The sequence below is a fragment of the Barbus barbus genome (assembly GCF_936440315.1).
Source record: "Barbus barbus genome assembly, chromosome: 29".
In the NCBI taxonomy this organism is placed as follows: domain Eukaryota; kingdom Metazoa; phylum Chordata; class Actinopteri; order Cypriniformes; family Cyprinidae; genus Barbus; species Barbus barbus.
In genome coordinates this window covers 13755648-14044005 of record NC_136757.1, presented here as the reverse complement: position 1 = coordinate 14044005, position 288358 = coordinate 13755648, and the positions used below count along the sequence as shown (strand labels likewise).

The 288358-nt window shown below is 36.8% G+C and overlaps 12 protein-coding genes and 1 pseudogene across 19 annotated transcripts; 5 read left to right on the top strand and 8 right to left on the bottom strand.

The window, feature by feature from the left end:
- Positions 1 to 7592: 7592 nt before the first annotated feature.
- On the bottom strand, positions 7593 to 12918 carry LOC306849530 (transcription cofactor vestigial-like protein 4). The gene is made up of 5 exons (XM_079384632.1): positions 12697 to 12918; positions 10440 to 10563; positions 10094 to 10331; positions 8596 to 8671; positions 7593 to 8481 (listed from the first exon to the last, which is right to left on the bottom strand). The coding sequence occupies exons 1-5, from the start codon at positions 12761 to 12763 to the stop codon at positions 8174 to 8176; spliced, it is 813 nt and encodes a 270-aa protein (XP_079240758.1). The 5' UTR covers positions 12764 to 12918; the 3' UTR covers positions 7593 to 8173.
- A 7984-nt stretch (positions 12919 to 20902) lies between these two features.
- On the top strand, positions 20903 to 32971 carry LOC306848974 (synapsin-3-like; the record flags this gene model as incomplete). Its single annotated transcript, XM_079383773.1, has 13 exons — positions 20903 to 21210; positions 22358 to 22415; positions 23119 to 23210; positions 23479 to 23635; positions 24528 to 24617; positions 25757 to 25819; positions 26005 to 26147; positions 26274 to 26348; positions 27303 to 27405; positions 27501 to 27632; positions 28934 to 29006; positions 30298 to 30877; positions 32830 to 32971. 13 exons carry the CDS (start codon positions 20903 to 20905, stop codon positions 32969 to 32971), a joined length of 2016 nt encoding a protein of 671 aa, XP_079239899.1.
- Positions 32972 to 62933: 29962 nt separating this feature from the next.
- Positions 62934 to 66143, top strand: LOC306849393 (apical junction component 1 homolog; the record flags this gene model as incomplete). The annotated part of the gene is made up of 1 exon (XM_079384369.1): positions 62934 to 66143. One exon carries the CDS (start codon positions 62934 to 62936, stop codon positions 66141 to 66143), a length of 3210 nt encoding a protein of 1069 aa, XP_079240495.1.
- Positions 66144 to 128069: 61926 nt separating this feature from the next.
- On the bottom strand, positions 128070 to 129616 carry LOC306849052 (growth arrest and DNA damage-inducible protein GADD45 gamma-like). The gene is made up of 4 exons (XM_079383909.1): positions 129498 to 129616; positions 129297 to 129398; positions 128883 to 129093; positions 128070 to 128774 (listed from the first exon to the last, which is right to left on the bottom strand). The coding sequence occupies exons 1-4, from the start codon at positions 129548 to 129550 to the stop codon at positions 128661 to 128663; spliced, it is 480 nt and encodes a 159-aa protein (XP_079240035.1). The 5' UTR covers positions 129551 to 129616; the 3' UTR covers positions 128070 to 128660.
- A 3025-nt stretch (positions 129617 to 132641) lies between these two features.
- Positions 132642 to 139527, bottom strand: LOC306849483 (cyclic AMP-responsive element-binding protein 3-like protein 3). Of its 4 annotated transcripts, XM_079384541.1 has the most exons (11): positions 139430 to 139527; positions 137408 to 137503; positions 137226 to 137296; positions 136154 to 136493; positions 135954 to 136051; positions 135778 to 135870; positions 135567 to 135673; positions 134869 to 134937; positions 134692 to 134776; positions 134408 to 134498; positions 132718 to 133926 (listed from the first exon to the last, which is right to left on the bottom strand). In XM_079384541.1, the coding sequence occupies exons 4-11, from the start codon at positions 136491 to 136493 to the stop codon at positions 133538 to 133540; spliced, it is 1272 nt and encodes a 423-aa protein (XP_079240667.1). In that variant the 5' UTR covers positions 137226 to 137296; positions 137408 to 137503; positions 139430 to 139527; the 3' UTR covers positions 132718 to 133537. The 4 variants fall into 4 exon arrangements, with proteins under 4 accessions (XP_079240664.1, XP_079240667.1, XP_079240665.1 ...); XM_079384538.1 differs by lacking the exon at positions 137408 to 137503 and having other exon boundaries at positions 132642 to 133926; positions 137226 to 137351; positions 139430 to 139526; XM_079384539.1 differs by lacking the exon at positions 137408 to 137503 and having other exon boundaries at positions 139430 to 139511.
- Positions 139528 to 139898: 371 nt separating this feature from the next.
- On the bottom strand, positions 139899 to 150901 carry LOC306849057 (serine/threonine-protein kinase NIM1-like). 2 transcript variants are annotated; one of them, XM_079383917.1, is made up of 5 exons: positions 150777 to 150901; positions 145616 to 146162; positions 144138 to 144494; positions 142009 to 142277; positions 139899 to 140800 (listed from the first exon to the last, which is right to left on the bottom strand). In XM_079383917.1, exons 3-5 carry the CDS (start codon positions 144433 to 144435, stop codon positions 140045 to 140047), a joined length of 1323 nt encoding a protein of 440 aa, XP_079240043.1. In that variant the 5' UTR covers positions 144436 to 144494; positions 145616 to 146162; positions 150777 to 150901; the 3' UTR covers positions 139899 to 140044. The 2 variants fall into 2 exon arrangements, with proteins under 2 accessions (XP_079240043.1, XP_079240044.1); XM_079383918.1 differs by lacking the exon at positions 150777 to 150901 and having other exon boundaries at positions 139904 to 140800; positions 144138 to 144483.
- Positions 150902 to 152135: 1234 nt separating this feature from the next.
- On the bottom strand, positions 152136 to 156151 carry LOC306849522 (zinc finger protein 131-like). Of its 2 annotated transcripts, none has more exons than XM_079384619.1 (7): positions 156031 to 156151; positions 155233 to 155386; positions 155035 to 155136; positions 154217 to 154361; positions 153442 to 154133; positions 153224 to 153354; positions 152136 to 152931 (listed from the first exon to the last, which is right to left on the bottom strand). In XM_079384619.1, the coding sequence occupies exons 2-7, from the start codon at positions 155354 to 155356 to the stop codon at positions 152410 to 152412; spliced, it is 1716 nt and encodes a 571-aa protein (XP_079240745.1). In that variant the 5' UTR covers positions 155357 to 155386; positions 156031 to 156151; the 3' UTR covers positions 152136 to 152409. The 2 variants fall into 2 exon arrangements, with proteins under 2 accessions (XP_079240745.1, XP_079240746.1); XM_079384620.1 differs by lacking the exon at positions 156031 to 156151 and adding an exon at positions 155655 to 155912 and having other exon boundaries at positions 152263 to 152931.
- Positions 156152 to 158715: 2564 nt separating this feature from the next.
- LOC306849652 (selenoprotein Pa-like) lies at positions 158716 to 161819 on the top strand (annotated as a pseudogene). Its single transcript, XR_013786026.1, has 5 exons — positions 158716 to 158822; positions 159714 to 159941; positions 160120 to 160329; positions 160423 to 160540; positions 161194 to 161819. The product of XR_013786026.1 is annotated as a selenoprotein Pa-like (transcript).
- An 11031-nt stretch (positions 161820 to 172850) lies between these two features.
- On the bottom strand, positions 172851 to 205994 carry LOC306848920 (growth hormone receptor-like). The gene is made up of 9 exons (XM_079383711.1): positions 205519 to 205994; positions 195714 to 195820; positions 181624 to 181756; positions 180492 to 180658; positions 180214 to 180392; positions 176866 to 177019; positions 176650 to 176740; positions 176320 to 176389; positions 172851 to 175478 (listed from the first exon to the last, which is right to left on the bottom strand). The coding sequence occupies exons 2-9, from the start codon at positions 195802 to 195804 to the stop codon at positions 174555 to 174557; spliced, it is 1809 nt and encodes a 602-aa protein (XP_079239837.1). The 5' UTR covers positions 195805 to 195820; positions 205519 to 205994; the 3' UTR covers positions 172851 to 174554.
- A 4807-nt stretch (positions 205995 to 210801) lies between these two features.
- LOC306849905 (F-box only protein 4-like) lies at positions 210802 to 217393 on the bottom strand. 2 transcript variants are annotated; one of them, XM_079385285.1, is made up of 7 exons: positions 217042 to 217393; positions 215827 to 216059; positions 215367 to 215587; positions 215167 to 215242; positions 213163 to 213332; positions 212781 to 212962; positions 210802 to 212697 (listed from the first exon to the last, which is right to left on the bottom strand). In XM_079385285.1, exons 1-7 carry the CDS (start codon positions 217180 to 217182, stop codon positions 212614 to 212616), a joined length of 1107 nt encoding a protein of 368 aa, XP_079241411.1. In that variant the 5' UTR covers positions 217183 to 217393; the 3' UTR covers positions 210802 to 212613. The 2 variants fall into 2 exon arrangements, with proteins under 2 accessions (XP_079241411.1, XP_079241410.1); XM_079385284.1 differs by having other exon boundaries at positions 212781 to 212968; positions 217042 to 217377.
- Positions 217394 to 217789: 396 nt separating this feature from the next.
- LOC306849258 (RAB7A-interacting MON1-CCZ1 complex subunit 1-like) lies at positions 217790 to 223134 on the bottom strand. Its single transcript, XM_079384166.1, has 6 exons — positions 222806 to 223134; positions 221598 to 221707; positions 220646 to 220792; positions 220153 to 220284; positions 219953 to 220067; positions 217790 to 219370 (listed from the first exon to the last, which is right to left on the bottom strand). The coding sequence occupies exons 1-6, from the start codon at positions 222894 to 222896 to the stop codon at positions 219135 to 219137; spliced, it is 831 nt and encodes a 276-aa protein (XP_079240292.1). The 5' UTR covers positions 222897 to 223134; the 3' UTR covers positions 217790 to 219134.
- Positions 223135 to 225224: 2090 nt separating this feature from the next.
- Positions 225225 to 273557, top strand: LOC306849153 (succinyl-CoA:3-ketoacid coenzyme A transferase 1, mitochondrial-like). The gene is made up of 17 exons (XM_079384002.1): positions 225225 to 225550; positions 226036 to 226144; positions 226672 to 226762; positions 231167 to 231302; positions 231469 to 231618; positions 231739 to 231845; positions 233253 to 233313; positions 242471 to 242578; positions 242691 to 242805; positions 243199 to 243293; positions 244217 to 244265; positions 244403 to 244475; positions 248900 to 248975; positions 260950 to 261039; positions 268943 to 269023; positions 272792 to 272893; positions 273086 to 273557. The coding sequence occupies exons 1-17, from the start codon at positions 225452 to 225454 to the stop codon at positions 273119 to 273121; spliced, it is 1578 nt and encodes a 525-aa protein (XP_079240128.1). The 5' UTR covers positions 225225 to 225451; the 3' UTR covers positions 273122 to 273557.
- Positions 273558 to 274144: 587 nt separating this feature from the next.
- LOC306849354 (PI-PLC X domain-containing protein 3-like) lies at positions 274145 to 288126 on the top strand. The gene is made up of 3 exons (XM_079384312.1): positions 274145 to 274300; positions 282097 to 282805; positions 286621 to 288126. Exons 1-3 carry the CDS (start codon positions 274198 to 274200, stop codon positions 286775 to 286777), a joined length of 969 nt encoding a protein of 322 aa, XP_079240438.1. The 5' UTR covers positions 274145 to 274197; the 3' UTR covers positions 286778 to 288126.
- Positions 288127 to 288358: the final 232 nt, after the last annotated feature.

Genomic DNA, 288358 nt, shown 5'->3' with positions numbered 1-288358 from the left:
CTCCGTTCTCTTGCCAAACAGGATCGGTAGGATCACTCAAAGCAATTTTCTCAGAAGCGAGGAATGTCTGCATGTGTATTTGTGCATATGTTGTGTGTGTGACCTAAAAGGCTTGCTGTGGCCTGTATGGTACGCTTTCAAACCACCCCAAAAATCCCTGACTACAGCCTCGGCTTGTGCCGCCCTTACTTAAGTGCCTTTAGGGAAGAAAGGGCGAAGAGTGATATGAAAAAAAGAAAACAGCAAAATGACTAGTCCACAAACATTTTCCTGAAGTGAATTAATCACACATATGTTGCCTGGCCTCCCTGGTAACGCAGCCAAGCCTGAGGAGCAGGTAGAAGAGAAGAGGTGCAGACAGTTGATGTGTCACAGACTGTGCTGGTGCTGGCTTACCTGTCTGTCAGACCTGTGAAGGTGGGAATGTCAAGGTTTGGTTGAATGTTTTTTTGAACTGTAATCCTACGGAAGTGACTCAGAAGCATGAACACTTAAATTACTGGAATAATGCAGGGAGTGTTGCACAACACATAAAGGTCGAGTCTACATCAATCAGAAGGCTTTGACTATCAACTTTCTCTCCAAAGTCCAAACAGTAAATAAAAATAACAGAGGATTTGGACATGCAAGTTTAAATATCACTTGTATGTTTTGGTGTGATTATTAAATACATCTAAGTGTCTACGTAATTGAAATAAGAATATCAATATCACACGAGCAAAAGTGTAGGCCAAATTGTCGAGTCTGTATGTAAACATAGGATAGATTGCGTGATATTTTTTTATACAGCAGTTCAAAATAAACAAGAAGTTAATATTGTGTAACTTACATTTAGACTCAATACTGACAATCTGCCATCTAAAAATGTTTCAATCGAAGCCACAACAGAATTTTTGAGCGTCTCCGAGCAACACAACACATCTACTGCTGGTGTGCTTGAATGAATGATTCAATGACTCGGTCATAAAGAGAGTCACTTGTAGCCAGCTGATGCATCCAGGTAACCTACAGAAAGATTAATTGAAAAATACCAATACTAATCCACAGAAATAAGTAAGTAAGTAAATAAATAAATTCAAGTTCCAGGATACGGTTTTAAAAATATCAAATATTTTGTAGAGCTAACAAACTTTTAAAATCTTTTTTATTCAAATAATCTCTAAACTGTCGATGTAAAGCATTACTTTAGTCAACATACCATGCATTTATAATTGCATTTATGAAATGTATGAATGTGATATATATTAATTTTAAAAAGCATATTTATTAACATGGTAAATCTAGTAAAGTATGTGTGTGTGTATGGGATATATTCAACATTTGAAACAACCATATTCTCTCTATTTTTCCTCTTTTGGAAAATACATTTTTTCTTTTGCAATTGGAGCAAATTGGAACCTCGGAAATGTGAAAAAGGTCCATCAGATGAACAACAGTGTACAATTATTTTTCAAATTGCACTGGAAAATTGTTAGTTTTTTGCTATTGTAGTACACTTCTTTAGGGTACCACCCTAGTCCTGAAATGAATAAAAAATGTAAGGCAATGACTGATGTCAGAAGGGATCTGTTTCAACACATGCTTTGACATGGATAGGAGGGTGCGGCCTTTTAAAAACCTGCTTCTCCTCTGAAAACCTCATGAAAACTTTTGATCCATTTTAAATGGTGATTCAAACCATGATTATTGTCGAAGGATGATATTCAGAATTCAGAGCGGCCCACGCAGACCCCCACCCTCCTCCCTTTGATTTGAAGTATTATAAGAACACCCCACGACAAGCCACAGTATGTGTAGCCTGAGGGACGGGGCTCAATTACAGCAGAGTTGACATGCACGATAACAGAGCGAAAATGACAGCATAAATGCATGTTTAGACCTTCAGCTGCAGAAAGGGCATAATGATGCTACTTACAGTGACAAATACAAACTTCTACAATTATTTTATAATTAAGATATTAAGCTTCCATTGGAGTCGATGAGTTATGCACAATAAGAGTGAATGGTTCATCATGGGGCACAAAACAGAGGATTAATTCTCATTCAAAACTAATTTATACCATGACTCATGGCACACTTCATATATTAAATGTCCAATAGGAGAATGTTCCTCCAAAACTGCAATGAGATTAAATTGAGCATTTTGCTAAGGTTTTTCCTGAATTTTCTCCAGAGAAAAAGACTCTAGTAATCTGACATGTGTCTCCTGTAGAGTTTTAGAAGACATGTCAACAGTATCTCACATTGTGCTCAGAAGTCTGCAATCAAAAACTAAAGATTTCAAAATGAACTCAAACAGTTCCCTATCGAAAGGGGACTCCCGTTGCATTGTCATTTTTTATTGACTACTGCTAATGGGGAAACTCCTGTTTACTCTGTTACTGAAGCTTGAATTGTTAACGTTTGTGTAGCTGCAAAATCAATGGCGCTCGAGCCCACCAGAAGGGGCGGAGCTGACTGCTACAGGAGTCGGCTCAGCGCGCCATTTCATCAGAACCTTCTCCTTCAGCGACGAGACCATCTCTTCGCTGACTCTGCAATTAAGAAGCCGAAGCAGAAGTACAGCCTGCAGCTCGGGCCATAGAAAAAAGCCCCCGGCAGCAGAAGAAGCCTTCCCCTGCGGCTATCCGGCTGGTAGAGCAATTCCTATGCAATTTCTCTGCTACGTTTTTGCAAATGTCACAAGTGTGGCTCGTGCAGGGCAGTGAGTGCGTCACCTGTCTGGGCAGCCCCCATGCAGAAACTGTATGCTCATTGAGACAGAATGCTCTCACAGAGGGCATGAGTCTCACTCTTCTCTGCTCGTGAATCATAAAAAACCCCCCCAAAAAACAGCCCCGCTCTCCCGTTTCTCCTCTCTCAGCTTGGAGAAAGGAACGGTGCAGTCACGGAGCTGAACAACTGGGTTTGAATGATCCCACGCCGGCAAGAGTCCACGTGGTCATTCTCCCCCGACACCTTTATATGCCGGTGTGTGTTTTACAAGTGAGATTGCCGCCCCTCTTCGAGCGGCTCAATCTCTAGACGTATCAGAGTAAGAATGCTGTCACCAATGATCAGATCGCTGACAGCTTCCCATTTGTGTGTGCGTCGCTGAGGCTGCGCTCACTGAGACAGGCCGCTTTCACAGAAAAAGCACGAGTGTGTCCCTGCATCGCTCATGGATCCCCTTCTTCAATGAAGATGGCCCCGCAACTCTCGCGCGTCTCCTCTCCCAGTTACCTCGGAGAAAAAATGGCGAACTCGTGAGTTTTGAGCGATCAGGCATGAGTGATTTATGTCAGCACAGATCCCGCGTATTTCACTCTTACCGGAGCACTCTGATCTGCCAGTTTATTTTATACGTGAGGATCAGCGCCCCTCGCTTCATCGAGTGGCTCTGTCCTTCTAGGCAGATTGGAGTAAGGGCTGTCACTAGTGATTTCACATAGCTGACAGCCTTGGATTTGAGTGCGCCACTCACCTGGGTAACCCCCACGCTGAGGCTGCACTCACTGAGACAGCTCGCGGCCCACTCTCCCCTCAGCGCTTGATCTGCCAGCGTGTTTTACACATGAGGATTGCGAGTGTTTTGCACGAGTGTTTTGCAGATGCACGCAGCACTTTGATCTGCCGGTGTGTTTATACGTGAGGATCATCAACACCCCTCATCTACGAGCGGTTTGATCTTTTAGGCGGATTAAAAGAGAATACTGACGGCTTCAGATTAGACACATCTGGACCACGACCCTCTGACGCTGCGCTCACGGGGGCTGGGAGTCTAGCGAAGCAAATTTTTGAGAGGAAAGGAAAGGATAAGTTCTTGCTGAGGCCGGAACTTCATCGAAGTAAGTTCACGCTCGCTCTCCATCCCTCCGTTCAACACAGAGTGGATGGAAATTCTATTCAAGCTGGGCACGTCCTTCTCATTCAGCGCGCACCCAAGCAAACTACCAATGTGATAGTGGACCTGCTAGAGCAATTCTCCTCTCCTCACACTGTGAATGCCAGTTCCCCGCCCCGTGCGGTGAACTGCCATCAATAGGAAAGTAACCACTTGCCGCCTGGCTTTTGGCTTGGAAAGCCATCCCCGGCGTGTCAAGCTGGATTCTAAAAAATCCATGGAACGAGGTTACTCGCTCCAGTTCGCTCGCAGGTCACCTCGCTTCAGAGGTATTATTCACACTTCGGTACTGGACAACACATGTTCTTCGGTCCGGAGTACATACACTGCTTGCAAAGGTGCTGTGGAAACGGTCCCCTTAGTATATATAATCTTTATTACAGGCTCTAGGCCCAATAGTAGGACATACAACACAAAAAAAAAAAAAAAAACATTTAGATAAACCTATAAAATACACACATTTTTTCACAAGAGTCTTAAAAGGCAGTCATACCAATGCTTCCATAGATGTGATTGATATCGGACCGAGCTACACCTGGGACTTGTGAGCCTTACTATAATACCGTTTTGTGACTCATCAAGTCGACACATAAACTTAAACATTAGATTCCTCAAAAGGGCCTGTAAACAGCTTAGCCTCAAGTCACAAAAAAGTTTACTTGCACTGCTGCTCCTGGGCTTCTTCAACAATATCCTCAGACAATCATTATATGCTACCTGCAGTTTACGCATGGTCTCCTTTTTGTAGTTGACCCATAATGGTGCTGCATACATAGGGGTGCAATAAGCACGAAACAAATGCACTTTCACATCATCAGAACAGTAGTGAAATTTCCTAACTAACATGTTCGCTTGGATATACAACATTCGTCTTTGCCTATACATGTCAGCATCATCTTCCATCTTGTCAGTAATAATATGCCCAAGATATTTTGTACAGTTAGATACATAGATACAATGTCCTGACAGGTAAAACATAGGGAAGTGAACAGCGAGTCGGGCTTTTACAGCCGATACTTCCTTGTTCCCAAGAAAGACGACAGCAGACCAATTCTCGATCTCAGACGTCTGAATCGGGCTCTCATGTGACTGCCATTCAGAATGTTAACTTTGAGACAGATCCTAGCACAAATTCAGCCCGAGGACTGGTTTCTGTTTGTGGATCTGAAAGACGCTTACTTTCATATCCGAATAGTGCCCTGTCACAGACCGTTTTTGAGATTCGCTTTCGAGGGAATCAGGGACCTAACTTGTTGTGCCCAGTCCGGGCACTACGAGTGTACTTTGAGCGTTCTAAGTCTTTTAGGCAAACAGAGAAGCTCTTTGTGTGCTTTGGAGGCTGCTCTAAATGGCTGCCGGTCACAAAGCAAAGACTATCGCACTGGATAGTGGATGCTATTGCTCTGGCTTAGGCCTCAGCAGGTGTGTAATGCTCTCTAGGTGTGAGGGCCCATTCCACCAGAGGAATGGCCTCCTCCTGGGCCTGGTCCAGTGGAATCTCTATTGGGGAGATTTGTGCTTGGCAGGCACGGGTGTTATCTGTTTAATGTTTACTTTTTCCCCCCTTCGGGCGAGTAAGGTTTATGATAAGCAGACCCCAGATCCCTCTCGGGTCTCTTTATAGCTTGGACTCATGAGGCCCACTCTGAGCGTGCCTGAGCTGAGCTCACGGAGCAGGCTTATTTCTTCTGCTTATAGCACGGCGCTACTGGATGCGTTCCCCATTAGCAGTCGTCAATAAAAAATGACGACAGAACAGGAGCTCCCTTTCGATAGGGAACGCTCCGGTTACTCACGTAACCTCGATTCCCCATTAGCAGTCATCAATAAAAAATGACGACGCAACGCTCGTTCCCTTATCTCAGGGAACAGAGGTTACGTGGGTAACCGGAGCGTTTTCATCAACCTGTCCAAGACCAAATTTTTCTGAAATATATGCATTAATTGTAATAATGTTCAGTATCATCTTACTGTCTGTCAACAGTTGTCTCCCTGTCAGGTTTTTCAGGTTTCTATTTTTATTTCTCCTGATGGATTATAGGAGAGACACCTGAGACAACGTGGAAGCTAAAAGGAAACATAAACATAGTATATAATTTCACATTTACTAATACATTTTTAAAATAAAAAGTTGTATCTGTTGATATTATTTAATGAACCTGTGGTAATATGATTTAACGTTGAACAGTTACTAACTAATGTTTAATAAATACCGTATCACATGTACTGCTCTTTGTTAGGTACAGTTATTGGGACCTTATTGTAATTTTTTACACATTCTAAATGTAACAGCTGTTATGTGCACATAGATAGCATAAAAGTATGCAAATACAAAAAAAAAATAAAAGGAACAATGTTAATAGTATTGTTAATCTTGCTAGTTATATTTTGTATGGATCTGCTCTGCTAGACAATGATGTCATCTATACTAACCTTTCATGTGACTTAAAGCTGCCTTGAGGTGCCCACATTCCACAAGGACATCATGTTACTGCAACACCTTGAGATCTAAGCCACTGAGCATGAGTCACATTTTGTTCTCTGAGAAACACTAGACTCTCCCCTGTACGAGGCCAGTCAAGCCTGCAACAGAGTATAGAAGGCAGGGCTTTTGGCAACAATAAGACTTCTTTGAACTCCGTTCAATGGCTTTTACTGTGCTTTTGTGCCAGCAAATCTTCATTCAAACCTGTTTCTCAGCTTCTTGAACTTGATCTTGTGATTGACAAGTTTAGCATCTGATCTAACTGGCAGTTGATCATTTTTTTTAGCAGGCACAGAAGTTATTTCCAACTATTTCCTATTTATCATAATCTAAGAAGGTCAAATCTATTTGCGATTTTGCTTCTGGCAAGGTAAGCTTACATAGAAGTGCTTGAATCTGGCCCCTGAAAAGATGACACTGGTGTTCTGACTAATTTTACCTTCCCATAACGATAATTTAGATAAACATACAACATCTCATCTATTGATTTCTGATGGAGAAAAAAATAAACTACTGTATGACCCTTAACGCCATTTAGCATGGAAGGTGATGTTTGACAGAGTGAAACAAATGTAATGTCAGTTCTGTTCTGAAAATAGACCTGGTAAAGACATATTGATGACGGAATGTCAATCTACTTAACTCTGTGCTTAAAGAAATGTTGATTATTCAGAAAATAGGTTGACCAATAAAGTTGTTTGCTTGCTGACAGAATTCAATTGGAAGAGCATAACGGTGTATTTTTTGTTTGCTTTTAATATATTTGGAGAGTTAAAATTATTTTCTGTGGGGTAATGAAACAGCAGTTTAACCATCATGAATTCATTTGATTATTAAAAGTGGCAGAGCAAGTTATTACAACAAGTTTGATGAGAGATTAGAAAGACAAATATATAACGTACGTTGGAGTAGCTTACTGTTAAAATTTACGCTACTGTTAATGTTTTTGAAAGAAGACTGCATTTATTTGATCAAAAATACAGTGAAAACAGTAATATTGTGAATTATTATAAAAATATATTTTAAAATACTTTGAAAAATAAATTTATTCCTGTGACACAAAGCTGAATTTTCAACAGCCATTACTCCACTCTTCAGTGCTGCATGATCCTTCAGAAATCATTCTAATATACTGATTTTGTGCTAAATGGTGTAAATAATTTAACAAATATATTTATATTTTTAGTAGTTTTAGTGTTTGTTTAAAAAAAAAATACAACTTATGCATTTAAAAAAAAGTGTTTATTACAAATATGTACAATAGTATAAAAGCTTGAAATTTACAGAGGGATTGAAATGAACAGCAGTAGCCCATACAGAGATGTCAAAGTTACTCACCTATTTTTTTCAAGCATTTGTTTTCAATTAAAACATGAAACTTTCCGACCTAGTAATTTTTGGTATGTTTTGCTCAGTGCTCGTTTTAGGTTACAAGATCCTGGTACACTGCCTAATATAAATATGCACGTATTATCAGAAGAAAGCTTACAACAGACGATGAAATGTTACTAGCAATAATCAGTGCAATCACAGTCAACACATAAAAACCAGTGGCACCCACAAAACCAATGACAAAAGCCACCTCCAACAATGCTTAGCTACCATGAAATGATCCGAAAAAGGCCAGACTTTGAAAATCTCCCTTTTAAAGACGATTTAACAATTGCTCATGACAACTTTTACAGCACATCAATTGATCGCACATCAATTGATCTCCCTTTGGCTTTTTACAGCAGAAACGCATGGGCCTACACATGCATATTGAGTCCATTTGGTCATATCTACATCTAATTCCACTCTCTTCTTCATTTATCAGACCATAGGTTTGGTGTGGTCGTGGAAGGACTGACTGAATCTATGCGAGCTCTTTTGGGACTCTGGCTGTAGCCGGGCGAGTGGATGAAAGTCGGACTGCTGGGTGGAGATGAAGAAGATGAGGAAGAGGATGAATGGCAGGAGGAGGATGAAGCTTTGAGCTGGAGCCATTTATCTCCCAGCGCTTTGGCAAAGTGGTCATCTACAGACACACTGATGGAAGTGGCTCTGTGGTAGTTCATCCCGAGGCTCCTCTGGAAATGCTCTTCAACGTGGTCATACCTGTGCTGGGTAACAACTGTAGAGAGACAGAATCAGATGATGATGTTCAAAAACTATTCGTTCTGATGAAAAGATCTGCACGGACATGTTAAAGGAGGAGCATCAAGCTCTTTTGCAGCTTTTTACTTACTGGTGGAGGGATTGCAGCAGTCTTTTTTTGTTGACCGTGTTGCAGAGGAAACACAGGTGATGACAGACGGCCGTATCTGAAAAAGACAACAAAGGTCAGCAAATCTTTATCGCAATACTTTTTTCCCCCATCCATCCATCTATAACGCAGCTTTCGGAATGGCTAATGAATAAAACTGATAGAAAATGGGAAAATAAATGGACAAGACGGACAGTTTTGTTTGTGGTTGGTGGTTCTAGACTATTTCTCCCTCAGCCCTGATGCCACTAGCAGGTCAACAGCAGCACTGGTGTGTTGAGACTTGTTGACAACATTCCTCCACCCATTGCTCACATTTTCTCCCTGAATCCGGCTGGATTGCATATCTTAGACAGGCAGAGGCCTGTCCACTCTCTAAAGAGACACTCTCTCATGAACACAAAAGTGCCTTCCTGCATTCTGTTGTGTCTCACAGATAGTGAGTATGAACAGACTGCAGTGGCCTCAGGATAGACTCTAAGAAGAGGATGATATTATACACCGAACGTGTTCAGTCAGCACGTATTGCTGAGGATGGAACAGCCACAAATTGGTCTTTTAATAATGGATTATCATCCAACTTTGAACACTACAGCAAGAACACTGTTTGGCTAATGTCTGGAAATATTTACAGACTTTGGTACAATATTATTTCATGGACAATGCATAGAAGATCTACACATATATAACATTTTAAATATTTTAAAACCATGTTATATTTATTATATACAATATATGAATATTACAGGTATTTATTACTATTATTTTTTAATCAATCATGTTAATTAACAGTTGGATTAAATTGGTACAATATTATTCCAAACATATTGATGCTATATTAAGATACAGCATATCATATAATTTTACACATAATATTTATTTATTATATATAATAGTTGCTTATTATTGCTTATTATTGTTTCTTATGTAATGAATATTAACAATTTATATTTCTATTATTTTTAAATAATTATGTTTATTAATAAGTATATTTAAATAGTAATTTATATACTATTATGCAACACAGATAATCTTGATTCTTATTTAAAAAACGGATAAACAGTATTTACACGTATGTAAATAATAGTTAAATACATGCAATATATATTTAAAATGTTAAAAATATATTATATTTAATATTAAATATGGTTATTTGTATATGTTAATGAATTAACAAATATTGTGTTTATTAATAATTATAAAATGGTATTTTATTATATTACTTCACATATAATGCATATTAGTGTTTATTAAGATATTGATTTATACATATAGTTATCATATAATTAAATATTATATATATGATGTTTTACATGATTCCTGTGTTTTTCAATCATTCATGTTACTTAATTTTTATTTAAATGGTTTCATTACACAAAACAACAACAACTACTACTGCTACTAAATATTGTTAACAAACATTGCATTTTAATTTAAAGGATGCCATAAGCTCAGTTGATTTAACAGTGGTAGTAATCACCTGTATTTGTCTGACTGTTGTGGTTTTGTTTTGGCTCTCTGTTTTCTCTGGTTCTGGGCGCGGTTTCTTGATTAGGGCCAGAGGCTCGTCCATGACTGGGGTGGAGTACACTGGACTGGGGATCAGGTGAGTGGGGCTGGCCGTTGGGCTCCATGTGGATGTGGGGCTTTCAGGAATACTGAACACAGATGATCTGCGGACACTGTTGGCCAGGCTCTTGCTGAGGGCCCTCTCTCTTCTGAAACAGAAAGTAAAAAAAAAAAATAAATGAGGAAACTAAATTCTCCTCTGTCCGTATTATTCTACTGGGTATTGGTTCCATGTCGGATGGTACACGGTCCATTACCTCTCTTCAAGTGTCCGTCCTCTCTCTGAACTGTGTTTGCGCTTCATGGGATGTGCAGGGCGCATCCGCACCCTGTCGCTGGTCATGTGGCGAAATCTGTCTTCACTCCTCAGATTGGGCTGTCCTGTGAAAAGATGAACACATGCCCGTGTGACTTCAGATATGATAAACGACATCGCTGCGGGGTGCTCACACGGTCATTGCCAGTCACCGATTCCCTTACTTGTGAAAAGGTGTGGCAATCAAGTAAACAACTGACTCTTAATCCTTGGAATTGCATCACCGCGTGTGTATCTTAATTGTGGGAAAAAACGTTGTTGGGCCACCGTTAAATGTAAACTCCGTGAAGTGGCAGAGCAAGATCAACTGGCTCTGTGAGTATTACTGTAGAACTACCCAGCTGATTCACCACTAACGGTAAATGTCATTCAAATTTTAAAAACATACGAGCCAAAAAAACGACATCAGTGAACAAATGAGGATATCACTTGTTGTTCATACTGCTTTGAGGGGCAAAACAGGCTTTGTGGGTTAAGGCATGTGGCTCACAGCATGTTTACCCAACACAACGATAGTAACAGACTAATCCAAACTGAAATGCACATCACATTCACATGCTAATATCATAAACAGTGTCATGCAAAGGTCTCAAAGTTCACAATCTGCTCCATGCTACAACAGATAATGGTTTTAAAGCTCATTAATAGCGCACTGACAATTTTTACTCTCAAAATGATCAGTTATGCTGGATTTTTACTTTTTGTAAAATGATGAACAGTGAATAATAAAAAAGACAGAGAATGTAACATAATTACATAAATATAATAAAAAGCCTTCCACCCATAATATATATATATATATATATATATATATATTAGAATTAAGGATTAAGAGTCATATATATATATACATATACACACGCATGCAAGCCTATATGTACAATCCTGAATCCTCCAGACAAATGTTAGTTAAAAAATTTTAGTTAAATAAATATCCATATTAAAAATGTCCCTCTTTTTTTTTTTTTTTTTTTTTTTTAATGTTTTACACATTTTTAATTTACATGGTTTTGAACCAGAATTAGTTTACATGTCCATTGCATTGTGTGAAACACTAACATTACTCTAAAAATTTACCTTGACCCCTAATATTGACTGATGAGAGATTTCACAACATCCTTTTAATTCACTCTTGGAAAAGGTTAGAGATTTGCAACTGATAGTGACTTACAGTAACTTCACAGTAACTACATGCACCTTCACAATAAGTCAGTTATGACGAATAATGAGTCATATATCACAATCAATGTAAGATTTTATACTTGAACATCTGCTACACCAATTATTAGACTCTTAACTTTTAGAAAGTAATACAAACAAGATCATGGGCTGTGGATATCAAATCAACAGCATATTAGACCAGTCAGGACCCGTGTAGATTTGATCGGTGATTAACATCTGAGGTATTTTACCACTGCATGAATGAAGTGTAGCGTTAGGCACCATCAGACTTCAAGCAGATAACGTTTACTAAATGCTCAAATGGCTTGGGCGATGAGGGGGCATTGTTGGCAGAAGCCTCTTTCACTTCCACACACTCACAGATCTCCCAAGCAGTGGACTGTGACCAGGCAGGTTGACTCTGCATGACAGAGGACGGGGGATTGGGTGTAAACCACACCTTAAACCTTGACTGATGACTGATTTTTAGTGCCTCAGGGAGGGATATTTTTCAAGGGGAGATTAAAGACAAAAAAACAGACCCACATCCTTTTTCTTATCTCTTTCATTTGCAGTCTAAAACACACATCAAGCACATCTTCATCTAAACTCTACTCAGCTAACCTTCAAAATAAGAGCATCATAATTTTGCCAGTAGTTCAAGGGGTTTCTCAGCCTCTTTTCATATTTTAAATCCTTTCAAATATTTATAGATCCATTTTTGAATTGTTTACCCTTGTATATTTAAATAAAAATAAGCAAGATGAATAAATAAACATGTATAACATCACCAAAAAAACACATTTTAAAAAGACTAGACAGTATAAATTCCAGTTGTATGGTGCATTTTCATGCTACATTATGCATTAATTCTAATAATAATGATTATTGTTTTAAAATACGCAATGCAGGTAACATAGGCTACATTATGTAATTCTTAGTTAAAACTGGTATTATAATAAACAATGCAGATAACATGCACACATAATGTAATTCTTAGTTTAAACTGGTATTAAGATATAAAACGTAATAATTACCTTCTAAGATGTACACTTTGAAGCCACTGCTCATCCGGGTAATGTAGTGTAAATTAGTGACCGCCATTCCTAATCTTCAGGGTTCTCTAAGCAGTGCAATGCTCCTAAACAAGTTTAGTTGTGAGCGACAGAATCGATCCTCACTCAGCTTTGAATTGTCACTGACCTCAAGTGCTCTGCGCTTTCCATGATCATGCCTCTCTGGCTTCTTATTGGCTGCTTGAAGGCCAGCCCCCTCCCTCTGGTTTTGTCTGCACAAGGCGACCTACCACCACAGGTGCCTGATGGGAGGAGACAAACGAGAAGCTGTGAATTGCCTGCTGTCTATCACCCCCACCCCACCATAACACCCCCAACATGGGCTAAAAATGACAGATGAAATGCAAATAAAATGAGCAAAATAAAAAGATATATTATATTAGTTTAAAAATGTATAATGAAACAGAACATCACGTATATAAATCCACGCATGTATGTTCAAATTTTGATATAGAGGTGTGTATTACAGGGACTGTACATGTGGTCTAACTGAATTATTTCGGGAGACGGACAGCTCAAAATAAAACAATCAGGTGGTAATGTGGATCTACCCTCCTCTCCAAGTACCAACATGCCAGGGCAGCCGGGCAGAGACATGAATGGTTTCCTTGTTATATATCACTGTTCTTGAGAAACATATTTCCTGGCATTACAAACTTAAAATTTGTAGGTAAAACTTCTTTATTAGACTACATTTACAAACAGATAGACTATAAGAGCAACTGTACACAAATATTAAATTTATACATAAGTTCTGAAAAATGTAATATAAAATAATAGAATATAGGATGCAATTAAATCTTATTAAAAAGTCAATGCGCTACTGTTCAAAGGATTGGTGTTGGTATTTTTTTTATTGTATAGTGTATTTTGTATAAAATACTAAATATTGTATAATGTATTTTGTATAACTGTATTTTTATTTTTAAATGTTTTTAAAAAAAGTCTCTATAATGATCATCAAGGCTGCATTTATTTGATCAAAAATACAGTAAAATCAAGAAATTGTATTAAATTGTCAAATAAATGTTTTCTACTATATTTTAAAAGGCTATTCATTCCTGTGATGATGAAGATAATTTTTTAGCAGCCATTTCTCCAGTCTTAAGTGTCACATCCTTCAGAAATCAGTCTAATATGCTGAATATCAATTTGCAATCATCAATGTTGAAAACAGTTGTGCTTCCACAAATAATTAAATCATTTTTTCCAGGATTCTGAAGGATCCTTTCCTTGAATGTTACTGTATATTTTGACATGGGATTCTAATCTGGGATTTAAAACTAAACAGAACATTTGAAGTTTTTGAAAATATTTTAAATGGTGCAATTAAAGAGAAGTCAAAGTATTTAAGATTAACTAATGAATTCAAAATGAAATCAAATTTGTGATATTGATCTGGTGAACTTTTTTTTTCCACTGAAGTTCGAAATGGTCTTTAGATCATCTTAAATCATACTGGAGAACAGCTTCATCTTAAGTGCTTCTGTCATTAAAGCAAAAAACAAACCAAATACTAAGATACTTTTAAATATTATTCATATGATTACTTTTTCAATTAAACTTTTTACTCAAACTATTATGCTGGTAATATGATTTGTAATGAAGAATAAAATAGGCATTATAAAAACACTAAATACTAGATTTAAAGCCAATAGAACTGTAAATCCTTTTCAAACTTCACTATCCCACTTTTCCTTCCCTGGATCCTTTTAGAATCCACAAACAAGTCTTGCTCTGTCTTTTGTTTCCTTTCTAGGAGTCAGCACCTGTCGACAGCCCCTCCCGTTGCCCTAATCTAAAATCTCACCCGACTGCATTTTTCAGAGTGTTTAGCCCACCTGAGCTGCAGTCATTCCACCATCCTGCCCATACATGCAGTTATGTTGTTAGTTCCCAACCTTTATGCATCGGGCCTTTTCTTTCCACAGATCTGTTTCTCCTATTTCTTTTTTGGCAGAAAGACAAAGGCTTCAGAGTGCTGAAGAGAGCTTTGTACAGTGGGATCCTGCCTGAGCATGCTAAAGCCACAAATGCTTACATACATGACTGAAACACACTCCCTCTGGACATACAGTTAACCCCATTTGCATTACAGGGAAGCCATCATAGTGTTACAAGTGAGTGCTACTGCTCTACATAAGGCTAACCTTTCAATATAACCGTTTCTTTAATAGAAGAGCTAACACAGGTACACTTAATACAGGTAATTTACTTCCCGAAAGAAACCCGTTTGAATAGTGCAAGCACTTTCTCAAAACTCTTACTCATGCGACATTTATTTTGTAACATTACCAGTGAATGTACTGTGATTGATTGCCTCTCACTGTACCTGCAAATTAACACTGTAATCAACAACTGTAAATATTTACTGTACTCACTCCCTATCATTATTGGATTGTCATCTATTTTATAACCACATTTCCCAGGATGCCACACACAGTGCAGATGTGTCTCTATAAACCAGTGAGAAACGTTTCTCACAGTCATTCAAGTGCTGAAACTTCTACTTTGGTTAAACAAGACATCGTTGAGCTGCTTATGGAAGGTTATATATTTGAGCATATAGCCTAGTGACAGGCCAAAATGAGACGTTTGGCTATATTTGTGTTGACTGAATGAAGTGCATAGCTTTGCACACAGCAAAGCAATCTCGCGGGAAGCCAAAGAGCGACCTCTTGCGGAAGAAATCATGTCTGATACAGAAATATACATAATAATATTTCAGTTTTGGTATCTGTGCTTTTTTGGAGATACTAAATATTGTGTTTACTGCAAAGAAGAAGAAATGCCCACAGAACAGGTAGAGCACGTAACGTTTTTTGGCTTGAGGTTATTGTCGTTTCAGGGCACAGTAAAAAACTGTGGCCTAAAGCAAGTATGTTTTAGGTGAAGACACAATGCAATGTTTGATCTTACCAGCTGCAAAGATACTACATTTCATTCAACAATATTTATTTGACAACATTAAAAATCTATAGCATATCCACAACTATGCCACAATATAATTTATTTCAGGGTGTATTTATTTGCCTGGCTCTGATAATAACCATAATTTTCAGTTTATAAAAAATGTAGCATGATTTCACACTTCCATCGTGTATTTTAGGAATAATAGTCAAATTACTATTATTAGCCTTTTTTTCTAGTGCTGGGCAACGATTAATTGCGATTAATCGCATCCAAAATAAAAGTTTTTTGTACATAATAATAATATGTGTGTGTACTATATTTATTATGTATATAAATACACACACATGCATTAAGAAAAATATGTTAAGTGTATATATTAAATATATAATATAAATTATATTAATATAAATATATACATGTAAATACATATAAATATTTTCAAAATATATAGGCCTACTGTATGTGTGCGTCTTTATATATACATAATAAATACACACAGCACACACACATATATAAACAAAAACTTTTATTTTGGATGCGATTAATCGCGATTAATCATTGCCCAGCACTAAATTACTGTTTACTAGTTCATTTAATCGATAGCTAATTTTTACTTTGATCACTTAGGTTATTTTTATTTATATAATTACATAAACTCTGACAGCCTTTGCCGAAAAAACAGTATTTTAACAAACAGTCAAACATTTGCAGCTTGATGGCTATTTTCCATATGTATGTTAGGTGTATAGGCGTAAATGGTGTGTGTTGTTTTGAATGGCACCGACTGTCTGAACCATTCACATGTTTGTTTATGAATACTTTTGCTCATTCACTAATGGAACAGCTTTGTGAAGGAGGGTATTAGCTTCCTTTGTTAATGTAATGGCTCAGAATTAGGGTCAACACCAGAAATGGCAATTCACTTCAATTCATGTCACACATACTGTGCACTGTATGGAGAGACTTGAGCAACTGGTTCCTGCTGGAGAATAACAACTGTTCTCTCAAGGGAAAGGGACCCCCTGTAAAACAACTCCCTGAGAATCCACTAACAAAGGAAGGAGGATGTGGTGCAGAATAATTGAGTTTTATATCACTGCAGAATGTGAGCTCATTTTTGTGTGTGTTTCAGTGCTACTGTAATAAAACCTAGAAACTAGCCTGAGAAAAGCAACAATAAAAAATCTGTATACCATGTACATAGCAAATACAGCCAGCATAACATGCTACAACAACATTAAAATGGCAATTGGATTTGATGTACACTACAATTCAAAAGTTTGGGGTCAGTACAATTTTTATTTTTAAAAGAAAATATTTTATTCAGAAAGGATGCATTAAATTGATCAAAAGTGACAGTAAAAACACGGCTACAAAAGATTTCTATTTCAAATAAATGTTGTTCTTTTAAACTTTCTGTTCATCAAAGAATCCCGAAAAAAAATGTATCACAGTTTCCACAAAACATTCAGCAGCACAGCTGTTTTCAATATTGATAATAAGAAATGTTTCTTGAGCATATTAGAATAATTTTAGTAGGATCATGAAACTGAAGACTGGAGTATTAACTAATTAATAAGAAAAAAATTAGACATTAAAATTAAAAGTTACAGTTTAAATTGTAATTATATGTCAAACTTCTGTTTTACAGTATTTTGATTAAATAAATGTAGCATAAGCATAATATAATTATTTTAAAAAACATGAAAAAAATAATAATAATAATTTACCAACCCCAAACTTTTGAATGGTGGTATACGTGAGACACACACACACGTTTGTTTTTGTGAAAAGTGGGGACATCCCATAGGCGTAATGATTTTTATACCGTACAAACTGTATGTGCTATTGCCCTACACCTAAACTTAGCCCTCACAGGAGACTGTGCATTTCTACCCCCCCCCCCCCCCCCCAAAAAACTCACTCTTTATGATTTATAAGCGTTTTGAAAAGTGGGGACATGGGCCAATGTCCTCATAAGTCACCTTCATCTTGTAATACCTGTGTCATACCTGTGTCATTATACAAATTTATGTCTGAATTTTATACAAAAACGTGCACACACACACACACACACACACACACACACACATATTTGTTAATAAAAACAATTCAGTTATTTATAGAAACAACATTTTACATAGAGCAATTTTACTTACTGTCAAATTAAGCCTGAAAAAAACAACAATAAAAAATAAAAGCTATACTTTAGTGTGAGAACCTTACACTGATTTATAGTATGTTTTGATGCATTAAAAGGAAATTGTAGTCTATCATATTTCCAAACCGAAAATAAGTATTTATAGTGTGCTTTCCCCTCTATTAATTATTTTCAGTTTTCATCAGGCCATTAATGAATTTTAAAAAATCTGTATTTTTTTCCCTCATTGCAGAGCTTGATCAGAAGGGAGGGGGCAAGCCCTAGGAATTATAGACTGCAGTCCCACTGTAACGCTCTGGTGTAAAATAGCTCTCCTAAAGTCACATCTCAGATTGCATTGTGTGCCTGAAGGTGTCTGCTGCTGCCCACACCTCCATTTTGTGCTAATGTGGGTGTAACTGATTCACCACTAAAGTAAAGCATGTGAGCAATGCTTTGTTTATTGATTGGGTCTTTCAGTCTATGTGAGGTCCAATTTCATTATCAAACAGAAATGGCCATAGCAATTACGCTTAAAAACATGGGCATGTGACAAAAGCAATGAATATGAAATGGTTGAAAATTAAAATGTATATATATATACAAACAAAGGCTGTGAATGTGTTGTTAATGTATTGTGTTGCATTGGGTGGAGCCTGTAAACATTATGTTCCTTCATTTGAATGTCAGTCCATTTCCTGATAAATTACTTCACAGGGGAGATGGGGGCTATACTTGTCACACAGATTTATTTCAGTACCATTCGAGTCAAATGGCCAGTTATTTACACAAATAAATTTTTTCACTAGAAGTGTTTTTGCTTATTGATTTCAAATGCTTAGTTCAAAATGGTGTAAAATATTTTTTTTATGAATTCTCTTTCATTATGTTTCATAATAGCTCTAAATACAATAATACAAGTATATATGAAAATAAATTTGATTTGAAGGCTTGAAATGTGTGCTCAGGACAAGGGTATTTTTCATAAATGTCAGCTCACACATTTTGTTTATATTTCATTTCACATTTCATTATAAATTGCTACTTTTTTGTATATTAGAGTGTTGCTGTTTTGTTAAATGTTTAGTTCTGAAACTGAAACAGAAGTAGCAACATATCTTTTCTAATGTATTATGATGTAGCCTGTGTAGCAGATAATCAAAAAAGTAATAAAATGTATGGCTTAGACTAGCTAGTTCCGTCCGTCAGATTGAATGGAGGCAGATCTGAATGCCAGCCTGCAGTTAATTGTAAGAAAGGGGCGGGTTTAAGCAGACTAAATGATTGGAGAAATCCAGCATATGTCACCAGAGAGAGGTCTGTCATTTCACCAGGAAGATTAAGTTTGTTTTGACATTTATGTTATGACATGACATTATAAGCTTTTGTTAGTAAGATCTATATAATATGTGTTTTATAAAGGGTGAATGTTCATTTCATGCTAAATTTAAGTTAAGTGACTATACAGAAAAGTGGTATATGTCACCTGACCAAACTGGAAAACAGGTCCCATCGCATCCGTTTGTCAGAGAAGGTGTTGTTAACAGAATTTTATTGCTGCCCTTTTATTAAATTTTAATATCTGAATGTTAGTGAGGAACACAAAAATAAAAACACTTTTAGATATAAATCTGCATATGTAAAGGACATCAGTTATGATCATCTTTAGGTATCTCCTTTGTGAAAAAAAGTTTCATATTTAACAAAACACATACAAAAGACCTGAACTGGAAGCGACATGACCTGTTTTACAGAATAAAAAAGTTTGGTGTGCATAACCCCTATTGACTTTCAAAGAGACATTTATTTTCACTGGAACAAAAAAGTGTGACGACCAGTGACGAACCTCCTACTAACAGCAACATCAAGAACATATAGATTCCCTGTCCAGGGTGCTGAAAACAAAGACAGGAAGAAGTATTTCCATAGTCACTGTCCAGAGTACTGAAAACCCATCCTCGCTTTTCATAGATGAGGTATTTCAGTACATTATATTCTATTCCCAAGTGTCCCTTAAAATACATTTCAAAGTGCAAAAAGTGCCCGTTAATTATTAAATAATCATTCATTTCTAACACTACTCCAACATTACAAAATTATTTTGCATATGTTATTATTTCTAATATAATACACTCCTATAATTAATTGTCATTTGTCTGAGACTCTTCTTTAAAGCCCCTTACAGCATCCCTATAATGTAAAAAGATAGTCCCGAAGGAACAACCTGGGTTTAGGTGTGTTGCTCAAGGGCACCATGGAGACAGTTCAAGGATCGTCACCTGCAGAGTCTGAACCTACAACCTTTTAGTTACAAACTCTCTAATCACACCACCCACTGTCAGAGATGTTCAATCGATGTCTCTCGCTTTCTTAAAATTAGCACAAGCACATGTCAAATTCGTCTCTCCTCTCCATTCATCATTTTACGCATCTAAACAACACATCCCGGACCTGTCCCGTGCGTAAAGAACGTGCGCAACGGGAAAAACTGATGATGGGTCAGAAAAAATGACGAGGGAAAACACTGTGCGGATTACTAGGATTGGATGGCACGAGTGATGCAATCCCTGCATCCTCCGAAACCCCAACTGGATCGCGGAAAATCTGGCCGGAGATTTTGCCTCACCGAGTTTCATTTATGACAATTACTACCTTTACCGAGCGAGCACACTTTTAACAAGTGCCTCTTCGTTACGAGTGTTTTTCTCCACGCCCGTGGAATAAGACCTAAACATCTTCAACATTAATGGAAGGAGCATGAAATCTTAGTGCCAATTGTTGAACGAGTGATGTAAGTCAATCAGTCACGCTAATTACGAGCATTTATTTTATTTTTTTGCATATTTAATAGACGTTTTATTAAAGCGTTGATTTGTTTTCTTTCATTTGTTGCAGTGCAGCTTTGCATGTTGTGAAGCACGACCTTTGCTTCAAGGTGCACCCTGGAGAATTGCGTATCGACTCATTTTCGCGTCTCGTTTTAAACTGAAACGCTCGCTTGCATCCTAGGTATCAGATACTTGATCGGTTTTCCATTCGTCTTGGATTTTTTTTTTTTTTTGTGCAGAACCTACAGGGAAATAATTTACCGTCGCATCCCTTTTCATCTTCACTATGAATTACCTGCGACGTCGACTATCGGACAGTAATTTCATGTCCAACTTGCCCAATGGCTACATGAGCGATTTACAGCGGCCAGATCCGCCGCAGCAGAGCCCAGCCCCGGAGCTCTCGCCGGGATCTCAAGAGAGGCGTCAACCCCCCAGCCAGCCTACCGGCGCCGGCTTCTTTTCCTCCCTTTCCAACGCCGTCAAACAGACCACCGCGGCCGCCGCCGCTACCTTTAACGAGGCCACCGAGAGAGGAATCGGCTCGAGCAACGCCAAGATCCTCCTGGTCATTGATGACCAGCAGACAGACTGGTAAGACGCATGATCCGATGGATTTTGAATGCATGACTTGGACTTTATAAACAGATTATTCGAGTGTTTGTTTCACGTTTCAGACTGGCACCTGAGGTGTAGCTCGTGCTAATAGAGGCCAAAAGGAGTCACTATCCAAATGTCGTGACTCATTAGTCTATGGGCCTTTCTAGCACGCGCGCCCGTGTAGTTGTGGGTGTGCCCGCGCCTGTGTTTGTGCGCATTTCACTATTCAGTCTGGGCCAGTTAATGGAGAAGACCCTACGGCAAAGTATATTACATTAACTTTTCAGTCCAGATTAAAAGGTCCTGCGTTGATTGATTTAAGAGTAGACCGACTGTGAGTGGGGGAAACATGACAAGGTAATTGAGGCACTTTTGGAATTTTCACAGGTTAATCTCAATGGAGAACTTAAAGGAACCGTTTTCAGGATGGCTCAGATGTCCTATTGTATACTCAAGGCATTATATGTTTTTTGAGAAATATAATTCAAAAGCCAGCCTTTCCTCTATATTGAGGTTAATGGACTGACAGTGTAGAGTACTTATGGGTTCCTCAGAGGACTGTCCTGTTTGCAAGGATGTCCAGAGGTTCTCCAGTGGTTTCCTCTGGTATGGTGATCTGAGGAACCCCACATGGTACCTCAACTATCTTTACAATTTTAAAGTGTGTGATGTTGCTCTCTCACTGTTTCCCATGAGTACTTGTGAAACATTTACTGGATTAAAACCGAAACAACACCAACAAAGCTCATTTCATCTACAATTTATAAACTTTTTAGTGGAGGCAATATTCCATCCATCCATCTAATTATTTTATATAGTGACTGAAAACATGACATTGCATTCTGATATGAAAAGTTTATGTGTAAAAACAATGGATTTACAGTTAAGTATAATAGTAGCATATAAGTATTAAAATGTTTTTATTAAGTTTGCAGCACAAATTCACATTGTTACAGACACTGAAACGAAACTACTCAGCATCCCCTACACAAACAATTCATGCTTGATGAATACTTGAAATACATGATTTTCACACCATTTCACTGTTGCATAATCTAGTTTGGACACAGTTTAAGTGTTTTTGTTAGCTATGACTCACAAGTGTCAAAATGTTCTTTCTTTTTCATCTTTATTTCTTCAGGGCAAAGGTGTTCAAAGGCAAGAAAGTTCATGGTGAATTTGACATCAAAGTAGAACAGGTGAGTTTTGTTTTTTGTTTTTTGTTTTTTCTATTTCTTCCAAACTAACAGAGCAGTAAAGCTCAACAATATGCCGGTGTAATGAATCAGATGTTAGACTTACTGGCTAGAGATTATTGTTATCACTCTGAGTTGCAATTGCAATATTGAGCCTGTCATTTCTTCAGTGACATTTGTTTGTGTTTGTGAAAAGGGATGGGGCAATATATCAAAGCAGTCCCTAGTAATGAAATGCAAGATCTAATATATTATAGATCGGGATAAAAGAAAATTAATCTGTTGTGTCAATGAATAATATCCTTTAAAATAATTAGTCATGGACAAGACAGATTTGGTAGCAGCTTTACAATAAGCCAAAAGTAATTTCGACCAGAAGAAACATTTTGTTTTTGAACAACTGCTTAAGTTTTTGTTTGGTTAGCATTTTATATGTAATGCTATTAATTAGTACACAATAATCTAGGGATTTATGTAAGACTTTGGCAACATTCTGGAATACCAGACACAAGAATTTAATGCGCCTTTTGACAATTCCACTTTTTTGTTTGGAACTTTTTAATGACATTGTGTTATTACCCATCACAGGTGGGTAACAGCACCCATCACAGGTGCTGTTTTAGTATAAATGCTTTGACAACGCCACTTTACTGAACACATGCACTGATCATTTCATTCCATCTGGTGATTTTCATTGATTTTCAAGGCTGACTTCTCTGAGGTTAATCTGGTGGCTCATGCAACGGGAAGCTACAGCGTGGACATTGAGGCCATCCGCAATGGCAACAAAATCACAAAGTAGGTTTCACATCTTTTTTTAGAAATCTTCGAAAATGTTTTTTCTTTTGCACAGAGAAAACATGTAATTCAGTGGGTTTACTTTGTTGATTAATTCAGAAAACAATTAATGTAGCAATGTTAGGAATATTTAGAGCGGCAATCAAGATGGTTTATTTGAAGAACATATATGTATTGTATATACGTTGTGTATATATACTGTATAGATAGATTTGCTTCGATTAATCACAGTATATAATTACTTATAAACATTTCTGTGCTCATTTAGGTGTTTCAAGCCAGATTTTGTCCTGGTGCGACAGCATGCTTTTAGTATGGCCAAGAATGGTGACCACAGAAACATTGTGATTGGACTCCAGTATGCTGGTCTGCCCAGTGTCAATTCCCTTCACTCGGTCTACAACTTCTGTGACAAACCATGGATGGTGAGCACTGCATACATCAATCCATACCGATCAGCTAATTAGGGATGCTCTTATTGTATCCGATTGTATTTAATGATGTATTTTAAATATGTTTCCATTCATTAAAAAAATTACACATTTTTGTATTCCCACAATAAAGGAAAGTAATGTTTTCCAAATCATGGAAATGAATCAAATTGGTAACACTTTACTTAAAGCATTATAAAGGTATTCATTATATATGTTGTAATTAAATATTTCATAAATAATTGTATCCAAAGTTAAAATGCATTATAATATTTGAAGGTTTGTTTGTCTTTCTAAGAGGGTAACAATGAACAGATAAGTATTATGATGTATTATATGGTTACAGTTATTCATGAGATCATGCAATTATAAATACATCATAAGGTGCATTACAAGGCATAATTAATGCATTAAAGCTACTTTTTATAATGCATTATATATAAATGATTTAAGTGTTACCATAAAATCTTATAAAATGTCTGTATTTTTATTTTAAATTTACAAGCTCTAGTCTAAAAAAAGGTTAAAGCTTTATGTTGCTCTTGTATAGTGAGAAATAGAAATTTTTTTAGTCAATTATTTTCAATGAATTAGGTCAAGCTGCTTCACAAATCAGACTAAATCATTAATTTGTTAAACATCAGAATGATTTTTGACAATCAATCAAAATGTTTTTAACAACTGAAAAGGTAATAATAAAAAAAAAAGATTGGTCGAAAGTTTAGGAACCTTGTTTCCATGTTTCCAGTTTGAAAGAGAAGAGCATTATCAAAAGGGCTATCATACAATTTTACCATTAAATGTCTGTAACTATTGCTGCATAAAAGATGTCTCTATGTTTATGTATATATGTATGTCTGTGTGTGGGTCGCCACGCATCTATCAGTTCGCTCAGTTGTCCAGATTGTTCAAGCAGTTGGGTCCAGAGGAGTTCCCACTGATCGACCAGATTTATTACCCCAACCACAAGGAGATGGTGAGTGTTTAACCATCTGTCCCTGTCCCTCTCCTGGCCCTCCTCACCAGTAAACCCTGAGCTATTGGGCTCTAGACTCTAAAGCTCCAATCTGTGGCAGGGACAGCGGTGCCTGGATGCAGTAAACACTAAAACATAAAAGACTCATGCATATTCAGTGCCCCAGTTCAGCACTGCTACACTCAACTTAGCAGTTATGGCCCTGTCTAGACTGGAAATTTCATAAACTTCAGACTAGTATAATTGTTTGGTACATTACTGTTCTTATAGACATAGTTCAGGTTTTAGGAGAGGGGAGGCTTGCTGCAGTGCCACCACCTCCTCCTGTTCCTCCACTGCAGGCATCTTCACACATAAATGATCCCAGACACACTCTTTGCCAGAACGTTTTCCTCTCTCACTGGCCTTTTTCTAAGATAAAGCACAGCAGACTCAGGCGTAATTCTGTGGGCTTATTTTGTCCCTGAGCAGAAAGATTTTGCTCTCGCATTTCTATTATTGCAGCAATATAAAGAAGATGCCTATCAAGCACCACTGAGACTGCAAATACAACATGTTCTCCTATTAATAACCAATTCAAAGTAAAGCAACTTGTTGTTGGTGTCATTTTCTATTAAATAATTAATTCAGATAAGAAAAATATAATGCCAATATTGCGTATTAACATCTGCAAAAAAAGCATGGTTGAGTAATGGCATGTATAGAATTCTATGTTTATATGTACACACACACACACACACACACACAAGCTACCGTTCAGACGTTTGGGTTTGAAGGAATTAATTTATTTGATTAGAAATACAGTAAAAATGGTAAAATTTAATAAAATTTTTCTATTTTAATATATTTTCAAATGTAATTTATTCTTGTGATGCAAAGCTAAATTTTCAGCAGCCATTGCTCTAGTCTTTAGTGTCACATGATCCTTCAGAAATCATTGTAATATGCTGAGAAACATTTCTTAATATTATGAAAACAGTTGTGTGGCTTAATATTTTTGTGAAAACTGTGAAACTTTCAGGATTATTTGATGAATAGAACATTCAAAAGAACAGCATTTATTTGAAATAGAAATGTAACTTTATAAGTGTTATATTATTTTCTTGAAAAAAATCTTAATATATCTCTTTTGTTATTAGATCACCACACCTGGCTTTCCTGTGGTAGTGAAGATGGGTCATGCTCACTCTGGCATGGGAAAGGTATGGGTGAAACCCTTTATTAGACATTCCTGTCAATTGCTATTTTTAAAATATATGATAAAATGTAATTCATTAAACTAAGTAAAAAGCCCAAACTAGCCTATATACTGTATATATTATTGTATGAATTGTTTGGTCTTTTTGTGATTACATCTGTATCAGTGCAATTCAAATTCTCTGTCCAGGTCAAAGTGGACAATCAATATGATTTCCAAGACATTGCTAGTGTTGTAGCTTTGACAAAGACGTATGCCACATCTGAGCCTTTTATTGATGCCAAGTATGACATCCGAATCCAGAAAATCGGTGACAATTACAAGGCCTACATGTAAGAGACTAAAACCATAGCATTGTTTTCATGTCAGTATAACATGATGGAATCTATTCCTTTAACAATATCACTGGAATGGATTGTAAAACACTGTGTCATACCTGCTGTTGTATTATTGGACAGGAGGACATCTATATCAGGCAACTGGAAGACCAACACAGGATCAGCCATGTTAGAGCAGGTGGCCATGTCTGACAGGTACACACATCTTACAGGATGTTCCTTCTTCCACGACACAAGGCATATTATACAGTTCCTATAACATGGCAGCAGATAACCTTATTAGATGTTTGCTCATCTAAAAATGACATATTTTGCATAATTTAACCTTTTATGTATTATGCATATCATATGCTAATATCTCTTTTCCAAAACCTAGTAGATAGCACTATAGGACATTACATGCCACTCTTACTTGTAAAATACCTAATTTAAGGAAAATTCTTAGACAGCATTGTTTTTTTTATTCAAGATGTTGGATGAAGTGAGAGAAATGTTGAATATAATAATAATATACTTTACATTGTATTTACTGAAATAAATTGTATGTTGAGATTTCTGGTGCATTTCACATGATTTGCTGCCTATGTAAAGTATGTAAAATTAGCCATTTATGATGTTAAATTTTAGTTAGGATGCAGAATAATAAAAAAAAAAGCTCCTTGCTACATAATTTGGCCAAATCATTTGTGACTTTAAATATGACTATTTTATTACTAAATATGACTTAATTATATACATTTAAGTAATTAAGCCATATCACAGTTTTGGTTTTGTAAAAGCAATTTACTGAAAAAAAAAAAAAAATAAATAAAATACACACACACACACACACTGTATATATATATATATATATATATATATATATATATATATATATATATATATATATAATATATATTATTGATGATGAAATTGCTTTTCAGGAAAAGCCTACACTGAAAAAGTACTACATATTTTTCTTCAAACATTTGGAAACAAAAAAATGAGTTTAGTTTGCTAGAGGATTTTCAATCAAAGCAGTCCATGATACAAAGCCAAATAAAGTCTTGCTGTACAGTAATCCTGGTTCCCTTGTTTACTCTGGGCAACAGTGTGGGTGGATGCTTTTAGTGGAATGCACAAGGTCATCATTTGCGATTTTCCCTGCAGGTATCGTATGTGGGTGGACGTATGCTCTGAGGTTTTCGGAGGTCTTGATATATGCGCTGTAGAGGCATTGCATGGTAAAGATGGTCGAGATTACATCATAGAGGTAACAACATCTGCAAAAACAATCAGTTTTTAAAATAGCTCTATGAAATATCCTTAATGCTCTGGGCAAACACTCTGTGTGTGCATGTCTATTAGGTCGTGGGCTGCTCAATGCCTCTCATAGGAGACCAGCAGGATGAGGACCGGGCTCTAATAGCTGATCTTGTTTTGGCTAAAATGAACCAGACTGTGCCAAGCACTTCAGCTCCCACTCCAGTCCATTCTCAGGTTAACACACTCGCTTCAAAACATCCTCATATACAGTATTCTCAACCTAGGCTTGATGTAAAACATGCATGTGGTGATATTTCTGCAAAATGATATTGTGTTGCTTTTTGTACGCTTTGTTTCAGAGTGAAATGTGAGTGGCTCTAAAAGCATGTCCAGTATTATCTGCAACTGATGAGCATGAATTGGACAACGTTTTGTTACATTGTTTTACATTTTACAATTTAGAAATGAAATGTGAGATAACAAAATAACTAAACAAACGTGAGATAAATAATGCATGAAACAATGCAATTTTAGCTTGCTTCTACAAGTCTCTGAGCTCTTTTATTGTAACTCGTGTGTCATGGGACTCATACCCAGGCACTCACATTGCAAGTGCAATGCTGCACCAGGTGAGCTGCTGAGCAAGTTTACTACATGCCAAGTTTACTGCCAAAATGTATTCATTTACAAATCATGCACTATAGAAAAAGTGTTTTTCTGCAAGGAACAGTGCAAATATTAGTATTTATGAATCAATAATCTGCCCCTGTAATCATCATTTTTGTGAAAAGGAATAAAAGTTGTATATTCTCATGTGAGATGTTAAAAAAAATGCTTTGCTCATGCAGAATCAAAGATCAAATTCGGCAGTTCGGTTGGTCACTCAAAATATTGCTACTGCTTGATAGCATTTCTGACCTAAAAGCATGCATATAAAAACTGTAATTTCTGCTTATGCAACATTAAGCAGTGCAATGCTGCTGAATAATACAGTAAAATAGTGTAGTTTCCTCCCATCAGTCAGTATTTTTTGTCAATTTGTTTAGCAGAAATATGCAAAACTTGTAGTCACAGCATGAGTCTGAGATCCTTTTTGATTGCAGTGCAGAGACGGCTATTCTCCATTATTCCCAAAGCTGTGATTGAAATGATTCATAGCCACACAGATGGGAGAGAATGAGAGTGAGAAATGCCTTTAATGCATAAGCTAAAGACTCAGACATCATCTCTCATCACCTCTGCATCAAATCGCTTGCTTTAATTCCCTCCATATTTGTGCGAAACTGATTGCCTGAAGATTAATGACTGCACTTTTGTTGCCATCAGCCATTTATTTATGTTTCTACAGCGATGCTCAGCACTTTTTGAGGTTACAGCTGTTTGGAAGTTTTTTTAATGAAAGTGACAAAAAAAAAGTGACTAGTGTTTCTAAAAATATTAAAACTTGCACTGAAATTTGTATGTGCCAGCATTCAGTTCCAGTGTGGTTCGGTTTCTGATATACTTCACCCTCCTATGTTTGTTGTGTATTTTAGGGCCCAGCTGCTTCACCTCAACCCATCTCTCAGTCTAAAGTCCCCCAGGCACAACAGCGCCCTCCTCCACAGGGTAAGGGATTACACTGTAATAATAAGCCAGCATTTTAGGCATAATTCAATTATGCAAACCTTTTGTATGACTTTCTTGCTTGTGTTGAACACATAATGTGATATTCTGAAGAATGCTCAAGCTGTGATTTTACATACTATGAAAGTAAACAGTGATTTTTACTGCCAAACTCCTAAATGGTCATTTTGTACCACAAAAGGGCACCATGACGATAGTACATACAACTTATTAGAAATAATATGAAACCATACAATAGTTTTATGGGGAATATGCTACATAAATAAACATCATTATTACTCAAAATCTTTCTCCACCCCATAACTTTCAAATATGCCATATGAAGATACACTGCAACAGGTTTGACATAATTGATGCCAGATATTATTGGTTGCTAATCTGAGTGGGAAACATTTTTAGTGAATAACATGTTAAGTTTTGGTCTGTTTATAACACAAGCCTTGAACAATATGTTGAAATATAGCTTCTGGGTGGCGTAAAGTACTTTTAAAAATGATTTAGGGCCTGTTCAACTGACATCATCAAAGAAGGAATGGCATTCCGGAATTTTTGGATTTTGACTAAAGATTACGAACTTGTACAGGTTAATTGCTCATCACAAGACTAGTAATGGGCTCTAACAAAGTAAATATTTTTTGTTCATTACATGCAGACTTTAGTCAATCCTATTTTTGTATTTCACGCCAACACCAAAAGACTTCAGCTGCTCAATATCTATAATCTTCACTGCTGAATCCTGATTCTTCCTCTGTTGTTCATGGTTGCTAAGCAAGATGCTATGTTTGTGAGTGCCACAAAGTCATAGTTTTACAGCAACATCTCTAGGCATGACCAGTAGCGCAAATCTTACTGTTTGGCCAATTTTCTTTGCGGTGTGATGGAAAAGAGAGTCAAATACTTCTCTGTAATAAAATTAAAAATTCTCATGACGGCACACAAGAGTTTGTGTTGCTCTGAACTGATGTGTTAACAGCTGTTGATTCAAATTAAAATGTTTTCTCGCACCAAATTTTCGTGACAAGCTTCCTTCTTGATGTGAATGGGCCTTTATGGTAAAAATCACAAATTACGTTTACTGTGTACAAAAAAGAGACTTTAGACACTCAGCAAACAGAAAAAGGAAGTCATATAGGGTTGGAATGACATGAGCGTGAGTAAATTAAGACAGATATTTCTAAAAACCAATAGATCTCTGGATAACTGTATAAAAGGGTTAATAGTTTGTGCTTATATTACAGCTTGTTTACACCGTAAAAATAAGCTCTGTTTTTAGGAGGTCCACAACAAGCAGCTGCTAGCACCACTGCTGCCCGTCAAGGAGCCCCACCACAACAGCGTCCCTCTCCCCAGGGCCAGCCCCCTGCCCAAACCCAGTCTGTGACCAGTCCTAATGCCCAGAACCCCCCTGCCCAACAAACCCGGCCCAATCAACCCCCACAGCGACAAGCCAGTCAAGGGTCTGCAGGTCAGCAGAGGCCTCCAACAGCACAGGGTCCCGCCCAGCGTGGCCCGGGTGGCTCTCCTCAGTCACCCAGGCCCCAGCAAGGTGGTCCGCAACAGCAGCCACAGAGGCCTCAAACTGGTAGCCAGGGTCCCAAACCAGCTGGCCAGCCTCAGCAGAGGCCTCAACAGCCAAAACAAGGCCAGCCAACCAGGCAGCCCACCCAGGGCGCCCCTCAACCAGCCCCGCAACAGCAGGGCAGTCCCCGCCCTCCTACCACTCAGCAACCACGGCCTACTGCACAGGGCCAGGGAGGTCCAGGAGGTGCACGACCTCCCCTGCAGCAGAAACCCACACCTCCACAGAAACCAAGTCCTGATCACCCGGCTCTGAGTGGATCGCCGCAGCTTAAGTAAGATGTTTTTTGTCCTCTGTCATATTTGTTCGTTCAACTGACTGGATGTGAAGGTTTTTATGATTCATAAGCATCTGGACATGTTTTTCCATTTATTGATGATGTTTCATCACCCACGCAAATGACTACATCAGATATATGGTGGCCATTCTCCTCTGCTACACTGTAAAATTCTAAAATCGCATGACAAGTTGATGGTACTGATTGACAGTGACTGTGTGAATTAGGGTAACCTATTGGGAATGTTTTTGAACCGATTTGATTTTGATGCACAAGCTCTGAATTTGAGTCTCTTCTATACTCAAATAATGTGGGTTTAATTTGTGTGGGTCTATTTTCTTACACTGCAGTTCAAAAGATTGGGGTCAGTTTTTAATAGTAGAGCGTGGCGCTAGCAACGCCAAGGTCATGGGTTCGATTCCCAGGGAAAGCAAGAGCTGATAAAATGTAAAAACTGTAACTTGAATGCAATGTAAGTCGCTTAAAAAGCGTCTGATAAATGTAAATGTAAATTTTGAAAATGAACAGCCCAAACTATGAAGTTAAATGTGTTCACTAGAACAGAGTGACAACTGCAGGATGGGAAGCGCTGTACGAGTAGATTTCAGCGTGGTTTTAGGATGGTTCAAATGAAGAGTGTGATTAATCAGAAAACCTATGTTTTACACAGTGATATCATGGTAATGCCTTTTTTTTAAATAAGAGACTGGATGGTGACCAGCTAATTGGTAATATGGTCTGATTGGTCATTTCTTGACTTGCCAGCCAATTACAATGCCATTATACCCAGTGTTGTTCTTACTATTTCACACAGCCATCACAATATCTACCTATTTCAAAAATAGGAATTGCGAAAGCTCAAAAAATTGGATAAAGCCTATTGAAAAATTGATTCATATATATTTAATATATGCTCATCGGTTGCATACTTCATAGTAGCCAATACACCCATGGCGAAAATATGGAATATACTAAAAAAGTTGGGAGGGGGGGTTACTTTATTTAACTTTAGCTAAATAAAGTTACCCCCCCCCCCCCCAAAAAAAAAACCTATATTAAACTATATTATTATTATTAACTATATTATTATAAAGTATATAATCCATATTTTGGCCATGGGTGTATTGGCTACTATGAAGTATGCAACCGATGAGCATGAAATGAATGGATAAACACGTCCAAAAGCTCCTGAACAGATTCTGCAAAGCTTACTATGATGACTTCAATGACTCATTGATTCATAAACAGATTTTGATAATGGTGATGATAATAATGACATTTCACAATAATGGTGATAATGATAAATGTGGCTTATACATATAGGCAGACGCCTAATTAAAACAAAGGAGATACAGAAGTATGCACACTAGATGATCTGGTATTTTGCATGGCAAAGATGGCTTCCTTCAGTCTTACACCCAAACCATTCATGCACTTGATTGTGGAAATTGCATTTTTCTGAATGGAAATGTGCATTTGATCTATTTTCACTCTCAAGCGATTGTCAGCAAGTATGAATGTGATCATCTTATTCCCACTATTCCTCAATTAAATTCTAAGGTGACTAATACAATACAAAACTGATTCTTAAAAAAAAACAAAAAAACAAGAAAACATACCATTTATTTATGTTCCAGAGATGTGCCTTTGCACTTGGTTCTTTATTTAGGAATAGTGACCCAGAATAAACAATGACGCAGAGTAAAGTGCATGTCTCTACATCCAGAGATGCCATTTCTCATAAGTCCAAAGGCTGATGTAAACATTGCACTTGAGTCATGACTGCTGAAATGAATGACACAAAAGAAAGCATTTGAATTTCATTCTCTCTCTCTCTCACAGCTTATTTATTTTTCTCTGCCATACCTTTATAAAGCCATCTCCATGGGTTTGCTGCATGACTTTAATAGCCTCTTCCTCTCCTTTATTGCCACTTCTTCTCTTTGTAGCAAATCCCAGTCTCTTACCAATACATTCAACATTCCAGAAACGCCGGCCGCCCAGCACCAAAGTCCTAGTCAGGACGAAGCCAAGGCTGAGACCATCCGCAACCTTCGGAAATCCTTTGCAAGCCTCTTCTCCGTGGAATAAACACACACACACACACACACACACACACACACACACACAAACACATACAGAGAGGTTATGGAGTCTTTCTAAAAAAAACAAAAAAGTGCAAACACAGACACTCATCAATTATACACAGAAAGGACCAATTATATAAAATATTTCAGTGCACATCAGATCTGTGCACGTCAGTGTGCAATGCGACATTAATAAAACACTGCCTGCACTGATAAAGACTGCAATATGAAGTGAGAAATCACAGCATTACTGCAGTTAAATCTTTTAACACAACTGATTCTTTAGACACATTCCCAGTTTTTTGAGTCCAACTGATTGAGGGAGGTGTGAAAATAAAATACCACACACAGAAACACTCGCACGCACCCTTTTACACTACCTACACAGTGACTGGACCCGCATACACTTAGCACACGTGCTAACTCTTGCCTATTCATTCCAGTCTACTATTATTAACTTATAGTCCTAGATTCTTTTTGAAAATGAAAAGTTTTAGTGGACATTTTGTTGTAAAACCATTCACGGCCACGCTCTCTCAGATATATGATATCTGAAGTATGTCTGCTAATTGTCTAAAGCATGTTCTGTTACAATAAGGGGCACCATCTAATGATTTTAACCGTGCGCCACATTGTACTGTAACCGAATGGTTTATCGTTCCGTATTTTACATGCTTGAGCAGGATTTTGGATTTTGCAATGACCCATTGTGACGTTGTTAAAATCTTGCACAAGCTTCCATCGTCGAAACTAACCCCCGCGGCTGTTAGCGCTAGCGATACTTGCATGTCACTTAAGGAGAACGTAGTCGCACAATGTGGGTGGTCTTGCTTTGTGTCGTGTCGTTGCACCTAGATAAGGTAGTTGTAGTGAAAATGTGGTTTCATTTTTGTGAGCAAGCTGTCGTTGCTACCCTGACGTCCCTTTTCCTGACAAAACACACACAATAGTACACCCTCCGACGTGTTGAATATGCCTTAGCCAGATAGGCATACAAAAAGAGATTGGTTTTGTGCAATCACATATGTCTCAGGGATGTCCTGAAGAGAAAGACGCAATGACCTAGCGCCATTGATCAGGTCTTCCAACCCATTACTGTAGAGAATTACTGATTGCGAAGGCCAGTAAAGGAAGGAATCCGTCGAATGTATTCGATTGCTACATAAACATGTTTGCACATTAATACTGTAACACTTGAGAACATATGAAATGGGTGAAAGCTCAGGAAGGTTTGTTGCATCAAGAGAAGGTATGTTTTGCATGCCTGGATGAGCATGTAGGTGTTTGGAGCTGCTTGTTCATTACACTTGGGCCCTATGAAAACGCAAAGCCAAAATACAAAGCCAAGGATGCCATCAGCAGCAAACGTCTTCACAAAAAGATCATCTTTAGAGGAGATGCTCGTCACATGTTGGGTTTTAGACTAAACAGCATTTAGTATGTCCCAGTGTGATCCCAGTTACACAATGTGGATCCTTAAACCAACTACTCCTAAAACTTCTCGCCATATCCAAGGAGTTTAGAGTTGAACCGGCAGTGTCTTTCACAAGTGAGAATAAATCATCCCAATACTGGTGTGTTTTAGGCAATATATTTAGTCAAGGAGTCCTGACCCAATCCTGAAACCTCCCCTGCTTTCCCGCTCACCAGCCTGTTGTGTATTCACAGTGATCCTTTTGTGACAAATGGTGCGTTAATGTGTATATATATATGTATAATGTAATGTTGTACCGTAAACTGTCTAAACCAAATAGAAGTGTTGTACAGATCTTAACTCAACAAACGATGCAAACGTCCTGTATTTGATTTGATCCTCAAAAGGTGATCATTGTGGGTCTTTTGTAAGACAGGATTTTACTTCAATCAGATGTGATATAGGTTGTGCAATATCTCCACTGTAAACTAAACTTAACAGGTCTGTGTTCTTTATTTGACCCGTTTTGTGACAAATGCAGTTGTTCAAACTCATCTTCAGTGTGTCCATTGATATGATTGTAAGTGGCTTGACTGGTTCACGTATGTGATTATCTAGATAGTCCTCCATGATATTGTTGTGGCTCAGGCAAACTTTCAGTGCTCTTCTATGTGGTTCATGTTTTTAACAGTTAGGATAGATATGTATGTTAAATAATGGCTTTAATGAATAACTGTATCACTGATGCAATCAAGATTTGGAGGCAAATGATATTTCAGTAATTTATTTGAATGTTGCAGTACTTATGGAGCCTATGCCTGAGGTTTGTACTTCATGATTTTGTTTAAGTTTTTTGGCATATTTACATTTGTGTACTTTCTTTTTTATATAGCCTATTCAGAGGAATTATCTCCTTTTAAAGAAAATGTATTCAGATGGGTCATAATTTCTAAATAGGTTTGACTGTTTGATTCTCAGTGAATTTTATTGTCTGTTCATGCCTGCCAATTGTATAAAGAAAAGAAGATATAAAATTGAATCACAAATATATAGAATTATAGTCTTAAATTCTATTAAAATGAGAAATATTGTTAAACATTGTGTAGTATTACACAAACAGATGCAACTTTGATGTGATCTTCAATGTAGCTTAATAATGGTGTCAAATTACTATGCTAAAATGTGCACATAATCAATAAAGTCTATAATATAAATATGCATCTCTTTTATCTTATGTTAACAGCCTCAGTTTGGAACATTAATCATAAAGCAAGTCAATGCATTACAGTGAACGTAGACTTATTGTGAGAGTCCCATTAGAGCGATATAATAAAAGACTCCAATGAGCAGCCCTATCTGATAATATTAATGACAATATCAAGTAAAAAAATCACAATAAATAATTACGCCAATCAATACCGATCTTGAGATGCCCCAAAAAACAAAACAAAACAAAAACATCAGAGAAATATATAGGCCAAAATGCATTTGTTAACATTTTTCATTTTCAGTGTATATTATTGTCAAATAGCCTAATGCATATTGAAGTAAGCTAAAGATGTTTCAAGAATTCGCATGCCCATCCAGAACTTCATATTGACATTATTGATAATTAATTCAGGGAGTTGATTCAGTAGCTTGTCTGAAGAATTACTGGGTGAGTTGAAAATCTGCATATTTTGTTTTGTTTTCATATTTCTGACACGGGATGAACACACCACAAGTCTCACACTTTGCCACAACATCATTTCCCCTCGTATCCCTTGTGAACAGCTGCATTTGGCTAGCTGTTTATATGATTAACTTCGAACGTGACTCATGATTAGCTCTATCTCGCCAGGAAAATGCGTTAATGAAATTAGAACAAGATTACAAATCCAAAGATTTTAGGTTAAAGCTGTCGAAGTCATTGAACTTTTCATCGGCTCCAAAACTCCAGTTCCACTTTGATACATGTAGCTTTAAGTTATAATCGCATTGCAATGTGCAAAATGCAAGTGTAAGAGAAGCTGTAACTCAGTATGACCACAGTGTGGCGCAAAGCGGCAATATTTTTGAGCACCTTTTATGATCTGTTTTAGGGCAATAAGATCTGCTGTCTAATAGGCTACATTACTGCACGACTCGGCTCATGCTGTATTAATAAACAACAGATGATTAATTTGCATTCTTAACTTCATATTTTAACATGAATGTAAGCCAACAGAATTAATTCACAGGCTGTTTTAGTGAAGAACATGCGATTCATGTGCTTGAAGGAGGTTCGGTTCAGTTTGGTAGTTCTTGGCTATTTATATAATTTATTGTGTCATAAACGTCAGACTCCACAAAGAATGGGGAGCTCTGCTTTTGTTGGTGAATACAGTACAACAGAGTAGCTGTACATCACTGCTGTCAAAGGCATGATATAGCTACATTTATTAAAAGGCATTCTTGCTCTCAAAGCCATTTTCATCATTTTTTTCTCCATTTTTTAACAAAGCTTCTACTCAGCAACTGCAAATCATTTGTTTACTTTTATACAATCTATTCATAATCAAAGCATTGATTGGGCTGTGGCGTATAATTATTTATAGTGGTCTGTGACATTTGTTCATTGATATTGAACTAAAGCTGTCTCTTTTTTGCTGAAAGGCTCTTTATATGTTTAAGCACAAATCGTGTAATGCAATCAAGCAGAGACATCTCTTCCATTCAGTGACTGGACTACTCTGCTACCGAGTTCCATTATGCACACAACTGTCATATTGTTCATGCAATCAGAATAAGCCTCTGGCAAGGGAGACACTGTGATGTTATGCATAACTTTGAGTGGTAAAAAGAAGCTAAGAGTGTACGGCACTGTGTTTTACATCAGCATGCAAGGCTTTATTAGACCCTGATGTGAACCATGTGAGCAGTGAGCTGTGAGCTCATAATTACATTGCTCAAAGCTCACAACCTTTGTTGACTGCTGTAAACATCACAAAACCATTTGAGTTCTGTGGTTTCGCATCAGTTGTGTATTTCTCATGTATTTCTCTGAAACAAATGACCATCTCTCAATTGCCAATTAAAATAAACCGTTGTTTTAACCTCATAACAGCAAGTCTGAAAGCAGCCCAGCAATTATTGTAAATCCCAAACAGCCAATATAGTCTTGCTCAATTCTGAGCCTCATAAATGACAAGAAAACTAACAGTGTGCTCCAGGAAGTGGGAGGTGGATGAGGTCGATTTTAATTAGAAGGCAGATCAATTTTTGTTTCTGTTTACCCTTTCCATTCATCTGGACTATAAATTAAACCTTTTAAAAGTCGTATTGCAGACTTGGTCTTTAAACCCAACCTCTTATAAAGCAATGCTAATGTTATACTAGGACTTGCAGATCCTCTGCTTAATATATAGAGATAAGGCCATTGCATGTAGAGCAGTTGTCCTCAACCTTATTGATTCGAAAGCTAACCATTCTTCAACACAATTTTCAAAGACCCCACCTTTTATAGCTACTTGCTTTAATTTTTTTAATAAACAGAAACTGGGAAACAAACAAAAACAGGTGGACGTGATTTCACCAAGTACAACATGTTCCTGGATCAACATCCTTGTTGATTCTGGAACAACATTCCAATCATCCAATCAGAATTGAGGGATAACTTTTCAGGAAATATCTGTTTTAGGCTTACGATCAGTGTAAGGTGCTTCTACACCCTTGTTAATCAGTTATCATTTCCCACTGATTTTAGGAATAAATTATGGGTAGGGTTAGATTAAGGGGTAGGGATTGGGTTAAGTCTATATTTTTGGACAGTTGAAAAACATGTTGATCCAGGAACATGAATCACTTGGCAAAATCACGGCGACCCCTTTAGGTTTACAAACATTTTATCAAACAATAAAACAGAACTAAATGCAATGCATCATTCTAAATAGGAGTAAAACATGTCCATTGGGATCTATTTTTAACATCTAAGACTTTTCTTAGATGGATGTGCAATGCATTGATAAATGTTTATATGTGAATAATAGCCTAAATGAAATGTGTTTATCATTAAAAAAATGTTTTCAGAAGACTTGGATTAAATTGCTCGACTCAAATAGATTACATTTTAAGATGTATTTTTGAACTTTTTGAAGCATCAGAGTTTTGGTGGAATAGACAGAAATCTCTCAGGTTTCATTAAAACAGATTTTTTCTAATTGTACTTCAGGATACAACTTATGACTTCTTAAAAAAGGGGGGTTGGGGCTGTATAGTGACAATTAGGGGTAAGCCGTGTCATGTCACATTGATTCACTGGGCAATTCCCCAGTGAACATTTCAAATGCAAATATGAACACATAAGCCTGACACTTTTTGATACGCTGTTTGAAAACACACAGTTTTAAACATCAATGGAGGAATTCTGTTACAGGCATAAGTAACTAAAGTCATTTTGGACTCAAGACTTCTCTAATGTGGCATTAGTACAACCAGTCAACTTAAAATTACTTTGGTGTGTTCTTCAAGTCATTGTTATTTAGCACCATTACAGTGCAGTATTTATCGTGATGGAGAGTGTGACCCATGGTAATAAGATGAATATGACTGAATAGCTTAATTTTATTCTTTAATAAAGCAGTCCATTTCTGCTTCAACACTAGAATTTAGACTGATGTACATGGAAGCAACGGCCCTATTTAATGACAGGAGCAACAGAAAGACATTCTATATGCAGGATAAACAGAAAATGTATTAAAATATCACATAGGTCTTTGCATATAGCTTTGCATAATGCACCATTATGCTTAAACTTCTCTCCCTACAGAAACTAAATTCATGCTCTGCAAAGATAGAGAAATGATGGTAAACAGAGAAGGAGTGAGAGAGAGCTACTGCAACCATTTCATTATGCCCTCTCAAGCTGCAAAGGATCTGTCAATTAGCATCCACAGCATGGTCATCTTATGAGGAAGTGAGTGTGCAAATGTGTCTTTTGCCTGCAGGGCCACCACTTTTGCAGTTGTTTTAAGGATAATTTGTACATTTATCTGCAGATGTGCACATTAAGCCTTTTTATGTGAAATGTGGGGGACATATTATAAAAAATATGTCTCGCCCCTGAATATTAATTACACAATATAACATTTTATCAGTAGTTCTGAACAACAAGTAGGCAAAGTAAGGATATAAGGATTATTTAAAGGGTAAAAGATTAGCAATTAGACATTTGAACAAATACCAGTGCAACTGATTAAGTCCAAAGACTTCTGATTTGTCTTAAATCGGTACTTATATTTACATTTAATCATTTTTTTTACATTTTTTTTCATTTAGCTGACGCTTTTATCCAAAGCGACTTACAATTGCTACATATGTCAGAGGTCGCACGCCTCTGGAGCAACTAGGGGTTAAGTGTCTTGCTCAGGGACACATTGGTGTCTCACAGTGGATTCGAACCCGGGTCTCTCACACCAAAGGCGTGTGTCTTATCCACTGCGCCATCACCACCCCATCATCATTTAGAAGATGTTTTATCCAAAATGACTTACAAATGATGGAAATACAAGCAGTCAAAACAAAAAAAGAGCATAATATAAGAGAATATATAAATAAGTGTTGTGATGAGTCCCGTTTAGTCTTATGCAGTATGTAGCAAGGTTAAATAATAAATAAAAAGAATAAAAATTAGATAGAAACAACATATAGATAGAACTAGTGTTAGATGGTCACATTATTATTATTTTTATAATAATTAAAAAGAAAACAAGTAGATAGAATGGAAAAATAATAGAGAAAGCTAGTGTTAGAGGGTCATGTTTTTTTAATAAATAAAAAGAAAACAAGAAGATACAATAAAAAAAAGAATAGAGAGTTGTTGTCATAGAGGGTTAAGTTTATATGGAAGAGATGTGTCTTTAGACATTTCTCGAAGATGGCTAAAGACTCAGCTGCTTGGATCGAGTTGCGCAGGTCATTCCACCAGCAGGGAACAGTTAAGGTAAAAGTCAGTGAAAGTGTTTTTGTGCCTCTTTGGGATGACACTACAAAGTGCTGTTCGCTTGCAGAACATAAGCTTCTAGAGTCTGAAGTATTGATTTTAGGTAAAGGGGTGCAGAACTAGTGGTTGTTTTGAAGGCAAACATAAATGCCTTGAATTTTATGCGAGTAGCTATTGGTAGCCAGTGCAAGTTGATGAACAGAGGTGTGACATGCGGTCTTTTTGGCTTGTTAAAGACTACTCTTGCTGCCGCATTCTGGATTAATTGCAGAGGTTTAATAGAACTGGTTGGAAGACCTGCCAAGAGAGCATTGCAATGGTCCAGCCTGGACAGAACAAGAGCTTGAACAAGGAGTTGTGTAGCATGTTTCGAAAGAAAGGGCCTGATCTTCTTGATGTTGTATAAGGCAAATCTTCAGGACCGAGCAGTTTTAGCAATGTGGTCTATGAAATTCAGCTGATTGTCAATCACAAATCCAAGGTTCTTGGCCGTCCTGGAAAGAGTTATGGTTGTGATGAAGTGATGGGTTTGCTGAAACTACAAGCAGTTCTGTCTTGGCAAGAACTTGGCAATCTAACCCCACGCATAATTTATTCCTAAAATCAGTGGGAAATGAAAGCTGATTAAAAAGGAAGCACCTAACCATAATCGTAAGCCTAAACAGATATTTCCTGAAAAGTTATTTCTCAATTCTGATTGGTTGATTGGAATGTTGTTCCAGAATCAACAAGGATGTTGATCCAAGAACATGTTGTACTTGGTGAAATCACGTGCACACTTTTGAGACTTGTGCATCAATAAAGTCTTACTGTGAAGGACAGGGTGTAATTGATAACAGATAACAGAGTTATTTTGGACTGAACTTAACCTTCATTTAAAAAGTGGTTAAGCTCACACCATTTTTCCTGTCTATTATCTATATGATGATACCAGTTTGGGAACACAAGCACTTCCTATTAGTAAAAGTTTTATTTTTTTTTTATGGTGGAGCAACATCTTCCAGCTGTTATGGCAAGTTATCAGATCCCAAAGTACTAAACTAAGACCAAAACAAAAATACAGCGGAAGCGAAATTGCTTTTTATCCTGTCAAGATGCTAAGTTATTAAAATGCCTGAAAAAAGACAGTCGTGGCTTTTGTAAGACAGGGCATAAGACATGTTAATGCCAAGGCTTAACACATGTAATGTGATTACTTGAGATTTGGATTATTAGGGGCTGACTCATAGTTGTGCTGCTTTGGTAGATCAGAACCAGATTACATCTGCACTGTAGTGAATTATTCCATATTGAGAGACAGTTGGTGTGTTCATAGATCATCTAAGCACTGTGCAATAGCTACTTGTGACTGCTTTTATGTAACATGCAATATGTGACTGTCATTTATTCAAAGACTAATGGTGCAGATTTAGACCCGCCAAGAAGAGGATGATGACGAGGAAGAAAAGAGAGTGGGATCTGTTTATTTAGCACATGCTCCTTCAAATCTACATGCTAACAATATTGAATTCTTAAAACTTTCAGAGTCACATATCTATTGTGAACATCATTATGTAAACTTTATGCCTGTTACACTGTATGTGCACAGTACATTTTTTCTGATGTAGAGTAATTTGGTGAAGTTTGCATTGTGTGATTTTTAAACTCAACATATATCAATAAAATAAGAACATTTTTAAACAAGTGGTTAATGTTGTATATGTGTATATGTGTATGTATGTGTATACTCTTTGTATTGAAAGGTGTTTGTTATTGATATAGCTTCAGTGGAATCCTTATAGGTGTGCTATGTGGTTGTGCAATTGTATCACTTTTGGGATAAAGCGGTTGTGGACCGCAAAGAGGATGGGGAAGTGTTTGGTTTGTTTTGCCTTGTTTGGTCTTTTCTGATGTTGTGTTTGTATTTATGGATGTTCTGTTATGATGTGGTCATCCTCTTTTCAATTGTGATATAGCCGCTCACATGATTTACCATGATTACCAACAGGTGTTATCAATTGGAACTATTAGGGTTAGTCTTGTTCTGTTTGTATGTGTTTGCTTGATGAAGGTCTTCTGACCGAAACGTCGCTTTTTAAACATTTAAAATAAAGGGATTAACAGTGTGCAGATCTTTTTTCCACTTTTCCTGCCTTTATAAATCACATCTGAGATGTGAAACAGGAAGCCAAAATGGTCATCGTTTATCTGGACATCTGTGTGAACAGTTTTGCAGACTTGTTCAGCGCTGCAGTAAACACAGTAAAGTGGCTGAAGACTGTTTCTGTTGATTATGCTGATGACTCGAATGACCCCATCCAGTCTGTGGATGATAAATGCAGACACCATGAAATGCTCTGAGTCTTTCATGGGTGTTATCGAATTTAAAGGGTCTGTGATTTTACATGTATTACAGAAGGCATGCTCTGAGTCTTTGAGGGGCATTGTTGGATTTAAAGCGTCTGAGATTTTTTGTGTATTATAGGAAGCAGTCATATATTGGTAAAGAGGATAACTACTCTCCAAATCAAACTAATCGCCAAAATCAGTGTTCGCCTGTATATTATTGTGATGTAACAAAATTATTTTTTTTAGAAGCAATTATAAATCAATATAATATCTATAGCACCCACGTTCCTGAAGTGTACTGTAGTAAAATGTAAATTATTAACACAAAAGAGAAAAATCAACACTTCACTTCTAATATGCTTACACTATACTTTTTACTTTACTTTTAGTCATTTAGCAGACGCTTTTATCCAAAGCGACTTACAAATAAGAAAAAGTAACTAAAACTAAAAGTTAAAACTCTGTAAATACTATCTACACACACATTTAAGAAAATACAGAAATTAAATAAAATTGACTATATGATATATAAGACTATATATGACTATATGACACTATATGATATAAAATACAAAAAACAAAACGTTTATCATAATAAATTCATATACACAATTTTAATTCATTCAAAATTCCGATTCAGTGTTCACAGAAGCCTCTGCATGGCATTTTTTCATGTTTTAATATGTTTTAGTTACAATGTATGTATTTCTGTTCATTCCCATCTTTCAGGGAACATTCTTCTTGCAAGGTTCTCTTTAAGTTATGAACAAATGTTATCTGGGGCAAGTTGCGTGAGCTCAGCCTCTATTTTAAGACTGTGTCTTAAAAACTAGTCTGACCAACTAGCAGTCAAGGGGTAATGCGTCTTATTGTTAGACCAATTTATGTTTTGATGTAACCGACTTAAAAAAAAAAAGGTTGACTGGTAAGACTAGTCTGACCATTTACTACTATTTACTTCTTGTTTTAGATGGCTCAGAGAACATTCGGTAACACTTCTACCAGTTCTCACTATTAACTGCTTATTAGCATGCCTGTTATTAACATATAACATATTCCGTATTCTATATCCCTAATACTACCCAATACCCTAAACTTAACAACTACCTTAAGAACTACCTTAACATTCTCTCTAATGTTCACATAACCAAGTAAAAACATTTTGAATGTTCTGAAAACATTCAGAAATAACATTTACATGTAAATTGTGCTTATTTTTTAGGTATTTTAACTTACATTAAACTTTTTGAACATGTATCAAATATATTGTCAGAACACTGAGAAATATTGCAGTATAGTGTTGTTTAACTAAATCGCCCAGCCTGAGTCAGTGGATGGTTTACAGTGCAGAGGTTCACAGCGATTTATGCAACTCTTTATTACTTGACGCAGCACCATTACTTTAGTTCATAAATCCAGTTACTGCCAACCAGCCTCATTGGCCCTTCAAGATGTAAAGTGTGGGTGAGAGTGTGAGTGGAGGAAATAAATGGAGATTCTTCTCTCTCTGACAGGCAGAGGGGTCTGACAGTATTTCTGGATTTAAATGAGATGGTGGATTTTAATGTACCATGGCTGGATTTTAATGTAGATGGTGTTAAAAAACACCATCTACATTACAATTTTGGGCTTTTTGCATAGTTGAGGTAACCATGGATACTGCAGACATTCTTCATCAAGAGGTAGGAGATTGGTGTTTGATTGTGCATTGTCTGGATTACATTCATTTGAATGTTTTGACCCTTAAAGATCATTTAGACATGGCTGAAGAGAAAGCTTTATAGATTTTTAGCACCAGGATTTCTCATCACCTTCTGCACTTCAGTTGATATTACTTGAGTAAGAGCAAGATGCCAAAACACATAGCCAAACTCTGGGTGAACAAGAAAAGGACTTTCACCATCACTGACTTTTGGGCAAAAGGATAAGGGATAGGAAACACAATCCCACCCTCTATCCATGTGCCAAGTCACCCTGGCAAGATATTTCACCAGACATCACCAAGCATCACCATAGACAGAAGTCGCTTTCATTAAGGGCTGCAGATTCTAACTTTCAGGCTTCAATAAGCCTTTATGCTTTCAGCAAAGACTCATTGGTGAACCAAATTTCCAGAAAACCACAAATATGAGAATGATAGATCTAGCTAGCTAAATAGCTATATAGATGAACATAGAGTTCCTACATATGATTCATTTCTGTGAATCAGTTCAAATCGTCTATTGCAATGAAATAATTTAAAACTCTCATTTGATTTTTGTGCATTATATACCACTCAAAAATAGCACAGGCATTTTACTGAATTTGTTTTTTATTTTGTAAAGTTTTCTGAGGTCCACTTATATTGTTATCAAGATATTTACATCAAAACATTGTCATTTAGAAGTAATAGGCTATTTTCTGTCCTGCTTTGAGCCCCCTCATTGGAACACTCTGTTGGTAGATTGTAGACTCGGATGTAAATGCCTACTGGTAAACGCATAAATACTCAGTACATATCAAACTATTTGTAATAACAGACAAAGAAATAGTGATAAAAAACCACATAATAAAAACAGTTACTCACACTTGTGTATTATGACATTAATGTCGTATCCAATATAGTCAGCACAGCATTGTCTTTTAGTTTCAATCTTTCTGAAAGTCCTGCGTCGAATTGTGCCTTTTTGTAAACGAATCCACGTTAAAATGAGGTGAACAAAGGACCAAGATGCGATCTGGAACTCCATTAAGAATAAAGTTAATCAAATATAGTTTATCGATTGGTTTCTGCACAGACCTGAGTTTGCCGCTGGGCGGGGCTAAACAGGCAGTGATGTAGATGCAGGCGTTGATGATCTTCTGCGGCGGCGGTGTTTAGCCACACTATTACATCATAAAGTGGCATATTCCACAAGCTGTTGTTTTGGAAGATTGGCTTCAATATAAGCTGTGTTTAGACAAATTAGAAAGTTTTGAGTTCTGAAACTTACAGGATGTTTTAATAGTACAATGATCTCTTATATGTCAAAATATCAATGGAATTTTGATTTATTAGTTCATGACCCCTTTAATGTAATGTTTTAGTTAAAAAAGTTTACATTTCAGTAAATATTGCTGTTTATTATTATGTACTGCATTGTGTTTATTTAAACTAAATGAGAATGTTTCTTCTTTGTGTTCAAACAGTGAAAAAAAAACATGCCTTGATCATTTTAAATTAAGTAGTTTACTTGCTGTGCAAATGTTGCCCAGAAGAAAGGAGTGTGAAAAACATGCTAATGAAATGCTGCACAACAAAGTCCCCAGTGAGTCCCTTCATTTTAGCGCAGTACCTAACCTTTACTCAAACACATTCTGCTTTCTGTTGTCCCAATGTAATGCACTTTCCCTGTTCATTCTCTTTCATAATGGTGTTGCAGATGTGGAAGGAAAAAGTATCAAATTTAAATAAAATGTCATATACAGCATGCTGTTCTCATTTAGCACGGATAGTCAATTAGGTTATTATGTACAGATTTATAACATCATATGGTGTATAATATAATCTCATATTAGACACCACGCAAAAAAATATCAGCTGAGAAAAGGAGGAATCTTGTCAGCTCTTTTCTTTTTTTACTACCTTCATGCACCTTGCTTTTACACAAGGTAGTCATTAGCAAATGCCCTTGTGATGTCTGCACCCAGCAAGAGCTCTTAAAGAAACAGCTTATCTTTTACCAAAGTTGCAGTTAGGAATATATTGCATTATAATATATTATAGAACACAAAAAGCAGATAATCAAAAGTAAATACATTTTTAAAGTGTATAATGTGCACATTAAAATAATGCATGTGAAATTATGTTATGTCACTTAAAAATGTTACTGGAACAGGTTAGTGACCTCAACAGGTGGGAATGTGGTTAAAAAGCGTTCTTCATAATCAGAGATAAACAGATCAACAGGCATGAACATAATGACTCAGCATGAGGAGGATAAAAAAAATCAATATATGCAAAACCCCTCAAGGCATCACTGGCTGCTCTACACTAGCATTACATTATAATTCCAGATCATCTGGATCTTTCTAGCTGTGATTTTGCTTGTACAGCTGTAAGGTGATTAAGTGACTGCTTATGAAAATAGTAAATGGCAGTAATTACTGTTCTTGTCAGAAGGACAGAGCTGCAGTCTGATTATTAGATCAAACTGTATGGACCCTGTATTCTTTGTTAATAAATCATGTTAAGGTTGCTCAAACATGGGAGTAAATATGATTGAACACTACTTGACTTACATACATATTTATTGTTATATAAAACAGCATAGCAATCAACTACATTTTTTTAAATCAGTCAGTTTGAGTCAATGACAAGTACAAAATAAAAAAAAAAATCAACAATGTATCGTGTTAAGATTTACTGTTTACATCTTTAGGATTATTTTTAAAAATATTAAGGCAAATAATAACAATTCATAATTTTTTATTTGTATATTTAAAAATATAATTAAATGTTAATTCATAAATATCATTATGCTGCGTTGTCGTAAAAAGATTATTTGTGTTGTAATTTTGTTGTTTTATGTTTTTTTCCCCGCGCATATTTCTGCATTTTGGTTACACTACACGATTCTGATTTGGCAGATATAAGTGTTTCAAATATTAATTAAGTTGTTAAATGTATTTATTTATTATATTCCTTAAGGCGTTTCTCTTCAAGAATTGAATTCCTTTTTTGATTATGATATCATAAAAATAGCACACACAAAAAAAACTAAAAAAATTATAAAATGGCCAAATAAATTTTTAACAGGCTCATCATAGAAGAGATTGAAATCCCTGAAGGCATGAATTGCATTTTTAAATAAAATAAAATCACACTATTGACCAAACTATTATATTGGTTTGCCTCATTTGCTGTGCTTAAATGTATCATTCTACCATAAGATATCTTGTTTACTCATAAGGATTATGTATAGAAGCTGTTCAAACAGCTGTCGGCTTAGTTTCGAACACTCTAATGGTGTAAACCTGATTGATCCTCTGTAGTACAGGCCTCCTATCAACAAGAGCAGGATTTGCAGCCAGGACATTGATCTTCCGTTTCCTCCTAGAGTCTCTGGAGCAGCTGAGACACCTGCTAGCATGCGGCTGATGGATGGCCTCTAATGCCTGCGTGCTCCTTGGAAGGAGTTGCATCATTCATGCCTTGAAAGATCAAAGTCTGTAGCTGAGGTTCTCTTCATGGCTCTGTGGCAGGGCCCTGGGTCCTCGCACCTTGTGCATTATGGGAACGGCTCCTGTCATGCTGCATCATTTCAAACCCATATGGGAGCAGACAGATGGTGGGCAGGCTAAACCAACGGGAAGCTGGGTTGCCATGCCAATAACAGCGATGAGTTCTCGCTATAACAGAGAAGGACAGAGGCATAGTAGCCTACAGTATGAACAGTGTATTTTATTACTGCATGTGAAATGTATTGCATTAGAGTTCAACAGTCACCGCCCACTTCCTCAGCAACCTTGCTTCCATAAATATTTTTCTTCTATTCACTTTCTCCATTGGGATTTAAAATCCTCAGCAGGAGCCTTGAACTAAACCAACCAGCTCCAAAATGAATCATACAAACATGTATTTAAAGCTAAACAAAGTATTTGAAAAGGGACTATGAAGTACTTAATCAAAATATGATACAATATAAAACTAGTGTGTTAATTTTTTAGAAGCATAAAACAATATACTACTTTTCATTACATGCATTTTGTTCCTGAATGAATCAGTGTGTTTGAATGTTGTCGGTTGAATGATTCAAAGACTCTAAAGGGCTGCGTTTCACTTCACTTTTAGACACACACTTGCAAACTTCCCTAGGCACTTCCTCTCGGGGGAATCCCAGCTGTCATTATGAAGTGCGTTCCACTTAAGTGAATGAGGGAAGTTTATATGGACAGACTCTGGACTCCTCGATTTTGACCAAGGGAGTCTACTTCATATGCACATTTTGGGATAGTCCATATAGGCTGCCACCACAGGTTGCGTTTCATTTACCCCCACCCCAAACAACTGCATGATATATGAATATGATTTTTTTTTTTTACCTATATACATGTAGCCGTGGCCTAACAGATAGTGAGTCGGACTTGTAACCCGAAGGTTACGGGTTCGAGTTTCAGGTCCGGCAGGAATTGTCAGTGGGGGGAGTGAATAACCAGTGCTTTCGTCCACCCTCAATACCACAACTGAGGTGAGACCCTTGAGTAAGGCACCAAACCCCCAACTGCTCCCCGGGTGCCGCAGCAATATGGCTGCCCACTGCTCCGGGTGTGTTCACTACTATGTGTACACTTGGATGGGTTAAATGCAGAGCACAAATTCCGAGTACGGGTCACCATACTTGGCCACACTTCACTTCACTATAGAATGCTGCATCAATTCGTAAGCGGAAAACCTCAAAACTCCATTGTGGATTCCAAGTGATCAAGGGCTTAGGACTTTCCAATTCAGCCCATTGCAAGGTTTCCACCAGTACAATGACATACGTCTAAGTCAGGGATGGGCAACTTTGGTCCTGGAGGGCCTGCAGAGTTTAGCTCCAACCCTAATCAAACACCTGAACCAGCTAATCAAGGTCTTCAAGATCCCTAGAAAGCTACAAACAGGTGTGTTTGATTAGGCTTGGAGCTAAACTCTGCAGGACAGTGGCCCTCCAGGACCGAAGTTGCCCATCCCTGATCTAAGTGAACGAGACGGAGAGAAGGGCATAAATAACAAGTGGAATACAGCCCTGTCACTTGCTTATGTTCTGAATGAATCAGTGTGTTTAAACAAGTCAGTTGAGTGTATCACTCGCTCATAAAGACAGTCACTTACTATGGGATCAGATTCCCATCAAAAGTATTGCAGTCACGGATAAAAAAAAAAAATAACAAGTGTGAAAACAAAATTTAAAAACGCAAGTAAAAATATATTGCACAAGATTTAAAATTGAAAGCAAAGTTTTCAGAATAGCAAACAATGGTCACGGATCGAAAAATAATAAGCGTAAATCAACAAATTAATAACGCATTAAAAAAAAAAACAATAAGCATGAATCAAAACTTTAAACACATTTAAAATCATATTGCACAAAATTGAAATATTAATGCAAAATTATCTGACTTGCACACAAAATCATGTTTGCTCTGTTTTTTCTGCTCTCAGATATTTTGTACGCTTATGCTGTTTTTCCCTTCGCTCTTGTTTCCACATTCTGCGCTTGCTTTTCCAAATGTTGCGGTTAGAGTTTCATGTAAATCAGGGTGGGATTAACCGTCATCATTGGTCCACTAGTTCTTGATTGACAGCTCCTCCAATCAGCCAATCAGTCGAAGAGGGGCGGTGACTTCACTCGCGCCTCATTAGCTGCCGATGCTCAGAGTTCACTTGTACAGGTGAAATGTTTAGCTGTCAGCTGGGTAACATCTTTCCATACAGGACACAGTTATACAGGTGCATCTCAATAAATTAGAATGTCGTGGAAAAAATAATTTCAGTAATTCAACTCAAATTGTGAAACTCGTGTATTAAATAAATTCAATGCACACAGACTGAAGTAGTTTAAGTCTTTGGTTCTTTTAATTGTGATGATTTAGGCTCACATTTAACAAAAACCCACTAATTCACAATCTCAACAAATTACAATACTTAATAAGACCAATAAAAAAAAAAATTTTAGTGAATTGTTGGCCTTCTGGAAAGTATGTTCAGTTACTGTATATGTACTCAATACTTGGTAGGGGCTCCTTTTGCTTTAACTACTGCCTCAATTTGGCGTGGCATGGAGGTGATCAGTTTGTGGCACTGCTGAGGTGGTATGGAAGCCCAGGTTGCTTTGATAGTGGCCTTCAGGTCATCTGCATTGTTGGGTCTGGTGTCTCTCATCTTCCTCTTGACAATACCCCATAGATTCTCAATGGGGTTCAGGTCAGGCGAGTTTGCTGGCCAATCAAGCACAGTAACACCATGGTCATTGAACCAGCTTTTGGTACCTTTGGCAGTGTGGGCAGGTGCCAAGCCCTGCTGGAAAATGAAATCAGCATCTCCATAAAGCTTGTCAGCAGAAGGAAGCATGAAGTGCTCTAAAATTTCCTGGTAGATGGCTGCGTTGACTGTGGACTTCAGAAAACACAGTGGACCAACAGCAGCAGATGACATGGCAGCCCAAATCATCACCGACTGTGGAAACTTCACACTGGACTTCAAGCAACATGGATTCTGTGCCTCTCCACTCTTCCTCCAGACTCTGGGACCTTGATTTCCAAATGAAATGCAAAATTTACTTTCATCTGAAAAGAGGACTTTGGACCACTGAGCAACAGTCCAGTTCTTTTTCTCCACAGCCCAGGTAAGACGCTTCTGACGTTGTCTCTGGTTCAGAAGTGGCTTGGTAGCCCTTTTCCTGAAGACGTCTGAGCGTGGTGACTCTTGATGCACTGACTCCAGCTTCAGTCCACTCCTTGTGAAGCTCTCACAAGTGTTTGAATCAGCTTTGCTTGACAGTATTCTCAAGCTTGCAGTCATCCCTGTTGCTTGTGCACCTTTTCCTACCCAAATTCTTCCTTCCAGGCAACTTTGCATTTAATATGCTTTGATACAGCACTCTGTAAACAGCCACACGTTTCAGTAATGACCCTCTGTGACTTACCCTCTTTGTGGAGGGCGTCAATGTTCGTCTTCTGGATCATTGCCAAGTCAGCAGTCTTCTCCATTATAGTGGTTTCAAAGAACAAGAGATACCTGGAATTTATACTGTAGGGATGGTCATTAATTGAAACTCAAATGTAAATATTCTAATATTTTGAGATACTGATTTTTGACTTTCATGAGCTGTAAGCTCTAATCATCAAAATTAAAACAAAAAAACTTTTGAAATGTTTTACTTTACATGCAATGAATCTAAAATATATGAAAGTTTCACTTTTTGAAATAACTTACAAGAAAAAATAACTTTTTCACGACATTCTAATTTATTGAGATGTCTGTCTGTCACTGCTGTACACCTGCCTAGCGATCCGTTAACGTTAAATGAGCCATCCTAGTGACCCATCGTGGTTATGGTCACCTGTATTTATTTGCCTATGGCCACATTGCGAAAGGGAGCAGCCACAATATGCACCTATATGCAACTATAAATAAACACAATAGGCCTATGCAAATAAATCATTGTGTATGTCAAATCCACCTGGCCTCTGTAATGGTCTCCTCTGTAACACTATCGCTTCCATTGATCAGTAATCAAATCTAGCCTTGTAAATGCAAAAACAATACATTATCGTTAGTATCGTTCTTCTACAGAAGCATGCCCATCTGATTTTGCAAAGCAGAAGTAAGCTATTTTCTTAAAATGTGCAAGACTTCAGATTCAATAGCCACTATAGATAAATAGGCTAACTAGAAAAATAACAAACAACAGTAAATATATTAAAGTGGTAATTTACCCAAAAATGAAAATTCTGTCATAATTAATTACTTACCCTCATGTCCTTCCACAAGACCTTTTTTCATCTTCGGAACACAAATTAAGATATTTTTAATGAAATCCAAGAGCTTGCATAGACAGCAATGCAACTAGCAGTTTCAAGGCCCAGAAACTTAGTAAGGACATCGTTAAAATAGTCCATGTGACATCAGTGGTTCAACCATAATGTTATGAAGCAACGAGAATACTTTTTTGTGAGCATAGAAAATAAAAAATAGCAACTTTATTGAACAATTTCTTCTCTTCCGTGTCAGTCTTTGACGCAAATTCACAACAGTATCATGACGCATGCATGTGCATTCCTCTGCTTGTAAACAAGGCACAGTGCATACGGGTTCTACGTCAGAACGCCGGCTCCTGCATCAATCGTGAATGTACGTCAAAGACTGACATGGAAGAGAAGAAATTGTTGAATGCAATCATTGTTTTTTTGTTCTCTTTGTGCACAAAAGATGGGTGAACTATCCCTTTAACACTACAAACCAGTGTGTTTATGATAAGAAATTAAAACAATATGACAACAAATACCTGTTTGCAAAATAAAGCAGCATAACAAGCTGTTTTTGTATAGCTAAAATAACTGGAAGTGAATGATAACGGAAGCCTCGCACAATCAAGTTACAAATGGCCACTGTGCTTGGTAACCAGGATTCTGCTTAGCACTGTGCTTAAGAACATCACTTACCAATAAGCCTGTAAAACACTGGCTTGTTGCTTAAATCAAGTTCATATCCTGATAAACTCGTCATAGTCACCTTCAGACTACTAAAAGCCTTTATATCCTCCATGCCCTTTCCAAACATCTTTCCGGCTATAAGATATGATGAACATGACAGCCCTTAGCTCAGCAGTCTTGTCTCTGCCAATTCATTTCTCCTATACTTTCCAAAAGGTACCTCTTCCACAGACACTGTCATGTGATCTCACTGGCGACACTGTAATGAGTTTGCTATCAGTAGGACAGAACCATAAATTCAGCTCGGACAGAAAGAGAAGGCACAGAGAAAGAGCGAGAGAGAGAGAGGCTCAGCTGTAGTCGTGGCCTCGATTAGCCTCAGAACAGCTGAGGGGTCATAAGAGCTAAGAGAGTTATCATTCAGATGACTGAAGCACTGATATTATGAGTTATATATCTCACTCAGTGAGCCCTACAGTAGAAGAAATGAACATGCAAAACTGAAAAACACAAGGGCAAGCTTTTCTATGCGCTGCAGGACATGGAAGACAAGCACTGATAGGTCATATCTGTGCAATATCTAAGTGCCTCAAACAAAACTCTGAATATCTTTCAAAGATGTGATGCCACTAATCCTGTAAATTCTGGAAATCTAGGGATTAGCTCATTGTATGACTTGTAAACATGGCTTTGTTTCCTAGCAGGACTGATAAGCAGAACCTGTGTGATCTTACTCCCAAATTAATATTTACAGGCTGCAGGTTTGTTGTCAGCTCAAATATAGTTTTTAGTTGCACCATACTTCAAAAACAGCCTTTTTGTAAAAGTCTCAATTACACTGTGGCAGATAGAAACCAATTTGTCACGTGTTTCCGCACACAAACACAAAACACACTAAAATAACGCAATTAACACTTAATAACATAAAAACTTAAAAAGAATAAAATAAAAATAAAATAACATAAAACCCCCCCAAAAAACAACATAAACCATTTCAATTAAGTTAAGGTTCAAAAAGAGAATTTTGGGGATGACCTGTTCTTTATTATTTATTTAAATGATATAAAAACTAAATTAAATGTATAACCATGTTAAATCTATATAAATTGATTATAAATGCTAAAATCAATTTGAATGTTTACCTCTGAAAAACCTGTCTAAAATAGTTTACAGTAAAATTACATAAATCATCTTGAACAATATAATATTGTTTTTATAATGTATAAAAGGTAGTATAAAATTAACCAATTGTAAGATTTTTATGTAACATATTGATATCCCATTTTTCATAGTACAACAAAAGGCAAAAAAAAAAAACAGAAGAAAGAAGCCTTGTGACAAAGAAGCTGAGTCACACCTCGGCACACAAATGCAATAGAGACCAGAGGGAAAATAGATAATAAGACACAAAACAATAATATGTCAGCTGTCAGCAGTGTTTTGCACTGTAATGGCAATGACAGTCTGGGAAAATAGTGCTTATCAAATACATTTTTCACTGCATTAGAAAGGAATGCAATTGCTCCAGTAGAACAGTTCACCATATTACAAGTCTGTCAGTCATTTTAAAGTTGTAGGATGTACACAAGCAAAATACAAAGCAATTAAAGTTTCACTCTGCGGGAGTCGAACAGCTGGATTTATGGCTACAATAATGCTATTTAATTGACCAACAAGCCTGGTCTTGTATGGCTTGCTCCCATGGCTCACAGCAAATATGCATGTTACTCAGGATTCTAGTAAGCTGATGTCCTCATTCTGTGTGCCATGGTTCAGTATATGTTCACAGAACATGCTTTTTCTTAAACAGCACACAAAATTAGCCATTGATTAAACTAATGCAGACATCAAGGCCATCTATATGTCTCACTTGATCCCTTAAGCTGTATAGGTCTACTTTGATATAGTGCACTTCTGTTTGAACTGAATAAACAGGCAGGTCAACAGTGCAAGTAAAGCTCTATTCTTAGAAAGGAAGGAAATGCTGAAGTTAGCTTGCCAAATAAAATCATTATTATGGGATGGGTCATTCTCAAAAAAAAAAACGTGAATTCCGACTTGCAGTTTTCTGTTCAGTTTTGTTCGTTAAAAAAATCTTTAATATTTTTAAATTATTTGAAATATATATATATATATATATATATATTAGCATTTTAGCACATTGTTCTTTTATTTTATATCATAAATGAAGCAAGACTTATAAAATCAATGACAAATTCTCTTTAAACATTAAACACACCATACATATATACATACACATGAAAGTGAATAAATAACTTCAGTGTAGTAAAAAATGAGGTGCAACTTTGACCTTGGAGGTACTTTGCCACAACATTAATACAAAATAATAGTTTTATTTATTTATTTAAATAGAGGGTTATACAATAGAGACAAACATTCTTTTTAAAATATTTATATTAATAATTGTTTTGTTTTTGATCTCAATATGAATGAATGAATGAATGAATGAATGAATGAATGAATATAATAAAAATCGTTTTCTTGAAATTAATAACTACTGGAGCCTACCAGCAAGACATGACACCTTCATAATTAAAATCACATCTCAAAATTATATATGGCAGTATATATTATATTATGGCAAGCCGTTTTGACTTTTATTCATTCTCAGGATATGAATTCTTGATATCAACAATTCAATTTTTACTAGTTAAAATGTTAATTCTTGATATCAGGAATTAGATTTCTACTAGTAACAATGGCTATTTTTGATATCAGCAATTACATTTCCACTAGTAACAATGTTAATTGTTGATATCAAGAATCAAATTGTTGATATCTGTAATTGTATTTTCACTAGTTAAATGTCACCATAGGCTGCCATTCAAAATCAATTGTTGATATCAAGAATTCATTTCTTACTATTGAAATTCCAATTTCACATATCAGAAATACAATTCTTACTAGTAAAAATGTCTATTCTTGATATCAACAATTTAATTGTCACTAGTGACAATGTTCATTTCTGATATCAAAAATTAAATTGTTGATATCAGAAATACATTTTCAGATATCAGAAATGAACATTGTCACTAGTGACAATTAAATTGTTGATATCAAGAATAGACATTTTTACTAGTAAGAATTGTATTTCTGATATGTGAAATTGGAATTTCAATAGTAAGAAATAGTAAGAAATGAATTCTTGATATCAACAATTGATTCTTGATATCAACAATTAACATTCTTACTAGTGGAAATGTAATTCCTGATATCATGAATTAGCATTTTAACTAGTAAAAATGTAATTGTTGATATCAAGAATTCATATCATGTGAAGGAATAAAAGTTAAAACGGCTTGCCATACGCATATATGCCTATCCAGCATGAGATTCGTGCTCATCACAAACACGCGCGCGAGCGCGCAGGCAGGAAGGGTTCAAGCGCGCACCCAAAGTCGCACGCATGCGCAGTCACTGCACATCTCACGCAAGAATCGCAACGCGTGAGGGATGCGGTCACACCCCCTCGTCTTGTCTCAGTACGCCCCCGAGACCCGTGGGCGAACAACAATACTTAAGGAGTTGGATGCAGCCCACCTTACATCATCTAATATGATATGGAGACCACACGATCTCTACATGAACCGTCAGGTGATAGCATCTTGAGGATCTTAACTATGGATGAAGACGGTAAAATTGATGCGCACACTTCTAAAAGCTTGAAATACACTGGAAAAACTAAACTTTTGTCTTAGTAAGAATTAGTAAGAATGTAATTGTCTTAGTAAGACCAATACGGTCACGGTAGCTTTGAGTCTAACTGATGTATTTTGCGCCGAAAGGCATTAGGTCATTTTACGAGAGATGCTCGGTAGTGCGGGGCTCGTGCCGCAGCAATAAATGAGAACAAAGTGTGCTTTTGTGTTACATTTTGGTGCTATGGGCAGAGGTTTCATTTTCCTGCTGCACTTTTGTAGTAAAACCACGACATGTTCATCAAGGTTTGTCAGATTCATTAACAACCTGATCAGAGATCGAGAAGGATGTTGATACTACGTTACGCATTGTGGCGACCTTGTAAATCAGGTTGCTTTGTAAATCAGTAGGTTGTGCATAGTTGACTTTGTGGTTTTGCTAGGTATCCAGGCGACAGAGCATGTGGTATGTGTGCTTGTCCGGAGAAGGTTTAGGGAGTAAGCTTACTACGCATGTATGGATAAATGTAGATACATTTAACAGTAGGACTTACTTTTGGGAAGTTGACAAATCCTGTGCTTTAGCATGTTATATTTAATCTAAAACTATAGGTAATGTTGTAATTATTAAATCAAATATCGTTTTCATTGTGCCTCATTAATTGAGAGACTATATGGAATAATTTTTGTGCTATAAAAAATAATTTTATAAGTCATGACTACGTTTAAAGTGAGCAGTGAGGGCAGAAATGTCAAAACATACATGATGTACTGTTTAACCTAAAATCTTAAAAACAGGATTAAGAGAATATTATGTGTCAACTACCCAGTAGCACAGATGTTTCAGTGGATTATCAAACAAATTGGGACATTAAAATTATACTCTACTTGGAATCAAACACATGGTTATAAATAGAGATAAATGCTTAACTTGTTTATTTAAAAAAAACAAATGCTGAAACCCACATAAGAATCACTTTATACACTGCAGCAATAGGGTTGCACCTGTTGTTTTAAATGTAATGGCATGGAGAAGAGAGAGGAAAACAAGAGCAAATGCTTATATTATATTACTTTACCACTTAGATCATGTTTCTGCAATCTAAACATCCAAACTGGAAACTGAAGTTAAAAATATGTTTTTCCATTATGTTTAGATTGTATAATTGCTGACAAAAGACATGCATGAGTGCCTTAATATTGAAATGTTAAGGACAATCACCCCCTCAAGGACTGAGTGGATTGTGCTGTTGTTCTTAATTGTGTAATTGTTAGCAATGTGTTTCCAGAGTGTTTTTTTAATCTATTATCTTTAGTACATTAACAATGTAAAACGGTCTCCAATGACCTAAAACAATGGATATAAAATGATGGAGTGCCCCCAGGTGGTACACATCATGACTCTGGAAATATACAATACTAAAAACATTAAAAACATACACTTAAATGGTCTTTATTTGGTGTCTTCATCTCATGTGCCTCTGAATTAGCCAGTGGCAAAAATGATTGTAATGGCAGCAATCTAGTTTAATTGTGCAGTCTAAGAGGAAAATAAATGTGCACTTTAAAAGGACAATACATGTGCTGAATATAGACATTATGTTTGCAGTTGAAAAGAGAACTGGAGAAAAACCTTTAGTTTCCACTTAGTTTGTCTCATGACCTTATAAACTAGAGACTTTAAGACAGATAGGTCGGTATAATTGCTTGGACTTTCAGTTCCTCTAAAAATCCTTTGAGCTTTCTTGTTGGAAAAGAAAAGAAATTTAACCTCCAAATCTTCAAACTCTACAGAATCATCCAGCTGGGCTCCTCTCACTGAGATACTCAGATGCATCTTTCTCGTTATCCATTGTGTCCAAATATAGCCTCTTTTCCTCATATCCGGCCAGAAAAAAACCCCACTCTGCAAGCTTGTTTGAGGAATGGGTTGTGTATTTAAGGGGATAGGCATCATGTGAGATTAACTACTGCTGCTAACACTTTCTGCTGTCTTGGAGTCAGAATGTAGCTTGAAGGAATTTTTGCATTACTCACAATGTCTGTAACTGACCCATCATATCCAGTGAACACAAATGATTCACTTCAGATGCGATTCTGTATTATTTTACAGTTCCAGGAAAAACACAAGAAAAGTTGTCTGGAGTTTTACATCATCAATTCGTGAATCAATTCATCAAAACTAGCAAGTAGTGGTTTGTTGTTGTTGCACTATTTGTGTCATTAGGTTCTCCTTATGACTCTTGATTTGATGGTTGCTGTGAGAGAAGCCACACTGCAGAAAAATGACTCAAAACTTCTGACAGTGGCAGAATTTCGAAGAATCATCAAAGGTAAAAATTGATCGCAGTGGTCATTAATCGATTGTCGGCAAACATGTCAAACTAGCTACAGATTTTGGCCTAGGATCAAAGGAATCTTATAGGATTCGTAAATGGTGCCAAAATTGAACAGTGTGCATCCGGCTTTAGTTGAAGTTTATTCAGAAATCCCAGTGAACTCACATACCTTCTCTTGCAAATGCATACTTCGTACAAGTGGTTGTTTTCGAGATTGAATGCTGGTTAAGAAGTGAGAGGAAGCTAGTCTTGGCAGACTGTGATGGAAGTGTCAGACAGGTGGTGATTGACTGTGCTAGAGCAGTCAGGTCACAGGGACTGGCTTTGCTGCTAGCTGTGAAAACACCTGCTGATCAGCCACCTTGCATAAAGGAAGAAGGGAATTATTAACATCAACCTTGCCCAAGATGGACGTGTTTTGCTTTGTAATGTTTTAATGTAAAGGAAAAATGACATTGCCCTAAAAACTCTCTCTCATGCTCTATTTTCTGTCCTCATTATATTTCTATTTGTGGAACTTTCCTTTTAAATAATTGCGCCCTTCTAAATTATTGCTAAATGCTGGTTAGATAGGCAAAAAGCATTTGCTGACCGAAGGAAAATATCTTTTTATTCTCTGTGATTCAGTGTAATCTAATACTGTACAGAGAGGTGGGTCAAGTAATATTTTATTTCATTATATGTGATATGTTGACCTAATTTGCATGAACACCAAACTTATCAGCACCAGCTTTTATGTTACTTCTCCTTTTGTGACCTACAATGTTAAGAGCGAAGGAGACGGACTGTGAGAGATGGTGGGCAGATATTAGCTCACCAAGAGGACACTTATACCCTTAGTCAGCTAGAAACAGAACCAGTGGAAATGGCAGTGCAAAAAAAACGGATTCGTAAGCATTTGCCATGAGTGACAGTGTTTTATAAATAGCTTTTAAAATGTGCGATTCAGCTCTCGTTAACAATTGGTAAATGGGGCAGTCCTAACACATTTTGAGACACAAAGTAGTTGTGGGTTATCAGCTAAGCACATGGGGCTGTTCACCCAATGGGGCTGCAGAGACACTGGACAAAATGCTTCTAAAAGTAGATGAAGTACTTAGTGCACTTTAAAGTGCAATTTTTGTTTATGCCCCGAAAATTGTTCCCAGCAGACATGTAATACAGTAGTTGTAATACAAGTCATCTAGTCCCAGCTGCATCAATCACAGAGCCGCAGCAGATCTGATCTGAGCTCCGCTGGAGTTTTATTACCCTTTATGTCCAAGTGGTACTAATGTCTACCCGAGATCTTCTGAAATTAGCAGTAACCAATGTCTGCAGATTTTGTGATTCAGCCCATCCCTTAGGATGCACAAAATTACTCATGTCAGTTTATGTTAATATTTATTTTTGGATACAGTGCAGAAATTATTTGATGAAGGTTCAACATCAGAAATTAGGCCTACTAGTTATACTGCTACTTATAGATTGCACATTAATGGTTAAACTGACAATAACAATTATCATGCACAAAAATAATAACAATTATTGACATTTTAGACATTTCTTTTGACACTTCATCAGAATTATTGCACTTTCACATAACCACAAATCAAGAGAACGTCAAAAATGTTTTGCCTCAGAGTTTCCTGATGTATTTATCATATAAATGAACACACTCTCTACATTATGAAAACTAGTACAACAAGAAGCTTCTCTCAAAAGCTAAACCTGTGAAATTCTTAATATTAAATTCAGCAATTCCAAATTATGTTACAAACAAAAATGTATTTAGTAACCACAATCGCAAATAACATAGATGAGATTCATGATTAGATTTATTACAGTCCAACCTTGAGGTTTGCATGCAGATTTAATTTGCCAGGTTGGAAACTCTAGGCAGAAAATATATCTATTTAAGGGAAAAAAAAACTCTGATTGGGGATTTAGACTCTTAAAATTTGGCAACCGCAAGCATGACAGCTTGAAGAGTCTTGTTACCAATGCAGATGTCAAATGAAAATGAAATCCTTTCATGATAAATAACCAGTGGGCAAATATCACAGACAATTATGTTTAATTAAGCAAGAGAAGCTGAAATCAATTCACAATGCAATAATATGTTCAAAAGCTAAGAATCTAGTTCTATTCTAAATGAATCCAGAATAAAAGAGTGAAGGTGTGAGTGTGTGTGTGTTTGTGTGTTTAGACTGCTCGACGGTCCTCTCTCTGCAGGATGAACAGATGGTTTTCAGGGTTGGCTGAAAGGAGGTAGCCAGTAAGTGGGTCTCCGTAGCTCCTACTGTCATTTAAAAAATCCCTGAAAAGCAAAACATTTTAAATAACCTCAAAATTAGCTCCTAACCCTTTGCAAATGTTGCACAGCTGTTCTACTGTATCTCAGGATAAATAAGCAACTGAATACAATGGCATTTATATTATGTAAACACAATTTAATTTGTATAGCCATGATACAAAGTTTTGAGCCTAATACAGTCCACAGATAGACATGTGCCGACATTTTGCTGCCTGCTGGATAAATAACAAGTTATATAATTTGACCACTGGTAAACATTCAGTGAAAAAAAAACTGTGTAATTGAATAGTTTCACACACAGAAGCAGGGTTTAGACGAACACAATCAGAATGATTCTTTGTTCTGAAATGCAAATATTTAATAGGACAAAGGAAGCCAGGCTCAAGAGAGCAAAGTACTGAGGAACAGTGAAAATCAGAGCAAGCATAAATATAGAATGTGCACAGATGCATTACTTGCACGGTTCTTATGTGTTTCTAAGCAATCTTAGGCACAGCTGAATTCTGGGATCAGAACAGATTTTCTTCATTCTAAATGAGCAATGTGCAATGAATCTACTGTCTATGGTAAAACTACCATCTGACATTTACTAGTTTATATGCTTCCCTTTTTAACCTTATTTCCAGTCTATTCATTTTATTTCCCCATAGACCAGAGTGTCTCTATTATTAATGGGCAGGAGTAAGGCTGTTGCAGTAGGATGCGGTAAAACTGTATATGTGTTTTTTTGTCACAAGAAAGAATATGTGTTGATAAAAATAATTGATTACATTTGAAAGACTTTTGTTTTTAATTCTTGAATAATTTTTATGTCTTAATTCATATATTATACTTTATAATCACATTTTAAAATAGATTATTATGTGCAAAAACAGAGAGAGCCCAAATATATAAAATGGCATTATATCATGTGTTTGAGAACTTTAATAACATTAGTAAAATTCTAATTGATATATGAATCTGAAATCTTTTTTTAATTATTTTCACAGAGCTCAAACAGAGAGAAAAGGAAAAATTAAATTTATGTTCTGCCCTTCACTGAGAAAGGAGTTTTCTTATACACTTATTTATTCCTATGAGATGCTGCAAGGCCTCCATCTTCATAATTAATTCAGATTTTTCCATTCAGTGTTGTTTTATTTGTTTAGAATTCTGCAATTTCTCTGCACAGACTGATGTTTATGCATGATATGACATTTAACAGAAGGATAACATTTGCATTGATTCTGATTGTGAGGAACTTTTGAAATTATCATATTACGCAAAATAAGTACTATTGAAGCTATATAAATATACATTTTTAGACATATGTGGTACATGCAGATTTAAGTTTCTGCTGTACTTACCGGGCATATAAATGATGAATTGATGGAATATTTAGGTAATACAGATAGGGATATGCTTCAGACTTTGCCATGTTCTTCATCTACTTTCTCTAACATGTCTTAGTGCCATGGCATTAGTCCTTTTCACTTTGGAAGATATGTAAATGATGCCTATATTTTACATGCGCATTTGTACATAACAGTACATAATAGGGGCCCAATTAATGCATTGTAAAGCAAGATAATTTGTGAAGCATCTTGCAAACCCATTGACTGAAGTCGGAAAATTCCGTTTTATCTTCTCTTTAATATATTATGATCTTTTCTAAGCATATGTTAGTCATTTTCAGACTTTAAATGGGATCCTTTACTCATAATATTCACCTATTTAAATACTTTTATTAAAGAAAATGTATAACTAATAATGCCTTTTTTATTCTCTCTAGGAGACACCAACTGAGGGGGGAAATAACAGGGGTTCATTTAAGATGACACGGACGGATCCCCCTGACATATTAACATCAACTTTGTATCAAGACATAAAAATTGGCCCTAACTGTGGGCTCTTAAAGTGTTCTGGATCTTCTAAGCAATGTGATTCCCAAATGGTTGGCCCACTGGATCAAAACTTTGAAACGATTAACAAAAGACATTGCCGTAGCTTTGACTTCATTGAGTCACTGGATGACCCAAAGGACTTTTCCTTGTCCATGGAGTATCCTTACAGGTCTGATCAGCCAACAGTAAGTAAGGATGCAGTCTGGAATGGCATTGGACAGCAGGGACACTTACGTTTTTCCTCACCAGATCTGTTCAATTCAAGACTCTCTCATCAACAAATCAGCACAGACAAGAGCAACGAGGCAGCAAGGACTAGTGTTCATGGCAAGCCTCGCTCAAAAAGTGCTCCAAGGGTTCGAGCCACCCTGACCCCTGTACCCATTACAGTCTCTCCAACTGCAACCACGAGGCATCGATCTCCAGTGGACCCCCAGAAGAGATCTGAAAGTCTGCCAAATCGAGAAGCCTCCCATTCAACCAGGGCTTTAGTTAATGAGGTACATCCAATCAAGTTACAACCCCACACACCACTCTATGTTTCCGATTGTTTTGAGAAGAGCAGACTGGAGAAACAAGCTAACACTCCCCATGTCAGGTGCCGTGTTGATATAAAGCCAGACGCCTCAGTTCTCCAGCACACTGCACGGAAGATGCCTACTCACAGAAGTAATGTTCCCTGGCAGCTTTCCTCTACATCAGGGATCAGGAACGTCTCATTTCCAAGTCAGATATCCACCTCTAGAACGCCTACTCCCAGTGAGTGTTACAACATGGACTACAGGCAAGCATATCAATATCCCAACAGCTTGTCCGGTAGTTACATTCAATCTGGAGAGATCCCTTTTGGAAGGACTTCTCCTAGAGACCCAAGGGAGTACAGAACCTTGTCTAATCCCAACATCCCAACCAAGTTCTTCTACACGGATGATCCCTGCAGGTATCCGGTTCACCCACCCAGCAGAACATATTATCAGGATGACCAGTACAGTATTAACAGCAGCAACAGCCAAAATCCATCCATTAGTAGTCAGTATGTACTCGACCCAAGGACTCGCTGGGTTCATACCTTGCCTGTGCGTTCATACTATCCAGATTCCCACCGTGAACCCTTGGATCCGTTCTATGGTAGACCATATTCAGTGAGTGAGCCAGGACCATACTTCATATCCACCCCTCAGAGTGAAACATACTTTCAGGAGGATCCAAGAGCATATGCTTTTCCCTCTGAACCCTCAAAGATGTTTTATACACGGCCTTGCCAGTACCCAGCAGACTTACACATTCCTATGAGAGCATATCATACAGAGGGACGGCGGCGGCCACGTATGTCCCAGGTCTTTTCAGATGACTGGAACCGGTCAAGCATTGCTACATATTCCAGTCAGTACGCATCCTCACAGGAAACCCCTCAGCAAGTGCCATCGATAAGCCCGTCATCTCCCAATGACTTTACCGAGCCAAGTCGTTTAGGAGCAGATGTCCGGAACTACTCAAAATCCTGGGACAATATTATTATCCCTCATATGGACAGAGAACATGGCGTTTCACGAGGCAGGAGTTACGAGAACCTTCTCAATCACGGAAGGCCGAGAGTTCCTTCGAATAACAATCAACAACCGGTTATTGTGAACCTTTCTAGTTCGCCAAGACGGTACGCTGCTTTGTCCCTCTCTGAAAACTGTCTAGAAAAGTGTGCTGGTGACAGACAAAACAGTGCGAAGGGGCAATGGTTTGTAACCCCGGAGATTACAATTACTGACAATGACATTCGTGCAGCAAATAGCAACAAGAGAGATGGGGGAACTAGCAGCTGGAATACGCAAAATACAGGGCGATGTCAAACTGCAAACTTGCACAATTTACAGAGACCAGCAAACCCACCAGAATCCACAGAGAAAAAGAACACTAATTACTCCCTGCAGCAAAGCCTCGAACAGCTTGATGAGCTGCTAGCCGACCTAGTCATTGATTACAAGCCTCAAAATAGCAGGAGACCAAGCAAGGATCTGATAGACCAGCTCAAACAATTGATTCAAGATGATGAGACCAAAGAAGGGAAGCGGGACGTAGATCAAGAGGATTCAGGACTCTTGAACACACAAACAGACTCTTCAAAGACCAGCCCAGACACATTTAAAGACCCAGACAGTGGTTGTGAAGGTTTTCAGAGGAGTGTTGAGGATGTCTCTTTGAACCATATTGCAGACGAGGATGACACTATGGTGTGCTCCAACAGGAAATGCTTACGCAAAGACACTACATTCAATGCTTGCTTGTACTTCAAATCCTGCCATAGCTGTTACACATACTACTGCTCCAGAAACTGCAGACGAGAAGACTGGGACACGCATAAAGAGACCTGTCTTTATGGCCGCATTAGTAGTGTTTGCAGGCACATTCTGAAACATTGTCGGGAGAACTCTGACATTCATAAAGCTTTTTCACGTACTGCTAGGGTAGGGTATCTGTCCCGTGGGAGAGGAGTTCTGTTCTTGGGTTTTCCAAACCCTGGGTGTGCAGATAACTTCATTCAGGTTGGTCTTGACAGCCTTACCATCTCTCCAACATATCTGTCCCTTCGAGAGTTAGACAGTTTTAAAGACAACCTTGGGCAATACGGAAAAGAGTTGCAGAATGCAGGCAAGGAATATGACCCCACTGAATGTTTCCTCCTGAATGTATCCATTGCTGTTGGAGACCTAGTGCCTAAAATTCCTTCACCCAAATTACAAATGCCAACAGTTCGCAAGTATGCCAAGGTCTCATTGGCCTCCTCAAGCCCAGATAAGAAAATATTTAAGAAAGAATGTGAAATGGAGACTCTGATTCTCACCCCACCCCCTGGGACCTCTGACATTGACAAGGAGGGCCAAGAGGGCATGAAAGCAAGAGAGATTTGCTTCATTAATATTCAAAGAGAGCTTCGTACCCGGGGTGTATTCCTTCGCCACGAGTTTCCACAAATATACAACCAGCTTTGTGAGTTTGTTGAGAGCAACAAAAGGTTCACCCCCACCACCATCTATCCCATTGACAAGAGAACCGGAAAGCAGTTCATGTGTATGATCATGGCAGCATCTGAACCAAGGATGCTTGATTGGGTTGGTGCACCACACCTTCTAGATGACATTATATAATCCTATGCATCCAGTATTATCCAGCTTTTGCTATACAAAATAAAACTTAAATGACTAATGTTTTTTTAGATAAGTATTTTAATAGTGAGACTATATTTATTGTTTTTCTGTCTGGCACTAAAAACTAGAATTAATACAAGTTGCTTATGGAATAAAAAGCTATGTACAGTACTTATTAGAAGATATGAGCACATATGCTTTGTCTTAAAATCTGTTTCCTCAGAATCAGAAGCTTTTTTTTTTTATATTTGGGACACAATCTTTCTGCAGTATGGATTTAAATACGGTAAAATGTATTAAAATGGAGCTGAGAATAATGCACTCTTATAGGCATAGGTCAAAATAATCTAAGTATGTAATATACACAGGGAGTGGAGGATGTGTAAAACTGTGAATGACAGATGTTCCAATTCTGTGGAAGTTGCTGAACTTTCTGTGAATTATGTGTGGGCCTGCTTATAACAATATTTCTTGTGCTAGTGTGTTGCAGTGAGGATATAACAACTAGGAACCATTTGGAGAACCTCTGGAGAAAGTCTCATTTTCTCTTGCAATACAATATTATCTAAAAGTTATTGTCTTTAGCCCCTTGAGAGGATAAAAATGCACTTGCATGGAGAATGCATGCTGGCAAGGAAAATGCAAATTCACTTTAAATTTTGCAATGGTTTGTCAGTTCTTTACTATTAATTATAGTCACAGATGATGATCAGTATGGCAGACAAAAGCATATGTCAGGTACATTTTTATAGACAAAGTCAAATAAACTGCTTGGAAGATTTCACTGTATTGTACATGGCAACTGCTTTCTGTATTGTATTCTTGGAGTACTATATCTATTCACATGGTTAAAACGGCTGAAAATGTAACTTCTAACTTGACATGACAAGAAAACATTTGTCTTTTGAGCACATTTTCATTACATACAAATAAGATTACTTGGTCATTTATTCATCTGACATGAAATATTATCTGTATTATTTGAGTGTTTTTATTTTTTTCATGGTATTGTAAAGTTCTGATGATCTCATGGTATTTCAATTGAAACATGTATTGAAATATTGTGTTAAAAATGATAGACATGTATATAAATTATTCTATTCTTAGTTTAATCATTTATAATGACTGACAAAACTTAGATGCCTATATTTGAAATGTCTTATTTCAATAGAAAAATATAAAATTTGAAAAAGATTTAAGCAATGGTGTATAACACCACTGTATGCAAGATTGTGTTAGATATAGCACTTTAATAAATTGCTGAGGGGAAACATATTTATAAACAGACCATTTAGATAATGTAATCAGCAGCATGCACACAACAAACCTTACAGCGATTAAAAGATAGTGCGTGTTACTGTGTTTATTTCTGTTGTCACATTTTATGCCATTATTTATTTATTTACACTGTTCATTACCTGTTGTGTTCTGTTGACAAATGTTGCTTTATTTCTGTACTATGGTCAATAAATAAAACGCCCAAAAGTTCTTAATGGCTCATGCATTTTACTGATAATTCTACATAACAATAATAATAGTAACGAGGTTAATACGTTTTCTTAAATACAAAGAGACTAAGAACTTTTCTTTTTCATTGATAAATTCGTTTTTATGGCTGACTGTAGCCTTTACCAAGTATAAAGAGTATGTCAAGGTAACGCTATAGCAATGCTATAAGCATGCTAAAGATAATTACAGTTTTATTAGTTTTTTCCATTTTGTTGACTGTCATTGATATAATAAGGTCAGGATTTAAGTACATATAGGCTAAATTACAAGGTGAATGAACACAGCCTATACAAGAACATAACTATGAATCCTGGCTCCTCAGATCCTACATTTCTAAAAAAAATAAAATTATTTTGTAGACACTGGACCTGCGGAATCTTCCAACCTTTGACATCACTAATAACTATCTTCAAAGGCCTATAATGTCGCCTTTTAAAGATCTGTCTCAACGATTTATCTACAGTGCAACACCAAACATACAAACCTGTTAAGATCTAACAGCTGGACAAGTGGCGTGGAATATATATCCCTGCGTCCAAATAGGCATACTATCCACCCTATCCGCCCTAAATAGTATTGAAAATGGCTAATATCACATAAAATGTAGGATGGATAGTGTGCACATTGGGACGCAGACTAGGTCTCTAATCAAATTCTTTACCGGCGTGAAAATGATAGCCTTACAAATATTACTGCAGCGACATCTGCTGGTTAATAACTAAGCACATGATATTACGGCGTCATTTTTAGTTATTGACGCATGTATGTCATCTTTCTGTCAGGTTTCCAGTCACGCGATCGCTGAAAAACAACGTTTGCACAACCAGCATACGTTTTTATTACTGAACAATATACATATGCAGATACTTATTGATCACCATAAATGTACCAACATTTAAACTAGCAAATGCAGTTGAATTCATTAAATACTCGGTAACAGACAATCAAATGTGTCTTTTCTCAAAACACTGATGACCTCCTCCTTACAAAGATTAAATGCGACATATTGCTCCTATGGCCTTTTTCTATATAACTACATTTTTTATTGTAGTCCTATGAAAGCAAGCAAAATTTTCCCCTCCGCGCTCCGAGCATTTAATAATCACTCCGCACTCACTGATATCAGAAACATCGCTCCGCGTCTAAAAGATTTCAGTATGTTTGAAATATCACACTTCTATGGAAGACCGTTTCCGCCACTGAATAAAAAATTTATAAAGGTTATTGCAACTTTTTATCTCACAATTCTGACCTTTTTTTCCCCCACAGAATTGTAAGTTATAAAGTCAGAATTGCGAGTTAAAGTCCAGTTTTGAGGGTAAAAAAAGACCATGTTCTCGCAAGTGCGAGTTTATATCACGCAATTCTGAGAAAAAAAGTCAGCTGTCAGCTGAAAATATTCAGAAGGCACAAATAAATTCCTTGAGAAATATAACTTCCCGCTCATGTCCATTGCAGTCATCACAGCCTTCACATTCTTTCTGATTTGAGTGATCCTTTTCTATCTAGCTAGCTAAATATGTTTAACGTGAATTATTGCTAAATATGCAGTTATATTATGGGTTGTTGGCATGAATTGTACTCATGATGGAGTGAGTGAAAACCATGACGCTCCGACTTTTGAAAAATCCGCTCCTTGCTCCATTCAAAATCACACCGCTCCACTCCGCTCACATACTCTGATTGAGTAACTGTTGCTGTCATGACCGATACATTTCAGAACCAGCCGCTATCTAAATAATCTGGCCAGATATTATTACTGGCGGGCCACCCGCCTGTTGCCGACCACTGCCCTATGGGATATTCTGAAACGGAACCCTTTCTAGACTTTAGGCCTATCACAAATATGCATTAAGCGTTTCATTGCCTCATACATATTATGCAGGGCATCAAATATTCACCCCTATGCATTTTGCATTGGTAAAACAGGATTACTGAGGGATTTTTTATTGTTATATATTTTTTTCTCAGTTCTCGCCATAGTTTTGGATAGTTCAATTGTCCATTTGTCTCTTTTACATATTGCTTGATGTCTGGATCAATGTCAACTACTGACATGACCCATTAAAAGTCCTGATAGTAAGGCAAGTAGCAATGCAATTACATTTTAATAAAATTGTTTTGTAAAAAGGATAAATATTTTTAATTAGTAAAAAACATGCATATCAGCATATTTTACCATGCAACATGTCCTGTGTTGGAGAAGAAGAAAAAAAAAATCCTGGATGCAGAAAGGTGGAGGCTCAGAACAGAGATGCTTGTTGCCGGGAAACAGGAAGATGAGCGAACATCCAGGCACTTCAGACTGTGGGCAGGGTGATAAATGGGGGCTGCTGGGAAAGCATGTGGATGGCGAACTGATACACCAGCCTTCATGAAGAACTCCACATAAAGGGGAAGGCTTCATCTTCACCTGTACTGTAACTGCCTTCCAGTGAAATTATTCGGCACAGCTGAAACTCCTAACGTCTTTGAAAACCTGCTCATATCAAAACCACTTTCATGCATAATTCATGTGCATACATAAATCATGTCCTAGTTTTTTGCAGAGTTGCGCATGACCGGTTTTTCACTAGATGGCACCAGATTCCTATGCTTCACGCAGTGAATAGACCATGCATTCACCTGGCAAGATAATATTGTATTTTAAGTTTATGACAGAGAGGCAGATAGATAACAGCATCACATGCTGATGATAAGAGACAGAAACACTTTCAAATAATTGCTTCTTTTGTTATCAACCCATATGCTGCTTCTCTCTACCCCCAGTAGAGGGTGGTAGACAGACACTCTCATATGATTCAGAATGAGTCATAAATGATTCATCTGCTGTAAGGGGGAGATGAGCTGCTGTTGTCTTTGTAAGCACCACATGCCCAAACACATCCCAGCCCACATGATCACCAGGTGCTGTAAGCATGGCTAAAGCACAAGTCATCCCACAACTTTGGTGACAAAAGAGTCATATCAGTGCTACAGTGCTCATTTACGATGGTCTGGTTTTTACACTGCTGTATAAATTTTTTACTTCCAATGGAAGATTTTATCTTTTGTCAGTCTTCAAGTGAGGGAAACATATAATGCAAATTATGCAGATGCAGTGCAAAATCTTATACTGAAAAAAATCATGCAAGCAGAAACATTTATCTTACCCCATTGGATGTTCTAAAGCAGAACCCTTTCTAGACTTTGTTGTAGGCCTATAATGTATAATAATTTTGTTAAATTTTAATTTATTTTTTATTTGAAGGAAGAAAATAATTTAAATGGATTTAAGGTAATAATTTGTAGTAAAATAATTCAAATTTATTGTAAAGTAATGCATTTGTACTATTTGCAAATCTATTTTCAATTCAAGACAGCAAAATATGTCAAAAGCGTAACTGCTTTTGACTTTTTCTTGTGAAAGTGCAATAAAAAGTTTTCTTTCTTTTTTTCAATAAAAATGTGCATCTCAAATTGTCATTTCACAAGGCCAATATCATTTCCAGCAATTCACATGTTTCCTCTTAACGTCTAAGTCGATAACTTCCCTTCTCTCTGTACCACAGACAACTTACATAAATTGTTGAAAGTGCTGGGCAGTGCTGCTATAAAGCAACTCCTCTGGGACAGCTTGTGGGTAGGCTGGGCTGATGTGGGCCAGTAATGCACAAATACACCAGTAGGATAGTTTAAATATGCTTCTAAATATATATACAAATGTATTTCCTTTGTGAGAGTCCCATGCTATGACATTTAATACTTTAAGTACAAAAGGCATTCAGTGGGGGTTTGTGGGAGGTTTGAAACTCCTGTCACTGGGACTGTGCACTTTCAAAAGGTACCAATATGCGCACTTTAGGAGCCAATATGTAAATTTAGTGTACTAAAATCCATCCTTAGATGTACCTTTTAAAAGGGCACCTTCCCAGGGACAGCATGTGTCATTTTTTTTCTGCAAGTTTATACTTAAACTTGCATTATTATGGACTTTCATTAGCAACGATTCAGTCAAATGACTTTGCTCAGGCTTGAAAAATGTTGCTAATAAAATTTCATGAAAGTTCAAGTAGTGTGTGAGATTCATTATTTATTTTTGGAGTTTATATTGGACTTTTATCTGACAAACGATTTGTGTGCGCAAGGCAGTATATAGGTCTATTTGGTCTTACTGCATTAAGTCAAATAACTCAATGTACATTAATAATTATTTAAATGGCTTTTCAATGCAAGCATCAAATTCTGCAAACATGACATTAAAATGGTACTTTACACATTAGAAGGTTAAAATGCAACACTAAATTTACACTATATTTAACGGGAGGCCCTGTTCCATCTCTATATCCACCAAGGGCCTAAAAAAGCCCCCTGCTTTATATAGATTTAGTTCTGCATGAGTAAATCAAAAGATGTCAACTTGATCCCTGCTTGGTCAACAGGTTATAGACATTTGAATCCCCTAAGATGGGTACTTTCCCCACCCTCAATCCTGTGTAGGAGCAAGGATGACTCAGATTCAACAACCACGCCTTCCTTTGTTTACTGAATACTGTTTAGGAGAAAACAGCAGCGTCTCTACAGATATCTTATGCATTGACTTTATCACCACAACCATAGCAATGCATACAAACAAATTGTGATGCATATGACAACTGCATGTTGCAACATTTTTGCTTCTATAAAACATCCAAATAGTCTGCTGACTATCTGTTGAGTCATCATTAAAGGGACAAAAAGAATGCAGTGTGACTTTGCTCTCCAAAAAACATGGTTACTTAATGCACATGGTCATTTGAGGATGAGTTCATCTGAGGAACCCTTGTGCCAGTGTTGGGTTTTGTCACTATGCAGCCATATTGTATTGTCTATAAGGAAACCCCATGATCTGAGTCAGTGGCAAACATCATTACATTAGCATCAGTAATCCCTTATATTTACCACAGATAATGACACAATGTATGACCTAAAGTAAGTATAATGTCATTCTTGACCATAAAAGTCCGGTTCTGTACATGCAAACAACCTGCAAAACACATAAATAAAAAGCACATCATGTCCTTTTGGTTGTGCAGATACACCTAATTTCAATAAGCGTAAAAATAAAAATAGCATGCTTTGTTTCTGAGAGAAGCACTGAAGGACAAATCTTCTGAAAGCACATAGAGAACATCATCTTTTTAATGATCATAATTATTGTCTACTTACCACCATTTTCATTGATTTTGAGAAAAAAGTGTCTGCCTTTTGTTGCTTGTTTCCATTTAGCTTGGACTATAAATTTGAACAGTGATAAAAATAGATTTTGCTAATAACCAAAAGACATTTTAAGCCTCTTTTATGATATTTTTATGACTGTTCCCGTATTCATGTCTGCTAAGATCATCAGACCGGATCATGTGAATACATTTATTTGCATTCTGCAAATTAAAAAAATATCAAGTGATAATGACTGCATTAATCTTGTTCTTGTATTAAGATCTCAAAACATGGCCTACAGCCGTTTACTGTTACAGGCAAATGGGATGATAATGTCTGTACTTCTCCATTCCCTAATAGATATTGATCGCTGTATGGTTTCCCAGGCCGTAGTGGATTCATTTCTCAGCTCAGGGCCATTTCTGATCACAGTGAGAAATGAGAATTTAACAGGTTTGCATTTTCCTGGAAAATGTGGTAGAGAAATCTGCTCGTTTACACACAGGAAACCATGATGATAAGGGGAACCCTGTCACCGAAAAGACCCCTTCCTTCCTCAACATACACATGCTCACACCTCTCATTAAAATACAGGTTTAGCGTCTCTGAGTCATTCTGACATGTTCTTCAGAACCAAAGCACATTTTCAAGGAAACTCTTGGGTTTTTCTGAAGCAGTCAAAACAATCTTAATCTTTGATCATTGCAAAAAATGTTTTTCTCCAAATATGTCTTTTTTAAGACATCTATATCTACAAGGTCAGGTCAAATAACCCCTCTGGCTAAGGGCTAATAGATACATTAGCTCTTTATGGCATGAGGTGTTCAAGGGGCAGATTGACCAAATCCTTAGATCAACCATAAATTTAACCTCATCCTACTCATTAACCCTCCACTGACTGACCACTGATCTGTCAGCTCTCAGGGCAGGTCAAGACTGCCAACATGTGCCATGTCATGAAGGACCTATTAGCTGCTCTGTGAAAACGTCCATTGTGTTACTCAAAAGTAGAGGTCAATAACTTGGTAAAAGCACATCAGTTATGTGCAACAAACAACTGATTATTTCACAGGTTTTCTGTGAAACAATGACTGTGTGTGTCTAGTGCCCCTAGCACTAGTGTTTTGTGGTTAGGTCACACAAACCATATTTGTGGTTGTCAAAAATGCATCAAAATGATTGGTGTAAACACTAATCCATCCTGACAAGTCCGTAAAATGAATGCCTACAATCTATCAATCAACATTTGCATTAAAACAAGGTATTTGCACAGATTTAACAGAAAGTAAACAATGGATTAGAATAGACAGATAGATTGAGTAAAACACTAAAATTCACTTAAAATTCATTTCATTTTCCACATTAAAGATAAAAAATCTTCTTTTATAACTGTATAAATTCATTGGGACATTGGGAAGAACAAGGTCCCACCCTTTTCTTTAATTTTTTTTTTTGTTTGTTTTGCACTTTTTCCAAGAAAATAACTGTTTCACAGTAATAAACAAGAAAATAACTATTAAATTTAATGTTAAGTTTTTCAATTAGGAAATGACTACCATTTCAGCAATAAAGCAGCTCTTAAAAGACATTGTTAATTCAATGTTAATTCAGTTTAGTTAACAATGTGAATGTTGCGAAATTCACAAATTACGAATCAAACTCAGTGACAACAGTGTCATTATTAAGATCAAGTCAGTTCAGTGTTGATTCAGTTTAGTTCAATAATAGCTTAATTTGGCTATAAGCAGCTATAAAGAAGGCAAAGTGTTGTTATTCAGCTCAAGTCACTTCAGTGTTTGATTAAGTTCAGTTGAGCAACAGTATCAATGTTGCAGAGTTAATCAATTATGAACAAATTCGATTCAGATAGCAGCTCTACAGAAGAATGCCAAGTTCTGTCATGAAACTTTAGATGGTACAGGCTGATGATGGTTCTTTAATGCAAACTGATGATACACCGCTTGGTGCTTTACATTTAAATGGCTGGTTAGCACAGAGCAGTTCATAGCGTGCCTTCAGAGTCCCTCTGAAATCCTCCACCTTCCCCAGCTCCACCTGCATAGATCTGCTACGGGTTATGATATATGCTTTTTGTGCAGCAGCAATATGTCTTAAATACTCACAGCACCATATCAGCATATGTATTGGCAGTAGCAAGTTCCTGTACTTGCTCTGCAGCAGCAGCAATAATCTACAACAACAGCAATAACCAACAGCAGAAGCAATTCAGCAACATAGCATATCTATTCCGCCAAGATCATAACATTGTCATATTCATTGCCATGCTAAAATCTTCAGAGAGTTGTCATGATAGAACTGCAATTATGCAGCTTAATTTAGTTCAGGTTTTGTTCTTAGCCAATACTGTCAGTTCAGTCAAACCGATAATTTAACTGAACATGAAATGACATTTAAACCCCATAGTCATATGTATTAAATTCACCAACGAAAGAAAGGGCTGAAGTGAATAGAAAGTATTTCTTCTAATTGAATCACAAGTCTTCTGATCTGACAAACTGAATCTCTTTGCTCGCTACTTGATCAGTCCAGCTATGATACAGCACTCTACCTTTACAATTGATGCACTGAAATTACTTAGAGCAAGGTAATACGATCAGGCCTTGTGCTGCTCTTATACTGCTAACACATTTCACTCTGATGAGTCATTATAAAGTCCCGAAAGTACATCTCTCCCAGGTGCCGCCAACTGATCTGCTCTTGCTTTTGTAAATGTCAGGGGGTATTATACACTATTAGTGATGCAAAATAATATTTGAAGGATATCCAGCTTGTGCATTTGCACTTTGCAACAATACACCTAAACATCCCTCCAACTTCCACCAGTTCAGTGTCGTTTTATTAGATCCCATATAGCACATAGAGTGTCTGCATGCTTGAAGACTTCTCTATCATACTGTACACGATCGTGACTGGCGGTGCATGTGGCAAACATCACCCGTTAAAAGCGCACATACTGTCATGGCTGATGACTCATTGATGTGTAAATGTTTTGGTTAGACCGCACAGACTTGTGATCTAAGTATAGAAAACAAATTTGTAGCTGGCATTTACTGACTCATGACCGTATAAATTTATTACATTAAATTTATATGCACACATCTACTAAAATAATGCATATATAGCATAAAATAAAATAGAAGAAAAATCAAAGCAATAGCAAAATCTTTTCTTTGTACCTGGAGCAAGATCAAAACACAAAGATGAGAAGATGAGTCAGTTGTGCAACAATAATTCATGTAGCATTACAACATCTTGACTTATACTTCAAAAAGCATAAGTACAACATGCTAATTTTCTTTAAATTACCACTGTAAATAATAATCCATTCTAATAACCTCTGAATAAAACAAGTTTAAGTTAAGAGAATTGCCCTTTAAAAGAAATGTGATGACCTAACTCTTAATGTAAGAGATATATGCCTGTTGTGAGAGGAGTAATCCCTATGAATAATACATTTCTGCAAGTGAATACTGCAGCGATGTTATGTCCTAGATCTCACTGCAGTGTGCACCCAATGACCCAATATCTTAATGCGTATCCATGTTGCTAATGTTCACTATAATTTTACATGATAAGGTGATTTTAACTCTCAAACATGACCCCCTAAACGAGTTACACCACCATTCAAAAGAGTGCGGTTTTTAATGTTTATGAAAGAAGTCTCTTACAGACATTTTGCTATAGAGAAACAAGCAGATAAAACTGGAATTTTATCTTTGAACTTCTGTTTTTGCGGTAACTCTGTATATTTTTATAGCATTGGTGCTGAAGACTAATTACTAATTAATTACTTCAATCTTCAATGTAAAATAATCCTTCAGAAATCATTCTAATATGCTGCTTTGGTGCTTAGTAAACATTTCTTGTTATTGTTGAGATAAAGTTCAGCAAACTCTCTTGAAATGTTTGCCCTGTATGTTGATATCTGAATGATCACCACGCTCTATTGCTTTTGATGTTTTGCATGCAAGGCAGTTAAATGTCATCTTATAGTGTGTATTTACTCACATTTCTGTAATGGGGTTATCTGAAATCAGACCTTTATTAAAATCTGGAAGGATGCAGCAGCAAAAATTTGTGCTTTATTTTTGTAGGTGCATTCAAGCAGTATTTGTTTTTTTCTTTCAAGAAGTGTAAAAAACACAGCAAACATTTTAGATTAAGGAACATATATTCACTATTAACTAAGAATATTCCATCAGTAAACACCTTATTTGCTGTTTATTGATAGTAAGTAAGGCAGTTGTTGTAGTGGTTATGTTTAGGGTTAAGGGATCTATAATGTGGTCATGCAGAATAGGTATTAATATGTGCTTTGTAAGTACCAATAAACAGTCAATATGCCAGTAATATGCATGCTAATAAGCAACTAGTTAATAGTGAATATACCCTAATTTGCTTGTGAATAGAGCATAGAAATATGTGCATGCAAAAAAAATCAAGTGCCCTTTGTTGTCCCAGTGGAATAGGGACATATGACCAATTTGTAATGCTGCGGGCAGACATCTGTTGTTCACAGCAGAACTTTTCAAAGGAGCTTGTTGATCACACTGCCATCTAGGCACCTGCTGCACTTAATGAAATTAAATCTTTGTTAATAAGAGTAAAGGCCTTCCTTTTTACTAAGTAGGAGCCAGTCTGAGCCATAAGGTCCTTGGAGTTTGACAACAAGGCCAGTCAATCCTCTCCCAATTTCAAAACCCCCCTTCATTAGGACATGCACTGCATCACAGCTAATAGTGAAAATGATTAAAATAATTATTAACTAAAAATTAAAATTCTGTCCTTTATTACCCTCATGTCGTTCCAAACCTGCAAGACCGTCACTCATCTTCGGAACACAAATTAGGATATTTTTGATTAAATCTGAGAGCTTTCTGAACCTGCACAGACAGCAATGTAACTACCACGTTCAAGGCTCAGAAAAGTAGTAAAGACATGGATAAAATGGTCCATGGGACATTAGTGGTTCAACTTTAATTTTATGAAGCTACGAGAAAACTTTGTGCACAAAGAAAACAAAAATAACACCTTTATTCAACAATTTCTTCTCTTCCATATCAGTCATGTTCTTACTTCCTTTCTGGGCCTTGAATGTGTCTGTTGCGTTGCTGTCTATACAGGGTCAGAAAGCTCTCGCATTTCATCAAAAATATCTTAATTTGCATTTGGCTGATGACCAGCGGTCTACTGGGTTTGGAACAACATGAGGGTGGGTAATTAATGACAGAATTTTCATTTTTGGGTGAATTATGCCTTTGTAGCAATAGCCAACAATACATTGTATGGGTCAAAATGAATGATTTTTCTTTTATGCCAAAAATCATTAGGATATTAAGTAAAGAACGTGGAGATATTTTGTAAATTTCCTACCATAAATATATCACAACTCAATTTTTGATTAGTAATATGTATGGCTATGATGATGTATAAATCTCAATTTAAAAACATTTACCCTTATGATTGGTTTTGTGGTACAGGTTCACATATAGTAATAATATTAGTAGTTGGGATACAACTTATTGTCATAGAGAAGTATACTCTCAGAAAAAAAAGACGTAAAACTATTACTGAGGCGGTAACCTTTTAAAAGGTACGAATGTGCTGTTTGGGGCAGTTGTGGCCTAATGGATAGTGAGTTGGACTTGTAACCTGAAGGTCGTGGGTTCGAGTCTCAGGTCCAGCAGGGATTGTAGGTGGGGGGAGTGAATAACCAACACTCTCTCCACCCTCAATACCACGACTGAGGTGAGACCCTTGAGCAAGGCACCGAACCCCCAACTGCTCCCTGGGCGCCGCAGCATTGGCTGCCCACTGCTCCGGGTGTATGTTCACTACTGTGTGTACACTTGGATGGGTTAAATACAGAGCACAAATTCAGAGTATCGGTCACCATACACACACCCCTTCCCTATAGGAGTAAGTAAGGTACAAAAATATATATTTTAGCTTTTGAATCTTATAGGGTACTGCCTTGGTGACAGCTTTGTGCCGTTTTTCTGAGAGCAAGATGAATTAAACTAAAATGTTAAATTAGCAACAGTTTACCTGTAATTGAATCTGCGTCAACATTTATAAGTTAGCATTTAGCATGCACTTTTATTCCAAGTAATTGACACTAGCATGGACAGCCTCCCTGGAGTAATTTGAGGATAAGTGCTATGTGGGATTTAACCTGCAACTTTTGTATTAGCAACCTAGATCCTTCGCTGTTACACTTCCCTGTCCTCAACCTGACCTCAAATCATGCATGGCCTGCAGAGATCTGGTTATCTTTTTATGTTATTTGCACTGTTTGGTACTTTATTGCTGAGTATGGTGCAGTTATTCATATCAAGAGCTCCTTCTTGATATCTATCAGGGTTTGTGAGGTTTGTGGATATTGCTCATGTATTGAAAAAGTAGTTCAGCTGACATTTAAGTATGTCAGCATCAAAAATGCGATATGACAGACTCAGCTGTGGCTGCAATTAGTATGACGGGCTTCCCCTTCAAACTCATCCTAACCACAGCACCAACTCCAGCAGAGCTCAACTGTTTTCTATAGATCATGCAGAGCTTCCTCTCTGCAAAATGCAGCTAGAGCTGCAAAACTCAGAGAATGGGAATGTTTGTAAAATACCAAAACTTTTGTTTCTGAGATGTGTATTATCACAGGTTTATTTGAAAAATTGCTTGCACCAGACAAACAAAATAAAATATGAAGATGATACAAAAATACTTTGCTCTTCAAAGGAAGTCTGCAGAGAAAATGCAAGCTGCTTCAAAAGACGGTTTCCCTCAGGGCAGCTTATGAACACTGACCATATGGTTGTTTCTCGCTTTGATGCTAAAATAAACACCCTAGTGTGTACACTTGGGACATGAACAAATATTTCAGGCTGGAATGTTCCTGCATTTGGAAACTGAACGACCTAAAGATAGAAATCACAAGCCAATTATTTACTAAAGATAGCTTGGTCTGTCCCTTAAACAGATATACGGGTCCTAAAAATAGCCCTTTATCTCATTACACTAAACCTGTCTGTAATCTGCATGTGAAAAAGTAGTGATCAGAGCACTAGGAAACTCCCATAATCCTCATCAGCGTTCACCAGTCCATTCCAGAATTCTACTGACCACATGATGGGACCAAAATACAGTGTATTTTTAGAAATGGGGCATCCCAGTGACACTGACTTTGTGAATTCTGGATGAAGGAATGGTCTCTGATCTCTTGTCAGGTGTTCTCTAATCTCATTGGGCACTATAGGAGAACATTTAGAGCTGATAAACTGGCAAATGGAGGTTTCAAAAAGTATTGAATAAAAGGGTGCCGTTAATTGTGGCCAATGTGTATTAGAGAAAAACATTTATTTCATAATGATATTTCCCCCCACTTTAAATTCTTATTATCTAATGAAAGGTTAGATTTTTGTGATATTTTTTAAAATAAAAGATCAAAAGGATTAACAATGCAGATTCATTTTCACAGCCTTCTTTGATCATATTTACCAAGGGTGCCGATATTTTTGGCCATGACTGTAGGTAAAGTGGACAGTAAATGCATTTAATAATATTATGCTTTACTGATTTAAATGTTTACATGCACTTTAAAAGTCAATGAAAATTTCAGTCAGTGACATGATGCTTATTTCTGTGCTATTTATTTATTTTAAATAAAAAGGATTATTTTGTAATTTGTTGTATGTGCAAACAAATAACTTATTCTGTAATGACCAAGAGTTTTTTTTATATTTATATTTTTATCTTTAAGTTTTATTTTTATTTTTAAGTTATGTTTATATTTTTAGAAGTCAAAAAGTCAAAAATCAAAAGATGTCATCCTGATAAAACTGTCCTGATATCACAATAAAAAAGGAATAAAATTAAAATAAAATATTAAGAAGTAGTTTGAGATTATTTTTTATCAATATTTCTTATAAAAAAAATCAAGCTGCTTCACTGCTTATTAACATTTCAAAAACCTTTGTCTGCCACTTTTAAGTAATTTGGTCATTTGGTCCAACCAACCTGCAAAGACATAAAACAGAAACTGAAACCATAGAGAGGAACCCCAGCAGACACTCAGGATACTGTGTGTGTGTCAATAAGTCTCTTAATATATCAGAAAAGTTGCCCTTTTTATGCCAAGGTTAGTTCAGGTTGTAAAATGTCATGTGGTGCAACTCTCCAAAAATGTTATTATATTTATGAATTAAAAACTCTTGATTGACATAAAAAAAGAGGTTAAGGTACAATAAGAACATTTTCAGAAACCAAAGTTGGACCAAATTCAAAGTTGGACTAACAGATCTAGATAATGCGATTGTAGCTTGGCTTCATCAAACATATTTTTATCTCACCACAATTGGTGTAGACCAAATTATTATAAAATGGCCTTTTAAAATGAAACACAAACATAACAGCTAATTTAATTTATTATCTTTAAAGGGTTCATCATGACAGATAAATAGCTGCAGTACAAGCTTGCATGAAATCATGTTCTTGTAGCTCATCCAGTGATGAATTATAACAAATGTTTTGTTTCTAAATCTTCGGACCAATGAAAAAGTCACTGAGATTGACTCAAGGCCCCAGAATAAAACCACTAGATATTCCAACCATTCCTGGAATGCCTTGCGTGCTGCACGCTGCAGCTGCACAGCTGTGACGAGGACAGAATGCCTCTCACAAATGTCTTCCACTGGTTTATCAGGACTAGACAGAGACAGCTGTGCCCATTAAAGAGTCATCTTTAAAATAATGCCCCAGAATTCCCCATAGTCCCCTTTGTGTGAGTAAGTGTGCCTTTCGAGCACTTTAATCCTTTGAAATAGTAGACCTTTGATTTCATCTCTCTGACAGCCAGTAGGAGTGTGTTTCTGTGGTCCAGGCAGTTGCTTCAATGAGGCTGAGATGAGGCCTACACCTGTTCCCTCAGATCCTACCGAGGACATTAGCCAGCACTACTGAAACAAATCTACAGCTCTATTCAATAGATGCCTAGCAACTGCAAGAACACAATTTGAAAACGAGGGTTCTTGTTTTGGAATCTTTGAGTACTCATCAACGTCATTGAATAGCTTTTTCATGCACTAACCAGAGAAAAACTTCAATGGGAAGTATTTCTACAAACTGGCATGATAAAATGGGTAACGTTTTTCCTCAGGGACCAATATTTTAGCTCTTTTGTTCTGTTAAGTTTGCGAAAATAGGCAAATTAATTTCATGCACATGCAAAAAAACATCTAGTTTCAGGTAGCCATTTCAACATGCTAATTTGTGTCATTTAATTACTTGCATGGTGCTAAAAATTTTATCACTGTCATCATTTTATGCAACTGTACAAAAAAATATATCTAGGTCATCTCATTAATTTCCTTCATCCATTTTCAGTGTAGCATTTTCAGCTGACTTTGGTGTTTTTTTAACCTAGATTCGGATAGCAACACTCCGGACACAGTTTCAGTGTTCCTTTATTCAGATTTTCCTTGATAACTAACACTGGTTACATTTGTACACAGGCTTACACAATCATGGACACAGTAATATTAAACACTGAAATTTAGTTGTTCCAGCCTTCATTGTATATTAGGCAATGTCTGTTCATTGTAATTCAGTCGACACACATCAAACCACCAGCTCTGTGTGCAATCTATGTTGCACAATATGATATAATATGTAAGAATCATCATCTGGAGGTAATCCCGGTAGAAAAGAACTCACAAATGAGATCTCAGTTATTTAATGTAGACAGGAAAGAGAGAAATAGAAGAGTAAATGGAGACTTTTGGCTAATGTCTATCTGAACAAAACTTAAAATGTACTTTATTCCTTTGATGGCAATGCTGAATTTTCAGCAGCCATTATTCAAGTCTTCAGAAATCATTCTAATATACTGATTTGGTGCTTAATGATGAATACCGTATTTTTGATCAAATAACTGCAGCCTTGATGAGGATAAGCAATTTCTTTCAAAAACATTTTAAGTGCCAGTGTATCCTTATCCCATACACACACACATATACATTAGTATATATATATATATATATATATACAGTACCCTCCAAAAGTATTGGAACAACAAGGCCAATTCCTTTATTTTTGCTGTAGACTGTAAACATTTGGGTTTGACATCAAAAGATGAATATGAGATGAGAGATTAACATTTCAGCTTTTATTTACCGGTATTTTCATCTGGATCTGATACACAACTTAGAAGATAGCACCTTTTGTTTGAACCCACCCATTTTTCATGTTACCAAAAGTATTGGAACATGTGACTGACAGGTGTGTTTTGTTGCCCTGGTGTGTCCTATTAATTGATTATTCAAACAATAAATGGCACTGAATGTCTGCGCTCAGTTTCAGATCCGTGCAGACTGCATTTATAGTTAGTTAAACGTGTAACCAACATGAAAACCAGAGAGGTGTCTATGGGTGAAAAACGAGCAGTTGTGAAGCTGAGAGAAAATGAAAAATCAATCAAACCATTGCACAAACACTGGCAATAGCAAGTACAATCATTTGGAATCTCCTGAGGAAGAAAGAAACCACTGGTGTACTAAGTAACACCTCAAACGGGTAGATCAAGGAAAACATCTGCAGTTGATGACAGAAACATTTTGACAGCTGTAAAGAAAGACCCTAAAACAACTGTTAGTGACATCAGCAACAACCTCCAGAGGGCAGGAGTGAAGGTATCACAATCTACTGTTTGCAGAAGACTTCATGAACAAAAGTACAGAGGCTACACCAGAAGATGCAAACCACTCATTAGCAAGAAGAATAGGAGACGAGCCTCAAAAATTCTGGGACAAGGTTTTATGGACTGATTTTATGGACCAAAGTGATGGAAAGGCTAAAGTTTGGAGAAAGAAAGGATCTGCTCATGATCCCAAACATACAAGCTCATCTGAAACACAGTGTACACAGGTGTACATTATAGTACACATTACACAAGTAATGTAATGGCTTGGGCTTTCATCGCTTCTTCTGGGACAGGCTCATGAATCTTCATTAATGATGTAACACATGATGGCAGCAGCAAAATTAACTCAGAAGTCTACAGAAATATTTTGTCTGACAATTTACAGAAAGATGCAACCAAACTGATTGGGAGATCCTTCATCATGCAGCTAGATAATGACCCAAAACATAGTGCCAAAACAACAAAGGAGTTCATCAGGGGCAAGAAGTGGAAGGTTTTAGACTGGCCGAGTCAATCTCCACACTTAAACCCTGTAGAGTACGCATTTTACCCGCTAAAGAAGAGACTGAAGGGAGTAACCCATCAAAACTGCCTTACTGTTCCAATACTTTTGGAGGGCACTGTATGTATATACAGTATATATATATATACAAGGTTTTTGAAAGAAATTGCTTATCTATATCCCATACACATTTTTTGGTCAGCATATCTTGTTTTTTAGTGTGTTATGTGTGGGGCTCTACAATAGGTCAATATGGATGTGAATGAAACACGTTTCCTATTTCATTCTCTCGCTTTGTACACCTTCCATTCTTCATTCTTTCCTCATAACCTAGTCTTCTTAACATGTGACTAGCACGCTCTAGTGTCCCTAAAAGTGGGCCACTTCTTAAACAGCGTAATGCTGAAAGAGGTCATTGGTACCGGTTATGCACTGCAACTGCTATGTATTGACCTACTTCCATATAACCTATTCTATCTTTTCTATCTGTTCTTTTGTCATCTCAGGGGACAAAAAAATGATTGCATCCTCTGATCAATCTGGGCCGGTCAGTTTTTCTTTCAGCCCTAGTGTGCTGTGTACAGCCCCAGTATCAACAACACAATCTCTAACCTAAATTGTGAAATCCAGGTGCCTAAGGCTACTTCAATATATTTTTGTGCTGTTTTGAGCCCTATTGAGTATAGTTGGCACAGTTAGCAGAGTTAGTGCATGGATTTATGTTTGTTAAAATAAATAAGTCATAGAATTTCTGTATGTGTTGTGGATGCACCGAGATTACAATTCTGCATGGATGGTAAGATAATATTTACTTACTGGCATCTAATAGTGTTTTATATTAACGCTAAGTGAGAGTTACACTACTGTTCAAAACGGTTGGTGTCAGCAGGATTTTTAAATGTTTTTAAAACTGTATTGAAATATTAACATAATTAAAATGACTTTTTTCTATTTAAAAACATTTTAAAATGTAAAAAATATTCTAATATGATTTTCTGCCGAAGAAACATTTCTTGTTATTCAGTGTTAATATAATATGCTTAATATTTTTGTGAAAACCTTAATACATTTTTTTCAGTATTCTTTCATGAATAGAAATGAAAGAACAGCATTTGTTAGAAATAGAAATCGTTTGCCAAATTATTAATTGAATACATTTTTGCTGAATAAAAGTATTAATTTCTTAAAATAATCACAGAGTGGTGTAGATTACGGAGAAGGTAATCTAAATGTAAAAATAGTGGAAAGGTACAATTAAATTCCAATGAATCAATGTTGCAGAGCACAAGTAACCTCTATAGCTTTGCAATGAAAAAAAAAACAACAACTCTGTCTTCTTTGCAAAATCTTTGCAAAATTGATTGACTTTGCATGCTTGATGTCTGCACGTCTTTGCGAAGGGAAGTCTTCACTATGTGAGAGCACTTTGGAAAGAACCATTTGACCTGACTCCACTCTACACTCTACACATCTGTTGTGATTGCTGCAGCAAGACTAAAGCAAGGACAGCTGAACTGTCTATGATATGGCCTTTGTGGTTTCTGACGCTGAAATCAAACTGACAAAAAGAGCAGAAAAAAGTATGTATGTGAATGACTATCCAAAGCAACAGGTTGCAACACAAACTATTCTGAACACGTTTTAAAAAGGGAACCTGATGTGCAAATCCATGTTCAGCTGCTTCCAGTAACCCTAAAGCAGAGTTTAATCTCATCTGTGCTTTCAGAGAGAGTGTGTATGTTGAAACACAGTCATGAACTTTCGTAATCCACTTACAACAAACTTTTACCCATTTCCATCATGCATGTACAAAACTGCACAATGTGCAACAGTTGCACACTGACTGAGTAAAACCTATTTCTTAAATTTTGATTATTTGCATCCAATATGAACAATCACTAAGTGCCAAATGCAAGCAAAACTAGCTATAAGGAGAAGTAAATACTGTCAATTATGGAGACATTATAAGAGGAGACGGGCCGATAACTAAATAAAGTAACTGTACTCCCACTTTACAGTTAAAAGAGTAAATTGCTTTTTTGCTCAGCAGTGAAATGCACAATTTGGTGGATGTTCAAGTCCAGCCTAACACCTGTTTATAAACGCTGTTAAAAACACAGCTCTTTTGGGTTGATCTGAGTTAAACAGTTTCTTTATGTCAAATTTTATTTCCCGATTTGAAATATATTATGTTCATAACAGTTGTGGAGATTTTTGTTTGTTCTGCATTCATACAGAGAGGAGCTGTGCAAGAGTGGAAATAACTCCTCAAGTGTGTTACCAAGATGAATGCCAAGTGGACTGACCAGCCTACATAGGGACTTTGGTTATTTGCCAGTTAGCTGGTGACTTTGAGCTCCAACATAATACTAAGAATGATAATCTGAGCCTAGTAGATTAAAGTAAGAATGATAGTCTGACCCTCACACATGTAAGAGACACAAATCCAACTGTCTACTAAAGAAAACTGTTGTCACTTTTAACAACTTTTACCTCCAAAGTAGCATAAGAAGTTTATCTAAGTTAAACTTATAAAGTTTATGAAGTGACTAATTTCTGAAATATTGCCCACAAATAAGCCACCAAGAAAAAGTATGAAGAACAACATTACTTTTGTTGCAAAGGTGCCCCTTAATTTGTTATTTCTGCACTGCTAAAAATCAGAAAACAATACAGTTTTTTATGGCTGTATGAAATATTTTGAGCTGGTGCAGTTTCTCAATTTGCAAAAAGAAAAAAGACCCTACTGATTACATTAAAACAAAAAAAATATGTGCTTCAGAAAGTATTGCTTTGTTTTGAAGTAAGAACATGTGCTCCACAGCAGAACATTTCCAGCATTTATCAAGCATTAAAATTCAATTTACACCTAACGTTGTTTGAGCAGATTGAACTCTAAATCTGGAAACTTCCCTTTTAAGGCAACATCGACGTCATGTGGATTTGCTACAAAACGCTTGTGTTTCTGAACAATATGTGTGACTGTGTCAACGCCATGTGATTGTTGCTCAGATGGCTTTATCTAAAAATAAAGCAGAGCTGGCTAAAATACTCAGTCACCTACATTTGGCCTGCTTTGGATAATTCAGCTTACGTGACAAATTCCCCTTCGTCACTGTGAGTGTGCAGAGAGAAGCGTAGACAGTGTGCTAAAATCCTTGCAAGCACAAAAGTAGATCACAGATTTCTTTCTCTTTTCATTCTGTCTGCATCAAAAACATCTCTAGTTTAATCTAATGAATGTGTCACATTTGTGACTATATGCCTGGGGCTCTTTTACTTTGCATTACTATTTATATTTGCATTGCAATAGCCTGCAAAACAACTTGTCTGAACCGAAATGAAAAAAAAGCAATTAGCAGATAATTAGATTCTTGATCTGCTTGCAGTTCTGGCATGCATTGATTGTTCCACTTTAATTGCTTAATTTAGAACAAGTATATTAGATTAGAGTTCAATGAATCTGCATATGACCCACCCATTATTCATTGAAATCCAATATGGCTGACTTATTACTTGAGTTTAAAACACATTACATGGGTTTTTACTGAAGAACCAACATTTGCAAAAAGTGGAGTTCTTGTTAGAAGCCAATTAAGAGCCATTAACACATTTGCATAATCCTTTTCCAGCTTTGTCTAGGTGGGACTTGTTTACCAAGGATTCCTGGATTTGCAGCTCTAAAACTCTAAATGACAATAAGTAAATGTTAGGGCTCGTTAATTAACCCAGAAACTATGTAAGGATGTTGCAGGAAGAGTATCGTAGATATTATGCTAGTCTAAAAAAAAGGCAAACAAGGAACCAAAGAGGAACAACCAGAGTCCATTATTTTCTACAATCAAAAAGACACGTAGGCTGCAGAAAAACCTAGGAGGGATTGTCTATCACATACAGGAGGAAGTCATTTCTGTCACTCCCTTCCATCATCTGTGGGTCAAGTTTCTTTGGCGGTGTCCTCCCTGTCTTCTGTGGCTAGTCGAAACTTTAAAGAAATATTGCTCTTTGGTCTATACGTCAACCACATCAAACAGACCAGGTGATACACACTCTCTGTGTTCGGTCCTTAGAGCTAAACACATTAAACTCTCTGCCCCCTCACATCTGCCCTTTCACATCTCCTCCCACTCTGTCTCCAATATGCTTCTGAATGGCCTCAGGGCTCTATGCACTGCTTACACAGCAAACACACCGTAGACAACAGAGGTACACCAAACAGAAGAGATCTTGCCTGGAAATAGCAGGGTGTGAGACGGTGAAGGTAGCCAGACAGCTGTGGCACCAGAATAAGAGAAAGAGAGAGTACAGAGTACAGAACGAACAAAGCTCACAGCAACTACTTTTACAATCCATACATTACAACTAAAAGCATAACAATTGTTTAGAATTTTGTTATATGAACATTTTTAATTTGAACTGTCTTAAACGAGAATGCGTAGCTCATATTTTGTGTGTTTAATACAGCTTAATGTGTGCAGAGACAACTTTAAGTAGGCCGTTCTTTTATGTCATCACATAATCATGTCATTACATAGCCCCAAAAATCTTGTTGTGGCATATTACGTCTAAAAATTAAAAAGCACATTGATATTACATTTTATAATAATATAATAATAGTTTAAATTATGATCATATTTTTCATTATGCATATTGAAATATCTGCAAAGTCATAAACATATTTCTAGAATTTTTTTCAATTTAGAAACGTACTTTTTGCCTCTTTGGTAAAATCCCTGTTTCATTCCAGACAGTGGAATTTAGCGCGTTTCCGCCCAATTGGGCAGTTTTGAATTTGATTGTGCGGGTAAATATTGGCTTGGGCGGGTGGACAAAATTTGGGCTGGTTTTTGGCCAGTTTGACGGTTTTCAAAACATATAAATTGTATAGGCTACTTGTTAACAAACAAGCCCAAGTGTGCATATATGGTCTACTGCATGCATCCAATCAGTCATCACAATATTACTAAACACACACTGCAAAGAGACTGGTGCTGATGTTGACCTCGCGGCCGCACTTTTAGCCAATCACTGACGTGATGAGTCATGTGCAATGGTTTTTTAGTGCGATAACGGATCTGATTTTGAATGTATAACTGTAAGTGACCATAATGCCTATATATAAGTTCAATGGTAAAGAGTGGAGAGTGTTTTAACTCTCAAAACGTGAATTACACCTGTTGAGGGAGATAACATGAAGGCTATATCACCGCAACTCCGAAATCAGAGCACAGTTAAATTATTTAATCAAAATCTATTTATATCTATACGATCCTGTCTTTTATCTTTTAAACGGTCCAGATTGTTATATCCTTTAAAGATGCTGGACTTGTTTGTTTTGACTGTGCAAAATTCTATATTATGTTCAATATGAACTTCACCGAAGACTTAGTTCTGTGTGAAATTATAGAGCGACACGAAAGTAAGAGCATTGTTGTTGCTAAAACAAAAATTCTTGTCGGATTATCATACAGAAAGACACAGTTTTGACTGTCATGGTGTGTCCGTGAACGAGTGTGAAATACCTATAATTATGTTGCTCATTCTGATCACTTATATTGGGCACTTTTTTGCATTTAAATTCTGACTGTTGACACTGAAAACGATGCATCTGTTTTTCGAGGGTATCGGTTAATTTCTTGATTGCCGTTTTGACAGTGTCTGCTTGCATATTTTAATCATATTTGGTAGTTCTCTTCAATGTATTTCCCATTTGATCCATGGGAAATGTATCTAGCATTATATTTATATTATTTTGTCGTCATTATTTCGTTATAAGGAGTTAAAAATGGCTCTTATCAACCTTGATTTACATTCTATCACATTATTTTGACAGTTAATGTTTTGGGCTGTTTTTGGGTGGGTTTTTGTGAGCTTTTGGGCTGGAAATTGTCCATCCAATCTAGCAACACTGATTCCAGATCTGGTTACCATCAGCTCATCGGTGCTTGGTTTTTCAGAGTAGGGCCCCTTATCGGTTGAATAGAATTGGTGAGTTGTTGTCTAGGTCGGATCAACTCAGTTTTGTGAACCGGTTCAACCTACTCAAAAGAACGATTCAGTTAGATGCCTTAACTAAATCATTATGACACAAATGCAAGTTTCTGAATTCATTAACAGCATGTATTCTGGCGAACTACATATATCTGAAATATTAACAGCATAAAATATACTTACCGTCTGCAGAAAGAATATTTTGTGACCAGTCGTGTGACTTTTACGGCTCAGCTTTTTACAAAATAATTTTAATCACTTTCTCATGAAGCAAAAATGCTAGTGGAATGCTAACAGAACAGATTGCTCTCTCCAGGTAGGTTTTCCCCCCAGCTCATTATGAATGGTGTATTTCTGCCAGTATGTCAGTGATCGTGTCGAGTACTCCTCGTTTTCTGTCGGTTGTTTAGAATCTGAATAAGCAATGTCCGACGTGATTCATTCGAGTCGATTCTGTTACTCACTGATCGGGACATCTAGCAAAACAGTCTTAATAGGTTCGAGATTCAGTCTGAATCATTTACAGCATGCACAAACTGAATCATCTTGCGTAGCCTAGTAAAACTATCACGCGAGACAAACACAAAGTATAAAAAACTGAATGCAGAAAACTAACATGGAATTCTATTGAAAACTAACATGGAATGCATCCTATCATTTGCTAGCAATGAAAAGGATCTATGATCAACATCTGCATATACGACTCAGGGAAATACTTTTTTCTTACAAAATAATATACAGGTATGATAGGCCTACCTTTTAAAAAAAACGTACATATCTTGGAACAACCTTGAAATAGCATGGTAACTAACTTTAATTATCTATTATGTCACATTAGGCTATTTACTTTGAGAAAGAGCTTTTTTATTTTATTTTTTTACACTATATGTATCTGTCTGCTTGTGTATTAAATATTAACACTTTGATTAGACCTTGATGTTTTTGCTATCAATAAATGCTATTTTGTCAGAATGTGACATTTGGATTCAATCTGAATGTAGGTCAGTGTGTCACACTGGAGACCACCAGAGTAGCCTTCTGTTTAATGCATTAGAGATTACCTTATCTATAGAACAGGTGAAAACACAGCTGCTCCCTCTGTTTATCCCAGTGTATGTGTGTTCTGTAAGCACTCTTCCTATTGAGTGTGTAGAAAGAGCAGTGCTTTCATAGTTCATTACAAAGCGACTGTACATTTGGGCAAATAAGAGTGTAGTAAAACAGTATTCAGCTCAGGACGCCTAAATGCAGTAAATTATTGAGTGCTGCATGGACTAATATACAGTAGGATATACATACACTGCCAGAGTTTGGAAAGAGGTTTTTCATGTTTTTGAAAGAGGTCTCTTAAAGGGCCAATTACAACGACACCATTTTCAGCTAAAAATGTATAACTTTTTTTTGCGTTTTGGCTGTTCACTTACATGACAATGGTGTTATGTGAGAAAAACTTTCAGTAGAGGCACTACATTTTTTTTGTTTGTTTGTTTTGGAGGAAGCATAATATATTGTCAAGATTAGGAAACATAGCTTTATCTGTTTTTGATTTGTTTTAAGCTGTTAATCTTTTCACAGTTGATTTCATTGAAAAGGATTAACTGCAATTAACTTTGTTAACTTGTGTTGTTTTGGGGTCCACCTGATATGCAAATCCCTCGTAAAGACGCAGGCTTTGTGTTGGGCAAAATGCCCTTGTTTAATACAAGGAGTAGGTGAAGATAAAACCCCTGTGTTAACAGTTTCAAGTCCATCCTATCATCCTCAATACACGTTAATAGTAAAACTAGATCCTGAAAGCCCGAACTAGTTCAGTGTGATCTGATCTTTAAATGACACAGCAGATGGCATTAATAAGCAGCATGCTTTATTTGTTCCATCACTGATGTCCAGCATTCTGACAGCTCCATGCCGGAATGCAAGTGGGTCGGCAGCCCCCAGCTCAGGATCGGAAAGTATTCCTCTCATGCCTCTGAACTGAGCAGTGCTGACGCTGGTACTGAACAGCCCAGGGAAATACCCTGTGGGCTTTACCCGTCTCTCTGATACCACAAATATTAATGTTGGCCGCGTTGGTCGAATAAAACATTGTTGACATTGAAACTAATGTTCAAAATTGGATCAAAGGCAAAACTCCACAATGAATCACTGTTTTTCTTCACCAGTGTTCAGATTCAGTGCTATTTAATATAAATTAGCCTTCCTTATTTATACATATTATTATTCATTTTTGTTCATTGCATGGTGTAATTTGTAATACGGTTGTAATCATTTAAGGCGCATAAACGAGTTTATATACAGGCTACGTCATTTGTTTACCTCAAGGGGTTTATGCTCTCTTGTTTTGTCCACGGGCTGAAAAACATATTCTAAGCAGCCTGTGCCACAGCATCAACAGAGCTCTTTTGTTCTTGATCGTGAACTTTCATAAGGATTGAGGCTTTTAGTGTGTGTGACATTCATTTGAACTAGCGTGCACTCACCAAAAGGATGGCAATAGCCCAGGGCTAGATTATGGAACTCAGCTTTTGGAACTCTATGTATACATATTTACTACAACTGTGTGTGTGTGATACATAATAAAATAGAAAACACTTCTTTCAAATTGTAAAAATATTTCACAATATTACAGATTTTAGTATTTTTGATCAAATAAATGCAGCCTTGCTTCTTTTTTTTTTTTCAAAAAAACAAAGGTCAAAATAAAAGAAAATAAAACCTTACCAACCCCCAAATTTTGGACCATTTATACACTATGTTGGTATAAATAGTACAAATAAAATTAAGTGTTTTTTTCTAGTGGGGTCAGTAGAAATGATAAGGACCGTTTCATGTCTCAAACTTTGTTAGATGTTGCTAGATCATTTTAGGTTTCATAAAAACCCTCTGTGTGCTTCTTCAGTTTTGATTATCTGGTGTTACAACAAACCTGATCTGTGTCTAATGAGAGCAATCAAACATCACAGCAGACCAAACACTGTTTCCCTGAGGGTCTAGATCTTTCACATTGAATACACATCAACCATTTACATATTATGTTATGAGTAAACAATTCATGTTTTCATTCACCAACAGATGTGATGTCGGCAACACATAATCAGAGGCTAAATTAACAGTCCAGTTATAACAATTACAGTGCAGGGGGGATCCAAACACAGGACAAAGCCAAACACAACATCCTTTCAAATGGTTTGTTACTTGCTAACACAGATTTTTGTCAATCTTTTTATCTAGAAAATGTTTTAAAGTGAGGGTAGAAAATGTAATCCATAACAAAAAGGCAATTTTTTCCTTATAAATATAATTATTATAAGTAATATCATTATTATAATGTTAGTTTGTGTATTTATGCATTGTTTATTGTGAGAAGATTTGTAGGTTGTTTACTGAGTATGTATACTATGTGTATGGTGGTATGGCAAAGATTGATTTGATTCGTTTCATGTTAATTGTCTCCTGGTTTTACTGGGTTTGATGGTGGAGGGAAGGACTTTTGTCTTTTTTTGTGTTTTGTGTTCGTTAACCTCTCTAGATTCAAAATCATAATCCAGATGACAGATTAGCAGATGCTTATGCAGTGGTCTGTGTATTAGTCTCCACAGCTGGGTGCTACTGTCATCTACCTGGATGAGGCAGGGGGCAAGCCGGTCAGAAAGAGAGAGAGAGAGAGAGAGAGAGAGAAAATCAAAACAGGCAAATCCTACTTATGTTATTTAATTTGTGGCAGCATGAGATCACCAGCTTTATGGATGGCTGTCACTATAGGAGGATAGCTCAGGATTATGACAGATTCTCCTTGGCAACAACATAATGGGCATGCATCATGCAAATAATCCTCATGGAATCCTTGAGGAAGATGATGGAGGCCTCGGGAATAACATCCTGGGTCTTCCTGTTTTGTTTATGAGTGTAGAGGATCATCACAGGATCTGTTTGTGAGATTAATGTATATAAATGCACTATATCTGTTATTGTATATTTGCATATCAGTGCATTTCAAACAATCTGGAACATATTTTGGACATGTGTATAATTCAGTGGTTTGGCTTTAGACTGTGTGCAATCCAAACACTGTACAAAAGTTTGTAAAAAAAAAAAAAAAGACAAAACATGACAATTTTGTAAAATATCAGAAGTGCAGTTTAGTAGGTTGGTTATTGACCTGGTATTAGCCACATTATTAAGTGAGAGGTAAATTGGCAGGCAATTAAATATAATAATACAGTACAATATAAGTTTCCATCATAATTTAAGCCTTTAAGCTTTGCTTTTTGCATCCAGACCAACCACTTAAGAACTATTGAACTGGTTTTCTAGGTGTTCATGTGTGTTGGGGAACAAATATAAATTGGCTTAATAAACATACAAAAAGATGTATTCATAAAAATCTTAAAGGGTTTTATTTTGGAATATAGATGAAAATATCATTAGTTCAGTATTCAAACAATAAGAGTTAATAGAAAGTCTCAGCAGTGGTTGGAAGACAAACGTAAGTGTATCCCTCGAGGTGTTTAGTAGTAGTGGTAGTAGTGTCATCAGGCAAATGGAACGCAAAATGCAAGTCATCGTGCTACTGCAAATAAAAGTAAATAACATGAATTATCCAAGCTAGGTAGTCACACAGCTAAAGGGTTCCCCTATCTGCATGAGTGTGTATCCGTGTGTGGGCACATCTCCGTCATCGTTGGCTCTTTTGCGTACATGAGAATAAGGTTATCCGAAATGCCTCTCATCTCCACACATAACAAAAATTGCACCCCCTGAATGCGTCTACAGAAGAATACCCAGTGGAGATTAAAAGGTCCACTCATTGCCCACTCTGCTTCATAAATACTGACTTTTTTACGTCAAGAGAGCCTGCAGCACAAACAGTGAAGAGTCTATTTAGGCTTCTCAATGAATGAGGCATGAGGCTGAAACAGAGGAATATTTGTTTCATGGCCCTGTAGCAGATTCTTCTCTCTGACAAATGAGTGTTTGATTAAGCTTTCTTGCTCTCGCTAATACATATACTGCAGAAAATAATTTTTGTAATCAGTTTTTTGTGTTGTTTTTCCAGTAAAAATATCTTAACATTTGTATAACTAAATGAATTTACTTAAGAAGCAAAATGGTGTAAGATATAATGTGTTAAGTCTTGTATTGAGGTATCATGAATTTATCTTATTTTTCTTTCCTCATTGGCAAATTATGCCTGTAAGTATAAAATAAAATTGTAACATACATGTTTAAAAGATGAAAAAGGCCAGTGTGGTAAGAAAAATAAACTCAATGCAAGATACATCCTAATAATTATTAAAAATACTTTTATCATGGCAACTCTCAGACGATTTTAGCATGGTAATGGATATGATAACATTAGACCTGCTATGCTGCTGAACTGCTGCTGCTGTTGGTTTTTGCTGTTGTTATAGATTATTGCTGCTGCAGAGCAAGTACAGGAGCTTGCTACTGCCAATACATACACTGATAAAGCGCTGTGAGTATTTAAGACATACTACTGCTGCACAAATAGCATATAAAATAACCCATAGCAGATCTACACAGGTGGAGCTGGGGAAGGTGGAGGGTTTCAGAGGAACTCTGAAAGTGCGCTGCAAAACGCTCTAGTGAATGCCAACCATTTAACTGTAAAGCAGTAAGCTCATTGGCTGCATATGTGACATGAACCAATCAGCTTGTGCCAAGTAGTTTAACGCTGTGAATATCATCAATTTTGCTTCTCAAGTAAATTTATCTGGTTTTAGAATCATAATGGAGAGTCTGTAAAGTGACATTTGCTGAAGAAACTCTGATACTTTTGCATGCTCATGAGAAATCTCTGTGCCTGAGAAATCTCTGTGTGCACAAGAACGACACACTTTTGTGCACTGTAAAACATTTGCCTCAAAACCTCTAGTGAACAAACTGAATTGAAAGCAACCAAAGTGAATGCGTTTTTTGAGCTAAATCTTCATGAACTCCATGTAACTGTGAGTGATAATCTAAAAGTAGATGCAATATTTACCACCATCATAAAGATGTGTGACTTTTTTCCCGTTCAAAGTGCTTGCCGATAGAACATTAAATCATATTTTGAGAAGTAAATTGGATATTTACATAGAATTATGAACACTCATTTTCCTTCCTAAAAATAAAGACCACAATGTTCCCTACTTACTGTCATCTTTCTTTTTCCTATCAACAGGTTACAAAGAATAATGAGGACTCACATCCAAGGCAATATATTTATTGAAATCTTGAAATAGTTTGCTTCCCACATCTCTTATTCAGACATAACCAGTGCAAGGCCAAGGAGCTTGTTGAGCAGATATAAATAGCTTGATGCATTCAAATATGCTGCATCAATCTACCAAAAAATCATAGGAGTTTGGTCTACACAGGAAGCATGCAAAATCATAATTTATGACGTGAGGTAATGCAGGCTGTTAAGAGTTATAGAGTGGGATATTTGTGTGGGATTGTTTACTCCAGTTGATAATTGAGATAAATACGTCTTGTTATTCATGACTAAGGCACTCAACTGTCAAATATAGGAAGAGCAAGAATTGTGTGGAAACCATGGATACTCCTGCAAGCCCAAATTATGTAAAAAATAACAGTAGTAATAAATCTAAAACTGACAACATGAGCTTATGTAAAACGTGCTCTAGCATGTACTGAATTATATATCTTTGCATTAAACGCAGAGCTGATTATAAATGAGTCGGTGGTATTAATTACACCTTCCTTTACCGTCATTCGCCTTTTAACATTCTCAAGTGTAAACAACATGTGCTAGATCGTATTTCCGGCTCGGTGGAGCAGCAGAGGACACGTTCAGGCACTGCTGCCTGCACCACTTTTGTAACTCTGCTTATACAACATGCCTTCAGACGGCCGTCAGGTGGGAGAGCACAGAGGTCATAACATAAAAGACGCTGAGGAGGTGGAAAGCAAACAGACTTTCAAAGAACCAAAATTATTTTTAGTGTTCTTATATAGGTGAATACAAGTACAGTAGGACTCTTGGTGAAGTGGCTCACTTTGTTTTGGTGTTTAATATCACTTCCATTGTTGTTTGTAGTGGAGACATTTTGCTGTGAGTGAGGGGCTGAATCATTTGGGACATTTAATTTAAAATCCAATGAAAAATTATTAGAAAATGTCTCACATTTCTGTTCAAAGGTTTGGGGGTAAGATTTTTTGTAAGGATGCATCAAAATGGTCAAAAGTGACAGACATTCATGATGTTGCATGATTGTGCCATGGTTTCAAGGAAAATGATAAGAAGAAATGTTTCTTGAGCAACAAATCAGCATATTAGAACGATTTCTGAAGAAAAGGCTGAACATTCTGCTGACAATTCAGCTGTCATCACTAGAATAAGTTACATTTGAAAGTATATTAAAAAGAAAACAGTTATTTTACATTGTAAATATTGTCAATTTGACATATTTCACAATATTACTGTATTTTTGATCAAATAAATGCAGCCTTTGGGAGAAAAAGAGACATTCAAAAACCAAAAAAAGTCTTACATACCCCAAACCTTTGAATATATTTTGTCATTACTCAAAACATATTGTAGGTTATGTGGAAGTATTGTAGACATAACCAACGCACCATATCGGCTACATCTCGGTTTATGTGTGGAGTCCATTGTTTGGCTTTACAGTATGTAACAACTGTCCTTTATACCATTATCTCCAGTCCTTTGGCTCGACTGGTTGTATTGTTTCGTTGGCATGAATAAACCACTGTATATAAATCCCTCAAAACATCCCTATCTGATTAGATTTTTATGCAATTGATAAAATGGCCGTCTTTGCCTGCAACAAACCTAACCCAAGTCAAGTTTGAGAAGAGAAAAAGCTCTTTTTAAAGAGTAAAAGAGTCTCTGTGTTTTGTTTACTGTTGCATTTCTTAACTTTGATTTGAACTGATAGAAAAACATTTCTGTTTTACAGGAAAACATTTTGCTCAACAGTCACTGTTCTGTCCTGCAGCCTTGGTGCTTGGCATTTTAATTGTCTTTCATAAATACCCAGAACAGGAGCCAAGTGTGGAGTCCAGCACGTTCATCATAAACTGCGATAAACCCACATGAAACTGGAGCACTTTTACAGCAGCTGTCGCGTGCAGCTGGTAACAGGAGAGCCGACTCCAGACCCAAACATGTGGCGCTACCTGTCCATTTCAAATTTCATGCACACAAGGCAGCTGCCAGGGCTCTTAAAGCAAAAAATACAGGCAAGGGCAGGCTGTAAGAAACGGTTATCAGCCCCACTAACCGTCCTCTGGGATGGTTAACATATGTCCAATCACATCAAGCTGGCTGAGGATGGACAGTAGCGCTGACACTTACAGTAGGTCAAGGGTCAGATAACTTGCCACAGCATTTCTGCAGAGAGGGGACAGATTTTTAATCATTGATCAAACATTTTTGGACATTTATGTTTCTGAAGGTTTATGATTAAATCAGTTTCCTAACCATGTTCCTGGAGACACACCAACAAAATACATTTTGGATGCCTCCCTCATCTGAGCCATCCATTTCAAGTCTTGGAGTCTCTACTGAGGAACTGATGAGTTGATCCAGGTGTGTTTGATTAAGAAGAGTTTGAAAAAATGTTGTGTTGCCTCCAGGAACAGGATTGGAAAATACAGGATTGGCTTAAATGATTGAAATTAGTTTTCTAGACAAATAGGCCTATAATTTGAGCCTATATAAATGTTATATATATATATATATATATATATATATATAAGTTAAAGGATGTTTTGAAGAAGCTAAGTTTTTCTTTTTGTTAACGTTTTTAGCCACTACATAATTCTTATACTTCCGTTTATGTTATTTAATATTTTTAATTACTTTAACATTCGGTAAATGAGGATGCGTTTCCAAAGTTTTGACTGTAAGTACAGAAACAATTTTGAGGCTTTATGCAATAACATTTTGGTGACAGTTTCACATTTTCTAAATGTTTATATTTTATTTTAATACACTGTTTTAAATAAAGAAATAAAAGATAATAAAAGAAAATAAAAGAAAGAAAGAAATGTACTGGTAATTTTCTGCCAAAACATTATTCATTAATTTGACAGAGATTTTTGTTAATCCTAAAACACAATGCAGTGCAGTCCAAAATTCAAAATACGGGTAAAACAAGGAATTGCTTCATATTAACACAGTACATTGTGACATATTTTACAGGGTTTTTTTCACTTTGTTGAAAAATATTAAATATTCCATAATTTCTTTAAATATACCAAATTATTTGAATTTTATATCTTTACTGATAAAAAAAAAAAAAAATACCGTAAGTCTAAATTGTAACAGTAAATTGTAAGGTAATTCATAGCTTTTGCTATTTGTACTGAAATATTTAATCAATTATTTATATTACAGAAAATTACTTTATATATTGTACTGTATATAGTAAAGTAACAGCAAACCAGTTAAATCAATAACTGCAATAACAGCAAACGGTAATCAATTTTTTCACTGTAGTTTTCCCTTAAAAATTAAATTTTTTACAATGCACATATAATATATAATATTACATAATAGCCTTTTGTATATGTGTGCATATGAGTCAAGACTACTGTGTATTGAGTCATATTCTACAGTCACTATGATATCAAAAACAGACTTGTTGCATTTGAAACTGACACTCGTGCGCTCTAGAGATTGAAACGTCAACCACAAGAGTTTTTAAACAAAGCTTTACCATTGACAATAATTACATTAGATCAGTGATTCAAGCACCTCAATCATCTCCTCACAAAGAAAAAGTTCTTCAAAAGTATGATCAAAGAGATTTCAGATCTTAAGTTGTCTTTTATTATCCAAAGACTTCAAAGAGCGATGTCTTACAACAGTTATGTCTCAAAATAAAGGACTATATAGACATTCAACGCTGTGGACAAACACTAGAAAGACAGACTCATTCATGCTAGTTTCTGCACTTTTTATGTTTCTGCCCACCATATTTCTTTCTTTCTTTCTTTCTTTCTTTCTTTCTTTCTTTTTTTCTTTCTCTTTACCTCGCTCACTCTCTCTTTGTGTAATGCAATGACAGCATGGTGAGTCAGTTCCCTTTCAGAGCGCTGGACTTTCCTTGCACTGCTGTGATACCCGAGCGCTGTGCAGAAACAGGCAGCACTTCCCGTCAAGCAGCAATCGCTCATTAACCCTCACCTTCAGCTTACTGTTCACACACAGGGGCAAATTTTCCCTGTCCCTGCCTCGCTGTGCTTCACGCCTATCTCTGAATTCACCTCGTGCCACGCTGAGCAGTCCAAACAGTGGACGCAGAGGTGCGTGTGTTGTCAGTCCACTGAGAGATTATGCCACACCCGAGTCTCACTGTCTTTCACGTGCTCTTGTGAGCGGGGAGATGTGGAAAGAAGGTTGACCTGCTCTTTTAGAGCTAAATATTCAGGGATGACACAATCCGAGGGTTCATGCTGACAGAAAAGGTGATGAGTCTCTCTGCATGGACTAATAACTGTATGAGAAAAGTAGATATTGTTTGAAAAATTGATTGCAAGTCATTGCCAAGGGACACCGATGAAATATAGTAAACAGTACAGGTAACATGAGCTTACTGGTCATTGACCCTTTTAATGTTTGGATTACTAAATTTGCCCCTCTTAAAGGGACATTTCACTCTAAACTCAAATTATGTCATCATTTACTAACCATTATTATTTTTTAAGATTTTTATCTTCTGTGGACACAATTGTAGATATTAATAGTTCCAGGTTGTCAAGCTCAAAACAAAAAGGACCACCAATTATTAAGTTAATTATAAGAGATTTTTATCTTTTACCAGTTTATAACATGATTTGTCCACTTTTATGATTCCTTTATATATGTCTATTTACTTTGACAATGCAAGCACCATTATTATCAGATTAAATATTTACATTTCTTAAAGGTTTATGAAGTTAATGGTAAACGGTAAAAAATATATTGAACTGTAAAGTGGAAATCAAAGTCACTGTTATATTTTTAAAAGCTCTAAATATTTATTTTTTATCATGAATTATTACCCATTTTAAGTACAATGAACTGCTTTTAATAATTAAACAAAAATGGTTAGTAATACATACACACACACACACACACACACACACACACACACACACACACATAAAGTGCCTTACGAAAGTATTCATACCCCCTTTTTCACATTTTATGTTGCTGCTTAAAAGCTGCCCTTTTTTTCCACATCAATCTACACTCCATAAACCATAATGACAAAGCAAAAATAGAATTGTCACAACTTCATAAATTTATTTAAAAAAAAATAAGTACATTACATAAATATTGACACCCTTAACTTAATATTTAGCTGAAGTACCTGTACAGCCTCGAGTCTTTTTGGGTATGATGTGACAAGCTTTGCAAATCAGCATTTGGCAATTATCTGCCATTCTTCTCCTCACCTCTTCACCTCTCAAGCTTTGTCAGCTTGGATGGGGGCAGATGCACATTTTCAGGTTTCTCCAGAAATATTTGATTGGGTTCAATCCCAGGCTGTGGCTGGGCCACTCAAGGACATTCACATAATTATATAAGCCACTCTTGCTGTGTGCTTAGGGTCATTGTCCAGTTGGAAGGTGAATCTTCTGCCCAGTCTGAGGTTCTGAATGCTCTGGACTGGGTTTTCACTAAAGCTATCTCAATATTTTGGTGCAATGAGCAGAATGAGCTTTGGTGCAAAACCACAGAATCTTGTTTCTCACAGTCTGAGGGTCCTTTCGGTGCTTTTTGCAAATTCCAAAAGTGTTTTCATGTGTCTTCACTGAGGAAAGGATTGAGTCTCACTACAGAGCCTTAAAGCCCAGATCGTTCGAGTGTTGCAGTGATATTTTTCCTTATAGTGATATTTTTCAACAAGAGAGACCATCAGGTTCTTGGTCACCAGTCTAACCAAGGCCCTTCTCCATCAATTGCTCAGTTTGGCCAGGAGGCCAGCTCTAAGAAGAGGCCTGGTTGTTTCAAACTTATTGAACTTATTCTTATTCAAGGGTGACAGAGACTACATGCTTCTGTGAACCTTTAATGCAGCAGATTTTTTTCTGAACTCTTCCCCAAATGTGTCTTGATGCAATCCTGTTTCTGAGCTATACAGGCAGTTGACCTCAGGGCTTGGTTTATGCTCTGATATGCATTTTCAGCTGTTAGACCTTTTATTAAGACGTTTGTGCCTTTCCAAATCGTACCCGTTCAATTGAATTTGCTACAGGTTAACATCACTCAAATTGTAGAAATATCTACAAATAATATGAATGCTCCTGAGCTAAATTTCAACTGTTCCAAATAAGGGTATGAATACTTCTGCAATGTAATCATTTTTTTTTTTTTTTTATAAATTAATATAATGAATAATAAATAATAAATGTTATAAACCTGTTTTTTGCTTTGCCATTATTGTGTTTGGGGTGTAGATTGATGTGGAAAAAAGTAATTTAAAGCAGTTTTACGTAAGGCAGCAACATAAAACGTGGAAAAAATAAATATATATACTGTATAAATATATATAAAATCAGTCATAATGGTAATTTTTTTTTAAATTGAGATTTATACATCATCTGAAAGCTGAATAAATAAGCTTTCCATTGATGTAGACCTATAGTTTGTTAGGAAAGTACAATATTTGGCTGAGAAACAACTATATGAAAATCTGGAATTTGAGGGTGCAAAAAAAAAAAAATCTAAATATTGCGAAACTTACCTGTAAAATTGTCCAAATGAAGTTCTTAGCAATGCATATTACTAATCAAAAATTAAGTTTTGACATATTTACTGTAGGAAATTTACAAAATATCTGCATGGAACATGATCTTTACTTAATATCCTATATGATTTTTGGCATAAAAGAAAAATCGATCATTTTGACCCATACAATGTATTGGCTATTGCTACAAATATACCTGTGCTACTTATGACTGGTGTTGTGGTTCAGGGTCACATATAAATGTATATAAAATATTATATTTAGTATTATTATATTTATTTGTTGTATTTATTTAAGCAAATATAAATATACAATTTAAAAAAGTGGAGATTAATGGAAATCACTGTTTAAAATACCCGAAGAAACCTTTGAAATATTTGATGGGTTTTTTTCTGTTGTTTTTGGCATCTCAAACACAGATTGGGTGGGACAGAACATTTTTAACGCAGTCACTGCATGTTTTTTCAGTGTATATATACACACACAGGACCATTGTGCTTTCACTGCAGTAAATGAAAGCGGTAGCCGTCCAGACTTCATCAGATACTAGAGGCAGGTAGATACTCGCTCTGATCTCAATCACAGAGCACTGTGTGCTGTTATGGGTGTAAACCGAGCAGACAATAAACAGTCACTCAGTTCAACAAATTGTCTTTGTTTGGGATGTCAGAAGTGTGCCCTTTGTCTCCTGTTAATGCATCTGTCAGGGAGCGCTGATAATAATCTGCAGAATGTGTCACAGGTAAACAGCAGGCTGCTGTACATGGAAGGCAATGAAACACCTTTGTGTTTTTGTGACAGGTCACAGTCCAGCTGTAGTTATTTCCGTCTGACAGCTGTTAGAGGACAAACTGTCCTGATGTAGAATTAACAGTGCTGAGTGCAAGTTCATGCATTGTTGAAAAGACCAGCATAACACAAAACCAGTACTATAACACTATGCTGTGCTTGGATGCTGGTGTCATAACCAGGCTTTTTAACTAGATTAACCAACACAACCTTCTTGTTCAACCAGCTTTAGCAGATGTACTTTTCCAGTGAACCTTTTTGCTGGAAAAAGTACTGCTATGCTGGTCCACCTGCATGAGCTAGCATGGAAAGTCATGCTGGTATAATCCGGTCTAAGTCTTTTGGGTGGGTTACTTTGTTTCCAACATAATATTAATGCAGTAATACTAATCATCATCATCATCGTCATCATTCTCATCATCCTACTTTGTTATTAATATTAATATTTTAGTTACAATAAATTGTATTTTGTATTTGTTTTTACAATAATCATCATACATGTTATTTTTTAACATTATTATTACTCCAATAACGTAAATGCAATTTATTGCAATATAATCACATTAATATTATTATTTTTACTACTACTACTGCTGCTGCTGCTGCTTCAATAAACTTATTTCAATAAAAAAAATTATAATCGTATTGTTATTATCATTTTAATAGTATGTTTTATAAATTATTATAAATAATATATTATAATTATGCATTACTTGCAATAAAATAATAATCATACATGTTATTTAAATAATTTTAATGCAATTTATTGCAATGTAATAGTAATACATTATTATTAATAATTTAATAATATTTTATAAATTATTATAAAGATTATTTTATAATTATACATTTCTTGCAATAAAATAATCATGCATTGGTTTTTGTTATTTTAATAACATAAATGTATCAGTAATAATAATAATTAAATTATTATACATTTAATTATACATTTCTTACAATAAAATAGTCATACATGTTATTTTAATATGCAATTTATTTCAATATAATAATAGTAATGCATTATTATTATTTTAATAATATTTCAATAATAACAATAATGATAAGTAATAATAATAAGATTTAAATGAACTAATTTCAATAAAAAACAGTGACATTATTAGTATTAGTATTATTTTAATATTTTAAGAAAAAGAAAACACACTTGACTAATTGTCTTTTTGCACACATTTTTGCATAATTTTAATCTGTAAGTCACTTTAGCTAGAAGCATCTGGTAAAATAATATTTGTAAAAGTAATTTTCTTTTCATATTAAATTGCTAATTAATTAAATGAACAATCCTGAATGAGAAGAAACGTAGCTTAAGTGAGTGATCCTATCTGTATCCCATCCCAGCTTGATTATCTAGGGTCGGCTGAAGACCTTTAGCCACATTCCAGCTCTAGTGTAAAGGAAGACACAAAAGATGATGTAATCATTTACACTCAGCCACTCACTGATGAGCAAAAACAAGACCTGCTTATCTCTGATTTGATAGCAGAAAATTCCCAGTGATAGTATTCACCAAACAACCCCTGTTTGTCACTGCTGTAGCCTGCAGAATTTTTTGAAGATCTCAGCGTTTTACGACACAGTTCAGAGGTGTTTCCACAGGTGTAGCGAACGCATGACTCTTTCTGTTGAAACTTGGCAGTGAAGTCCCTCTCACAGCGAGTAACCGCAGGCTGCATGAGCTCTGTACAGCCCCATGCAGGTGCTGGGGCGTAAATGTAAACAGGTTTTCTCTGAACGCTGAGGAAGGAAATTACCACTTATGTTTCTTGAGGGAGCTTCAAACTCTGGATTAACTGTAACATCAAACGCTAGAATATTTCCTAAAAACTTCTCTCATTCGTGCTTTGATATCCTTCTTGAGGAACTTGAGAGAGTTCCCCTTATTAACAGAAATGAGGTTATGTCAACACAGAGACTGAACCTATTCACTTTTGGGTGTATGATTCATTTCATAGCAATTATCAAGCTTAATATACAAATATATAAATTATATAATATGTAATGTATAATATACCGTCACCCAGACATTATTTAGTAACAATAACAAACTTACTGTTTATTATTCCACTAATGATACAAATAATACAAAATAAATACAACCCGAATTCCAGAAATGTTGGGACGTTTTTTTTAAATTTGAATAATACGAAAACTAAAAGACTTTCAAATCACATGAGCCAATATTTTATTCACAATAGAGCATAGAGAACATAACAAATGTTTAAACTGAGAAATGTTACACTTTTATCCACTAAATGAACTCATTTTAAATTTGATGCCTGCTACAGGTCTCAAAAAAGTTGGCACGGGGGCAACAAAGGGCTGAAAAAGCAAGAAATTTTGAAAAGATTCAGCTGAGAGAACATCTAGCAACTAACTAAGTTAACTGACATCAGGTCTGTAACATGACTAGCTATAAAAGGGATGTCTTAGAGAGGCAGAGTCTATCAGAAGTAAAGATGGGTAGAGGCTCTCCAAAATGTGAAAGAGTGAAAAAGATTGTGGAATACTTAAAAAACAACATTCCTCAACGTCCAATTGCAAAGGCTTTGCAAATCTCATCATCTACAGTGCATGACATCATTAAAAGATTCAGAGAACCTGGAGAGATCTCTGTGCGTAAGGGACAAGGCCGAAGACCTTTGTTGGATGCCGTGGTCTTCGGTCTCTCAGACGACACTGCATCACTCATCAGCATGATTCTGTCATAGACATTACTAATTAAACGATGCCCAGACGTTTGAAATATATTATTTCATTATTATTAAAATTTTAATAATACAATAATTAAAAAAACCCCAAACAAAATGGCAGCTATTGTGCGTTGCTCCTCAGTGTTTGTATTGTTTTTGTTTGTTTTTCCTGTTTTTTGTTTTTCAAATAAGATCAGCTTTACCAGGGATGATCTGCTGAACATTCGGCAGAACACACCACAAAATCTTCTACCGGTTTTTGATTTTTCGGACGTTTTGCTGTACATTGTAGTTGGCGGAGCCGTAGCTCTGGTCAAAAGCTACAGGAGGCGCAGACGGGGAAAGAGAGCCGGCGTGCTCGTGAAACTTCGTCAGTGCGGATTTAGAACGGCGTTACCTAGCATCCATCTGGCGAATCTCCGCTCTCTACCCAACAAAACGGACGAACTCCTTCTGCTCTCCCGGACAAACAAGGACTTTTCTAACTCTGCTGCTCTATGTTTCACGGAAACCTGGTTGAATGGCGACATACCGGACAGCGCGATTTATCTGCCTAATTACCAGCTGATCAGAGCAGATCGGGACACAGAATCAACGGGGAAATCGCGCGGCGGCAGGATGTGCTTTTACATCAATGAGAGGTGGTGTACAGATGTAACTGTGTTAAAGAAGATGTGCTGTTCAGATCTAGAAACGCTCTTCATTAACTGCAAGCCGTTCTATTCGCCGCGGGAGTTCTGCTCGTTCATTCTCGTGAGTGTTTACATTCCACCGCAAGCGCACGTGAGCACAGCTTTACAGAAACTCGCTGATCTGATCACAGAGAGTGAACAACAACACCCGGACTCTGTTTTAATCATTCTCGGGGACTTTAATAAAGCAAATCTCTCCCGTGAACTGCCAAAATACAGACAGCACATCACATGCCCCACCAGAGACAGTAATATATTGGATCACTGTTACACAACAATAAAGGACGCATATCACTCGGTTCCACGAGCAGCTTTAGGACTCTCTGATCACTGTTTGGTTCATCTTATTCCATCCTACAGGCAGAAACTTAAGTCTGCAAAGCCTGTATTAAGATCTGTTAAAAGATGGACTAACGAAACAGAGCGGGATTTACAAGCCTGTTTCGACCTGACTGATTGGACTGTTTTTGAAGCTGCGGCAAATGATCTGGACGAGCTCACAGAGACTGTAACATCTTATATCAGTTTCTGTGAGGACATGTGCATTCCTACCAGGACTCATCTATTCTACAACAATGACAAACCATGGTTCACTGCCAAACTCAGACAGCTCCGTCAGGCCAAAGAAGATGCTCACAGAAAGGGGGATAAAGTATTGTACAAACAGGCCAAATACACACTGGAAAAGGAGATCAGAGTGGCAAAGAGGAATTATTCTGACAAGCTCAGGAACAAATTCTCTTCCAGTGATCCGGCTTCAGTGTGGTTAGGATTGAAGGACATCACCAGCTACAAAACACCACCCCCCAGCACTCTGGAGAATCAACACCTGGCAGACGACTTAAACAAGTTCTTTTGTCGTTTTGAACGATCACCCCACACCCGCCCAGAACACCCCTCCACACAACCATTCACACCTCCAGCAACCCCTCTCTCCCCCACACCTACAATTCAAATCAGCGAAGACGATGTGTGCCAGGTCTTCAGGAAGAACAAAAGAAGGAAAGCACCTGGTCCAGATGGTGTGTCACCAGCCTGCCTAAAAATCTGTGCTGAGCAGCTGGCCCCCATCTTCACACAGATCTTCAATAGATCACTGGAGCTGTGTGAAGTCCCCTCATGCTTCAAACGCTCCACCATCATCCCCGTCCCAAAGAAACACAAAATTACTGGACTTAATGACTACAGACCTGTGGCCCTAACATCTGTAGCCATGAAATCATTCGAAAGACTGGTTCTGGCTCATCTGAAGGACATCACTGGACCCTTACTGGACCCCCTGCAGTTTGCCTACAGAGCAAACAGGTCTGTGGATGATGCAGTCAACATGGGACTGCACTTCATCCTGCAGCATCTGGACAGACCAGGGACTTATGTGAGGATCCTGTTTGTGGACTTCAGCTCTGCTTTTAACACCATTATCCCGGAAACCCTTCAAAATAAACTAACTCAGCTCTCCGTCCCCACCTCCGTCTGCCAGTGGATCAACAGCTTCCTGACAGACAGACAGCAGTTAGTAAAGCTTGGCAAATTCACATCCAGCACTCGAACCATCAGCACTGGAGCTCCTCAGGGCTGCGTACTCTCCCCACTGCTCTTCTCCCTCTACACCAACGACTGCACATCTAAAGACCCCTCTGTCAAGCTCCTGAAGTTCGCAGATGACACCACACTGATCGGCCTCATCCAGGACGGTGACGAGTCTGCTTACAGACAGGAGGTTAAGGAGCTGGCTGTCTGGTGCAGTCTCAACAACCTGGATCTTAACACGCTCAAAACTGTGGAGATGATCGTGGACTTCAGGAGAAACCCCCCTGCTCTCCCCCCACTCACCATCATGAACAGCACTGTGACTGCAGTGGAGTCATTCAGATTCCTGGGCACCACCATCTCTCAGGACCTGAAGTGGGATATTCACATTGACTCCATTGTCAGGAAGGCCCAGCAGAGGTTGTACTTTCTTCGCCAGCTGAGGAAGTTCAACCTGCCACAGGACTTACTGAAACAGTTCTACTCTGCCATCATTGAATCCATCCTCTGCACCTCAATAACTGTCTGGTTCAGCTCAGCTACCAAATCTGACCTCAGAAGACTACGGAGGGTAGTCCGGACTGCTGAGCGAATCATTGGTACAACCCTCCCCACTCTCCAAGAACTGTACTTATCCAGAGTGAGCAAAAAGGCTGGTAAAATCACTCTGGACCCCTCACATCCAGCACACAACCTCTTTGAACTTTTACCATCTGGTCGACGCTACAGAGCTCTGAGCACCAGAACGACCAGACACAGGAACAGTTTCTTCTCTCAGTCAATACATCTCATGAACACTCAATAAATAAACGTAGAACACACAACTAATACATTATCCATTCACCACACTCACTTATTTTATTTTATTTTATTTTATCATTCTAATTTGCACATACTTCACCTGTACATACATAGTCGCCTATATTATATATTATATATTATATATTATATATTGTGTATTTTTTATTTTTTTTGCTGCTTTGTACATTGGTTATTGGCTATTTCCTGTTATTTTGTTTCATTACCTGTGTCCTGTCCTGTTACTGTCTTTCTGTTGCACTGTGGAGCTTCTGTCACTACAACAAATTCCTTGTATGTGTAAACATACTGGCCAATAAAGCTCATTCTGATTCTGATTCTGATTCTGATTATGAATTGGTGTCATTAAAACCAATTAATTAGTGGTCATATAATATATTTGTATTAATTTTGACTGTTAGAATGAATGGCAGTATTGACAAATCAGAATCAAGTATGCCAAAGAGCTGTGTAATAAAACTGACATTAAAATGATCCTCTAAGCCCCATTTCCTCCTCTTTTCCAGACTGAATATTGTAAGAAATCTTTTCAGGAGTCCAGAATCAACCAACATTTTGAATTACTGGAGCGTCTAACTGTGGCAGTGATTTATTAATTGTAAATGTGGCAGACTGACAGATTGTGTCACTGTGGGTTAGGCAGTGATCTCATCATGACTGGACTTACACCAACATTATGCCCTCAGAGCAAAAGGACATGGTGCCATTCAGAGCAAAGAAAAGCCTGAAGAACTAAGTTATATTTTATCTACAAGTTATTGTCATAAGATACAGTTAACAATAACTCTAAATAAAATTGCACAAAACTACCACAATCAAAATGAATCAATGCATAAATTTTGGTTTCAAATACCCTGCTTAATAACTGTCTTATCACACTTGGCCATGCACACTTTACTCATAAGGACGTTATAATAAGGCACCCAGTCAAAACGGACACACTTTGTAACAAAAGAGCATATATAATAGGCAACATTTTGCAAGATGTGCTCATTCATGATGAGTGTTCATTTTCATCCAAATTAATCTTTTGTTGAGATGACGGCTGACCCAGAAGCTCACACAACAGCCTGTCATTCTGGGTCATGCAAAACCATCTGCCCCAGCACACGCCCCCACAGAGGGTGTGATTGTAATTTAATCACTGCACAGTCTGACAATGTAAACTCCTCTAATTACTACACAAAGCAGAAAGTGACTGAGTGGACGCAGTCAAGCATTGCATGTGGCAGTTATTGCAGATTTCATTTTAACTGTCAAATCAAATTAAGCCATTAAATAGATTGTCACTTGACTGTTGAACTAGCCAGTATATTAACCCCTATATACGATGCAGAGATTCATTCATGCCACAAAGTTTACATTTATATTTATTAATTTAGCAGGTGAAAATAACTCTTTGATAATGCTATTTGTTCTGTGGATCTCCAGCAATACCGGATTGTGATTGGTCAATTTTTTGTGTTCACTGAACCATGCTAAAATGACCACTTAACAATATAGAGTATTTAATCATTGCTCCTGAACACCAGTTAAGCAAATTAGCTGTTCTAGTTTCAAGTTTCTCCCACAATGTCCGCATTTCACATATTCTCACGATAAAATATATATGATATGTATATGTATATTACTCATTTATATATTATTAAATATATGGAGGATTTATTTTGTAATAATAACAAGCAGACTGTATATATCCCTTATCTAACTTTTTTTTTTGTTACTTTAATGCATAAGGAATGATTTGTATTTGCCTTGTTATGGTAAACTAGCACAACGGTATAAGTCACATCAATATGTCAAATGCAGACCCCTTAACTGAGCCTCTTTTATAGAGTCAATGGAGATGGATGTCACATGATTTTTCCCCGTCTTTGAGTGGTGAAAGTGTCTCATTCTGTGCTCCAGCTCCCTCTATTCATTTGCAAAGCAGCTATTTGGGCCAAAGTGTGGCCTTTCTTCCCGGTGCAGACCCACGCACACTTCTCTCCCCCTCCTAAACCACTGTATCACTCCTGTTCCTCCAGCCAGCCATGTGTCAGTGAAAGAAAGCAGAGTCAGATTTCCTGTGCAGGAGCAGCAGCTGCCACTGTGCCACACACCAGAGCTTTCAGAACACGGCTTGATCTGGACGCATCAGCCCTGACTGCTGCCGCTTCAGCTCCTTTTGTCCTTCCCGTTATGTATCTCTGGCTGGAGCGTTTCTCTGGATGAGTACGGGAGCTCCGCTGGCTGTCTTTGTTGCTCTGCTGGGTAACAAGCCAGGGAGAGAAAGAGCCAGAGAGGTGGCGAGGGGGGGGGGGGTCTATGCATTGTCTCTGGAGCCATTGGACACGTGCTAACATCTCTCTAATCTTTCTGAGCCAAAGCCACCGAGGCCTGAGGCAAGGGCAGCTGTCGAGGAAAAGGAGAGGAGGAGGGAATCAGAGAGAGAGAGAGACAGAGAGAGCACAGCTGTCAGTTCCCTCAATCTGCCACTCATTAGGAACAATAGAGCTGGAGGGTCAAGAGGCCCCTCATTGGACCCAAATTCACTTTAATGTCCACTTTTTCAGCAACAGTTTGCAACACACATTGCAACGATACTTGACACCTTCAAAAGCATCCATCAAGCAGGCCACTGATAGACCTAGCTACACATACTGTTATACTGCTGTTGGGTTAAAGAGTGCTGTAGGGCATATGGTTGGGAAATTGGTGTATCCATGTACTTTATCCATGTAATGATGCTATTTTATCGCACTAGATTATCCCCTCTGCACAGGATCACCTTGCTAATTATGGACAATGTGGCTTATGTAAATTATCTGTAACGTGACAACGTTTCTTTGTGAAAATATTTTTAAATTGGATTTAATTGTTTTATACGTTGAATTTTTATGCCTATTTCTACCCTCTAGCTGGATATTATTCTCTGTATATAAAAACAAAGAACATAAAAAAAAGGTTGGATATAAAGGGAGATGTCTGACTGCAGTTAAAAAAGAAATTGGTGTACAATTTTCACTCAGAAATTGCAAGTAAATTTCACAATTATTTGCAGTATCATATTTAAATAAATTTGACATTTTGAAGTAGAAAGACTGAAATAGTATATTCTTCAAACGAATCATCTTCAAAAAATAATTTTTTACAGTGTGGATGGATTTTATGAGCATTGTGTGTGTACTAAACTGTAGTTTATGTACAAAACTGTCTTAAAATGAATTAGAAATCTGGAAAAATCTTCCTATTGAGACGCATGCTTATTTGCAAAAATAAAGTAATAAATAAAGCAATTAATAAATACATTTCTATTAAAACAATAGAAGTGTATAGTATATCCTTGTTAAGTCTGCATTGTAACAAAAAAATCTGAATCTAAATGGTATTTTCTAGTTTAATATAAGTCTGTGAAAAAAAAGATGTATTTGAGATGCAAAACTACATAAGATATTAAGTAGATATTTATTTTCAATATACAATGTATGAAAATCTTACTGTCTTAAATGTCTTAATGTCTTATGCAGTATTATCAGTTTTTAGGTTTATACAATTTTGTAGATATTTTTACTAGAAAAAAAGTCAAATAGACCAATTAAAAACTCATTAAATGTATTTATTTTTTGCAATGTAAATAATGTTTATTGAGGTGTAAAATCAGTCAGTGTGCATGCCCTTGATGTCATTCATGCACCTAACAGCCAAAACGCATCAAAGCAAGTTTTCAGTTGTGTGTGTGTGTGTGTGTGTGTGTGTATATTTAGGTTTAAAACAAGTGAAATGTAAGTGCGTAGAGATATGGTTTTCTTTTGATGTGCCTTTTGAAGAGGCTTTCCAAGTGGAGACTGTCTGAATGGGTCTCTCCCTCGGGCTCCAGACTAATGTTAGTGGAACTGTATTCCCATCTGCTTCTCCCGGGGACCCCCAAATGTCATGAAGGGAGGAAGGGAGGGAGGGATGAAGGTGAATGAGTGCAAAGGGTCCTTCAAGCCTGAGATGGAAGATATAGGTGCACATATCAAATGAATATAATGAAAGAATAAAAAATGAAGAAAATGAGAGCATATAATTGAATATTATGACTCTGTACACTACAGTTGAGAAGAATGTCATTATACAATGTTGTGGGAAGTCAGTTAAAAATCGTACTCGGTTACTATCGTAACCTCGGTTCCCTGAGATACGGAACGAGTACTGCGTCTTGCTAAAGACGCTATGGGAAAAAGCCTTTTTTCTCCTTTACTGAAGCCTTATTCAATCACGCAGTGAAACTGCACGATCATTGGTTTGTGCAGTGTGATAAAACGAACCAATGTGTCGGCAGCGGAGCTGCACGAGCCTATGGCGACGGAGCCCGCCAGATCCCGCCAGAATGGGCGGGGTTATCTGGCTATATAATCAGCCGTCTCGCCATAGGATCCTCAGGTTTACTTCGACTGAAGCGACGACTGAGTCGTGCAGCTACCTGGCACGGCAAAGTACGCAGTACTCGTTCCGTATCTCAGGGAACCGAGGTTACGATAGTAACCGAGTACGTTCCCAATCGATACTCCACTCGTACTGCGTCTTGCTAAAGACGCTATGGGAACACAATTCAATCACGCCGTGCTATGGTAGAGGAACGACTGTGTAAAATATCTCCATAAGCATTACATGCTCAGAGGGAAGTATAATAGTATACTCGGGCTAAAGCGAGCTGAGCTCATAGAGGTCACGCTCGGCCCGGGTCATTCCATGTATTCCTCGCATACTCAGCACTTTCAGGGCTGAGATATGTAAGGAACCCATCAGAGAGCTTGAGTGCCCATGCAGTCAAGAGATCTCCGTTAGGGATGTTCCCACAACATAAGTCATACTCATCTAAGCAGATAGGACCTTGGCCTGTAAGGTCGGTACATCCAACTTATAAAACTTTGCAAATGTGGACGGCGAGGCCCAGCCGGCCGCCACACAAATGTCTGTAATGGACACACCGCTAGACCAGGCCCACGACGAGGCAATGCCTCTAGTCGAATGGGCTCGTACTCCAATGGGGCATTGAAGGCCCAAGGAAGAGTAAGCCAGCGTAACGGCATCCACTATCCACTTAGAGAGTCTCTGCTTCGTGACCGGAAGCCCCTTGGCGCGGTTACCGAAGCTAACAAAGAGCTGTTCCGTGCGCCTGAAGGAGGCGGAACGCTCAAAGTTGATCCGTAGGGCTCTAACAGGGCATAACAGAATGAACTCCCGGTCCTCCTCAGAGGGAGGAAGCGCGGAGAGTGTGATGACCTGAGCTCTGAACGGAGTGGAAAGTACCATGGGTACGTATCCATGCCTTGGTTTTAGGACGACCTTGGAGTCGTTTGGCCCAAATTCCAGGCAGGCAGGGCTCACAGAGAGCGCCTGCAGGTCTCCTACTCGCTTGACTGACGCTAGTGCTAGTAGCAAAGCAGTCTTCAGCGACAGCGACCGAAGGTTCGTAGACTGGAGCGGCTCAAAAGGAGGGCCCCTCAGGGCCCTCAGCACAGTGGGTAAGTCCCACGTAGGGACAGTAAGGGGCCGAGACGGATTCAGCCTCTTGGCACCCCTTAGAAAGCGGACGATAACATTGTCCCTGCCCACTGATTGGCCCGCGATAGGGGCGTGGAAGGCCGCTATAGCCGATACGAACACCCTGAGTGTGGAGGGAGAGCGTCCTTTATCCAGCAGCTCCTGCAGGAAGGACAGAATCACCGCCAACTCAGATGTAGGGGGGTCCTCACCGCGGTTTAGACACCATTCGGAGAAAACCGCCCATTTAAGGGCATAGAGGCGTCTCGTAGACGGGGCTCTAGCCTCAGAAATGGTATTTAGCACTCGCTCTGGGAGGCTGGTAGGCTCCCGTTGAGCGGCCAGAGGTGAAGCGCCCACAGTTCGGGACGAGGGTGCCACAATAAACCGTTCGCCTGAGAGAGGAGGTCTCGTCTCAGGGGCACGGGCCAGGGGGCTGCGGTTAGCAGCTGGGTCAGCTCTGACATCCAAGGCTGGTTCTCCCACAGGGGGCCACCAACAAGACCTTGTGTCGTTGTTCCCTGATTCGCCTGATGACCTGAGGAATCAGAGCGATCGGAGGGAATGCATAGAGGAGGAGGTTGGGCCAGTCGTGGGCCAACACGTCCTTGACCTTCGAATAATAGGCTGGGCAGTGAGAGTTGTCTTTGGAGGCGAAAAGGTCTACCTCGGCCTTGCCAAAGATTCTCCAGATCATTCGAACCGTCTGCGGGTGGAGCATCCACTCTTCTGAGGGGACGTTGCTCCGTGATAACATATCCGCTCCTTGGTTCAATCTGCCCGGCAAATGTGCTGCTCTCAGCGAGCGCAAGTTGAGCTGAGCCCACTCCAGAAGTCGCTCTACCATAAGGAAGAGGCGCTTCGAGGAGAGACCTCCCTGGTGATTTACGTAGGACACCACTGACATGTTGTCTGAGCGGATCAGCACATGTCGTCCCCTTAGCTCTGGCAGGAAAAACTGGCAGGCTCGACACACTGCTAGCATTTCTAAGCAGTTGATGTGGAGGTTCTGCTCCGCCTTCGACCAAAGGTCGGTTTGCCTTCGCACAGCGCCCCCAACCCATGTTGGAGGCGTCTGTTGTGACAACTTTCCTGCTGCAGACCATCCCTATGGCCACACCCTTTCTGAACCATCGTGGGTTCTTCCAGGGGACCAGGGCTGTTACACAGGCCTGGCTCACCCTGATATGTAGGCGATCATGTCGCCATGCGTGGGGTGGAACCCGTGGTTTCAACCAGCGCTGAAGGGGCCGTATGCGAAGCAGGCCCAACTGTAGCACCGGCGATGCTGTGGCCATGAGGCCCAGCATCCTCTGAAACGCTTTGACGGGGCGAGCGGTGCCGCTCTGGAAGGAGGCTGCGAGCTTTTAAATGGCCAGAGCGCGTTCCGGCGCTAGCACAGCTCTCATCTGAGCTGAGTCCAAAACTGTTCCCAGAAACGACACCCGTCGGCTGGGAAACAGCGCGCTCTTGGCAAAATTGACCCTGAGCCCCAGGCATTCTAGGTGGCTGAGGAGGAGGGCTCTGTGTGAGAGTAGTTGTACCTCTGACTGGGCCAGAATGAGCCAGTCGTCGAGGTAATTGAGAATGCGGATTCCCATCTGCCTGAGAGGGGAAAGAGCCGCGTCCATGCACTTCGTAAAAGTGCGTGGGGCCAGGGACAGTCCAAAGGAAAGGACCGTGTACTGATAAGCCACTCCCTCAAAGGCGAATCTCAAGAATCGTCTGTGATGGGGGGGCTATCTGGACGTGAAAGTATGCGTCTTTCAGGTCCAGGGAACAGAACCAGTCCTCTGAGCGAATTTGCGAGAGGATCTGCTTCAGTGTGATCATCCTGAACGACCTCCTCACGAGGGCGCGATTCAGGCGTCTGAGATCGAGGATGGGCCGGAGGCCGCCATCCTTCTTGGGAACGAGGAAGTAATGGCTGTAAAAGCCTGATTCGCTCTGAGCTGGAGGAACCATTTCTATGGCTCCTTTTTTCAACAGCATCATCATTTCTGAACGTAGAACGTGAGCGTTCTAGCCGTCTACAGAAGAGGAGACCACGCCGCTGAAGCGCGGGGGTCTGCGAGCGAATTGGAGTGAGTAACCTCGTTCTATTATCCGTATAACCCATTCTGACACTCCGGGGATGGCCCTCCAGGCCTTGGCCCGCGTGGCAAGGGGCTGGATAAACTCGAGTGGCAGGCCGCCAAGCGGGGACCTGAAGCTCGTGATAAGAGGGAGAGGAATGTGCTCCCTTTTGAAAATGTTTGTGTCTTATTTCCTTGCTATAACAGCGATCAGTTGTGTGGGCGCTTTTTGAAAGGGCCCAGTGTTCACAACAGTATTTACCACAAACTCATTGCCATCGGCACCCGGAGCTAAACGGGGTGTTTGGAGGCATGACAGAGGCCATTTGGGCCGTGGGCACAGCCCAGAAGCGTCAGGAGTCTGAAGCTGTCAGTTATAATCATAGTGACAACTTGCTTTCGATCTGCCTAAAAGGATCAACCACTCTTAGAAGAGGGGTATTAATTACCATTGTGTAAACACACCAGCAGATCAAAAGTGCCGCGCGCATCCTCTCAGATCCGCTCGTAGCGGACGAGGGGAGGGGCCATCTTCACTGAAGAAGGCGAGCCGAGATCAAAGAGTGAAACGCGGGGCTGCCCTGGCGTAAATTCACTCAAGCTTGATCGCGCGAACCCTGGAGCTTGCAGTTTCTTCCCCGAGATAACTGGGAGAGTAGAAACACTAGAGCAGGGGAGGCGTGGCCACCTTCATTGAAGAAAGGGACCGTGAGCGCGGCAGGGACAGACTGAAGCTTTCATAATGAAAGTAGCGCTGGCAGATCAAAGAGCTGCAAGAGGCGCTAATACTTAGTGTAAACACACTGGCAGATCAAAGACTGTATGCAGAGTGAAAAACGCGGGGCTATGCCGGCGCGAAAAATCACTCAAGCCTTTTTTTTTTTTTTTTTTTATCCGTCTCCTTCTCCGAGGTGACTGGGAGAAGAGAAACGCGAGAGTCGGGGCCGCCCAGTGCAGCATGTTACGATGTGCACAGAAGGATTGAGCCACTCAATGTAATGAGGCGCGCTAATCCACACGCGCTGGCAGATCAAAGCGCTGTATGCAGAGTGAAACACACGGGGCTATGCCGGCGCGAAAAATCACTCAAGCCTGAACGCCCAGCCATGCGATTTTACCGTCTTTTTCTCCGAGGTGACTGGGAGAAAATAAACGTGAGTGGGTGGCCGCCCAGCGCAGCATTTTACAATGCGCGCAGAAGGATTGAGCCACTCAATGTAATGAGGCGCGCTAATCCACACGCGCTGGCAGATCAAAGCGCTGTATGCAGAGTGAAACACACGGGGCTAAGCCGGCGCGAAAAATCACTCAACCTGATTGCTCAGCCTCACTCGCTGTTCCTGTCTCCGAGGTGACTGGGAGAAGAGAAGGGGGGAGGCGGGGCCTGCTACATAGAGGACCGCGAGCAAATCAGAGTAAAGCCCGGCTTTCGGTGAAAGCAGGCTGCCTGTGTGAGCGCAGTCTCAGTGACGCACACACATAACTTTCCACTCCGGTCCGCCAAAGAGAATAGAGCCGCCCAATGAAGGAGGAGCTCTGATTCTCACGTGTGAACACCGGCGGATCCGAGCGCTGCAGGAAGCTCCGTGGCTCTGATGTTTCATTCTCCGAGCTTTGCTGAGAGAGGGGAAACGGGAGAGCGGAGCTGCCTCCACAGAGACGGACAGCGAGCGGGAAGAGCGAGACTCATACTCGAACGAGCTGTCTCAGTAAGCGCGCAGTCAGTGCGTGGGCGAGACCCAGACAGGCGGCACGCGCTCACTGCTCTTTTGCATCGTGCAGGATCCCCTGCACGAGCCACACTCGCTGTTGCGGCATTTGCAACAACGCCGATAAATATGCATTTTTATAGCACTCACCGGATGGCGGCAGCGAACAGACCGGGGCTTCTGCGGGGCTGGAGCGCGGTGAAAGCGGCGTCTCAGCTGGCAGGAGGTCTCTGGCTCAGCTGCGAGGCGTGTCAACGGCGAGGCGGCTTCTTGGGATCAGCGAAGGCGAGATGTCGTCGCTGAAGGAGAAGAAATCTGAGGATCCTATGGCGAGACGGCTGATTATATAGCCAGATAACCCCGCCCATTCTGGCGGGATCTGGCGGGCTCCGTCGCCATAGGCTCGTGCAGCTCCGCTGCCGACACATTGGTTCGTTTTATCACACTGCACAAACCAATGATCGTGCAGTTTCACTGCGTGATTGAATAAGGCTTCAGTAAAGGAGAAAAAAGGCTTTTTCCCATAGCGTCTTTAGCAAGACGCAGTACGAGTGGAGTATCGATAGGGAACCTGAGGTTTCAAATAGTAGGAATAATGAAGAGATGACAGTAACAAAACACACTCTTGTTTTTGTTCATTTTTAGCTGATAGAGCCTGCCTCTGCACAAAATGAGAAAGACTGTGTTTTACAGGCATGTCCACAACCATTAATACAGTCCGAGGATTCCTCTCAGCCCACCCCTCCATCACAGAGGCACTAGAGGCTCTTTAATTTGGAGGACATTACAGCCCACTGCAGACCCTTAGGCACAGGCAAAGCCTTTGTGCTGCTTCAATTAGCTCTGGAGGAAGGAGCAGGGGAAGCCTAACCCACCCATCTCTGTTTCAAGAGCGTATCCCCCCACTACAAGCTGTGTGCTGATGAAACAGTTTCACTTCTACCCAGCAACCAGGATGGCTATCACTTTACCACAGTGCAGCTCGTTCACCTTTCCACTTCCTCTCATTCACTCTCCTTCATCTCTTTTAGTTGCATAGTGTTGCAGTTCTCAGTAGGCGCAGTTCTACCAGCTGCATCCTGTGTGTCTGAAAGCCGGGTGCTGGTCGTTGTTTACACAAGCAGCATGTGTGGCTGCACATCTCCGTTCACACACATGGCAGCACCTGCATCTGCACAACTTCATGCACTGCAGAGCAACAGTAGGATTGTTATACAATTTTGTTGTGCAATTTTTACAGATATTGAGGGAGTATTCTAGTTTTTGCAGCTTCTTTGGTGTTGTTGGCGTTATTGTTATTATGACAGCCTGTAGTTTACTCAGTGTCAAATATATTATCTAAGTGTAAGTGTAAGGAAAGTTATAAAATGACTTCCCACTTGTGGACTCTAGACTGTGAGTCACATGGCACTTTTCCTGTAAGGCTTTCATAATACCATTTTGTAAACATGCTTCTCAGCTGAAACTAATATAGCTGATGCAAAAAAAAAACTTTTGAATTGTTCTACATAAAAAAAACATATAGATATATATTGCAAATAGTATTTAATTGTTTTATATCACTACTATATATTTTATATTTAAATTTAGAATTTTATATTTATTTCATTTATATGTTATAAAATGTATATATATATATATATATATATTAGAGCTGTCAAGCGATTAATTGCGATTAATCGCATCCGAAATAAAAGTTTTTGTTTACACAATATATGTGTCTACTGTGTATACTGTTTATTGTATATGTATATATAAAGACACACATACAGTATATATTTTGAAAATATTTACATGTATTTACATATTTATATTTATATTCGTATAATTTATACTATATAAAAATATATTTAATATATAAATATAACATATTTTTCTTAAATATATACATGCATGTGTTTGTATTTATAATAGCATAATAAATATACACAGTACACACACTTATAATATGTTAACAAAAACTTTTATTTTGGACACGATTAATTGCGATTAATCGTTTGACAGCACTAATATATATATATATAAAAAGTTTAAATTGTTCTACATATATATATATATATATATATATATATATATATATATATATATATGGTTTTGATAGTCCTCATTTGTAAGTCGCATTTGATAAAACCGTCTGTTAATGAATAAATGTAAATGTATGAATCATACTGATTATATATATTAAATATGAATTCTATATCTAATAAATATAATAAATTACATATAATGTTTTATATATTTAATAAAATAAACATTCAAATGCTGTTCTAATGTAAAAAAGAAACCTCTCAAATCTGTTCCAATTGTTATAAATTAGAAATATGCAAAATTATAGTAATAATAATATAGACATTCAAATAATACTGATTTTACAGTGTGTGTATGTATATATATATATATATATATATATATATATATAAATTCAAATATGATTTTAATAAAATTATTTAATTTTGTGTAATATATCAGAGACAAAGAATATACACTTCCTACATGTTATTGACTAGTAAATTAGTAAACTGTACAGTTTCCTCTAATTATCCCTGTGACTGTTTGTTTTCTTTTTCCTCATAACACTGATAAATATGTTAGGATCTGCACTCTGAGGGGTACAATAAAAGTTGCAACAGTCCTACAGTTAAGCTGTGATTGGTTAACAGTTTAGCCTGTCTCCAAAGCAACAGTGTATCTGAGGACAAAAACATCCCATTCAAGCATCTTCAGAGTGCTTTGTCTCAGAGAAAACAAGATTAAGTTTATGCATTAAATGCCCTTGAACTTTGGCAGCCAGAGAAACTATACTGAACCCTAACATGACTGTTGTCATTTGTACATGTTTGCGCCCTAAAGATATACAAAGTTACGCATTAACCTAAGTTAAATGTTTTTAAAGTGACCATTTTAGAGACACCTTTGCAGACTGAGAATGAGAGAGATATCCAAAATCAATACCGCAATTTGACCTGTGGTGCACGACATTGTTTATTCAGGATAGCGATTCGTCTGACATGGGGCCTGATCACAAGAATGTAAAAGGTAGATGATAAACACAAATGACATCACAGGGGTGGTAAACTCTGCTCACCCCTTTTGAGCCAAATAAAAACAAGCTTAATCAAAACACCTCTTTGGTCAAAAACAATAATAACTCTGTTCAAAACTCCTTCTCTTTGACACAGTTGAGTAATCTTTCAACAACCAATCAGAGCTCTGTTACCACCAGCAACAACCCGTACACCAGCAAGGCAATGGATCCAGGTTTCTGATTGGTCAAAACTCCACGAGCACTCAGCTGGCAGCCCCTCCCTCGACTCTCTCTCTCATCCACACAGATTAAGCAACATCATCAAAACAAGGAGAGCTTAGCTTTGTTTTCCTGCAGTAGCATGGCTCCACTCAACAACAGTGGGCTGTGTTTTGCTATTTGATGGTAAGAGAGTCTTGTGAAGGCAAGAGGAAAGGAATAGGGCGAATCCTTGTTGCCAGGGTTACAGAGTTCTTTGAGGAAGCAGGAATGATGAGATCGGGTGAAATATAATATGTGCTACTGAAAGCAGGGTGTTGCATCAGATACATTATGATTCAACCGTAATGGAAAAAAGTATCTGACTGGTAGTGCATATTAAAGTGTAAATCATCTGAATATTCCACCAAATGTCATCCTGCGCACGTGATGGTGCAATATCAAATTAATATACTTAATATGCTTTATGCTTATTGTTTACTTTGTTCAGAGACCAAAAAAACTTGAAAACTGTAAGAACTTTGAACTTTCATGTAAGTAGAACATAGTATTGTGTATGTTGGGATTTGTGAACTGTTATTTTTAATTAATTGCATTTGTAAATATAATGTTTTTATTATTTAAATGCATTTTTATTTACTTATCATTATTTTTATTATTTTTACTGGTTTATTTTTTTTAATCAACTGGGAACAGTTACATATTTATATAAGTTGCATATGCATATTTTATTTTATTTCTAAATATTAATATTAATATTTGTATTATCTAAATGTATTTTTATTTTATTCAGTATTATTATTATTTTTTTAATTCAGACCAACTGGGAATTGCTAATCAAAAAGATATCATTTGAAAACATTTAATTAAAATATAAACAGTGCTAATAACTTGTGCGCATAAAGTATTGTAAGTAGTTTTATGTTACCTTTTGTACAGCATATGCAGTAATATCTCTCAAAGGATGTCACCTATAAGCTACTAACTAAAGGGAGGTGAATCTCTCTACGCTGGATCTATGTCAATGCCAGACTGACATTGCTGGGAAGGAGAGAGAGAGAGAGGGCGAGAGAACATGCTTTGAGTGTCTCACTGTTTACTATTGCTTGTTTGGACATGTTAAGGGCATCAGTTGGTAACCCTGACCTTTCAGACCCAACTGTCAGGAAAACAAAACTTCTTCCATCCCACACTGAGCAGCTTCAAAATGTCATTTTCCCTTTTTCTCTATGACCCATTTTATTTTATTTGTTTGCTTTGTGTGCCTGTGTGCAAAAGGTGCAGAATAAAATCAAAAGAATTGAAGTCACCTGCAAGTTTTCTATTCGTTTTGATCTATGAATCATGTCAATTGGTTGATCACACTGCAATGGCCTAGCTGTTAAAATGTTTCTCTGTATTTGTCTTTCTGTTGTCTCTTTGTCATGTGGCAAATGTCTTTGATGACAAGCAGGTGCATTTATAGAGCTTAGGCCATCATAAAATCTGGAGTCAGTGAGGCTTCTAGACTCCTTTGATACCCTTGTGTAATCCTGTTAAACTCTATTGCTTCTTGCACTAAGACAGTTCTATCTTATCCTTTTGGATTAGGGAACTATCCCTAGTGAATTGGAGAGACCCTTTAATCTGTTTCGCTGAATCAAGCAGACTAGAAATCAGTTAGTGATACTGTAATATTGTTATCTTTAAACATCCCTCTTATCTGACAGACTGGACTTGTTCCTGTGTGCTTACGTTTGTCTTAGTGAAGTGGAACAATCAATGATGGCATAAAATACTGGATATAGATGCTATCACTGTAAAAATGTGACTCAGTTATTATTATTTTTTGATGTTTTTGCATTAATGTTTGGTTTCTGTCTGATATGGGCTCTGTCCTTTTTAAAAGGATGCCTAGAGTTTCTCCAGTGGTTTCCTATTTTACAGTGTGCTGCTGCCATGAGCTGAGTAAGTCAGAATGCTTTGGGTAACACAGCTGCAAAAAACTCTTCGTCTAAATTTATCCTGACACTTTCTCTTGTTCTCTGCTTCCTTATGTGACCATTCACATCAAAGGCATTTGCACTTAATGGTGTATTTATACTGCAGTGGGAAATTGCTATAACACCTCCGCTTCAATGCCCATAGTAAAGATGCTGTGATAGTTTAATACATTTTTGTAAGTCTATTCGCAATCAAACCATCCAAACTGTACGCTTTAAAATAACAACTGCAATGCATCCAATGTGTAAATAATATGATTTACACACTGTCCAGCGGAAACCCCAGCACAATCTGCATATTCTAAATGCTCAAGACAGACATATTCTCTCCTTATATGCATAAAGTAAAGCATTTCTTAACATTTCGACACTCCATTGCTTTCCATGGTCCACTGTCAAGTACTTTTTTTAACAGCATGTCTCAAATCCATGCATTATTTTCCATTCCTCAAAATTTTGCATTCTCAAAGTGTAGTGTGAATGCTTTAAGGTCACACTTACAATTATTTGGGAGAAATTTTGTGGGTGATATACAGTCATTTCAATAGGAATATGCACAGTCAGGAGTTTTGTGTGAAAAACACACTGAAATACATTCCAGCAATGTTGGATTTTTGCACCTGTGAAATTTCACCAAACTTATGCTAATAACTGCACCTTTACAGCTTATAAATAGCTTAACTAACAGAAAATCATTGTGTCTGAGAGCTTTAGTCACTCTAATAACACCTCAAGAATTTCACCTCATACTGTACGTCTCTTTCTCAGCCTCTGAATTATCCTGAAGACATTTCTTGCGTTTCTGTATGAAAGCTATGTGAGAGTTTTTTCTTTAAACTCCATATGTAGCTCACATTTGTCAATCTGCTGTACCTGCAGTGGCATCTGCCACAGACTTTCAGATATCTGAGGCATGTGGAGAGGAGAGGCACATTGTGCTGATATCACAACATACCTACTGCATTTCATGTCTGCATTTGATTCTGATATTTCGTGGATGTCAGATCTGCATTCTCAAATATCTGGCATACATTCTTATACCAACATATTTAGGCATCATATTTGAACATTAGCGGCGCTGCCAAATTTGTGACCGTGCCTCTCCCACAATGACAGCATAGCACAGAGACATGACTACAAAAGATAACCTAAAAATGCAAGGAATTTTGATGCTGTCTTCCGTCCTGCAGTACTGCCTTAATAGTAGATCAATGAAAAGGAATGCAGAACAATCTAAGCAGCATGTGACCCATGAATATCCTGGCGTGCCCTGCACTCATACCACACAGTTCAGGCCTGAATGTAGTGTCTGTACCCAGGCACTACAATGCTATTCTGGGCCTGTTAGTTCATGTACTCTGAGATCAGAACAGGTTACATAAAGAGCAGCCAATCGTAATCAGGGAGATCACAGACTTCTTTAGAATGAAAAAAGTACTGCTTATTCAACAAGAACAAGAAGAACAACAATGTATAAACATGCACAAATTTCCTCAGTATATGCAATATTGCAAACTGTGACGAGATAGTTCACCATCCGCGCCTCCAAAAGAAAAAAAAAACCTGTGTGAAATTCTTTCTTTTGTGAAAAACAAAATAATTTTTTCAATGTTTTGACATTTTTTGGCGTAAAAGTGAAAATCAATGGGGTCCAATGCTGTTTTTTTCTTCGCATTAACCTTATAAAAAGGAAAAGACTGATTTATGCAGCCATGCTCACTAAACTTGATGAAAGATACCATCAAGTTTATTTACGGGATAAAAAAGCTATATCTTGCCAAAAGCCTCATTCACACCAGGAACGATAACTGTAAAGATAACTATAATTATATTAGCATCCACACCAATGCACAATGTCGTTCTGTTTATTTTAAGCACATGGTGCGTTTTGTCATCTGCAGCTTTAAATGCTTGAGCTTTTTAAAGTCAGGAGAATTCTGATTGGCTGTCAATGTTTTCATAATTTATCAACTGGAAAAAAAATAATTCTCAAAGTAATTTGAAATATATTGTTTCTCTGTGGCATTATCATTATAGTTGACCAACAGAAAGCTTCTTGGTTTGATAGTGACTTCTGTGTGAGCAGTGTTTCATACATCTACATTATTGAGGACAGACAACTAACTTTTCGGTCTTGTGAACATTTTATAGAAAATTTGCTAATGTATCCACACCATTAGTCTACCATTATGACCATATGGGTGAAAATGAAGGGCATCTACAGTCCGACAAGTTCAAAACAGCACTTTCAGAAAAAGCTGATGTCTACTCTCAAATCCAAAATCTATAACTTCACATCTCGTTGTTCCTGAGTCACTAGACGCAAAGAACACTATGTCTGTGGCTGGTGATCAGAGCGAGCGTTGGTGCTAACAGATGCCAGTACTACTGTCTGGGTTGAGTCACTAGCTGCAGGGTTTACAAAGGAGGGGCATATGTGTGCACTGCTGACATCAAGCCAGCTGCAAAGCGGTTTTCAGGGTGAAGTGTTTTTTTCTTGGTGTTTTGAAGCCTTGTGCACCTGTGAACACACACAAAAATTTTAATCGGTGGGGAGCAACAAGTCATTGCTGTTTACAAGGTGGTGAGTAGTCTAATGCCAAAACTCTGAAACACACTTTGTGCAAAGGGAAGTTTGGTGACCTTTCACTCACATTTCCTGAAAAGAGCTGTGTGGAACTTTACTGTGTGGTTTTCAAAGAAGGTCTCTTGGTCTCTGAGAAAAACGCTACGCTTTGGGCGGAAATATGATGAGAAATGCATTTCATATTGAGAGCATGTGAGGGCCCGTCGCTAGTCACATGCAGTGCACTCTCCACTGAGCAGGTGACAGATGTGTGAGATGACAAATGACCAGACAGAGGAAGGCAGACACATTACATTTATTTTAAAAAAGGTGTGAAATCTGTCTGATATTTTAAAGGAAATTAAGTCTAGATTAGATACTGTCCTCTCCCCACAAAAATCAGTTAGAAAAAGATGTTAAATGCACCTCTAAAACAGATACATAAAGATAAAAATGTTTAATTGGTTTTTAATTGCTCTCTGGTTCATGTAGTTACGATGCACACAGTGATATTTAATATTCACACTTTTCACAATTAAGATATTTGAAGTTGTATTAGAGTAGAAACAAGGCACGTGAAACACCTTTCAAAGAAAAAGTTTGTGGGTGTTTGTTACTAGAATGACCTGAAGGGGATCTCCATGGAACCTCCAATGCAATTGACCCAGTTTCTTGACTTCAATGCATTAGCTGTCATTAGTTAATGAAAGTAAACGGCAAAGATCAATTACTATCCAAGGGAGTGTAAAATTCTCTTTGTGAAACTTCTATCTGCGGTTCTTTGTTTTCAAAAGCAGGTGTGTGTTGCTTTGTGCGTGCATGAGCTTAGCTTTCTTGTCGGTTGACTTTCAAGTGCACAAAGACTTTTCAGGCACTACCTGAAATGCTCTTTTAAGTTTGGATACATATGCTTCGGGCATTTGACATTGGTACACAACACCTGGTGCAGGTATTTGCTGTTAAACACATGCAGCTTTCTGTTCAGAAAATTTCCAGTGATGTAAGACTGAGCGTGAAGCTGACTGGACAGTGTAGCTAGAGATCAAACAAACCACAAATGAGTATCTGTCTTACTGGTAGTTTAGAACCCTTTTTCTAGTAAACCACAAACCATTTGCACACAGTGAATGAGTTGAATCAACTTAGTAAAGCAAGGAAATGAGATTCCTATTAACTTGCTGCTAATGTACTTTCGCTTGTGCAAAATTTATATTTTTTATTATAAAATTTTATAATTTTATTTAATGCAAAATAAAAAAAGTGCATATTAGATTTAAAATCATCCCTTATATTGTAACCTTTACTGTCAAGACAGCTTAGTTTTGACTGTTGTGTTTGGTGAGTTCAGCTCAATTAGTCATCTAACGGGTCTGACTCTACCCTGCTTCTGCTCCAAATGGATGGTGCAAAACCTACACATGACAGAAGTCAGTCCCCCATTGCAAAGGGAGCCCTTCAGTTGAGCAAGCCATTTTAAAAAAAACAGCTGGTGCATGGGTGGTGAGAGGTCAGGAAGAGTTTGGAGAGATGCCAGTTTCTCTAGTGCATTTGCAACCTCTCTTTCTCTTTTGTAGACTGTGTTACTGAACTGCCCTGAACTCTATCCTCTGATGTAACTGGATAAAAATAAAAACACATTGCTGAAAGCCGACAACTTTGAAAAGAAACATACAATAATTGCATTTTTAAGGTATTTATTTTTTTATTGCAGAAATGGTACCTTCTTCGCCACAATTTTTACATTGCATTGTGAATATTTGACAAAAAGCACAACTTCATGATAAGAAAATCCATATTTTTTTCCCCAGGATATCACAAAACACAAATTACACTAGTGTCCATGTAATATTTTTCAAACAACATCCCAAGTGCCCATTAGACCTCAAAACATCTTCAAAATGTCACTTAAACATAGTTCCTCTTTAAAATCCACATCTCATTCCTCAAGAACACCAATTCCAAGACTCTTCTTCGCCATCAATCTTATAAAAGTGCCCTCACAGTCCACCTGCCCTTTTCTCTCCTATTGTCTCCACCACAACAGACTTGAGTGGCACAGGAGGCTTGACTTTTCCATGCTCGTCCAAAAAAAAGATTCTGAACATCAGCTTTTCCAGGACGGCCAACCGTACGCTGGGTCAGTCCACTTTTATCTTCCCAGTTGTGAGGGTAATCCAGACAATATCTCAAAGCTTTCTTGCTTTGTACCCTGCAGGATGGATGTCTTCGACTTGTTTGCGGTTTCATTCACGTGCCAAAGCCATCTCCTATCAGCGCTCTGGCAGAGTAATAGTAGGCACCCATTCGTAGACATTACGGCTCTCCTCACAGAACAAGCCCAATCTCTCAAGAGCAGAATCTTTCCACGAGTCAGCATTGGGGCTCTTTGGAAAAAAAAGAAGCGATATTAGTATGACATGCAGATGTAGTACAAATGTAGGCGTTGACAACGTTTAGGTGTAGATGCAGTAAAGAGGAGTTGAGCTACTCACCGTTACAAGTATGCAGTGTGCGTCCTTGGGTTCCTCATCCTGATCGCTGCCCACAATGTCAGCAAGACGTTCAATGTCATTCACTCGAACAATGTTGATGTCGTTGTCGAAGCAGAAGGCTTGAATGAGAGTGAAGTGGATCTGCAAGGCGATGTCACATTCATACTCTTCATCCGTGGCCAGGACACAAAAAGCCACACTGTCTGGGTCACTGAGGTTGCATAAAGGAGATAAATTGATTAGGGAACAGTTCAATGTGTGCTGCTTGCATATATGCATAAGGATGCATCCAATTATTCATTATTAGGAAGACTAGGTTATTAAAAACCATTTCCATATGCCACCCTCTCAGCGTCTAAGGACCTAATGCATACTAAAAGCAACACTTTTAGTTATAAATAAACAAATACTTACACATTCATGACTTGAGCAGACTCATAAACTCCAACGGTAAGGCAGTCCTGCTTCTTAGCGGAGACCAGAAGCTCCTCTAGTGCGGTTCCTGCACTCTGCATTCTGGAGAACAAAACCGGCGTGTTAGTCAATATACTTTGCGTAGTATTCACTTGATAAGCGCAAACAAAGAAAACAACATCAACTGAATAAGAAACTCACCTATCGCCAGTAGCAGCTGAGTTATCTTGTCCACTAAATTCTTCAAACGTCATTGTTTAAATCCACGTTAGGTCGCGTTTCGCGTGCGTTTACTCTGCAGTGAGCGGTGAGTTTGTGATGCCGTGTCAAGCGCTCGCCGTGTTTTATAAGAGATGAGCGGAGTTTCTCGGCAGTGGGCGGGCATTCCGCTCATACCCGGTTCTGATTGGCTGGTGGGCACGGGTATGCAAATTACTCTGATGCAAGCGCCTTGACTGTAAACAGCCCACGTGGGTGTGTTCAAATATCACTATCATCAACAACACAAAGCACGGCTGGTGCTCGTGAGTGCAAACCGCGTGAAGTTGTTGAGATCATTTTATTACTTAATCCTTCATCTAGAAAAATGGAATTAATGGCAGAATTAATGTGGTTAACGCGTATCCCTAACCTTTTTATAAACTGATTTAATTATATGTTCATTAATCTAACTGACCCTTACAGATTAATATTTGGAGTCTCATTAAGACTTTAATTAGTATATTTATTTGGGATATTTTCATTATGGGGCCGGTCCTCACAATGTCGGTGACTTCAGGTTGTTGCTCCAGTTCAAACCAGCTACCATGTTCCATCCATGAATCCAGCAGGGTTACTGTCCTTGGGACATTTGGTCCCCACAATGTAAGCAAAACATGACCCCCATCACCCCCACAGACACAAAGACTGGTAAGTGAGGCACACGCCACTCTTTTGCATTTGTAAAGGAGTCATCCTAATGTATGTGTCTTTGTCGTGTAGCTATTAATGACTTGTTTGGCTGGCCCTAGAGCAGGAATAATAGCCTCATGTTCCACCTGCCCCTGGCTTTGTTGCAGCCTCCAGAAAGTGTGTCCCAGTAAGACCAAGAGCCAAAACTTTTGTTCCAATTTCTTGGAAGTCAGTCAGTTGAATGCATACAGCAGATAACTAAAACTTCACTCCAGGCCTGTTTAGCTCCTAATACCACATCTAAAACGGTGAGCAGTGTTATTCCCGTAAATAGAGATTAATCAATTATTCAGTAACATCTCGAAACAGCATCGCTGCACATATCGGACTACAACATCTAGTCTTGTTCAAACTGGTCTAGGCTATTGGTAGCTTTTTGTAACTCTGTAAGGAGTAATCTGCTGAGCAGCCTGGTTAGTTTGTCTTAACTGGTATCCCAGCCTGGTTTTTTAGGGGTTGTAGGCACTTTGAGATAGACAGGATGGAGGACTAGCAGAAGGCCATTTTAATCGTGAGGGAACCTGGCTTAAACTGATTTTTTACTGCAGGGTAGAGTAGATATGACTTGATCTATGTTTACTTGTGACTTTTAGAGATGTTTGTCCTAGTATGCCAAACGATGTAATTACTAATGCGTCAATATTTTTTTAAAAGCACTGAGATTTGGGGTTTATGATTGATTTACTCGCAGAAAGTGTTTCTTAGGCGCCATCTAGCGGCCGTGCATATAGCGCGACCTTTATATTGTAAATGTGGCCGTGTGAGTTAGTGATGGGATTTATGGCTCTTTGAGAGGATCCGGATCTTGGCGATCCGTTCCTTTCAAAGAGCCGTTCAAAATAACGGCTCTTTTGGCTCTTTTTAAATATTTAATGTTAGTCAGTTTTAAGAAGCCAGCTTGGGGGCATCTCAGTTTATCCTGGAAATAATCACTGGGAGGAATGATGAGCTGAGATTTGTAGTCAAATAATTAAAACTCAGATATCACACACCAATATCTGAGTTTGAATTATTCTGAAATATTGATTATTACCTCATGTGACGGCAGCGTGCACAAGTCATGGCTCCGCTCCTACCCAATGACAGAGGCACGCAGGGTTTTTTTCCACTGGAGTACTCACGTGAAGGATGCGTGCACAACTATCAACATGCTGTTAGGCTGTAGCACCCCTGCGCTGGGTGCGCCCCTCCCCCTATAACTGTTCTGTCTCGCGGAGGAGCTAATTTGTGTGCATCTGTGTGAAACACGCATAGGAAAGAAAGAACGCCCCCCCCCAGCCGCGACTCGGCTCCCATCGTTCATGTTTATGAGCCGTTCAAAAGAATCGGTTCGTTCGCGAACGTCACAACTCTAGTGTGTCACACCATTCAGGTACGAAAGATGCACTTGCTCATCAGCTCAAATAGCAGGGATGATTATTTGCTCATGTTGAAACACTCCACAAATTGATGTATCTGAAACCAAACCCGTAGGGTATTGATACACGACACCACAGTAAAACACAGTACAACTGATGATCGAATGTGGCGCTATATATCGATAGATTTATTGTTCTCTAAAAGCACCTGTGCAGAACCAGTGATAACACAGTGATTCGAGATGTTGTGGCGCCATCTGCAGGTACAACGAGGAAATAAGAAAAACTATTTTTTTAGCTTCCCTCTTGATACAATTTCCCCTAAAATTTCAGTAGCCCCTCACTGCAGAACAAAGATCCAGGGGGCGGGGTTGGATCCACATCTAGGGGGTGGAGATTGGTAGGTTTAGGGGTGGAGATGGGTAGGTTTAGGGGTGGGGATGGGTAGGTTTAGGGGTGGGGATGGGTAGGTTCTAGGTTTAGGGGTGGGGATGGCTGGGTTTAGGGGTGGAGATGGGTAGGTTCTAGGTTTAGGGGTGGGGATGGCTGGGTTTAGGGGTGGAGATGGGTAGGTTTAGGGGTGGGTTTAGGGATCAGGGGGTGGAGACGGGTAGGTTCAGGTATATATAAGGAGTTGGATCTAGATCCAAAAATTTACTCTTGGACAAATATATTTAAGCGTTTTGACTTTTAACATTGTAAGCAATTATATTTTGTACTTTTATATCCTTAATGAGCTTTTCTGAGGTTATGACTTTTTTCGTGTGTTGTGACTGTCAAATAGATTGGTGCAGATTTACATCTCCGTTTTAGCTAGTGAATTTGCATTAAAGTCAGACAGGATAATTGTGGGTTTTATAGGTTACCTTGTGTTGATTTGCATGTCTTTCTATCAGCATAAAAAGGACATGTCTGGCTGTGATAACATGCTCGGACATGTACAGAAGATTGACCTAGTTTCAATGTAAGACTGTTATAGATCACTTTCTAAGAATCCTAGCGATCAAATTCAGTGCCATTATATGCATCATATCTAGTGTAATAATTATTTTATTGGTCGTTGACATTTTTTGTAGTAATTTTCACTGTGATGAATGACAAAAATGCATTTTTGTAGTAAACTGATTTTAATTAAGATTATCGCGACAGAAATAAAGTTTATGAACATTCCAAGTTTACAGATACATCAGTGCATCATATGACCAAAGATTAAAAGAAATCAATAAAAAAAGACTGCAATAAAAGAAGTCTTTTAAAAGACAAAATATCAACATCAAAAAATAACACAAAAATGCTTCTCTGACACAGCAGATCATGACATTTTTTTCATATGTATATACATATATATTTAGACAATGTATTATTATTGTGTGGATATGTGCAATATATATCCCATACCCCTCTAAAAGGTACATTTAAAGCTAAATTTACAGCGGTTTAACGGAAGGGATTCTAAGCCACAAATAATGCACAAGCATAAAAAAATTGCTTTTCCCTTTTCTAAATACACTCCTATATCACTAGGACTGATCATTTTTCAGTAGCGGAATCTCTTTAAGTACGTGGCTCCCTTACTAAAAAAGGGAAAATAATATTTTACTAGATGCCCAAAAGTCCTAAAATATCTCAAGTAATACAGACAAATGAATACATTCCCTGAATGTACTAAAACTCAATGTGGACGCAATGCAGAGTTCCAAACAATATGACTCCTTCACGTTTCCTTTGAAAAAGAATCATCATTTGTGCAGATGAATAGAACAATAATGTCCTATCAAATGGCTGGGTATAAAAAAAGTGCTATTACAGCATGACAGTAGATCCATGTAAAAATTAAGGAAAAAGGGTCAGGCTGTGATGCTACAATGAAGAGAAAATGGCTATACTGAATATTTCATCTATAACAAAGCAAGTTTTGTTTTAGATGCTCTCCTACATTTCATCAGATCGGTGCTGTTGTATTATAACTGACGTGGGTTTCTGCTCCATCCAGCTTTCCTTGGTTTTGGTCTGGCCGTCGTAGATCACCGGAGACGCTGCCGAGTTCCTGTGGGACTCAGAGAGAGATGCGTCCGCTTTGAGATCTGACTGGGCAGGACTGGGGAAGTCAGCGGAGGAGTTGCTGTTGACACCAGACTCAGAGTCAGACTGCTCGACCCGCTGGTAGTCAGGCGTGTGGTTCTGAGCACCAGACAGCAGCACCTGGTTATTCTCTACAGTGGCCATGAGGAGTACATCCTGCTCTGGCACTTCTTTGGCAGACGTGGATATGATGTCGTCTTTCAGGATAGCTGGATAAGACCGCAGGGCTCGAGACATTCCTAGAGGGCAGAGGAAAAAACATGTTTTTAATTATGCATAAAGCACCAGTGCTTAGGTAGAAAACTGATGGGTAAAAAAACATCTTAACACAATTGTTTTTTTACCTTTTGTATTTGCAACCTTGTATTTCTTTTACTGCTTTTTTATTGACAGTTACAAGACTATTTATATATAAACTTTAAAAAGTGTTTACTTGAGGAATATTTAAAGCGCACATGCTATTAATTTTAATGCAATTTAACAATTTTTTAAAAAAGGAAGTGTTGATTGGCATATTAGTTATTGATATTAACATAATATTAGCATATTAGTAATCTATATTAAATTAGGATCAAGAATTGTGAAATTTCACTGGTATTGCTTACTGAAACTGCATTATTGTATACATAGAACAATACAGTACAACAAAACATGGCAGAATAACAAGCAGGACAACATTCCTCAGCACCCTATGGAAACAATAACAAACATTGTGCTCACCAGTAGATGATGTATACAGATCTTTCTGATTGCTGCTGCCAAAAGGATTGACTGAGGGGAAAATGATCAGACAGAAAGAAAGCAGGAACACCTGAAAAAGTGACAACAGAAAAGGTCAGGAAGCACGTCACTTTGCCATTGTACTTATGTAAGACAGAAAGTTCACATTACACTCATGCATCATATTTCATTTATGACCAATAAATATGTGTTAAAATAAAAGCAACTCAACAGAAGTACAACCCCACTGACAGATTAAAATTCGATTTAATAAAAATACTTACCATAATACAAGTGCTAGTCGTGGTGGTTTTCATCGTGGACATTTTCACCATAGCCTGCAGTTTTCTCAGCTGTTCAATAAGGGACCTTAGAAAACCAACAATTGTTGTTAGTAGCAATTAAGTATAATTATAATCTTCACTAAAATTATGTTATGAGAAAACACGATGAAGGCTTACATGTTTTGTTTGTGCAGCATCTCAACTTTCTTCTGTAATTCCTGATTGTGAGCAGTGCAGATCGCAACCCTATGGACAAACACAATATTATTTCAATTACTTAAAAAAAATTAAAAATTTTAAATTTACAAAAATATTCCAATTTACACTATTGTTCAAAAGTTTGGGGTCAGTAAGTTTTTTTAAGGAAATTACTGGAAAATTAGAATAAGGAAATTCAGCATTAAATTGAACAAAAATGAGAATGAAGACATTTATAATTTTACAAAAGATTTATATTTCAAATAATTGCTTATCTGAACTGTCTATTCATTAAAGAATCCTGGGGGAAAAAAAATTGGAATAATTTCTGAAGGATCATGTGAGACTGAAGCCTGGAGTAATGGCTGCTGAAAATTCAGCTTTGCATCACAGGAATAAATGACATTTTAAAATATATTCTAATAGAAAACTTATTTTACAATATTACTGTTTTTACTGTATTTTTGATCATATAAACGAGACCCCAAACTTTTGATAATGTAAATCACAAAAACAATTCAGTATTGCATGTTTTGTTTGCACAATATATAATCATTAATTTCGGACACCTTATTCAGCTATAACGATTACAATCATTGAATTTACAGTGTATTGTGCAATCATGCCTTTACAGTTCCTGTATTTGAGAGACATGAGAGTTATCTCTCTACACTAACCTGTTCTCTAGGCCATCAACATAAACTTTCTTCTTCTTACGACTCTCCTGAGCAGACTGCTTATTCCGGATCTTTCTTCTCACCCTCTTCAGGGTCCGTTCCTCTGCCTAAAGAGACACAACATTTTAGCGAACACTATCATGTTACGTTTCAAAATTTGTTGCAAGGCTTCAATATGAAACCATCATACATCAGAAACCACTTCTCTTACCTTTGTAAGAGGCATATGAGCTGGAATAGATGCACCTTCTTTCGCCAGAAGTCTCCTCTCCTCATCAGTCAAAACAATGTCTTTGAACTGGAACTGGAGACAAAATATGCACATTATATCTGATCTGAGTTGTCATGGTAACACTCTGCTGTTTTCTTAAAATCATTTTAATGTACCTGGTTGTCTGGTTTGCTGCTTTGTGTGGTATCTTCAATCATGAGTGAGCAGGGCAGCTCGGGGGAGTAGCCATCATCCATATCCATATCCAAATCATCTGACAGGAAGAAAATCAATCTTAAGTTGGGACACTTAAATAAGCCATTTGAACAAAAAACAAGAGTATTTCATGTCTCTACACACCACAACAAGACCTTACCGACATCTATGAAGACATCAGACTCGGGGTTCTCTGATCGGACGCTCAGCAGGGCATCTGTGCCCTGTGGGAGGGTGTAGCAGTGGTCTGTCTGCACCACCTGGGCCTCGTAGCTCTCCGTCATACACTCGGAGTAAAGCAGAGGCTCAACGCTTGGACTGGGGACGGTGTCTGTCTCGCTGCTATCGTGTGGACTCCGGCAGTGTGGAGGAGTGGTGTCCTCAGAGATGCCGCTGTCGCTGCCTTGAGGAGACTGAGATAAGCAGTTGATAGTCAGGCCGTCCTCTTCCTCACCCAGAAGACTGCTGAGAAAGTCCTCTGTATCCATTCCACTCAGCATCTGCAACAATAAAAGCATTTCTTAGTCTGTCTATTTAATCTACATACTGTACAATAATGATTTATACTTAGTTAATAATAATAGTTATTATTATTATTATTATACCAAATAAATGCATATAATTGTTAACAATAAATGTATTAAATCTGCAACAATGAAGTCTGTCAGTCTATCATGCACAATAATAAATATTATTATTATTATACAAATCAAATGTATTTAATTGCTATAAATTTACATTGAAAATACTTCAATAATTAAATAATTATATAAAATAAATGTTTAAAATTGTTAACAAATGTATATAATCTGCAACAATCAAATCTCTGTCTATCTGTCATGCGCAATAATTATTATATAAATGTACATATCTGTGTATTATTATATAAAATAAATGTTTAAAATAGTATATTAACAAATGTATATAATGCAACAGTCAAATCACTAGTTATTCTATCTATAATTCGTTTTTAATATTACGTTATACAAAATATATAATACATTAATATTCTATAAAATACACTTCATGCAGCATTTGACAAGATAAAAGCATTTGTATCTAATCACTATATTGCATACTATAAAAAGTGCCGTTGTATTTCATTTTTATCAATTTTCTTATCATATTCATATCAGGCTATATTACAGCTTCTACGTGACAGAACAAAACAACAACAAAAAACATGAAATTATATTTTTAGATTTAGATCACTGGACGTGAAGGTTACATACATCTTGCTCTGAAAGCAAATCATCCAGCAAGTTATTCCCATCTGTGAGGAACAGATCGCCGGATCCTGGGTCTGGAAAGATTAGACCAAGCAGGTCTGTATTCTCCATATCCTCGCTTACTGACATCTGACAATGATTTAGAGAAGTAGAAATCAAATAAGACGATAAGAAACAGGGCATACCTGCAGCGACGCTGCGCACTGACACAATATTATCCGTCTGCAGTACCGGAGGCCGCACTTTCAGGACCGCAGTTGTAGGACCGCATTTCTAGGACCCTAGTTTTGGAGGACCGAAAAAAGTGCCATCAAGGCAGTATTTCCACCCAGTTTATAACTACATTAGAGTTTTATAAAGTGTTACTAAACCCAAATACTACTTTCTTTATTGCAATTAAACCTGGTTCCTAGGAATGTTGAGTAAGTATTGGGTCTAAGTACATAGTAAAAGGTTCTAAGTAGCATAATATAATAACTCAAGTAAAATAAACAAAGAATCATGGTATACTCTTTTCAGTCACTAGATCAACCACATTTTCAAGTACAGAGTGAAGACACAAGGATGACTCTGGGGGTAGATTTAAGATTGTGTATATTTTATAAAATAATATATTACAACAGTTGAACTTGAACACACACAAAACCAAATTTGTTCATGACGTGAACCACATAGAAAGAACTTCATGGACAACGCCTTCACTGACTCCTAAGAGAGAGAAAGAGAGAAGTGAATGAAATAAGGAACATTTAGTTGAACATGTTCTACTCTCTAATTTTAAATTTCATATTTAAAAGATCTTAGTTACCACAGAGCGCACACACATATACGATACAAAAATAATTATATCAATCTTCATACCAATTAATGTTCATAATAATATTATTGCATAATGTTCAAAGATTTGGAAAAAAATATATTTTGATGTTGTGAGAACAAAGGTTCTTAATTAAAATGGAAAAACAATCAGTAATTAACAAGCTTTCACAATGAACGTGCTACAGTTTATTGTGCTGTGAGTAAGTCAACACAGGCTTATCATGCAACAGTTTCTAACAATTCATTGTACAGCATTAGAGGCTAATATATGATGGCTATGCATTCAAGACTATTTAGCTAATCACGATCACTTCGGCTACGTTAACTTTCCAATGAAATGCATCACAATTGTTTTAATGTTAAACAAATAAAAATTGATTCACATTTGATACTCACACTCTGATTGTCATCCATCTTCGCTGGTCCTCTTATTCGGTAGGTGGCGTGGTCACTAAAAACCTAGGGTCCTAGGACTGCGGTCCTGAAAATGCAGCCTCCGGTTTTGCAGGCAGATGTTACTCCACTGACAGCTTTGATTTTGGCCAATTACTTCATTCATAAATGTAGATTCTTTAATAACCCTCCCACTTTATTACTTTTCCAGCTAGATTTAATGATCTTCTTCAAATCCTTGAAGATCATGCGTTCTGAAAAAGCCCTTAAACTATGTGTCCTTTTGAAGCTGTTTTTTGATGATTAAGCCCCTTGTATTATATTACTGTATTATTTATTTTTTTCTTTCTTGGTTTTCCTGTTATGTTTATTTTGTTTATCTGTATTTTTTGTTATGCTGCTATTTGGACTTTTTTGAATTGTATTAAGAATTTTCTGACTGTTGTTAATTGGTGTTTTTGTATGTTTAAGCAATAAAAGAAACTCCACTGACAGCTCGATCAAGTTCAGACCCCGCCCACTCATCATGTGACTGCATTTCCGTTTTAAACACGACACAACTAACAACTTCACAGCTTTAACAGTCCAGCAGTCAGAATCGCAAACATTAAATGATTATACTGTGCGTCACAAATAGTTTTAAAACTCATTAAACCCCGCAGGAAATACTATTGCAACACGATGAAAGCTCTTCATAGCTCAGTGCAAATAATAATGTTACTAGTGCAAAGATGATAACAGGTCAAATTTGAATCTAATTTGGTTATGTGATCTGACAACACAGTGACCACACGTATAACACCGCTACTAATAATAAATACAGAACAACCGAATTATGATAAATGGAATACATTATAGGAAGTAAATAAAGTATTTGGTAAAGCATGTGACAGCTCGACAATAACTGTATTGTGAAGAATCCTGATTTTTTTTTTTCTGAGGAAAGCAAAGTCGACCTCACAGATGCATCTAAAATGCTTTAAATAAACCCTTACCTCTGATGATCTTGAACCGAATAAGATACGTTGACATATACAACAAATATGAAGTGCCTTCTCTCTTTGTCCTGTTCCTGATGATATCACCCTCCAACGAGGCAAAAATTGCGTCATCACGTACGAGCGCGTCTTCTGCGAAACGCTTCCTGTGATTAAAGTCAAGCCACGCCTCTTCTGCAGTAGACCATCTCCAGTTATGAGGAAGACTGTGAGAATGTTATTGCAAGTTTAAATAGAAAAATCCTAGAAAATTTACGATACTTAATTATATATATATATATATATATATATCGTAATTTAGTATCGTAAGTTTCATTATATATTAATATATATAATATATATAAGGTATAGTAAGTGTATTAGAGGCATATTGGAAAGGGAATGTTCGAATATTACATTCATTGAATACATTTATGACATTAAGACAAAAGTCTTGCACTCACTCACTAGCAAACGTTCATATTTTCCATTCATTCATAAAGACTACTTTATTAAAGGCATTCACGGATCTCATTTTCAATTGAAAAAAGATAACAAAAGAGGTATATCAAATATAACTAGCTGAACTATAGCTCCTGTGAGCTGCATTATTATTTATTCGTTTTCTGAGCATCACAGAATGATGCAGAGTTTAGACGTATGCCTAAGGCCCCTGTATGTCTTCAGACGGTCCTTTTTAGCTTCAGTTTCATTCACTACGTGAGTAACTACTGGCATGCTGTCCACTGCTTGTCGTTTATGTGCGCGGTGTAAGAGGATTCGATAGACTCCAGTGATGGAGCTCCTGCAGTCTTTGCCCAGGTTGTTACGAATGTGGTCTGCGGTGATGCCAAGAGCCTCCAGGGCGTTCCTGAGTTCTATTTCATGCTCTTCAAGCTCCCCTGGCTTAGACTCAGCCAGATGGAGCGGGTCCAGTTTGAAGGGCTCCATGGCCTTGGAAAACTCCACCGGCAGGAGCCACTCACAGCCCATCATCTGCTCTACGGTGTAGCGGACAGACGGCTGGGGTTGCAGGATGCCGCGGATCAGTTTCTGGCAAGGTTCCGGCACCCAAGTAGGCACAGTGTACGTCCCATCCAAGATGTAGCGCTTCAGCTTGGCCACCGTTTCCGCACGGAAGGGCATGGTGCCGGTCACCATGAAGAAGAGCATGACCCCCAGGGCCCAGATGTCTACGCAAGCACCTATGTAGTGTTCGTCCCTGAAGAGCTCAGGAGCGGCGTAAGGGGGAGAACCACAAAAGGTGTTAAGGGTCTCGTCGCGGCGGCTGACGGTGCTGAAACCAAAGTCTCCCACTTTAACGCAGGTGCTACAGGTATAAAAAACGTTCTCTGCTTTCAGGTCTCTGTGAATGATGTCATTGTCGTGCTGCAAAATAGGAAAGATAAATCAGAATCAGCTTTATTGCCAGGTATGTTTTCACATACGAGGAATTTGTTTTGGTGACAGTAGCTCCACAGTGCGAAAGAATGGCGATGACAGAACAGGACACAGATAATAAAAATAAATAAATAATATATATATATATATATATATATATATATATATATATATATATATATATATATATATATATATATATATATATATATATATATATATATATATATATATATAAATATATATATAATTTATTTTTTATTTAAAATAAATAAATAATGTACAAATATACAAAATGGACAATGTGCAAAATATCACAAACACAATATACATAATAGACAATTTAGTACTTACAGGTATGTTAGGTGCAAATTTGAAATGTAGAAAATACTATTAACTACCATTCACTATTATTTCATTTATATATGAGGTTTTACATCAAATGTAGCAGTCTTCTAAAAATGCAGATTTATTTTTACTATGTTTTCTTTTACATTTTTAGTCATGTTACAACACTCAAAATAGCAAATACATAATAATAATGATTAATTATAATATTAATGATATCAAAAATATTTATTACTTCATAAATTCTGCAATTTAATATTTTAAGATAATTTAATTAAATTCAATACAATTTTATATACTAAATATTTAACTTAAAATATAGTTTTTCACAACTCTCAACATATTTATTCCAACATAATTATTTATTGCTGCAACATTTTAAAAATTAATCAATTATACTATAATATTAATATTAACTAATTCAACAACCTTATAAAAAATTTAAAGATGCATTTATCAAATAAGACTAAAATGTGTGTGTGTATATATATATATATATATATATATATATATATATATATATATATTCTATAAGATTAATACATACAGATTATTTAAAATCAAAATGATCATAGATCATGTGAATGAACAGCATTTTTATTGTACTGTTGTATTTCTGAATAAATTCTGACAAGAAATGGGCATTGTGTCACTGACCTTCAAACTATGTGTCTTATAGAAAAACTGAAAAAGTAAATTGGCATGAAATGGCTTTATCTGACACATTTTAAAGGTCAGAAGAACAGGAATCATAATAAGAATATGTTTGCACCCTATAAACATGCAGCCCACTATTGTAACAGATTTCCCTCATTGAATTCTATTTATTTGCATCATGTACATCTCACCATATGCCTCACAGCTGAGAGAACCTGAGAGAAGACAATCTTGCTGTCCAGGTCGGACAGCTTCCCCTCTGTGCTGATCTTCGTGTAGAGCTCTCCTCCACTTGCGTACTCCATGACCAGGTGCAGACGGGTCAGCGTCTCCACCACCTCATACAGACGGATGATATTTGGATGGTGCAGCTTTTCCATGCTCGATATCTCCCGGGACAGCAGCCTTTGCGTCTTCTGATCGAACTTGGTTTTGTCCAAGATCTTGATGGCTACTTTGTCTGTGGATGACAACAAAGTTTCAGTTACAAGAATTTCTCATTCAGAAAACATTAATATTCTCCTATCTGTGGAACATATGCATTCCTACTAATTTCAGTATATATAAGAATTGTTTGGTCAAACAGCAGTAATAGTCAACTCTCATAAAGGACAGACATTTGAGCAGTTTTGGTATCAGATATGGTGCCATGCGATATGGAATGTCATTCTACACCCTCTCTTCAAGATCTGCTGCAGCACTACAAATCCTCAACATGCTCTGCGCATGAATTCACAAATGGCTTTGTAACGGCATACCACAACCTCCTATCCCTTACACACAGCAATCTTTGATGAGGTCTAACGCAATTCTAAAGGTCTCTACAGAAATGTGACACCTCAAATCCATCCATCTGTGTCTGGACCAGACAAGTTGTCTCAGCTTGACTTTGACCGAGGGCATGCTTCCCACATTATCAATGTAAACTGGATTCTCAGGACACATGTTCATCAAGACAATAACACTCAGCAAAAAGCATACGCCTGTAGCCAAAAAAAAATAAAATAATATATATATATATATTATATTTAGTACTGTCAAACAATTAATCGCATCCAAAATTAAAGTTTTTATTTGCATAATATATATATATATATCTCTCCACTCTCTCCACCCTCAATACCACGACTGAGGTGCCCTTGAGCAAGGCACCGAACCCCCAACTGCTCCCCGGGCGCCGCAGCATAAATGGCTGCCCACTGCTCCGGGTGTGTGTTCACGGTGTGTGTGTGCACTTTGGATGGGATAAATGCAGAGCATACTTGGCCGTATGTCACTTCACTTTCTTTCTTCTTTCTTTTATATGTGTGTTCTGTGTATATTTATTATGTATATATAAATACACAAACATACAGTATATATTTTGAAAATATTTACAAGTAATTTCATGTCTATATTTATATTAATATAATTTATATTATAACGCGATTAATCGTTTGACAGCACTTTTTATTACATTAATATAAAATGTTTCAAATAACATTTTTCTCTCCAAACATAGCTATGATACATTTCAGAGTGCTGTTATATGTAGTTTTAACCCATATTTAGTGAGAAGGATGTATTAATAATACATAATGGTTTTTTTTTTTTTTTTTTAATATGGGTTAAAAATTCATATAACAGCACTCTGGAATATATCATAGCAATAAGTTTGGAAGGAAAATGTTATTTAAAAACACACATTTTATATTAATATATTATATAAACTACAACTACCTGTTCTGGACCAAATGTCTTCTAAATTGGTGAGTTGTAATATATAATTTTGCACAATTTTCAACATGTTTAGTGAAAGTAAATTAATGATAATAACTACTTTAGAATTTAAGCATTTACTTTATCATTTTAATATCCAAACAAAACTTATATCTGATTCAACATAGCCTAATAAAGCTGTTTACAACACTGTACAATTTATGTAATAAAATAATGAAAAAAATGATATACCCAAACTTTTGAACAATCAAATTGTAGCTTTGCCATCACAGGAATAAATTACATTTTAAAAAATATTAAAATAGAGAGCTGTTTTAAAATGGCAAGAATATTTGACAATATTACTTTATTTTTGCTATTCTTATTCAAAGTCAATGCAACTACAAAACAAGCCTCTAAATGTGCACTTCCAGACACTTTACAGGGTGTCAGTGAGCTATAGGAATATCCCCGGATCATAAAATTCTACAGAGTGTCAGTGAGCTGCTCTAAAATAAATCTATCAATATTGTAGCCTCCTTGTGAGGAAAACTTCTCAATAAAGTCAAAGAATATGTACTAATTACTCAGAATTCAGTTCAGTCTTTCAACTAACATGTACCTTTTGTCAGAGCGTGGATGCCCAGCTTGACATGGGAAAAGTTTCCACAGCCGATCTCGCCACGTATCTTGTAGAAGCCGATGCGGCGGCCCACAGTGAGCTCTCTCACCATCTTCTCATCTTGACACATGTCCAGATTGAGCTTCTCCAGTGGGGTGAGGCGGCGCGGTTGGGTCCATTCGTCGTCCGTACAGATGTCGGAGCTGTCTTGTCGGCTCCATCGGGCATTACGCTGGGGACCCGTGGCCACTTCTGAGACCCCGACAGAGCCCCCCCCAGCCGGGTACACAGCAGTCATCCTGCCACAGGCCACTGGGGGGCTTAGCTCATGGCAGGAGACCTGGAACTAAGGCACCACTTGAAGATATGAAATGATATACAATTAGAGAACCTGCTTTTTTATTTATTTATTAAAAACATGATGAATGATAATTATTATTTTAATAATATTTAAATTTCTTAAAATTGTAGGAATTGTTTTATATTAAATTATATTTTTACAATAATTTATTCAGTAAAATTTTATTTTACACACACACACACATATTTATTCATAATTAAGTGTATAAAATATATAAAAAAAATATTATATACAATAATAATTAACTAAACCTCTAAATATTATTGCTGTCATCAAGAAGGCCCAACAGCGACTTCACTCTCTCCGCAGACTGAGGAAAGTGGATCTTCCTATCCCAGCCATGATTATGTTCTACAGAGGCACTATTGAAAGCATGCTTACTTACTGTATCTCTTCCTAGTTTGGTAATAGCACAGCAGAGGAGAGACATAAACTGAACAGGATAGTAAGGACTGCTGAAAAAATGATTGGTGTCTCGTTGCCGTGTTTGCAGGACATCTACACTGAACGCGGCATGCGCAGAGCAAAGGGCATTATAAAGGACTCTACTCATTTCTTTCAAGGCATGTTCACACTCCTGCAGTCTGGTAAAAGATACAGAAGTATCAGATCTAGGACTTCTAGGCTGTTAAACAGCTTTTTCCCTACAGCTATCAGACTGCTTAACTTGAGAATATGAACTACACTTAAAAGACTGTACTTTTTAAATTCTATTTTAATGGATTTTAGTTTATTTATTAGTATTCTTATTTATTAGATATTTGTATAATATATTTTTTTGGCACTGAATTACTGAGGTGTGGACGTGTGAAACAATTTCGTTTTTATGTGAAGCATAAACATGACAAATAAAGGAATCTCTTTCTCTCTCTCTATTATTTTTTGATATTTGTAATACAAACACACGTATTTATTCATAATTAATTAATTAATTAAATAATAAATAAATAACTACACACAAACAAACATATTTATTAATAAAAATATTTTACAATATAATTTATATTTATAAATATTGTTAGTAATAAATAGTTATTAACGTTTACTTTAATAAAATAAATGTACAACACAGGGAACACGTTATTCATTACAAAAGCAAATAATGGATAGTCCTCACCTTCACATGTTGTCCTGTACGTCTATGTCAGTTTCCAAAAATTAGCTCATCGCCACATCTCAACCCAAGCTTATACACATATAAAGCAGTAGATGTTTAGGGTCGTCTGCTTCACCCAAGTGGCCCAGTGCTGTTCCTTCCCCTCAGTCCTACATCTCCCTGAACATCATCAGATATGCCCGAATTAATTGGTGCGTTGTCTCAGTGATAAAAATAGACCACGGATCAGCGTTGAGGGCTGTGATTGTTGTCTGGCTGCTATAACAAGGCTCCACGTTACTCTCGGTGGCCCTGGCTTCTTTTACGGTGCTTCCTCTCATTTAACATCTTTGCCTGGTGGCTCATTCAGAAATGGGGTCCCACATAGAAAACAGCCACTCCCTCTCATTTGTTCACCTCGGTGTGTATCTTTGGTGCTTCTGACTCACGCTACAGTCTTCTTTCTGGGATTAGCGTGTACAGAGATCCTAATCCGTGCCTTTTTTAGTGGCCCTTGCGTAGTCTACAATTTAAACAGTAGGGACTAAACTAAAAGATTCCCGTTTACCTGGTGAGAGAGAGACAAAGAATATATCAAGACCATGACACTGACTTTACCCTGACACCTTTCCTTAAGGTAAACCCTTAGCTTTTTTAAAATTATTTAGCTTGTGTAAACCAGCATGTTTGTGGAAAATTGATGCATTTGCAGCATTTGTTAAATAATTTGAACTATTTACAATTAAATTATAATCATTTTAAGACAAGTATTTATATAATTAAATTTAAACTAAATGATATATCTTCCTACAAATGTGACTCAATGTGTGCGTTTGTGTGTGTTTCAGGATGCAATTAGGGTGAGTTTGCTGATGTAGTTCCTGTAACAATGTCCCTAAAGAGCAGTATATAAGAACACAGAGTGCCATCACCTCACTCTCTAGAGTCACTGAGTGCTAACAGCACACATAAAACAAACACTACACACCCATTACGCCACAACGGACCACAAATAAAACCATATATGAACCAATGACAGAATATCAATTCACATATTCAAATGATCAATTCAAATGATTTCTGAAGGATCATGTGACACTGAAGACTGCTGAAAATTCAGCTTTGCATCACAGAAAAAGTGTTGGTTTTTCACAATATTTCTTTTTTTACTTTATTTTTGTTCAAATACATGTCTTGGTGAGCATAAGAGAGTTTTAACCTTAAAGTATAATAATACCTATAAGTATTAAATCATTCTGAATGTAGATATGTGATTGGATTTATGGTTTTCGCCTGATAAATGATGGAGCAACCCAATTTTGGGAAAGTGTAAAAATGTAGTTCATAACATTAAACTTTTATTTTTTTGCACGTGTTTCTTGATCAAAGAACACCAGGTGTGTTGAACTGAGGCAGTTTCTCCACACAGGACTGTTGAGCATTGCACCTGCACAGACATCTTTAGGTGTGACTATGTGTTTTTTGCAGGTGGAGGAGAGCAGTGATGCTGATATAAGCTGCTGAGCTTGGTTTTCAACAGGGTTCTTTGACGCAATAGAGCCAAACTATATTCTTTTGTTTTAATTTTGAGCATCAGCATTATAGAATTATAGCTAAACCAGTCAGATCTGTTGAAAGTGCTTTGGAACTGACCAAGTGTTAAAAACACAAGTTTCGGCATTAAAAAGTGACAAAACAATCGTGTAGCTTTGTATCTTTACATGTGTGTGTATTGTACTTGCTTGTGTAATTGCCATAAATGATCAGTGATTTGACAATCGAATGAGAACACGAACACTTCTTTACGCAATCAGCAGATCTTTCTGAGAAGCAGATTTAATCCCTCTTCATTCACTCACTCAAAACAAGAGCTTACTTCTTCTGGCGTCAGCACTGAGCATTCAGAGACCACAGGTTTATACACACAACTACTCGGATTATAGAATGCACTATTGTTCAAAAGGTTTTTGTCAGTAAGTTTTTGAAATAAGTCTTTATGCTCACCAAGTCTACATTACAAATAATGAATAATATTGTTAAATATTCGTTTTCTATTTTTACATATTTTAAAATGTCCTTTATTCTTGTAATACAGTCTTCGGTGTCACATGATCCTTCAGTAATCATTGTAATATGTTGATTTGCTGCTGAATAAACTTAATTTTTTTTATTATCATCAATGTTGAAACTTTTGCTGCCTAATATTTTTGTGAAAACCATAACATTTTTTTCAGGATTCTTTGATAACAGAAAAATCAAAAGAACAGCATTTATTAAAAATGGATGGAAACTAATGTTTTTGGAAACTAATAATTTTTTTTTTATTATTATTAATAAAGTATGCAAGAAAATGTTTTAACTGAATACTGATTGCTAAACTGATTCTTATATAAATAGTTGGATGGTAGCAAGAACAAATAACCAGATGGCTGAAAAAAATACATCTATCTGATACAGATATTTGACCTTCCTTATATTTGATATTGTTCTGACTGCCCTACTTCACACGCTCTATTTACCAAGGCACAGCACACAAAATCAAAGTGATGTTTTCTCATGAATACTCAAATCCTCAGGCTTCAAACACCTTCCTGCATAAGTGTGTGTGTGCTGCTGATTGCAGAAGGAGCTGAAAAGATTCAACGGCTGACAGAATTCTGTTTTAAAGTGTAAAACAAGCAGAAATCCTGAAACGATCCTTTTAAGTGCATGGATGTGCACGTGTCTGCACAATGATCTTCCTCTCTCACCCTTTTCTACCATCTTTCTGACCATGTTTCTGAACTTATTTATTCAATAAGTTTATTTTATTTTTTGCTGTGCCTCTATAATTAAGCACCCTCTTCTCATGTGAAATAATATACAGTGCTTGCCTTTGTTTTCAGTTGGGACCAATATAGGTTTATATTGCTTTATTCTCCAACAAATAATAAAAAAAAAATTAAAGGGATTTACAAGTATTTTACATTGAAAATCTTCTAATTTTTAAATCCCCAACTTCAATCAATAACTAAAAAAAAGCAAGTAGTTCATCATGGTACACAGCACCATTAGCATGAGCCTCATGGGCAGGATTTAGAATGTGGTGCTTACATCAACTCTGTGACTCCTTTCACGCCCCATGGGACAGAAGCACTGACTAAGCGTTAAGCGTCATCCACAGGGGCCATTTCTACTGATCCGGCCCTGATCTACACACAAGATAAACACTAAACACAAGGGATATCAGTGGCCCCTGGGTAAGAAAAAGCCTTGTTGCATGTACAGGGTTCAGCTAGTAAAACCTTTGGCTCTAAAAAAGTACAAGGATGACCTTCTACTTCTGGCGAGATTCCAAAATGTGCATTTGCTGGACACTTTACTATTCCATAAGGCCACAGAAGAGGTGTTGACGCAACTGACACCATAAGTCACATGACAATGACAACATGACAAATGAAGTACATCCAGATTATGTTTATATTATATAGAACATCCTTTTTTTAACGGCCATGAAGTAAGTTCCAAATCAAATGTAGTACCTACTCAGTATGCGATTTCAGAAACAGCTTCTGTGTTCACACTCACAGCCACAGCTACACAAAGCCCTCCTGTGTGTGTTTTGATTGAGACACATGGACAGAGAGGGGAAAAAAGAGCTCAGTAGTGAAAAGATCAGGGACTATAGGGGGCCAGAGGTGCCAATCTGGAATTTCCATACCGTAGCTACAACTACCAAATTTCAAGTCATTGTTTTGCTATCAGATCAGCCACACAATAATTAAACATGATACTGATTTTGACAAATGACACGTCGCTCCTAACCCATATGAATTTATTTCTTCCGTTGAACAATACAAATTAAGATATTTTAAAGAATGTATGTAGAAATTGACTTTCATAGTATTTTTTTTTTAACACTATTGAAGTCAATGGCTACTGTGAAGTGTTTGGTCACCAACATTCTTTAAAATATCTCCTGTATTTAGCAGAACAAAGAAAATCATACAGGTTTAGAACAACTCAAGGGTGAGTAAACGATGACAGTATTTTCTTTTTTGAGTGAGCTATCGCTTTAATGACACAGTATGGATGACATTCATAATCATATTTTAAACGGGCTCTACTACACATAATGCTGTCTCTTTCTAAATAATGTTATTAATTTGACATAACTGCATTCAAAATGCACAAAACCACAAGCATCACACATGCATTCAGATTTTGATACATGTCTGAATGTGTCCATATTAATGAGTCCTTAAATAAGGAACATAATTAAGGAGTTCAATTGATGTTTGTACCTTTGAGGGAAAAAACATGCAGATTTTGAAACCACAAAAAAGGCTGTTTCCGTTGCATTGTGCCCTGTTAATGTATTCCCAACCCATCAAAGCAGCTTTAATCTCAGACCTAAAACCATGTTTCATGTCATCCAACTAAGGCGTCATCAAAGGAGCCCGAACAAAAGTTGACATCAATCTATGAGAAACTAGAAAGGATCATTCGATATCATAAATTACAATATTCTCAGCAAATTAATACTTCTATTCAGGAGGCATTTGGGATTCACACACCTGTAAGCTACTGTTCAAACACTAATGTGGCTTTATTTAAACCAGAGGCCCTCTGTAGACCCAACACATTCCCAAATGCAAGACTAAAATCAGGTTAATTATAAATGCCATTTGATCAGAGGATAGGTTAGTTTTACAAATGTTCAGTCATAAATGAAAATATATAATAAATCACATTTTTACACAAATAATAGCAAAACTAAATATGAAATATTATATTAATTTATTAATTATATATTATTATTACTGCCAATAAATTACTCTGCAAGGGTAAATCTTTATTTCAAACGCATCTCAAGTCACTAAAGGTGACACCATGCACGTTTGTGTCAGATTTTAGAGTGTAGTTCAGCTCTGTGCAATATATAATTATCAAATATAATTAGCCTAACAGTAACACCAGCCTAATTTTTAATGAGATGATGCTCGTATCTGCGTAGTTTACACGCTTCCATAACAACCGCTGCTGGGCAGTAGCGCCAGATTCATCAACATCAAGATTAGTCAATAATTGATATCTGAACAAATTATATTGTAAACAACTTGCAGGCATATATTAATTCTTCATGCTCATATTCAATGGTAACTTCAGGATGATGATAACTGATAAGAGTAAGCATCCTTACCTTTCTTAAGCGTTGCCTCGCTGAATTATTGTGTGTATTCTTTGCGGGATCATTCAGTTTGTTTTAACTCGGTGCGTGCCATTGGCATGAATGTGATGCGCGAGGACTCCAGGCACCATCACAGCAACAGGAGGTGTGACGGACAGTTCTGTTAACCAATCACAGCTTGGAGGTGGGACTAATGGCTTTCTGTAATGAAAATTGTGAAAGTCCTTTGAGTTTTGCAAAAAATACACTATGCGTAAAAATAATTACAAATTGAAGGCTCTAGTCTAGTTTTTAGTAAAAAAAATAATAAAAAAATCCACCTTTGAGACTGTCAATAATGTATCAATTTAACAACAGTGATTGTGATCCTGCAAACTAGTGGTTTTCAAACTTTAATTCCACTCACCTGTAAGACAACAATCCCCTCGTAAAATATAAAAACAGCTATATATTTTAGGTTAATGAAAATGTGAATAATAATTATAATGGGACTTTTAAGCATTTTTAATTAAATTGTTGTAATATATTCTTTATAATATTGAAAATACATTAATAATAACTTATTTTAAGTCATCCTGTGAACCTTAGAAGTTTTCTGAGGCCTTATAGTGGGTCGGGGCCCCTCATTTGAGAGCCACAGCCTTCATGAGCGGTCAAAGCTTCTCCGTTTGAGAAGGCCTGGTTTAACCCATACCTGCTTCACAGTGAAGAGTTGCTGCATGTCCCAATTACAATTCATTTCCTGTTCACATAAATCACTGCAACGGAAAACAGGCTCCGAGTGCCACATCAGGGTTAAAACCTGTGACAAATATTTCATACATTATTTTATTTCTTTGTACAGCTGAACAGCAAACTCACTTAAAACGAATGAATGGTGGAAACTGAACAAGGAGAACGATTAGAAACACAAGCCAGAACTGCATACATGTCTCGATTATCTGGGGAAACATTTTCCCCTTTAATTCTTTTATGAAAATAAGCTTCTTACACACACTATAAACATACATCCAAAGATAACTTAAAATAAAAAAAAGTGCTGGGCAACGATTAACCACATCCAAAATAAGTTATGTACATAATGTGTGTGTGTGTACATTTCTTATGTATACATAAACACACGCACACACATGTATGCATATATTTAAGAAAAATAGGGTATGTTTATATATTAAATATAATATAAATTATATGTATAAAAATATACACATGTGAATACATGTAAATATTTTCTAAATATATATACTGTATGTGTGTGTCTTTATATACACAGTACACACACATATTATGTCCATAAAAACTTTCATTTTGGATGCGATTAATCGCTGCCCAGCAAAAAAAACAAAACATTCTTTCCACCTTTGAAACAGTCGATGTGCACTATTCATGAAATGAATTACATCTCTTACTATTCTTATCCACAACATACATTAAAAGCATGACTGAACCTGTGATCAGATTTATGGAGACACTGCTTTCTGAGAAGTGAAGAGCAAAGCTTAAAGAAATTAAGCTGGTGACCCATCTTTGTTGGATGACACTACAGTGAGCATTACTGTATAATTTTAATGCGGTGGGAAAGGAGTAAAGGCCTGGTTCACCTTCCCATTTCATTCTCAAAGTGTCCATGCACAGGAGAGGCCTTTCATACATTTGCAGTCTTTACTTTTTTCGAACAGTCCATTGCTTCTTGTTTAACTTGACATTCTGATGGTTCTGCAACAGTCACCTGTGCTATTTGGATATCCATTGCTTGTTCTTTCAATCTCTCGCTATGTACTTGTAAAACCACTGTCTCTTCCACCCCACCCACAGTCTGAGAAGTCTGTATCGGCGTCTCTTCCTCCACCATGAGAGTCTCAACAGCAACAACGTCCACCGGCTCCACAGTGACATGCTCCACCCGCATGCCGTCCTCCAGGATCACCCTCTCCTCTCCCTCCTCAACCTCTGCCATAGCAAAGACCGTGGCTGGGTCTGAAATCATGACTTCCTCTGTGATGATAACCTTCTCCTGTAAGCCGTGGAACTCTTGCAGATGAGTGTTGAGGTCTCTGGGTTGCGTGAACCACTGATCACAGATGGTGCAGTGGTTGGGTTTCTCACCCGTGTGGGTCACTAAGTGATCCTTGAACTGCTCCCAACTATTGAAAACACTGCTACAGACCTGAGGAGTCAAAAAGATAAACGAGTAGGCAAAATACAACCAAAACTCCCATATTGCTCAGTGTTTATCAAATTACTTTTAATAAAATATTTTTTTGTTTGTTTTTGTAAACAATATGCAGCAACCATCTTTCCAAACTTATGAGAAGCAATTATATAATTATATACATGCTGCTGTCAAAAAAAGAAGAAACCTGAGGTAGTCAAAAATGAAGCCCTTTTAGTGAGTTTTTCCCAGAAGGTTTGGCATAGTAAATGCATATTTGGATAATATTTTACTGGCTAAAACCAACCTGGCATTCATAAAGCTTCTTTCTCCCTTTTTTGGCTCCAGCGCCATTTTGACATGCTGACATGTGGCACTTCAGAGTACTGTTCCTAGCAAAACGTTCATGGCACTCCGGGCACTCAAAGGGTTTCTCACCTACACATACGTGAATAAATGCGAGACTGATTAGAGATTAGATTTGAATACATTTCTTAAAATGCATTTAACCTCATAATATCTCACCTGTGTGCTTCCTTAAATGCTCTTTGAAGTGTCCAAAATGATCAAACTGCTTTTCACAGTACTCGCATACATGCACTTTCTTTTTCTGTCGTCGGGACTGTTCCTCCACATCAAAATGGTAATTATTCAAGTGCTGTTTAAGGGCTCCTTCCCGGGCATATGTTTTACTGCAGTGCCTGCAGACAAAGCCCCTATCCGGGGTAGCGGTGTGAGTCTTCATGTGCTGTTTGAGGTGGTAGTAGAGTTTGAAGCAGCGGTCACACTTGTCACAACGGAAAAGGTTGTCCAGCTGAGAGATCTGAACCTCCACCACTTCGATATTCTCCAGAGTCTTGGAGGCAATCACAGTTTCTTCCGGCACGACTACCGAATCATCTACTTCCTTTTTCATCACATGCAGCGTCTGCTCTCCCTGCTGGTATTTGCTGGTGATGTCAGCCAGTAAGGCCAACGCAGAGTCATCCGATGAGTGTTCGGTGGAATTCCTAGCAGCATCCACTACTTCCACCAGGCCACTTTCCTCCACCTCAATATGTTCCTCGCCAACCTCCACTTCGATTTCAATGGATTCGGTTTCCACTGAAGGAAGAGTCTCAGTGATCACATTGGAGGTCTCTGCGATTTTCCTCTTCTTAGCCTTGCTCTTTCCAGCCAAGGCCTGGGAGGAGTTTATTGAGGAGGTACCATTCCTTCTACGTTGGAGAAGAAACATAATAGTTAAAAATCAACTTCAGGATAAAATTCAAGCAAAGGAAAATATACAATAGTGAGCAACCTGTTGTTCAAGGCTTTGATCGCCTCCTGCATTTGAAGGTACTCTGCAGCTCTCCAGACATCACTGACTTCTTCCTCACCATTCACAGCTAATGTAGCTGTATAAGTGAACTCCATTAGGTGACGGAAGGCAGTGTTGCTAACACCTGTTCATTGGAACAAAAATATTGTCGTAAAGATTATTATTGAGCATTCATTATTTGGAGTCATTTTTAACTTACTACTATTAGGGCAGGGAGAACATAAAATGCCATAGCAGTAATGCGTCAACCGATAGAATTAACTGCTGCCAAATTGGATACAAAAACCTGAGGTCTGACTCAAATGGGTCAGGTTTAAATTTCTGATTAGCGGCAAAGGCATTCAGGTCTGATATCTGTAACCTCGGGTCTCTAGTAATTTTAAACAAATTTGAATTCAGGACCTTAATAGATGTAGATTTCTTTAAAAAGCCAACTTTCATTATTTGTCTTGGGCAATAAACAATACTAGGTAACACTATTTAAAGTGTCCTTGTTACACGTTACATGTACTTACTATTGTAGTAACTAAATAACGTAACTCAGTACTTGAATGTGTAATTACACTGTAACAATGACACCTTAAAATAAAGCATAACCCAATATTATTTAAAACAAATACATAGCAATAATTCAGTGACATTATCCCCTCCTCCCCCTTCTTTGTCAATCTGGGCTTCTATGTGTAAATTACGAAACCCAAAGTCTACTAACTGTGTTGCAAACAGGTGCTTCCAGTAGGCTACATTGTAATAATATATAACAGATTTACCACACAGATGCATGTATAGTTAGGTACCTTCAATTTCCACCAGAGGCTCTTGAGTGAAGTCCTGAAAGAATTTGTGGAAAAACTGACTGCAGGCAGCCAAAACAGCTTTGTGGGCCCTAAACTGATGTCCTGATAAAGTAACCACAATCATCAGCACCTGTTTATTCAACAATATAATATTTTGCATAATTCCGAAAAGTATAAGAAAAAAGAAGGAAACCTCACCATCCACAATAAGAGTGATGTCTGTGAACTGATCCAGCTGACGCTGCTCATTCAGTTTGTCAAGCATCACTTTGTAATGGGCTGGAAACTCATGCCCATAATCAACATCTCCATCAACAGACATGGCTCAGCCCTTTCCCTGCGCATGCAAGTACTATGAAGAAACAAACAGACAATAAAAACATGACAGCATAATAAAAGTATGGATGTATAACATGTATATTATTATAATAAAAAAGTGAAGTTGCATTGACTTCTTGGTACCAAAAAGCAGTTACAATTGCTCAGATTTTGTAAGTGGGTAGACAGCTACAATATTAAAATGTTAAATGCATTTTGAAAGCCAAACAATTCGTCTACAATCTTCCACAGGCTTGTGTCATTTAACACAGACAATGCTCTAAGATGAATTAGGCACATACTTTGTAATGGCCCCTATGCCAACAGATCCACAGAGCGGCAGGCATATCTAAACAGAAAGCCGAATACGCGCGCGTTTCTACAGGGAGCTGCTTTACACTCAGCGGGTCAAACTCCTGCAAAAGCCACATACTTCAACAGCCCAACCGTATGGAGGTCCTACAGAAATATACGAATAGCAAAAGTAGCACTATGTGCTAGTCAGCTTCATGTTACTCGCACGCTGGGCCTGTGGCCGTTAACGCATTCGCCATTTGTTTTCTGGACCATTGTCGTTACGTCATCAAATCGCGCATTAAAATGCTCTTTTAATTAGACAGATTCCCTTTCGGCTAAATAATGAGTGACGCCGGGTGTCTAACGCTCCCACGAACTTACCCCGGGTGACGCTCTGATGTTTAGTGCGGTTGTTTATTCGCGTTGGAGGCCTGAAGCGATCAATGTGCTGCGTTTCCTCCGCTGTCGGAAAAGGGCGGTCGCTTCTGCTCTGGCCTCGACTTCCCATAAGCCCCTGCGAAAGCGTTTTATCGCGCGAGGCTGACAACTGGTGGTTACCAGGGCGACGGTGCCCACTGTCCAAAGATCCCGTTATCTTCAAGTATGGAAAATGTACATTTGTTTTGTCTTAATTATTTTAGTAGATTATCACTGTGTTTTGTATTCTGGTTGTATATATACTTTACTGCTTTGCGTCAAGTTACATAGGTCTATTGTTCTTTTAAATAGCCTAATATTTGTGCTGTATGTAGGCTATTTCCTGTGAGCGTTAGGCCTATATGTATTAAATTAATACATAGCTACATTTAAAAAGTATGGAAAAGGTAAATAAGTATAAGAAGCAAAATTTTGGTTGGCAACCTGATTTGGATTAAAAGAAAACACAAATGCTATAATATACTCTAGCCTATCATTTATTACCCAGGCTAGATCAAGGCTTGTACATACAATTCATTGATATATTATTAGCCTTAGTTTTTTTTTATATTTCATTTAAAATTTTAATATTTCAATTTCATTTTAAATGTTTTCTTTTCACTTTTTAAGTAGGCCTAATCTTATTGTGTTGTCATTTTTATTAGTTTCTCTTAAACATTTTTATATAGGCTAGTTCTCAATGTTTATTTCAGTTTGAGTTATTTTAGATAAGATAAAATAAATGTAAGATTTGTATATTTTTATTTCAGTTAACGTTTATTTATTATTATTTTAATAGTTTTCGTTTTAATTTTAATAAACCTGATCCAATGTTACTTTTGTTCAAAAACACATTGGTGAAATCCCCAAATTAGAGAAAAAAAAACAACAACATTTTATCAAATCAAAAGAAAATATTTAGTTTTGATCAATTAGAGAGAAAAATAATGAATTCTATCTATATGTTATGTTTCATAAGACCTTTAACAGAAGTAATTACAGTACGGATATTTGAAGTAGCTGAAATTTGACATAATAAAATGTTTTTTGCTTCTCTCAGAGCCAAAACAATGCCTTATTCATTGACAGACAAAGCTCTCCACTGCCCTCCTGAGGCACAACTGAGATACCATGATGTTCCATGAGGAATCTTTAACATTCCATTCCACAAAAGGATCTTTATAGTGGAAAAAAGGTTCTTTAGATTACAATTGTCTTCACATTAAGAAAAATGGTAGTTCACTGAGAACTAAAAATGGTTATGCTATGGCATCACTGTGAAAGCCCACTTTTGGAATCCTTGCTTTTTTGTTTTTTTAAGAGTGTAGCGTTTAATGTAGGCTATTACAAAATACTGATGCCTTTAAACGTAATTAAAGCAAGAACTAGGATACATGGAAACATGTGTAAACTGTAAAAATAATTGTAAAAACAGAATACAACATAACCTTAATTCATATATCTTAAAATAGGAACTAAACAGCAACAGGTTTATACATATGCTGAGTATGTTAATCCATTGCAGGTTTGCTAGTTAATCATTAGGCTAATATAAAAATGATTCTCAAAACTTGAGAGAGGAAAAAACTAAAACTAAAATCAAATAGATTAGGCAATTCCTGAAGATGCTGTTGATTTAATGTCCAGTTGTTGCACTATCCATTGACTTGGATATACAGTTTATTCTTTACTAAGAATAGACAAATGTTTTGTCAAGATTTATGAGAATCAGTTTATCTAATAAATGATTTCATAACATGTTATCAATTAACTAGCAGTAATCAGTAAAATATGGGTTAACTGCATCTAAAGTGCTTCACTAGGAGGTCAAACGGTCCTCTAGATCATTAGTTCTGATAATGACCATTAACTAATTGCTAAATCATAAAACATATGGTCTTGAGCCTGTCTTTGAATGTTTATAAAAGGGTTTTTTGTGAAGTTTTAAGCACTTGTCTTCCAAGAAAATGCACTCTATCATTGTTTTTCCAGTCGTACAGAATTTTAAAAACAGGGTGTTTATTAAGGTTCAGCAAAAAGAGAGGAAGTTTCAAAGTTTCATCTCAGCAGGAAAAGTGCTGACACTAACCCAGCTGTGCAAAGCTGCACAAACAAAAATGACAGGATGTTAAGAGAACCATGCCAATAAAATGATCATTGATTCTGTACGAATGAATGCTTTAATAACCATGTTGCACACAATGCTCAGATTCATAAATGGTTGTCATTTCTTTTCAGTGTTGCACACAGCCCCCCACTTTTCAGCCCTTAGGGAAACAGAAGTCTAGAATGCAGTTTTCGTTAACTGTTTACTATCTGGACATTTTTTTTTTTTTTGGCAAAAACAAGTGTAACTTTGCTATCAGTTTTTCTTCTTTCTTTCATGAAAGAGAAGTGTGAAGAAATAAAAAAGTTATAAAGGAAAAAAATGAAAAAGTAAATAAAAAACAGCCTTTGGCAGTGACGCATACTAATACTAATCCACTTAGACATTCTTTTTTTCCCTGCTCAAGCTTTGGCTTGTCCACTCAGAACACATTATGGAGGTTACAGATATTTACTGCTGATGCGTGTAACTCCAGGGGTGAATACGTGAGTTATTAAAGTTTTTGAAACAGGAACAGAGGGACCTTTGCCCCGCTTTCAGTCGGGAAAAACAAGAGGAGTATAAATAGGAGGAGCCGTGTGGGAGCGGGTTGTTTTTGTCAAGAACCAGCTCAGAAAGTATCGCTGCTGAAGACTCTCAAGTAAAACAAGTAAGTCACTCATCAGTTATGAGACATGTTTTTTGGATTTCTTTTTTTTTTCAGACATCTTTTAATTATTCACATATATTTAAAGTTTAATGTAGGTATTAATGCATTATTTAAAACCAGTTTGCACATTAATTTGGTTCTGACAACTCTGTGTCATGAAAATGTACAGTTTCCTCCAGTAGCATTTGTTTGTACAATGGACCTTGCCCTAAACTTGCTTTCATTTACTTTGATCACTAAATCAGGGTTAATTACCATAATTACAGGTACATGATTATTATATGGCTAATACAAAAACGATATGGTTAAATATATAACTGCTGAGCAGACAGTAATTTCGATATGTGCTGACCAAAAGGGATTAGATTACACTGCAGAGATTCCATCTTGTTACAAATTTTACACCATTTTTCCTTGTTTACTACAAAGCATAATAATATATATTGTGAAACATGCTGTAAAATAAAAACTAATTGAAATGTCAGTATTTATTAGTATATTATATATTACATATCAGTATATTTTATACAGTTGACATTTGAATACAAAATAAAATATACAAATATTTATACTACACAATGTTTTATCAGTATATTATTTTACATCAGTATATTTTATATAGCTGACATTTTAATATAAAAATGAATAAAATAAAATATATATTTATTTAAAATATTATAAAATTAATGAATTTTGTGAATATGAATTGTGTATACACACACACACGCACAATTCATATTCACAAAATTCATCAATTAATAATAAATTCATAAAAATATATATTAATTATTTATTGCTGATTGTCAGGTTGGAATTGTATCACCAGTTTACAATTCAAATGTCTTCTATTTATTTATGGATATGAGATAAACTGTTGGTCTTTGTGTTTAGGTTAGTGGGTCTGTTGTTTGGAGTCATGTGGAAGGCACTCAGCCTTACCCTGGCTCTCTGCCTGCTGGTGGGCTGCAGTGCAGAGAGCGAAACAGGCGGAGCCCGCTGCAAACTTCCTCCCGTGTGGAAGATCGGAGAGGAGGAGCCCATGAAGAACGCTCTTGGACGTGTGACAGTGGTGGCTTACCTCCAGGCCAGCTGATTGTTCTGCTTGGAGCAAGCATCGAAGTGAGTGCAGACTTTTTACTTTATAGTAATAATTTCAAACATACCAAAGAAAAACAGCAAAACTTTCATGAGACCTTGTTTTTCAAACCCTTATCTGGTCGCATTCTTGATAGTGTTCTCTTTGTATTGTTTACACAAGGCGAATTTATCTAATCCAACTTGTTGAATGTTCTTCAAGGCTCAATGACTTGCTCCTGAAGTTAGAGAACCAAGGTTATGTAAATATAAACTACATGGTGGTAAACAACCGAGACGAAATGTCCCAGCAGCTGCACCACTTGCTCAAAGAAAGACTGATGAATATCACCCTCTACGCCCAAGACCTCAGTCAGCCGGATGTCTGGCAGGCAGTAGATGCTGAGAAGGATGACATCTTGGTCTATGACAGGTTCGGCTCACCACTCATCCAGTTCAATTCACCTGATGAACATGATCACTATATTACTTTAATAATATTTCACTAAATACCTTTTTCTTCCAGGTGTGGCCGACTCACTTACCATCTGTCTCTTCCCAACACCGTCCTGAGCCACCCACATGTGGAGGAGGCCATAAGACTTACTTATTGTGATGGTATATGTGGAGAATGCAACCTTGAGGTAAAACAGCAGTGATTATAAATATAGTGTGTAATATACATAGAATATAATATGCTTTTTGTAAGCTCAACACTAGTTTGACCAGAATAAAAATCATTTTTTCTCTCATTACTTTCATTTACTCACCCTTGTAACTAAACAATGTGGTGCTGAGAACGATATGAGGTAAACTGTCAAGATCCAAAAAGCACATAAAGGTACCATAAAAGAAGTCCATATAATTTGTGCACTATATTCTCTCAAAATCTTCCTCCCTCCATCTGAATCTGACGCGCACATGAGGACGTCTGTTTGTTTACGTAAATGCAGTCGCTCTGCACCAAATAAGTTGTTTGGCATGAAAATGCATGTTTAAAAAAGGTTATTTCTTCACTGGGATCAATTCTATAGCTCAGTGAAGAACATCCTTGGAACCTTTCCATTGCACAAAAAGTTCCTTATGTTGGAAAAAAGGTTCTTCAGATTAATAAAATGTTCTTGCACAAAGAAAAAAATGGTTCTTTTAAAAACTGTTCGCTGATAGGTTCTTTGGGGGACCTAAACGGGTTCTTCTATGGCATCACTGGGGGAAAACAACTTATAATAACCTTTTGGAAGCTTTGTTTTATGAGTACATAAAGTAACATTTTGCCCTTTTCTTCCGGTCATTACAGAGTTCACTGCAACTTGAACAGTGCAAGAAATCCACAGATGAGAATACAACAACAGAGGGAGAACAGTATCACCATCAAGAACATCACGGTCATCATGGACAAGGTCATGAACGGCATCACCCCGACGGCGTGGAGAGGCACAGGCATCATCATCACCATCACCATCACCATCACCACCACGGCCAACAACAGGTTGATGTGGGTCAGCAGATCCTGGCCCAGGTTGACTTTGGTCAGGCAGCCGTTGAACCACCAATCATGAAACGGCCTTGAGCTAAGCACACTAGGTGAAAAGTTCAGTACAGCTGACAGCAGGGGGCAGACACTCCAGCCACCAGCTGATGCTGACACTGACGAAAGCTCTTTGGTGACAGCAATGGGCATGTGGCAGGCCTCTGACACTGTGAGGAGGCTCTTCCAGCCTCCTGACGCTGACAGGGCCTGAAGGAGGACAACCACATCAGGGAGACCTGACAGTGACGTCCCGTCCCACAAACTGAATGAGAGCTGTCGCAAAAAGCCTGAGCCTGACCAGCAGGGGACACGAGTTGAGTGTGACAGGAGAAGTAAACAGGGCTGTTGGCTTTGTAACAATCTTGTCTGATAATTTATAGCTTCACGTAAACATCAGTGAACCCCACATTGCTGGTCAACGCTCTCAGTAAATCTTACCAACTAGTATTTACACCTCAGTGTGTGGCAGCACTGGGACTTGGCATCCCATTCGGAAAAATTCACAAATTGGTTATTGTTAGAAGGAAGATAAATAATTCAGGAACATCTAAATGACAAAATGTGCACTAGATTTGAACAATTAACGTTAATGGGTCCAGTGTTTGTCTGCTTCTGAGAGTGTGTTAGGTTCATCATGTTAGTGTCTTTTCACCTCTAGAAGCTTTATGTGGCCTTTATGAAGGCAGGTGCGGAAACTATGCACTAGTGGTGCCTGTTTGATGTTAGGCCACACAGAGCAGAGGGCAAAGGTCATGTAACATCCTGTAACCTTTGCTATACCCAATCAAAGCTATCTTATATGAAAATCTGGGGTATTAAAATCCTTTTTTTATTATTGTTCTGGTATTCAGTGAGATGTTTTAGTTTTGCCGTGTGGAGATGGATGTGGTAAGTAGCCGGAGAGATTCTGATCTTAAGTTTCTTCTGAAGGACCAAACACTGTTGGATTATCTAAAATCTATCTCTGTATTCTTCTAGTTAGTAGAACAGATGTTGTAAAGGGATTGTAAAATGCATTTCATATTTGGCATTACAAAAAATGTTAATGGATCATAGGGAATTTTTTTTTTTTTTCTACACATTTATTAGAGTGGAATTTGTATCAAAGGGAGTAACTGGAAAAAGGTTAAGTCGTTGTTATCTTGGGCAAGATTGTTTGAAACATTTTACATACTTAATGAAGGTTTTCTGGAAAATCTAGTATCACCTGGAAGACCTGAGAAACTGTATGAAAAAATGTGTTGTGACATATGTAAAACGCATGTGAAATGCAAGACAGAGAGAAACATGTTACTCAGATAAACAAATAAAGTAAAAAAAAAAAAAAAAAACGAGTGAACTGTACTTTGATTTATAGTATGTGGAAGAGACAAAACATCCTACAAGTAATTTGAAATTGTACGTTTTGACTAATAACTTGATAGATCAATTCATTTATTAATGCATTTTAATTAATTTTATTCATTTGAATTAATGACTTATAAATACATGTGATTATTTGTTAATTTTTGTATCATTTAAATCAATAATTACTTTTTAAAATTAGTGGTAGTAGTAGTAGTAGTCATTTTATAAAAAATTTATAATTTTTTTTAATAAAATATTTTATTTAGATATTATATTTATTAATATAATATGTTAAATATATTTAATAATATAATTCATTAATTTAATTTATGGATTATAAATACATGGCTTTATTATTAATTAATTTACAATATATAACATTCAGTTATTTTTCGAAGGTAAATAAATATTGGCAACACTTTACAGTGTCCTTATTATATGTTACATGTACTTGTAGTAATAATAGTTAACCCTAACCCTAAAGTACACTTTGTACTCAGTACTTGCGTAATTACATTGCAACTATGGCACTTAAAAACAAAGTGTAACCTAAATATGTTTTTTGATTATTTTCAACTCATTTCATTATAACTTTTAAATTTTGTTTAGATCATTTATAAATGTATACTATTTTATGCATACAAGCGTTTAAATAATCAGCAAATGTAATTAACTACTACACATTTTTTAAAGGGAAAATATAACAAAACCTGTTCAAACCAGTCCTTTTTAGTGTTTTATGTCATTCCGAAGTTCACCGACAGATGGCGCGCACTGATTCATCTTTCGTCCATGTTGCTTTCCCTTTGAGAGCCTCTCCAACATTTTTCTCCCAGACCTGCTGGACTCATGAGCTGTCTGCAGTGTTTCCTTTTAGATCACTTAGATTCAGACATCTGTGTCTTCCGTTTAGAAACAGATGTCTCTAGCCATACGCGTGGAACTTAACACAGTCTCCTGACAGAAAACACAGGTAACGTTAGAGAGAACGTGAAGGGGAAATTATCCTTTTTAACCGCTGCCATGCAACACTTAATGGCCAAATTCATTAAATTTTTCAGAAAATGACTTTTTCAGTTTTTTGCAGTTTTAATAGCAAGACAGCATATGAGCCTCTAAGTTGCAAAATCAGGAAATTTGTGGTTGCTATGGTTTAATAGTTTAACTATAATAACCATGTTTGTTTGTTTTTATTTGTAGAAAAACCACAGATTTCCATTTAAACCATATCAATCCAAGACAAAGACTAGGGGAGAACTGAGAACTTATAAAGGCAGGGAACAAAGGAGCAAACAAGAAGACTGATACAAGACAGGTGATATGAATGAAAGATGTAATGAGAACAGGAACTACCAAATAAGGGCAAAACAGAACTAAACCGAAACATACAGGTAACACTGATGTCACATGGACTATTTTATTGATGTCCTTGACTACCTTTCTGGGCCTTGAACTTTGCTGTCTATGCAGGGTCAGAATAAAGCTCTCGAATTTCATCAGAAATATCTTAATTTGTGTTCAGACGATGAAAGAAGGTCTTAAGGGTTTGGAACGACATGAGGTGAGTAATTAATGACAGAATTTTCATTTTTAGGTGAACTACCCCTTTAAGGTTCTAATGTGTACAATTTAGATGCAAATATGTACTTTTTAACTTTTGTACTGCCCTAGTGACAGCTTTGTACTTTTTTTTCTGAGAGTGTATAGTGAAAATTTTCATGAAGTAGATGGCCTCAGTTTCTTTCAGACCTCATGACTTGCAGGATAGTAACCAGACCTATCCTGATGGTTTTTATTTTAGTTGCTATTGTACCGTACATTGGTCAACCCAGTGTTGTTTTAATTGTGCTCTATAAATAAATAAAACGAACAAACAGACCTGTCTATTTATTTGTTTTCAAATCAGCAAGGGCGTTGTGGGTTGTGAAGACAAGTAATAATTTGACCCCGAAACATTTAGCATAAGATCAAGAATGACGTTCCCTCGTTTCAACAGCCCTTGAGATGCCATATAAACGTCAGCTCTTTTAAACACGTCAAACCTCCCGTTCAAAGCATGCAAGGCAAAAGGTCAACAAGCAAGTAGAGACAATAAATGGTCAGGGTGGGTGGCTTTGATAGGCTTAATTGGCCTGAAGATCCAGTGCAGGAGAGCAGAGACTCATGGCCAATTACTTACAATGTCCTGAGAGGCGGACTGTGAGAGTGGGCTACACAGATCCAATCAACCTCATGCAGTGTTGCTAAGTACGCACCGCTCGCCAAATTGCCTGATCTGCTTTCCCTATCAGCCGGAGTCTTGCTGCTTCTGTATCCACTTAGCAGAGACCGGAGAGCTTCTATCTGGTACTTGCTGGATGCCTGCTCTTCCCCTCATTCCCGGTACATTAAGGCTTTGGTGGTGTTGACCTGGCCTTCATAATGCATCAGGCCTTCTCCACAGCATGGCTCTCAATGATGCAGTTAAGTTAGTCTGTCATACACATCACACCAACATCATACTAATGGACCCCTTGTGCTGTAGGTTACAGTTTGTTCCTGTTTTCCATTACAACGCTGTGAAATGAGAATGAAGACAACTTCCTGAGGTGTTATGAACTGGATATTACCTATGCGTAAGTGAGATGATCCATTTATTCATATCATAAGTGTCATGTCCATTAACACAGTGGTAGACTACAGAAACCGTAAAGTATTTCTATTAAATTAATGTAATACATATATGTGACCCTGGACCACAAAACCAGTCTTAAGTAGTACGGGTATGTTTGTATCAGTAGCTAACAATACATTGTGTGGGTCAAAATTATAGATTTTTCTTTTATGCCAAAAATCATTAGGACATTAAGTAAAGATCATGTTCCATGAAGATATTTGGTAAATTTCCTACCATAAATATATGAAAACTTCATTTTTGATTAGTAATATGTATTGCTAAGAACTTAATTTGGACAATGTTAAAGGCAATTTTCTCAATATTTAGATTTTTTGCACTCTCAGATGTCAGGGAACTGTTGTGTGTCTGTCATGTGTTCCTGCCCCTTGTGCCCATATTTGGTTTGTTTCCTGTCCTTGTTAAGCGTAATCATTAGTTAATTCTTGTCTAGCCGTGTTTGTCTCATTATCTATGATTTGCGTGTGTATTTATAGTTCTGTCTGTTCAGTTAAACTTCGTCTGGTCTACTCGTTATCCCCGGTGTTTGATGTCTGTGTCTTGCTCTGCCTTGTCTTGCCCTGCCTTGATGTCCCCAGTAAAGTATGTTATTTGAGTTTACATCCTCGTCTGCGTGTTCCTGGTTCCTCCCTCGTGTGTGTCCCGTGACAGAAGACCAGACCCCAACAGTAAGCGGCGCCCCTTCACCTCGTTTTGTTTTCCGTTTTTTAAAAGTCTTTTGTTTGTTCCTGTTTTGTCTGTCTCTCGCGGCATGGAAGTCGCCACTCGACATCCCGCCTTAGCCCACTGCAAGTCGGCGTGGGAGTTCGGCAGGATTACCGCAAGTGCCGCGAGTCCGCTGGCCGCGATCCCTCCAGCCTGCCGATTGCGGGAGAAGTTCGCCGTTGTCCGCGGCTCAACCAAGCCCGCCGATCGCGGGAGATGTTCCGCCGCCGTCCGCGGCTCCCAACCTCGCCGCTCACCCCGAGCCCGCCGTTCGCGGGAGTTCACGCCGCCGTCCGCGGCACACCGAGCCCGCCGTTCGCGGGAGATCACGCCGCTACCTGCGGTTCACCCAAGTCCGCCATCCGTGGGGAAAGCCAACCCACCGTCGGCGGCTTCACCGTGCCCGCCGTTCGCGGGAGATCAACGCTGCCGTCCGCGGGGAAAGCCAACCCGCCGTCGGCGGCTCCCCCTGTTCACGCCGCCGTCCGCGGCTCCCCTGTGCACGCCGCCGGTCCGCCTCTGACTCAATGCCCGCCGGTCCGCCTCTGACTCAATGCCCGCCGGTCCGCCTCTGACTCAATGCCCGCCGGTCCGCCGCTGACTCAAGCCCACCGGATTGCCGCTGACTCAAGCCCACCGGATTGCCGCTGACTCAAGCCCACCGGGTTGCCGCTGACTCAAGCCTGCCGGTCGCCGATACCCTCTCCGTGGATCAAGTCCACATGTCACGGCCAGGAGAGCCGTGTTTGTGTTTGTTGTGCCCACAGGAACATTTTAAACTTACCTTGTCATGCCATGTCTTGTCTTGTCCATGGAGACTCGTCTGGGGCAGGCGGCTCCTTGAGTTGTGGCCATGGAGGCCAGTCGCAGCCGCTTGCCCCCCCTGTCGCAGAAGTGGAGGAGGTCGCTGAGGGACCCTGTGAGGGCCCCTGACTCCTCGTCATGCCCAGAGGAAGACTCAGCTTCCTAGCCAGCCCAGGAGGGCTTCTGGTTCCTGTGGGATGTCTTGTCGTGTTTGTCTGACCCTGGAGGGTTTCCTGTCGTGTCTTGTGTTTTGTCTGTCTAGCCCCGGAGGGCTCCTGATACCCCCTGGATTCCCCATGGAAATTTTGGGGGGGGGTAGTAGAGCTCTGGGTGGAGTGGGTGGGCCGAAGAAGGATGCCATGGCCACAGTTACCACCTGCCATGGCCTCCTGAGCTCCCTGCTCCGCCATGGGTCCTGTCTGTCTGTTCCGCTCTGGAGGTCCCCGTCCTGTGGTCCGTGTCTGTCCTGAGAGGCCTCCAGAGCGCCCACCCCCCCTCCCTGATGGAACTGTTAAGGCTCGGGACGAGCCTTTCGGGAGGGGGGAGTTATGTCAGGGAACTGTTGTGTGTCTGTCATGTGTTCCTGCCCCTTGTGCCCATATTTGGTTTGTTTCCTGTCCTTGTTAAGCGTAATCATTAGTTAATTCTTGTCTAGCCGTGTTTGTCTCATTATCTATGATTTGCGTGTGTATTTATAGTTCTGTCTGTTCAGTTAAACTTCGTCTGGTCTACTCGTTATCCCCGGTGTTTGATGTCTGTGTCTTGCTCTGCCTTGTCTTGCCCTGCCTTGATGTCCCCAGTAAAGTATGTTATTTGAGTTTACATCCTCGTCTGCGTGTTCCTGGTTCCTCCCTCGTGTGTGCACCGTGACATCAGATTGCAGATTTTCAAATAGTTGTATCTCAGCCAAATATTCAATGGAAAAAACATTGAACATACTTCAATGGAAAGCTTATTTATTTAAGATTTTTCTTTTGTATAAATGTCAATTTCAAAAAATTGACCCTTATGACTTTTTTTTGTAGTCCAAGCTCACATATTATCTGGAAGTAGAAATGGTTTGAGAAACAGAAATGTGTTTTATATATATACAGTCAGGTCCATAAATATTGGGACATCGACACAATTCTAACATTTTTGGCTCTATACACCACCACAATGGATTTCAAATGAAACAAACAAGATGTGCTTTAACTGCAGACTGTCAGCTTTAATTTGAGTATTGGTATTTACATCCAAATCAGGTGAACGGTGTAGGAATTACAACAGTTTGCATATGTGCCTCCCACTTGTTAAGGGACCAAAAGTAATGGGACAGAATAATAATCATAAATCAAACTTTCACTTTTTAATACTTGGTTGCAAATCCTTTGCAGTCAATTACAGCCTGAAGTCTGGAACGCATAGACATCACCAGACGCTGGGTTTCATCCCTGGTGATGCTCTGCCAGGCCTCTACTGCAACCGTCTTCAGTTCCCGCTTGTTCTTGGGGCATTTTCCCTTCAGTTTTGTCTTCAGCAAGTGAAATGCATGCTCAATCGGATTCAGGTCAGGTGATTGACTTGGCCATTGCATAACAGTCCACTTCTTTCCCTTCAAAAACTCTTTGGTTGCTTTAGCAGTATGCTTTGGGTCATTGTCCATCTGCACTGTGAAGCGCCGTCCAGTGAGTTCTAAAGCATTTGGCTGAATATGAGCAGATAATATTGCCCGAAACACTTCAGAATTCATCCTGCTGCTTTTGTCAGCAGTCACATCATCAATAAATACAAGGGAACCAGTTCCACTGGCAGCCATACATGCCCACGCCATGACACTACCACCACCATGCTTCACTGATGAGGTGGTATGCTTAGGATCATGAGCAGTTCCTTTCCTTCTCCATACTCTTCTCTTCCCATCACTCTGGTACAAGTTGATCTTGGTCTCATCTGTCCATAGGATGTTGTTCCAGAACTGTGAAGGCTTTTTTAGATGTCGTTTGGCAAACTCTAATCTGGCCTTCCTGTTTTTGAGGCTCACCAATGGATTACATCTTGTGGTGAACCCTCTGTATTCACTCTGGTGAAGTCTTCTCTTGATTGTTGACTTTGACACACATACACCTACCTCCTGGAGAGTGTTCTTGATCTGGCCAACTGTTGTGAAGGGTGTTTTCTTCACCAGGGAAAGAATTCTTCGGTCATCCACCACAGTTGTTTTCCGTGGTCTTCCGGGTCTTTTGGTGTTGCTGAGCTCACCGGTGCGTTCCTTCTTTTTAAGAATGTTCTAAACAGTTGTTTTGGCCACGCCTAATGTTTTTGCTATCTCTCTGATGGGTTTGTTTTGTTTTTTCAGCCTAATGATGGCTTGCTTCACTGATAGTGACAGCTCTTTGGATCTCATCTTGACAGTTGACAGCAACAGATTCCAAATGCAAATAGCACACTTGAAATGAACTCTGGACCTTTTATCTGCTCATTGTAATTGGGATAATGAGGGAATAACACAGACCTGGCCATGGAACAGCTGAGAAGCCAATTGCCCCATTACTTTTGGTCCCTTAACAAGTATGAGGCACATATGCAAACTGTTGTAATTCCTACACCGTTCACCTGATTTGGATGTAAATACCCTCAAATTAAAGCTGACAGTCTGCAGTTAAAGCACATCTTGTTCGTTTCATTTGAAATCCATTGTGGTGGTGTATAGAGCCAAAAATGTTAGAATTGTATCAATGTCCCAATATTTATGGACCTGACTGTATATAAATATTATATATATAATTTATTCCTGTGATTGAAAAGCTGAATTTTCAGCATCATTACGCCAGTCTTCAGTGTCACATGATCTTTCAGAAATCATTCTAATATGCTGATTTGGTGTTCAAGAAACATTTCTTATTATTATCTGCTTAATATTTTTGACCGTGAGAAATTTTTCAGGATTCTTCAATGAACCAAAAGTTCAAAAGAACAGCATTTATTTGAAATAGTATTTTTAAAATTATAATTAATACAATTATTGTGTTATTTTACAATTATTTTATTTTATAATTAATACAATTTTTATTTTATTTAATCATTTATATTTTCATAAATACATTTCCTGCCATTCACTCCAAAGGTAGAAAGGCACTAAAAAGGCACTACACTTTTCCTTATCTGGAACAATATTCTGGACTACAAGTTTAGTAGAACTCATTTTATGGTATACTGCTTTATAATTGTAGACTCTTGGGTGCCCATAATGCAAGTCTAACACTTTGTCCTCCACTTCTATTGCTTGCTTATAAATGAATTCTGTTCACATGCTGGAGGCTTTTTTCAGTTGTTGTTCCCAATCAATCTTGTGTTCATTGCTATTTCTGTTTATTTTTTACCAGTCTGTCCTCACCTTGAGGGAAATGATGTCTGGAAAGCCAAAACATATATTTTCACAGTAATACCCAAGCGCACAGTACACACATTCAACCAGAACAACATACTAATATTGCAACAAGATTAATTTAACAGTCCAGTCCATGTCTATAAATAAAACATGAAACAACCAACAGCATATGGCCACAGATAATCTAATAGTTTGAAGCTATCTTTATTAAATTGAAGAAAACAGAACAAAGTAAATGCTGAAAATTAAGATCATTTGAGGTATGAAGAATTCAACCAATTCCAAATAACAAACCGTACAAATGTTTCAATAACAAACCTGAATCAAGTTCTTTATAATGTCTCTAGTAATGCTCAGCGGTGTGCATCCATAAGGCAAATACATCATTTGGCACAAAACTGCTCCAAAAAATATCTAAGCGTACAGAAGATTAAATGTACTAGCATGTCTATATATCATGTGCATTTGTCAACTTGCATGTACAGACAGGCATTTAACTTCCTATGCATTTTAAGAATTTCGCAAAAGACAGAGATTGATAAGAAAATGCTACATGAGAAGGAAAGGGAGGAGCAGCGCTACAGGAACGCAACATACAGCAGAAGCTAAAATGCATTTCGTACACCACATATCATGGGAGCTTAAGACATTTCCATTAAAACATGAACATGCTGGTTTCACAGCAATGGCAGCAGCAGAAGAGTTGTATAATACTTGATATTTCTCAATAAGGCAATATCTTTACATATAAAAGAATGGCACATTGCTTAGCACAGTGTTAAGATTGACTACATCATGTATAGGCCTACTATTAATCATATATACACATAATAAGCAGGACTTCACAAGTGAAATCGTTACTCATTTATGCTTTATCCTTACTGATTTAGCTTATGTCCTGTTGTGTGTGTGTGTGGAGGCACATAGAGTGTAGGCCATTAAAAATCTGTCTTATAATATCAGAAATACATCATATATATTATATTAAATACTTTATATTTCTGCATGTCATAATATAAAAGTAAATATTTTAACTTTTTTTTTTTTCTCCAGCTCAAGATGAGAAAAATCTAAATACTTTCTCCTGTACCATTTTTTTTAAATCTCTACACAAATCTCTACACTACATATTTCTCTAATATGAGCTTCAGCATCCCCTCCGGCTCATTGTTCAACAGTTTTTGGTCCCATATGTCTTAGGTGTATCTGTGTGCTCGCACAATAACAAAGGCTTAGTATCATAATTATGGCACTTCATTCTACTGCAGTTCAATAGAACACTCAAATTGTACTAAATAAGTTATTAAACCAAACAATACACTTGATAAGCCTGAGCTGTTATTATGAAAACACATACACTGCCCTCCAAAAGCAATTTAAAGATGTTTTGTATTTAAATGAATTTTTCTCCGTAAACAAAACTGTGGATCGGAGATTAACTCCAGAATTTAATTGTGGACTATAAAGAATTTAAGGAGATGTTAACCTTCGTGCAGGTTAAAAATAACAGTACATTTTAGACCTTTCGCATACTAAGGAAAAAACTGACCACAAAGTCTGCCCTAAACAAGCAGGTTCTGCTCATGGCATCTGGACAGATCTGGCAGAACATCAACAGGGAAAGATCAGCCTTGTTCTGTGATGTCTGTGAATAGCACAGTATGGGAGGTCATTTACGAAGATCAGTTCATCCAAAACATAATATTCTGTCATTATTTACTCACTCTCATGTTGTTCTTAACCTGTATGGTCTTATTTTATTTTGTGGAAAACAGAAACACCAAAAAAAATAAATAGTATGCGCCTTACCATAAGTGTCCGGACCTCAAGAACTGCTGAGACTGAATGAGTGAGCCAGTGAGCTGAACTCAAAGACCGGATAAATGAACAAATTGTTTGGATTAGGATTGGATTAAATGTACAAATTGGACAATACAAGTCATTCCTGAATTGTTCAACTGACTGACTTCTCTCTTAAAAATAAAGGTTCTTTATTGGCATCAATGGTTCTATGAAGATCCTTGAACATCCATGGAACCTTTCAAATGCAGAAAAGGATCTTTATAGTCAAAAAAAGGTTCTTTAGATTTTTTTTTTTTTTTATAAATTCTTCAAAATGGTTCTTTTAGGAACTGTTCACTGAATGGTTCTTTGGGGAACCAAATATGGTTCTTCTATGGCATCGCTGCAAAAATACCCTTTTGGAATCTTTATTATTAAGAGTGTTCTTGACCCAATCTAAATGGAGCTGAACATTATCACAGAATAACAGCTTCGATTTTGGTTTGTTCATCACACAAAGCTTTCAAATGACATCAGGAGACTTAGAATATAGCGCACAAGCCATATTGATGACTTTTACGGGTCTTTAAAGTCATGGCCTATTGTTTTTGTAAACGATGAGGCTAAGATCTGCCTGAAGAATCTGTTTAAATATAGATTGAATTTAACTATTGAACTGTTCCTTTAGCTTCTGTTGGAATATGCAATATTAATAATTAAGAGCAATTCATTGTGTCAAATGGTTTGCCAAACTGTCTGTATGCCTTTAATATAGTGATAAAAGGTTGGGGCACAAATAAATTTACCTCAAAATCAGAATAAAAATCAAACACTTTGGGGGCACAAATAAATAAACCTCAAATTCAGAAGAAAATCAAATGCTTTTGGAAGGCACTGCAACTACAACAGACACCTAAAACAAGTCAGGACCCAGTATTCAAGCATCATAGGCAAACCCAGGACCAATTGAGCTTGTAATCCAAAGGCTCCTTGTTCACCATCATATACCTCCACTGTGCTTCTCTAAAAACAGAGAACATGTAAGAGTCACAAAGTGCTCAAAATAAGCTCATCTATACAACTTAACAAACAATACCTTTTCTGTACAAACTTATCAACAGCATAGAATTACATCTGTGAGAGATTCACTGACTGGGTTTCCAATACGTGTCTTGAGAACTCTTAACAGTCTATGGCTGTAAATAAAAAAAATATATATTTTTTAATTCTCCAGTTATTATTTCTTCTATTATAAAGCATAATTTCATAAAATATCTGTAGTTAACAGCAGCTTTTGTCCCTGTGTAGAGGCCGTGGTGCACAAGAGTATGCTGTTTCTAGAGGACATCACTGAATTATAGCCTTATTTAATGGCAAGACTTTGTCTAATAAAACAAGTCCAAAAATGGCCACATATTTCTCAGCTATTCTGTACTGTAACTCCCATTGTAAATGCATGTATACATTTATAGTGTATTCTTCCATATAAAACTGTTGCATGTACAAAGGTAACACATAAGAAAACTTGCCATACAGTTTGCATTGCACAGCAAAGACTCTACAAGTGCTTTCTTTTCCCCTGGATACATTAATACAAATAAAGACAAGTTCATTTTTCACTTTTTGAACAAGTAAAGGTAACACCTTGTTCAGTGGGCTAATATCATTACAAAAACTTGTCTCAACATTTTCTAGTAATGATCTCAAATATTACAGTCATATATAGTGATGCTAAAACACACATCTGCACCACAACCCCATTTTTTAGTGTTTTAGCATATTGAAAAAATTCATTTGCTGAGTTTATCCATCTGGCAGAGGATAAAATGTGCAGAAAAGATGCAGCGCTCAAAACGGCTCCCATAAATCTGGAGAAGCAGGATCCCTTAAAAAGACAAGAAAATATCCACTCGTCCACAAAACTAAATATTTTGGGAATCTTAAAATTATGCAATGGGATATATTTAATCTTCCATATACGAGCAAATCCAGGTTGAGGAAATCACAGTAAAGCGATACGTCTTTCACTTGTGTGTAAACAATTTTGTATAAAGATATGTTTGAATTTATCTTATTGAATCTATTTCATCCCAATGCCACTGTAGCTTTTGATCTGCATCTTTGTAATAAGATAAACACATTTTCAAAATGGTTCTCAGACACAGCAAGCGAGCATTTTTCTGTAGTCATTTTTTTTTTTTTGCATGCAACCAGCTGACGTTTCTGATTGTAAATTGATAACACATTTATACTCTCTTGGCGAGCTAGCGTAGCACTACTGCAACAGCTGACAGAAAAGAAACGTTTTCAGCTTCCATTTTGTAGCGTACAGCAGAGAAAATTCATGTGCAGAATTTCCATCCCATGTCGCGCCATTCATGCAACTTTGGTTTCCAGCAGCGAGAAGGTACAACAAGACCATGAATTTTGCGCTTTTTAGTCCCTTCATGGGGTCAGGTTTCCCAGAAGGTCTGGGGTGAGGTACCCCATGGGCATGGTTGGCATTGCTGGGAGGTGTTTGTTTGGGCTGTGAGGGCATATCGCGGGCTGTGAGGAAGGAGGATTCAGGAGGAGGCTGTGCTGGGTGTCCACTTCCTGCACTACAGTATAGTCTGACACTGGAGGCAGTATGGGGGCTGGAGGAGCTTCGGGAAGAAGGTATGGTGTCTGGGAATCGCTGGTGGACACCAGGTACTCCCCGTTCCAGAGGTTTCTCTCAACAGCTTGGGTTGGAAATGTTTGGTACCCCTGCTCAGGACCAGGGCTGGGCGGCATGTCGGCGGAAAGTTGCCTGGCTGTGTTCTCTGAGGTGTAGGCTCCATCGGAAACCACCTGGAATTGTATCTTCTTCTCATTCTCTTCTTCCTTCTTTTTCTCCGGAGAGTTGTTCAGTTGTCCAGGTGAAAGCACCACTCCTCCTGCTGGTGTGAAATCGCTTACTTGGGCATAAAAGTCCATGTTACCCCAGCTGGGCACAGAGGGTTGCGTTTGAATGGGCGTCTCCTCAACTTCTGATGTTTGTTGGACGCCAAGGTCAAGGATGGATGAGCTGCTTCTGGAAACCAGAGGGTGGTTATCTCCCCGTCCAGAATGGCCAGGCAGAAGGGAAGCCAAGTCCTCGGGATTTGGGATTTCTGGGTCGTAGCAGCTAGCACGACCCGAATCGTCTTCGCTTTTGAAATTAAGGATGTGAGAAGAGCCTAAACGGGACAAGCCCAGCAGATGTTGTGTATCAGAACTCTCATTCTTCTCTACAGGGTCATCAAGGTCCAGCTGGATGAACTCCACCCATGGATCCTCGTGGTAGAAGTCCGGCTTGTACATATCCTGACTGCTCAGCAAAGAATTAAGCTGGTCAAGCGTTCCATTCTGTCAGTGAAAGAGAGAATATATGGTGTTATTAGATAAGACATAAGTGCTAATGAATAATAAAAAAACAATTAATTTTAATTAAATTAAATAAAACATATATATATGTATTTCAAACATTAGATTTTTATGTGGGCATAGGTGTGTTTTTTTCTGGATTGCTCTTGGGATTTAATTGTTTCTTGCTTACACTACACTCTAAAAATGGAGTATGAGGGTTAATTAACAAGTCCCTGAGCTTTTCAAAACAATCAAATTCTGCAGTGATTCATGCCATTTTGCAGTTCATGCTAGATTTGCACACAGGCTTAATCTTTTCAGTCAAATTTTATAATGCAACAGTGAAATAATTCTTATGTAAAGCTCTGTGTAATGTTCTTATTCATGTATTCACCTCTCATTGTTTTGCTGATAATTGCTTTAATGTATTTTATGATGAGCACATGCCAGGCTTAATGTCTTTGTCGTTCCAAAAAATTAAAATAAAACGGACACTAATTCTTAAATCTTTTATCCTGTCTTATTTATCAGCAAAAACCACAGTGGACAATACATTTTCCATGCTATACTGTATTACATGAAAAAAAAAAATGAAAAAAAAGAAGAAGGTACGCACATCCAAGAGTATCTCGATCAGGTGCAAGATCAAAAAGTGATCAGAAAAAGTAGAAAAAAGATCTGCACACTGTTAATCCCTTTATTTTAAATGTTTAAAAAGTGACGATTGTTTTATATATACTGTATTACACATAATAATTACTTGCAGTTGCAAAAACAAGACAAATGCACTTTGTATAAAAAGATGTTCATGTAAAGTTGTACATGCTTAATGCAGAATTACCTTCAGCAGCTCTGGGTCAATGCCTTTAATTTTAGGTGCAGGAATAGGTGGTAAAAATATTACCATCAACCTGTGGAAACAAATGATGCCTTTGTAACTGTGTGTTGTTCCAAGTTTGTGTAGACAGAGCAATTCCCTGTTTATTGCTTAACATGAAAATTAATTACAAAAAAAATTCTCAAATCTTAACCTTAAATTTAAAAAAAAGGGGGCTTCATTTTCATTGTGTAGCATAAAATTTCTAATCTAATTTTTTAGTCTTTTATTTGGGGTTGAAATATTACCATATTTGTGAGATACACCTTAGGGGTTTTAAAAAATGTATCTCACCTCTGCTGCTGAGAGAAGATGAGGAGGACAAGTAGAATCACGACTCCAATCACTCCAAAAATCAACACCAATGTCGTCGGGAACGTTGATTCTGTGTAAAGAGAAATGGTCTTTTCTTACCCTGGAGCAATTTGCTTAACTGATTCCTGATGGTTGAGCTGCACAGCTGCTTTAACTTTGTGCAAACAACAAGTTAAGTTTCCGGCGTCGACTAACCTTTGCTTGGTATCTGTGCCACATGCACAATGATTCTGTCACTGAATTCTCCAAAGTTGTCAAAGGCTGACATCTTGCAACGCACCCGGACTTCATACTCTTTGTCAGTATGCAAACCGTAGATGGACTGCTGTGTGCCACTCTCCAGGTCCAGCTGCAATAAGAAAGGATGAAAAAGCAAAAGCACAAAACAAGGGATTGAGCAATTGTGAGCCATTACATTTACTCGGAGAGACAAATCAATATGTGAAAAGAACTGTACATTTTCTCCAGGGCTGTCAATTTAATGTGTTGTGAAATGGTAAACAGATTAGTTGACAAATTGCAAAAAGGATTACAGTGGACTGTAGGCCAATGATATGGAAATAAAACCATATTTAAAGCCACTTTTTCAATGCATATTTAATAACATAATGACTTTTAACCATCTTCCTTTGAGGGGCTTTCCTCAACAATATTATTTATTTGTTTTTCTCCAAGCCTTGCTTCGTAACATTACTTTTTTATATCTAGCTTCATTTTAACCCACAAAGAGAATAACTATCAAGAACCTCACTAAAAATAATCCTTAAAGTTTATATCTGAAACTCTCTTGAGGACACCAAAAAGCGAATGTACTTGTATGTGACCTCAGCAGAGGGCCTATAGGAATAAATGCTACAGTGAATCATTCCCCTCTGATCTATTCAGGCCTGCCAACATACAGCAGTGATTTAACATGTGGCTCAGTGTGGTTTTTCGTGTGTCTGCTCAGTCTGGGCAGGACCGCTGGGCGGGCCGGGGAAACGTGGCTATCGGGGAGCGTAAACCGAGAGAACCCCTGAAAATCCTGCCAGATGCAAAGATCTCCCAGAACCAAGCCGGAATTACAGAGCACATATGACTGCTTTGGACCAGCGGTGACCCTTTTAGAAAGAGTAGATGAATACTGGCTTATAATGTGTCTCCAACACAAAATTGTATTTCTCAGAATACAATAAATAGCGTGGTATAGCCAATTACCTCCACCACAATGCCTGGGAGTACACCGAGAGAGGAAGATCAAAACAGCTACAGAATGTTCTGTGATGGTCTGATGAACTCCACAAACTTACTTTTAAAGATGGATTCACTAGGTTTACATTATTTCATGCCACAGCACTGCTCAATTTTAATCCTCACTGGCTGATAAAAATGTTAAAGGTTAGGGTAACACTTAATTTATGATGCCCTTTTTTACAAGTTAAATGTACTGTGCGTACTATTGTAATAACAAAACATTATGCATAATTACATGCAACTAACCCTAAACCAAACCCACATCCTAACCATATAGTAAGTACAGTACATGTAGTTTATTAATATTACTTAGTACTTAAATGTATAATTTTTTACAATTTATATAGCTCAAAAGGGAATTGTATATAAATAATTACAATTAATTATGATTAATTACAATTATTTATATCGGCTGACAGTAATAACTGTAGCAGAATTAAATTGCCATCAACTGATCTGTCCGTCCAGTGAACATTCAGTGCAAGTTCATATCAACTCTAAGAAAGGGTATTTTCTTGGCCACAGAAAATACTTTCCTAAGTATTAATACATTAGAGCATGTTGTAAGGATCAAAAATCGTAAAGGGACATTAATTTGCCAGGCAGAATCAGAAACTCATGTAATTTGTGCACAAGAGTTTTATTAACTAAACACTAACGCAAACTAGTCTAACAAACAAACATACATACGTACAATCACTCATACATGGGAAAGGGCAAATGAGAGTTGATGGATGAAACCATCAGGAAAACCAGAGAATGCAGTTATGGAAATAGTCATTTAACCACCTGAGTAAAACCATCAGCGCCGTTTATAACGGAATCTATAACTTGTACTAATAACCTGTTTCGTTTAGTTAAATGTACAATACTTGCAATGCATTTGGTCATGACGAATGTCCGGAATGCAGTCTCAGATGAAAGTCTTAATGGTTTCAAGGTTTTGGATTCCCGATCACGTTCTTCCGGGTTGAAGAGTGAAAGGGTAGAAAGTGAAAAAGAGCTAAGAAAGAGATCTACTGAGATCCGAGGATCCTTTGTTGAATGGAAAGTCAAGGTCGCAAGGCCTGGAATAAACTCTTCTGGGTCCAGAAGAGTTCTAGCTCATGTCATCATCTTCTCAGAATCTAACAGAACCGCAGACTGCAGGGGGTCACTTAGGTGAGAGCTTTATCTGCTATAGAGGTCACACCTCTGGGAAGTCAAAGAGCCTACGGTGACTTGAACTTTTGGAGAGAAAGTTTACGACTCTTTGTCTCCATGCATGGTAATTTGCATATGAACCGGACTGGAAGTTGATATACAAACTATTTAAAGATTAAAGATTCTTAGAACACTTATATGTTGCATAGGTATCGACATATAATATACACTCTCAATTAGATCATCCGAAGACGAATTGATAGAGACCAAACATGATATACATGAGGTAATATTAACTTGTGTTCTATCATAAGCATGCACAAAACAGGATACAATACACAAAAACATATACAAGAACCGTAATAATATACACAATGACCTAAAGATATGTGTGTTCATTCAAAGAAAGGTTTTTCTTTTAATTAATTAGAGAAGAGTCCATTTTTATGGCATAATGTCTCTTTGTGCAGAGTGTTGCTCTGCCCGCATTCCTTTGAGAATGAAACTAGTGTTATCAAATCGGTTGCCATGGAACCGGGGACCTGAAGTCATTGACAGACAGACTTGCACCCAGTATGTGTATTGGGTGGGGGGTCTGTGACTATTTGTTAATCTAATAACTAATTGATTTGTTAAATCAAATGCAAAATTGTGTGTCTGATTGGTCCAAATGCTACAAATTACATTGTAACAAAGACACAGTAAAATAAAGTGTAACCAAGGTTAGTTTTAATATATTAATATGAATGATATATTATTTAAGCAGCATTTGTGTAATTACGCATGCTTTAATAACCTTTTACTGGGACACTACAGTATTTGCTCTAAATAGACAGACAGACAGACAGATAGATAGATAGATAGATAGATAGATAGATAGATAGATAGATAGTTCCAAGTTTGTTGACTGCATTATAGTTGCAATATCACTTTGCCACATCATCTGACTATTTAAAGCAAGAACATTTTATAAAATTTTATAACAATTTTACAGTTTTCATTACACTACTTTTCTTATAGTGTTGCAAATTCAGAAGCTGGGTGAAAGTTCAAAGCAAATCATATCTGTGACTGTAAGTCATGTGTATGGCTAATAATCAAAATGAGTCTCTCCCACACACAATATTGTTACTTTAATAACTGCCTAGAAACATTTTTAGGACATACCATTTCCCAGTGGGAGGCGTTTCTGACCCGGTACTGAACCTGGTACACCAGGCTCATCCAGCCCATCTGCACATCTGCTGATGGAGGCGGAGCCCAGCGCACAAGGATGTCAAAGTGCAACCCTGAGCGGCTCACATTCAGTAGAGTCCAGTTCAGCCCAATTGGTGGGTCAGGATGCACTGGAAAGTCACAAAACATTTGAAGTCAGACCTCCAACGTAGATCATTCTGTAACTGTGTATAAACCTTCATGGAGCAGTTTCACAGCTATTAACTCACCTATGTTCTCCACTGTAAAGCAGGCCTCGTCATAGGTTATGTTCTGACGAACTGAGCGCAGCTGGATGCAGTAGGAGGTCCAGATGTGTGTGAAGGTCTTGTTGAAGTAGCACTCGTTTTTCACAGTACGTGTATAGTCTGGACACTCCTGCCACTCAGCGAGGGCACTATATGCCAGTCAATAAAGAAAACAATGTTATTAGATGTATACAAATATTAGTCACCTCAGTACATTGCACTGCATGGATTTATTGGTAAATATATTTGCAGTTTTTATGACTTCATAATTAATGTACTCATATTTTTAGCAATTAATTTTTTACAACACAAAATAATTAAAGGCATAGTTCACCCAATAATGAAAGTTCGGTCATTAATTTCTTACCCACATGTTGTTCCAAACCTGTAAGACCTTCGTTCATCTTCGGTACACAAATTAAGATATTTTTGGTATTTAATTTTTTATGGTTGAACCACGTTTGTCACATGAACTATTTTAATTATGATCTTACTACCTTTCAGTAATAAAAGTACAGTAATAAAAGTAATACTATTGTGATGAACTTTCTTTAAAATTTTAAAGAACAAACAATTTTAAAGAACTGTTTTCTTTTTTTGATATATTTTAAATTGTAATATATTTCTGGGATGGTAAAGCTGATTTTTCTGCAGCCATTATGCAAGTCTTCAGAAATCATTGTAATATACTGATTTGCTACTCAAGAAACAATGTTTTCAACATTGACAATATTGAATATAAAATAAAAAATGTATTGAGTACAATAAGAGACTTATTAAATATTAAATAAAATAAAGTATTAAAAACACTTTTCTAAAATTTCTAATTATATTATATTATAAAATTGGCTGATTTGTAGTCTTCTAGACCCTGAATACTGTTTAGGAATTTAACACACTTAATTCATTAATCACATAGTTTAAACGGTGTCTTCTCATGCTCCTGTGTAACTTTAATCTCTCAATTTTGCCTTGTCTTTTTCTGCACATGTGACAGTACAAGGTCTGCATCTTGGCAGGAGGAACAGCTTTTGTTTAAATGAAAAGTATCCTCCTCCGCCCTGTCTTTTTAAAACCTTAAGGTAGTTGGTGTCTTTCAGTATTTGTCTCTTACTTTTTTGTCTGGTAGAAGACCCTGAGAGCTCCAGGCTCAGTGAGGTTCTGGAAGATCCCAGCGCTCCACCAGCAACGGAAGGTCTCCTGCTCTCTGGAGCGGCAGCCTGTAAAATGAGGTCCTCTGCTTGGATCTGAAGCAGGAAGAGAAAATTGAACAGGCTATAAAATGAATGAACAGCATGTATATGTTATTATTTAAATAGACAAATAAATACATAAATTATTCTTATTATACACTGTATGTACTTTATGTACAGTATGTTATCTTTTGGCTCATTGTCAGCTCTGTCCTCTGCAGTTGAGCTCCTCTGGTGCCAAGTTTACCAGCTGTCCTCTCTGTCCTCTGCTTTTGCGCAGCCATAAATAAGCCTTGGAGGGTGCAATTGATTTCTCGTCCTCTATTTCTCTGCTCCTTTCCTAACTGCAGTATAAATCAGCAGAGCTTGCACAAGGCACCAGATCCGCTAAAGGTATCAGGATTTTCTATGGCTGTTTTTATTTTATCCCTTTCTAAATTGTAACTGTAAGAGTAAATCCAGGTTAAATTAATAGCGGCTTTGGGGATGGAGAGGGCCGTTAAAAAATCAAATTTACTCTGAAGTAATGTTTCTGCTGAAGATCCTCTACACACCAATTTTTTTCCCGTTCTCCTTCGTCCAGCCCCTTGTCTAGTGACAACAAGATGTATTTCCCCCGTCCCACAGCTGCTGAGCGCCACAAAACTGCACCACGGTGACACTGGTCAGGACTGATCGTGTGGGGAAGGGATTTCCACTGGCTTAAGTGTGTGAGTTCACAAGCACGCATTCACATACACATAAAACGTAAACACACCTGTTAAATGTTTTAATTCTTTCAGCTCTACTGGGAGTCTATTCCACTCATGTGTTCCTCTAAAAGCAAGAGATAGTTCTTCTTAATGGCACATTACAATCACCTCTAATACCGGCACGTGTATATCATCCTGTTATCTGATCTATGTAATTCTTAAAAACAGGTGGAGCAAAACCATTTATAATCTTAAAAATAAGTACCAAATCAGCAAATTGAATAAAATGTTCCCAACTTAAAATAGAAAACTTAGTTGATATGCTACAATGGTGAAAATTGTTTGGCTTTTTATCCAAGACCTTAAGGGTTTGTTTATAAATAATTTCAACTGGTTTAAGAAAAGACCTACATGTTTGAGTCCAGGCAGTCATGCAATATGTGATATGAGGAATAATCATTGAATTCATGAATAGAACTGCAGCTTCGTTGCTCAAACTATTTCTGATAAATCTGAAATTCGCTAGATTAAATTTCGCTATATTTACCACTTCACGTTTTTTTAAAAGAAAGTTGAGAATCCAATAATAATCCTAAATATTTAAATTTCCTCAAGTTTTTGTTCCTGGACAGTTTCCCATTATCTAATGCCCACTTAAGGTTTTTTTTAAATACAATCACTCAATAACTCTGTAATCTTTAGCAAATATCAAAATGAATATAAATACTTCATACTCTATTATAATAATGCATAAATTCGCTTATAGAATTTACAATGGCTGATTTGAGATTTTAGTGTTTTATTTTTAATTTATACAGATTAAATTTATTTAAATAGTACAGAATTTTTATATTAGCCAATTAAAGAAAAAATATCTTTCAGCCATTCTTAGTCATCATTTAATAAAAATATCTGCTGCTCTCAAATAAAATCTCAAAATGGCACATAAAACTGTTGTTGTATGCAAAAGAATTGCATTAAAATTTTTCATAATGCTCCTTTTGTGTAACACGTATTAAAAAGTAACAGTATATGAGAACGACACAGAGCTACCTAAACAATCACTAATAGACACTAAAGCTTTAGTCTGGATTTCCTCAGTGTCTAGAACTCTCTCTCTCTCTCTTCCCCTTTCTGACTCCCAACACTCTGTTATTGCTACTCCCTCCCCCTCGAAATTCTGGCATGTGCAATAAAAGAGCCTGCTATGGAAGCGATTAGGTCTGAGATGAACAGATGATTTGTGGGCCACTGCGGAAAGGATGGGGACAGAAAAGATAGGGACATTATCACCACTAAATTGCTCCTGGTCAATATTTGGTTTGGTGCTAGAAAGGGGGCAAAAAAACAGTACAACGGTCTTCGAGCACACACAATTTGCTCTCAAAAAACGTTGCAAAAGCATCTGTAAAAAGGCCAAATTTCAACTTTGGGACCATTTTCAACTGTGTTAGATGTCAGTTTGGGAAACTTTTTATCATGAACAAATCTAATGTGGTACAAGTGGGAAAAATTACTAATGTGCTTTGGCTACGCTTTTGATAAGGTAAACTATAAAGTATAAAACCAGCTGCTTTTGTGCAAAAACTGAATATAATTTCTTGTTTTTTTCTTTCTTTGCTACAAAACAACCTCCCATAATATTAAGCAGAGAATGCAAATTGTTTGTGGGGCGTTTCACCACAATCTCTTTTTTGATAATTATACAAGCAGTGAGTTATGCAGTTTTTGTGCATGAAGTTGGAACTATGAGTTGAAACTTTTGAGCCAAAGTACTTGCGCAAAATAGAGCTCATCTATCATTCAGATGTTTGGCAGAGCTGTGGAATACTAATCTGCGTATGTAGTTCTGCAGGCGTGAATATTTTGGACCTGTACTGACCAACGATTCCTACACAAGAGATGTTAAAAATCATTAATGGAATGCAATATGCATTCGTTTTTTTCAGTTAAAATGTTAACACTGATTTTGCGAGTCGTGAGGCTAAAATGCTTCATGTGATTCTGTTAACCCCCCCCCCCCCCCACTCAATTTCAGGCACTTATGAATAATAAATGAACATGCAGTTGCTTATGCACACACCTCCTGCTTGGAAACTTAAATAAAGCTACAGCTTGTGTGGGTGAAGGTTTCCCACGAATGAAAAACATGATGTTTACTCAGCTTCCCGCAAAGACAGACCACCGGTAACTAGGATACCAGCCCAGACAGAAAGCCATGACAAATGCTTTCCACTTCAGCAAGCCGCAAACTTCTGAATAAATAGGCTACATTTCAGCAATTAAATCTTGATGGATTGCGATAACTCGAAAAAGCACCTTTATCAGGGGCTGTCCAGCAAATGTCTCGATTGGCTCAGGGTTATGAGCTGCTGAGCAGACGCCCCATCTTTTCCAGCTCATTTGCTGCAAAGACGACAGTTTAATAGCAGAATCAGAAGAAAGTGCATACTTCAGCGAAGCTAAGAGACTGTCAGATAGCATGTGTCGGTTACACGTGCACTTATGAGAGCACTTACATAAGAGCTTGTGAGCTTCTGTATGTATGCTGTTACAGTTGTGAGTCATTCTGGAACCATGTGAAACTCATTTGACAGTGAGCATCACTGTGCCCTACTGACACTGAAGCACCTAAAGTAAGCACTATGAAGCTGTACGTCACATTAGTGGCACTTAATTTAAATCAGAATGTTACTTTGACAACACGGCTTTGCTTCATTTAGTTGTCTTTAAATAGAGAAACAGCTAACCACTGAGGTTTTTAAATAACAAACCTTCTAAAAACAGCAGCTCATTTTGTTAAAGAATTTATAAATTAATAAATTATGTCTTACATTAATAGGCTACAAACTCCTTGCAGATTGAAGCACAATTTTTATTCACATTTAGTGTTGAGTACTCTAACTGAGCATTTCAAACACAGAACCTTAAACAATTACTACATAAAGTAAAAATAATAAGCCAATCATACATCAAGACATTCTATATAAATACATTACCATTCAAAAGTATGGGGCCAGTATTTTAAAAATAAATTTTATTCAGCAAAGGATGCATTATGTTACAAAATCTTTCTATTTCAAATCAATTCTGTTTATCTTTATTTTTATGAACTTTCCATTCATCAAAGAACACTGGGAAAAAATGTATCAAGGTTTTGTCTTTATCATTTATAATCAGCATATCATAATGATTTCTGACATATCATGTGACAGTGAAGACTGGAGTAATGGCTGCTTAAAATTCAGCTTTGCCATGGCAGGAATACACAATATTTAAAAAATACATTAAAATAGGAAACTTTTTTTAATTGTAATAATACTTCACAATATTACTTTTTTACTATACTATGGCTCAAATAAATGCAGCCTTGGTAAGAATACAAGAATTCTTTCAGATTTTTTTGAAAAACATTTTATCGACCCAAACTTGTTAAATGGTAATTATATATAGTACAGTTTACGGTTTACAGCCTACTGACAGCTGAAAACTGCTATAGCTGGCACATTTACCATTGCATTATAAATGTTTGTGTGGTTCTATAAACAAACATGAAAACATGCAAGGAATATTTCCTATTGATAGTCTTTGGGTGAATGTGCATGGGTATAAATCCCAGGAAAAAATATGTGACATGAGTCTCATCATCTGCCAACAGTTTCCTTCAAAAGAGCAGAAAATGCTGTTTGAATTTCTATGTGTTTGGTGTGAGGAGGTCACTTGGACACCTCAAGCTATCTGGAAACATCACAAAGCGAGTAATCAAAAAAAATCCTAGCCTTTCTAAGAAAAACAGCACGAGAACATTATGTCCCATTAGCATATGGATGCGTTCATTACCAGACAGGGATTCCAAGCCTTTATCACAGAGAGACAGAACATGATTACGATCATCCATTTACCATCCAGATAGCTGGATGTTTTGTTTTTTTAATTTATTCAACAGTAATTGGTTCCACAAACATTTTAACCAGTATGCTTTACAACTTATTTAGAAGTAAATAATGAATAAACAAACAACATAGCTTAACATAAATCTAGAGCTCATGATTGTCTTCCTTCATATGGCAAACATATAAAAGAAGCTCATACCATACCATTTACTGCTTCTTTTACCTTCATTTGCTCCGAAAGCCTGAATTATGAAAGAACACAGAAAGCTTCTCTTCATTGAAATAAAAAGTTTGTGATTGGATAATTCATTACGTCAATGGGCTATTAATGGGTAAAGAGCTACACAAATGGGGTCTTTTTATTTGAAAGACTATAAGAGCTCAACATTTTGCTTTAGGTGTTCAATTAAAATTTTGACTTAAAGGGTGAAGTAGAAACAAGTTTACCATCGCTGTTGTTGCCAGAAACACTTTAAAAAATATATTTTTAAAACTCATTTTTCTGACTTAAGCAACAAGAGGTCAACTTGGTTAATAAACAAGCCAAATAATGAGCACAAAATATGACAGCAGTTATTATGCAATTTTCATTCTCCTAGTCCCTCAAAACTAATTACCAATCACACACACACATTCAGTCACTAATGAGCACATTTGAAAAGCCCTCTGACCCACGGCATAACCGCATCTAAAGTGGTTCAATATTTAGTCCAAAACACAATTAAAATAATCAATTAATTTTCAAGAGAGCAAGAACTACAGCAGCAAACAACTCTGAGTAAATAACCTTTATGCAAATTAGTCCCTTAGCTTAAAAAATACACCCTGCATGATAAGCACCCAACATATAGAAATGGGCTTAAGTGTAAGAAAGTCATGATTTGCTTGCGTTGGTAATATCTAATGGGTCCAGACTTTCCCTTGGAAACCATCCAAAGGAAGTTCTTTCCAAATTATGCCTGATTAAAGTCCCAAGGGAAGAAGGTCTCTAAGAAAGATCCATTCCTGCAGGGTCATCTGGGGTGGCCCTTTCAATGCTTTCAATGTTTATTACTGGTAAATCATAATACACCATAACACATAGCCTGCACTAAAGCACTTGTGAGACTTGAAAATCCATTCGTCATGCTGATCTGTGTTTACTATTGAAAAGAAAGCATTCACTTAATACTATAATTTTCTGCTCTTAACAGATTTATATAGCTACTACAAGCACACAGAACGTTGCAAATTTGTTTTGCTCTGGCAAATCTCAGAATATTTTTAAAGAGACTCCAGTGTTTTTAGTAATCAGATATCAGTCTACTCAAGCAAACACTGATAACACGATTTTGGCTTTGGCACCGCTCAAATTCCACCTATATATGAGGAAAATGGTTGAGAGACTGACATTATGAGAACATAAGAGCTGTTGGTGTTTCCAGAACTGTGCTGAGCATGAGAATTTGTGTCAGCGGCTGGGTCAGACTAACATCGGTCTTACAGACCAGCACATAAAAATACTCACTGACAGTCCAGCACGTGCACCACCTGCTCTTCTTTGTCATTTAAAAAAAAAACATTATGCTGAAAGGGGGGCAAAGAGGACGGGCAGCGGTTATGGAGAAGAGTGAGAGAGATGATCCTATGTTAGAGACACACACTTCCTATAAATAAGGCCCTATGAAATCCATTAAATTTTTTCCCAAATTCCACTAAATTTTTTTCTGAACTCCATTTTTTCCATTTTAATTTTTCTGGATTCCATTTTTTTTCTGGACTCCCTTTTTAATGGTTAAATTTAGCATGTCTAATTAATTAAAATCATGAAACTTATACAATTTAACATCAATATATTAAAAGTGTAACAAAATAACTAAAATTTTTAGGGCCCTATTACATATTAGGGGTGTCAAAATTAATCATTTCTATGATGCATTGCGATGCAGACGAGGACGATTCGGTATCGGTTCAGTAATAGACCATAACCGGTTATAATGTACTGACGCTTTTCTGACGTCATTTGTCACATACGTGCTTTGTCGCGGTATTATAAAATGGCAGAGGGAGGTGAGACGCGAGTGCACGTAATTAAAAATGCTCCAACTATTTCAAAAACCGACATCTGGGCACATTTCAGCTTTTATGAACAAAATGGTAAGCATGACCTGCAGAAGACACACGCTGTGTGTAAATCATGTCACGCACAAATAAAATATGCAGGGGGTAACACCATAGATATGTGTAGATCCCCTATTTGACCGCTCCAGATACGTAGACGCATCCGCCATCTCGGAACGGTCAACTTGACGTCATTCACCATAATAATCAATGAATATTGAAAGAAAAATACAAGTGTATAACTTGCTGTTGTAGATGCACACAGTCAATGCGCTCAAAGGTTCGCAGATCATTCCAAAAGTGGCGGATAGCTTATGTATCGCACCCCATAGAAACTGTTGCTAATGAGACATCTACATATACATACACTATATTGCCAAAAGTATTGGGTCACCCCCTTCTAATGAACAGGTTTGACTACTTTAGTAATTGAACAAATCCATGAGAACAAATCTTAATGTTTAAGCATATAATGATATGCTTTGTTTTTTTCCCAGAAATTCTGTGTTGTGTATTTAATTTTCTCAAGTTTTCAAATGAAGGCACAAAACAGTAATTTAATTTATCTTTTAATCAAATAATAAAACAACTTAGTTTTTTGCAAACATTTTACATTTTAACATTATAAAAATTAAAACATGAAAGAAATACTGTGTGATTATTCCTTAAAAAAATATTTTTAACAATTTATTATTATTATTATTATTATTATTATTAGTACCGTACACTTCAGTGTGTGTGTAGTAAACAAAACTGCGTGTCTGCGCCATTCATTCATAAAGAGACACACAGAAAATAGTCCATATCACGATTTAATTTAAGTGTAATGACCTACTTTTGATTAATTCATCCAAACTTTGACAAATTCCGTGACATTCCACGTTATACAGTAAATTCCATTTTTATGACTGGATTCCGCGATTCCGTCCACGTTTTCTGCATCGCAGAAATCATAGGGCCCTATATAAAGCAACAGATCACCCAACATTGAAAAAATTGAGAAATTTTGAATAATGTCCAGGTCCCTTTTTTCCATTCAATTACAATGAATAGGGCTAAAGCTTTCAAGATTCATAAAGGTAGCAAAAGCATCAAAATTCATAATATTCTATTTTATATTTCAATAAAACTGAATATTACTATTCTATATAATATTCAATATTTGATTATATACACATAAAATATAATTATTTATTTAGGTCTTGTTGTTTACGCCAGCAATTGTCTGTGGTCACAGCAAAACAGTCTTGAGGATGAACAAAAAGGTCGAAGGCAGCAGACACTTACAGCAGAATGTAAACTGGTGTTAAAAATAACTGCAAAGAACGCACGCGCACACACACACACACACACACGGAGTGTACAGAAAGGCGAATGAGAAACTCAATACGTTGCAAGTGCACACTTAACACAAACTCACAGTACTCAGATAATGTATAGAGGGAAGCATTTGAAACCACATTATATAGAATATAATGGCAGATTTGCACATCAACATCCAGACAGAGGCATCAATAATGACAGATAAGTGCCTATTGCCATTTGCTAACATGCAAATTATTGTTTTTCCAAATGTAATGTCAAACCTGTGCAAAGAGCCATAAACAAATGCTGGCCTCCAACTGCCCTGTCTAAGACCATTATTAGCACAACATCTCTTTGATGTTCAGTGAACACAAATCCAGACCCTCAGGCTGAATTACAGCAGATTTATGTCAAGTGAATCTGCGATAATGACCGTAATCCTCCCTAATAACATAATAATGAGGCCATTACTTGAGTTAATCTACTAAATCAATTCTTTATTGGGTATTTTACCACATAAATAAATGTATAAAAATAAATATATATATTATGTCAAAGTACAGCATTAGATAAATAAATACAATTTTATATTGTTATTATATTATATTATTATACTTTGACTGACTAGAGATGCTCTAGTGAGCATCTAGTTTTATTACCACAAACAAAACAGTCCACATTGCTATCCCTCAAAATCTATCAACCAAACATTTAACATTTGTCTCTCATATTTCTACATCCATTATGCTGAATCTGCAGACCACAGAAGGTTTAAACATGCCTGCAGATACAGAGGAATTGTTTTATGGGTGCACGTTCCTTGTGGAAAAAGTTTCATGTGAACGGCCCTGCGGTTCTGCTCTCCATTTGGCAACTGGACTTTTTCTGAACAAAAAGAGCCAACCACTGCCTTATGTAACGGAAAAATTTGCTGTCCTCTGCTGTTCTACTTTCTCTTCGGGCTCAGCTCTCTCCCTGTCTAGCGTAAATAAACTTGAGCCCAAAAGGGGCTCCGCCTGTGTCTGAAACTCCCTGAGTCACAGCAGCAGACTCTCAGGTTGCGGAGCGCTCACAGCGGCCCCTGTGTAGTGTGAGGGTAATGGCATACAGAACGGTGCAGGGAGAATTAAGGAATCAACAAGCCAACATAATCACTACGCTTTCAAAAGCAAAACAGCATGCTCTGCAGAAAACATGGCTTCAGCGGTACAGTGGCTTGCTCCTCAGTGAACATATTGTTAGAGGAGGAAAAATAGACAACTTCCAAGAATTTATTTGTGCTTCCGACTGTTTCCTGTGTATGCACCGATTGCTCTGAAGTCTTCGGCACTTCTGTTTGCTTATTTATTTATTTAGAGGGCAATCCCCTTGAACCAACTTTGCCTTGGTCATTGTAGTACAGCAGGATTGCGTTAAGATCCAAGCTTCTTGGGACTGCAGCACATATTGTGATTATTGTAATCTGAAGGGCTCTTTGATATTTCAATGTTAGGTCTACCGATAAATAGCACAAACAGATGGGAAGCCAAATGGTAAAGTAATTTATTTATTATCATGTTCATGTGTTGTATTTTTTGCATTAATTATACCCAAAATGAGTAACAACCATTCATACTCAGATGAGAATATATGCTATAAACTTTACAGTTAGACAATAAAATTAAGACAAAAACTAATTTATATAATAGTATACGTAACAATTATTATAGTTTATTATTATTCATATAAATAATAGCAGTGTAATATTAACATTTTCATAATGCATTTTGTTTTAATCGCCTGATTATTACTTTTATTGTGTCAAAATGCAGAAGCATAATAATGATAATAATAATAATAATTATTATTATTATTATTATTACTACATGTTATTTTTTAATTACAATTATTAATAATAATTATATTATTATTATTATTATCATTATTCATTTCATTGACTATATTGTCATTTATATTTTACTAATTAAATTCTGTTTATGAAGTTATTTGAATATTATGAATAACAATTATATAATTATTAATATAATAATGTTAGTAATTATAATAAATTGCATTATTAATCTATAATTAATAACAGCACTTATTATTAGTCATGATAATAATAATTAATTATTATTATATCATTACCATAATGTTCCATATACAGTACATATGTATATATACGTGTATATATATATGTATATAGTGAATTATAATAAATGTTATTATTATTATTATTATTATTAAAATATGTTCTGGGTAGTGCTAAAAAAGAACATGCTAATATTTTTGAAAATTTAGTAAACACTTAACTCTCTTTAAAGTGCTGCCAAAACATCAGGCCTTTGATAATTCCACAACTCTTAGAATTAAATAGAGAATAAAAGGCTAATAAACTCAATAACAGCTTGCGTCCTCAAGGGACTCTTATCCAAGAATTTAGCACATCTAAATATTGTAACCACATGACACAATCATTGAGTGATATCAAATCTATCAGCAGTCATCAGTAATTTTTGAAGCACAACAAATCTGCATGTTGTTAATAGTTGAAATTAGCAGCCTTGTATCATTACACTTCTATCATGAACCCCCATATGCTTGGTCCAGAGCGAGTTGAGTGAGTTGATCCACGCACATCTGATTTATTAGAGACACATTAGCATAAACACATGACTTTGACAGCACAGGCCTGAAGCACTGCCAGTTCACTCTCTCCTCCATAAGACATCATCATGTCTTTGAAATTCCAGCCAAAACTGAAGAGTCATGCTTGCCAGACCTCCCTCACAAAAAAAGCCCACAAATATGGCCCCTGTCCGAAGTCATAACTCAAGACATTTACTTCTGTTCTCAATCAAACTGCAGCCTGTCCTCAGAGCACCTCTGTAGAGACCGTAGTCAGGGCAGACAGCATGAAAAAAGACAGATGGACAGCCCACTCAATAGGGTTTCCAGATTTCTGTCCCAAGGAATTTGTTTTTATGCAAAAACATATTTTTAATGCCGCATCATTTGAACAATTGACACCCAGAATCACAACGGCACCACCCATCAAACACTCAATTGTGGAAAATATCCATGGCAAATTATCTGTTTCATGAAGCATAGCTAGTGCATAGCTAGAGCATTTTCCTTAACATGCGACGCCTGCTGTGTAGAAAACTCTTGCTGCCCATTATGATCTCATATGGTGTTTAAAAACTCCATTAATTGCCTTGGACAATGCAATCTCCTGAAAATTTGCAACTAATAGTGGTGAATTCATACTTTTTAATTAAAATCTGCTTACGCCCCACTGTGGACCTTCATGCTTAGTTTTTTTTTCCTTTTTCTAAAAATCTTACAAATTCATACAAATTCACCAAAACATAAAATAGTTGCGTTTTCTCATGAGACTGGGTTGGCTCGGGCAGGACATGTTTCACAAGGCAACATGTTGGAATAATTAAAGATTTTTGCACATAGTCTGATGAAAATAAATAACTTTTATGTCATAAGTTCTAGCACATCTTTGTTGGAACATCTTGGCATTATGGCAGGAATTAATAGCCCTTTCATTAGTTTAAAACTTTATAAAAATGAAAAATGACACCATGGACTTGTTCTCCACATCACACTTTTCCAAGAAACCATGCACTCCAAAGGCAATAAGGCAATATTTTCATCCACAGCAGTTAAATAATAGCTTAATAAACATTAAAAGAGTATATATACATAAAAGCAAAAAAAGTCGAACTTTAATCAAAGTGCTAAAGTCTGTGCTCCAACTTGTGTGCAGCTACTGGGTCATTAACCCAAGTCATTCACTGCATCTGTGAAAGCCTATTCTGCAAATATTACTCACCATAACATATCACTGTCTCTGTCTCAATGATAAGCTACGTGCACTGATGACATCCCGTTTAGTTCATCATCCCATAAGCGCCACTGTATCCTGTCCCTGGACTTTGGATGACCACAGTCAATATGTTTACTTTCAAACAAAACCTATTTATTGAAGGATTGTTTGACTAGACCAAAGTAAAATGTTCTGTGTGCTCAAAGGTGAATAATCTTGACACAGGCCCAATGATTTTCCAATAATGACCTGGCACAAACATATACAGTTTAATTCTGTGATTGATGAAAGCCCTTTGTAAATGTATTCATATTACAGTTGTCATTTTAACATCTTACATGTACATTTGCTACTTCAAAATAAATAAATATTCATATATTCAAGAATTTATAAATGTATTTGTTTTACATATATCCCAAAACAAACAAACAAATAGACTGATTAATATAGTATCATTAACAACATTTGAAGTGGATCAAATCCTTTCATTAAAGTTGTCTTAAAACCTAAAACCAAAATGCTTTCTTGTCTTAGGACAACTTTGATTAACTTTTTTGATCCCAAATGTTAACTGCTATACTTATCGGTTTTAAAATTATACTATCTATTAATTTTATTATTTATTCATTATTTGTTAATTTTATTATTAAAGGTGGGGTATGTCATTTTTCAAAAACGCTTTAGAAAACTGAGTCGGGGCCGAGCAACAAAACAAACTTGTAGCCAATCAGCAGTAAGGGGCGAGTCTACTCATGATGTGGAGGAGAGAGCGTTCAGTGAACATCCGAGCCGAGCGACAGAAAGAAAGAGATGGTGGATCAAAAACAAAAGAGGAAAATGTCTGGAACGATAAGGCAAGAAGTAGGACCCATGTAAATATCGGATCAGCTTTCCAGCACTGGAGAGAAGGCCTGTGATCGGACGCTGAGGTTGCTTTTTTTCTTCTCGATAGGTGAGTAACACCGAGTCTACACCGGACACGCCACGCCGCAACAGCTAAAGTCTGCCTGGACGCGATGAAGCGGCCGTCACAAATGTCAAAAAGTGGTCACAAATTTGAAATTTGTGTCAGCACGTCATAAATAGAACGCGGCAGCAGTTTACTGTCGGAGATTTGTCGCGCCGCACAGCATCCAGTGTAGACAGCATCACTGACTATAATGACTTCTATAGTATTTTGTCGCACTACTCGCGTCCGGTGTAGACACGTTGTAACATTGGTTTAGCTTTGTTTCACAGAACTAATCCTTGTCTGGGTTGTGTAGGCTACGTATGTGTGGGGCAGAGCTATCAAAATAGGGGCGAGACCCTTTTGGGGTAGGGGCGTGTTTGTTTTGGTGATTTCAAATATCAACATTGGCTTCCATAAATCGCTTACCCCACCTTTAAATGATTAATTTACAATAAAATAAAGTGACGCTAATTAACAATCCATGCCCCCTAACTCATCTGTAATTTCCATAGTAATACATCTTTCTACCTTTGGAGTAATTCAAAAAGTATCACCTAAATACAAAGCACATTTTTGCTGTTGTACAGCTGATAAAGTAGCCAAAGGCATCCATCTGATGTACAGTATATGTACATAAACAAACAATTTTAAAAAATAGGCCAGACTAAATGCATAAACAGCCTAGTACAGTTGCCCCATTCCACCTTGGATAGACCTTAGGGCTCCACCATATTTTGAAATAAAAATGCATACATTTTGAAATGCATAAATGTATGCATTTTTCAGCATGCCATTACACATGTGTAGCTCATGATACAGTGTTCAGTGTCTAGTTCATTTACTAGTTCATATAAATTTTAACTAACAACCAGAATAAAACCATCACAATTATTATTTAATAGTGGGAATGTGGCCAATGAAAGCTCAAGTGGAATGTGATTTTTTTTTAAACTCTGAAATAGTTCATGAAGGAGATTTGAGGTGGTGCTTGTAAAAAGTAAACCCAAGTAAAATGCACCATTCAGTAAAATTCTCAAAACTTCCTGATTCATTCTTCCCATATACAGCTATTCGATCAACTGATAAAAATTCCTGTATTCATTCATATCGGAATATAATGCAGAAATACAAAATATCGCAAAGTCAGCTTTTTTTTCCCAGTATCGTGACTGATCAACTTAATTGCAAATTGGGCTGCTGTGGCAATGTGAAATAACGAATGTTTCTGACGTGGTTATGAGTGCAGTACCTGGAGTGAAGAGCTCAGATCTTGCAGACACCAGTCCGTTTCCACACAGCAAGCCCAGGTAGAGCAGACCGAGTGAGAGAGAGTAAGCCATAGCTTCTGCTGTCTCCCTGAGCGGGGGAAAAAGAAAAATCATTATCAGTGGTTCTCCCAGATGACATCCCTCTGACAAATACTGAGCTGAAGCCCCCCGAGAGCCCCAGGGCCACTGCCATCTCCACAGCTTCTCCAAATCATTTCCTTACTCCTTCACGCCAAAGTGCGTTGGCTTTTACCACCATTAATTCTTAGCTGGTCTGTGCGAAACCCTATGAGGACACCAGACAATTAACAACCAGACATAGCCTCTGCAACGCTCATTACTTCCAGCCATCCGTGGGCTTGTCATTATCTGTAGGTAACCAGGGGTCTTTTAAGCATGCAGACAGTGCGGAGGATGTTTTCACAGGCTAATACTCTGCATTTACTGTGTTAAACTAGAGTTTCCATTATAAAATTATGCTAGCCCGACGGAAAACCTTTCAAAATGTCAAATGTTCATGCTATCTCAGCTAAAGGTCCTGGTGAAACATCATCTCACACGGAATGAAGCATAAAGAATTTAAACTGGCTTCGACTTATATATTTGTGGTGGATGTGTGACAGAAATACTGTTGACAAGTTGCCATCGTTCATACGGTGATTTATGTATGTGGGGGCGCTTCGTGATTTACTTGTTGTGCTTGGTTGAGTGTCTCGATGACCCTTGTCTCTATTCCCTCACCATATTTGGGTCTATTCACAATGATATTCCATAGAAGAGATAATGGTTCATTTGAAATGGCGATGACATTGTGACATAGTGAGAAATAACTGTCACAAGCAAGTAGTCTGAACAGGTTGTATCCAGCTAGCCGAAGAGCTAAAAATAAGTACACTATATTTGTTTGGTCACCAATGCAAAACATAGAGAGGTCAGTGCCGCTTTGGGATGGATGAGTATGATCTCAACAGCCTGGAGATTTATATAGACAGCCTGATAGAAACAGAAAAAAACAGATACTGATATAGTTTAAATGTGCGTAAAAAAAATGACATCAAATAAAATCTTAAGTGGACAATTAATAAATACAATCGGCTAATAAACGTTGTTTAGACTGGCCTCGTCCTGATGCGTTTCTGGATCTGGTTCGATTAATGAGGAGTTCTGGCCTAAAACTTGGCTTCAAAGCTATTTTTCTTCTGCACTTGGCAGTGGATTGTTGAAAACAGCACCAGGCTATAATTTCCAAATGTGGGAAAATACGCAGTCAGCAAATAACTGGCTTTGTTGCATTTGACCTGTACCTTCACCTCATCTCAACATCTAACAATGCTAGAATAGCAACATGAAGGTTTCATAACCATGTTTTTTTTTTTTGCCATTGTGATACATACATTGTAAAATACTCTGGTATTTTGAATTTACAATCACAAAAGCTGGCTAAAATATTTGATAAAATTGTAGTCAAATATTTGATAAAATTATATTCTAGATATATTCTTGTGTCCTTGTTCTTTGGTCTCAAGTCTGGTACAAACAGAGTCAACAAACACGCCTCAAACTCGCCTTGATTGTCTCTATTCTTCTCAAGTCAGGTAGTGGAGAGGCCCCAGTACTCAAAGGAATGCTGTTATCATACAGCAAGAGAGTGTAAAATGCATTACACACCCATATTGACAGGTCCAATGCTTATTAGCAGGTCTATGAGACTGAATTGTTTTTAGTAAAGTTTAATTAAGTAATATTATTGATAGGACAAAATAGTAAAACTGTTTGGAAATGTTTGAAAAGCTGCATTTATTTGATCGAAAATACAGTAAAAGTACAGTACAGTAATACTGAGAAATTGTATTACAATATATTATTATATTAAAATGTAATTTATTTCTGTGATGGCAAAGCTGATTTTTCAGCAGTCATTATTCCAGTCTTCAGTGTCACATGATCATTCAGAAATCAATCTAATATGCTGATAAGGTGCTAAAAAAAACACACTTATTATTTTCAGTGTTGCTAAATATTTTTGTTGAATCTGTGATACATTTTCTTCAGGATTCTTTGATGAATAGAAACTTAAAAGAACAACATTTATATGAAATAGAAACCTTTTCTAACATTATAGGCCTACATTTCTTTACTGTCACTTTTAATTAATTTAATGTGCCCTTGCTAAAAAAAAAAAATTGCACTGACCCCAAATTGAACATTATATTATATTCTATTCTATTATATTGTATTATACAGGTAATTTTATGAGGCATATACAAATGCTCTGCTGTCCCTCTTTTGAGTTTGCAGTCATATTTCCACATTTCCACCATGTGGTGTTTGGAGATACTGGGAAGGGCCAGTAGGTTCCGACCCCACGAGGGAGTTAAAGGGGCACGGCAGTCTACATAGAGGGCCTGATTGTCCAGAGACAGCCATGTGAGGGAGGAGGGGAGGAACCTCCCTCGAATCTGATTGGCTGATAGAATTTCCCGCTTCTCGAGTTCTTCACAGATTGCTCAGCACTGCATGCACATTAGGCAATGCTTCTCACCCTTTAACCTCCAAAATTTGTCTGCTGTTGATAACACAGTCCATCTATGGACAAAATTGACATTTTTGCCATTTGAGGGCCATATATATATATATTAGGGCTGTCAAAGTTAACACGTTAATAACGCGTTAAAGCAAATTAATTTTAACGACACTAATTTTATTAACGCGTGATTAACGTGTTAACTTTGAGTATTTTCTGTTTGACCCATGGCCTGACCCATAGTTGGAAAAATGGAGATGCACAGTGTTGCCAACTTAGCAACATTGCAGACCCCTTTAGCGACTTTTTTTCCCTTCAAAAAAGCGCCCAAACCTTATTTTATCTCTGAGAATCGCTGGTACTGCCACGCGAGCGCGAGGTCTTGCTGTCCCAGCACGCGCACACACATCTCTCTCTCTCTCTGTGCATCTGCACTGTTCAACGAGCGGCGGAGAGGAGCAGCACTTGCAGTTGAACACAGATATTATGTTGCTTCTCTAATTTTACATGCAAGTATAACAGAAATCACAGCACAGCCATTGTCTTTATCTTATGTGTATTTGATTTCATCAGACGACAGCTCGATTATCAGGATTTTTGTGCAGATTAACATCTTGGAAGGGAGAGCTGGTTATGTAGTCTCAATGGGTCGCGTTTCAGTCACTATTTCATATTCATTCCGTTGTCTGACAACAATAACATTAAAATATATATAGATGATAACAGTTTTATTGAGAATTTAGCTGCATCAAAATACGGTATGTGGGCACAGAGAGGGAAACAAATGTAATAATAAATAGCCTAATATATGTAGATTTTGCATGTTCAGAAGAAGTGTGCTGCCCTGTCATGCAAAAATGTAAACAGGTTTGTGTAAGTAAATTGCTCAGTGCAAAGAAAGAGAAGTAATGAGAACCTGGTATTTCTTTTTTCATGTGTCTAATAGACATGAACAAGTGCTTTGAAAAACATCTATGACCTTTGAAACATGTCTAGTCTTCATACTCTATGTTGACTATGGTTTCAATAATAATAAACATACATTTGCATAAAGCATCCATATTTGTCCATGCCCATGTTGATTAGAGTATTAAAAACTTGAAAAGTATTCATTTGAGGTACATTTACAACAAATAAAAATGTGCGATTAAGTTGTGATTAACCGCGATTAAATATTTTAATCAATTGACAGCCCTAATATATACATATCTGGGCAGTGTTGCACAGTGGGTTGTGCAAATAAACAGTTACATCAGTTGCAATGTGCGGTTGAGCAGATGACAGCCCACAGTTTGTTCAGATTTATTTGTTGCTTAAAGCATTTAGAGCAAAACTTGATATAAATAAAAAAATATTGCTATCAGTGTGGGTTTCAACCAGTCCTTACCATTCCACACACAGACCACAAGACTCTTAAAACTATATAATTAAGGGAAATGCACCATTAACACTCTCAGTGTAAGACACATAACAACTCAAACAAATAGAGAGAGAGAGAGAGAGAGAGAGAGAGAGAGAGAGAGAGAGAGAGAGATAGATAGATAGATAGATAGATAGATAGATAGATAGATAGATAGATAGATAGATAGATAGATAGATAGATAGATAGATAGATAGATAGATAGATAGATAGATAGATAGATAGATAGATAGATAGATAGATAGATAGATAGATAGATAGATAGATGGATAGATAGAACTTTATAATTTAAGGCTGCAAATCCTTGATTTAAACAAATAAATCCAGTATTTGGTATGGCATGAAAATCACAATTACATGCCATATTTAATAATATAATACAATGTAATGTAATATAATATAATATAATAAAAGTTCACTGTCTGTCAGAATTTTAATTATTTGCTGCCACAACTCTACTAAAAGGATCTGGTGCTGGCATGCATTTCTGCTTAATTGGCTGACCATTTGTGTGGAAGTAAGGTCAGAAATCACCATTTTCGCATCTTCATTTCATTTAGTTCACATTTGCAAACACAAAACTTCTGAACGCTGACTGCTGTAGCTTCCAATGAACTACTAAGTTATCAGGTCTAGAATTCTACAACAAGCAAGAGAGTATTATTCCTGTTGGGCCAGCAGCCAAGACTAAATTAATAACATCCAGAATTAGCAGTGAGTAATACATGCAGAGTTCACCATTTCAAACCTGTTGATCTCTGCTATATAATAAAACGTCCAGAGTCACTGAGTCATACTCTGTTATGATGGTGTACTCCAAACAGGAAGTAATACTAAATCTGTGTGCAGTGATGTGCTCAGTCGTAAATCACTCTTAATGGCACTTATTTAGCAACTTTATAACAGCACTCAGACAATCAAGCAGAGATTAAATCTGAATGACTGAATCTATGTGCACTAAGACTAAAACCACTGTGCCTTTTTCCAGGTCTTCTGAGCTCAATGCTATCAGCACATGTCTGATATAAAACAAACATGTGGGCATCACCTTTAGCAAACTGTGCTGAAACTGCCAATGATATTAGTCCATTACCATGAATGTTGGGGTAACATGTTACACAAATAAATGTATTTGTTCAAGTAACGTACCATGTTACTTATCAAATTTACACCATCACTTAAAAAGTAGCATGGATTACTTTTCCATTTATTTAGTTTATTTCGTGGCAAATATAAATAGAAAAACAATGCCTTCCCATAAGAGTAAATAAAACAAAGATTATTGGAGTATGTTTTACAACACCAGTTCAGTCTTTTTGTGTATAATTCAACGTGTTTCTATCTAGTTATTTGTGACATTTAATTGCACAATCTGAATAAATCAAAAAAATTAATCTAAGGGCATCAGTGGAATCTAATTGGACAAAGAAAAAATATAAAAAACATTTTGTCAAAAAGGGAACATTTGGGTTGTGATACATTTGTTAGCACTGTGAACGCAAACATGTTGTAAAGTAAACATGCTTAATTTAGAAGTTTATGGATTCATTTTTAAATGATTTTGTAATTTATTAGATATTGTGTAAAATAAATATAAATGTTTCAATGCAGCATGTGTTATTTGCTTAAATTAAATAGTGTGATATCACATACTGTATATTACTTTTTATCGGCCATCTAAATATTTCATCAAGATATCAAGTTAGCATCAGCCAACCTCTACTTGCAGTATGACACATTCAAATACTGTGGAAAAATGTGTTTGGAGGATAAAAACTTTTCATAAAAGCAAAATAACACTTCTAATGTAAAATAAAAAAATGCCTAAACAACCTTTTTATTGTAGAAGAGAGTCTTAGTCAGCAGATAATGTAACAATATGAATTACTTTTATGAGTTCCTGCAATGCATTTCTTTTAAAAGTAACATTGTATCTCCTATTTAAGCACAAAAAATTACACTACATCATACACATCTAGATCTACCACTTTTTTGAATCATCTTTATCAATGGTTTAGTTGTTCCTTAAAGAGATAGCTGACCCAAAAATGAAAATTACGTCATCATTTACTCCAAACCTGTATTAGTTTCTTTCGTCTGTTGAACATAAAAGAAGATATTTTGAAGAATGTAATGTGTTGGTCCCCATTGACTTCCATAGTATGGACAAAAATATGGAAGTCAATACAGGGGCCAGCAACTGTTTGGTTACAAAATATCTTCTTTTGTGTTTAGCTGAAGAAATAAAGTTCATATGATTTGAACAATTTGAGGGTGAATAAATGATGACAGAATTTTCATGTTTGCGTCTAGTTACGGTGAATTAGGTCTTTAACAATTGCCATTACAATGGAGCGTTCAGTACGTATGTATTCTTGCAGCATTGCGAACATCTCTGAATTTATTTCTATAATCTAATTCTAACATAATCTTCATTAGTGCAGTACTGTAGCATAGACCTACACAGCATTTGGCTACTGCAGAAAAGAGGATATCAGACAGGATTAAACCTTTCCTATTCTGATTGATTTAGTCAGAAGATGATATGCAAAGTTCAAAGGTCACATTCAGTCACCCCAGTTGCACAAGCAAGCAAACAGTGTGTTATGATGAAACAAGTACAAAACCTTGTGTAAATGATTATACATGTGTATACATGTGCACAGAAAAAAACTGCATGTGCTGCAGTTTAGCTGGTGGAAAGGGGGTTTTAACTTGGGTAGATAGGGGTTTAACACTTCACTGGACTGTTCAAATAGAGATTAAAGTGGGCTTCTGCCAGCAGCAGTATATGAGAGTCTTTTCGCTTTGTGATGGCATTCAGTTCTGGCTGGTGAGACCCGATCGTTTCTGCCGCTCCTATTTCACAAGGGCAGTGGAAAAGTCTGGGTCAGCAGAGCAGGCTGCTGGAGGGGGACGGAGCTACATTCTGCAAAACCGAGTGTGTGTGTGTGTGTGTGTGTGTGTGTGTGTGTGTGTGAGGGGAGAACTGAGTTTTACGATTCTGACTCTAAATAAGAAGGAGAGAGAGATATCACGCTTCCAAAACCCCTGGTAAACTGAGGACAATCGTGTTTGTGCAGATAGTGCTTGCAAACCTGTTTGTGTTCGAACGTCTAGACATTTTTCATAAAGAGTCAAATGCTGGTGCATTGTCACGTTAAACCTTCATACTCTGTTCTCATACAGAGTTTGACACTTAAGCCACATCTAAAAACGTATGAATGTCTTTGCATTATACACTGCTGTTCAAACGTTTGGGGGTCAGAATTTTTTTTTTTTTAAGAAATTCATAACTTCTATTCAACAAGGATGCATTAAATTGAAAATGGCCGAAAAAAATCCAAAAGATTTCTCTTTCAAATAAATTATTTGAACTTTCTATTCATCAAAGGATCCTAATAAATGTATCATAGTTTCCACAAAAATATTAAGCAGCACCACTGTTTTCAAAATTGATAATAAGAAATGTTTCTTAAAAACGTAATCAGCATATTGATTGATCAGCTTTTCCATCAAATAAATTACATTATAAAATATGTTCATAAATGGAAAACTGCTATTTTAAATTGTAATAATGTTTAATAATAATACATTATTTTTACTGTATTTTAATCAAAATAATGCATGTATTGATAAATGTTTTGATGAGCAAAAAATTATTATTTCAAAAGTATTAAAATATCTTACCGACCACAAACTTTTGAATGGTGATGCATAACAAAATATCAAACCTAAAGCCATTTTGCTTCCCACCGAACGGTCTGTAAATTAATAAGACAATATTTTTATTATTAATATGATGAAGTACGGTGGTTATTCTGTTAGAACATGTCAACTTGAGGAGAACAAACTGCCACTAAACACAGGTTAATTAAAAGTAAATACACACTGGCTTAAAAAAGTGAAGTTATATCTGAGAAAATGCACAAATGCCACTTGGTTTGATATTTTGCATCCAAGTAATGATATGCAGACTTTTTAAGTGTGTTCTAAAAGTGTGCAAATACTAATACAATATCTAACCTAAATCGTAACTCTTCTCTGATAACCAGCACATTGATCTCCTCTCTGTGTACACTGTGATTTCAGTCAACACAAAATGTTCCTGCAAGCCTGGTACACAAAAAGCAATTACCATCGGCACAGAAAACATTTAATTACAGACAAACATTAAGCTGAAACAAGTAATTCAATTTACTGAGGGATGGCAACAATTTTATAATGAATTAGTTTAAATGAATAATACATTTCAGGTTCAATAACAGCAGAACGCATTTCGCAATTAGCATGTAAAAATCTACTAAACCCATAGAGGAAGCATTTCTCTTCTGAACAGCTCCTCAGCATTAGGGAAAAATGTTGAGAGTGGAAACCAGCCGATCAGACATCTAGAGTTTAACATAAGCGGTTCTGTGCATGTTATGCCTCGAAAAGGAAACCTCTACAACCTGTAACCTTTTCCACAACAAAGAAACATGTTGGAAATAATCTAAATAAACGTGGAGTCTTCTCATGTTGGCAAAAAAAAGAGCACTGTAAAGCAGTAGATTAACTTCTGAAAAATCGCTCAATACATTTGAGTCAGTTTTTTTAGGAATATGCTAATCTGCAGCACTCTTCTTGCTCTATCATCTTAAGACCTCTCTCTTCATAACAAGCCGCCCATGTGCTTCATTCACAGACTCGTTTCAATCAGGGATTCATGACTTTTCTGTTTAAGCATCTGTGAAATGGGAAATTTGATTGCAGTGCATTTACATCTCTTTGTTCAGGATTTTGTAGAATTGCACAGGTAATGTCATGGCTGCTTGGAAATATAAAATGCGGGGAGTCTCGGATATGTAGCCTCATTTCAATGCATTCCTGTCTGAAAAAGTGTTGGAGATGGTCAGAATATAATTACTCCACACATTTTTGAGTTTTTACACTTGCAGGCTTTGTTTTCTTCATCAATATTAAAATTCATGGTGCTTGAAAAATTGATTATGGTAACATTTAAAATCAAGATTTTAATTTTAGTGGGTTGATTTTTTATTTTTATTTTTTATCTGGGGACATACATTTAATGAAAAGAGTAAATCTAGCTATTTAAATACAAAAAAAAAATCTAACAGTTTAGAATTATTTTCTCAAGTTATTTTTTAATATTCTAATAATAGAATATAGAAATCTAATATTCTATAATAAGTGCTTCACATTCTAAATTCTTATTTTACATTAGAGAAACAAAGTACACAAAAAATATATTATACAAAACAAGAAGACACATTTGTAGAAACAGTAAAGGACTGCCAGCTGCTTTACATTCTCATACCCAAAGTGGACACACCTGAAGTGCCCTGAAGTGATAAAACCTGCAGAAAACACCTGTGTATGACATATGCCATGTGCATAAATCCAGCTGTCACGCAAATTCATAACAGGAATAAACAGAAAATGTGTCCGTTAATTCGCGCTCTGTTGAACTTGTTACTCTAGCCTTGATTTAACGAGGGTAATAAATATTTTCAAACACTTTTCGCAGCAGATAAGCCACCTGAGGCCCCTTATAAACATACTGAGAAGTGAGTAAACTAGACATTTCTGCCTTATTCCCAGCGTGCAGAGCAAAGTTTAGAAGACAGAACTACATCAAATGAAAAAGATTAACGTTACTTACTATCAAAAGTATTTCAAGCTGCACACGCAGAGCGCAAAAGTGCTCGATTTCGCAAACTGTTTACTGCCCTGTGTCCCACGAGCTCTGCACACCCCTTTAAAAACGAGTAGCCCAACTAAAATACAGATGTTTAGGTGCATATCATGCAAGAACACTTGATAAGAAGACAGCGAAACTCACTCAGCTCCAGAGAAGTTGACCGCGAGGAAAATCTGTTGCGAGTTTTTGCTTTTTTCACAGGTTCGTTCATCCGGATCAACAGACTTGCGTGTTGTGGGTCTCTCGATATTCTCCCCTTATAAAACGATGCAAAAACGTGGTCAGATCAAACTCAAAAATCACCCGAACATCTTTAAGGGAAAACTGCTGAACGCGTTGCAGGGTTTTCAGGGATAATGCGCTGAAAAGTGTTGACAGGGATTTGTTCAGAGGGAGTGGGGGGCACAGCGCGGATCCTGAAGGGTCTCACGTTGACTGCGTAGCATTTCAAGTCTTCAGATTCACATTTACTTTCTCGCGGAGTGTCACTGGCTCGCGCCCCCTGTCGACAGATATTCCAGTCCTGGCGCGAGCTGCGAAATACAGCGCTCTCCCACGCGCTGAGCGCGCGCAACACCCAAAACACTCATGCCGCGTAGAATCGAGTGAGTTGAATCAGATTAGATCACTCGCGGAGAGTTTTTTGTTGTTGTTGTTTTTGAAAATCAGTGCTGCTCACTTTTTTTTGTCGTATTTGCCCAGTTTTCTGGGAGAGCTAGGGAGAAAGACTAGTCCCTCTTTTGGTTACTTATTTGGGAGAGAACGCGCAATGCTTATTTTTTTAAACGAGTTTTTCTTTTTTTACTAATGAGATTTCAGTACTAATATTACAGTTAGCTATCCATAAACAGCTCATTATAAAATGGAAAAGCTTGCATTCAGCGGATGTATATTGACACTTAATTATTATTATTTATTTATTTTCCAGGAGAAAAATGATCTGAACAACGATGTGGAAGTCGTGGCATTACTTTACATGGCTTGCCCACCCTCATCTCTCTGATCCTGTTATAAATTGTATAAAATCTTTTTAGGAAAGGAAACATTTATGAATTTATGTGATTTTTTGGGGTAAAATACATCATGGAGTATAACAGAGCAATTACAATTAGCTTCAAGCTATACATGATAATTAATGAGATTAATACAACACTTTTAATCCAATGTGGATTTTGGTCAAATGTTGAGGCAGAAATATATTGTAAGTAACATTTTAGAAGAATTTTACGGGGATGATATGCAAGTATAACTTTATGTGGGGTGTGAAAGAAAGGTAATGTAACTAGTGTGACTAATTACTGTTGCCAGAAAGTAATAATATTCATTTTAAAAGGAGTAACTAAAGGGTAATAAATTAAATATTTTTGAGCAACGAGCCCAACACTGCTTATTTGGGAGAGAGGATTTTTTTTTTTTTTTTGACGATAGCACTCTTTTGGGTCACTAATATGGGAAAGACAGCACAATGGTGATGCATTTCTGTCATTTTTGTCAGGTTGAGCACGACAGGAGTGTTTTGTCAGTTGTTTAACTTATCCACACTTTTGACCTCTTTGTATACAAAATGGCAGCATTGAAGAAAGTGCATTGGACGTGTAGTATTTAAACATTTAGATTTCAATCTTTTTGCTGTACTGTGACATAAATCTTGGGGTTTTGTAGGTTATCTCTGTGTTAATAAATTGCAGATCAATGGACCTGGTGTTGACGAATTTCTTTGTCTAGGAGGTTATCGGGACAACAATACAACTTCCAGCAAGAGAGTAATGACAGTAATTGTAGAGCAGTAATATTTGTGTATATGGCTGAGAATATTTTCTTTTTGTCTTCTCTAACATGCAGTGAAGGAACAGAATCCAAACCACTGTAAATGTTTGTCTGGACAGCTAGATAAAATGACCTCATCTTTACTTTAGGTCAGAGTTTATCATATGTCTTCTGTCATGTGACCTGCCTTCTTATTATTTACTGGACTTGGCTCTAATGGAGTAGCTTGACATCTGTTTTTTTTTGTTTTTATAGACTTTGAGAAACCTTACATGCTCAAATCAAATTAGACATCCTTAGTAATGTTTCCTTGTCAAGCTTAATTTTGTTTCATCATTCATGATCTCAGATGCGAAAGGGTATGATCCAATTCAAGGTCTGCATGTTTTTATTGAAGCTTGCCTGTCTGCTTAGTATGAATTTAATCAATGCGAAGGTTGTGTTTTTAATACACGAGAGGTTATCAGTTCTCATACCCACAGGTGTTTTAAAAATATATCAGAAATTCAAGGTTTTTTATATCTGTCTTTCAAAAAGAAACCATAACATGTGAGTTGTGAAAGTCCTGTAGTGAATTTTGATCAGATTTTAGAAGGGTGGTCCATTGAAAGGGGCTCATTCTTCGCTCCTTATAGTGCCTCAGTGAATGAGAGTGGGGAAAAAAACAGCAACTTCACATTAAACGAATGTGGCATGTGAACAAAGCTCTTGGTCTAGATGCTGAGTGTCCAACTTCTCTTTCACCTAACTTAAAACTTTGCAGCTTACCCTTATATTTTATCTCAATAATGTCTTTGTTGTTGTTAATTGATTTTGAGCCAGGGTCAAGCCCGCATTCTCGAACGTCTGAATGCAATATGTACAGATTTTGTGTACACACTGAAACTCTGCCAGTACTGTGGTAATCATGTTTTGGAGCTGATTTTTCTTACTGATTTGAAGAGTATTTAGCTACATGCATGTAGTTATAAAAAGTATAAAAGTAGGAAAATGAACAGCTGGGAGGAAAATATCCTTCGGATGGACCTTGAGAAGTGGCATAAAACAGTAATACTTGCAGAATCCTTCTTTTCAGACGAAACATGGCCTTTTCTGGCTCCAAATGAAACGTAATTCACTTAGTTGGTGTCACACCAAGCTAATGTGTATTTACCTCAGTGTCAGTATAAGCCTCAATTGGATTATAAGGGCTGTTGTGCAGCCTGCGGCTGATTGGACACAGCATTAGTTTTAAGTTCCCTGAGGTGTTAAGATAACATTATTTGTATAAGTTGTTGCGTAATTGAAATGGCAGTAAGGTGTAAAGAGAAAAGGGAAACATCAGATTATTGGACAGGAATAGAGACAGAATGCAGCCTCCATCCACATTTAGCAGATCGGCTGCTATGTTTTTTTTAAGTATCTGAAAAATGCCTCAAATGCTCTTTTTTTGAGATAAAGCTGTTCTGAGAAATTTTAAGTGGGATCTAGATCAGATTCCCGAAGGAGTAGCGTTTGAAGACTGATTTTTATATGAATCTTTCCACATGTTACATACTTACAGTACACAATTCATTTAACCAGTTTGTCATTCACAAATCAAGTGATTTGAATTATTCACTCAACCTATTCGTTCAAAAACACTGATTCATTCTGGGATGAAACAGTGCATCTGAAATCACATACTATCGGATAAGTTATTACTGCAATAGTTTATAAAAGTGTGTTCTACAATACACTATAGTATAAATATGTGAATGAAATCCAGAAATACATTCGCCATGCTGTTATTACCATGTGACCTACCAGCGAATATTATAAATTCGGACATACTACTCTTTTCACTTATTGTTTTTGGCCCAAGTATGCAGTTTCAGATGCAGCCATGGTGTTGTTGGAGATAACAGCTTAATAACTTTACTAACATCAGATTTGAACACCGAATCGGGATGCTTTAATGAGCACTAGTGTAAATGTTTATCAGGCTGTTGAACTCAAAAGAGATGTTTTTAAGCAACTGACAGTCTCAGTGGGTGAGTAAAAACAAAGCAATTAGCATCCCAGTCCTTGTCACTGTTTTAATATAGTATGCAAATTAAATGTTTTCCTCATATTTTCTTGCGCATGGATGATCCTAATGGAGGTTAATGTCAAAGAATACAAATAAGACATTTAATTCTAATTGGCAGTGAAACATGGGTGCGTAGGGGAAGGAAGGGGATATGGAGCCATGTGTGATGATATGGAGCCAACAAAACGAAACTACACTGTATCAGTAATTTGTGAATAAAAATGTAAAAGGTGGAAAAGTTACGATACAAAATACTCTCATGTGACCAGAACTGCAGGCCTGTTGCTTAATTTTGTTATCCTGTTTGAGGAGAATGGTAACAGTAATAACACCAGTGGATATCACAGGTATTATCCGAAGAAAAAATAGGACTAATTATTTTCACAGATAGAAAAAAACAACATTATAAGCTTTTACAAAAAAATAGCTATTTGGGGAGGAGAAAACATGATACATTATCAGAAATGAGATGCTACTCTGTAGACTCTGACCCACTGTGTCATGATGGAAAAATCTGAGTAAACAACTCACATACTAACATAAGAACCGATATGTCAGTCACGTTGTTCATGACCCACCTCTTCATCTCTGCAGCACTATTTCTGAGATGAGCCAGGTCTACGCCACAGGTATTCATGCAGCTGAAGTGTTTGGCAGAGCTGAATCACATTAAAGCCACCTATGCTGAATTTTATAAAAAGTCCTAAACAGATTACATCCATTGCCAATTATGTCCACGTAGTCATTGCGCAATTATGTCAACTTTGCTACTTACAATATGTTCAAAGGAGATTGTTTGTTTGAGTAATCATATTTGATTATTTGTCCTGCATAACTTGGATGGAATAGTCATCTCAGATGGTCTGTTTTTGATCCAGACAAGAGGAACTTTTTGCCGAAGTCTATCTATCTATCTATGGGCCTGTTTATATCTGTTATATCTTGATTGGACAAACAACACAGAAAAACCTATAAGATTACAGTTAATTGTGATGCATGCAATTTCAAAATAATATGTGGAAACTGAACTTTTTTCTGCATAACTTGGATGGAATATAATCATCTCAGGTGGTCTATTTATGATCCAGACATGAGGACATTATGTAAAGCAAACTGCTTTCGCAAAAGTAAATCAGGCTTTGGTCAAAATTTTTAAAAATTGTCTGGTCATAAAATTGTCTCAAAAATATGTAGGAAATCAAATACAAACTGGGCATCTATCTATCTATCTATCTATCTATCTATCTATCTATCTATCTATCTATCTATCTATCTATCTATCTATCTATCTATCTATCTATCTATCTGTCTGTCTATCTGTCTGTCTGTCTAACATCTGTTTATTACATCTTGATTGGACAAAGTAAATAGAAAAATCTAAAATATTTGGAAATATACTACTAAATTGATTTACAATAATCTATAGAGAGCAATTATTATGCATGTAATTTTAAAATAATCCATGGAAATCAGCAGGTAATTTATTCTAAAAAGATTTCAGGCCTGTCTTTTTTATGGGTGCAGACAATGTGCGGTCTGTCTTGCTGTGAAATCATGGTATGAGTTAGAGAGGGATGTGTGGAGGAAAACTGTTTGCAAGAGCTTCTAGGGTGATGAAAGAGAAAATTTTAATATGGAAAGGTCAACACTTTCTCCATTATGTCAAATTTCATTACAGAGCAGACAGCCATCTCTACCATTCAGGTTAGACTTAATGCATCCAAATTGCAGCAATTACGATTTCATTTTAAAACATACTTTTTTTGATTATTGCTATACCTAATCATTTTATGAGTAAGAAAATAGATTGCAAGAGAAACAATTCTGTTCTTCCTAGGGAAATACAAAAGGACTAAACATAATCATCTTCCACCCGGAATGGATTTTAGACAAAAAAAAAAAAAAATTAGTACATGCACTTAGTGCTGAAAAATGAGTCACTTGTCACATAAAACCCACCTGTCTAAACTATCAAGTGCTCAAACTTTAAAATATGTTGGAAAGACAAAAATACAATGACTCCTGTCTCTTTTCTTTAAGGCACTTCAAAGTAACCTTTCAACTCCTATTGAGTCCCATTTTTCACTATTTCAAAAGACTCGGTTTGACAGTTTAAGCATGCTCAGTGGCAATGTGGCCTTTAGTAAGGCTGAACTTTCAGATTAGTCTTAATTACTCAGTTATTACCTGAAAATGCCAAAAGCATTGGCTGGCTTTCACTTTAATTAAACAGAGGAAGAGAACCGGGGCCGCAGGGAGTCGCCGACAAAGAGAAGACAGAGACAAAGCAATACCTAAATATTTCTGGAACACTGGCCATTGGATGACCTCCACCCTGAATAAAACTGGGCAGCAGGTTATACAAGGTCAATGCTCTTATTGTTGTCAACAAATCATCTTAATAAAGTTGAGGATGCTACCTCTTTGTGGACAAAAGAGGAAAAACACCCTTCAGGAGTTAGAAGTGCTGGAAGAATAATAAAAACTGAATAATAAGTAATAATTAATAATGACTTTCTTTCCCCAAAAAAACTCTTTGGACTGAAACTTACTGACTTTGCTCACACAAAGTATAAAAATTTTCAATGTTTGAAAAAAAAAGTTTAAATATTGAAATATTGGGACACCAAATTAGGTAAAGGATTTTCAGCACAGCACAGGGTTAAAGTAATCGAACTATCATTATTTCACGGATATATATACATATTTTACATGATTACTCACCTAAGATAGTTTCATAAAGAGAGGAAACTGTTATGCTGCGCAACATGTTTATAAAACGCTTTCAGTCCTTCAATTTAATTGGCTGAGAAACATTTCAAGTGTCAATATGCACATATTTAGTCCAACAGCACTTGGACTATGATGATTGATTCAATGAATCATTAATGCAACCGATTCTCTTAAAAATACTGATTCGTTCATAGTTGTTTGGAGATGGTTGGGTCTGCTTTGTTTGCAAAGCAAAAGAAGAGGGAAGTAACAGGCAAAATTGTGTCTAAACTGTAAGTTGATTAACATTAACGTCTTCTCTTCTTTATTGAACTGCATTGTATCACAATCATAACATGTTATTCTGATTCTGAATACCATCTGCCTAAAATTTCAGACATGTTGATATTCAGTACAAAATCACTCTTGCTTGTGTAATATTGCCTTCAGAGCTATAATTTCCCTTAAAAAAAGGAAAAATGCTATTTCACTAAAAAAGTCAATTAAAGGGCAACATTTAGTGCAAAAAAGTGCAATGTAAAAACAGTTCACTGAATTATGTAAATTAATTTCATGGTATGACTGTGGTCACCTCCAAAAGCACAACCATTACAGTGGTGTGACTTGTATGCAGTATATTTTGGATAGTAAGATGATTAAATGGCCTCTGTTATAATGCATCCAGCAGCTTTCAGATTTCTTATTGGTTATATTTTGACTCCAGAGTGCCTCAGCAGCCAATCAATGCCATCCAGCAGTCCTGTCAGTGTTTCCGCAGCAGTGTCCTGCACCTACAGCATGACAAAACATTTACCGATTAATTTCTTCTACACTTCAGTCAGAAATTCTTTGGTTATGTTTCCAGATGTCTTACCATCCAAGGGTTGGTCAGTGAGCTGAGCTCTAGCTGATGGGCAACGGTCACACAAGGTATCCTGCGTCTGTCTGCTGTCTCTCTAGACACACAGGAGAGCACCAGGATAGGGCGAGACTCAGTGCCCACCGCAGGGTCTAACATAACCCTCATCTGGGCACTTTCCTCCTCCCACCCTCGGTCTGTTCCTCCAATATAGAAAAGAGAGACATACAGTATTAAACTGCAAAATCACTTTTGGGGATCTGCTTACAATGTTTCAGCAAGCTAAAGAAATTCATACTTAGGCACAATTTATATTTGTGTACAAAACTAATTTGAAGCATATAGGCATAAGCCTTTAAATCCAAAGTGTGCTCAGGACAATCCAGGACAATCATACCTCTTTCTGTCTCAGCATTGGCCACAAAGATGAATCCATTCACAGCTTGACAAACTTGATTAAACATGGGGTTGATGCTTAAGGGTATGTTGGACTCACTATCCTCCTCATAGACAAAGAGTTTACTGCGCAGATTGAGGTGCTCCAGACGTGCCCTCTCTCGCTCTGACCTAAATCCAGAGACACAGACATGTTCAATCTGTATTATGTGACAAATTTACACATAAAGTCCCATTGAAAATGATTTAAAGTCTCTATTTAAAAACTACTTTTATTAAATTTAAACTTTTTTTACTTGACTTTTTATGTATCACAGTTTCCACAAAAATATGAAGCAGCACAGCTGTTTTCAACATCGATAATAACAGGAAGCATTTATTAAGCAGAGAATCAGCATAATAAAAAGATTTCTGAAAGATTCTGTGCCACTGAAGCCTGGAGTAATGACTATCACAGGAATAAATTACATTTTAAGATATACTGAAATAGACAATAGTTTTTTCATCTCTAATAATAGTTCACAATATTACAGTTTTTATTGTATTTTCAAATAAATGCAGCTTTGGTGAACATGAAAGGCAATAGAAGCTTGTTCCCTTCACGAGATAAAAATATAAAAATATAAAATATATTTTTTTCTTTTTATCTGACAATTCAGACTTTTTTCTTGCAGCTTATATCTTATTTGAGAGATATTTACATTTACATTTAGTCATTTAGCAGACGTTTTTATCCAAAATGACTTCCAAATGAGAACAATAGGAGCAATCAAAACCAAAAATCAAAAGTGCTATGACTTGGTTAGCCTAACACAATACAGGTAGCAAGGTTTATATACAATATATATATATATATAGGCTACATAAAGAAACAAGTAGATAGAATAGAAAAAGAATAGGGAACGGTAGTGTTAGAGGGTCTTTTTTATAATAAATAAAAAGAAAACAAGTAGACAGAATAAAAAAAGAACAGACAAAGCTAGTTAGAGTCTCTTATTATTTATTTATGAAAACAAGCAGTTAGAAAATTAATAGAGAGTACAAGTGTTAGAGGGTCAAAAAAATTTAAATAAAAAAAGAAAACAAATAGATAAAAATAGAATTAGAATAAGGGGTGCTAGAGCTAGAGGGTCAAATAAAGATTGAAGAGATTTTTAGCCGTTTCTTGTAGACTCTGATCGGACTGAGACGGGCAGGTCATTCCACCAGATGGGAACAGTTAATGTAAAAGTCCATGAAAGTGATTTTGTGCCTCTTTGGGATGGCACAATAATGCTCCATTCATCTGCAGAATGCAAGCTTTTAGAGGGCACATAAGTCTGAAGTATTGATTTTAGGTAAAGGGGTGCAGAACTAGTGGTTGTTTTGTAGGCAAACAGCAATGCCTTGAATTTTATGCGAGCAGCTATTGGTAGCCAGTGCAAGCTGATGAACAGAGGCGTGACATGCATTCTTTTCGGCTCATTAAAGATTAATCAGCTGCATTCTTAATTAATTGCAGAGGTTTGATAGAACTGGTTGGAAGACCTGCCAAGAGAGCATTGCAATGGTCCAGCCTGGACAGAACAAGAGCTTGAACAAGGAGTTGTGTAGCATGTTCCGAAAGCAAGGGGCCTGATCTTCCTAATGTTGTAAAAGCAAATCTGTATAAACCTTTATAAAATATATAAAAATGTATATCTGAGATATAAATTCATATTTGCATGATATAAGAAAAAAAAAGTCAGAATTGGGAGATAAAAAGCTGCAATTAGCTTTTTATAAAAAAACAAAAACAATTGCAAGATGTAAACATAAAAAGAGTATATGTCTTGCAATTCTCACTTTTTACCTTTTTTACGTTTGTCACAATTACCTTCTATATTTTTAATCCTTTGGCAGATACGGGCTTCCATAAGACACCGCTTTCAAAAACATTAATCTACAAAAAAATCCAACCCCAAACATTTAAACAGTAGTACATGTATAACACTTCTAAATGACAATATATAATCCTCTCCCTCACCTGTTAGTCGAATATAAAGTTGCAATATTGAATCTGTGCTGATCTTTGTACTTAAAACTGATTCCAGATCCAATGCCTGAAAAAGTAAAAACAAATAAATCCCATCAAGTTCAAGTGCAGAAAATGCAACCAGAGAACACAACATCCATGTACTCAGTTTAATAACTGACTAGAATAAGCTATAAGTAATGGCACAGCACCATCAATCTGACGCTGAGGTAGTCCTGCTATAGGCAGTACATGAGAGAAACGCATGATCGTATTCATGAGGGAAATCTCTAACTGCTCAAGCCCAGGGCCGAACATGGCAAACTGTGGCTCTGAAACTGGTACAAGGGACTGGAAGAAGGACGTCACAGATTCAAACACTCTGGGTTGGTGTCGCCATTGGTTTCGACAAGCCGGACAAACACGTAGATACCTGTTAAAGAATATTACAGATAATATTAAGGTTTTTTAAATACAGGCTAACAACCTTCATAGATTCAAGTTAAAATGCACTTTTGAAATTATTTTTCATTAAATAAAGTATAATATAAATAATAATAAAATACCATTCTTAGTACATTATAAATCTACCAGTGCAACATTAAGAGGGTGCACCTAGAGCTGATTATTTCTGATACTGAAGTGCCATGTGGCACAGCGTTAAGCACTTACTCTGCCATATAATCAAGCTGCATCTCAGAGTCATCTAGCACAGCTGAGCCACTGAGCTTGACCTGAGGCACTGATAAATGGTCAACTGACTGCCAGAGTGGCATATCACGCAACAGAAAGTACTTCCACAGGACAGGGTCTCGAACCATTGACCGCCAGTATGTACTGGTGCCTCCCAGTCTGCAGAGGTCTTGCGGAGACAGGAAGGTCATAATGAGAAACTGCATGTCAACCTAAGAAAGACAAAAAATGTGTTATGGAGAATTGTTTTAAAAATATTACCATTCAAATGTTTGGGATTGCAGTAAAACTAATATTGTGAAATATTATTGCAGTTTAAAAAAAAATGTTTTCTATTTTAGAATATTTTAAAATGTCATTTATTCCAGGGATGGCAAAGCTGAATTTTTAGCAGCTATTACTCCAGTCTTCAGTGTCAGATGATGCTTCAGAAATCATTTTATGTTCGTTCTAATGTTCTTCGTTCATTCTTCTGTGATAATTTTTTTAGGAATCTTTGATGAAAGTTAAAAAGAACACCATTTGTTTAAAATAGATATTTTTGTAATAAAAAATACCTTAATGTCACTTTTGATTAATGTAATGCATCCTTGCTGTAAAATGATTAATTTCTTTAAAAAGTCTTGCTGATTCCAATATTTTGAGCAGTACACAATAATTATTTAGAGACATTATCTGGTATTAGCATCTATACAGCTGCACTTTAGTCGACATACATAGTATATTGTATTTGTATATGCAGGCTATGTCTGGCAGAGCATAGCACCATACTGCTCTTATTACTGCAGTATGTATACTGCGCACAGTGCAATTAGTAAACAATAAGGCTTACTGTTTACAAAACTGTATCCCTCTATTCAATGCAGTTGTGTGATAAACGGAAGTAATAACAGGTGTCAATTTTCACATTTCTTTTTCTCTTCTCATTATTTGATCAAACAAGCAAAAAAAAAAAAGAAAAAGTAAAATTCAATATAATTACAAATTGATAACTGTACCCCATTAAAATTAAATATGAATGATGATATAAATGTAGTAATGTACTGTTAATATGATGCCTTTCCGTATGCAGTATACAGTGCAGTAGTTAGTACGTAGTAAGCTAGCATTCCATTTGCAACATAGCCATAATCTGTAGGTTTAATAAAACATCAGTTAAATAAAAAACATGAAATGTAAAAAATCGCGCCTTACCGGCAGGTTATCCAGAGAGGGGCCCGTGACGTCATTACCTGGCCCCTGACCATCACTTTGCTCATTTCTTTGTCGTCTTGTATCAAAAATCCTATCTCTAATACTCCTGAGACTTTGCACGACTATAGATCGGTTCAGCATACTGACACTTATTTGTCAGCTATTTCTTAGATAGATTTCTATCTGCAACTTTTTTTTAATGGAGCAAAGATGTTAATACATTTGCTTTACTTCATTGCATGATATGTCAGTCAACTATTACTCCCGATTTCAGTTGTGAAGTATCCCTGTGAATTTTCCCGGAACTGTCAAAAGTTACACGTCTCTCTTGTTTTCATAGGCGTGCAACGTCACGCAATACACTGCATTGTGGGAACTGTAGTTTTGGAAACACCGTCAAACTACAATAGACCCTTTTCCTATTAGTAAACATTGTGACGTTTTTGTGGGCGGAGCTTAGCTGGGGGCAGAAACATTCACTGACCGCTGCACTAACGGTAGCTCTGAAGTCTTTAGGTGTGTTTTTTTTTTAAAACAATAACCGATTTTACCTGCATATGTAAGGTCACTCACTGTCCGGTACCGCGATTGTTATTTGAAAAGGTATATTTAATGGATGAAACCAGATCGGCCGACCCACACACGCTTTTATTCAAAGGATGGACGATCTGACAGAATCCCCTTCGGTTGAGAGACTCACATCTAAAGTGTAGGCTATAGTAAAGACAAACTCACAGTGTCTATCTAGTCATGAAGATGTATATATATTTCAATTTCAGCAGGCAACTATTTTTACAGCTAACTTACATTATTATTCCAGCCACAATTACTCATAACAATGTATATACAATTACATATGATTAAACATATAAATCGTCAGTTTCTTGTTTTACACACATGCACACAGACATTATTTCATACACGACATAGTGAGATGCATAAGAAATCTTTACACGTGCCCATAACAACAAAAGACAATACTTTATTGAACCTTTTCTGATAAGAAGTGTGCCAAACTCTTTTGAGTTTACTTTATATCCCACAGTTCTGTGATGTCTATGGAATAGATCAGGAAGAGGATCAGTTTTGCAGTTTTTTTTTTTAACAACCACCAATTAGTTATATTTTATGTGAAAGTTTACTTTGGATAAGCATATGATTTATTTGGGTTTAACCTCAACAAAATTATGTTAAAGGCCACTACCATTATGTAGTGTTGCCATTAACCCCAAAACTGATGACTGAAATGCAAGGTAGTAAAGGTGGAGGTTTTTTACTAGATCTTAAAAGGTTAGCAATAGGAGTATAAAATACAGTATAACCTGAAATTTAGCTGAAGACCTTTTGATAATTACTAGGGACATGAAGACAACCAGCATCTTGTATCGATTAACACTCCTCTGGTGTAACAAGCTCTCATGTGAAAACAAAATATCACACGCACATTCACATTTCAACATTTCTTAACCCAAAATTTATTTCAATGAAGACATAAAAAACAAAAAATGAACTTCATTTGAAAAAGAATATGACCAAAAAGTTTAGCTTTTTAAAAGTATACTATCAAAATATCCAAATTCCCATCTCTGAACATTACATCTGGACAATGAAAGAAATAAAGATGCAACTTTTAATAAGTGAGCAGAAGAGGTGTCATATACAAAGATGTTATTAAAAAGAAAAGGTCCATACTTAAAAATGGTCACAAATACTTAAATATGCAACATATACCAGCATTTTCCCCTCCTTTGTACCATTTCTTTTAACATATATAAATGACATATATAAACGTAATTGAAAATAAATAAATAAAAATTAAAATAAATAAAAAGTTGTGATGTTTCTCAGCTGGAATTTTTTTTTCTTAAACAAATAGTTATTGTTTATATTTTACATTAGAAGTATTATTCCACATTCTCAGCGAAAACACACATCCAGAAAACAAATCTGGACCGGAAGATAAGTGCCTTTTTTGTTTTCAGTATTTTCTTTTTTAATCTTTTTTGTTTGTTTGTGTTTTTACTTTTTTTTTTTTGCTAGCTTCAGAACAATGACATTTTGTGAACCTCCTCTCCTAAAAGCTGTCTCCAGGTTTACTGTAAAATACTAAGGATCTCCTTGGCATTCTCGGTATTCCAGCCCTGACCCTGAAGTGGCCCCTCGCATGCCAGCACATACTTATGGAGGATTTGTGTGCCAATATCTCGGAAATGAAGCCTGTCCTCTTTGCGCTCTGTGGTGTCCATGCTGCAGTCCTCATATTTCACTGCCCAGAAACACATCTCACCAATGTACATCATTGTAAGCAAGTGAGTATCAGAAAAGATACCTAATGGGGGAAAAAAGGTAAAAAATAAATGAGCCAGTTTTGACAAGAATATAAACACGCACACATTTTATTTTGACTAGTAAAAATCTTATTCTCTAAAAATAACATGTTATGCTTGATTTTAAGATGAATTAGTAAATAAAACTCAACCGTCTTCTTCCAAAGTGACCGATAAGCTATATGACATATTTATTATTATATAGCAAATGTTAATCATAAGAAACTTCAGTTAAAAGCAGTGCATTATAAAACCACTAGCAATCTCAAAAATGGAGTGGAGTTTGCAGGCTGCAAATCTTTCCAATGGAAAAATCACTTTTCCGTTGTAAATTAACTTAAATATTTGAAGATACTGATAACCCACTGGCTTTGCGGTTTAGAGATTTTATAAATCATGCTTTGAAAATCCGCCCCTGCAGAGACAATGCCTGATGTGTCACACACAGAGACACAATCTGAATTCACAATGACTTGCATGTCTGCAGTTTTCAGCTCCCAAATTCCAAACAAATATCAGAAATGTCAGAAATCAACCATTAATCTTTCAGTTTTAGAACAGAAAGTACATTTGCAAAGATGTACCTTCTGCCAGAAAATTGGCGGTTGCAGAGTCATGAAAAACCACACCATCATTCAGCTTGACTGAGTTCCTCACTTGCAACATTCTCATAAGGTAACGCACACCTTCTTGAAGACACTGTGAAGACACGGAGCATTGCAACACTTACTCAAATCATGGCCACTAAAACTGGCACTGTGGAGTGAGACGTTGGTGAAAGAACCTTAAGGAATGTGGCTTTGTTCTTCTTGATCCATTGCTTGCGTTGGTGTAGTGTGTGGCAGTACATGTATAATAATGCCCCACGCCTCCAATATAGGCACTCCAGCAGCTCCAGCCCCAGCACAGACTGCACCTGATACAAACCACAGCATCACACTACAGTTACTCAGAACAGCTTTCTAAACTTATTCAGTCTATGCCAATTCAACTAGAAAATTAAGCTTATGCTATGTGTGCTTAAAGTAAAGAATATTTATTCTGGACACCCACATGTAAAGACATGATGCATAAAAAGTTGCACTTATGTTGCAAACAAACAAACAAAATGATACTACAATAAAAATTGCTGCATAAACTGGCACTTTTCCAAATTGCACAGGTGGTCTGTAACCAAAAATATTTACCAGTGGGAGTGGATGCCTTATTTAGAATCAACAGCAAATGAAACTAATTTTTCTAAGTAAATATCTTCTATGGATACACAAATACAACACCTCTTGTGCAGGTACCAGTCGCCCAGCTAACACCTCTGGCTCTGTCAAGTCCTGTAGTAACTGCTGGATTTTGAAAGGGGAAGTGTCCTCAGGAAACTCCTGATCTACAAGCCTGTTTTCCTCATAGAATGTAATGTCCAAGACAACCTGTAGAAAAGCAGGTAAAACAATAGGTCATATGAGCCATTACATCTAAAACAAGGTATCTGCAGTGTTTTTAAATTAAAATAAATAAATAAAATTGAATACATTCAAATAAAATACTGTATGCAGAACAAACTCATAAAATAAATCATATATTGCATATTCTTTTACTCAAGAAAACAGGCTGGGAACACATTCACCTGCAAAACATGGTAAATGGACATTTCAAAAAAAGATGTGTTTTATTCAATATATGCATAGGTATTGAAATTGGCTTATGTACTGATTATTATTATTATGCAATTTACTGATTAATATACAATTACATATGAATTAGGTCAATATTGATCAATATTGGATTTTGCTGATATAATACCTTTAATGAAATGCCACTAAACAGATTATTGTGCTGATAAACTGGGTTCCTGTAGAATGTGCAACAGTGCCATATTTTGACACTTAATATGCAGTGCTACCATTCATTTAATTCAAAGTTTTTTCAAAGTTTATTAATTGCATTAGGCCATATTGCTTTTCAGCCTCAAATTTAAGATCCTCTAAATTATATTTAAGACTTCAGTCCTTTGATGAAACTGAATTCAAGACATTTTAATACACTGTAAAATCTTAAATCTCTCTTGAATTAACATGAAGGCTAATCTAAAGGCTTAAAATGATATTCAATTACTAATTAACACAATATTTTCATATTATTAACTTTTTTTTTTTTTTTTTTACAAATCAAACATGTTAATATATAGTTACAATACGCTTAAGGGAATGTTATATGAATATATATATGAAGTACCTGTGTATAATCCTGCAGCAGTTTAGGGAGGCTGCTGCTCTCTCCTCCATGTCTATAATAGATTTTCAACTTGTCTAGTATGGAAGATGCATTCTGTAAGTAGTCATCATCTAGGAAGGGGGAAAAAAACAACATGTTTATATTTAATATCTAATAGAGGCCATACAACATGAGAGTTTATAGTTGGTGGTCTAAAAAAAAACAAAAAAAAAAAACAACAGTGGAGGTTATATATATCGTTCTGGCAAAATATCGGCCCTAAATGACTTTGTGGAATCAGCCTTCCAAACATATCTATAAAATTAAAATATTACACTTATTTACCAATTTTAATGCATGCAAATCTGTAACCTAAAGCACAGCTTTTGGTGTAGCCTAAAACAAATCACAACATTAATATCACAATGACAAAGAGGAAACTAGCTCTGTAAAACCAACATTGCACTGTCTGAAAAGAGCTTAAAACCCTTGTATATGTCCTCGGTTTTATTCTGATCACATGATGAGAATTATTCAATTGAAACATTTGAAAACAAAAAGCATTAGTATGCATGTATGTATATACTACGTATGACTGACAGGACCTAAACGACAATATAATCTGCATCATTTCAGACTAATAAACAACATAGGATTTTTTTTTATTATTATTTGTGACTATTTTTATATTACCGAGACCTTTTGTCTGGCTGCAGTAGGCAAAATACTTATTGAATAATTCTGCTAAACGAGTTTGACAGTCCGTTAAATAGCTATTTATCTCTTATATTGTTTAATGTGAGGTCGTGATATCACATTGCAGAATAACTATGACTAACGTTACATATATTATGTTTTTTGTTATTTGTGCGTCGTTCTGTATCACTGCCTGACCACATGCGTCTTCACTCAGTTAATGCAAAGTACTAGCTAGCCAAAACATTGAAAAATTACAAAACGTAAAAAACGTGCTTTACCTTTTACATTAGCTTGCAGTTTAGTATAAATACTACAGTGTTCGAATAAATTAGTTAACCAAACGTGTGTCGTATAAACAGGGTGATAGCTGGGCAGGAAAATGTTTGTTGTGATTCGCAGGAATGCTAACGACGAGCGGCTAAGCTAACTAGCTAACGATGACAACACCGGCTGATTCTGCCAATGAACATGCGTTATCTAGAATAACGAGAGACTGGTTTTGTGCAACTGACGACATGATTCCCGGTTACCTGGTTTCTCCGTCCGAAGAGTGGCACACTTGTTATCTAACTCAAAAATCCTCCTCTCCAGCTCGACGCTTCGTCTGTAGTCGTCGGCCATGACTGCAAACGACAGTCACGTGACGAGCGCGCGATTACTCACGTGCAGAGGATTACAGGGGTGTTTTGTTCTTTCGTTTCATTCATAAACTTCACGCTTGGCACTTATATCAAAGCAAGAGCTTACTTTGTCCAAATTATCCCCATAATACCCGGTGTTTGATAACGGCGGATTTAAACATTGGCAGAAGTGATGAATGGGAGTCCGACTCATTTTCCGCGAATCGATTCTTTCAAACAGTTCTTTTTAAAGAATCATTTCAAAGAGAGGTTCATCAGTTATTTTAGGTTATGACGTAATTATGCCATCACGTGGTGTCATGTTCTGACTTGTGCCTATTTCAAAATTATACCGATTAGCATTTATCTATTCTATTTTCTTCTGTTCATTTTTATGTCATTTACTCTTTATGTAATTTACATAATGTTATTGTGGGTTTTATGTATTTTTATTATTTGTATTTGCATTTTATTTATTAATGTATTTATTTGTAAATCCCAATTTTTCCTGACTGTTGTTGTTATTCTGATATAGGTATTTAAACTATATTGTTTGAATAAAAAAAACTTAATTTGTTTTTAAAAAAGCACGAGTTGGCTCACTTTATATATATATATATATATATATATATATATATATATATATATATATATATATATCTTTTTTTTTTTTTTTTTTTTTTTTGTGACATTCAGCCAAGTATGGTGACCCATACTTGGAATTCGTGCTCTGCATTTAACCCATCCAACGTGCACACACACAGCAGTGAACACACACACACCGTGAACACACACCCGGAGCAGTGACCAGCCATTTATGCTGCGGCGCCCGGGGAGCAGTTGGGGGTTCGGTGCCTTGCTCAAGGGCACCTCAGTCGTGGTATTGAGGGTGGAGAGAGCGCTGGACATTCACTCCCCCCACCTACAATCCCTGCCGGCCCGAGACTCGAACCCGCAACCTTTGGATTACGAGTTCAACTCTCTAACCATTAGGCCACGATATGATAGTGCGCACAAATACAACACATATTATTTAAAAATAGCCAAGCTATGTGGGTCATTCCTGGGATTCGGTAACATTTCAACTTGGAATATACTTGTTTTTCAACTATGTGATTCAACTTCTAAATAGCCCACATCAAACCCCACCTCAGACTTAAAGACTTTTCATTAGGCCTATTTTTTCAGCTTTAGACACCTTTTTTTTCTCAACCCCGTAACAGACACAATGGGATTAGTTTAAACAGGATTTTACACAGAAATTGTTATAAAACAAACATGTACAAACTTTCCATGTTGACTAACCTGACCCACTTACCTTTTGTCTACTTACCAGTTGCTCCACCGCTCCTGTTCTCCACCGTCTCCACGCTCCACTGTTACCTCCGGATCCCCTGGAAAAGGAAAAAGGACATTCACACTCAGATAAGCCCCTAGAGACTTTCCCATTCCCCACCTGCTTACCTGGACATTCTGCTCATCTCCTTCCCCTCTGCTACTCAATACAACTGTTGATTGCATTGCACTTACCTCTGTGTCCTGTGTCTATCTGCTGACATGTGTCTACGGTCTCTTTATTTTTGTAAAAATATTTGTCATTTAAATTTGAACTAAAACCACAATTTTAATATTTAGCCCTTAATATGTCAGATAGTAATCAAGAAATACTTTTGTTTTAATTGTCTTCGCTATATTTTTCTAAAAATATTTATGTGACAAGGTGTGATGGGGTTGAAGACTGTAACACATTTGAAGGGATACGTTGCCTTAAATTAAAATTTTTGATTTTGTTTCTCTCTCATATTGTCCCCTTGTTTCTGGGTCAACATCTGCATGGCCAACATTGTCTTTCTGCTGCAAATGTGGGTGCAATTTCTGATGTATGATACTTTTATCAACTATCAACATTTAGTCATTTAGCAGACGCTTTTATATAAAGCGACTTAAAAATTAGGACAATGGAAGTGATCAAAATCAACAAAAGAGCAATGATATGCAAGTGCTATAACAAGCCTCAGATAGCTTAACGCAGTACACAGCAAGTTTAAATAAAATAAAACAGATAGAATAGAAAAATATAGAGCAAGCTAGTGTTAGAGGCCTTTTTTGCTTTTGTCAATTGTATAATAAATAAAAAAGAAAACAAATAGAATACAAAAAGAGTAGAGAAGCTAGTGTTAGTTTTTTTTAAAAAGAAAACAAGCAGTTGGTAAACGAACAGAGTGCAAGAATTAGAATAGAGAGTGCTATATAATAATAATTTATAATATAATATGGATCACTGAAACTCGGACATGCACTTTGCTGCGTTTTTCAGTCTAGAACCACTGAAAGAATCGTTCATGCTGGTATGGTGAACAATCATGCGATTCGTGAGAATGAATTCATAAGAATGAATCGGAAGCCGCTAGATGGTGGTGGGAGGGTTAAATGCAAATAAGCCAATCGAGCCCCCGACACTCCTTCGCTTACTTCATCCCCGCCTATCTGAGATCAACGAGGGCATACTGTCACCATCATTCACTATACACAAAATTAGGCCTGTAATTTGCAGACATGGCGACTCTTAAAGCGCTATCTAGAGTGGAGAGTGTGATCATCAGGAACGTGACAGCGACGGTCAAGACGAACATCTCGCGGTTCTCCGTTGGCAAGGTCAGTGTTTACAAATAGAAGACGGTGCATCCGAAATTTTGCATGATGGTGAACGTGTCGGTGCTTCTATTTTTGCCCCACTTTCCAATGCATGGCGAAGACGGTGGTGCAGATCGTATAGAAGCCTATAAATAATCATATATATGATGTGTGTGCATTAGTTTAAAAGAATGGTGTGTTGCAACGCTTATTCGCCTGATATTAAAAGCTTGTGTAATGGCATATTTCAGAGACTAGTGAAACTAGTCATTTTGTGCTGCATTGTGTTTTCTCAGCAAACCATTTAAAGAGCATCAGCATACATTTGAGTTACAACCAATCAGATTGACTGGAAGCTTAAAGGATTTCAAGTGATTTACAGATTCATTGACTGTGAATTCAAGTGTGTAAATCTTTCATTAATGCTTTAAAGTTGTTGTCTGTAGGGTTTGTTTTTGTATGTTCAGCCTACTTCATTCACTCTGTTAAATGCCTGTTGTTGGCAGACATGTGGCTGTTACTTTTCCACCTCAAGTCAACGGTCCGGACAATTTTATTCAGACCCCCTAGATGCCGTCAAAGATATTCCTAATGGAGCTACTATTCTTGTGGGAGGTAAGGGTTATGATTTATCATCAACTCTTCCTTTATCAGTAACTGTCATCTTATTACTTAGACTAAGTTTTGATGTCAGTAATATTTTATTAAATGTTGAAAAAAGTCACCTCACCACAAAAGACTGTGTTTATTGGATCAAAAATAATTCAGCAGGTTGTCCATTAGTCTTCAGTGTCACATGATCCATCAGAAATCATTCTGTAATGCTGATTTGGTGTTCAAGAAAAATTTCTTCTCTTTATTATTCTTATTACTGAGGCAGTATTCTTCAGCTTATATTTTAATTGTATTTATTTACATTGTAATAACTTTTAATCAATTTAAGGTGTCCTTGCTAAAAAAAAAAAGGATTAAATTCTTTTTAAAAATTGCACTGATTTTTTTGAATGACTTATTATTATTATTATTATTATTATTATTATTATCAGTGTGTATATTAGTTATATTACATTACAAAAGCCTTTATAAATAGCTTAAGACAACCATTTTGTAAATTCTTTAATATCCTTTCCTCTCATTCACAGGCTTTGGCCTGTGCGGTATTCCAGAAAATCTGATCAACAGTTTGCTGAAGACAGGAGTTAAGAGCCTGACTGCAGTCAGCAATAATGCAGGGTAAGCCTTTCTTATAGGCTATGTAAACAACAACTTAAATTCAGCCAAAAACTGTGATTGCACTGAATTCAACCAACTTTGTTACTCCACTAGTAGGCCTAACACTGACCTCCTGTACTTCCTGACACATGCAAACAAACAGCTTATATTGAAGTATTAAAACCAATAGATAATGTCAAGAACCAACAGTAAATGATGCTTCTGTGATTTGAGATTTAAAATCCATTTGGAGCCTTTTGAGAAATGGCAAAATAAGCAAAACCATAAACATCTGAGGTCATTGAGTACAACTCCATAACCTCAGTTGTTCTCTAGATGTCGCTACAAGAATTTCTCCCTTAAATGAAGATGAGAATGTGTGCACAACTGCCCACAAATAGAACGAGATTACCAGTATGAAGCATCACACCACCTTTTTCTCAGACAGGATAAGCAAGTCTAATCTGTCAAGTAGGCCTAGGCATACTGGTAAATACAGAACAGTGAACACAGGGAAATGAATGATCAAAATTCCGTCTTAGGAGTAAATGTTTTTTTAAATGGCTAGTTATACAGTCTATTTACTATCTTATTGGATATTGGTGTTATTGCTGCTATGTTGCAGCTGCTGTGAACATGTGACTTGACACTATGTATAGGCCTCTCTGTTCTGGCATTTTCCCGGGTTGGTTGTCTATGAATATATTATTGCATAATTTCTGAAAATGGGCCAGTTATGTTATTTTGGGTCTTTTTTATTATTATTTCTATCGTAACCAGAGAGTGAGGACAGTGTGGGTTGATAAGACTAATATATATATATATATATATATATATATGTGTGTCTATATGTTGAATACACACAACTTTTTCCGTTAGCTCCTATATTACAGAATACAAACTTTCCAAACCCATAAAAGTACTCTTTTAGTTCAACACGTCTGGCGTTTTTCCTGTTTTAAATAGAACATTCTCGACTGATTCCCTTCTTGAAGTTTATTTCTTTCCCGTCTGACTGTTTGATTCCTGCTGTTCTTGACTGCATTTTGTTGTCGTAGACCTTGTTCTGTGAGTTCTGAATCTCTGTGGTAAAAGTCTTTCGGTCTACCACAGAGAGATTTCTCAGTGAGACTGTAATGTGAAACCAATGTCACAGCAGTGTTTGGCATTAGCGTGCGTAACTCGCAAGGACGCTGTTTCCTATGCAACTTCTTTTCATCAACAACCCCTGCTGACACTTTTAACGTGTTGCTCATTACTTAGAAATGGAGTGCTGACTTGTTTGGAAGTAGTTATTGGCCATTGTGTATTATCTGGTTACAGACTGGTGTTCTTCTAAGTTGAAAGAGCTGCCGCAACCCTGTAGCAGTGTTAAAGGGATAATTATTTAACAGTTCCGCGTCTTGAATTTAATTGGCTGAGAAGTATTTCAAGAGTGCTGATTTTAAGATCCTACAGCACTGGGATTTTTCAGTGTTTGACTGTCAGACTGTATAATAGTGGCGTGTTTGTTTCAGTAAATGTTTTGGCAGGTTATACTGTTACGCCAGTAGGTGGTGATAAGTGACTATATTTTTATGACAGAGTCATTGAATGATTCATTCAACTGATTTATTTAAAAACACAGATTCATTCAGGAACAAAGCATGTGACTGTTGCACTCTGCTGATGTAGTCTACTGGAAGGAGGGAATGAAAACAAGTGAGCAAATTTGGATGCTGAGTTTGCCATCTGCTGGCAAGTTCTGGGAATTCAGGATGCTACCTTCAGTGCATGTGAACTAGCAGCAACAGTGCCTTGCGGAAGTATTCATATTTTTTTCACGTTTTGTTATGTTGCAGCCTTATGTTAAACTGCTTTAAATTACTTTTGCACATCAATCTACACTCCAAACACCATAATGACAAAGCACAAAACAGGTTTGTAACATCTTTGCAAATTTATTAGAGATAAAACACTTAAATGATTCCATTGCTTAAGTATTCATACCCTTTTCTGGGACACTTGAAATTTAGCTCAGGAGCACTAATATCACTTGTAGATGTTACTACACTTCGAGTTGAGTTAAACTGTGGCAAATTCATTTGAATGAGTATGATTTGGACAGGCACACACCTCTCAGAAAAGGTTTAACAGGTGATAATGCATATCAGAGCAAAAACCAAGCCCTGAGGACAAAAGAACTGACTGTAGAGCTCAGAAACAGGTTTGAGTCAAGCCACACATCTGAGGAAGAGTTCAGAAAAAATTCTGCTGCATTGAAGGTTCACAGAAGCATGTAGCCTCCATTATGTTTGAAACAACCAGGACTCTTCATAGAGCTGACCTCCTGGCAAAACTGAGCAATTGATGGAGAAGGGGCTTGGTTATACTGGTGACCAAGAATCTGATGGTCACTCTAGTTGAGCTCTATGATCATATGCAGATGGGAGAAACCTACAGAAGGACAAACATCACTGCAACACTCCACCAATCTGGGGTTTATGGCAGTGTGACCAAACTCAATCCTCTCCTCAGTGAATACACATGAAAACACTTGGAATTTGCAAAAAAGCACCTAAAGGACCCTCAGACTCTGAGAAACAAGATTCTCTGGTCTGATGAACCTCAATTCTAAGCATCATGTTTTAAGGAAACCAGTTCTCCTCATCGCAAACCCATAGCTTGGGTTTGAACCCAATCAAATATTTCTGGAGAAATACTAAGTTAAGGGTATGAATACTTATGCAAGGCACTGTAGTTGTTGAGTGTGCATCAGTTATTCATGTGGTACATTATGGGACTGAATGACTCGATTGTCAAACATTGGTTTTGGGCACCACTACAAATGGCTGTCCTCAAATAATGCACTATATACAGGTATAGGGGGTGATTTTGTGCACAGCCTGTCTTTGAGTGAATCATTCATTTAAACAGTTGCTCAAAATAGCAGATTCATTCAAGAACAAAACAACACCACTGAGATGCACTACACTCATTTTACAACTTAATTTTGAACTTTTTCCACTGGCAGAGCAAGAATAATAATAAGTAACTTCTGGCAATATTGTCTGAAATGTAAGTGGCTCAATATTAACTTGCACTAGTTAAGTTATTGTGCTTTTTATAAAATAAAGAAATTACCTCAGTAAATTCTAAGCACATATGACCTTGATTGCGGCTTCTTCTTTTCTTTCTCTTAAAACTAGTTTAGGTTCAAGCACTAAAAAGCCTTTGTCATTTCTCTGACAGGAGAAAAAGTGAAGACGACACATTAGAAGAGAGTTAATGAGAACATGGCATGACACAGTATGTGTCTAATTGCAACCTTTCTCGGTCCAGTGAATGAGTCGTGACATGAAGAGTCTGTGCTCCCTGTTGATTGAATGAACCTAAAAATATGCATGCGCTTATAAAACGTCTGTATTAACTTTCATCAAACATTTCCCCCTCATGTTTCACCAGAACACCTTTGGTATTAACAGTGTAAAAATGTCCGGATCTGCTCTACTGCACTGACTACCTTTAAAATGGGATAGCCAACATTTTTATACCTCAGTGCGTTTCAAGCCTCAGTAAGTCATGCCGTTGGTTAATGAGTGACTAAATCAGTTTTGAGTCGCTGCTTCTGTAACTGTGCCAAGCCACCGCACACACCGAACTGAGGAGGTCCGACAGATCTGTAAAATGTTTCATGTTTCTTGTTGTAAAACTGAGTTGTGCAGCCTTTGTCTCAGTATTCTCTGCGTGTTTAGAATTTTAATGACCGGTTTGTTATAGAATGGCCAGTGGACACTGGATTTAGACCTGTTTAGCCAATAAGTGCTACTTTTCCAACAATATTTTCAGCCTAAATTGGACATTGCTTTTTTCAACAGAGATTTCAACCATAGATTCAAACCTACTTTTCAAAAGTTTAGGATTTAATTTCATATTTTATTTGACATTTCTGAAGGATCATGTGACACTAAAGACTAGAGTAATAATGCTGAAAATTCAGCTTTGCATCACAGGAAGGAATACATATTTTTTTAAATATATTACAATAGAAAACAGATATTTTAAATTATAAAAATGTTTCACAATGTTACTGCTTCCACTGAGTTTTTGAGCACATAAATGCAGCCTCGGTGAGCATAAGAGACCTACAACATTTTGAGACAATGACATTGTAATGTTGCGACCACACACATTCTCTTTACTAGATCTATGACATCAAAGGTAGCAGACGAGGAAAAATATCTAGTCCATTTCTGGCTGTTTATTTGACATGGTTACTTTTGAATAGTCATCAATGGAGAATGATAATTTTTACAGTCATGTTGTGTTCTTAAGGCAAATACTAGAAGTTGAAAACAGAAATTAGTTATGTATTGGTTTGAAATATATTGCATAAGGACATATTAAGGTGTATTGTTTTTTTTATTTTCTTTATGGTTTACACAGAGTGGATGACTTTGGCCTGGGCCTGCTCCTTCGGACCAAACAGATCAAGCGTATGATCTCGTCATATGTGGGGGAGAATGTAGAGTTTGAGAGGCAGTATCTCAGTGGTGAGCTGGAGGTGGAATTGACCCCACAGGTGAGACCATCCTTTACCCAGACCTTCAGAATAAACACTTTCCCTTTGTTCTCAATGGCAAGTTTATTGCTAAGTATATGTATGCTAAAGATTTTCTAGTACCATTCTTCCAAAAAAATCCAATCAGGTGTATTTAGTTTTACCCATTGTGCTGTGTTGATGGCAGGGCACGCTAGCAGAGCGGATCAGGGCCGGAGGCGCAGGTGTGCCTGCCTTCTTCACTGCCACAGGCTATGGCACACTCATCCAAGAGGGAGGCTCGCCTATCAAATACAACAAGGACGCCACCATTGCCATCGCAAGTGAACCCAGAGAGGTCAGAGCTGCTGCTTTTATCTTCCAGTCTTACTGAGTGATACAATAATACAGCTGATGTCTGTGTAGATGAAGTTTGATCAGTAAAAATATTTATATTGATTTGTATGTCATGTTTCAGGTGCGTGAATTTAATGGCCGGCACTACATCATGGAAAAATCCATCACGGGCGACTTTGCGCTGGTCAAAGCCTGGAAAGCAGACAAAGCTGGGAATGTCATCTTCAGGTACAAGTGTCTATTTTTTTCTCAGGTTGTTCAGCCCTACTTCAGATAGACTAGAAGTTGTTTTCCTTAACTATACGGTGTCACATGTTCATTGGGGTGGTTGGTTTTTTGCCCAAACCTTAAAATAGTTACTTTCTCTCACCTTTCTGTTTTCATTTAGCACAATCCCACAGACTGTTTCATTGAAGGGAAGGCCATATGAGACTCTTTTGTAAAAAGGAGACATAAACAGTATCTCATTTTAGCTTAAAATTTAAATACAGTAGACAAGGCAAACCATTAAAATGACTGTAATTTCTAACCTAGTCATTTTATTCATTATACAACCCACAGAGAATAATGTTCTAAAAATAGTACTAAAATACATAAAAAATATAATAGTGATGTTTTTAAATATTATTTTTAAATGCACTACCATTCAGAGGACGTCTGCTTAACACATCTGCATTTATTTACTAAAAAAAAAAAATGCAGTAAAGACAGTAATATTATTACAATGTAAAATAACTTTTCTAATTGTGTCATATTTAAAAATGTAATTTATTCCTGATGGTAAAGCTGAATTTTCAGCATCGTTACTCCAGTCTTCAGTGTCACATGATCATTCAGAAATCATTCTAATATGCTGATTTGGTGCTCTGTAAACAATTATTATTATTATTATTATTATCAATGTTGAAAAGAGTTAAAACTGCTTATATTTTTGTGGAAATCATCATGATTCTTTTTGCATTATTCTTTAATGAATAGAAAGTTCAGAAGAACAGCATTTAATCAGACTTTTTTTTTATTTTATTTTTTTTACAATGTACTGTAAAAGTCTTTGTCACATTTGATCAGTTGAATTAATTCTTGCAAAATTCTGTTTTTTAAAGTATTAAAAAGATCTTATTGACTTAACTTTTGAATGGTATTATATGTATAAAATGCATTAACAAATGTTATAAAATGTTAAAATAAAAACACAAAGCATGTTACCATATTACAATGATCGAATTAGTGTTATAAAAACAGCTGTGTGTGGTATATTGCATTTGAAAACATTTTACATTCCCAATGTTACATAATTTTGTACAGCATTTGTTTTTTTTGTTTTTTACCACAAGGGTGCACTGTTTCCTCTTCCATTAAAAATGAATGTGCTCTTGTTCTGCTTTGGTTAAAGTTTTTTTTAGCATGGCAGCACTATGGATGATGAGTTAATAATAGGTGTTTTTGACAATAGTCGAACTATTTTTAGTTTTTAGAGCTTGTCATTCTGGCTTATTTCACTAGATTTCATCATCAGTGCCTTGTAAACAGAGGAAAGACCATTTCAGTCTTTCATATATAACATTTCACCTCAGCTGTGGAGCTTTAAAGTCAGTTTTACAGACTTTAATGTTGGTCATGAACTTTTTTTATCAGGAAAACAGCACGGAACTTCAACCAGCCCATGTGCAAGGCAGCCAAAATCACAATTGTGGAGGTAGGTGGATACCACATGACCACATAACACATGTGCTTCTTTTAGATTCTGTTTGGTGCATAATTACAAGTTTAAAAGCTTGTACATGTATCATATTATCCATCCGATGAATTCAATTGCCCGGAACATATATCTCTTCACCTGCGTTTCATTTCATCATTGTTTTTCACTTAAACAAAATAAATTGTTAGTTTCATCTAGATCTTTGAAGTTTCCCCCCCCTATTCACTCCTTTTTCATTTCCTTTCTATAGAGCGCTTTTCAAACACTTGTCTGCATATCAAATATGCTTTTATCTAAGCCTTTGTTCAAAACACGCAGCTACGAACAAAAGACTTATCAAAAGGCATTTTCAGTCGCCATGAATGAACTCCATTAATTAATATGGTCTTCCAGCATTCCGTTCTTTCTCTTGCAGCCCTGGCTGGAAATGGTTTACAATGTGAAACAATAACTGAATTCAAAACCTTTGAGTAGACATTTCTGTAACTAGTCTTCACTCTTCACAATCTGTCTACCAATCAATCCATAACTAGTAGTGCCATCAGGAAGGAAGACTTTTAGCTCACTCATATTGTTTAATTGTCTTAGATGCTATCAGCACATTAGAGCTTTTATATTTCTGCTTTTCAATCTTTATTGTAGCTATGCTGCAATATGAGCAGATATTAGTGGCCAGTATCATCTGACAATACGGCTATTGCAGTCCCACTAAAGATAAACTTATCAGTTCACTGAACACACAGTAATGGTTAAAGGCCTTTTTCATTGTTTGCGCATCTGGTGATGAAAGCTGTCCTGCTAGGAGAATGAATCAGTCGGCTGAGTGCTGAGCAACAGTGTGTATCTTGCATTCTGCCTCTGTTTGACTGGTTAAGATGTTGTTTGTGGCAGCAACTCTTCAGCTTTCGCAGCAGGGACTCATGCCATGCGCTGCCATCACTGTTGTCTGGGGATGAGAAAAGAAAACAGTCATCTGGTTTACTACAGGTGTCTGTCTCAAATGTTTTAAAAGATTAACTCCAGGATTCTACACTTATCCATTGTGCTTATACACTACCGTTCAGTTTGGGGGCAGAATGACTTTTATTCAGTATGGTTTATCAAATGTTACAGTAAAGACATTTATAATTTTTCAAATGGTTTCTATTTCAAATACATGCTGTGCGCTTTTCTATTCATCGGCATATTAGAATGATTTCTGAAGGATCATGTGACACTGAAGACTGGAGTAACGATACTGAAAATTCAGCTTTGCATCACAGGAATAAATAAAATTTTAGAATACATTAAAATAGAAAACAGTCATTTGAAATTGTAATGTTTTCTTTACAACTATTAATGTTTTTACAGTATTTTGATCAAATAAATGCAGCCTTGGTGAACATAAGAGACTTAAAAATGAAAAAAAATGATGCTAACATTTGAACCATAGTGTAGTTTGTGAATCATTGATTTTAATATTCAAGAACAAAACAGGAATGGGAGCAGAGGGATGACGCACATAATTTTCTGATTCCAATAATCAAAAATCACAAAATTCAGGGTATCTCTTATACTCCCGTTTGAGCAATAGTTTTATACATGTAGGATGTGCAGACAAATCTGTCAATTACATTGCATTGATTGCATTTTGTTCACACCATTAACTGCAAATTCAGACCAAAAAATGACACATTATTTGTTCTTGGGCTGTTAATTTAATGTTAATTTGCAATTAATTATTACAACAATGGTCTAATTAATATATTACATTCCTGTTATGATGTTCATATTTTAATATTGTGTGGATTAATAGTATTTGTATTATATAATAATGTTAATAATAAAATGTCAAAAAATAAAATACAATTGGAGCAAGCTGCAATTAATGAACACATGTCGGTCAGTTAGTTAATTGCATGTAGTTACTATGGAGTTGGTTAATTAATAGATCATATAATTAATTAAGTTATAAATCTAATTGATTGACAGGCCTATAGTTAAAACTTTAGACCAAATGCATGTAGTGGAGATTTTGTGCAAATGCTTTTTTAGAGCAAAGTGGTTGTGAGCCAGTTTTGTTGATAATGCGTGGACATGCAAGTGCATCTCTTTTTCCAGACAGAACCATCCTGTTATGTGAAGATGATTATGTGAATCATCCTTACAGTCCTTGATCAGCTTATTATGGTCTCTTGAGCTTGATTGGAACCAGCGTAAGCTCTGTCCCATGTTTTACTTCAAAGAGACTGCCATTTCCTTTGGCCCTTCACCTGTACTCCCCCTGCTGTGTTTGCATATATTATCTGGCCACGGAGTACGTTATATTTGAAAGCTTCAGCATTTCTTTGACTTTCTGCCATCTGATTTTTCACGCTAAAATAGCTGAGGCCATATTTGGTTCCGTGGAAGGGAGACAGTGTTTTATGATCATCCAGTTATAATCTGCCAAAATCAGCAGCCATGTTGAATTATTTCCTCTCAATTGGCTGGCTGATGAGGCTTGCCAATGGCTCAGTGTTTCGAGAGAAGCGTTCCTGTTGCCTGTCAGAGCCAGGCGCTGGAAATACTGATGCCACTGGAGGAAACTGCCATCTTATTTCCTCTCGTTATGAAACAGACAGCGCATCACAGCGTCCTAATTAACAGGATATCTGATAGCTGCACATCCATAAAGCTCCTAATGAATTAAAAAGAAATGATCATTAGCATTAACCAAAGGAAATGCAGATTGCCAAAAAACAATAATAAAGCAGGCAAAATCGATTCGGCCAGTCGGTTGCCAGGCGACAGAAGCCTGCACGGCAGATCCGTGGCATATTCCAGTTATCCTGTTATCGTAGGTACAATGAGGCCCAGAGCATTGTGGGATGCAAGGGCAGTTGGTTCAAACAAGGCCATATTTGCTAGTCGCATCGGTTATAAAGGAACAGATCTGTTTTTTTGTCAAATTTAGTTGCATGAAATGGGTTTTCCAGGATGAGGCTAATTGGTTATTGATGAAATTCGCCCTCAAAGGTATTATCTCTCCTCCTCCCTCTGTCCAATTTCAAAACGCTGATTATCCTTTTGGTTTGTTGCACATAAATTACCAGTGCGACAGCTGGGGCATTGTGAGCGAGATCAGGGATATTGCAAAATGTGAAGCCAGTAGATCGTAGTGTTGATTTTTCAATCCTGTTTCAATCAAATAATTACCTAGTAGAATATTTGTGTGTCTTTACGTAAAGATTTCCTGATTAGTCTGCAAATTCTTATTTTTGCCCTCCATCACGTCTTAATTACAACTGTATAGGTTATTATAAATAGAAATGTATTTAAAGAATTATTAAATTAATTTAAAAAAAATATTCATTCTATCTTTATGGATACATATGGTATTTTTTTTAATGCAATTACACTCTTAAAAATAAAGGTGCTTCACGATGCCATAGAAGAACCTTTTTGTCTAAATGGCTCCATAAAGAACCTTTAACATCTGAATTAATTATAAAAAAGTATGAAAGAGATGGTTCTTTAAAGAACCTTTGACTGAATGGTTCTTTGTGGAACCAAAAATGGTTCCTCTATGCTGGCATCGCTTGAAGAACCTTTTAAGCACCTTTATTTTTAAGAGTCTACAGTTTGCTTTCATTTTAGATTTAAAGGTTAAAAAAAGGGCACAAATGCACCAAAAGTAGCACAGTATACAGTCGTGTAGAGTACATGTACAAAAGTTGTCATTGTTCGCTGTAATGTGGAATAGAATGATTAAGCATATAATCTAAATTTTCTCCTTATTTAAACACATTTAAATTTTCTCCTTTCGTGTTATCAAATTGACGAATTAAAAGCGCATGTGCAGAGACTGTATGATAATTAGATATTTATACTATAGATTCCCTTGTTAGTTTATTTGAAAGGCTTCATTCTGTTTTAAGGCCCTTGGCGTAGATTCATTTTATGAAAATGTGCTATGTCGATAAATACCATTTTTAAAACTTACCTGTTTCTTTAGATGTCCTCTTCTCTTCAGGTGGTACATATTCCCCTCAAGGGCCACTTGAGTGAAGTGGTAATTGTATTTAGCCTCAGGTTGGCGGCCTCTCAAGGTGCATGCTGCTGATAGGCCAGGACTCTTCTAACATACTCCTACTGAGCTGAAACCTACTTCAAAAACATCTGGTGAGGAGCAAGAAGAGAAGTAGATAAATAGACAACACTGTACAAAAACACTACTACACAAAATCTATCCACAGTATTTTTAAACACACCTGGTTTTGTGTTTTTCGGAAAATGTCACATATTGTTAGCTTAGCGCTGTTCATGCTTCCATTGGATTTTGGATTTGGATTTGTCTCATCATGCTCAGTGCCAAAATGCCTAACTATTTTTGAAGATTACGGTTTATTTGTGCACCGTCTGTTGCCTGTGCTTGGCATTTGCTATGAAGTGAGAAATGAAAAATAAACACTGAATCATTTTTAGCTACCTGCCTGATTCTAAGCGATATGTAGAATATATATCCACTGCAAGCTTTTGATTGAGACACCAACTGTTTCATAACAACATGTGTCCATCAGGTTTTGTAGATTTAACCAGCTTTGACAAGGATCTCAGTCCAAAAAAAGAACAAACCCTTGAAAAAAGGTTTCTCGGTGTCCCTCAGGGATTTTGGATACCTGTTTCCTTCTTTCTAGATGACATCAAGGTTATTTTCATTCCCATTGAAGACCAAACGCCACTTCGGAGGAAGATATGTCAATATTTGAGTTTATTTCGGGGGGCTGCTTGTGTGTACAGATAGATATTATGTGACATAGAGTATCACGTGATATCTGTATATGATATGTAATTTATAGCTCAAAAAACCTGTCAAAAGAATATAATATTATTTTATAGTATCTTATTATAAACAAAATAATATTAACTAATATTATAACACAAATTAACTAATTGTAATAAATTGATAAGCATAATGTATAATATAACTAAATAGCACTGTAAAGCTAGTATACACACTACCTTTTCGCATTATAAATTAAAAATATTATATGAAATATAATACAAATGCACCAGTATAAAACAGTATATTTGTCCTTTATTGCAGCAATTTTTTATAAAATAATATATAAATGTTGCAACTGAAATCAGTGTACACACTATTTTTCACGTTAAATATTAAAATATTTTATTATATAAAATATAAATGCATCATAAAGTAATTTTTATGTATAGTGTAACATAAAATAAAACAATATAAAATAAATGCTATATATATATAGTCCTTTACTAATCTAATAATATACTATAATAACAATTCACCTCTGTAATTGTTACTTTAAAGGAATAGTTCACCAACAATTAAAAATGGTCATTTATTAAAACTGTATTTTTTTTTTTCAGTAATGACAGCTTTCTGTAATAACAGCATAAAGATTTGGGTGTACTGTTCATTTAACCAGTATACTATCTGTTTGTATCTTAGCATATATGGTAAATGTATGCATGAAGGGTTAATGAGACAGCATACTCTGCAAAGAGAGTGTTGCTAACTCCTACAGATTTCATTTTGTGCTCTGTATTAAACCCTTAGGCCGTCTGGAAGCCTGAGCCCTTCAATCACTCTCTGCCCTGCGCAGCCCGTCTAATGATAAAAAGCCAAATGCCACCAGCAGTAACCATGACAACAGCAACACCGCTCAATCTAGGCTCATCTTTTTGCCCTCTCTAACGGCGCCGTGTGCAGAGGACATATTTATAATATGCACCGATTTCAAGAAATGTCTCTCTATGCACGATGCACAAGTGTGCAGAATCTGATAAGTAAAGTCAGACTGGTGAGGTCTGTAGGATCCTTAGAAAGCCTGGCCTTTGTTCCTGTTTGTGCTCATCTGCAGGGCTTAAACATGCTTTGGGCGCATCGATTTGCTTTTCGGCGAAGTATGTTTTCTCCCCTGAGCCTTTATCTGAGCTTCAGATTTTGTTCAGTATTTTAAGAGCTTATTTTTGGTCCTTAAAGGAGTGCTAAGCCGTTCTGTGAGCTCTCAGCGGCACTGTCTGTGAAACCGCGTGTGCGGCTTTGTGCTGTTATCACACACACCACCAGAACAGGTACAACATCAATATTCATCACGGGAGGATGCAGATGAAAACACGTTTCTGCAACATGAGACATACTCGGCAAAATGTGCATCAAATGAGTTTACACTACAATTTCTGATCACAAAGTTCATGCAAAAATTTAAATATCTTTTAAATCCTGTATCATTTTCTCTGTTCCACGAAACCTAAACTTTAGGAGGATGTTTCACACGCTATTGGTTGTTGTGTACCTTGTAACTGGTCATTATTTTCAAATATTAAAGCTGCACAAATTAAATATTAATTACTAATTTTGGTGTATTAATAATACTTAATCACTGTAGGTTTGTTATTAGTAATGGTAAACACTATCTCTTGTTTCTCGTAATTGGTTACAAGTGCCACATTTTAATATGCAAATATTAAAATTGCACAAATGAAATATTAATTATTATATTGACAGTGGCAGTATCAGTATTTGTTATTAGTAATGGTAAACACTATTGATTCTTGTGTTTCTTGTAACTATTTACAAGGGCCAAATTTGAATACAAATCTTTAAATTGGAGAAATTAATTAGTATTAGAGTATTCTAAATGAATCACTAGGTTTGTTATTAATAAAGTTAAACACTATTGATTGTGTTTCTTATAAAAAGGTTAGAAGTACCAAATTTGAATTTGCAAATAATAAAATGGCACAAATTTAATATTCACTAGTATTGAGGTGTTAATAATGAATTAGGAATAGTTGACCCAAAAATATTTACCCTCATGTTGCTCCAAGAAAACAAAAATAATGACTTTATTAAACAATTTCTTCTCTTCCATGTCAGTCTCCGCCGTGCGGAGATAAACAGAGGTCTTAGGGGTTTGGAACGACATGAGGGTGTGTCGTTTTGGGTGAACTATCGCTTTAATAATGATAAATGTGCTTGTGTTTTTTGTAACCAGTTAGAAGTGCCAACTGGTTCTAAATATTAGCTACAATATTTCTCAAATATTGGTAGCTAATATGGAGTGATAATTAATCACTTTGTTATTAATAATGGTCATTTTTGCTAATGTTCATTGTATGTAAAAGCGCAATGTGCATGTTATGAAAACTGAAAACTTTTATGAAAACTGTCACTTAAGTCTTATATATAAAGGAGTTTTAGAAACTTGAGTTCAAGATTAGTGGTTACGGAAAGTTTGTGATTTTTTTTTTTTTTTTTTTTTTTAAACCTGAGTAGCTGTCAGCACTTTATTCCCTGCTTCTCATATCCTCTAGTCTCCAAAGAGAGATAGGTTAACATTTTCCCAATTGCAGGGCAAACCCTCCTCAAATCAGGCTGCTTATATGTGACAGGTTTATTGTTCCCTGTAGTCTGCTCAAAGCTGCCCATATCAATGGTGTGTGAAGTCTCTGTAAAGGTCAAATCAACATCTCTGAATTCAGAATAAAAGCTTTTTCTTACATCTGACAAAGTGTAAGGCGTCTCCACCATTTTGAGGGGCAGTTTTTGACTTACAAAGTATGGTACGTTTTTCAGCTGTAATGGATCGCAGACAGAGAGCTGATGATGACACAGGGCACTGAAGAATTATCTGACACTGAACTGTCATCTAGCCTGGCATCCATTTAAATTGTAGGTTTTCAACCCCACTCAAGAGTCACAAGTCTTAAAAAAAAAAAAAATAAAAAAAAAATAAGGGTTGTCAGGTTCGTTAAAATTATGTCAGTAATTACTCACCCTCATGTTGTTCCAAACCCGTAAGACGTTTGTTCATCTTCTGAACACAAATTAAGATATTTTTGATGAAATCCGAGAGCTCTCTGACCCTGGATAGACAGCAGCGCTTCATGTAAACAACGCATGCGCATGGCGCTGCTGCTTACATTAACACGTACATGCTTCAGCACATACTGGTGTCGTTTACATGAAGTGGAAGCGCATGCGTTGTGATACTTTTTCCACAATGGCGGCACACTGCAGCAGACGGGATGAGGAAGAGAGGAATTGTTAAATTGTTAAAAGTCATTATTTTTGTCTTTGTGCACAAAAAGTATTCTCGTAGCTCCGTAAAATTACTGTTGAACCCCTGATGTCACATGGACTATTTTATTGATGTCCTTACTACGTTTCTGGACCTGGGAACATTTCAGTTGTATTGCTGTCTATGCAGGATCCGAATCGGTTTCCATCAAAAATATCTTAATTTGTGTTCCGAAGATGAACGAAGGTCTTATGGATTTGGAACGACATTAGGGTGAGTAATTAATGACAGAATTTTCATTTTTGGGTGAACTATCCCTTTAATGATAGTGTGTGTGTGTGAGTATACTTATAGCCTATATGTATGTAATAAATTCCAAGACTCAGGGAAGAAGGTAGGAACTAAGTAACATAAACATAAACAACATAACAAAAGTATAGAGGAAGCTGCCTCACGGCTTATCCCTGTTTTGGCAAAGATGAATTTTCAGCATCATTACTCCAGTCTTCAGTGTCACATGATCCTTTAGAAATCATTCTAGTATGCTGATTTTGTGTTTAAGAAACGTTTGTTTGAAAATTGGCCTCTTTTTTGAAGTCTTTACTGTCACTTGTGATCAATTTAATGCATCATCGCTGAATAAAAGTATTTAAAAAATCGTACTTTTGTATGTATTTGATATATTACAATGATATAATGATATTCAGCAAATAAATAGGCTAAATATCTGCATTCTGTTATTGCGCAAAATTGAAGTCCTCACGAAAAAGGAACCTTGCGGATTATGCAAAATAACCAAAATATTATTCATTGCAGGTGATGTAGTCCGACAGTGCTTTAAAAGGGATGAATGTGGAGAAGCAACCTATCTGACAGTTTGCCATGCTGACAGTACTGATAGACTCTTAGCGTGCAAAGTGCTACATGCTGTCAACATCCTATAACTGTCTCTGAGAGGTTACGGCACCCGCCTTAACCACTACACAACATTTAAAGCTACTTAAAACAATCTTGACCGTACTTATTAACGAGTAGTCAGCAATTCTGCCTATCTGTAGTTCCTTTCTTATTGCAAAGAAACATGAGATCTTAATCTCATTGTCATCATCAGCTGTTCTATGTTTTGTCTTCAGGTGGAGGAGATTGTAGACGTGGGCACGTTTGCAGCAGAAGACATCCACATCCCCAGCATCTACATCCACAGGATTGTCAAGGGAGATGACTACGAGAAGCGGATCGAGGTGAGGTGGCTTGACTCGTCTGGCTCATTTCTGTCAGTTTTCCTTTATCCATCTATCCTCTGACATCTTTTTTTTTCTTCTTATTGCCGCCCCTCTGTCTGACCTTTTGCAGAGGCGTACAGTAAAGAAAGGCCAGGATGAAAATCCCCAACCCAAGAAAGACTCTGATATTGTGAGAGAGAGGATTATCCGCAGAGCTGCGCTGGAGTTTGAGGACGGGATGTATGGTATGTACAGTGTTTCAGACCATGTCGCTTACAATTTTATCGATTTTTATTTCACACTGAACACTGAAAATGAAAATTCTGTCATCAGTTATTCACCCTCATGTCATTCCAAAACTGTATGCTGGTTTTGTGAACCTAAAAAGGGGAATTTTGAAGAATCTGTCTTTGCCATGCAATTACAGTGAATGGGAATTGAAGCTTTCAGAGCATAATGGAAGTGAATCACACAACTTGTGTGCTATATTTCAAGTATATGAAAGCTATATTGAAATTTGGTGACGTTTTCCTTTAATTTTAACCAGTTATTATAAGCAACAATGGTTTTAATGTTTGCTAAGAATGTCATTTCCTGTGTGTCTCTCATCTGTTAATGCGGTTTGATAACCTTTTTAGCTAACCTGGGCATCGGAATCCCCATGCTGGCCAGTAATTTCATTAAACCAGATATTACCGTCCACCTGCAGAGTGAAAATGGCATTCTGGGGCTGGTAAGCTATGTTTTCTCAGATTTGTATTGAATTTGCTAAATACAGTTATAAATTCAGTTATACAAGAAAATACTGTCTGTTATGATTTTATTGTTCTTACATTCTTGTTTATTTTAATGAGACAGAAAATCATTCTAAAAAAAGTTTAGTTTATGAAATTTTTGAAATGTTGACATGCATAAATTATTTAAAAGCTACACTACCATTCAAAAGGGTTTTTAATACTTTTATTCAGGACACATTAAAAGTGATAGTAAAGACATTTATAATGTTACAAAAGATTTAAATGCTAATTTTTTGAACGTTCTTTCCACAAAACTATTAAGCAACACAGCTGTTTTGAACATTGATGATAATAGGAAATATTTCTTGAGCAGAAAATCAGCATATTTGAATGATTTATGAAGGATCATGTGACACTAAAGACTGGCGTTAAGGCTGCTAAAATCAACTTTGCTTTCATAAGAATAAATTATATTTCAAAATTATTAAAATAAATTAAAACAAATTATATTTTAAATTGTAATAATATTCCACAATATAATTGTTTTTACTGTATTTTTTGATCAAATAAATGCGGTATTGGAGAGCATGTGAGACTGTACTCCAAATTCCAAACTTTTGAACGGTAGTGTGCATTACAATATATGCAACAATATATGTACAATAGTGTATCTTTAGTTTGTATGATTTGTATTGTATTGTTGTTTAATGATAAATATTACCAATATTAGATATACAGCAGGTATCATGTATGAAAGGAACAATAATGAATTTAGACACAAAAACAATATTATTAATCTTTAATTGTTGTTATGTGTCGTATTTATTTTTGTCTTAATATGAGTGATTCTTGCGCTTCTCATAAAAGCATTCATAAGTACTGTTTTTTTTTTTTTTTTGTGTGCTTTTGAATAATTCAGGGCCCTTACCCAACAGAGGAAGAAGTTGATCCAGATCTCATCAACGCTGGTAATAATTATCCCTGATTTTTACACTAGTAGGCTGTCATACATCATTAGCATTGCATAAATTGCCTTTTAATAAACTAATTTGTCCATTCAGAGCAGTTAATGAAATCTCTTTCTATTTCACCCTCACCCTTTCAGGTAAAGAAACTGTCACAGTTCTTCCTGGAGCCGCTTATTTCTCTAGCGACGATTCCTTTGCCATGATCAGAGGGTAAGGATGAATCACATTTTAAGTCTGACGATATTTTTATATATATTCAGTGTGTTATAACCATTCCCACAAAACATTTTTCACAAGTTGGCTTTCAGTAGATTGTTCCTCAGACAGGCTGAGTACTTTGACCCAGATGCTGACTCTTTAAATGGGCCAGCTGTGGGTGGAAGAGCTCACTTAGACATTCCGGTAATAAATGAGACTTTTCGTGTCAAATGAAGCGCTGTGGCTGTTTTGTGGTGTAAGGGCTTGATATGGAGCGGGTAAAGGGTTGTTTGCTGGGTGTTAATGGTGAAAGTGAGGGATGGAGTGGAGGCAGAATATGCAATGAGTCGGCCGTGATGCTGCCTGCGCCTCAGGCCACGTTGGCTGACATTTTCAGCTCTGTCAAAACAGGTGGCTACTTTAATTGGATGCTTCTTGTACTGCTCAGTAGGGTGAGACAGCCGGAATGAAGGTGCTTTGTCTCTGCTGGGACCGTTCTGGCCTTCACGGAGAGATCGTGCGGTGCTGTCGATAAAGCAATTGACTCTTGCTGGTCTTAAGTGTGTGAGTGTGTAATTGTGCATCCTGTGTCTGTGAATATCAATTTCCTGATGACACCATTTTAAGTGGTATTTTTCCCAGTGTACTTTATGAGGGCCCAAAGCTACTGGAGTCTAAGACCACTAGGGAAAATATATATATAATATATAAATAGATTTTTTTTTTTTAAATATGCATTTAAAAACATATTTTTATATATATACTGGTTATTTTGATTCCTTCCAGTTATCTGTTTTAGAGCAGTCATAAGTTTAAATTTGCCTTTAATAATCCTGTTATTTGCATAGCTTTATGTTTGGCGTTAGTGCCATGTTGTTTAGAAAACTCCCCGTTGATGTTTTATGAGCCTTATCGATTTTTCCACAGGCAGCTGACGCCTTCTTCCCACAAGCTTCACCGTTATTTCTGTTTTCTCCATCTGCGAATTCAGCAACGGTCATATATTTAGGCCTTAATTGTGTGGTGCAATAGGGAGCACAGTGAATGGTCATGGGGTCTTTGCTGTACCCGGCACAAAGAGAGTTATGACAGCACATACATTAAGAATAGAGCCCTTCCACCCACTTACAGTCTGTCTGTAGATTCATGAATAAGACCTTCTGAAAATCCAGTGGTTTAGTGGTGCACTATTTCAAGCCAATAGGCTCAACTTTTTGGCACACAGGACCTTGCTACTTAAAAGATTTAGTCTAGACTGTTAGGAAGTGTTGATGTTTTTTGGATGGCCTTTTAGAATTGACAGTTTTGCTTACGGTATAGGGATACTATACCCAAAGATGAAAATTCTGTTTAACTACTCACCCTCATGTCGTTCCAAACCCTTAAAAACTTTGTTCATCTTCAGAACACAGATTAAGATATTGTTAATGAAATCCGAGAGCTTTCTGACCCTGGATAGACAGTAATGCAACTACCAAATTCAAGGCCCAGAGAGGTAGCAAGGACATTGTTAAAATAGTCCATGTGACATCAGTGGTTCAACCTAAATTTTATGAAGCTACGAGAATACTTTGTGTGCAAAGAAAACAAAAATAGTGACTTCAATAGCAATTTCTTCTCTTCCGTGTCAGTATTCCTCTCCTTGTAAACAAGGCGCAACGGATTCCGGGTCTACATTAGAACACCGACTCCTGCGTGGTACTCTTTCGTGAACTCGCATCGAAGACTGACACAGAAGAGAAGAAATTGTTGAAGTCATTATTTTTGTTTTCCTTCTGCACAAAAAGTATTCTTGTAGCTTTATAAAATTACAGTTGAACCGCTGATGTCACATGGACTGTTTTAACGATGTCGTTACTACCTTTCTGGGTCTTGAACATGGGAGTTGCGTTGCTGTCTATGGAGGATCAGAAAGCTTTCATCAAAAATATCTTAATTTGTGTTCTGAAGATGAACGAAGGTTTTAAAAGGGTCATATGACGTTGCTAAAAAGAACATTATTTTGTGTATTTGGTGTAATGCAATGTGTTTATGTGGTTTAAGGTTCAAAAAACACATTATTTTCCACATACTGTACATTATGCTCTGCCTTTCTGAAACGCGTCGATTTTTACAAAGCTCATCGTTCTGAGAAGCGAGGCGTGCTCTGATTGGCCAGCTATCCAGTGCGTTGTGATTGGCCGAATACCTCAAGCGTGTGACGGAAATGTTACGTCTCTTACTGTATTGTGATGCAGTGTCCCAGCGTGATGAGACAAAAACAATAAAACCCATGATAAATGAGGCATTTGTTGCATCCAGTGGGGACATAATTACTGATTATAATGACTGATTATAATTTCATCGCTCCACGTAAACGTTACCATGTCTGCATTTGTGAGCAGCAAGCACTACTTTACACTGCTCAAAACTCGTGTTTGAATCGTCAGTGGCAAATCAAATTCCTTAAAGAAGAAAACGTACTTACAGGCTGTGAGTCAGAAGCGCCAGACTTTCCTTGCTAAGTTGGAATTGCCCCACTTTATAGAAACAGCCTTTGTGCATAGCTGGCAGGCTACTCCCAGGTTCAGGAAATAGTCCTCTGTAAAATGTGCTGCACACACTCTTAATATTTGGGTTGTACTGTTCTGGAACAGTGTTGTAAATACAACTTAACCACTAATTTCTAGTTGTGTCCTCTTTTGGAAGCCCAAACAAAGTACTTTCTCTTTCACAACGAAACAGTGTCTCCACGACATGGCGCCAGCAGCATCAACAACATTACAGCAAGAATAATAGTTTCGCCGCCTTTCATTGCGTATACATTTGGGCGGTGTTTTGCAGATCTTCCACCCCGTGACGTAGACATGTGGGGGCGTGTTTGAATGAGCTGTTTTAGGAGGGCGTGGTCGATTCTTAACTTTTATAAAGAATATCTCTTTGGTAGGGATGTAACGATTCACTCAACTCACGATTCGATTCACGATTTAGATTTCACGAATCGATTCTATTCACAATTTTTTTTAAACAAAATCAGATTTAAGACAAATTATAAATTAAATGTGTCCTTTTATTATTGCGTGGACAAAATGCTGCACATTTCTTTTGTGAAATTGAAATATAACACTATAATATTATACTGATATAGCACTTGCATATCATTGCTCTTTTGTTGGTTTTGATTGCTTCTATTGTCCTCATTTGTAAGTCGCTTTGGATAAAAGCGTCAGCTAAATAACAAAAATTTAAATATAATATAAATAATAAAACTAAATTGAAATTTTAAAACAAGCCCCAAATCAAATAAGTAACACATATAAAAGAAATCTCTTCATATAAACAAAATAAGGCTTTGTCTGTGCTCTTTCCGTTTAAAATTAGAGGCAACCACTGCATTTTAATCATAATCCATACAAAGATGCTGCATACATGCAACATGAGCAGTTTTTAATCATAAGTTTTTATGATTTTATTATTTTTTTTATCATAAGTTTTTAATCAGTTTTTAAAAATTTGAAGCAAAAACAGAATGATTTGACTTAAAAAATATCTGCATGCAACAGAAACAGCAGAGGAGCTGAATGAGATGCAGATTCACTCTCTGCCAGCAGGTGGCGCTTTAAGCATTTCCTTGGTTTCCGCTGTAAACAAAGCAGCGCTGCACTTATGAACTTTAATATGCATTATATACAGAGGCAAGATGAAAAGAAAAATATACCATGTAAACCTTTCTAATTGCAATTTTTTTTTGCATCTCAACCTATTAGAATCGTCACATTTTAATCGATTTTCAACTGGCTCGCGGTTAATCGTTACATCCCTACTCTTTGGTTTTGAGACTTTAGTCTTTGCAACTTCAGGGATCTTATCTATGCACAAACAGCTTGTACCACTCCAAAGAGAAAGGAAAACTTGAAATCGCATTATATGACCCCCTTAACTGTTTCTTTAAATCATTTGTCAGGTTTGACGCAAGTCAACAGAAATGTATTTAATATCTTGTATTTGTTAAATCCATGACCAAATGACGTTAACAAAAACAGTAGTGGCTTATTGTTGTGATTCCTACACAGCATAATAAAATATGTCCCAGCTCTTAGTATTTTATTGCAGACAGGGTTATAGCACTGAAACCAAATTCTGTACATCTTTTTAAATAATTTTGGCAAATAAAGACATGGTCACATTTAACATTGTTCAGTGAATGTTCATGGATAAAATCCAGTCATTTCTAGGAAGCTGAAATTGTGTATGAGCAAAAGATTTCCAAATGCAAATATCGAAAAAGGTTTAGTTGAAAACAACAGAAAGCTGCTTGGTTTGAAAGTGACTTCTGTCTGAGTTGTGCTTCATATATTGCTATACTTTTGACAACAGACAATAGACCTTTTTTTCCCCATGAAATTTCCCCACAGTTTTGCCATTGATGGTTTGATTTATTTTTTTGTCTCCCCAAGGGGTCATATCAACTTGACCATGTTAGGAGCCATGCAGGTATCCAAGTATGGAGATCTGGCCAACTGGATGATTCCGGCAAGTTCACAGCTTCATTTCCTTATTTATACATACGCCAGTACGACTGACTTTGAACAATTAGAGTGAAGCTGAAACAACATTTGTGTAAAATTTCACATGCTTCAATCCAGCCATTTGTGTCTCTTACACAAAACATTTTGGTGTTTTGCAGATACTGTATGTTTTTAATTGCTTATAGTTAAGTAATTTTAAGACACGTGTACAAAGTAGAACCTTATCCATAGTTTCATCATGCACACATTCATTGCTGAATCAAACCGAACTTCAAGACCATCATAGCCAACTCCAATTCTTTCCCTTCTTTCCATCTGCATCCATTCTTCAGTCTCTTGCTGAAATTAACTCGAGAGCTTTCCTTTTGTTTTTATGGAAATCACTGAGCAGCTAATGACAGAACTCATAGCGTGAAATCTGAAATTATTTATGTAGAAGATGATGTTCTCTGAGGAGCACAAATACAGATGTATGGTCTCATTTTACGCCTGTTAACGTCTCCTTTCAAGCTGAACAAAGTTGTTGTCACTCAGGTAGCACTTGTACAAACCCATGAAGAGTTTCATTCATAATGTAACATGGTAGTGCAAACGTGCATAACAATTTTGGTCTGTATATTAGTTAAACCAAAAGATAATCCAGATTATCAGGGTCCAAATTAGACTTTAGACGTGTCTAATCTGTATGTTTTTGGGTCACGATCCATGAGTTGAGAACCACTACAGTTAAGAAGCACAGCGTAAATCTCAACAGTTGAAATGTACAATAGCCAGTGAGCTAACATGGACTCCAGTTAATCAGACCCACATTCTTCAGTTTAATTCTTTCTTACAGTCATTCAAGAATTGTCTGCGCATCAGTTAGCCTGCTATTGTCCTAAATCCAAAGTCATTGCTTCCCTCTAGGTTAACAAAAGGGTTTCCAAGGTTTAATGAGAGTCAGTGTTGGCTGTGGTTTTTTGGAGCCGTTTTTCTGCTGGCTGTCGCCTGTGGCGCCTGGTGCTGCTGTCAGTTGAGGGACTGTCGATACACAGCTGCCCTGCATGCAGAAACCTCTGCAGGGTTATTTATAGTTCTCCAGGGCCTTCACCCTGTCACTGACTGATCCCTCCCAGCCTTCTGGTCCTCTGTGCGTCTCTCTTATCGAGTTTGGTTGAAGGTTATTTCTCCCAAACTGGCACACGTGGACCATGAGATGCACTCTGCTCTCAGTGCTTTACCCCCCCTCCCCTTGCCTCGTTTTTGTGTTTCTTTTTTCCACCTCAAGTCTCCTCACTTGCACCTTGGTAAGGGCAAAATGTGAAGCATACATTGAAATGCAGAGATCATGCTCATGAAAGATGTACTACTTAATGTGTCTAAGATGGCGAAGATATGGATTGGTGAGCTGATAACATTTAAATTAATGTATTTGTCAGAGGCTTTTATCCAAAGCGACAGCAACATAGCATTCAGAGTATAAAGTTTATCATTTTGTGTGCTCCCTGAGAATCAAACACATGACTTTGGTGTTGCTAGTGCTTTACTTTACTATTTGAGTGCCCTGATTTACCTTTTCTACCCTCTAATAATGGAACTTCAATGGGTGCCGGGGAGAAATGTTATATGTTATTTTATTATGTGTTCCAATATATAAAATTATATTATTGTATTTATATATTATTGATAATAAGTAGAGTTTTTTTTTTTTTTTTTTTGCTAAAACTATGACCAGTTTTAATTTAATTTATTTAATTTTGTTTTATTTTTGTCCAAGGCTTTGGAATATATGTTGCCATATGGTGTATTGTAATAAACAATACCATTATTTTATTTACTAATATAATTTATTTTTTATTTATTTCAAAAAGACTATGTTATGATTTATTTTATTTTGATCTAATTATTTACTGGACATCTTGGAAATCTCAGGCATTCTCACTTTTACCTGCATACTGGAAAATGAAAACTGCTACCCATTACACAGAAAAGGATGTATTTGTACACAATAGTTATACAAAGTATTTGATATAAACTTGAATAGCCTTTACCAAAAGGTAATTTTAGATCCATTTATACTTTTACACATTTATTTGCATATGACGTTTTCCAGTCAGAAACATAAAGCATTCTACTAGCTTAAACAGTGGAGCATAGCATTAGCAACAGCAAGTTCATGGGTCGATTTCTAGGGAAGTGTGCAATGTAAATGTAATGCAAATTTAACCTAAATACAACAGTCAGTAGCTGTCTGTGGAAACATCAGAGTACATTATCAAACATAAATAGGTTTGCATGCAGCACTAGAGTGTGCTGTTCTAAGCTGTCTTTAGCCTTTAAACTCTTAATGAATCAGACAAGCCTGGCAGACTAATTACAATAATCCCTTCAATTACTGTGGGCTCCCAGGCCACCTCTCAAGACTAAGGGGACAACAGTCTGTAATGTAGCCAGAGGGCCTGGAGCTGGAAGACTCATAATATCAAGAGAGGAACAGGGACATTACAAGATCCCTCCTCTTCCATCTGCTCATCGGCTGATAGCAGCTCTCTCTCCACAGCATCCCAAATGATGATGAAGACATGCTACATCAAATAGTCATGGCATCTTCAACAGGGGGCCGGTAACAATAAAAAGCGGAAGAGTTGTGTCAGGGTGTGCCAGATTACAGTATGAACTATTACTTATTGGAAAAATTAGTGCGAAACTGGTGTTCAGCTGTTATTATTAATCTTCATTTTTTGGACCATTAGTCAACAAATCCCCTGTAAACACCACAGGTGTTATGATGGCGACAGGTATGAAGGTTAATATTTCATTTAACCGAGCTAACTGCTTGCTAAAACCCAGCTCTCTCGTAGATCATCATTTAAAGTCATTTCAATTCAGAATTGGCCAAAAGTGGTTTACTTCCTAAAGTCTTCTTTATAATTAGTCCATTTTCACCAGTTTGACCCATTCCTTTGGATTTGCTGACCAATTGTGAACATAGAGTTTGTTAGTGCCTACTACTAATCTACTTTCGGTTTAAAAAAAAAAAGTCTTTGTTAAAGCATTATAAGCCATGATGAACCAAGCCAACCAGCTACAAGGTGAATTACAACATTATAAACTTTCATTTGAAGCAAGAAAGCATTTGAAAATCAAACAAAAAGGTACAAGACTGCATATTTAATGGCTTTAGTGAGGGAAAGAACCACAATCCCACTAAGCATTGCAAATGACATAATCAAATTTAAAACTATGGAGAAATATAAAACGTATAATTTAAGGTTTATATATATATATATATATGTATATGTGTGTGTATATACATACATGCATACATGCATATACACTCACCGGCCACTTTATTAGGTACACCTGTTCAATTGCTTGGTAACACAAATTGCTAATCAGCCAATCACATGGCAGCAACTCGATGCATCTAGATGTGGTGAAGACGACTTGCTGAAGTTCAAACTGAGCATCAGAATGGGGAAGAAAGGGGATTTAAGTGACTTTGAACGTGGAATGGTTGTTGGTGCCAGACGGTCTGGTCTGAGTATTTCAAAAACTGCTGATCTACTGGGATTTTCACACACAACCATCTCTAGGGTTTACAGAGAATGGTCCGAAAAAGAGAAAATATCCAGTGAGCGGCAGTTGTGTAAATGAAAATGCCTTGTTGATGAGGAGAATGGACAGACTGGTTAGAGATGATAGAAAGGCAACAGTAACTCAAATAACCACTCGTTACAACCAAGGTATGCAGAATACCATCTCTGAATACACAACACGTCGAACCCTGAAGCAGATGGGCTACAGCAGCAGAAGACCACACCGGGTGTCGCTCCTGTCAGCTAAGAACAGGAAACGGAGGCTATAATTCGCACAGGCTCACCAAAATTGGACAATAGAAGATTGGAAAAACGTTGCCTGGCCTGATTTCTCGTGAGTCTCGATTTCTGCTGCGACATTCAGATGGTTGGGTCAGAATTTGGCGTAAAGAACATGAAAGCATGGATCCATCCTGCCTTGTTACCACTGTGCAGGCTGGTGGTGGTGGTGTAATGGTGTGGGGGATATTTTCTTGGCACACTTTGGGCCCCTTAGTACCAATTGAGCATCATTTAAATGCCACAGCCTACCTGAGTATTGTTGCTGACCATGTCCATCCCTTTATGACTACAGTGTACCCATCTTCTGATGGCTACTTCCAGCAGGATAATGCACCATGTCACAAAACTCAAATCATCTCAGACTGGTTTCTTGAACATGACAATGAGTTCACTTTACTCAAATGGCCTCCACAGTCACCAGATCTCAATCCAATAGAGCACCTTTGGGATGTGGTGGAACGGGAGATTCGCATCATGGATGAGCAGCCGACAAATCTGCAGAACTGTCTGACGCTATCATGTCAATATGGAGCAAAATCTCTGAGGAATGTTTCCAACACCTTGTTGAATCTATGCCACGAAGGCAGTTCTGAAGGAAAAAGGGGGTCCAACCCGGTACTAGCAAGGTGTACCTAATAAAGTGGGCAGTGAGTGTATATGTATGTTTGTATAATATATATATTCTATTTTATTTTTGTGATTTTAAAAAAAAAAAAAAGAGAAAAAGATCAAAAGGATTAACAATCCACATTTATTTTCACAGCCTTGTTTGATCATTTTACCAAGGGTACCAACAATTTTGACTACGTGTATATACTATATTATATAGTATATATTACTATTATATATCTCTTAAAATGAATCACGCAACGTTATTTACTAACGAATGCGCTCATCAAATTACTGGTATTTGCGTCATTATTTACTGCATGAAAAAAAAACATGTCTTAAAGCAGATGGTAATTTACACTGTTCTTGTTAGATGTTTCAGCTTTTGTCTGCATAACATGCACTAGATAGACACGTTTGTCTTTTGCAGCATTTTGTGCATGGCTAAAGTTCTAATGACTTTGCACTGAAGTAAAAAAAAAAAAAAAGGACCTTGCAATTTTTCCACTGCCCACGTCTCAGTTTTTCAATGCAAAAACACGTGCTGTGTGAATGGCCACTTTGACCTTTCATATTTAATTTTATTTTTTTACTGTTGATTGTTTTCTCATCCAAATTATTTTGAGGATGCGCTCGCATCCTAGGAGAAAATGCCCATGAAGCATCGGTAATGGGGATTTTGAATTAGCATTCGTAATGTTCCAGAACAGCTTAATCCAAAAACAAATGTACATCAGCCTTGAGCTCTCAGAAGAGCTGGTTGGCGTTCATTGGTAAAGGAAGGATTTTGTTTGTTTTTTATGGTGAAGTGGTGTTATCTCTCTTTTTATGGACAAGAAGAGGGAAAATAGAGCCATTCCTCACTTCATAGTCATGCTGTGTCTTTAATTATAATGTACAACGCTGATGCAAAAAATGGGGGTCGAACACATTCTGAACTAGATGAAATGAAATGGTCCCGCTTGCTTCCACATCCATACACCCACACACTCTCTTGTTAAAAAGATGTGATTCATGTGCACACACCTTAGTTGGGACTCTAACTCTTGACCTTCACTCAGAAATGGCTGTCATACAGCTTTTCAGCAAGCCCAGACACAAAATTATAGTCCACTTCAAATTACCCATTATCTGATGGACCTTAAGGACACAGAAGTTGCTCAGTCTCTGCTCACTATTCTACGTGAATCTTGTTCTCTCTTATGTTTTAGGGCTTTCAATTTAACATTTTAACTTCGTACACTTAATTATTAAAAAAACACCAAAAAACGTATGCATATGTACATATACACTACCGGTCAAAAGTTTTTGAACAGTAAGATTTTTTGTTTGTTTGTAAAAAATTTATTTTTTTTATAAGTCTCGTCTGCTCACCGAGCCTGCATTTATTTAACCCAAAGTACAGCAAAAACAGTAAATTTAGAAAAAAAAAATAATTATATAAAATAACTTTTCTATTTGAATATATTTTAAAATGTAATTTATTCCTGTGATTTTAAAGCTGATTTTTTTAGCACCATTACTCCAGGCACATGATCCCTTCAGAAATCATTCTAATATTCTGATTTGCTGCTCAAAAACATTTATTATTATTAATGTGTTGAAAACAGCGGAGTATAATTTTTTCAGGGTCCTTTGAGTTGAATGTTCAGAAGAACAGCATTTATCTGAAATAGAAATCATTTGTAACATTATAAATGTCTTTATCATCACTTTTGTGCAAAGCATTCTTGCTAAATAAAAGTATTAATTTCTATACCCCACCCCCCCCATATTACAGATAAATGCTGATCTTTGGATCTTTATATTCATCAAAGAATCCTGAAAAATGCACTCAAATGTTTTAAATATTGGTAATAATAATAATAAATGTTTCTTGAACAGTAAATCAGCATATTAGAATGAGTTCTGAAGGATCATGTGACACTGAAGACTGAAGTAATGATACTGAAAATTTAGCTTTAATCACAAGAATAAATTACATTTTAAAATATATTCAAATAGAAATCCGTTATTTTAAATAGGAAAAATATTTCACAATTTTACTGTTTTGCTGTATTTTGGATCAAATAAATGCAGGCTGATGAGCAGAAAGAGAATTATTTAAAAAACCTAAATCTTACTGTTCAACAAATTATGGCTGTAGTGTTTACATATTTCGCAATATGGAATTTTCCTATCTTCAAGGTTGAAGTACACTGCTGTACACAAGTTCACTTAGATATTTTACAAAACTTTAATTATTTTGAACTAATTTTCTGGGTAGTTTTTGGTATTAAATTAATAGTTAATATTATATAAATTTATTTATGTCAAAATCATATTAATTTATATAATACAAGTACCTGTATAATTATTAATTATACTATGGGCTGTTGAATGCTTGAATCTGATTGGTTGACGAACAATCTAAGGTGTGCAATTATTTTCAGGGAAATGCACTAAAGTAGTTAATTCACCAAATAATTTCCGATATTTTAAAGGTCCTTACTTCTTACAACAGCAAAAGAACCAAAACCCACAAAGACACTGACCAAGCATATACATATAGCAAAGGGAAAACAACTAAATATCTAATTATTTCCATGTTTTTGCCACAAAGTTGCATTTTAATATGCACGTAAAGCCAATGCTTCACGTCGTGGTAGCATCATCACCTCAGGAGTGCATTATTTGCTAATAATTCAGTGGCCTGCTGTCGACTATTTCTTACTTATATTAATAATATTCATAATATCTGATTGTAAATATAGTAAGTATATTTATAATGAACATTTCTTCATGGCTCTTGATGAAGTGCATTCTAGGATTGCTTTCTTAATGAAAGATGTATTGGATGCTGCCTACATTAAATATGTACATATAATTAAATATTTAAAATTCTATATATTTTTTAAATACAATTTTCCTTGTGTTATTTTTAATTTGCTTAAAGGGATAGTTCACCCAAAATTGAACATTCCATCTTTAAGCCTGTACAGTCTTACAGATTTGGAAAGGAGTCAACGATGAAAGAATTTTCATTTAAATTTCTTTCTTTTTTTTTTGCCAAATTTGTGCTTCAAGGTTCCCTGAAACCAGTTTCTTAATATTAATTAGGGAGAAGTGTCAGCGGCACAGAGGAAAGCCACCTTGCCAAAAGGTTATGTTTCTGGGTAATTATTTAAAAAAAAAAGAACATGGAATGTTCACAGACGTGATAAAGAATTATACAATTCTCTGCAGTTGTTCGGCTCTGTTAAACTACACAGCCTTTTGTCACACTGTCACTGGCACTTCACTTGTTGTCTAGGAAACGGCATTAACGCTAGTCACCGTTGAATTGCCACGCATTTAAATGTCCAGCCGGTTTGTGTAGGAGAGAATGAATTTAGAGGAGCGGATAAGGATGCAAACCGACAAAAGGAAATCGCCTGAAGTGAAGGGCATAATTTCTCGTATTAATCAGCAGGCATGAAAAGCAAGGATAGTGTGATTTACAGAGGAAATATTTGATAAGTTGTCATGGAAACTCTGTCTGCTGTCCACTAAAGTTGCATTTTATATTTCTCCATGTGAAATATCCCCTCAACACATATATATACACACACACACCCACACAGCACTTCCATGTGGCACTTCCCCAACGTGTAAAAAGCTCTCTTTCCAGAATGTGCCTCCTTCAAAGCCTGCATAAATGAAGAAGAAAAAAGCCCAGGTGTCTGCACTTGGACCCATTCTTTCCACTTTGCTTCCTGTTATTTATTTATTTGCATGCCTGTCAAGCTCTCTGTGTTAAGAGCCCTTTGCAGTGATGATGAGAGCTTGATGGTTGATTGATTGATTTGCTCTTTGTGGTTTCGAGAGAGACTCTTGGACCATTTTCAATCGGTTAATGCATTATTATTCTTCATCTGACAAATCACAGTTCAAGTTTCATATCCATATACGTCATTTGATGTGATTTGTGAACTGTTTTCAAGGATGGAAACTCAATGAAAGCTTACATCACCCTTTGGCAATACTTATTTGCTATTGTTATTAAGTTGTAGGAAAGCCATATGACGTAAGTGACACTCTGATGTAAGTGATTTATCAAGTCATGAAATGACCACACTCTTGAAATCAGTGGTATTTTAGTATTTTGTTATGTATTATTACAGTATTTATGAATATTTTAAATTAAATTTGAATGTGATGCATTTTATTTTAACTTTTAATAATGTTTTCATTTTTTTATAATTATTTCTAGTTTTATTTTTAGTGATTTTAATACTCCAACTTATTTCAGTAAATTGTCAAGGCAGAAATGTTCATTTTTGTAAAAACATTTTAAATCTAAGTTTTAATCTAATTCTTATATTTTATTATATTTCATCGTTTTTTCAGTTAATGAAAATTGTTTTGATTATTTTAGTTAACAATAACAACACTGCTTGAAATTCCGATCATAAGTGATCACAGGAGACTCATTGGAGATGCTATAAGTCTATAAGTTTGTCTCACCTGACCACTATTAAGATGTATTGTAGTGTGAAATGTAAACTGGGCCTATAGCACAATTAACTATCCAACTGGGACCATATTGTTCATCCCTAATCGTTAAATCTTAATACATAATTACCCATATATATGACCCTGGACCACAAAACCAGTTAAATTGAGATGTATACATGATCTGAAAGCTGAATATTGATGTATTCCATTGATGTATGGTTTGTTATGATAGGACAATATTTGGCTGAGAGACAACTATTTGAGAATCTGGAATCTGAGGGTGCAAAAAAATCTAAATAATGAGAAAATGGCCTTTAAAATTGTCCAAATGAAGTTCTTAGCAATGCATATTACTAATCAAAAATTAAGTTTTGATATTTACGGTAGGAAATTTACATTTATCTTCATGGAACATAATCTTTACTTAATATACTAATGATTTCTGGCATAAAAGAAAAATCAATAATTATGACCCATACAATGTATTGTTGGCTATTGCTACAAATACAGCTACATCTCAAAAAATTTGAATATCATGAAAAAGGTCAATATTTTTTGTCACTCATTTCAGAAAGTGAAACCCATATCTTATATAGATTCATTACACATAGAGTGAAATATTTCAAGCCTTTATTTCTTGAAATTTTGATGATTATGGCTTACAGATAAATAAAACCCAAAATTCAGTTTCTCAGAAAATTAGAATATTACATAAGATCAATAAAAAATGATATTTTAAACACAAATGTCAGGCTTCTGAAAAGTATGTTCATTTCTATGCACTCAATACTTGGTAGGGGCTCCTTTTGCATGAATTACTGCATCAATGCAGCGTGCCATGGAGGCAATCAGCCTGTGACACTGCTCAGGTGTAATGGCCTTCAGGTCATCTGCATTGTTGGGTCTGGTGTCTCTCATCTTCCTCTTGACAATACCCCACAGATTCTCTATGGGGTTCAGGTCAGGCGAGTTTGCTGGCCAATCAAGCACAGTAACACCATAGTCATTGAACCAGCTTTTGGTACCTTTGGCAGTGTGGGCAGGTGCCAAGTCCTGCTGGAAAATGAAATCAGCATCTCCATAAAGCTTGCCAGCAGAAGGAAGCATGAAGTGCTCTAAAATTTCCTGGTAGATGCTGCATTGACTGTGGACTTCAGGAAACACAGTGGACCATCACCAGCAGATGACATGGCAGCCCAAATCATCACCGACTGTGGAAACTTCACACTGGACTTCAAGCAACATGGATTATGTGCCTCTCCACTCTTCCTCCAGATTCTGAGACCTTGATTTCCAAATGAAATGCAAAATTTACTTTCATCTGAAAAGAGGACTTTGGACCACTGAGCAACAGTCCAGTTCTTTTTCTCCACAGCCCAGGTAAGACGCTTCTGACATTGTCTCTGGTTCAGAAGTGGCTTGGTAGCCCTTTTCCTGAAGACGTCTGAGTGTGGTGACTCTTGATGCACTGACTCCAGCTTCAGTCCACTCCTTGTGAAGCTCTCACAAGTGTTTGAATTAGCTTTGCTTAACAGTATTCTCAAGCTTGCAGTCATCCCTGTTGCTTGTGCACCTTTTCCTACCCAAATTCTTCCTTCCAGTCAACTTTGCATTTAATATGCTTTGATACAGCACTCTGTAAACAGCCACACGTTTCAGTAATGACCCTCTGTGACTTACCCTCTTTGTGGAGGGCGTCAATGTTCGTCTTCTGGATCATTGCCAAGTCAGCAGTCTTCTCCATTATTGTGGTTTCAAAGAACAAGAGATACCCAGAATTTATACTGTAGGGATGGTCATTAATTGAAACTCAAATGTAAATATTCTAATATTTTAAGATACTGATTTTTTACTTTCATGAGCTGTAAGCTCTAATCATCAAAATTAAAAAAAACTTTTGAAATGTTTTACTTTACATGTAATGAATCTAAAATATATGAAAGTTTCACTTTTTGAAATAAGTTACAAGAAAAAATGAACTTTTTCATGATATTCTAATTTTTTGAGATGTACTTGTATACCCGTGCTACTTAAGACTGGTTTTGTGGTCCAGGGTCACATATGTCTGTGTGGCCCCTTAATTTAGCTAAGATGTCTCCAGCACGTTTAGAGTAGACAGGAATGACTTTCCGTAAGCCTGTATTGAGGACATTATCATAGATAAATAGACCTTGAAAAATAATATTGTTGATAATATTTATTTTTACAAGATATTCCTCCATACACGAGTGTGCACAAAATGTAGTCACCTTTAGTAGAGAAAAACCATCAAGACTTTAGGTTTTCCATTCCAATTCACTTCTTTTTATTGAGAATCTACTCAAGCATTTCAAGTATCTTTGTCTCTGTTGGAGTTCAAGCCCAATACTTTGAGAAACAGCAGAAGAGATTTTCTTAAATGAATTCCCACAGCCTATAAAATAGATTTTTGAAATTCCTGTAAAATGACACTACGGGGGATCAGGAAGCATGAACGGTCAAGGCCGTTTCCATTTTTCATAGCGGAACTAAATTATGGCAGAATATCTAGGCATTTACATAATGTGTTGCTTCAGGGATGGCAATGTTGTTTTGATGCATTCAAGAGCGAAACAAAATCTATATGGCACAATAAGCTTATACTCCTCGTGGATTTCTAAGCTTCCATGTGCCAAGCTTGTTTGTGCATGTATTCGAGCATGTTTGGGGAAAAAACAAACAAATAAACAAACAAAAAAAACAATAAAATCAATGTCACTGAAAAGGCCCTTTTGTTACGTGACTCCAGGCACAGGTAATCTGGTTTATGGTTTCCTAGCAACAATGCCCTTTCAGATCCCCTCCAAAACAAACCTGACCAAGATCTGCTGTGCTTCTTTAATTGAACTAAAACACACAGACCACTGTAGGATTTAATTTGAATTGCTTAATTAATTCTCAGTTGTTTCCCACAACCTGAAATATTGTGTGTTTTGTAATGCAAAAATGTGTTTTGATTTACATGCATGTGTTATTCATGTCTTGCAACATCTTTATTTGTATGTTTCCCTTCAGGGTAAGATGGTGAAGGGCATGGGAGGGGCTATGGATCTAGTGGCCAGTGCTGGAACTAAAGTGGTTGTTACAATGGAGCACTCTGCTAAGGTTGGTGTAATCATATCAGACTGCATTATACTGGCTTGTTAGCATCTGCTCAATAACAAAAATTTGATATATAGTAATTTGCATTTCAGACACAATATGGCCATTTGTTTGTTTGTGCTCTGCTAATGAAAATAATTCCAAAAGAAGCCAAATGATAAAGTTTTGCATGTCGCAGAGCAACTGAGCCATTCTGGAACACAGACAAGCAAAGTGACAGACGGTAAAGTGTTTTGATGCTGCTATGGTTGAATTGGGCCAGAATGACCCAGAATGACATTCCGGGACCTTTGATTTTAAAAAAGAAAATAAATTCCATTCCATTTTGATCCAGTACACACAAAATTTAGTAAGACTTTATATTAAGTTGTCCTTGTTGCACATGTTGCATGTACTTACTATTATAATAACAATAAATTATGCATAATTACATGCAAGGTAACACTAACCATATAGTAAATCCACGTAGTTCGTTAATATTACTCTGTACTTAAATATATAATTACACTGTAACAAGGACCTTAAGATAAAGTGTAACCAAAAATTAAAAAAAGTTGGTAGCAAATTCAAAAATTAAATGCAATGAAAAGTGACCCATTTCCGACATATGCACTACTGTTCAAAAGAGGTTTCTTTTTTTTTTTTTTTATTCGAGGATGTATTAAATTGATCAGAAGTGTCAGTATTTCAGTTTTCGCTAAATATTTCAAATAAATTCTGAATTATCTATTCATCACAGAATCCTGGAAAAATGTGCCATGGTTTCAGCAAAAATCTAATAATAATAATATAATATGAAATGTTTTTTGAACAGCAAATCGGCTATTAGAATTGATTTCTAAATGATCATGTGACACTGAAGACTGGAGTAATGGCTGCTGAATACTCCGCTTTGCCATCACGGGAATAAATTACATTTTAGAAAACTTTTTAAATTCTAATAATATTTCACTTTATTATTGTTTTTACTTTTAATCAAATAAATGCAGCTTTGGTGAACATAAAAATACTTATTTCATTAAAAAAAACTTGCTGACCTCAAACTTTTGAGCAGTAGTGTATGTTAGTAATTTTAATTGGATAATTATTAGAAGTTGCTTGGCTTATTAAAAGTGAACTTTAGAACCAAGGACCACTCGTGTCATATATTTATCCATGTCATCCATGACTTTTCCTAAGTCACTAGAACCACCACTCAGTTTGAAGACTTTCCCCACTCCTGAAATCCCAATTCATACCCACTTTTTGGGAAACTACTTGGAAAAATATGTGATGTGATGTTTCTTTCTCTTGAGACGATGGCAAGTCAGCTCTCAAAGATATGGTATATGAACAGAATGTGTTGCATCGAGCATTATGCTATAAAGGTATTTCTTTGGTATTTCTTGTAATTCCTCCAAGTAGTTTTGTTTTAAATGTAAAAGCAAGTGATGATTGCATCAGTCAGTTTTAATGAACAGATTCTTATTGAGTCACATTGCATGGCACTTATTCCCTGTGAGAAGGGCATCATTATTTCCTGTGAGTGACAGAATCTCTTTTCCCTTAGCAGACAGTTGGAGAGGCGTCAGTATTCTGAGAAGCTTTCAGCTGTGCAGACAGTGCAATGCATACACGCTGTGTCAAGGGTGTATCGTTTTTGCAATCTTAAAGGATAGTTACCCAAAAATGAACATTGTCTTTATTTACTCGCCCTCATGTTTTTCCAAATTTGTATGCTGTTATTTTTTTAGTAGGGAACAATTTTTGTTTGTTTGTTTGTGAAGAACATAAAAAGAAATGTTTTGCTCCAAACAGCAAAAAACCCACAAAAAAACTATGGATGCACAGCATATCGTTACCTTATTGGTTATTGGCTGATATTAGAGATATTCTGAATTTTTTTGGGTTTCATTTTTGATCAATTTAGACCAGTGTTATTTTTAGTTTCATTGATTATACTGATATACTACTATAGTTTTTGTATATATTTTGAATTAGATTTAGTTTTCTGCTTTTACAATTGTAGATAGTTTGTAAATTTGTCATTTTTATTATTTTTTTTTTAAACGTCAGAAGCATTTTGTCATTTTTTTTTATGTTTCGTTATTTTAGTACTGCAAATTAAACGAAAAAATATATATATATATATATATTTCCTTGGCAGCTAGCTTAGGTAACAGTTTTTTTTTTATAGTTTTAGATTTAGCTAGCTGTAAAAAAAAATTGTATAGAAATTTTATGTTGATTAGCCATGCCATGAAACCAATTATTGGCTTAAGAGTATCACACACAGTTTAAATGATGCATCTCCACAAAAAAGCATCATGAATGTATCCTGAAATTGGCTTGTGCATTACATACCAAGTATTTTGAAGCTATATATAATAGCTTTGTATGGCTTCAAAAGATTTGTAATATACTGCATGAGTCACATGGACTACTTTTCCTGCTGCTTTTGTGATGTCTTTTTGTAGCTTGACAGCCACTATGAACTGTCATTTAATGGAAAGAGCTGTGTAAAGATTCTTGAAAACCTTTGACAGCATACGGTTTGAAACGGCATGAGGGTGCTCTTTACTCTTCTTTGAAATTCATTGTTCTTTAGGTACAGCTTTAGTGGTATGTGCAGTACATTTGGAAATTGTTGATCGACTCACTACATGCTGCAAAAGAAGAATTTAAATAGAATGTAGTAGAAAGAATGAATATATATATATATATATATATATATATATATATATATATATATATATATATATATATATTTATTAGGCTTGGGCGGTATCCAAATTTTGATACCGTCAAACCTCCTCCCTATTTTACCTCGGTATACGGTATTACCGTGAATAATAAAAAAATTATGACGTAAGGCTCAGACAGCGTCACCAAACTGTTGGCTTGTGCCTAAACCATTCAGAAACTGAATACCAAACACTAATACTGAAACAATAACAAAATAACATGCACAACAATATTAACAACTTTTATTAGCAACAAATAGCAGTTTATAAAAAAGTGCAAATACAACAGTCAAACAGAATTAAATTAACATAAACATCCAGAACAGTTTTCGTGCAGAGACGCACACACAAATCAATTAAATTAAATCACACCAGGCGTTGAAACTGTTGCACTGAGTGAACTCAGGTCCATCCTCGCAGCAGTGAGTGGATGGTGGTTTCGTATATGCGACCTTAGGTTCGAGGTATTTACGACTCTTGCGGTCACCTTTTTGTTGCACAATTTGCAAATTGGCTCGTCCGTATTGCCCGTCCCTTCTCGTTCGGTCGAAACCCGAAATACTGCCAAACTGCAGAAGTTGTGTTCTTTTTCGAGACCAGGTCACTTGGTGCGCGACTCGGCATCTTTCCCCCTCTCTCTTTCTCCTCCACGCTGTCACGTGTTGACAACCACGCATACGCATTTTTAGGCATTGAATAAATTATATTTAATATTTAATCCTTGTCTCCTATATAAGTGCATTGTTTTTTTATGACGGTATAACGGTATTGAAACTGATACCGTTGCTATTTTTAGATCCCGCGGTATACCATATTACCGTATTACCGCCCAAGCCTATATATATATATATATATGTATATGTATATTCATACATATGGGTAGTTGACAAATAGGCAGTAATTTTTTTTTTTTTGGTAAAATACCTTTTTTGAAAAAAAAATGCATATATTTATGTAGTGTGAAATCTGATCTTTGAGAAAATATAAAGGGTCATGAACTTTTACATACATGTGTAAAACAATTATACATTTTAAGTTGAGTGATATTTGTATCTCCCCTATTGCAATACTCAACTGTTTTTTTAAAGGATATTTTGAGATAAAAACAAATCTGTGGTTCTTTTATGTGTGTCACACCATAGGACATTACGTCACATTAAAGGACAGAAATTGTAGTTATTAAATGATTTCTATTTAATTTTGAACATGTCAAACGAGAAAAAGTTTTGATACAAACAATATCAACATGTTTTTGAAACAAAACAAAAAATAATTTATCAACAAAATTCAGTTTCTTAGTCAATCAATATGTTACTGAAACTCTTCTAGCCTCCCCGCTGCATGTGTGGCACAGCTAAATATGATTGATATCCAAACTATATTCATTAAGATGTGAATGAATTTTTTAAAACTATATGGATACTCTTTTTAAGGCATCATTATGATTCTTTTTACTTTCTGCATCATTCTCTTAGGATTGCCTTAGGAGTGTCCTCTCTCTTCCACTATTTTCTCTCCCTCAACTCTTTCTGTCTCAAAAACAAAGTATCATTTTATACTTATTTTCATGACACTTTATAACAGTACAAGTTTTCTGTAAAAACATCAGAAATTAGATTACATTACATTACATTATTGAATGTAATTATTGTATTTAAGAACACTGAAAATGATTTAAAAAAAGAATAAAAAGAAGTTAAATAAATCTTATTTTAATTATTTAAAATACTTTTTAAAGAGACCTTGTCCTCTGGTGTGACATCTTTGTCCTGTGGTGTGATAGTACAGGCGTCACACCGGAGGACATTTTCACAGGGGGCTTCTGTAACACGACCATGAATAGGATCCTTCAACTAATAACTTTTTTTTTTTTTTTTTTTTTTTTTCTTGAATTGCCGATTTAAAATCAGGATATGGTGTCTCACCATAGGACATGGTTTTCAGAGACAAAATGCTTCAAGTTCCTATACTTTCAGAAATATGTGGATGAAAAAAATAGACACTTGTAAAATTATGCCGGAGGTATTTATTAACATGTTTTTCTTTTTTATTTATAAAAGTTGTAATTTATTGAACCATGCTTGGGACAATCACACCATAGGATAATTTTGAGATTTGGCTAAAAAAAAAAAAAATCGAATAGTACTGCAGCTTTTATAACAACAGGTCCATGTAGAACAAAGAAATGTTTAACCATTTACTGAATTTTTAATAAGGACAATATTAATTATATTAATTTTTATCTTGTGGGACAGTGAAAATGCCATGTCACGTCAACAACCCATATATATATATATATAATATGTGCACTAAATTATAAATTCTTCATGCAAGCTGTTGTTATAAACTAGCGGCACTAAAAAAAAGAAAGAAAAAAAAGAGAAAGACACAGACATAGATTTGGATGTTTTGCTGTGTCCATCAACAAAACCCCCTATTAAACCTAAATGACACCATTGCTCAATAATCGATGTCAGAGTTCAGTGTTCCCATCTGTGAAATTTGCTTAAATTTGTTCCAGGGTCATGAATAGTCTTGATTATGACAGGGGTGACATAATTCCCTTCACACCACTCAGATCACATTGGTCCAGGCAGAGATGGAGTGAAAGACAAGAGAGATGGGCATAGAAAGACATGGCTGCTGCTGTTTACATGCTGCCCTTGCGTTGTTCATGCTGGCAGTGGCCGGCCTGGAGGAAGGCTAACAGGGCCAGCTGCCTGCCCCTGGTGGGATGAACTCTCTGGACATGAGTAGAATTAACCACCATCAGCTATCTAATTATTATCCCCTGATCCAACAGCACATGGAGTCAGCAGGGCCAGTGTATCCATTACACCTGATGATGAACACAGCTAACTTAGAGTGTTTTCTGTACCCATGGGCTGAGTGGATGACGGGGTTGTGCACCATTCAGCATTTAATTCAGAGCACCTTTTTTAACCTGCGGTTCCTGAATCTAGAAACATCATGCAATTAAAATTGAAATTCTAATTTATAAAAAGTAGTGCAAAGAAATGTAGTGCAAAGAAATTTATGTTCAATGGATGTTTTTCTCTAAAAATTAGTCATAAGCATATAATTAGATACAAAACATATGGAGTATTTATGAAAAAAAAGAATGTGTAAATCGGTTAAAATGGGGAAAATGGATTAAAAATGTTTATGTATTTATATTATAACAATTTAAATGATCATACTTGAATATAATTAATAATAAATAAAAGTTAAACATTAAATATGTATGCATATTTAATATTTATTGTAAATAAGTTATATTTAATGTCATGTGTATCAAATTATTTTACTATTATACTGCTTGTTATACTTATATAATTTATAATATTATTACTATAACTACTTATGGGTATATTATTAATGACTAATTATTCATTTAATAGAATATAATAAATATATATTCTAATATTAGTCAAATATGATATTATTTATAATATTATTGTATTGTTGTTTTATGGAAGAACACCAGAATGCTCTAATGTAATGAATATTCACTTTACCAATGTTTATTCATATTCGTTTTTATTCATATTAATTTGTTATAATATAATTTCATATACAGTCATGGCCAAAAATATCGGCACCCTTGGTAAATATGATCAAAGACGGCTGTGAAAATTAATCTGCATTGTTAATCCTTTTGATCTTTTATTTGAATAATTCACAAAAATCTTACCTTTCATTGGATAATAAGAATTTAAAATGGGGGGAAATATCATTATGAAATAATTGTTTTTCTCTAATACACATTGGCCACAATTAACGGCACCCTTTTATTCAATACTTTTTGAAACCTCGATTTGCCAGTTTAACAGCTCTAAATGTTCTCCTTCTCCTATAATGCCTGATGAGGTTAGAGAACACCTGACAAGAGATCAGAGACCATTCCTTCATCCAGAATCACTCCAGATCCTTCAGATTCACAGCTCCATATTGGTGGTGCTTCTTCTCTTCAGTTCACCTCACTCATTTTCTACAGGGTTCAGGTCAGAGGACTGGAATGGCCATAGCAGAAGCTTGGTTTTGTGCCCAGTGACCCATTTTTGTGTTGTTTTTGAGGTTTGTGTTTGGATTATTGTATGGTTGGAAGATCCAAACATGGCCCAATATAAGATTTCTAACAGAGTCAGTCACTTGTTGATTTTTTAATCTGTTGGTATTTGATAGAATCCATGATGCCATGTGTCTAAACAAGATGTCCAGGACCTCCAGCAGAAATATAGGCCCACAACATAAAAAATATAGCAGTATATTTTATTGTACACATGGTACTTTTTATCCCTGTGTTCACCAAACCCATCTTGAGTGTTTGCTGCTAAAAAGCTAATTTTTTAGTTTCATCTGACCATAGAAGCCAGTCCCATTTGAAGTTCCAGTCATGTCTGATAACTGAATGTGCTGGAGTTTGTTTTTGGATGAGCTAGGAGAATCTTTCTTGAAGCCCTCCCAAACAACATGTGGTGATGTAGGTGCTGTTTGCATTTGTTTTTTAAGGTTTTCTGACCCCGAGACTCAACTATTTTCTGCAATTCTCCAGCTGTGGTCCTTGGAGAGTCTTTAGCCACTCAAACTCTCCTTCTCACCATGCATTAGGACGATATAGACGCATGTCTTCCAGGCAGTTTTGTAACATTTTCTGTTGATTGGAAAGTCTTAATTATTGCCCTGATGGTGGCAATGGGAATTTTCACTGCTCTAGCTCTTTTCTTAAAGCCACTTCACTAATTTGTGAAGCTCAATTATCTTTTGCTGCACATCAGAAATATATTCTTTGGTTTTTGTCATTGTAGAGCCTTCCTTGATCATATTTACCAAGGGTGCCAATAATTCTGACCACAACTGTATGTAATTTACAGAAGTACATTTAATAAAAATTTGTTCAGAATTTAAGAGGACAAATAGACACAAATCTTATGGGTCTTGGTAATTCAGTTTTAAATTAATGAATTAAATTGAAATTAGTTACTAAATCATCCAACCCTCAGACAGTCCTCAATAATATGTGTTAATATTATAATTCTAATATAATATATTAACACTAATATGGGTCAAAAGGCATTTTATTTTTTGAATAGTTTTTTTGTGCTAATGAAGCATAGTATATTTTAAATATTAAATATTCTACATTATATTTTATAGTGTTTGTTTTGTTACATATTTTCTAGGGTGGTAAACACAAGATTCTGGAGAAGTGCAATCTGCCTCTGACCGGAAAACAGTGTGTGGACCGTATAATCACAGAAAAGGTGAGTTTTGATTTACAAGAGTTTTACGTTTTTAACATGGGAATCTACTTTAATCAACAGCCCACACCGTGTCTAACCAGACTCTGCTGGTAAAGAATAAATGTCATCTATTCAGCAGCTGATCACTTCATCAGTATACCGAATCAGCCTCAGATAAAACTTCAGTCGCCACAGTGAAAAGCTGTGAAAATGGCTTTGCTCTTTTCTCTTAACGCATATGCAACAACATAAGGAGGCATGACGAATTGTTATGACACTGCACATAAGCAGTAGAAAATGGAAATCCAATTATTGGGCCAACCGTAATCAAATCTCCTGATAGCGACATTACATATTGACAGTTTTTTTTTCAAATCCAGAGCTCCTTAATGTGAATGTTACCTAATAATATCATCAGCCCTGCCACATGGCCTGTATTCGGAGAGCTGGGTGGTGGAGACTAAGGATTTGCTGTAGTCTCATCAAAGAGCCTTACTAGATGGTTCAGGGGCTCTTGATTGCTGTGACTGTTCATAGCTGCTGGTTTTTATGGACTGCTGCTGACACTTGTTGAGCCAACCTCTCATCCCGCCAGCGGTGTCACTGGACTGTATAACAGCAGTCTTTTTCCGCTCCTTACCTGGTAGTCTTCTGTTTGTCTTTGTATGCTTTGCCAGCGTCTGCTTTTGTAACAATTACACACCGTGGTTTCCAATGAAAGGATTCTGTCAACATTTGTAAAGGTTAGACCTCTCTAGCTACACTGCCACCACCTTCTGTTCAGCCTGTGTTTGTCATGCTACCCTGCTGTTCAACACAAGCCATGTCTGTCAGCCTAACAAGCTGAGCTTTAGCTTCGCTTGTAAGAAGAACCTCTCGGCTATTTAAACCTCATGTTCTTCATGAGGGTTAAATAGCCATTTTAATAGCTCAAGAAGCATGTTTAGCATTCCGATATCTCCTTGATACTTTGCGGGTTTGTTTAATCTAATCAGATCAACTTGAGGACATTCCTCAAATAACAAAATGTTATATTTTGTTGGTTTGTGGTCTCGGCGGTTACAGGTTCCTGTCAACAAAAAGAAAAGAAGAAAAAAAGCATCTTTGTTTTCACCAAGACTGTATTCATTTGATCAAAAACATATTAAAGACCGTAATATTGTGAAATATTATTACATTTAGAAATAATTGTTTTCCATTTTAATATATTTTAAAATATATTTAGCAATTTATTTCTGTCATAAATCATTCTAATATGCAAATTTATTGCTAAAGAAACATTTATTTATTATTATTACTAATGTTGAAAACATTGTTCATTTTTCAAGGATTCTTTGATGAATGGAATATTAAAAGAACAGCATTTATTTGACACAGAAATCTTTTTTTAACATTATAAGTGTCTTAAATGGCACATTAATCAATTTAATGTGTCCTGGCTGAATAAAAGTATTCATTTCTTTAAAAAAAACTAATCTTACTAAACACAGACCTTTGAAAGGTACTGTATATTTTTCTGCACTGTGATATCATGTCTGCTTATTATAGATGTTTTATTTATAATACAGCGACTTGAAATAATATAAATGTTTTAATATATGTAGAAATTATCATTAAAAATTAATAAATGCTGTAAAATATTTTTCATTGTTAGTTTGTGCTTCCTATATGCTTTAAGTAATAACTAATTGAAACTTACCCAAGTTTCATTAAAATCTTCCTACATGATTTAATTAGTTAACATAAGCATTTAAAAGAATCTGAAGGAAAAATAAGATATTAATTTTGAAATTACTAGTATTGTTTTGATGCACTGCACATCACTGAGACTAAACGTATAGACAGTCACTCAAAAAACACAAGGTTTAAGCTGCTTTTACAAACCTCTCACAAAAATATTAACAAGAAAGAGCAACTGTTAGAGCCAGAGAATCAAACTGAACGTATGTGGTTCATATGTTAGTTCATCGACTTATTTTTATGATAAGATGCTTTCATTATGAGGTGTTGTTTTAGAAATAGAACCAATACAGGGCAAACATCTTTGCTTCCTAGAATGCATATGAATCCAAGGATGGCTTTCTGAGCCAATTTGCCACTTGTCATCTCAGCAGCACGCATATCTCCAGCGATGGAAGTTTTTATATAAATAATTCTGGCAAGCTGTGATGTGATTACGCCATCCATCTTGCCATGTTTGACTGTTCAATTCGCTTTCCCCTGATTGTTGAAAAAATAAAAATAAACAAGCATGCTCTGATGAGAGAAACATTTTTTGGACTGTCAGAGTTTACAGCTGGAACTCTGGCAGGTGGATTAATCTTATCGCCCACATTGTTACACATCCAAGCAAATCCTCCAGCAATTAGAGACTCTCATTCAGGTGGAAGAGAGGATGCAGAGACAGCAGGCCCAAGGCAAAGCGACAGCAAGCGGGCTGCCCATGGCAGGTTGTGATTCCACAGGTATTGGGTGAATTGAGACTACGGCAACATTAGATCACATTGGGTCACATTGAACATTAAAGGGATAGTTTACCCAAAAATTAAAACCTCATGTTGGATCAAACCTGTAAGACCTTCGTTCATCTTTGGAACACAAATTAATATATTTTTGATGCATTCCGAGAGCTCTCTGACCCTCCCATAGACAACAAGGATCCTAACACGATCAAGGCTCAGAAACGTAGCAAGGAGATCGTTAAAATAATCCATGTGACATCAGTGGTTCAACTGTAATTTTACAAAGCTACAAGAATACTTTTTGCGTGCAAAGAAAACAAAAATAACGACTTTTTTCAACAATTCGTCTCCTCCACGTCACCCTATACTGCCATTATGGAAAGTATCAGATACGTATGTATGCCGATATATTGTTTATGTTCAGATCAAAGCGTAAACAACTTACGTGTGCTGCTGACACAGAACAGCATATGTTGTTTGGGTGAAGCGGAGGAGACAAATTGTTGAATAAAGTCTTTTTTTTTTTTTTTTTTTTTTTTTTGCGCACCAAAAGTATTCTCGTAGATTCGTAAAATTACGTTTGAACCACTGATGTCACACTGAGCCTTGAACGTGTTAGGATCCCTAGGATCCTATGGGAGGGTCAGAGAGCTCTCGGAATGCATAAAAAAAAAATGTATTTGTGTTCTGAAGATAAATGAAGATCTTACAGGTTTGGAACGACATGAGGGTGAGTAATTAATTTTTACTCACCAGAGTATTCTGAAAATTGACAGAATTTTCATTTTTGGGTGAACTATCCCTTTAACAACAGGCTGTTTGTTTCATGCAAACATACATGATTTGGTTCCGTAATGGCCTTTAGCATGCACAGTGCATGCACTTGACCTCTTGCAGGTCATTGTGAACCAAATCACGTATGTGTCTTGTCTAACAAATGTGTTTTTATGTCTCTATAAACAAACTGTGCATTACGCATTGTATTATTATTATTATTATTACCATAATAGATTAAAATGTTATATTAATGATGTGCCCATTTAATCACTGCAAGCTGAATAAACACAATAAAAGAAATGCCAAAAGCTAGAAATGCCTAATAGTTTGCAGGTTTATACTCCTATTTTTCTAGTGTGGTCTCAGACTTTTTAGATACAGTGTTTTCATTTTATCACATCACAAAGTGCTTTTTCTGTGCTTTTTTCACCACATTGCCTTTCTCTACCCCATCTGACCACATCCTCAAGGTCAGAAGAGTTCACTTACACATGGCTGCGCATTTGATGGCACTCCTGTCATGGTCACATTGTTTTCCTTTCTTCTCCAGGCGGTATTCGATGTGGACAAGGACAAAGGTTTAACCCTGATTGAGGTTTGGGAGGGACTGACACCAGATGACATTAAGAAATGCACAGGGACTGACTTTGAGGTGAATGACAGAATCGATGAATTACAGAAACTCGTAATAATGTTGAACACTTTGCACCATACTGTATGTACTGTAGCCCACTATGACATTTCACAACTTGCTTGAATGAAAACTAACAGCATTAGCCAGAATACAAGGTCATAATTTTGACTTCTGCTTATTTTCCTGTTTTTTGTTTTTTGTTTTTTTCAGGTCTCTCCTAACTTGAAACCAATGCAGCAAATTTAACAGTTTTAGAAAAAATGCTCAAGGCTGTTTAGACAGCTGATGGAAACCACACACTTTTTAAATCCCCCTTGCAAATCCTTTTAGGGCTTCAACTGATGATTTGTGAAGAAATTTCACTGAAGTATGTTCAAAACAACAAATATCCAATAAGGTCATCACACCATCACAGTATCTTCATCTGTTTCAATGATTTCCATGAATGTGCAATAGCCTGAATGGTTGTTTTAGCTTATCAATAAGAGTTTATTCAAATGCAAATTTGAATGGATTTGTTAGAATGTCAATAGGTATTGAATAGAAAATATTGTCAATAGGTTAAACAGGAAGTATTGTGTTTATTTAAAAAAGGTTGGAGGCTTTAAATGTTCTATCTACAATGTGTACAGATTATTTGTACAAAGCAATAAATGTGTATTCAAGACCTGAGAAACACCCCATCTTAATTGTGTTTTTATATTCATTAACTTCTTCTAAATCCTTATATGTGACCCTGGACCACAAAACCAGTCATAAGGGTCGATTTTTTTTTAATTGAGTAACTAAACTGAATAAATAAGCTTGGATATTTGTACAGTGCGAATAATTATGGAAGCTCTGTAATTTAAGCCTGTTGTTTTGTCTTTTGTGACGCACCTGTTTACACTTGTTGCACAACCGTTTGTTCACTTCACAAGACCTAAGAAAATACACAGCGAGCGTGTTAATATCCAGCGTGAAAGGTTGAATGTGCATGATGCACGGATCCAGGATTCGTCCGCCCTGTTCCTCTGCACAACAGTAATTGTTCAATAACATAAAATGATTTTATTAAATCCGCGCGCGCTGAAGTCTATAGTTGCGCCCACACCCAGCACACACACGGGAGGGAATGATTTAGACCTCTATGCAACGAGCTTCTAAATGTTTGTAAAGACGCTGTTTAAATCCAGAAGGCTGGGGAAATTGAGATGTAGGAGCGGCGCGCGCCGTCTCGGGGGTGTGGTGATGCTCGCGCTGTGAACTCACGCGAGCGCGGGCGCTGAATACTAGAGCACTCCGAGCGAAACACGGACACCGAGCACCACAGAACCGACGGCATGGCTTCATCTCAGGGGAAAAGCGAACTCCGTTATGCGGACTGGATGTCAAGTTTACCGGACACCTTGCACAGTATCCCTCTTACCAACCTCGCCATACCGGGTAAGCCTTATTTTGCCTTTTAATGCGCGTATTGGACTAACTGTGGACAGTGACAAACTGCTGCAGATTATATATAAATGATTGTGGTCAGGTATTTAAATGACTAACTGACCGTTGCAAAAGTTTTTTAGTATCATTTTAATCAACTCTTGTTCAAAACGCACATTGCGCTGAGAGGTCACCCAAACGTAGCCCAGATAATATGGGTTCTGCTTATGACATAAGCTATTGTGTGACTAACAGGTTGTCGACATTAATATTGATCCAATCTAGCGAGTTTATAATAATGTTAAGACGTGTGACAGAAATTAAATAGGACACTTGTTGCTCGGGGCTCGAAATCCGTCTCTGCGATGGATTAAAAGACATATTACACGTGTGCCACAGTCTTGAGCAGATATAATATTACGAAATAACACTGAGATTATGGAACTACAATGTAGTTGGATGAGCAGTAAAACGTAAATACCAGCGAAGTGAAGAATAATTGCTTTGCCACTTTTTTTTTACTTTACCCAACAAATTCTAAATGTTCTCAAACCCCCTAAACATCTTATTCACAAGTAATAGGCTAATACACAATAGCCCCCCCCCCCCCCCAAAAAAAAAAAACACTCTTAAATATATAGGTTATTTACTGCAATTCACGATTCTATAAAAACCTGTAACATATTGCCTATGGAACATTCCCAGTGGATAGTGTTCTTCACAAGAATCCAGGAATCCAGTATGATTCTTCTATGGCTTTGTGGCAAAAACCCATTTTAGAAACCTTTGTTTTTAAGAACGTAAAACACCTTTCTCACAGGCAGTACTCACCATAATATGCTCCAATTGTGCACATAGTGACTTAGATGTGACATCTAGATGGCATGTATGTAATCATCATTATAGTAACTGTGTTTGTTGACACTGTCCTGAAGTACAGAGCAATAAAAATATATTGGAAGACATGTTGGAATCAGAAGGTGCAAGACTATTAGCATACAGGCGTTGCATGTTCACAGTGTACAACCAATAATGATTCATCACTTGTTGAGAGAATGTCAATTCTGCAGAGACAAATGCAATCAGTGATTGAGCTCTCATTACTTGTATGAATCTGTTTAAAGGAATAGTTCAGCCAAAATAAACAAAAGATAAGAACATTTATCAATATGGGTTACCAATATGGGTAGTTTGAAAAAAAAAAATCATTACATTATTATTATTTAAAATGTGAAAAGCGCAGTTTTTATCTAGTGCTTTTTATGGCCTTTCAGAATCGTTCTGAAAGTAAGAGTTTTTTTTTATAATGGAGTTTGGGTAGTTGAACCGCACCAAAGGCTGGAGCAATCAGCCCCGGACAGCTCTGATTAAAACCCCTGATTAAACATCTATGTCGCTGATTTTGACCCTGTGCCACAGGGACCAATTAACTGGCCTGCCACCTCCAAATCGTCTTCTTAATCATCAATTGCAGATTCTTATTTCTTGATCGTACTATACAGTAAGTGCTCTGACTTCAACATACTGTATAAATGCAAACTAAACTGAATGATTTGCATGGATGGCTGCAGTGAAGATCACCTCATGCTACTGATACTGGTCTGTGCTGGATTCATCATTCCAGCAGTAGTATAGAAGCAGTAGCCTACTTAAGGACAACTTGACCCACTGCCATCACCACTCTTTTGTAAAACTTTTGTAAAACAGTGTTGTTGGCGAGGCTGTGGGTGGGTGATGGAAAGTTGTAGTGTAGCAGCTATTTATCAAAAAGCTCTAAACGAATTAAGGCTTCGGTAAGAATTCTGGACACTTACCACTCCCACACAGATATCTTGCAAAACTGTGAGCTTTTGAGTTAGTCTTACAATGTGCGGTTAACATTAACTCTTAAAGATAAGGACAAAGATACATTAAAATGGAGGCATCCTGCCCAGGGGCTTGTATACAACTGACACTGTATGAAAAAGTATATATCTGTCTGTTTATCCATCAATTGTAGAAATGCATTGATCATCTGCAACAGTGAAAGCTTTTGTACATCCATTCCTTCATCCATTGTGATCCCGTGTTAGTTAAGTCTGATTTTGCTTAAACTGGTAATAGAGTATGTTTTTCAGTTTAACAGTAGATATAATTAGACAAAGCAATGGTTATTTTAGCTCCTCAAGATCAATTCCAAAAACATAATCATTGATCTTTCGCCTTTGTCTCATGCATATTTCAGTAGTGCTTTATTTCATCCTCAGGCACTTTTGCTCTCATGCTGTCATATTGTCAGGCTGCTGGAGGTTTGCATGATTTTCCAGAAAAAAAATATTTTTGTTTTTTCAAAACTTGCATAATGCACTTTGTTTTAATTTATAAGTCTATATTAAAGACACTACGAAACTAGAACCGACCTATTTACTCTTTTTACTTTTCTGTGTCATGCTGGTGTTATTCTAGTGCATGTTATTCCCATGGAAAAAGTAAAAAAAAAAAAAAAAAAAACTTTATTAAAGCCATAAACCAAACCAACCAGCTACACAGTAAATCACAGTGATACAAGTTTGGATGTTAAGCATAGAAAGAATGTAAAATTGGATAAAAAAACAAAAATACAAGGTTGCACTTAACAGCTTTAATGAAGGAACAAACTACCCAAGAAGCTTTACAAATGAAGTAGTTGAATTTAAAAACAAATAAGAACTATAACTATTGATTTAAAGATTGTATTGAAACAGTAGACTTTGTTGCAAAATATGAATATATATTTAGTATATAAATAGTTTGAGAGCATAAGGAAACTATTATTTGTGGTGCTTCCTGGAAGTGGGCAGAATTCCTTTTGTGCGATTTGCTTACCGTGATTCTCTGATTGGTGGAGATTTATATTTAATTACTTTTTCACCAGGAATTGAACTGTTTAACATGATTATTTAAAAAATAAGTTTTTGATGGCTTCAACAAAAGCATACCATTAACAACCTCGTAGTTCACAGTAGGTCTGTCTTTACAAGTTATCATTAAAATCGTATTCTTCTATAGAAAAAGTAAATGAGATTTTTACTTCCAGAACCCAGCTAATGCACTCTATAACTCGCTTTTGATCTGCCTCCATTCTGGTATGTAACATTCACTTTTCACAATCAATAAATTTTTGGGTAAAATCAAATCTGTCACTACATTTTCTTGATAATACATCATATTAGCAAACCTTAAACTTTCTAATTTCTAATAGCAATTCCTTCCTATACAATAATTTTCTTCAAACGTCATCAAAGTCAGTATGTGGATGTATTATAGGCCCTGATATTTTTAAGCACTGCCACTCAAAAACTGGCTCTGCCACCTCCTGCGGCGTGAAGGTCAATGTTTGCGCTAAGAGAATCTAGTGTGTCTTTTATTTCCTCTATCGGAACTCTTTTTATAGTCATTCCAAATTAAGAGGCTCAAGAAATCATTGAAGCCTCTCAAACCTCTCTCTAAGATTAAAGATTTGACTGATCCTCCTGTTGCAACTCAACATTGTTTACTTGCATCATCAGTATTGGCAGTATTTTGGAGGTCGGCTAGTCGTCCTCCACATACACACTTGAAAAAATATGAATCATTCTCCTATTGGCAAACAAGTCCCCGGGGGGGCAGACATAAAGCGTACCATTACTGAACTGAATAGATATGCTACGTTCTGCCCTCATATTGTATTTGTCAGGAGGATCTTTGTCACCAAGGGATACATTTATCCCTTTGTTGTGGACATTGAACAGTGTTTATGTACATAATAAACCTGCGTGCCTCTGCTAAGCGTCTTAGAAAAATGCCTTTTATGCAGAAGCGGGCTTTTGTTTGGCTCTTATACTACTTTGCTCTGCTCGATGGCTGGATTGATGAGGTCATCACCCCGTTACAGTCACCATTGTCACCTGCACAGGTGGCAGGACCGGGGCAGAGGAATTGTGCTGAGGGTGCTTGTGCTGAAGTGACAAGCCCACAGAATAAGCAAGACATCACTGCTTTATCAGCCACCTGTGCCTTGAAAGTACGTAGCGTATTGCAGTTCAGTGACAGACATGGAACCAGGGCTTATTAGGTTATATGGAGAGCCATAATTGATGTTCTTGCTACGGCTCTCATAAGGGAATGTGTCTCTGCCCCTTAATCATATTTGGCATGTAATCAGCTTTTGGGTGGCAGCCAATGACAGACACTGTAGAAACGGAAAAATCTGTGGGTTGTGTTTTGCTTTTTTTTTTTAAATTTATGCCATACAAATGTAAACACTTTATTTTCTGCCATTTATTAAAACTGGCAAATTTAGCTGATTAAAAGCAACATTATGAGTTTTACGAATTTTTCACGTTTACTAAAGACATATTCCTGTGTTTTTTTTTTTTTTCAGTGACACATGATCCTTCAGAAATCATTCTAATAAATACTGATTTGAAACATTTTGTATTATCATCAGTGTTGAAAACAGTTGTGCTGCTCAATGTTTGTGGAAGTGGTGATAATATATTCAAGATTCTTTCAAAAATTCAAAAAAGTTCAAAACAGCTTTTAATTAAAAAATAAATCTTTTGTGACATTGGAAATAAATTTACTGTAACGTTTCACCTTGACGTATACGTACGGAATAAAAATATAATTAATGATGGTATAGAGTAGACAAAAGCATTTACCATTAATTAACAACAGCATATTTCACGGTACGCCTGTCTTTAACCATTCTAATAACAGTAAAAAGTAAATGTAAAAACAAAAATCCTTACTGACCCCAAACATTTGAACTGCACTTTATCTAGATTCACATTTGATAGTGAATGATAGTGTTTACATTTAGTCATTTAGCAGACGCTTTTATCCAAAGCGACTTACAAATGAGGACAATAGATCGTAATGGTGTTAATCCTAATAGTGTTAAAAGCATTAGTAAGAGTAAGTTAAAAATTACAAACCAGTCAGCAATATTTTGCATCATATGCCATCATTTTCTTTGTAAAATTGTTTGTGAAAAAAGCTTTTATGGATTTATACTATGTGTATTTGTAAAAATGTCTGTTTCAAAATGTCTGTTTTTTTTAAATGGTGATATCTTGCCCTATTTTTCATAAATGTAGCGTAATCCCACCTATTCACTAATGAAGAATAAGTGGTGTTATGCCGCTAACCAGAGTTTTTTGTTGATGAGCTATACCGAGGCTTCGTAATCTAACTGCAGTGGTATGTTAAAAGTGATCTTGTCTGGTCTAGACATTTGACCTTGAGACATCAGGGGAGTGCCATTAGAAAATCATCTGCTATGCCAAGTTTTTTTCCTGTCCATGAACGGCATCCATTGCCAGTTATTGGCTAAACACTTGGACTGATTATACATGATCGGTTGAAGACCAAAAAAATCCTCCAACTCTAGGCACATCTTTGTTGCAGATAATTGTTCTGTGAAAATTATTTTAATTACCCATTTTTCTCTTCTCCTATCACTCATTTTTCTTCATAGGAGAGCATTGCATTGGTTTGATGTCAAAAATGCCTACCCAAAATGTTTCCTGTGGTGAAGTGTTGGAATTATTTATTTATTTCCTGACAGATCACACACACACACGTCCACATACGCACACACAAAATGATTTCAATTACTTAAAGTTGCACTAGAGGCATGAAAAATCTTAATGGATTTGAACCTCGAAGGCACCGTTTGCTCTTGTCTGATTCATCTTTAAATCTGTCCATCCATCCATCCAATTGTTCATCCATTAATCCTGCACTTTAGACCCAAAAGAGAAGATTTTTAACCGGCCAAGTCTCAATAAACAAGATAAATGGAAAAGATTAAGTGACCAGACATGAAATTGCACAGTCACCATGGGGAAAATAGTCTCTTTTTCCTGTAATGATTACCTTTTTTCCTGCTGAACTGAGAGGCCATCCCCTGTGGTTGACAGTGACATGTCAAATCATCTTACAGCAGCCTAAGGGTTCACAGCAAACCCTTGAACAGAATCTGCTGTATATGTTGCTGTTGCTGTTTTTTAGTATGACTAGCATGACTCTGAGCTGAATTATGTGATGTTGGACAGGTAACCCAGGGAGATTTTGAAAGATCATATTGGAAAATAATTCATGCTAGCCCTTATTCACTATATCCACATGAATAAAAACACATTAAATCATAATTTAAAGGCTTATTATGAAAACACTGCAGCACTTTCTCATCTAGGTTTGTTCAGCAATGCTATGAACAGGTGTTTTGTGTATATATTTTTTTATATAATTAGCTTTTTATTTATTTTACTGTAGACAGGTCTGTGACTTTTCTGCACAACAAAATTGATTGTTTCCGTAATCTCTGGATTGCATGTTTCAAAAACAAAAATGAGTCTTTAATCTCCTCCTCTCAGAGGTGAAACATGAGCCCAGTCAGTCGCTTTCATTTTGTTAAATGGTCCATTTTCCCAGAAATAATTTTCCTCAAACCTTCCTAATATCAGGTTGGTGCATCTCAAAGCAGGGATCTCATAACAAGATACTCCTTTGCATTTATCTGAGGAGCTATTAGAACACCAAATAAATGCACTGGGTCCTCATGGAGCTGTAGTTGTTTAGGCCTGTTGAATTTCCCATGGTTTTCTTCTGAATACAGCTTCAGTGTAAGTTCACTTTTAAGTTTTGCACAAACACCTTAAGGAGAAAATACAAGTTGCTATCAATTATTTTTAAAAAATTGTGTTTAAATGTATGCGTTTGAATGTATAATGCTGTTTTCATAAAAACTGATTTATGGTTACGCTTACTACTTATCTTCCTTCACAGTCTCTGATTTAATGAGACGTACATGGAAATTGCATTAGTGGAGACGTTCCTCAGTTTCCACGTACCAGAAGGCATTACCTATGTTAAGGAGGGAAATGAGACATATACTGTTACTCATTAATCTGTATTTTACACAGGAATTTCCAGGCTGATCTGTTTAATGAACACTCATTAGATATATGACACACATTATTGTCATAATAGAGACAGATTGTCATTGAACTGGGAAAACTGTAGCAAATCTCTGAGGGTTGCAGTTCTTTCTTTCTTTCTTTCTTTCTTTCTTTCTTTCTTTCTTTCTTTCTTTCTTTCTTTCTTTCTTTCTTTCTTTCTTTCTTTCTTTCTTTCTCTCTTTCTCTCTTTCTCTGTTTCTCTTTCTCTCTTTCTCTCTCTCTCTCCTGGGCTTGTTAAAAGCAGCATCTAGTGCTTCCATCATTTGGACTGGTTTTATTGTTGTGGTGATTGCTGAGATGTCGTTGTCAGTGGTAAGATGGAAATGTTTTGTGAATACGGCCCCAGCTCCCTACTATTTTTTTGCTGTATGATTTGTTTTTACTACATACATTTTATATTAGTACTTGTAGTTTTCATTTTTAATTTGAAAAGGTTTAGTCAAAATATAGTTAAATATGAACTTTAAACTTACTAAATTACTTTATCGATCCACTGAATAAATCTGTATTATTAAATTTGCACACTACCAATACCACTACCAATTAGTCTGAAGTGATATGTCAATAAATAAGAAAGGATTTGAAGAATATTTAGTATGAAATAAATGTTTTTAAATAAATTATGGCATAGTTTTTTTTTTTTTTTGCTAGTGTTCTTCTATAGCATGTTGTGAATGTTGTCGTTATCATTCAACCAAAACTGGTGATTTTTGGTATTATACATGAAATCCCTTTGGAATGTTTTATATGAGCCAGAAAATTGCATTTGTTCGCTCAGTTGTAATCATCATTTTTATGTTCTCTCTTAATGAATATCACTAACTCAGAAATCTTTTCATCCAGGTTCCCATGACTCCTTTAGTTTTTACATCGACGAAGCCTCACCAGTTGGGCCGGAGCAGCCTGAGACTGTGCAGAACTTTGTCTCTGTGTTTGGCACAGTGGCCAAGAAGCTGATGAGGAAGTGGTTGGCGACACAGACCATGAACTTCACCAGCCAGCTGGAGGCGGGCATCCGCTTCTTTGACCTCCGCATATCCACCAAACCCAGAGACCCCGACAACGAGCTCTACTTTGCACACGGCCTGTTCAGCGCCACTGTACGCGAAGGCCTGGAGCAGATCAGCACCTTTCTGGCCTCCCATGCTCGTGAGGTCGTGTTCCTGGACTTCAACCACTTCTACGGCGTACAGAACCTCCATCATGAGAAGCTGGTCCAGATGCTGCGCACCATTTTCGGGGACCGACTCTGTCCAGTAGTGTTTGCTCAAGAGGTAAGCCTGAAGTACCTCTGGGAGAAAGAGTATCAGGTGCTGGTCTTCTATCACAATCCCATGGCTCTGGAGGTTCCTTTCCTGTGGCCTGGTCAGATGATGCCCTCTCCTTGGGCCAATACCACAGATCCCGAGAAGCTCATTCAGTTCCTTCAAGCCTCAGTAAAGGATCGGAGACGTAAGGGCACCTTTTTTGTGTCCCAAGTGGTTCTCACTCCCAAAGCAAGCACTGTCATGAAGGGTGTCACCAGTGGTCTGAGGGAGACCATCACAGAGAGGTAGGCTATTGTACAAAATCCGTTCAGTGAAATGTGTGGCATCAAAGAACATGTTGACTCATTAGATCTCACTCTCTGTTATCTTCAAATCGGCGCCAGGCAGATTTTTTTTACAGTCCCAATTTAATCTCATTACAGTTATTAGCCGTTGCTCAGAGTCTCTTGGGCTTTACTGATCAGGGTTTGTCAGGCTTGGTTTGAAACATGAAACTCTTGGCAGAAAGCAGATTTCGAAATGGCTCTGGATGACAGAACAACATATTCAGTGCATTAATTCTAGAGTGCACCAATATTCTGCTCATTCAAATGACTGAGAGGGGGTCTTTCCGCTTACCGCATGGAATAGATTGGCATCTGCGGCTGTCAAAGGATGATCTTCTGTTATTCTTTCTCGCCTATCAGCAGGCATGATATATAGTCTGCCACTGGGCATGCAGCTTAAGCACAGCCATAACAACTAGGTATTGGAATTGTAGAGAAATTTAATAATTAGATTCCTCTCAGCGATTCTGGTTTCTTAAAAGAATGATTCTTTTAGTATTTCTGAAGAAGGCAAATTTGGAAAATATATATTTTTCTAGCTGATTAGATAATAAATATTTGTAAAACAATGTTTTTACCTATACATTTAAATGACACTTCATAGACTTATCACAGATGCAGTACATAAAGTTGGTTTTAAATATGCAATACTAAATGCTGGAAAAAAGCTTAAATAATTTTGAATGCATTTATTTATTTTATAAGTTTTATGAGTTTTTTGTGTGGGTGGTATTTTATGTTTAACTACACATAGTCATATGAACAATTAGTCAGTGAAAATTGACTAAAGCAGCTAAAAAGTGTTTATTCAGTAATCAGACTACATTTGTCACGTTTTTCACTATACACTACTGTTCAGAAGTTTGGGATCAGTACGATCTCTCTTATGCTCACCAAAGCTGCATTTATCATTGTGAAAAATACAGAAAAACAGTAACATTCTGATGTATTCCCGAGTGAAAAATAAATATACTAAAATGTATTTGGAATCCATTAATTTCATGCTAAGTATACTAAAAATACATTTACATATTTATGTACTTAATAAAAAACCCTGCAATTGTACTTTTGGTATATTAAACTGCTATACTTAAAGTCTGCTAAATTGGAACACATTATTTTGTACTTAATGCACTTTAATTGTGCGAAAGTAGTGCTGAAGGGCAAATAAAGATATACTGAAGTATATTTGCTAAAGTGGAAGTATTGTAAGTATACTTCAGGTACACTTTAAATATCTTGCAAGTAAAGACCAGTATTTTTCAAAGATCATACACTCCTCATCAATAGTGACATTAAAACACATTTTAGGCTTAATATTGAGAAATGTTGATTGTGCACAAGTAGTATTCCAAATAAAGTTTAAATAGAATGTTTATGTCAGTAAGTCTCAAGCAATATGTTAATAGATTTGAACTATACTTAGTACGAAATAAATGTATTTTAAATATATTACATTTTATAGGGTTATTACCATGTAAAATCATTGTTTTCTATTTGAATGAAATGTAATTTATTCCAGTGATGACAAAGCTGAATTTTTGCAGCCATTGCTCCAGTCTTCAGTGTCACATAATCTTTCAGAAATCATTCTCATATGCTGATTTGATATGCCTATTTCTTACGATTATCAGTGTTGAATCATCAGCGCTGTTTAACATGATACATTCTTTTCAGGATTCTTTTATGCAAAGAAAATTCAAAAGAACAGGATTAGAAAAATAATTGAAACCTTTTATAACATTATACATGAATTTACTGTCATTTTTGTCAGTTTGTGTCCTTGATGAATTACAAGTATTAACTTCTGACCCCAAACTATTGAACAGTAGTATAGATTCAGTAGCGGTGTTGTTGGTACTAATGCATAGTCAGCTGATCCTGTTAACAGAACTGAGCATCATTTTGTCAAGGTATTTAAAAGAGTGGAACCATATCTGAACTGTAATCACACCTTATGATACCACCTTCATGCGATACACATACGTAGCTGATTCCCCCTGGGTATTTGGTGAGGAGCAGCACATTATTTCTGCTTAGTGTAACTGGAACATTAGCTAAAGGGCAGAGCTGACACCAGTGTTAGTCACCCGGGTTACAGGAACACTCATTCAGAAGTCTCATCTCAGCATCTAGCAAAATCTGAAGCATAAAATCTCTACTTTCTAAGGAAAATGCACACTTTTGGTCATATGTTTAAGTTAATTTTATCCAGGCCAAAGCCAGTGTGATAGTTTGGTGTCATTATTTTTTGCATCGATTGTGCTGATGGCAAATTAATTATAGATGAGGGGAGAGGTGGGGCACAGAGAGTAAAATGATACGGCCTCTGCCAGCACACTGCAATCTGACAATCAAGGTGTCTTATTAGCTGATAAAGCCTTCTAGCCCTTGCATCATCTGGGAGTGAGCAGTAGAGCATGAGATAACTCCTGAGTCATAGTCCTCACAGGAATGAGTCTGTGTCTGCCGATGTGTCCCCACTTCAGGTGCATCACCACCTGCAGACCATTTATATTAGATTTGTTCCAAAATCTTGTGAGCTGCCTGCCTAGACAGTATCCTAATCACATAATTTAATCATGCTTCCTACTAAGACTTGGAAACCCTGCTTCTGCCACATAAGAAAAAAAAAAATATTGCTTTGGTAAATAATTGAGACATAAAAATCATAATTATGACATAAAAGCAATTAAGACATAAAATCATGAAATTAAATTAAGACTTAATTTAACAAAAATGGACTTGGACCAATTTATAAGAGACCAACTTTTGACTTGTCGCAGTTTCAACTTATATCTATAATTATGGAGATAATTTGAACTTTTTATCTCATAATTATGACTTAATATCTCTTTGGATTTTCTGTGTTATAATTAGGACTTGTACGTTATAGTTATGATTTAGCAAAGCATGATTTCTTATGTGACAAAGTCGAAGTTATGACAAAAACAATTGACATTAAAATATAAACTTATAAAGTTGAAACTACGAGATATGATTATGACAAATGAGTTATAATTATAGAATAGCTAAAATTATGATAAGATTAACTTATCATTAATTTACTGTGTAAAGATTGATGTTTAATTTCATAATTTTGTCTTTTTGTCATAATTTCAACTTTTATCCCATAATTGACTTATGTTCTTATTTTGACTTAGTAATCTCATAATTATGACTTTGCAAGTCATTATTATTATTATTATTTAGCAAAAGCATGATATTTTTTTTTCTGTGGCAAAAAAGTGCTTCCATATAAGATAACTCATTTTGACCACATTTTAAGACAACATTGCATGTATCCTTGAACTATGAGATGGCAGACGATGCTAGAGAAATGTTGATTATAAACACACTCATAATTCATTCAGTTATAAAAAGTATTAGTGAGAATAATTGAATAATTGAAGAATTATTTTACATTAAATTAATTCAAATATTAATGAACTAATAAAATACATTTAATCTAATTTATACTATTTCATCAAAATGTGTATATCTTTGCATATTAAAGTATTGCATCAAGATGCAAGACGAAAAACAAATCACTTGTGATTTGAGACTGTTGTTGTGTACTTTGCAAGAGGAGCACTGTTTATATGGCATGTAGTGTTGCAGCTTACATTCCAGGTTGGTCTCTTATAAGTTACATTTCAGTCATGATGCTGCCTTAATAGGCAGCTCACTATGTTTTGAAACGGAGCTATTTTGTGTTCTGTTTGGGAACAAATCCCCTTAGATTGAATTGGCCTGTATATATGTTTTCTCAGGGCTCTTCCTGGCATGATGCAGTGGATCCGTTCACAGCGACCGGGGGAAAGTGGAGTAAACATCATCACGGCCGATTTTGTGGAGCTGGGGGAATTTATCAGCGCTGTTATCACCCTCAACTACTACCTGGATGATGAGGAAGAGAACGCCACCTGAGCCTCCACATCTCCCACATTGCTTGTGGTATCAATTACTTGCTCCCTCTCTCTTTGCCATATTTTTATGTTTTATTGATTTTTATTTATTTTTTGGATCATAGAGGCTGTGTTCGTCTGACATTTTTAGGGCTAATGGAAACCATGAGAATAATAGTAGAGACCAGACACGGTCAGGTGGAAAAATTGTAGGTTTTGTCTGAGGATGAACAGGGGCAGATGGTGATTTCGTTTCTTTCTGGGTAAAAAAGGTGACTGGCCTTTTCCTATGTTTCTCTGCTTCCGATCTGTTGGACTACTAGTTACTGATCCACATGCTCGAAACCTTGATAAGTTCTGCTCAAATTCTGCTTCTGATCAAAGTAACAGTAACATTTACACATTTCATGGGAATAAATATCGTTTGTACAGTGAATGTGATGCTGAATCTATAGTAGGTTTATTTCTAGTGGTCATAGTAACTTGTATGATTGTTGAGTTGTAAATACTTGTAAACCTGTTGAATTGTAACTTTGCTCACTATTTGTCATGCCCAAACATATGTCAAGAGCTGAGGCTCCCTTCAAGGCCTCAGTCTGGTCTTACAATGTTGAACTATTAGATGTTTGTATTAACAACCAAAAATTGCAATTGTATCTAACAGCATTTTTGCCTTTCTGCCATTATCAACACTAATAAGTGAGGCTTTGTATCTACATTTTTGTAGTCATCTTTTACTTTATCCAACAGATTCTTTTATATATCCGTGAACAACATACATATTCTTTGCATTTGCACTGCTGTGACTGTGGACCGTTAAAGAGTGGCCACTGAAGTTGCAGTAAAAAAAACATACAATCCATCACTTAATAATGCACAATTTGCATTCAATTGTAAACATGCCTACGTAAAAAAACACGCAAGAGACTCACTTAATGGGTGTGAACAGACTTATTATAACACCATTTTCTAATTAGCCAGACTAATTGGGTAAATGGCCATGCTAATTGTTTTAATCACACAGATGCCAAGTAATTGATTTTGTTCAATAAATGACATTATGAGACAATGTCCCACACTGCTGCCTTCTCTCTTTTACAGTCAGGTGGCACTGAAAAACTAACTAGAAAGTTTGCAGCATTGTTTGTTTTTTGAAGTGTTTAAATCATTTTTATTAATGTGACAATCCTATGGCCAACCTGGAGCATGGATTTGTGTGAATGCATTAATCATGCCTTTGTACAGTATAAAATTGCATGTAGTTGTCTAGGTCGATAAACTGTATTTACATGTAAACTTTCTATGGGTATATGTCCTAATCAAACATTTCTGACAAATCTGGTGTACAATAAATGTAAATACTGCATATATACCACATAGTGTGTGTGTGTGTTTTCCCCCCTTTTTATTCAAAAATACATTAAAATGCAATAATATATTCAGTTACTTAATACAGCTTGACACTCAGAAAAATGCATAAAATCATTTTAAAGTCATTTAAAGTCTCTCAAATTCAGTTAATTCGATTTTTTTAATGACAAGGCAAGGTTAGTTCAGGTTATAAAATGTCATGTGGCATGACACATCAACAAGTACATATTTA

Coding starts and splice junctions, on each gene's coding strand:
- LOC306849530 (XM_079384632.1), bottom strand. CDS start 12,763: ATGGCGGTCACTAATTTACACTACATTACCCGGATGAGCAGTGGCTTC. Junction 10,332..10,439: donor GGACGGACACTTGAAGAGAG/GTAATGGACCGT, acceptor TTTCTGTTTCAG/AAGAGAGAGGGCCCTCAGCA. Junction 8,672..10,093: donor CAACAGTCAGACAAATACAG/GTGATTACTACC, acceptor TGTCTTTTTCAG/ATACGGCCGTCTGTCATCAC.
- LOC306849052 (XM_079383909.1), bottom strand. CDS start 129,550: ATGACGTTTGAAGAATTTAGTGGACAAGATAACTCAGCTGCTACTGGC. Junction 129,399..129,497: donor TCAGCTGCTACTGGCGATAG/GTGAGTTTCTTA, acceptor TTTGTTCTCCAG/AATGCAGAGTGCAGGAACCG. Junction 128,775..128,882: donor CACACTGCATACTTGTAACG/GTGAGTAGCTCA, acceptor TTTTTTCCAAAG/AGCCCCAATGCTGACTCGTG.
- LOC306849483 (XM_079384538.1), bottom strand. CDS start 137,351: ATGTCAGTAAGCGAGGATATGGAGAATACAGACCTGCTTGGTCTAATC. Junction 136,052..136,153: donor TGATGTCTTCATAGATGTCG/GTAAGGTCTTGT, acceptor TCTTCCTGTCAG/ATGATTTGGATATGGATATG. Junction 134,938..135,566: donor GTTGATGGCCTAGAGAACAG/GTTAGTGTAGAG, acceptor GTTTGTCCATAG/GGTTGCGATCTGCACTGCTC.
- LOC306849057 (XM_079383917.1), bottom strand. CDS start 144,435: ATGACTGCTGTGTACCCGGCTGGGGGGGGCTCTGTCGGGGTCTCAGAA. Junction 142,278..144,137: donor CATCCACGCTCTGACAAAAG/GTACATGTTAGT, acceptor TGTCATCCACAG/ACAAAGTAGCCATCAAGATC. Junction 140,801..142,008: donor TCTCAGCTGTGAGGCATATG/GTGAGATGTACA, acceptor CCTATTTTGCAG/CACGACAATGACATCATTCA.
- LOC306849522 (XM_079384619.1), bottom strand. CDS start 155,356: ATGTCTGTTGATGGAGATGTTGATTATGGGCATGAGTTTCCAGCCCAT. Junction 154,134..154,216: donor ATCAAAGCCTTGAACAACAG/GTTGCTCACTAT, acceptor TCTCCAACGTAG/AAGGAATGGTACCTCCTCAA. Junction 152,932..153,223: donor AGAAGCTTTATGAATGCCAG/GTTGGTTTTAGC, acceptor TTGACTCCTCAG/GTCTGTAGCAGTGTTTTCAA.
- LOC306848920 (XM_079383711.1), bottom strand. CDS start 195,804: ATGGCTTACTCTCTCTCACTCGGTCTGCTCTACCTGGGCTTGCTGTGT. Junction 180,393..180,491: donor CTTTACAGTGGAGAACATAG/GTGAGTTAATAG, acceptor GTGACTTTCCAG/TGCATCCTGACCCACCAATT. Junction 176,741..176,865: donor GGCACAGATACCAAGCAAAG/GTTAGTCGACGC, acceptor CTCTTTACACAG/AATCAACGTTCCCGACGACA.
- LOC306849905 (XM_079385284.1), bottom strand. CDS start 217,182: ATGCTGAACCGATCTATAGTCGTGCAAAGTCTCAGGAGTATTAGAGAT. Junction 216,060..217,041: donor CCTCTCTGGATAACCTGCCG/GTAAGGCGCGAT, acceptor TGTCTTTCTTAG/GTTGACATGCAGTTTCTCAT. Junction 212,698..212,780: donor CACTGACCAACCCTTGGATG/GTAAGACATCTG, acceptor GTCATGCTGTAG/GTGCAGGACACTGCTGCGGA.
- LOC306849258 (XM_079384166.1), bottom strand. CDS start 222,896: ATGGCCGACGACTACAGACGAAGCGTCGAGCTGGAGAGGAGGATTTTT. Junction 220,793..221,597: donor TGCTGCAGGATTATACACAG/GTACTTCATATA, acceptor GCTTTTCTACAG/GTTGTCTTGGACATTACATT. Junction 219,371..219,952: donor CGCCAATTTTCTGGCAGAAG/GTACATCTTTGC, acceptor TTCCCCCATTAG/GTATCTTTTCTGATACTCAC.
- LOC306849153 (XM_079384002.1), top strand. CDS start 225,452: ATGGCGACTCTTAAAGCGCTATCTAGAGTGGAGAGTGTGATCATCAGG. Junction 244,476..248,899: donor TCCTTTGCCATGATCAGAGG/GTAAGGATGAAT, acceptor TGTCTCCCCAAG/GGGTCATATCAACTTGACCA. Junction 269,024..272,791: donor ACCGTATAATCACAGAAAAG/GTGAGTTTTGAT, acceptor TTTCTTCTCCAG/GCGGTATTCGATGTGGACAA.
- LOC306849354 (XM_079384312.1), top strand. CDS start 274,198: ATGGCTTCATCTCAGGGGAAAAGCGAACTCCGTTATGCGGACTGGATG. Junction 274,301..282,096: donor TACCAACCTCGCCATACCGG/GTAAGCCTTATT, acceptor CTTTTCATCCAG/GTTCCCATGACTCCTTTAGT. Junction 282,806..286,620: donor AGGGAGACCATCACAGAGAG/GTAGGCTATTGT, acceptor ATGTTTTCTCAG/GGCTCTTCCTGGCATGATGC.